Here is a 288,358-nt window from a genome sequence, read left to right as displayed (position 1 = left end):
ATGGTTATGGTTAAAGGTGTATATACTCTAGAGGCAGCACATACAGCTACGATAGGGCTCTTAAAGAGGGGCCCAGCCTCCTTAGTTCCATTCACTTTGCTACAGGTTAATGCCTGGGCTGCATTTCTTTCTTTAGGTCATGTAAAGGATATGGTAACGCCAGTGGACCCCCAATCATCCTGGGTTTATCCCAGAGGAAATAAGTACCACTGTAGCAGTCATTGCTGCTGCCACAGAGCCCAGTGACTTTAGGGGGTCTGGTGAGCCCCTGCTGCTTTTTTTTTTTTTTTTTTGAAGTAGGCCATTACCCCTATTACCTTACAGATCCCAGCTTCTGGTCACAGCTTCCTCCGCTTCCCCTTCTGCCCTCCATGGGGCCCCAGGCAACCGATATCCCATTTCTGGGGCTCCCTAGAGGAAAGAAGGGGAAGTGGAGGCAGCTATGAGCAGGAGCAGGGATCAGTAGGTAAGGCTTCGGGCCTGCAGCAAGAGTATTTGTTGAGCAAACCCCAAGGGTCTATGGGTCCACGTGTTTTCGCAGGTAACCACTTTTTTTATGCATACAAGTTTCCGTTCGGGTGGTTTCCCAAGCGGACTCCAAGAACAGAAACCCCAACGCAGATGTGAACCGGGCCTTAGCCTAAAAGGGTTTTCTGGCCCAAATCAAATTTTCATCTGCTGGATAGGTCATCAGTATGTGATCTGTGGGGGTCTGACACCTGGACCCTGTACAGATCAGCTGTTCTGGCAGCCTCCGGGTACAGGAAGTTGCTAGTGATCGGCGGCACATGAAACACCACTCAAGTAATAGGAACAGCGCAATAGTTCACCAGAAACTCCGCTATACAGTGGACAGAGGCTGTTATGCGCTCCTTCTACTTGAGACCTACATGCACTGCCCATCCACTAGCTTCTGGCACCCGGAGCCTACTAGAACAGATGGTCTGTTTGGGGTCTAGGTGTTGGACCCCCACAGATCATATACTGATGACCTACCTGGTAATAGGTCACCAGTATGAAAATTCTATTTCATCTGGAAAAACCCCTTTACCTGTACCCCTACAAGATTACAAAGACACCTTTGTATAGCCCTGTCATTGTAATAATAGCACATATACAATCAATAGGAATGAAATCCTAAGGTGTGGTGAACTTATGTCTTTTTTCTTCCTTTGTATCTATTTGACTATTCTTCATGGGGAACAGACAAAAACAGCTGAAAATTGTTCCTCGTCTCACATTCCCAGGAAACATCAATATAAAGTGATATCGATTATCAAAGACCTGATTCTAGAAGAACAGTAATTGTACGTTTTGGTGGAGTGTAATTGCTTCATTTATTTAACCTTCTGTACTCCATCCATCAACGCCGTCCCTGCCCCGTACACGTTTTCCTTTTAATTGCCGGCGAGAACTGGCGCTGCACCAAATGCTTAGGAAAATGAATAGTGAGCATGTGTTTTACATTTCCTTTCTGTTGAGCTTCTGCTTTTCGTAGATTATCCAGCTAATTGTAATAGCGCACTGAAGACTTACACATGTTTTAGGACTATACCTTTCTAACATTTCAGAAGGCTTGTCCACTTTGGATAATCTATTTTTGATTTAAAAAAAACAAAAAACGAGTTCTCTGGAGATAAACTTAACGCACAAGGGGAATTTATGAAGACTGGCGTTCTGTACACTAGTCTTAATCCATACCTCTCAATTTTTAAAGGACAGAAAGAAGGACAAAATGTGGGCACACTGTGTGCCGCAACAAATTTGGCTCCACCCACTTCTAAATTGACTCTGCCCACTCCCATCTATTTCTCTTTAGGTACATCCTGTACTACAAATCTCACCCCCCCAGTACACACATGCAACCCACATCTCTGCCCCTCACTGTACACCTTGCATCCCACATCTCTGCCTCAGCTTTCTCCCCACACAGCACACCCTGCACCCCAATCTTCCCCCCACACAGTACACCCTGCACCCCCAATCTCCTCCCACACAGTACACCCTGAACCCACATCTCTCCCCCACACACACAGTACACTCTCTGAACCCCTCATCTCCCCCCTCACAAAGTACACCCTGCACCCCCTATCTCTCCCCCCACACAATACACCCTGCACCCCACATCTCTCCCCTCCACACTGTACATTTTACACTCTACATCTCCCCCACACAGTACACAGATGCACCGTACATCTCCCCCACACACAGAGTACACCCTGGGGTAAGGGCCAGTGGCAATCTAGCAAAGGTTGCTAATGAGGATAACACTTCAGGGGCATAGCGGGACAAGCTGTAAGCCGTCCGGGAGAGCGGAACAGCAGTGTAAAATCGGGACTGTACCGCCAGATCCGGGATGGTTGGATGCTATGCTTAATCCACTCCCCTGCTGGCATTAACTGTGCCTGAATTATTAAGAGGCTCTGGCTACTTAAAGATGATCTTTCATGCCCTAGGGCATGCAATATTATATACTGCTAGAAAGCCGAGTGTGCCACCAATTCAGCAGACTATTGGGTTTCCCGTTATATCTATGCATTTACCGATAGCTCTTCAGTGTCAGAAGGGCGTTCCTGACAGTCTGTCTCTGTAGTGCTAACTATGAGGGGACGTTCCTTACCACCCAGCCATGACCCCCATTGATCTCTTCTAATCTGGGAAGGATCCTTGCTGCAAGTGTTCATTTTCTCTACAGTGCCACCATAGGAGAAATGAAGAATTACACACTCCCCATTGAAGTCAATGGACTACATATGTAGTAAAAAGGCACATAGAGTCATCCAGAGAAAGAGACACTCTTGGTGATGGTTTCCGTGGCTGTTCTGTGCCAATTTCATAATCCTTATTGGATTTTTAGTTTCTCTACTAACACAAAAAAAATAAAATATTCATCAAGTCAATTTTATATTAATCCTTATTAAGGTATACCCCTAACAGGAGCATGCACATTTTACTTGCCCAGGCAACAATGCATTGAACATATTAGTTTAAGGAATTAAAATTCCTTAATTTTTTTTCTTTTTTTTTTTTTTAATGGCGGAATAGAATTTTTTGTTCATTTCACCTAAAATGTTTTTTTTTTTTTTTTGTGAAACAGAAAAACGAATAGCCACAATTATATATATATATATATATATATATATATATATATATATATATATATATATATATATATATATACAGTCCTATGAAAAAGTTTGGGCACCCCTATTAATCTTAATCATTTTTAGTTCTAAATATTTTGGTGTTTGCAACAGCCATTTCAGTTTGATATATCTAATAACTGATGGACACAGTAATATTTCTGGATTGAAATGAGGTTTATTGTACTAACAGAAAATGCGCAATATGCATTAAACCAAAATTTGACCGGTGCAAAAATATGGGCACCTCAACAGAAAAGTGACATTAATATTTAGTACATCCTCCTTTTGCAAAGATAACAGCCTCTAGTCGCTTCCTGTAGCTTTTAATCAGTTCCTGGATCCTGGATGAAGGTATTTTGGACCATTTCTTTCTACAAAACAATTCAAGTTCAGTTAAGTTTGATGGTCGCCGAACATGGACAGCCCGCTCTCAAATGATCTGAAAACAAAGATTGTTCAACATAGTTGTTCAGGGGAAGGATACAAAACGTTGTCTCAGAGATTTAACCTGTCAGTTTCCACTGTGAGGAACATAGTAAGGAAATGGAAGACCACAGGGACAGTTCTTGTTAAGCCCAGAAGTGGCAGGCCAAGAAAAATATCAGAAAGGCAGAGAAGAAGAATGGTGAGAACAGTCAAGGACAATCCACAGACCACCTCCAAAGAGCTGCAGCATCATCTTGCTGCAGATGGTGTCACTGTGCATCGGTCAACTATACAGCGCACTTTGCACAAATAGCAGCTGTATGGGAGAGTGATGAGAAAGAAGCCGTTTTTGCACGTACGCCACAAATAGAGTTGCCTGAGGTATGCAAAAGCACATTTGGAGAAGCCAACTTCATTTTGGAAACAAAGATTGAGTTGTTTGGTTATAAAAAAAAAGGCGTTATGCATGGCGTCCAAAAAGAAACAGCATTCCAAGAAAAACACTTGCTACCTACTGTAAAATTTGGTGGAGGTTCCATCATGCTTTGGGGCTGTGTGGCCAATGCCGGCACCGGGAATCTTGTTAAAGTTGAGAGTCGCATGGATTCCACTCAGTATCAGCAGATTCTTGAGAATAATGTTCAAGAATCAGTGACGAAGTTGAAGTTACGCCGGGGATGGATATTTCAGCAAGACAATGATCCAAAACACCGCTCCAAATCCTCAGGCATTCATGCAGAGGAACAATTACAATGTTCTGGAATGGCCATCCCAGTCCCCAGACCTGAATATCATTGAACATCTGTGGGATGATTTGAAGCGGGCTGTCCATGCTCGGCGACCATCTAACTTAACTGAACTTGAATTGTTTGTCCAAAATACCTTTATCCAGGATCCAGGAACTGATTAAAAGCTACAGGAAGCGACTAGAGGCTGTTATCTTTGCAAAAGGAGGATCTACTAAATATTAATGTCACTTTTCTGTTGAAGTGCCCATACTTTTGGACCGGTCAAATTTTGGTTTAATGCATATTGCACATTTTCTGTTAGTACAATAAACCTCATTTCAATCCTGAAATATTACTGTGTCCATCAGTTATTAGATAGATCAAACTGAAATGGCTGTTGCAAATACCAAAATATTTAGAACTAAAAATGATTAAGATTAATAAGGGTGCCCAAACTTTTTCATAGGACTGTATATATATATATATACACACAGTGGGGCAAAAAAGTATTTAGTCAGTCACCAATAGTGCAAGTTCCACCACTTAAAAAGATGAGAGGCGTCTGTAATTTACATCATAGGTAGACCTCAACTATGAGAGACAAAATGAGAAAACAAATCCAGAAAATTACATTGTCTGATTTTGTAAGAATTTTTTTTGCAAATTATGGTGGAAAATAAGTATTTGGTCACCTACAAGCAATCAAGATTTCTGGCTCTCACAGACCTGTAACTTCTTCTTTCCTCCACTCATTACCTGTAGTAATGGCACCTGTTTAAACTTGTTATCACTATAAAAAGACACCTGTGCACACCCTCAAACAGTCAGACTCCAAACTCCACTATGGTGAAGACCAAAGAGCTGTCAAAGGACACCAGAAACAAAATTGTAGCCCTGCACCAGGCTGGGAAGACTGAATCTGCAATAGGCCACCAGCTTGGATTGAAGAAATCAACTGTGGGAGCAATAATTAGAAAATGGAAGACATACAAGACCACTGATAATCTCCCTCGATCTGGGGCTCCACACAAAATCTCACCCCGTGGGGTCAAAATGATCACAAGAACGGTGAGCAAAAATCCCCGAACAACGCAGGGGGACCTAGTGAATGAACTGCAGAGAGCTGGGACCAATGTAACAAAGCCTACCATCAGTAACACACTAGGCCGCCAGGGACTCAGATCCTGCAGTGCCAGACGTGTCCCACTGCTTAAGCCAGTACATGTCCGGGCCCGTCTGAAGTTTGCTAGAGAGCATTTGGATGATCCAGAAGAGTATTGGGAGAATGTCCTATGGTCTGATGAAACCAAACTGGAACTGTTTGGTAGAAACACAACTTTTCGTGTTTGGAGGAAAAAGAATACTGAGTTGCATCCATCAAACACCATACCTACTGTAAAGCATGGGGGTGGAAACATCATGCTTCGGGGCTGTTTCTCTGCAAAGGGGCCAGGACGACTGATCCGGGTACATGAAAGAATGAATGGGTCCATGTATCGTGAGATTTTGAGTGCAAACCTCCTTCCATCAGCAAGGGCATTGAAGATGAAACGTGACTGGGTCTTTCAACATGACAATGATCCAAAGCACACCGCCAGGGCAACGAAGGAGTGGCTTTGTAAGAAGCATTTCAAGGTCCTGGAGTGGCCTAGCCAGTCTCCAGATCTCAACCCTATAGAAAACCTTTGGAGGGAGTTGAAAGTCCGTGTTGCCAAGCGACAGCCCCAAAACATCACTGCTCTAGAGGAGATCTGCATGGAGGAATGGGCCAACATACCAACAACAGTGTGTGCCAACCTTGTGAAGACTTACAGAAAACGTTTGACCTCTGTCATTGCCAACAAAGGATATATAACAAAGTATTGAGATAAAATTTTGTTACTGACCAAATACTTATTTTCCACCATAATTTGCAAATAAATTCTTACAAAATCAGACAATGTGATTTTCTGGATTTGTTTTCTCATTTTGTCTCTCATAGTTGAGGTCTACCTATGATGTAAATTACAGACGCCTCTCATCTTTTTAAGTGGTGGAACTTGCACTATTGGTGACTGACTACCGTATTTTTCGGACTATAAGACGCACTTTTTTTCCCCAAAATTTTGGGGGAAAAGAAGGGTGCGTCTTATAGTCTGAAGGTGGCGCCTGGCATCCGCTGTAATAGAGAGGCGGAAGCCGGCAAGTGATAGACGCCATTACAGGTGCCGGGGCCTGAGACATCGCTGCGCTCCTCTGCCCTGCATGAAGCCAGCAGCGGCAGGGGCTCCTCCGTGCCCCCGCCGCTGGCTTCATGCATGGCAGAGGATCGTAGCGATGTCTCAGGCCCCGGCGTCTATCCCTCCCCGGCATCCGCCTCTCTAGTACAGCGGATGCCGGGTCAGTATCCGTGGCCCCTTCTCCCCCGGGGCCGGTCCCCACCGGCCCCGTACCTGTAAAGTTGCAGGCCGGCTCCTGCGCGGCGATATCGCAGGAGCCGACCTGTCCGGGTGACAGCCGGGAGCCTAATGAGGCTCCCAGGCCTGTCACTGCTGTATTAGTATTGCGGCTGGTCTCTGTGACCAGCCGTAATACTAATAGACAGAATGTCCCATAGACGGCAATACAGTTGTATTGCCGTCTATGGGACTTGCGATCAAGTGACCGCAGGTTCAAGCCCCCGGGGGGGGGGAATAAAATAGTAAAAAAAAAAAAAAAAGCTTTAAAAATATGAAATAAATAAAAGTTCTAAATCACCTCCTGTTTTTTTTCAATACAAGGTGATCTAAGCAATAGATATCCCCCAAAATGGTATAACTAAAAATTACAGCTGGCCCCGCAAAAAAAACGCTCTATGCATCCCCGTACAGCTGCAGGGTCACCTGTCAATGTGGCCTTGCAGCTGTTGCAAAACTACAACTCCCATATATTAAATATTTTACCAGTTTTTGCTTCAAATTTTTTTTTCCCTATTTTCCTCCTCTAAAACCTAGGTGCGTCTTATAGTCTGAAAAATACGGTAAATACTTTTTTGCCCCACTGTATACAGCTAAAAAAATTAATAAAAAATGGAAAAATGGCAAAAGATAATTTGTTTTCAAGGTCAGAAGGAACCAGATTCTTAAGTTGAACAAGAACTAGAATCCAGCTAGACTTCATTGGCTATGAGATTTGTGTATACTATAGTACGGAGTCTATACTTTAACCTCACCACAATTTCCATTCCCAAAAAATTTTTCTGATTTTTTTTTTTTGGTTTCTAAATTCTGCCTGGTTCACCAACCTACAGACCAGCCCACAAAATCACTGCTTACTATTAGCAATATAAAGATTGAATTGCTTCTAACAAAACACATTATAGATGAAGAATGTATATTTTGTATATTCTTTATAGGGAAACCCATATAAAAAGTCAATGGTACCCTTATAAAGTCTGAAACCAATTTTCTTTCATTCTAACAAAGTAAGACATTTGCCTGACTTAAGTACATTATCAACAAATCTGAAGACAGTATAAACCTTAGTGGGAAATGTGGGTTGGAACAAATTGATGGATGAGGTGAGAGGGAAGAGTTTCCTCCTAGTCTTGGTTAACCATATCCAAGGTTTTGTGGCTCCGGAACCTTTTTTTTCAAGGGAATTGAAGTTTTTTTGTCTAACCAAATTAGATTTTAATAATGGACCCTTAAGGAATGATCGCTACACTTACAGTCAATGTTTTTTCTTCTCAAGCGTGATACTATTCCGTTGTGGCTTCATCTCCAAGGACTTGGAAATTGCTGCTGGCCTCAACTTCGACTTGAAATATTTACATTGCTTTTATAATCTTTTCAACTTAATGTTCAAAAATGGAAAATGTATTTATTTTTTTCTTGAGATGTAAGCCTTGAACTTATGAAAGATTGAGATGAGGTTGATAGAATCGCTCCCCATCCATGAACGAATGGCACCGCACTTTTGGTGATTTCTTCTATTTATTTGCCCTTTGTCCTCATTTATCAATATGAAATTAAAAGGGGGAGTCCAGAAGTTTTAACTAAGAGAAGTAAGCAATACTGTTTGCACACCATAAGGTATATAAACATCCTGGGTCACATGAGGAGCGATGTCCACTCAGAAGCAGAGCAGTTACGGGTCTCTTTTTCACAGAGCTCAAGTCGGAGACCATTAACCCCTCAGATGCTGTGGTTAAATGTGATCAAGGCATCTGAGTGGTTAGCACAAAACAAACTTGTGTTAATACAATGGAACAGTTCTCCTGCAGGGAGATCACTAAAGCCATTACTTTGCTATGGCAGCCTGGAGCGCACTGAAGGATTCCAAGTGTTAGGAGCTGGGTCGGATCCTCGGCGACACGGAGGTTGCTGGCCCTCTCCTCTGTTGGTGCCTGGTCAGACGGCGAGCTAGAGTCTATTTAAGTTTGACTCTGGCTCCAGCTTGCTGCTGGTTATTCAGTTCTCCATTGTATCAGCTCTACTCTGCATTTGTCCTGGTGTTCTGTTGTCTGACTGTTTGTCCTCTGACCTTGATTCCTGTTGCCGATTGTGAACCTTCATTTACCTTCTATTGTGACCCTGCTTGCCTTCCAGACCACCTCTCCTTGACCTGCAACTTTGTACTGCGAGACCTCCTGTGTTTGACCTGGCTTGCCTGGCTCTCCTTTTGCTCCATCCTTCTGTACCACGTGACCTCCTGTGTATGACCTGGCTTGTGAGACTACTTTTATCTCATCTCTGGATACTGCGTGACCTCCTAGTGCCGACCCGGCATGTTAGTAAGTACAATTTATTTCTAGGTAAATGAAAAAATAACAGTTATGGCTTTTGGAATGCAGAAATAAAAAAAATTAAAAAAAAACATGGATTGCCCACCCCCCAATGCTCCTGCTCTGGTCCCTGCCAGTCCTGTAGCAATTACATCATCTGCATCATGTACATGACGGCTGCAGCCCCAGCTGTAATACTGACATGCAGTGGTCATTGTATATGTGACACGACTGCTGCAGGTCATAAGCAGAAGAGACTTGTGCGGCAGCATTAAAGATGAATGAAAGATTTTTTTCATGATTTTTTAATTTTTTTTTATGGTTTCATGTTCAATTTATACAAGATCCTATACAACCACTTTAAGGTTAGTCTATCAGCAGGGATATCTGTATCATACTAATGACAGTCCCTTGTAGGGTGGCTTCTACACTATCCAAAGATGCCTTTCTTCTTCTGCATTGCAGCTCCATTTCCATGAAAATCAGTGTTTCATTCTTGTGCAAATTAGCAGAAAAAGGCTTTAGAGGAGTATTGCTCCTGCCAGGGCTTCTCTATTCCAGATAACTGCCCCTAACAACAGGTAAAATGTGACAACGTGGAAGAATTCACTCATATAATGGGGGGCAGAGTTGGGTGGCAATGTGGGGCAGTTGTCTAGAGCAGAGGGAGGAGCCCCGGTAGGAGAAGAAATGCCCCTAAAGCTCTTATCAGATAATTTGTACAGGTATAAAATCCTGATTTTCATGCAAAAAGAGCTGCAAGGCAGGATACGATCGGCATCTTTGGAAAGTGTAGAAGCCGTCCTACGTGGTACTGTTATAAGTTTGATACACATGTTCATGCTATCACACCCCTTTAATGATCTTGTGTTTAGGAGTGGACTTAAAGGGAGGCTGTCAGGTCCAAAACCAAAAACAGGACCTCCCAAATCAATACTAGTGGAACAGAAATGGCTACAAACTAATGAAGCAATGTAGAAAAAAATAATAATAATAAAAAAAAAATTCACCTTTATATGGATGTGGCACTTCCAGGTGTTAGACCTCCACAGATCTTCAACTGATGACCTGGAAGTCCAGAAAAACCCCTTTAAGTGGAGGGGATGGGGAGGGGAGAATCACTTAAGAAACCTTTGCATTAAGCTGACCAATGTGTCCAAATGGACCTGATGCGTCTCATTACTGCAATTTAAAAAAAAACAAAAAAAAAACAACAAGCAGTTCTAATTTTAAAAAACAGCACAGTGTGAACCTGGCCTAACTTATTCCCAAAAACGGAGTGAGTGATTATTCCTAATGACGCCTTAACAGCTTGTCCATTGGCCAAACATCTTCAAGTCATTATGATGAGTCTGATCCATTTGCCATGTGTTTCATGGGAATTCTGTGAATTTCATCCAATTTTTTTTTCTTTTTTTAACCACAGATGTGACCGTTCTCATTACAAGGTCTCCTCATTTTCAGTCGTCTTCTCTTACGGTCAATGTGGCGTTCATCAAAATATCACCTTATAATACCGTAAGTTTCTGATAATTTTGGTTTCAAAAGAAATTGTCATTGATTTTCTAAATTTCAGAAAAAAATGTTTGAATATTTTTTTGTATATTGAGCGCTGGGCAAGCGTCTCATGTGAGGAGTGAGAGCACTTACAAGGTTCTTCTACAGACAGTACAAGTGTTTTATCTACTAGTGACTAGTAGCAGATCCTGCAGGAGATTGTCGAAATCCTTTTATCCAAGCCAACAAAAGAACAGCTGAATTGCTGGATTGGAGCCCCTTTCTAGTACTCCGCCTCGGCGGGGGGTCTCAGTGGTCGCCCTCATTCTAGTTTTACAGAAAGTTTCAAGGATGTTTTATAAGCTATCAATGTTGTCAAAGAGAGCGGCTATTTTTACCGTTCACCACTTGGGATTTCATAGCCGCTTAGATTTAATATATTATATATCATTACTGATATTCCACCTTTTACTTCGTTACAATGATTCTTTTTCTGTGCAGTATGAAATTGGAAGTATACAGTAAGTTTCCATAGACTTCTATAGCGGTATAGTTCAGGTTTGTACAATTTAGAATTTGACTAAATTATCTGAGGTTGCTCTCATGCTGTGACATTCATTTCAGACCCTTATCCTTAATATGCAATTTTTGAGAGTCCGAATCAATCACCCCCACCAACCAGATTCTTCCTGAACTTTACAGTGTACAGAGCAGGAGGATGAAGGCTCCATACACCCTGTAGTGGCTGTGCTGGAGTACTGCAGCCCAACTCCAGTCCAGAACACAATACCATTTCTGTATCATGCTGCCTGTTCAGTGCTAATCTGATGTCACAGGTCTATGTGTAGTAGGTTTTGTTCCAAGAACAATGTATGGTGGTAATATTTGCTCCTAGAACACTGGTGGTATTTCCTACCCATGGTGGTATAAATGTTTATTATTTATTTATTTATTTTATGGAGGGGGATATGAGCCTTGGCCCATCATCTTCCCATGAACCTAACCAATTCCGTTTTTGCAAATATAAGTAATATTTTTTGCAGATTTTTTAAAAGCTTTTCTCTATCCATCTTAGCGGTCACAGTCTTGTGTCTTGATCTGTGACCAATGGATACAACCATGAACACAAGAACTTTCTATGGTTTGGCACTTGTAACCCAGCCATGATTTCCTTATTCTGTATATCTTGTTGTACATACACTGTCCTTCCCTGTTTATGTGTAAAAAATAAGGAATTCATGGCTAGGTTTTGGATATGTGCTGGGTCATAGAAAGTTTCTGCATTCATGATCATATACATTGGCAACCGATCAAGACAACAGACTGTCACCATTGAGATGGTTAGAGAAAATGGTTCATGGGAAACCCTTTTTGAAAGGACAGACATCTCCCCCTCAGTACAAAAAAAAAAAAATATGTGTAAACTTGTATATAATCACAGTTATGAAATAATACCAGTATATTAGGACCAAATATTACAGCATGGTGGCTCAGTGGTTAGCACTGCAGCCTTGCAGCACTGGAGTTCTGGGTTTAAATCCTGACAAGGACAACATCTACCAACATCTACAAGAAGTTTGTATGTTCTACCCATGTTGGATTTTCCTCCCACATTCCAAAGACATACTGATAGGGTTTGTAGATTGTGAGCCCTATATGGGACAGTTAAATGTCTGTAAAGCGCTGTGGAATATGATGGTGCTATACAAGTAAGCATAATAATAATAATAATAATAATAATACCACCATACAGTACTGAAGTGTTCATTACATGTTATTAAGATACATAGCACACTACACAAAGGCCAAAATAACCACTATGCAAAGCCCAAATAATACCACCACATTGACTCCTACCGTCTCCACCACATAGAGACTCAATAATGCCCCCATACTGTTGCTGAATAAAAAGGGCCAATATTACATCCATACAATAGCTATATAGTAGTGGATATTAGCTGCATACATTCACTGTGCAAACCATGTCATTATAGAACAGTCACATCTAGTGACTCTACAATTTGAAATAGGTTCATGGAAAACTCCTTTGAGGCCTGGTTCACATCTGCATCGGTAATCCGTTTGGGGTAGTCCACATGGAGACCCCCTAAATGGACTACTGAATGCATTGGCAAGCGCTGTGCAGTGAAAGCACATGGATCCCATAGACTATAATGGGGTCTGTGTGCTTTCCGCATGGTCTGCACACAGAACATGCGGACAGAAAAGTAGTTCACAATCTACTCTCCTGTCTGCATGACTCGTGTGGAAAGCACAAGGACCATATTATAGTCTATGGGGTCCATGTGCTTTCACTGCACAGCGCTTGCCAATGCGTTTGGTAGTCTGTTTGAGGGGGTCCCCATGCGTACTTCCCGAACGGATTATCAACGCAGATGTGAACAAGGCCTAAGACTCTAGCAAGGACTCTGAAAAGTGCAATGTTGATATATTCGGGGCTTCACTTTGTCTATAGCCAACTTTGACATAGTCACTATAAGCTCACATGCAAGGCATATACAGTACTACAGTTACATCATTAACCTTACGCTCGGTTCACACTAGCATTCAGCTCTGTTGTTTGGGTCAAAAGATGAAGAACTTGTCCACTTAAAAAGCAGTTACCCACAAACCCCATAGACTATAATGGGGTCCGCCAGATTTCTGCCAAGCAGATGTGAACCTAGCCTGAGCCATTTTGTCACCAGATTTGCCAACTGTCTGTGAATTCTGTTCCCCCCCCCCCCCCCCCCCTAGATTCATCCATGATTCTTTGTGAATCTGCAGGATCTGGTGTAGATGGTCACAGCTATGGCTGGCTCCTTATTATAATGTATCATTCTTATGAGCGTAGGCTATACGGTCTAATAAGCTGCTCTTGTACTCTGCAACATTACGATTACAACTGAAGGTTTCGCCATGTGAACGGTGATCTAAATGCTAAACTTGATATCTTATACCAGTCTCCAGTTTTTCATGTACTGATTTATAGGACTGCTCCTTACACTGTTTCTATCTGCTGCTTTTGGTGGACCTCACCCATTCTTAGAGATGTGATGAGATGGGTAAAGCTTCTCCCAGAGGCCACTAGGTGGAAGACTTGTACAAGGCAGGAGATGAGCGAGCGCCTTGTGCTGCTCTCTTAGGTCTCCATGATGATGCTGCAGAATTCGAAAAACACTTCTTTTTGGGAGCTGACATTTTTATCTTTCATATAATATATATTTCTGTACTGAATATAGATATTTTACCTTTATCCAATTTCCACAATTTAACATCTTCCTTCCCATTTAATGCAATTAGATAATGACATTATTTCCCTCGATTTACATAAATATCCATTTATTACATCATTCCTGACACCCCAAATACCAGATATAATGTGTTCAAGGTCAGCACTATATACCATCACTGTCAGGGCCTTCCACAAGATACTAAATGTAATAAAATACGCTGAGCGCTTTGTAATGCAACATCAGTCAGGTATACAGAGAGAATGGGTAGGATGTGTATATTTATCAGCCCGATGGATCAGCAGGCATCATTTACTGGAAATGAACTGAAATTCAGACCAGTAGGGAAAAAACCCGGCAAAAGTCAGCTACATGGTGTACGTGAGTATAATGTCTGCATATTAGTGTATTGTATGTATGTGAGTGTATTGTATGCATGTAAGTATATTGTATGTATGTGAGTGTATTGTATGTAAGTACATGTATAGGTACAGAGAAAATGATGCATAAGCTAAACTAGAATAAAGGTCCCTGCACATTTGCAACAGTGAAGGAATGGAGTCTTTACAACAAGTTTACGCAAACCTACACCCCTACCCCTGCCATCCCAACTTTCCTCAGTTGTGCCAGTAGTCGTACACAGTAATGTGGATTCACACTGTCAGGTTCGGGCCGGGAATCACAGTTCAGCTATCGGCTGTATTTAAAGAGGACCTTTCATCAGATCGGGCACATGCAGTTTTATATACTGCTGGAAAGCTGACAGTGTGCTGAATTCAGCGTACTGTCGGCTTTCCCGATCTGTGCCACGGGTAAAGCGCTATCGGTCCCGGTACCGTAGCGCTTTAGTGTCAGAAGGGCGTTTCTGACACTTAGCCAGGGAAGCCCTTCTGCCCAGCAGCGCCTATCGCGTTGTACTGTGGAGCGTGGAGGAACTCCCCTCCCTCCTGATAATACTCGTCTATGGACGAGCACTGTGAACAGAGGGAGGGGGCATATAGTTTAGACACCTCAGCTCCGACAAGGATCAATGGGGCCCTTGAAGATATTATCAACTGATCTATATATCCATACATGGGTGAACTACTATTTTAAATGTCTGTTTGTTTTTGTGTTTATTTGTACATTAGATAAAGATTCACATTAGTACAGGCAGTAAGGAATGCTATATTGTGGATACCGCCAATGCAACATAACTGTACATATATATTGGAAAAAATTCCTCTAAGATATTGAACTTTACTTGAGGAGATGCCGCATAGAGTCTGATGAAAGCCAACATAGCCCCAAACCGTTTACTGATGTGAAAATAATCACTAATTAAATCCGCGTCACTAAATATTGGAGTTCTGAAGTTCTTTTCTTTATATATTACAGGTTGGGATCCTAACACAGAACCCCGCAGAAGATTATACCGGGTGCCACATCCAAACATCCCTACAGAACAACATCACATTACAAGTGCAAGAACATTATAGATCTGGGGATAAATTTTATTTTTTAAATAGGCTGGATGAGATAAACAAAAACACTCTCCAGTCTCCGGTGCTCCGGTGCCTCTCAGTATGGTCCAGTCCTGCCGTGTTGTTCTGGAAGATCTCGCCGCACATGACTGAGGCCCATCAATGGCTTCAGAGGAAAGGATGAGGAAACACCCTAGCAGAAGGGCTGGACCACACTGGATGGACACTGGAGCATTGCAACGAGGCGAGTATATGCGACTAGCAGTTCACACGAATGTTGCTATTCTCTTTTAGCATATGTATGAAGATATAGCTGAGCCGTACCAGAGGTTTTACTCCATTGCCACCACTACAACCTGAGAAGACATCACTGAATAAGAGTAAACTGGATTCGGATCATTATTTGGTGACTGCATTGTAAAAGGTAGACTAGGTCTTGTGTGTATGACCAAATCAGACTTCAGAGTCTTGGTAGGTTTCACCAAATGTAGGTGGAACTGCCAAAAAGTCATCAGATGAATCTCTTACATGCAACGGCTTGGCTGAAAGATACGGATGGACCATGGATGGTGGGTTTGAGGAGAACTTGTGCAAACTGAAATTTTGTGAGTCTTTACCTATGCCCTTGGTGGGGATCTTCAGCCCACTAACATCAGCTGTGTCTACAAGGCTGGTTGTAGTGACCTTGGCTCCTCCGCTTCATAATTGAATCCATCTTGGAAGAGAAGATTATAAAGCCTGTAATTTCGCACCTCCTCGAAATAATGTAAATGAAAACGCACATTCACATCAGTTTGTTCATTTTGTACTTAAACTGAAATAAGTTATCTCCAGGGGATGTTCATATTACATTGCATCTTTCTCGCTGTGTGGATTGCTCTACCCAAGCAGCGATATGCATTTTTAATATCCACCACCACATTCCCTCCATCCTGCGTCTAATAAACCTGACAAAACATCCTTATTGCCCATAACCTGATATTTAATTAAAAGAATCATTTGTACACACGGCAGAAAAACTTTACTAGTTTCTATTTATTTCCTCTTCTCATTTTTACATATTCTGTAACTATGTAATGAAAACCTGACAGGCAATGATAACGGCGCAACCCCCGCCCCAATATTACTCGTAACAGCCACCTATTCTAATATATTCTATCTATGCTTGTTATTTCAATGAAATTTCATATTAGGACACCAGAAACCAAATATTGGAGGTAAAAGTTTTTATTGTATCTAGTTAAACACATAAAACAGTGAAACATCTTGGAGCCGACCACCCATATTTGCACACAAAAAATGGTCTTTTATGGTAGTGGTCCTCACAAAGACAAAAGTACACAATGTGGTCAGCAAGAGCCAAAAATAATGTATTTTATGCATTACATAAAACCAGGTAACACAGGAGACCTAAGTCTTCCAAAACTGCCCAGTGGCCTGGTATAGACCAGGACTGTACCAAGAGGTGTGGGGGGGGGGGGGCATGGCTGTACCAGGGGGAACTACAGGGAACAAAAAGTGATAAGCTGCAAACAGTGACACAGAACACAGAAGACAGGACATACCAACATAACCCAGAGGCAAAAGAGACAAACAATAACAGCAGGGGCACTCTGGGATGCTGCACCTATATCCATAGATTGTCCTAGGAATTTTGACATGTATACAGGACACCTTATTGGCACATTACATGACTATGACATGGGCTCTCTGCTGCTGTGTAATGCTGGTGACTTCTCCACTAATGTCTCTTACAAGTCTCTTGCTTTCGGCCTCCTACAGTACAGTACATATTGGTCTCTGTGCATGTAAGTCCAATGTGGGATTTTTTTCAAAGGTCTTTAAGATGGTAGGGGGTGTCATCTCAAAGGAGTTCTCTTCTAGAGCCATTTCATGGTATGTTTGTATACAAAAAAAAATCCTGTATAAATAAAGAAAAAAAAGTGTCTGTGTGGATTCCCTGCAGGTACTCCGGTTTCCTCCCATGCTCCAAATACATTCTGATAGGGACTTTATATTGTGAGCCCTATATAGGACGGCGACTGTCAAGGTCTACAAAACGCTGTGGAATATGTTGGCGCCATACAAGCAAAAGAAATAAATAAAATTATAAGGAGGGAAAACTTAAGGCCAGGACTTAGATATCTGCAGCGGAAAGGCTGCAATTTAAAAAATGTTCTGCTTTTTGCAAATTGTAACATGACAATTATACTTATGGAAGAGTCTATGGAATTTCTGTGCTGTGGAAAAAAAACTCAATGCATTTCCGCCACAGTGTTTTCTACAATGATTCACTGCTTGCGGCCTTAGTCTAAGGGAGCCTTCACACGGAGTAAACACGCGTGTATTTTTGCAAAATACACGTGTAAAAATAAGACTCCCATTGACTTCAATGATATTTTTTACACCTGTAAAATGTCATTGAAGTCAATGGGAGTCTTATTTTTACACGTGTATTTTGCAAAAATACACACGTGTTTACTCCGTGTGAAGGCTCCCTAAAGGGATAATGCAGGACTTTGAAACATGGCTACTTTTTTGGGTTGAAGCTGTGGCAGAACGCGGCAGTCCTGCTAACCCCTTTATGAGTATATGAGACAAACTAAATCAATATTCCTCTGTCCTTTTTATATTTTATGTTCCTTCACACCTAGAAAGTATCTAAGCTTCCCATAACGCTTACAGAGGTTTCTGAGAACAAAAAATTCATGGTTTAAGGGGACAGCCGCGCGGAATGTTCACGGGGGGGAAGGTTTCCGTGACCTTTTCCTCCATGTGAACATACCCTTACTTGACTGCATTTAGAAATCCCATAGAAGTGAATGGAGAGAGCCGTACAAGTGTAGCCAGACTGCTTTGCCTGCTCTATAACATGCTGCCTGCAGATCACATTGTATTAAGAGTAGTCAGTTAGATATTTCCCCTACGTACTCTGCACTATATACATATATAGAACAGCGGTGATACTACGAATGATATCCAGTGTACAGGACAAAAGCTGAATGTCCTTGCAGAAATAGATGCTAAATGTGTATATCAAAGGGCTGTCAGCATCTGGTTAACATACACATACAGTATAGTATACACAAGTCCTGATATATGTCGACCTGTCCTAGGTGAAATATTGTTCCCCACGAAAAATCCAGAGATCTCAAGTCACCATCACTTTTATATCTTTTGTGCATTACTGTTCTGTATTCATTGATGTTCCTCTCAGCGTCATCTAAAGAGTCACAGGAAAGGCAAACTGACCAAAGTACACACTGGTGCTGTTTACCAGGATCCGGGCCATTGTGTTTCGCATACTAAACATTCTTAAATTATTCTCGCAAGCGAGTGACATGGTTACATAATAGGAAGTGTTCAATAAATAGCCAAATGTTTCCACCTTTCAGATGTGGATCGCTATACCACAGCAATGAGCCACTATTGGGCCCATGCCTGTCTAAGAGATATCCTCTTAGTAGGGGTGCACCTGTAATGAGGCGAAGTGAGGTGGACGCCTCAGGCAGCACTATCCCTACCTGTTTGGAGGGCGGCATTTTTACTATTTAACCTAAACCTGCCTAAGACAGACCACTTTAAAAAAAAAAAAAAATGGCTGGAGATGTCTGCTTCTCGGTGCAGGAGGTGATACTATGACGTCATGACGCAGACATCCTATGCATGGGTCAAGAAGAGGAGACCAGTGATTGTGCACTTGAAAAAGGACAAATTTATGTCCGAAACGTGTTGTGCCTACCGTTTCCAATAAAGAAGAATTCCTGTAATTGCTTGGGTGAGCGCTGTCATAAAACACTTGAGTAGCAGCACTAAACGTGGTGAAAGATGGTGGAGAAACTTCCTCAGCCTCCTATTAACAAAGGGGTTACCCTGGACAACTCCTTTAAGGTGGTAATTGGGTTTTATTACAGGGACTTTCCATTTAATTTTATTGATGATCTATCCTTAGCACAGATCAGCAATAAGAGATTTATTTATTTTTTATTAATGGCCTTGAAAACTTTTTGATTAGGAAATAGTTGGGGCAATATTAATTAGGGGCAATATTTATACAGGGTACACATGCACATTATTATTATAAAGATGCACTTGGGACTATTATTCATTATGGGGGGTTATATCATATATTTTATAATTGGGGTAGCAGCAGGATGGGGGCTTTGTGTAGGTTAGGACAATGTGGGACAGGTGCCTGGAAAAGTGAGGAGGCCATAGATGTCTGTCTTGAAAACTTTACAGAGACAAGTCACAGCTGGAAGAAGAAGTCATGGCTGCAAAGAGGCTAGGTTTGCCCCTGACTGGGCCGTCCCTTGGTTCTATGGAGACGTGTCTAAGTTTGTGAGGGAACACCAAATGGAGAATCTCAAACCCAATCTCTGGAAGCCAAAGACATTATACAAGCTCATCCGAGCTAAGGATTTGTTGGAGTCTGATCCAGGTCTCACAGTGAACTCTATTAAGACCAGTTGGCAACAGGACTATTCTATCATGGGTAGCCTGAATGGTGAAGAGGAAGACGAGAACTGAAACCCCTTCCTTCCCCTCCTCTTGCGTGTTGTCCTTCAATAAAGCTTCGGGCCTGTGATTCCCCCTCCCCATTACATCTTATGTCTTTGTTGAATGTACATTAATGGGAGGGTAGTTACATGTATGATAGCACAGTGTGTGGTGTAGGTTTTGCCCTTGCTGTATATGTCACTGTATGCTATGTATGTTGAATGCATTATATATTGTGCACAGTAATTCAGTCTGTGCTGCGTAGCAGTATATTGTATATCTGATGGACGACTGATTGTTAATAAAGGCATTTTCAACCATAAGAAGGGGGAGCTAGCAGCAGATTCCTCTTTTCTACTATCTTATTTGCATGTTCCTAGATTTCTTAGCAGGGTGTTCATGGTCTAATAACTCCCTTTACTGTCTCTCCCTATAGGACTTCTCCTGACCAAACACTTATTGAGTCTTCTATTTTTCACAGTCAAGAAACAGATGGTCATGTGAATAAGGCCCTAATGAATAGTGGGCTGGGACAACGGCTCAGTAATCCCCCTGGTAAAGAGGCTGCTAATAGCCGTGGTATAAGGCGAAGGCCACAGGGCCACTTTGCATAGAACCAATGATTGCCAGGGTGCCTTGTGATTCCTTCACTAATGTAAGGGGAGACACTTCTAACCCCAGGGGCGCTGTGACTGCAATCACACAAAGAAGGAACACTGATGGATATTTTAGTAGTTCTAGCATCCTTTCGGTCACAGTGTGACTTGATTCAGTTACATTGGTGAAGAAGTTGCAGAGCAATATGTCCCTTTATTGTCACACAACAGGAGTTGTGGCCAAAGTTGCCGTGTATCCTTCACCTAATGTGCCGCACTACTCCTCCCCCAATCTCTAGGATGGAACTGAGATCAGCACAAAGTTTTGGAACATGAACACGTGCAGACTGTCACCCCCATCACATTTACATACTTTCCCATGGTGCATTGCCTTTAACTCTCCTTTGGTTAAATAGATTTCCCACTGAAGGCACCCATGTATGAGGTTGTTGCTCTTTCGGTCCAGAGATCAGGGGTTGTTGGGTGATGGTAGTTCCCTATGGTGCCGGACATTCAGTGCATGTTTGTTTGGGGAGTTTTTTTTTAGTGGTGTTCCCACTTTTTTATGCATTGGATGTAAAGTTAGCACAATTTTGGACACTAAAAAAAAAAAGAAGGAGTGCAGTGATAGACAACTAGACGTCCCCATTAACTGAAATAGTTATTTGTGAAAATACTTGAGCATGGACAGAAGCAAAATTAAGGAAATTAATCACAAGAAGGATGATGGAGTCATTGGGCCTTGGTCCATGGAGCATCATAAGTAGTGAGATGACCTGGGAGGAGGACTTATGTGAGGCTCCTCCTCAGGAATAAGATTATAATACAAAACACCTTCAGCCATTTAGATTTACATAAATTCCCATAATGCACTGCCTGAGTATCTCCTTAAGTTTAATGATTTTTGCTCTGAGGTTGTCCCTGTGAGGCTGCTGCTCCTAAGATTACTGTATGACTGGCTGCTGGTTGAGCCCTAGAGTGGCTGCTCTGTGCGGTTCCTGGCTGGCCGCTGGTTGAGCCCTGGAGTGGCTGCTCTGTGTGGCTCCTGGCTGGCTGGTTGAGCCCTAGAGTGGCTGCTCTGTGTGGTTCCTGGCTGATTCTTGGAGGGCTCAAAAAAAAAAAAAAAAAAGGAGGGGTACACAGTGATAAACAACAAGCATCCCCATAAACTGAGTTAGTTGTGAAAATGCTTGAGATTTGTCTGAGCATGGACAGAAGAAAAGTTGAGGAACTTAAGCACATAAGTAGTGAGGTGACCTGGGAGGAGGACTTATGTGAGGCTCCTCCTCAGGAATAAGATTATAATACAAAACACATTCAGCCATTTAGATTTACATAAATTCCCATAATGCACTGCCTGAGTTTCTCCTTAAGTTTAATGAATTTTGCTCTGAGGTTGTCTCTGTGAGGATGCTGCTCTGTGTGGTTCTTGGCTGGCTGCTGGTTGAGCTTTGGAGCAGCTGCCCTGTGTGGTTCCTGGCTGGTTGAGTTCTAGAGCGGCTGCCCTGTGTGGTTCCTGGCTGGCCGCTGGTTGAGCCCTGGTGCGGCTGCACTGTGTGGTTCCTGGCTGGCTGCTGGTTGAGCCCTGGTTTGGCTGCACTGTGTGGTTCCTGGCTGGCTGCTGGTTGAGCCCTGGTGCGGCTGCCTTGTATGGTTCCTGGCTAATCCCTGGAGGGCTCTAAAAAAAAAAAAAAAGGAGGGGTACACAGTGATAAATAACAAGCATCCCCATAAACTGAGTTAGTCAGTTGTAAAAATACTTGAGATTTGTCTGAGCATGAACAGAAGCAAAGTTAAGGAACTTAATTACAAGAAGGCTGATGGAGTCATGATCTTCTGTGATACGCAAGCTGCCCATCATCCGCTTCTCGGCTGGTGATGGTAGCACAGATGACTCATCGTAGGGATCACTTAAAAGGACGCCTCTTGTTAGACTAGTCTGAGCATCTATAGATCTTTAAGGGGGTTGTTTAGGGTTAGAGAAACATGGCTGCATACTTCTATAAATAGGGCCACTCCTGTCCATGAGTCGTGCCTGGGATATGAAGCTCGGTTTCATTTATTACAACAGTTGTGAAAATGCTTGAGATTTGTATGAGCATGGACAGAAGCAAAGTTAAAGAACTTAATCACAAGAAAGCTGATGGAGTCATTGGGCCTTGGTCCATGGAGCATCATAAGTAGTGAGATGACCTGGGAGGAGGACTTATCTGAGGCTCCTCCTCAGGAATAAGATTATAATAGAAACACCTTCAGCCCTTTGGATTTACATAAATTCCCATAATGCACTGCCTGAGTTAAGTTCACTCTCCCTAAGCTCAATGAATGTTGCTCTGAGGTTGTCCCTGTGAGGTTGCTGCTCCCCTTTTACTTATAGAGTGTGTTCTGCACTCCTGAGATCAGCATGGACTGGTCTATGTCTGCCTACTGGTAGGTTGCTCTGTGTGGTTCCTGGCTGGCTGCTGGTTGTTAATAAAGGAATTTTCAATTATAATTTTCTACTAATATCTCATTTTCATATTCCCAGACTTCTTAGCAGGGTGTTCATGGTCTAATGACTCCCATCACTGTCTCTCCCTATAGGACTTTTCCTGACCAAAAACTTATTGATTCTTCGATTTTTCACAGTCAAGCAATGGACATGGTCATGTGAATAAGGACAGAAGCAAAGTTAAGGAACTTAATCACAAGAAAGCTGATGGAATCATTGGGCCTTAGTCCATGGAGCATCATAAGTAGTGAGATGACCTGGGAGGAGGACTTATGTGAGGCTCCTCCTCAGGAATAAGGAAGGGGGGGGGGGGAAGAGGGCGCGCCATTCTATAGTCCACCTCAGACAGCAAAAGAGAAGAGGCTAAGTTCACCCCTGACTGGATCATCCCTTGGTTCTATGGAGACCAACTGGAGAGTCTCAATCCCGAACTCTGGAAGCCAAAGACAATACACAAGCTCATCCGAGCTAAGGATTTGTTGGAGTCTGATCCATCACATTTACATATTTTCCCATGGTGCATTGCCTTTAACTCTCCTTTGGTTAAATAGATGCCTGCTGGATGAGGCCCGGAGCGGCTGCTCTGTGGGTTTCCTGGCTGTGTGCTGGTTGAGCCTGGTTGAGCCCTGGAGTGGCTACTCTGTGCGGTTCCTGGCTGTCTGCTGGTTGAGCTCTGGAGCGGCTGCTCTGTGCGGTTCCTGGCTGTCTGCTGGTTGAGCCCTGTAGCGGCTGCTCTGTGCGGTTCTTGGCTGGCTGTCTGCTGGTTGAGCTCTGGAGCGGCTACTCTGTGCGGTTCCTGGCTGTCTGCTGGTTGAGCCCTGGAGCGGCTGCTCTGTGCGGTTCCTGGCTGTCTGCTGGTTGAGCCCTGGAGCGGCTGCTCTGTGCGGTTCCTGGCTGGTTGTTAATAAAGGAATTTTCAATTATAATTTTCATATTCCCAGACTTCTTAGCAGAGTGTTCATGGTCTAATGACTCCCTTCACTGTCTCTCCCTATAGGACTTTTTCTGACCAAAAACTTATTGATTCTTCCATTTTTCACAGTCAAGCAATGGACATGGTCATGTGAATAAGGACAGAAGCAAAGTTAAGGAACTTAATCACAAGAAAGCTGATGGAGTCATTGGGCCTTAGTCCATGGAGCATCATAAGTAGTGAGATGACCTGGGAGGAGGACTTATGTGAGGCTCCTCCTCAGGAATAAGATTATAATAGAAACACCTTCAGCCCTTTAGATTTACATAAATTCCCATAATGCACTGCCTGAGTGTCTCCTTAAGCTTAATGAATGTTGCTCTGAGGTTGTCCCTGTGAGGATGCTGTCTCCTAACTGTAGAATGTGTTTTACACTTCTGTGGTTACTGTGGGCCTGTCAATGGCTGCATCCCGCTAGAGGCCTGGAGCTGCTACTATGTGTGATAGCTGGGACTCAGCGATGATACCTATAAGTCTTTATAAGACCTTCTTTTTTTTGACTTGTATTGTAAAAAATATTCCAGCAAAGGATTCTGGGAAATTATGCAAATTCTCAAGTTCCTATAGGTCAATTATTCAAAATGGCTGCCAGGTAGGCGGTCCCTGTCAGAAGGCAAGCACCAACAGCATGATCTTCTGTGATACACAAGCTGCTCCTTGCTGCCCATTATCCGCTTCTCGGCTGGTGATGGTAGCACAGATGACTCATCGTAGGGATCACTTAAAAGGACGCCTCTTGTTAGACTAGTCTGAGCATCTATAGATCTTTAAGGGGGTTGTTTAGGGTTAGAGAAACATGGCTGCATACTTCTATAAATAGGGCCACTCCTGTCCATGAGTCGTGCCTGGGATATGAAGCTCGGTTTCATTTATTACAACAGTTGTGGAAATGCTTGAGATTTGTATGAGCATGGACAGAAGCAAAGTTAAAGAACTTAATCACAAGAAAACTGATGGAGTCATTGGGCCTTGGTCCATGGTGCACCATAAGTAGTGAGATGACCTGGGAGGAGGACTTATGTGAGGCTCCGCCTCAGGAATAAGATTATAATAGAAACACCTTCAGCCCTTTGGATTTACATAGATTCCCATAATGCACTGCTTGCGTTAAGTTCCCTCTCCCTAAGCTCAATGAATGTTGCTCTGAGGTTGTCCCTGTGAGGTTGCAGCCCCATTTTACTTGTAGAGTGTGTTCTGCACTCCTGAGATCAGTGTGGACTGGTCTATGTCTGCCTGCTAGTAGAGGCCTTGTGGTACTGCTAAGTGTGGTGACTGAGTCTGGGAAGTGACAGCTGCCGGTCTTTATAGTCTCGGCTGTTTCTCAGAATTTCATTGTAATTTATAAAGACCATAAACTGTGAAAAAAAGGTCCATATTGTCCAAATGTATCAGAGACTTTTTTTTTTTTGATTGCTCAAAATTTCAGCTGCTGGAATCCTGACCCAGGGACCCCGCAGCCAGGCCAGGAGAGGGCCAAACCAGGAGGCTCCGCCCACCAACTTCACAGACCAGTTTTTTTAGCCATTTTCTAAGTTTTTCCTTCATTTAATATATTATTTTCAATGATCATTTAGCTTAGGGAGAGTTCCTGCAAAGGATTCTGGGTAATTATGCAAATTATCGTGTTCCTATTGGTCAATTTTTCAAAATGGCTGCCAGGTAGGCGGTCCCTCTCAGAAAGTCAGCTCCAGAGGCATGATCCCCTTTGATTCTGGCTGGCTTGGCTGACTTGGCTTGGCTGGCCCGGCTGGCCCTCACTCAGTTCTCGGGTGATGATGGTAGCACAGATCACTGATCGCCGGAAGCACTTAGAGGGACACCTTTGGCAGAGCTTAGTCTGAGCATCTATAGAACTTTAAGAGGGTTGTTTAAGCTTAGAGAAACATGGCTGCATACTTCTAAAAACAGCACCGCTTCTGTCCATGGGTTGTTCCTGATATTGCAGCTCGGCTCCATTTATTACAATAGAGCTACAATACCAGACATGACAGGGAAGTCTCTGTTTCTGCAAGAAAGCAGACATAGTTGTACAATAATGGAAACCCTTATAAATTTAATTTTTTTTCAGGTTGTTTAAACTTAGAATCAGAGACACCGACCTTGTGATCGTCCAGAAGCGGTGACCCCTAAATAAGTAAATAAGGAGTCATACTTTTATTTTGTAGACAATTTGATCACATCTTATTGTAATACTTTGTGTGGTTTTTCACTGCCAACAGCGCATTCTTATCATAAACACAATACAATAGCGCCCCCTATTATAATCTAGTCATAACGTAAAGGGACACTATTGTAGAGATTTACTTTCCAAATATCCTGAATGGCTAAATCCAAAACAAACAGCTCACCACAGGTGTCGTCACCCAACTTTTCTAGAATCCTGATTGGTAATTCTGTCCTGTTATATGTTCAATAAACTAGGAAGAAATTTCATTCAGGTTTTTAGAAAAGTTAGTTGACAACCAATACGGTGTCCATCACAGCTCACCCAGCTTTCCTATTACCCTGAACAACATATATAGCTTGTTCGATTGGTGCATCTAATTTTAGGTTATGTTTCTGTTTAGCTAGACAAGGGGGAGGGGATAAAGATGCACAAGATATGCACAATCTGCGCCAAAATTTTGGCTTAAAATTCTGGTTGAAAGTAAGCCAACCAATAGCTGGTACAAACTCAGACTAGACAGTCTAAAGATACAGGAGATTTATCACCCAGAATAAATAAATCTGCTGGATTTTTACGTCTAAATATTAGTAAATATTATAAGCATGGCAATTATTACTGCGGTTTGCAATGACAACTTTCAATCTTGGCAACACAAAAATTCTACCCTGTTTTATCCTGAGTTTCCAGGCTTAAATAAAATGTACAATTTCAGATACAGTAAAAAAAAATAAATTTTAAAATATTATTTATCTTGTAAACAAATAACCCCACGGAATAGAAAATGTCTCATATCCCTTCCAAATGCACAAAAACTCTTAAATCCAAATGTTGTTACAGTATGCTGAGTATTAATACATTACTATTGATCGGGGGGATTCTTTTTGAATATATTTTATTGAAATTGTCAAAGTGTTTTAAAATACCATATTTTCCGGCGTACAAGTCCACTCTGATCGCAGGCATTATTACTTCAAAGTGTCAAAATAGCACCCGGGCCAGTCCCCACTGACCACATACCTCTGAAATTGCAGACCGGCTCCTGTGCAGCGAGGTTGCAGGGGCCGTCCTGTTCCTACGTCAGTCGGGAGCCTACTGAAGGCTCCTAGGCCCGTCAAAGCAATATTACTATTGCAGCTATCTATGACCAGCCACAATAGTAATGTATAGAAGCTCCCATAGACTGCAATACACTTGTATTGTAGTCTATGGTACTTGCAAATAGTGGGGGCTAATAAAATAACTAAAAAAAGAAAGTTCAAAATCACGTATTGTCCCTAGAAAATAACTGGAAAAAATATACAAATCTGTTTTCCAAGATGTAAACAGGATAACAGAGCCTCTGCTTGCTGCCCTCTAGGAGTAGCCCTCTTAAACATCATGCATGGCTTTTTCAAGTCTATTGTTATAACACAATTTATTCAATTCCAAAAGGAACAGAATCCCAGCTGTGGACAGCGCTGTTTTGATCTGGTTGGATCTCTTCAGCACAACATAGGGAAAACTTGTTTGGCAAAGATGAGAGACTTCTGGACCAGGTTATGGGGATGATATCTTTCCTTGAGGAGAGAGCACCTTAGCAGGCGTATGGAGTCTTACAAAGCCAATTTTGCTCTGCTGGGGGATTGTGGGAAAAATATGCAAATCTGTTTTTCAAGATGTAAATAGGAAACCAGTGCCTCTGTTTGCTGCCCTCTAGGGGTAGCCCTCTTAAATTACTGTGATATACATACACATTAGGTATCCCTGTGTCAGACAATGGTCTACCTATAAAATATTTTTCTTGTACAGTGAACATCAAAATCAAAAGTTGCCAAACCACTGTTTTTTTTCACAGTTTTGCCTCTGATTTAAATAAACGGTTATCTAAGCAATAGACATTCCCCAATATGGTATTACTAAAAAGTACACCTGACCCCGCAAAAAAGACACCCTAGGCCTCCCTGTCCAGCTGCATTTTTACAGGCGAAGAGGCCGCATACAGACACCGGCGGTTTGCTTTACAGCTCACTCAAGCCGTCGCCTGTCCAGTTTTTCCAAGGTTTATTTTTTCAGGTTGTTTAAACTTAGAATCAGAGACACCGACCTTGTGATCGTCCAGAAGTGACGACCCCTAAATAACTAAAATAAGTAAATAAGGGGTCATTCTTGATCATGTTGCCTTGAAAAGCTGGCAGTTTCGTAACCCATGTATTTGGACATATCTATCCAAGGAGAAAGATACAGAAGGTCACTTCTATATGTTGCAGTTGAGAACAAAAAAAATCTGATACTAACTGGAAGAAAAATCATAGCAATCACAGTGTTTCTGGAAAAAGCAATGCAACCACAATGGGGCCTTAGGACAGTCACAAAAACTTTGACCTGGTCACGAGTCAATTTTTGGGTTAGCCCCAAGGTTGTCTCCAATACATACGGAATCCCATATGGAAACACTGAAGTAGTGGTCTAGCTGTAGAAGTACTGATGTTCATGTCCTTATAAGCATGTGGTATTATGTCCCAGGATGTCAGGAATGCATCATATATAAAGAAATCAAGAATTATCAGACATACAATATACTGCAAGTTGCAAAAGATTCAGCCGACAGTCACCTTGTGTACAAAACTTTTATTTTAACTGTTGTCTTTGTTGAAGTTCACATCCTGAGGTCCACGTCTCCATTAGATAAATTGCTATAGAAAAGTTGTGTATAACGTGCAAGCCCGAGGCTGCACTTTTGACATTCAACGTTGTCTTATACAAAGTCTTAAAAGCATTACGTTGTAATGGAGGACGTGCGAGATGCAGACACTACAATTATTTTCTGTATGGTTCAACCTGTGAAGAAAACAGATTGAGAAATAGAGTTAGTTGGTTTCAAGTGCTAAATTGTTGCTTAAAAGGGCAGAGGGGGGCAGCATCTTGGCAGGGCCTTTAAAGGGGCTCTATCATTGGTGAAACGTGATTTGAGCTAGTGATATGCCTGAATAGGCTATTAAGGTGCTGCTACTCGTTTTTGAAAAGAAACCCCCCCCCTGTTTTTATTACATATCGGTAAAACTGATGTGTAAAGAAGCCTCGCCATGCACCCTGGACGTTCCCCCAAGCCACCGTGCACCCCTCTTAGTCACACCTTGATAACGCCCCCTCCTTTGCTTGTGCTCCACGATTGCCCTCCTCCTCCTCCGTGTTTGTAACCACCTCCATTCTTATATAGCCTCGATCCCTGAGCATTGAAATCTTGGGCATGTGCAGTAACACTCCGTTCTGAGCGCTACTACGCATGCACGAATGCCATTTTCTTGTGCGCTTTCTTCCATTGTCCACAAGAAAATGGCGCTTGGGCATGCACAGTAGCTCTCAGAAGGGAGCTTTACTGCGCATTCCCGAGATTTCAATGCACAGGGATCGAGGCTACAAGATTGGAGGCAGTTACAACAACGGACAAGGCGGGCATTACAGGAGCGCAAGCAAAGGAGGGGGCATTATCAAAGTATGAAGCGGGGGGGGGGGTGCGCGGTGGCTTGGGGGAATGCCCAGGGTGCAGAGAGGCTCATTTACATATTGGTTCTACCGATATGTAATAAAAACGGGGGGGGGGGGGACACACATCAGGCATCTCACTAGCTCAAATCACGTTTCATCAATAATAGAGCCCAAATGCATAGTACAAGTGAATATAAGAAACTTTGTAACACATTGACAAACAAAGGGTAACAATTAGAGATGAGCGAACACTAAAATGTTCGGGGTTTGAAATCCGATTCGAACGGGTTTCGAACCCCATTATAGTCTATAGGGGGAATTGCTCGTTTCAGGGGTACGCAACATTCGATCAAATTCTACTTACCAAGTCCATGAGTGAGGGTCGGGCTGGATTCTTCTCCCTGCGCAGTGTCCCCGCGTCCTCTTCCAGCCTTGAATTTACTCTGCTAGGCATCGGGCCTGGGCAGAGCCGACTGCGCATGCCCGCGCTACAAGCGGACATGCGCAGTCGGCTCTGCCCAGGCCCGATGCCTGGCAGAGTGAATTCACAGCCGGAAGAGGACGCGGGGTATCTGCGCAGGGAGAGGACTTCTAACGGTAAGAGAAGAACCAGCGTTGATTGGCAATGTATAGCATTCTGCCAATCAATGCTGGTTCTGCATCGAATCTTAACTTCGAACAGCTAGTAGTACTCGATCGAGTACGAGTATTTCGAATACCGTAGTATTCGATCGAACACCTACTCGATCGAGTACTACTCGCTCATCTCTAGTAACAATGTTTTGACCATGTGACGTTCACACTCCATGTCTCACCATCCAATACAGTTTCAAACGTCAGGCTACCATCATTTTATAGACAATCATCTCAACATAAATTTGACATAAATCTGACTTGCAACTATTTAACATATGTAAAGTTCTGCAGATTATTGTCATGTATCTGCATTGTTACCTTTTTACTCCTGGTGGTGGAAAAATCTTTGTCTTCTTGTAGACTACAAATTGCAGTCTGTTCTCACATTCTTCAACCCATCAGTGTCAGTTATTAGGTGGATTCCCAAGTGAAAGGTCACTGGATCAAATCGAGGATCAGCCATGAAGAAGATTTCCTAAAAAAAGAGAAACAGCATCATCCAGCTCATCGATAGCAGTCTCTCGCCCCAAAAAATTACCAAACTGCATCATGCCAGTTGGAAGAATGCGACATGAAGTCCGTCCATCCATTCAAAAGCCAAGAGGTGGATGTCCAGGCAAATTATCGGAGTCAAGAAGTTGGCTCATCACAAGGTGTATCAGCTCTGGTGTGACAAAAGGCAGCAGTGGAGGTGGCTCAATAAGTTTGTCATAAGGTGGAAGAGAATGCTGAAATCTAATCTTTGGAGGATGATGGTGGTATATTTGACCATATAAATAAGTCTTCCTAGTTCTACTCCATATCTATGTATACATGAAGAAAAAAAAGCCTCTTCTGTACCCAGCTGTTCATGGCAGAAATGAATACCGAATGAAGGAACCAGATGTATATCTCAGGATCCTTAAGGTGCAGGATGTTTGGTGCCTTAGACTCTGTCCATTAAGGAGGGGGGCTATTTCCTACAGTAAACTGCGCCGAGACCTGCCTGCGGGAGCATGCCTGTTCAACACCAAGCTCATTAAAGGGACATGCACATTGCTATACACTTGGTGGTGCTCAGTGGTGTAATTAGGAATGGGGGCCCTGTAGTGAACTTTTCACATGCCCCCCCCCCCCAGACCCTGACAGACCAAACCCCCTCCCACATTCCTGCATGTACTACTATGCCCCATAGTGGCCCCTGCACACATTATGATGCCCCATAGTGGCTCCTGCACACATTATGATGCCCCATAGTGGCCCCTGCACACAGTATTATGCACAATTGTGGTTCACCCATGAACAATCATTATACTCTGAGGTCTTTTCAGACCCCAGAGTATAATAATCGGAGACCCAGGGGAGGATATAAACATATAAAACACTGTTACTTACCTCTCTCTGGCTCTGGCGCGCTCTCTGCTGATGTCAGCCATTTTCAATGATGGAAGAGACGTCACTTGAGCCTAGGCTTGTGTCGCGACACATAAGGACGCAAGCCCCAGCCCACGTGACATCTGTGACGTCACCAAGTAGGCCTTCCATGGCCAGGAGAGGTAAATAACACAATTTTTTTTTTATATTCCCTCACTTCCTCTGGCCTTCCGATCATTATACTTGGGGGTCTGAAAAGACCCCCGAGTATAATGATAGTGTTTGTGGGGTTCGTGGGCCCGTGGCCTTATTTACTGATCCCGGCTCCTGCTCACAGCCGCCTTTGCAGAAAGGGAAGTGCCGGCGGCCATGATCATGAGCCAAGATAGGTAAGTGAATAGAGCCCGTTACTCCAGCAGCGGTAGTGGCTGACGCTGGGCCCCCTAATGTCCCAGGCCCTGAATCAGCCGTGGCGTCCACGGCGTGAGGCTCCCTCCCGATTAGGCCCATTCGTTTCAGTCTAATCCTGAGTGGAATGACGTGATGGGATGCCGCTGCACTGCATCGGCTAGCCTCATGGAATGTTCACACGCGGAATGCAAATTCCGCCATGTGAATATACCCTAAGTCATATATACATTAGCTTTACGAAATCTGGCATCCCTCCCTGTACGCACATTTTGCTCCAGCACGCACCTCTTCCCCATCATCACATATAGGGAAAGGCCCACAAATAAAACCACATTTGATTTTCCACTAAAAAAAAGTGAACACGTTGGGGGGTGACATTTAGTCCAGAGCCAAGCAAATGTATTACAGTGTACACCCAAATAATGCCTAGACTATAGCTCAGATCTACACCGGCTCTGAGCGGGCATACATTTTCTATTCTGATTCACAGAGGGCAGAGGAGGCACCTGATTTATTAAGATTCAGTTCTCAATAAATTAGGCACGGCTACACTCCACCACACAGGGGATTAAGACGGACATAGGAAACACAGGTCTTGAGAAACTTGCCGCAGTGTGAACACATTCGCTGCAGTTTTGTTTATTGTTTAGAAAACAAATAATTTATAAAGAAAAAAAAATGTGAAAAAAATATAATAAATATTACTATGAAAATATTTGCAATATATGTACAGTAATCCACTGTTCTTGGGAGTTTGAGATACAATGCATCTTTCAGGGGGTAGAGGACCATGGGCACTTACCTCATTTACCGCTTTATATATTTAGCCTTGGCGGCAGGAAAGTCCTTTCAGGCCAAGGCCCCACTGGCGCAGAGTTTACCGGACTTTCTGCTTCCATTATACCGATATGAGAACTGCCGCAGAGTGGCTTTTAATAAGAAAAAAAAAAAAAAAAAAACATTATCAAGCTGACAAGACCCATCATACACAACTGTCACTAGCTGACAATATAGATACTGGTAACATGTGAATGCTAATCTACTATAAGATTGTTATCTGCCGGCTGCTCTGAGCTTACCAACTTTCAGAACATTTTGTATTTAGATGTCTATACACCATAACACAAATGTATTGACCAGTGGTCAAACGACAGATAGCAAAAACTTAAACTTGATACTGTAAAGTGTGATTAAAGCCATCAATTCCTCCGGAAATTTTTTACCAGAACTGTGATCTCTTTCATATGACACAAGGATCACGATTTTATGTACTTTCATATGACACAAGGATCACGTTTTCTATGTACTTTCATATGACACAAGGATCACGATTTTAGGTATGAACATACCAGAGATAGAATGGTTTGAAGTAATTCCACCCCAGCCCCACAGTTTTGCTGCCCTATAAAAGTCCACCTGTAGTTCTAGCGAAAGCAGAGTACAACTTTACAGAGTAGAACTCTCAAAAGAGAGACTAGGTAAAGAATAAAGAAATACAGGATTTCACACAAAGGAGCCAAAATGTCTTAATAAAGTACATTGTAAAAAGTATTAAAAGATAGAAATCCTGCCAGAAAATAAAACATAGTTTAGTTATGGTTTAACTTAAAAGGGAGTCTGTCAGCAGGTTGGTTTGAAAGTAATGACATTACCATGTAGGTCGACTTCTACACTTTCCAAAGATGCCTTCCTTACTCTGGACAGCAGCTCCAATTTCATGAAATCAGGGTTTATTCTGACATTATGTTCCCACCTCCGTACGGGTTTCGGGTCCGCTTGGAGGCCTGAAAACAGAAACCTACTCTGCTTAAAAAGCAGTTACCTGGGGCAACATGGTGGCTCGGTGGTTAGCACTCAGCCTTGCAGCGCTGGAGTCCTGGGTTCGAATCCTGCCAGGAACAACATCTGCAAGGAGTTTGTATGTTCTCCTCGTGTTTGCATGGATTTCCTCCCATTCTGCAAAGACATACTGAAAGGGAAAAAAATGTACATTATGATACCTATATGGGGCTCACATTCTACATTAATAATAAAATTTAAAAAAGCAGTTACCGGTGGAAACCCACAGACCCCATAGACTATAATGGGGTCCAGTGGGTTTCCTACCTGAAAAATTCAAAGAGAAAATGTTCTGCTTGACAGACTTTTCTCTGTACATTTTTTTAAATGGATCCAGGGATGGAAGCCCCCCAAACATAAAGCAGGTGCATGTGTGAACCTAGACTTATACACATAAGCTGAAATTGGCTTTAGGTGCGTTTCTTCTCCTGCAAGGACTCTAGATAACCGACCCTAACTGCAGACAAAGTGGAAGACGTCACTCAAGTAATGGGGTTGTGGAGCTGTGTTGCCCAATTAAGGTGAACTGCAATAGTGAGGCAGCCCATGGGAGATCATGACATTTTTGGAACAAGATCAGACTATTCTCTATCATCTCAATGAACCAGTTACATTTTCAGTTTTTGGTTGATGGCTGACTGTGTAGTGACCTTATTCAAAGAAAATATTTTACCAGTACGTTTTCACCTTTCTTCTGCTCAATGTGCTCTATAGAGAACTTTTTTTTTTTTTTATAAAACACCATAGAACTTTTTCATAAGAAAGAAGAGCGTTTGCCAATCTTTACTGCATTAGCTGTGAAGATTTATTCAGATTAATAAAAGAAAAAAAACTTCAAAGGCCAGAAGCGAATTTCTAATCAAATGCATGGCACTCCGCTGAAGCCTGGGAAGACTTCTTTGGCCCTGTATATAAAATAATTAGCAGAATCTCTAGAAATATAAATATTCTGGAGCATTTAACAGGATGGTTTGAGTAGAATCACAAATAATAAATTTGTCGAAAAGAGAGAATTTGTCAAAAACCCTTTTTATAAAAATCACACCAAATGGTACCATGAGTATTGTGCGAGATATCAATGTCATGGGCTCATACATTTTTTAGGGCAGAAGTTTTTAGACATTTGAAAACACTGATCCATTTTCTTTTCATAGACAGTCAGAACTTTTCAAGAAATGATGTCAAAGACCACGATTGTATCAGTAGCATAATATGCTGGAAACAGAAGCTGCCACTTTATAATGCCTTTCCAAGTTACTCTACATTATACCCCATAGTGGCCCCTGCACACAGTATTATGCCCCATAGCTGCCCCTCTGCACATTATTATGCCCCATTGTGAACCACCCATGAACAATTATTATACTCTGGGGTCTTTTCAGACCCCAGAGTAGAATGATCGGAGACCCAGGAGAGGATACAAACATACAAAACACTGTTACTTACCTCTCCTGGGCTCATGCGCACTCCCTGCTGATGTCGGACATCTTCAATGATGGAAGAGATGTCACTTGAGCCAGGCCCGTGCTGCGACGCATTATGACACAGGTCTGGCCCAGGATGTCTGGGATGTCACCAAATAGGCATGAGGCCTTCCAGAGCCCAGGAGAGGTAAGTAACAATGTGTTTTATGTTCCCTCACCTCTCCTAGCCCTCTGATCATTATGCTCAAGGGTCTGAAAAGACCCCCCCTCCTTCTCAGAGTATAATGAGGGCAGTGTGTGTGGGGTTCACGGGCCCACGGTCTTACTTACTAATCCCCTCTCCTGATCAGAGCTTCTGCAGACAGAGAAGCGCTGGTGGCCGTGAGCAGGAGCGAGGATTGGTAAGATGGTACCCCCTTCTCTTGATTGTGGGGTTCCTAGTGGTTGCACCTCTGCTCATCAGCAGGTGGATAGGAAATAACATTAAAACTTGGGCCAACCTCTCTAACTGTACACTTAGTCCAATATTCCCTAATCCCTTTTCCCTTCAACTTCACCCATCAGCAACTCTTCACTCCCCTCTCCAAATTCTCTGGTTCAGTGAATCTCTACAGTATTTTATAGGTTGACATTTAAAGGGGTTTCAGGGCCTCCCTAGTGGTTCATTATCCTTGATGGGTGACTAGACAATGGGATAATAGGGGACAAGTCCCATGAATGTTAAAGGGATTATACCACAAGAAGAGCGGGTTGGGTTTGAAAACTGACTGCTGGGTTTCTGTCCCCTGTCCAGTTTCTCGAGCAGAAGACAGATTGGCTTGACTAGGGGAGGAGGAATTGGGCCTCCTTTGATATGTTGTTTTGACCCTATTAAATATCTAAACTCCCCCTTTTAAACCACCCCCAAATAATGACATGACAAATTGCTGGATTTAATTTGGCCTGCCTCAGGCCGATTTATTATTAACGTAATAAACAATGTTTAAACAACAATCACCGCCAAAACGGGCGGTGCGTATATACAAGATCCAACACAGAACAATGTAACCCTAATAACACCCCCCGTAAAGTGCTTGAACTATAGCCTTTCCCACCTTAGAAAGGCCACACCCCCATCTGCCCAGGCGCAATAAACCACGACCTCGAGCAGGGCTACGAACCCTTTGACATCACACAAGACTGAGACCCCTAAAGGGACCTAAGCCCAAATAGGGGACATCCCAGGCTTCAAAGAACCCCCATCAGGGACCACATACCAACGATGAGGTCCACCAAACTGCCCGCTAGGCCTCTAACCCCCCCCTAACCCCCAGCCAACCCAAAAAACAGGCCACTATTAAGGGAGGGAGGGCGGGACACTGGATGGTAGTAACTGGTAACTGACCCTCCGACACACGTGACCCCAGCCTAAATATCCCCTGGCTCCGCCTCCTAGAATTCGCGCCACTGGCGTCCAATCCTAGCCTTCCTCGTCCTATCCTCCCCCCAGTCATGCGTCCCTATTCCTAAAGGCCTAGGGCCTTCTCTTGACTAGGGGAGGAGGAATTGGGCCTCCTTTGATATGTTGTTTTGACCCTATTAAATATCTAAACTCCCCCTTTTAAACCACCCCCAAATAATGACACGACAAATTGCTGGATTTAATTTGGCCTGCCTCAGGCCGATTTATTATTAACGTAATAAACAATGTTTAAACAACAATCACCGCCAAAACGGGCGGTGCGTATATACAAGATCCAACACAGAACAATGTAACCCTAATAACACCCCCTGTAAAGTGCTTGAACTATAGCCTTTCCCACCTTAGAAAGGCCACACCCCCATCTGCCCAGGCGCAATAAACCACGACCTCGAGCAGAGCTACGAACCCTTTGACATCACACAAGTACTGAGACCCCTAAAGGGACCTAAGCCCAAATAGGGGACATCCCAGGCTTCAAAGAACCCCCATCAGGGACCACATACCAACGATGAGGTCCACCAAACTGCCCGCTAGGCCTCTAACCCCCCCCCTAACCCCCGGCCACAGACTCGCGGTCATGACCCCTTATGACCGAGAGGCCCGCCACAACGAAAGAGCCCGCTCAACCCCATCTCTCAAACCCAGCATCCAAATATCGGAGCCGATCGCGTTCAAATGAACACCATCGCGCCTCAAATGATCAAAGGATGGAACCTCAAGTTCACGATGGCGCACTGCTACCCCCCCATTGCGGACAACAAAACGAGCAACAGCCCTATTAATCTTGATGCGCGCCTTATCAACACGCGCCGCGGACCAGGCGTGCAGCCAAACTAAGCGCGCCACGATGTCCGACCACACAACTATGAGGCCCGGAAACTCGGATAACAACCGCAAAACATCAAATTTAACATCACGAATCAATTCCCTGGACGGGCGAGCCCCCAAGTCGTTACCTCCCACATGCAAGACTAATACCTGTGGGGGGCGGTCAACACGACTGTAATAATGGAATTCAGGTAAAACCCGACTCCACGTCATGCCGCGCACCCCAATCCAGCGGACCACAGCATCCTCTTGGCGCAGCCCCAATTGCCTTCCATCCGGTCAAACAGCCGCCCTCATGGAACCCCAGAAAACAAAAGAGTGTCCGAGGATCCAGATCAAACAGGGACCTGCATAACGAACCAACACCATCAGCAGAGACAAAACAACAAAATGAGAAAAACCAAACCCAGACCCGCCAAAAGACACTACAAGGCATCCCCAAACATCCCAAAAGAAAAGACAGACACAACAAAAAACTAACCAGTCAACAAGGAAGGCCGGCCGTACAAGCGGAACCTAGTCGACTCCCACCTGCCGATACGCCGGACCACCTCGTCACTAAGCCCCCAACGTGAAGCCTCCGTAGCCGCCCCAATGCGGAAGGAGTGGGAACCATAATCGGCGGGAGACTCCCCGACCAACACCAAGGCCTTCTTGAGAACAGCAATGAACTGGAAACACAACAAGGATCCACCAGATGCATGACACAACAAAGACCCAGGTCGAGATCCCCGAGCCCTCAGGTAAGCGGAAACACCCCGGATGGGGCAGGTCGCTTCATCATCGGACCCATACAACACTACTAGCCGCCCCCTGCCTACTTGATCAGTCTTAGAATGCCTCAAGTAACATTCCTACCTATCATCAAAGAAAGACACGTCGGACAACTGCAAACCACCAGACGCAGCCACCAAACCACTCACCAGTTCCCCCACCCGGAATGCCCCAAAAAAGGCCAACAAGAAGGCCGCCCGAAAAAGAAGCTCCTCGTAAGTAGAAAAACACAAACCTGGCAAGGAACTGAGCAACCGACCAAGCAAATCAAAAGAGATCGGCCGGCGGCGGTCCCTCTGCACCACCCCCCGCCTAAACCCCTTCATGGCCTGACGGACCACGAACTCCCTAGTGATATCACGCACACCTTGCAATCGAAACCAAAAGGCCAGACCCGCAAGTCGCTGAGCCATGGCAGACACTGAACGGCCCTCGGAAAAAGACACACCAATCCAAGACAACAAAAGCAACACCCTGTCCTCATCAGAACGAAGCTCACCCCACGACTCACAAGCCCGCTCCCAGTCACCCCAAACCTGATGATACCGGGACCAGGTCACGGCAGACACCGACCGCCGGATGAGCTCTGACGCGAAACCGATACCAGAGACCACAGATGAGGAGGACACTCCTCACCCACGTCCGCCGCGTCCGGAACCAGCTCCCGAAACCTGTCGAACTGAAACCGAGACAAAGAGTCAGCTACACAGTTGACAACTCCCGGAACATGACGAGCAGACACCAAAACATTTAAATCTAAGCAACGTACAACCAAATGCCGCATCAAAGACACAACCGGAGGGGAAGAAGCAGTTTGAGAGTTAATGATGAAAACCACCGCACTGTTGTCACAATGAAAGCAGACTTTGCGATCCCGCAATTCAAAACCCCACAACTCCACCGCTACTACAATGGGGAAAAGCTCCAACAGAGCCATGTTCCTCACCAAGCCACTCTCCACCCACTCCGCAGGCCAAGCCCCAGCGCACCAGCGTCCCCTAAAATAGGCCCCAAAACCCAACGAACCAGAAGCATCCGTAAACAAGTCTAACTCAGCACTAGACACCTGGGCTGGGAGCCAAAGAGACCGGCCATTAAAACGCCCAAGAAAATCGTCCCACACAACCAAGTCCGCCCTCACGTCGGCAGTAAGCCGCACGAAGTGATGGGGCGACCGCACTCCACACGTCAGCGCCGCCAACCGGCGACAAAACACCCTCCCCATAGGCATGATGCGACACGCAAAATTCAACTTCCCTAACAAGAACTGAACCTCCCGCAAACGAACATTGCGAACACCCTGGAAAGCACGAACCGATGCCCTCAAGTCTTCTAGCTTGTCAGCCGGAAGGCGCGACTCCATGCGGACAGAGTCAAGCTCAATACCCAGAAAACGCATCACCGTCGCCGGCCCCTCCGTCTTATCGGGAGCCAACGGGACACCAAACAAAGCCGCAACCCTCTGCACCGTACGTAACAACACCCGACAGTCCTCCGAACCAACAGACCCAACACAGAAGTCGTCCAAATAATGTATTACTGCCGACATGCCAGACATGTCCCGCACGACCCACTCAATGAAAGAACTAAAAGCCTCAAAGTACGCACAGGATATAGAACAGCCCATCGGCAGACAACAATCGACATAAAACTTCTCCTCCCAAACACAACCTAACAAATGAAAACTATCCGGATGAACCGGCAACAAACGGAAAGCGGCCTCAATGTCTGTCTTGGCCATAAGGGCCCCCAGACCGGCACGCCGAACCAACTCAACAGCTCTCGCAAAGGAAGCATAAGAAACTCTAGACAAGGACGGGTCAATGCCGTCATTCACCAAGGAACCCGCCAGAAAGGACAGATGGTGGATGAGCCGGAATTTATTAGGTTCCCGCTTCGGCACCACCCCCAACGGCGAAACGCGCAGATGCGGCAACGGGGAAGACAGAAAGGGCCCGGCCATTCGGCCCAACTCCACCTCCTTCCGGAGCTTCTCCCTCACTACCTCGGGATGTTCCCAAGCCGACCGGAGATTACCCGGCCGAAATACAGGGGCCGACGCATCAAAGGGAATGCGGAAACCCAAAGAAAAATTCTCCTCTAACAGCCGGGCAGCGGCCCGATCAGGGTATCTATTTAGAAAAGGTAGCATTACTGCGACCTTCACCGGAGTCCTCCCTCTTGTCAACAGCGTCCCCACATTTTCCTTTTCCCTTCTTAAAACATTTGTTAAGCCCATGACTGCCGCCGCAACCGGAGCACTCGTGCTTAAATTGACAAGTGGCCCCGAACTTGCACTGGCCTTCATTGAAGAGCCAACAATACCCTTTTCGCTGACTGCCCGGAGATCCGGTAGCCGAGCCCAAACGGACTGTCCTGAAGGGGCAGACATCAAACGCATCCACAGGGATATGTCCCTTTGGTCCCACCTCAACCCAGGACGAACAGCCTTCCGCTGTCTAAACTGCTTATCGTAGCGGAGCCAAGCCATTCCGCCATAAACACGATAAACATCACCAATAGCATCCAAGTAGCCAAAAAGGGCCGAACAATGCTCAGGCTCCTTTTCGCCAATCACGCTAGCCAGTATATTAAAAGCCTGCGACCAATTAACAAACGTACGAGGAATCAAGCGATATCGCCTCTTCTCCTCGTCATCCTTCTTGGAATCACTAGGCTTGACCTTATCCAAATTAAATTTGTCCAGGGGAAGAAGAGAAAATATCTCCACATACTCCCCTTTCCAAATCCTTTCCCGCACCTCCTGCTTCAAGTGCACACCCAACGGACTCTCAAAACAGACATAAAGCTCGCCTTTTGCCCTGTCATCCAAACGCACAAGATCAACCGCCTGTTCTTTCTCCTTACCTACCTCACCAGACGACACACCAGCCCCCACAGCTGCACCCTCCAGAACCGCCGCTGCATCCCCCCCAGAAGACGGCACACCCACAGCACCCGATGCAACCGCCCCCCCAACTGAAGATTCGCTCGGGTTCGGGCCAACCCACACCCCTACAGGCCCCGACACCCCAGACCGCTCACTGACCAACTGCTTCAGCAGACCAACAATCTGCCCAAGTACAGCCCCAGACCCCCCATCAACCGGAGACTCTAACCCCACAGACCCGGAAGCCCCCGCATTGCCAGCCCCCGAGCCAGACGCAACCCCCCCAGAGTCCCCCCCAGCAGTCAAAGCAAAAGACCCCATGAACTCACCAGGCTGCGTCAAGGAGGACCCCCGATCAGCCGCTGCAGGTCCGGCATCCTCGCCGAAGTTGGAAGCCGCAGGAGATAGCTGGCCCTCCTCACGCTCCTCATCCGGATTCGGGTCCTCAGCAGGAGAAGGCTGTAGCGCTGCATCACTCCGCGCACGCCGGCAAGGCAGGACAGAATCCACACAGGAGGGGGATGGCCTCTTCCGGCCCAAGCTGTCGCCACTCGAGGCCCCGGCCGCACCGGAAATGCAGGCCGCATCAGGACTGGCGCTCGCAGACGCCGTCATCAGGGGAGACCCGGCAGCCCCGCCCACAGAGTGGGCCCCGCCCACGTCTTCATCGCAACGAGCGCGCCTCCCGGCAGCCGTGCGGGAAGCCGCCGCCCTGGTCCGGGGAACAGAAGAGGAAGGTGGGGGCCTGGTAGCCGAACCACCCTCCGGGCAGCCGTGGCTACGATGCGGATTCCTCCCCGCCGACGGACGAGTGCCAGGGGAGTCGACCCGGACATCCGCGGCCGGAGGGTCCCTCCTGGGGCTCCGGGAATGCCGCCTCGCTGCTCCTCCCCTATCTGGTGAATAGCGCTCCGGCGGCCTAGACCGCCGAGCGCGGGGCGCTGAGACCGGAGCGGGCGGGCTCCGGCCAGGGGAAGAACGGACCTGGGAGAGGAGATCGTCCACTACACGGTCACCATGGACCACAGCAGCCGCCCGCAGAAGGGCGCGCAAGGCCTCTAAATCAGCCATCAGGTAACTCACGACGTACACTGGATGGTAGTAACTGGTAACTGACCCTCCGACACACGTGACCCCAGCCTAAATATCCCCTGGCTCCGCCTCCTAGAATTCGCGCCACTGGCGTCCAATCCTAGCCTTCCTCATCCTATCCTCCCCCCAGTCATGCGTCCCTATTCCTAAAGGCCTAGGGCCTTCTCTAAAGCGGAGATCGGATGCAGGTGTGAACTGCTCTGACATGACACTTGACCATCAAAAAAATGGAGAAGTGGAACCAATACAATATAGATACAATATGGCTGTTAAAAATGGACATGGCCATTAGATCAGTCAAAAACTTCACTGTCATGTAAAGAAGTCCTTAGACCTTTTTGGTATCAAATTATTTGGTGCTTTTTATTTCCAGACAATCCTAAATTTCTACTTACAATATGGATGATTTATATCACTTTTATTGGTTTGAATTTCGGATTACGCCGCCATCATCCCTTGTACTGTGTGACCTTTCTTAATAACCTCTCACTAAATTCACATTTACTATTGTTACAATGATTATGAACATTGCTCTGCAGGCAGTAGTCAGTTAGGAACATTACTCTGCAGACAGTGACCTTTAAGAGTGGCTACTGCCGAGCGCTAACAAATAATTCTATAGAAGGTGTGATGTAACAAGTCAGTGCCCTGATTGTATAACTACATGACATTACATAATTGTATCCCGACTCCTTTCATCGCTTACCGCATGTCTCGTATAATGATAAAATAAAGTCACATGGCCACAAAGCCATTTTGAGAAGAAACTGTTCAAATGTGTCTGTTCACATGTCCATTATTCGACTGACCGGTTTTCATGGCCAAAAAAAGAAAAAAAAAACATGACATGCCTCATCTTTATCAATTTTCACGTACCCAATAGAAAGCGATGTATCTATTTTGTAACTCTCCAACAGATTGATGTAAGAGTTACGCCATTAAAAACGGATCAGTAGGTTGGGTCGAAAAGAAAGAAAGGCCAATGAAGTTTTTTTCACTGACTGTTAAAAACTGATGGAAAAACAGAGGATACTCAAAAATGGAATAGATGCAAAAATGGACGCATAGATCAATTTTTAACAGCCATTAGAACCAACAAAAATGTCACTCATGTAAATTAGGCCTTACTCTAATGTAAACTGGGACTCTTTTTAATATCCTATCATGAACTAAATGTCCCAAGTGTAAGTTTTCCCGAAAAATCTTAATATTTTAATTTGATTTTATCAAACTTGTATTATAGAATGGGGAACAACCCAGCGGTAGGAAAAACAAGTGGGATGGCAGCATGACAGTAGGGTAGATGGGCTCCAGTAATAGGCCAAAAGCTGTGGCGTAACTAGGAATGGCGGGGCCCCGTGGCGAACTTTTGACATGCCCCCCCCCCCGAACGACACCGACGCCGAGGACCTCGACCAACCCCCTCCTACGCATTCCTGCACGTTCTATTATGTCCCTTAGTGGCCCCTGCACACAGTATTATGTCCCTTACTGGCCCCTGCACACAGTATTATGTCCCTTACTGGCCCCTGTACACAGTATTATGTCCCTTAGTGGCCCCTGCACACAGTATTATGTCCCTTAGTGGCCCCTGCACACAGTATTATGTCCCTTACTGGCCCCTGCACACAGTATTATGTCCCTTACTGGCCCCTGTACACAGTATTATGTCCCTTAGTGGCCCCTGTACACAGTATTATGTCCCTTAGTGGCCCCTGCACACAGTATTATGTCCCTTACTGGCCCCTGCACACAGTATCATCCCCCATAGTGGCCCCTGCACACAGTGTTATGTCCCTTACTGGCCCCTGCACACAGTATCATCCCCCATAGTGGCCTCTGCACACAGTATTATGTCCCATAGTGGCCCCTGCACACAGTATTATGTCCCATAGTGGCCCCTGCACACAGTATTATGTCCCATAGTGGCCCCTGCACACAGTATTATGTCCCTTAGTGGCCCCTGCACACAGTATTATGTCCCATAGTGGCCCCTGCACACAGTATTATGTCCCATAGTGGCCCCTGCACACAGTATTATGTCCCATAGTGGCCCCTGCACACAGTATTATGTCCCATAGTGGCCCCTGCACACAGTATTATGTCCCTTAGTGGCCCCTGCACACAGTATTATCCCCCATAGTGGCCCCTGCACACAGTATTATGTCCCATAGTGGCCCCTGCACACAGTATTATGTCCCATAGTGGCCCCTGCACACAGTATTATGTCCCTTAGTGGCCCCTGCACACAGTATTATGTCCCATAGTGGCCCCTGCACACAGTATTATGTCCCATAGTGGCCCCTGCACACAGTATTATGTCCCATAGTGGCCCCTGCACACAGTATTATGTCCCATAGTGGCCCCTGCACACAGTATTATCCCCCATAGTGGCCCCTGCACACAGTATTATACCCCATAGTGGCCCCTGCACACAGTATTATGTCCCATAGTGGCCCCTGCACACAGTATTATATCCCATAGTGGCCCCTGCACACAGTATTATGTCCCATAGTGGCCCCTGCACACAGTATTATGTCCCTTAGTGGCCCCTGCACACAGTATTATGTCCCTTAGTGGCCCCTGTACACAGTATTATGTCCCTTACTGGCCCCTGCACACAGTATTATGTCCCTTACTGGCCCCTGCACACAGTGTTATGTCCCTTACTGGCCCCTGCACACAGTATCATCCCCCATAGTGGCCTCTGCACACAGTATTATGTCCCATAGTGGCCCTTGCACACAGTATTATGTCCCATAGTGGCCCCTGCACACGGTATCATCCCCCATAGTGGCCCCTGCACACAGTATTATGTCCCATAGTGGCCCCTGCACACAGTATTATGTCCCATAGTGGCCCCTGCACACAGTATTATGTCCCATAGTGGCCCCTGCACACAGTATTATGTCCCATAGTGGCCCCTGCACACAGTATTATGTCCCATAGTGGCCCCTGCACACAGTATTATGTCCCATAGTGGCCCCTGCACACAGTATTATGTCCCATAGTGGCCCCTGCACACAGTATTATGTCCCATAGTGGCCCCTGCATACAGTATTATCCCCCATAGTGGCCCCTGCACACAGTATTATGTCCCATAGTGGCCCCTGCACACAGTATTATGTCCCATAGTGGCCCCTGCACACAGTATTATCCCCCATAGTGGCCCCTGCACACAGTATTATGTCCCATAGTGGCCCCTGCACACAGTATTATGTCCCTTAGTGGCCCCTGCACACAGTATTATGTCCCATAGTGGCCCCTGCACACAGTATTATGTCCCATAGTGGCCCCTGCACACAGTATTATGTCCCATAGTGGCCCCTGCACACAGTATTATCCCCCATAGTGGCCCCTGCACACAGTATTATGTCCCATAGTGGCCCCTGCACACAGTATTATGTCCCATAGTGGCCCCTGCACACAGTATTATGTCCCATAGTGGCCCCTGCACACAGTATTATGTCCCATAGTGGCCCCTGCACACAGTATTATGTCCCTTAGTGGCCCCTGCACACAGTATTATCCCCCATAGTGGCCCCTGCACACAGTATTATGTCCCATAGTGGCCCCTGCACACAGTATTATGTCCCATAGTGGCCCCTGCACACAGTATTATGTCCCTTAGTGGCCCCTGCACACAGTATTATGTCCCATAGTGGCCCCTGCACACAGTATTATGTCCCATAGTGGCCCCTGCACACAGTATTATGTCCCATAGTGGCCCCTACACACAGTATTATCCCCCATAGTGGCCCCTGCACACAGTATTATACCCCATAGTGGCCCCTGCACACAGTATTATGTCCCATAGTGGCCCCTGCACACAGTATTATCCCCCATAGTGGCCCCTGCACACAGTATTATGTCCCATAGTGGCCCCTGCACACAGTATTATGTCCCTTAGTGGCCCCTGCACACAGTATTATACCCCATAGTGGCCTCTGCACACAGTATTATGTCCCAGAGTGGCCCCTGCACACAGTATTATCCCCCATAGTGTCCCTGCACACAGTATTATGTCCCACTGTGGACACACATAAACAATTATTATACTCGGGGGTCTTTTCAGACCCCAGATTACAATAATCTGAGACCCGGGGGAATAAAAACATAAAAAAACTACGGTTTCTTACCAGTCCCTGGCTCCTACGCTGTTGGCCTACGCTGCCATCCTTCTTCAAAGACGTCGGAAGTCACATGACCCGGGACGCAGACCGGGTTCATGTGACGTCAGAGACGTCAGAAAGGATGTCAGGAAGGAGGCCTGGCAGGATCGTGGAGAGGTAAGTAACAGTGCTTTTTATGTTTCTTACTTCTCCCGGTCCACCAATCATTATACTCGGGGGTCCGAAAAGACCCCCTGAGTATAATGATAGCAGCGGTATTGGCTGTCGCCGGGCCCCTAATGTCCCGGGCCCTGTGGCAGCTTCTTCTGCTGCTATGGCGGTAGTTACGCCAATGGCCAAAAGCCTAGTCACCATGTTGATAAGGAAGTTGTGGTGCAGCAGCAACTGGCTATTCATAATAATATTAGGCCCAAGTTGGTTAGAGCTAGAGAAGTGGATAGAGGACAAGAAAGCAATGTGCATTCCCATGAAGGCTGTGGAGTGGAAGAACTGCCCCAAGTTTAGACTAAGGCCTGAGGAGGCTATAGCAGGCCTGAAAAAGAAAAGGGGCCAGTGGGTTCAGTCCAGGGCCTGGAAACGATTACAGTAGGACAGCCAAGAGAACTTAAGATTTGTGGACTAGGAGACCAATGAGTCCCACTTGTATATCATGATGTGGTGGCTACTGCATCATAGTGAAGCCTCAGTGGCAAGGAGCATAGCATAAGTGGCTGCAGGCATTGACCAAAATATAGAATACTGACCAGCACTGACAGACGTAAGAAGGGACCAAGAGAAAAGCAAAGAAAATCTGCTAAGACCAGTGGATTGGAGTTGCTATACTGGGGACCCAGAAAAAGATGGCAGGAGAGACGCTGCATAAGTAGAAGGAGAATACTACTAACAAGTTTACATTCAATTTTCACCCTTGAGTGACATGTTTTGTACTTTAATGTATAGCCTACTATTCAAAGTGAAGGGATTAGGAAGGCTGACAAAAACTAGGATGTTCCCTGGAGAAGCCACCACTTTCAGGTACCCTGCAGGCCCCTTCAGCGATGCACCATCTAAGAAGAAGGAGAGCTGGAGGAGTTGGTGGAGTGTCTAGCCACTATGACCATTGCAAGAACTACTGTTCCTGGTCTCCTCCGACGGTTTGTACAGGTAGGGTGCCACAAAAAACTTAGTGATTTAAGTTACCTGCGTAAACTTCAGACCATTGAGATACTTTGTGCAATGCGGGGATATCCAGGATACCCATTTTTTTTTATATTACAGGTGCAGACAAGTGGTTAAAATGTTACAAGTCACATGCACATGCTGTAGATATTTTCAGTACTGAGAATGCAAGCTAAATTGGCGGTGGAATCCTTACTAATATTATAAATGTGAACGTTTGTGTGTTTGGATGCTTGTTCCTCAATCACACTAAAACGGCTGGACATTTTTTTCTGGAATTTCACCCACCGCTACACATTGGCCAGAAAGGATACATAGGCTACTTTAAAAGTGGGTCACTCACCCCAAATCGCCACCGCACACGTCCAAAGTTGTCCCCAGCTCTGCTCTCGGCCCTGCCATGACGTCAGCGCAGTAACTTACACGACACTCCAATTGGTCCATGCCAGTGTGTGGGCGGTATAGAGAGCCAGCACCATGGCCCCATAGGCTTGCGGTGCGATGTGGGCGTGGCCTGCGTCCGCGCACAGTCTGCATAAGATGGCGGCTGCCGGCATGTGGCGACCGCCGCTGACAAGCCGGCCGGCCTCACATTTAGTCATGCCAGCACAGCAAGCAGCAGCGTTGACACACTCTGGAGCTGAGGACGCCTGCCCGTATGTGACGAGCGGCGCAGAAGAAGGCGGCCGCACGCACATCTCCTCTGGCCGGCGTATGAAGCAGCAGAGCCGTCAGCCCTAAGCCGGGCAGCCGCACGTACCCAGCTACTGTGCGGACGGAAGCACACACAACACTCCGCACACATGCCGGCTAATGTGTTGGCCGCACACCTCCACAGCCTCGGCATGGTAAGTGTAGACGAAGCTGGGGGGGGGGGGGGGGGGGGTCGGAGACGGAGCTGTGGTTGGCGGGGGGCAGAGACGAAGCTGGGGGGAGGGTGTCAGATAAGGAGCTGGGGGTTCGGAGAAGAAGCTGGGGGGGTTGGTGAAGGAGCTGTGGGGGTTTGGTGAAGGAACTGGGGGAGGGGGGTTGGTGAAGGAGCTGGGGGGGTTGGAGAAGGAGCTGGGGGAGAGCTGGGGCGGTTGGAGATGGAGAGGGAGCTGGCCGAGTCTACAGGAGTGGGGTAAGGGGGGGGCTGGGGGGGCCAGCAGCTGGGGGTCCCGCTGGTGTGGGAGGGGCCCGCGCCGGGCGCAAGGAAAGGGGCGTGGGGGACCACGGCCTGCGCTGCAGGTGGTTCACACAAAGGTCAGGGGGACGCGGACGAAGTCGTGGGTATAGCTAGTATGTCCATAAGGGTAAAAATCCATTCTTACCAAACTGTAGATTTCTGAACCTCATGGACTGTTTGCTACCAGATATGGCACATCTGTGCAGAGAGCTGGGATATACATGAATTATTGCTACAAAAGTTTTGAAGATGAATTTGCATGAAGCTTTGAAGTTCTGGCTAATAGATTGCGATTCATCTGAAAAGTTCCTCTTCCCTTTCACACTTTTCTTCCGATGCATTGATGTGATTGGAAGTTGTTTCTTTGGCTTCAATTTCACAGGTGTCAAATGAATCTCCTATTTGTATATATATATTCACTTAGGATTCGTGCGGGGTAAGAACTTCATCAAGTCTAATCTGCATCTTCTGCAAAACCTTTTATCCATTTTCTCCTTTATATTATACTTTAACATCAATGTTGAAATGTGAAATGATCCTTATGATGGATTTATTCTGAGGTTGCAAAAGTTATAAATGTATAGTTTAAGATCCCTATGAATATTATGATAATGTTATGAAGAGGGCATCAGCATAATAAGTAGAAAGTGTTGCAAAGCCGAAGCATAGGAGGCCAAGTACACAATCGCTTTATTATATTTCACAGAGCTAGCTCAAGGTACAAATAAATATTAATTTTATAATACATTTTTACATTGGTCTAAGCTTTATTGGCAGCTTTCAACTCAATAATAGAACAGTATATGCGGTAAGTTCCTAAACTCCCTTGAGGGGTGGCTGTACGGACAGAAAATAAGGGATTTGGATTTTCGTATCAGTAAAATGGAGTCTTTTGGAGAGATGTATTATAAAATTAATAAAAAGTAGTGTTCAAGGGTGGAAATATCATATAAAAACATATTGCTGAATAAAAGACCATAGTTACCCGATGAAACCATAGTTCTGTGAGGGATGGAGATTGGTCCATGGAATATATGATAGAGATTGTATAGGTGCATAATGCTAATAGAGAAACCACTCACACTCCTACAATCCATGAGGGGGTCAGAGGCCTGTATTACAATGCACACAGATGAAGCTTATGTAAGGTGCCAGTTATATGACAATGGTGCAGAGTGCCAAAAAACAGCCAATTGGCCAAATTCAGCATTTCCATACATGCACCACACTAGTACCAGAAACCTCCAAAAAGACTGGGCTTGGTCACATCTTGCAAAAGAAATCGATATATCTATTTTGACCAAAATACACAAAGCTCATAAACTAGTGTCAAGCTTTCCCATGCTATTGAGAGTTTTAGCTAAAAATCATAAACATATCAACCCATTGTATAATGGGTTTTTGATATTGATAGCCTGTTCTTAAGAATGCTTCTCCATGACCTAGCTGTAATGTAGATAGAGTTCAGAGCAAAAAGTTGCAATGTCTACATATTACGTGTATACCCAACATCATGTTGTAGAGAACTGAAGTTCATTGTAATTTGCTATTAAGTTTACCAACAAGAAACTCCTTGCACTATGTGGATTCTTTGTAAATACATTTTCATTATACAAGTTCTCGCTGTTGGTGTCCATATTTTTTCCAAGCCTGTTGTATCAGTCTTCGCTAAACCACATTAAAACCTATGATAATGGTAAGTTTGGGCAATTATATTAAGTGTATTTACATAAAAGATCTCATTTAAGAAATATAATCCAGAGAGGAATCATTTATCTCAGGATGTGAACACAGTTAATGCTTTTAGCTCAAAGGAGTTATGCAGGAGAAAAAAGTTTGCCAGTGTATTCCCCACAACATCAGCTTTGGTACTAATGCATTATACTAATTCATCTGAAGTGACAGGTCGGTCCTCTAAAACTTGTTACATGCTATGGAATGAAATATCTTGCCAACAATGCGTTAAACTTGTGTTAGGAAATTGTTGCAAAAGCTGTATGTATGATGGCTCCGCAGATTATCACACCAGCAGTTGGGGCAGTATGTTGCTCCACACCAATGGCAGGAATACAATGCTTTCCACAAGGCCTCAATACTCAAACGCAACCATTATAAGGTCACAAATAGAACCAGGGTTCTGGTTTCTCATTCAAGACACAACTGCAAACAAAAGGTAATAGTTATGGAGGTGAGCGCGTACTGTTTGGATCAGCCAATCCGAACAGCACGCACGCATTGAAATGAATGGATGCACCTGGTACTTCCGCTTTGACGCCGGCCGGCCGCTTAACCCCCCGCGTGCCGGCTACGTCCATTCATTTCAATGCGTGCGTGCTGTTCGGATCGGCTGATCCGAACAGTACTCACTCATCTCTAGTAATAGTGACTGGCTGCCAATTGCAGGACATACTGTATATTGGGTAACTTGACACAAAATTTCCTTCTGGGAAATGCTTGGAAATGGTCCCATGTCTGGATGGTAGACAAGGAAACCGTGGGCGCTGCTCATGCCTGTCAGCAGAACAAACAGTCCACTCTACTACGTACTCTGACTACGCCATCTGGAGCCTGTTCACGGTGTGTGCATGCCCTCTCATAGCCACTGCTCTCAACAACAACAGGGATGTCTTCTTTCTTCCAGACAGTGTGCCAGGAGGAGAGAAGCAGTCTTGTTACATAGGAACTATATTCCATCTAACAATGTATTTTGGCCTAGAGGACTTCCATAACTCCAGCCCCCAGAAACATTTAGTGGCTGAGGGTAGGTTAGCTACGGGAGTTGTTGGAATGGAGTACAAGGCACTTATTTACTGTTACAGTCTGGGCATCTCTCATTTTTAAGCCTGGATGAGCCCAACAGTTAGGAGACTACTACCCCCATCTGGAAACTGCATCTGTTTGCTGTGGCAAACTGTGCAACCATAGGGTTTGCTCTGTTGTAATTGCACCACTGTCTCCTGGGTGGTTCCATTCACCATCAGGGCCCTTTCTGAACACCATCACACTGTTTATAGTAAGAGAGGACTCCTCTCCAACTGGAAGCTCCCTAGGGGAACAACTACCACCGCCATAAGGTAGCATGCAGACCCCCTCATCAGTGTCCGGCCTGGGAGGTGGGCTGAAGGAGTTCGATTGAGGACACTCGGCCTATCCAGAGTCATCGCTATAGCTACTACTACTCCTATCCTCCGATTCCCTCCATCTGGGTTGCGGCACTTTGGAGGATCGGCTTATATATTAGTAATAATATTTACCCAGTGCACTGGTAAGCTTCATTTTTCCCTGCATAACTCCTTTAACAAGTAATGATGTCACAACGCTAGCGAAAAGATGAGTTCAATTTAAGGGCAGAAGAATGAGAAAAGAAATGTTTGTCACTAGGTAAAAGAGACAGAAAGAACGGTAATGCAGATTTCTTTGAAGTAAGGGAAGAATCATGCAGATTGCAAAGTCATTATTTTCCTGTCCCCTAGTCTCAAAGCAGAGTTATTCAATTTGCCAAACATTACTGTTTCATTGTATACGGAAGAGGAGAATATCTTCAGAGGGAAGTCAAAATCCATTAAATGTCAGGGATCTCCAGGCTCTGCTATTGAGGGTCATTTGGCTCAGTATAGGTCTGCTACTTATCTGATCAGCTGCTTTAGTCGCCTGTAGCTTATTATTTCATTTAATGAGAAGTTAAAAAATAGTATTGAGTTTGTGCTGGGCTTGTGCATATGTAGAGAAGGTGAGCTAAACAATCCGAGCTGCAGTGTAAAGCAGCAAAGATCTAAAGCACTGTTGGAAGAGAAGGTGTATTATCTACAGCCCATAGTGGTGAAAGTGTTAGGGTTACATCTATCACTATGGTGATGGATGACATCATCTAATTTTGGGACTACCGCTCCATCCTATTAACCTCCGACTATGGACAAGTCATAGCAAACAATTAGAATATTCTAAGACTTAGCAAATAGCTCCGCTCTCCTATCAGTCAAAGCACAAAAAATTTAAGAACAGTCAAAGAATACAGCAAAAACATGGTTTACGAGTCCAGTGTATACAGGAGTAAAACAACCCCCTGCATGTCTCAGCAGGAGGACCTAGAGAGAGTGGGTGAGGCTGGGGCAGTGTTTGCTCAGGAATACACTGGACTCAAACTGTGTCTATTGTATTCTTTACTTTCTTGACTATGAAGGTGACAGGACCAAATAGAAAAGACTTTAGGGATACGCACCATGTCCACAAAGCAGAGGTAGAACCTAGGGACCAAAAGAAAAGTAGGCAAGGGCAAAGGCATATAATGCAAAGTCCAAAACATTTAGACCACCGGACCATGTCCACATGGCAGAGGTAGAACCTAAGGACTCAATGAAAAGTGGTCCAGGGAAAATGCATATAAACCACAGTCCAAAAGATTTAGACTACCGGACAATGTCCACAAGGCAGATGTAGAATACAAGGGCCCAAAGAAAAGTGGGCCAGGGCAAAGGTATATAATGAACAGTCCAAAACATTTAGAAATGAGGATGGTATCTCATGTAATACATTTGCAATACAAAATGTGTATTCTACAAGTCAAAAAGTAGACGTGGGTGCAATTGGCTGACACGACACCCCATATGTTCTGAGCCAGACGGTCTATATAAGATGTTGTTTTTATGAATTTTTTTCATAGCTTAGCTTGCCCTTTAGCTGAATTAAGTATTTTATCAAGATGAACTAATATTTTATCAGTCATTAGTTGTACTGCATCAGGAATGAATGACTCACTTCTATATTTCATTTTGCCAGTGCATTATTCACGGCCTCATGCTCGCACAAAGAACAAAATATGTGTTTAGGATTTCCAAAAATCTGGCAGCGCTGGTTTATATTCCTTTTGGAAAATCTCTGCTCACATTACAGAATACGCTTATACTCATCCTGTAAATAAATTACTACAGCTGTCGAATGCATTGATGCTGTTTGATGATTATAAATGATCTGTTTTTTTCCAGAATTCTGGACACGGCGTTTGGCTTTGACAGTACATGTGGAAAACATGAAATAACACGGCAACTGGTATTTGTTGTATTGTTTCCAACTGCATATTGATAGAACGAAATATTGATTTTGATGCGTGTATAAACAGTTACCTATCTGAAAAATATCTAAGGTGCTATTACCCAGGAGCAACACTAAAACGTTATATTTAACATTGCAGCCTTCATATAAAGAAGAGATTCTATTAAAAGGGACCATGATGCCAATAAACCACCAACATGTTTCCATCACTGCGCATGTACCCGATGTGCAGCGCATGCACGGTGAAGTCATGCATACAGATCTCAGCTTCCTCTGCGTAATACATATGCACTCAAGTTCTTTTACAGAATGGTGAGTCTATAGTCTATGAGAACCAAATGATATGTTCAATAAGTTTCAAGCATTCAGGCATCAGTACACAACTCACTGCCATAGGGTATCAGAATTATATTACTTGGAGCATTGATAAGTAGCATAAGCTACTGTATAAATGATAACCAATAGTAATGGAGTACAATATTGAGGGAGGTAGGTGCCAACATTTTCAGCATTGGTTGAGTATGTATTGTTATCTGATACATTGATCACATTCACATCAGTCTTTGTTCCAACTGAGCTTGCAATCTAACTGGTTGAAAGAGTCACCGTTGCATTTCAACATCTTGAAACTACAACCCATTTTGGATATTCGCTGTTGGTTTTGCCGACAACATGCCACTGTTTAATTTCCCTTAAAAGCAACAACAATAAAATGTTATAAGAGAGTCTCTGGAGGAAATAGAAATTGCAGGAACTGGCTGACAATAGAGAGCAGGAGAACTAGCTATTGAAATCCTACACAGTGCTGAGAGATAGATCCCAGACACCCAAACGCCTTGACTAGAGTCAGCCGCAAAGCCAAGGCAAATCATAATCAGGAGGATCAAACAGGCGAGTGAACAATCGTTCAAGCCAAGAGTCAGTCCTTGAGGAAACGACAGAGCCAAAAGCGGAAGACAATCAAATATCCAGCAACAAGCCAAAGGTCGGTTTTCCAGAACCAAAATAAGAAGATAAACTGTTTTGCAGTAAGAAGCCAAAGGTTAAATAGAACATTTCAGTACAACCAATCAGGCTATGAAAGCCAAACTAGGTAAACACAATTAGCAGGCACCTGGCTGAGGAGGAAGAGGGTTTAAATATCCATCCACAGCTGCTGATTGGATCAGCATCAAATATCAGATTAGACACAGAGACAGTGAAAGCTTCATATGTCGGTATGGTGACCTTAAAGCGCCAGTAGCAAGCGGCTATGAGAACCACGGTACCTTGTAAGGTCATATGGACATCATAGAGGGCTTGTAGCCAACATGTAATACTATATTTCGCTGATACAGTGAGGTAGAGTTAAGATTGTCTTGTAGTACACCAGTATTAACAATCTGTAAGATGTGCCAAAATTATAAAGCGATCTATGCCTCCTATTATCATGCCGTATCTCAGGCCTGTGCTATGTGCCAGATCCAAAGTCTAAGGCCAACTAGAAACTGGTAGAGATTCCCATTATAATTTATGCCAATGGGGCAGTGGAGATCCTTCCCCTGCACTGCCCATTCCCTGTCCTGTCCCCAATACTCAGAAGTGGCCTGAACATTGGAAAAATGCAAAAAAAAGCAACAAAATTGCTGCCACAATTGAATTGCGACACTTTTTCAAAAGATTTCTGACCCACGGCCAGTAGTAAATCTTACAGACATATCAGTCTGGAGTGTCCTCCTAACCCGTTTGCATGACAAGTGACCTACGGAATCTTCCCATAAACATTGCCTCATCGCAAAGAAACTAATTTCAGCAAACATTTTCCTGGAAATAATCATACCTAATAACCCCAAATATTCCTTTAAGCCAGTCAGCACAGTAAAAACATACCGATCGCGAATTATAATGGGCTGAATGGTATTTTACCCATTTATTCCAGAAGTGCTGAGTGATAAATTACCAGGGTTATTGGCAATGACACATTTTGGACGGCTTTCTATTTGTCAGGCATGCTTTAACCGTGAGCTAAGTAACCAGCTTAACACTGGCAAAGCATGCCTGACCTTTTGGTAGAAGCTTCCTTAGCATTGAGCAGAGCGAGGGTACAACAATAAATTTCACTGCAGTGAAAAGCTTCGAAAACAGAATCCATCTTCTAAACACAGCGATTCCTTGTGACTGCCGGTCGTGCCTGAAATGTAAAAGTGCCCCAAGTTTCTCTGCTGGTGCCTAGTACCAGAAATATAGGACTGAAAACAGATCATTTCTCTTTTTGTGTGCCTTTCTGTGGGCCAGCACCCATGACACTGTGAGCGGCACAGCTGCGGAGGGCAGAGCGAAAGGTGATGGAATAACACTGAGTTATTGACTGCATTTCTACTGAACTGCAAAGCGGTGGAAAAACAAGGCAGAAGAGCTGGAAATATACACAGGCTGTATTCACAATTCATTGTATGAGCTGAGCACGCAGCCCTGATAAAGCACTTTATCCGCATCATGAGTTTCTGCAAAGTATTTGCTACAGTACAGACTACAGGGAAATGAGACACATGTAATGATAATCAATATAGAATATTACAATATAATGTCATAATATTTACAATGATAATCACCATCATAATTACAATTATATATAACAATCAGTAGCTATCCATGGGGCCTGGATCACATCTGCGTTCGGTATTCCATTCGGGGAGTTCGATTGGGGACCCCACCAATGGAATACAGAACGCATTGACAAGCGGTGAGCACTGAAAGCACACGGACTCCATAGACTTCTCCATAGACTTTAATGGGGTCTGTGTGTTTTTTGCGCGATCTCTGCACAAGTCATAAACAGTGTCAGAAAATAAAACCGTCTGCAGGCAAAAGAAACTTGCTATACTCTTTATGCAACAACAAGCACAAGCAAATCTGCTGCTCCAGTGGCCTCCCCAATCCACCGCTCGGTGCTAAGCCAGTCCAGGACAGCTTGTCCTGGACTGGCTTAGATAAGCAAAAATGCCGCCCTCCCTGGGACCCTGACATAGCGCCGCCTGAAGCGGTCGCTTCAGGTCACCTCATGGGGGGTGCGGCGCTGAGTATACCCCGTATTGAACTCTACTCACTTTCTTCGGACTCAGAAAGGAGTATAGCCATGAAGCAGGTAAGCATTGTAGTAATGTCACTACATATTTTTTTGCATTTCACTTGGTTGGGTGCAACAAGGAGGGGTTATTATACTGTGTAGGAGCCGAAAGAAGGGGGAGCATTATACTGTGTGGGGGCTAAAAGGTAAACATTATGTTGTGTAGGGGCCTCTAAAGGGACATTATGTTGTGTGGGCACAATGGAACTTTTTGGGAATGATTGGGGTCAAATATCGCATGGGTGGGGTTAGAGGCATCTCATATGTAAATTTGTGTGCTGTAGATTTTGTCTGTCCTATGAAAGCTGGGCAGTAAGTTATTCTACTTATTCACAAGCCAGTAAGCCATTGCCTAATACCGTATAGTGGAAGTGACTTCATGGGATGAATCCTCCAAGGGTAAAACAACTGGATTACTATGTTAAAGTCCTTGTAGAAAATATTTTATTATCTAAGTTGACATCTCTACATTATGGCCCACCAAACCTAAATGGGAGCACCAAGAATAGAAGGTAAAACACCATATATTGACATTAGGTTGCTTTTATCTCTAGGAGTGGGGATTTGCCATTACAGAGGTTCTTGAGCCTGGTTAGGTGGCTGCATGAAAAACATGCTTGGAATATTAATAATGAACGTGCAGAACAAGCCTTACAATACCCATTAGAATACCGTCGCTAAGCAGAATTAATGCTTACACTGAAAACAGCCGTACTTGCTCCACTGGGCTTATCGCTGTGGTCCAGATACACTCAACATGGCTTGGCATTTAAAAATAGGAACAAAAGACCTAAGCTGGATTTCCGTCATGGCCATGTTAGATTTTAAAACCTACACAAGAAAAAAAAACACATTTGTATGACACATAATGCATTAGCACATGATGAAAAAGGAAGATGCTCTGCTATTCGTTCTGGTGGATGTGAAGTATATTTGACTGGTTCCAAGTACTGGATGTTTGCAATGAATAGGTTTATCAGTAATATGGGATTCATCCATCACTTCCTAGGACTTTTTTAATCCTTTTTTAGATTTTCCAATATGTGGGCGGACATATGATATGGGCAGACATATGATATGGCCAAACGGTGTAGCTGCAGAGGGGCCCAACAGTCAGGGGGGCCAAGTCTAAAAATTACAGTTGCTCCTGAAGTTATACAGAATCTTTACCTACTAATGGACATATGAATGTGCTCAGCTCCTCCTGCTATAACATACGATTGCGCTCCATTTCCTATGTCACAAGTTCCCTTTAAACACCAGTTTAGTATTTCAGATTCTAATTTTTCTTTTTTTATCCATAGCTCTTCGTTACTCAAAAAAGTCATTTATTGTCCATTTAGTAATACTTAGCTCAGCTTTCTAAATCTAAAAGGATGGCACATTGGCATTAGCATTGCTATAGTGATGGATCAATACTTGGTTAGGCCTGACTAATGCCGTAATAAATGCATGGGAATTCTCGCTCTGTATTACAGATAGACCTTGATGTGAAGGATTTTGTTTTCCGAAAGTTGAGAAACCATTCAGTGCTCGGTCTGTTTCAGTCTTATTTGGTGATTTCTTATGCATTTCAATCGACCAATTTGAGATTTAATAAGCTAAAGAGTCTGTCTGGGAGATATTAATCGTCCTTCAGGTTTCTGCTGTGTCAGAATAACCCTACTGCATAGAGAAACCTCCGTGCCATAGTGATTTGTATGCATCCACCTCACATGCTAATATACAAGACACAAATAAGCCCTGATGGCTTTCTGCCTGAACAAAATCACAATGCTGAATTCCGTCTAAAGGCTACTCTGTGGCACAATGACATAGAAGAGGTTCCCAGTTATTTTTAATTTGGCTTTTATTGGCTCCTATACAGAGGCTACTAAGAATAATACAGCAAGAATAAATAAAAAATCCCTTGGCACTCCGGGTATCATACACAGATCAGCAGGTGAATAATATACACGGGGGACAATGACGAACAGAAGCTTGTGCCCCTTGTATGGGGTGTACAGGATAATGGAAGCATAACGGGGGCTCCCAGGGGTATTCTTGTTTGAGGGACTTCCCTTCCCTCCCAATTGTTTGTTGTTGTATTTATTAGTTGAGGGTTACACTAGGTTCACACTAGAGTTACCTGTCGGAGGACCAGAACAATTCCTTTAATTATTAAACAATATCCTTTTGTTTAAGTTTTTAGGGTGAACAGATTTTTGAAGAAATTTGTGATTTTGAACATAAAAAAAAAATATATATCTACCGTGTTTCCCCGAAAATAAGACATTGTCTTTAGAGGTATTTGATCGAATATCAGGCCGTTCGAGGTATTCGATTCCAATCGAATACCAGGCGGCAAACGCAGTAAAAATTCGTATCCCCTCCCACCTTCCCTGGTGCGTTTTTTGCACCAATAACTGTGCAGGGGAGGTGGGACAGGAACTACGACAACGGAGGCATAGAAAAAAATTGAAAAACCCATTGGCTGCCGAAATCATGTGATCTCCCATTTATAAGAATAGTCGGCACCATCTTCGTCACATTTGCAGTGAGAGATAGGGAGAGAAAGAGATCTGCTGAGGGCTAGATAGGTATTAGCTTCTAGAGGCAGGGAAAAACGGTAGAAAAACAAGAGCTCTTTTCAGAGCTATATACTGCAGGGAGAGGAGTCAAGCTTTCCACAGGGTGTCCCCCCAAAACAGGGATACAGAGCAAATAGGTCTGGCTATATACGCTCAACCCAGCTTTCCATGCGGTTTCCCCCCAAAACAGGGATACAGAGCAAATAGGTCCGGCTATAAGATAAGATAAGATAATCCTTTAATAGTCCCACATTGGGGAAATTTCAGCGTGTTACAGCAGCATAGTAATACAGATACAGGATAATACAGAGTAATATATTACAGACGTAGACACACATATGCTGAGAAGAGAAGATATACTAGTAGGCCATAGCAGCTAAGGAAAAAAAAAAAAAAAACAGAAGAGAAAAGAGGAAGACCTCGTGGTCATCGTCATAATCATTAGTTCTCTGTGCGGAGTGATCTTCGTTTGGTCTGATGTAGATTATACAGCCTGGTCGCGGTTGGAAGGAAGGACCTGCGATAGCGCTCCTTCTCACACTTGGGGTGAAGCAGACGGTCACTTACAGTGCTGCCAAGTCCCATCAGGGTCCCATACATGGGGTGGGATTTGTTCTCCCGCATGGAGGTCACCACAGACAGTATCCTTCTGTCACCCACCACCTGTACTGGGTCCAAGGGGCTCCCCAGGACAGAGCTGGCCCTCCTGATCAGCCTGTCAAGTCTATTTCTGTCCCTGGTTGATATACTGCTCCCCCAGCAAGCCACTCCAAAAAAGATGGCTGAGGCAACCACAGAGTTGAAGAAGGCCCTAAGAAGTGTCCCCCTGGACTCCGAAGGCCCTCAGCCTCCTGAGCAGGTAGAGCCTGCTGTGGCCCTTTCTGTGCAGCGCCTCCAGGTGATCAGCCCAGTCTAGTTTATTGTTGAGGAGCACGCCCAGGTACTTATAGGTCCTGACTATCTCAATACATGTTCCTTGGATCTCCACCGGGGTCGGAGCACCTCTCCGTTTACTAAAGTCCACCACCATCTCCTTGGTCTTCCCAGCATTAATCCTGAGCTCGTTCTGCTGGCACCATTCAACAAAATCCCGGTTTAAGTCTCTGTATTCCCTATCGTCGCCATCAGTGATAAGGCCGACTATAGCAGAGTCATCGGAGTACTTCTGTAAGTAACAGCTGGATGAGTTGTGCCTAAACTCAGCAGTGTACAGTGTGAAGAGGAATGGGGCAAGAACTGTACCTTGTGGTGCCCCCGTACTACAGATCACAGTGTCAGACACACAGTCCTGAGCTCTCACATACTGAGGGCGGTTTGTCAGGTAGTCTAGGATCCAGTTGGACAGGTGATGGTCCACACCACCAAGGTTCAGCTTCTCCCTCAGTAGCCCTGGCTGAATGGTGTTGAAAGCACTAGAGAAATCAAAGAACATTATTCTCACAGTGTTCCCGGGTTTCTCCAGGTGAGAGAGAGCTCTATGAAGAAGATGGATGATGGCGTCATCTACCCCAATGCCCTATATACGCTCAACCCAGCTTTGCAGGCGGTCTCCCCCATATACCAAACAGGGATACAGAGCATTCAGTCTGGCTATATACGCTCAACCCAGCTTTGCAGGCAGTGTCCCCCCAAAACAGGCATATAGAGCTATTAGGTCGGGCTATGTACGCTCAATCCAGATAACCACGGTGTGTACCCCCAAAACCTAAGTGGAATACACAAGAAATTCAAACTCTAAGTGTCTTATATTAAATTCTCGTCCTAAATATATGGCATGTCTTATTTTCGGGGGATGTCTTCTTATGGAGCTGCTGGAACGGGGGACATCCGGCAGTCATGCCGACGCTTCCAGTGGCGTAACTAGGAATGGCGGGGCCCCGTGGCTAACTTTTGAGATGGGCCCCCCCCAACCGACACCAAAGACCTCGACCGACTCCCTCCTCCGCATTCCTGCGTGCTGTCCCTTAGTGGCCCCTGCACACAGTATTATGTCCCTTAGTGGCCCCTGCACACAGTATTATGTCCCTTAGTGGCCCCTGCACACAGTATTATGTCCATTACTGACCCCTGCACACAGTATTATGTCCCTTAGTGTCCCCTGCACTCAGTATTATCCCCCATAGTGGCCCCTGCACACAGTATTATCCCCCATAGTGTCCCCTGCACACAGTATTGTACCCCATAGTGGCCCCTGCACACAGTATTATCCCTTATAGTGGCTCCTGCACACAGTATTATTCCCCACTGTGGACACCCATAAACAATTATTATACTCTGGGGTCTTTTCAGACCCCAGAGTAAAATAATCAATAAAAACATAAAAAAAACTACTGTTACTTACCTGTCCCCTGGCTCCTACGCTGTCGGCCTCCGCTGCCATCCTTGTTCAATGACGTCGGACGCCACATGACCCGGGACGCAGGCCAGGGTAATGGGACGTCAGACAACTAGGCCTGAAAGCCTGCCCGGATCACGGAGAGGTAAGTAACAGTGTTTTTTATGTTTCTTACCTCTCCCGGGCCTCTGATGATTATACTCGGAGGGTTGACTTGGGGATTGCGGTGATTGTCGGTGAGCACAAGCTTGTCAGGGGCCAGGCTGCACGTCCCAGTGTCGGGAGGACACGGTGAGGCTGGACGTCACCTCCTGATACTGCGGCTGCAGTGACACGCACAAACCGTCTGTCATGGTGGCACACCGCTCACACCAGGCCGAGCTCCACCATCCTCTCCACACTGCGAATGAAGGCAGGGTCTGGGACCCCCTCTCTGGCGTCCTGTGATCCGCTGCTCCTTTACACAGCTCCAGCGCGTCGGGCCAACAGTCAGCAGTTCAGCATATCCCGATGCTGATGCTGAACTGCGATGCTGGCTCGATAAGGGAAAAGTACCTTTATTTATTTTAAACTTTTTTCACTATTTTATTGTAGGATTATTTATTTTGCCTCTTTTAGTAAATAAACCTGTTTGCTGTGTATTTTTGTGTCCCTGTCTTGACTGTTTGGGTTTGCACCACTGCTTATACTGAGCTACCTTCCCCACAACAGCAAGACCAACAAGTGAGCTGCAGTAAACAGAAATTGTCAGCTTATTATATCTCCGCCTGGACATCCTTGGGTATGGGAAAATCCCAGAGGCAGCAATAATGGCATATTAGTTATTTGTCATCACCCATGTCACCCAAAAGCAAATATAAAACCTATTCAGACTGCTGATTTCAGACCGTACGCCATCACTATGCTGAATGCTATGGTGTTTGTCTTGAAGAATGATTAAAACATTCCACAGACGGTAGCCTCCGGTAATCCAAAGAAAGACATCACCCAACCTCTGTTACTACAGCAACTATTTTGTGACTTCGGAGCTTAATTTTAGAAATATCCCTGTAGTGTAATGACCTTTAAAACAGACAAAAAAAGAAAAAAAAAAAACAACGGCAAATGAATATAAGCCAACATTTTGGATTGTGTCAGGAGAGTTTTTCTGAAGGTGTTGAGAGCTGGAATATAACAAAGATTCCATGAATCGAGTATTTGCTAAATGACATCTTTTGAGTATTGCTGTGCCAGTGAACAATTTGCAGTTTTTGTTTTTTTTCTTTAAATTTATCCAATTATGGGCCCTGCTAAGTTATGTATAAATTGTTCTCCAAGTGGGCAGTCACCATTAAGGAACAGAGGACTCACCACACCTTCTCTCAACACAGAGAAATGCCAATGCATAGAAAAATCCCAAGAGAGGTGAGTACTGAAAATTGGACCCAGACTGGTAAATTATGAAGGCCTCCATCAGTATCCGGTAACCAATTATTTGGGGTAATAATGATTTTGACATGTGGTATTTGGCTGTGGAGATGCAATCTACACCTGGGGGGGAGGGGTAGTGCTTTTACAAGATATATGACACTTTGAACTGATTGAATTTTTTATTTAAGTTGCTGTTACCTTTAAAGACCTTAAAGTGACCTTAAAAAAACAAAAACATATCCTCAAAACAGTAAGGTTCCCGGGCAATGAAACATCCCATCAAAATAGCAGCATGCAGTCTCCCGATTCAGATTTCTACTTCAGCAATAGGTTCCATATTGAATAACAACTAAAATGCATATCCATCCCTAGAATCATTAAAATAGATCTCGTATTGTGTATAGTTTTTAAAAAAGGCTGCATTTTTTGGCGTACCATTATTGTCTTTAACCCTCAAAGTGCCCAACCCAGCATCACCTTTCAGTGCACAGGCGGTGTGTCATTGACAAGCACTACTCTTCCCCTTTACTACTGTCTAGCTACTGCTACATAACACTCCAAATACAACACCGAATAAGCTTCAGCTTATTCCTTTAACCCCTTCACACCGCAGGCATTTTTCGATTTTACTCCCCACCATCCAAAAGCCATGACTTTTTTTTTTATTTTTCTGTTCACAGAGCCATATGGGGCTTAGTTTTTGCAGGACAAATTGTACCATTTATTATATTCTTTATGATTTATTGGGAAGCTGGAAAAAAATTACTAAATTTACCAACTGATGAAAGGGGCTTAGTTCTGCCATATTTTTAGAATTATATATTTATGGAGCTGGAAGTTGTATACAGTGCAAGATGGAACTGGGGGATCGTGTTCTGCTCTCGTTCACGTTTATAGGAGTAGAGCTGCTTCCGGCCATACAGTATACCTTTAATATGGTCTTCAGCAGCCAAATTCTGCAGGGTTTGGGTGTCAGAGTAGGGATCAGTGAAGCAGCCCCTAAAGGTTTAGCTTTATGTACAAAAACAAAAAAAACTTTTCAACATTGTTAAACCACGAAGACTGTATTGGTCATGTGAAAACAAAACACATTGTGTAGTGGTAGCAGAAAAGAAAACCATCCCCTCATTTTGGGAGCTGCTGGTAAGTGTCTGTAAGCCATTGTTAAGGAGTGTCCGATATAGTCGCACAATCTACTCCAGAAGTTGACCACCGTACCACCACTGTCCCTCCTCAATCCCAACAATTTTGGCAGACCCCAAACCAGAGAAACCATTGGGGGTATCCCCACGTCACTGAGGGATATTGCCTCCATGACTTACCATAACCACCATAACCAAGCCAACACAACAATAGCACATAATACATGGACATAATACTGATGTAAAGCCTGGAAACTTCCATGGCTTGGCATGTTTCGGCGCACAATTGCCACCACGGCACGATGCTGGAATAAAGTTATTTTTCCAGCTAACCCACCACTATTAATGCCACCATAGGGGTGTTTTCACTTGTTGTTATGACACCTATTCAGCAGTGTTAGTAAGCGTCGTAGCGTGAATTGTTCTCGCAAACTCTTGAACGTGGATAGAAATATTTCTTGTTCCGTACATTACACCAGTTTCCTACTGTGTTACGACACTATGCCATCCACAGACCAGGTAGATCCCCTCTAAATAAATGGCTTACCCTCCAGCTCCCTGAGGTTTTCCTTACTAGGGTGAATCCAGACACAGTTCTCATTACCGGAATACTCTTCGCTGCCGCCCATAACAAGCTGATGTATTTATTAGCCAATTAACAGTTAAGCTATGAAATATCTAATCGCACCTCGGCTCTGTTGGCATGGAAATGACTATGTTTTCCACAGCTTACCTTTCCTCAACCATCTCATGTACACCTCACACCTCACGCTTTTTAATTACTCCGTGAAAAAAATGTGAGATAATTACGGAGCAAGTCAATTAAATTAATTCACCTCTGAATGATTACAAAGTTTCCCCGAAGGAAGAGGAATCCAAGATACTCTATCACACATCAACCATCTCCATTGACTTCTAGTACACGCTACAACTACTATCACAAGTGGCCAAGGTGTAAAATGTTAACTCGTACGGCGTACCGTCATCTAGGGAGTCTCCGCGATAATGATGTCATTTATTATGATGGAAGAGATTACTTTTTTATGTATCAATTTTCAGGAGCAGAAAACTGTCCGGATGTTGCCTTTTAACAGAATTGCCATTGAACGTTGACGTGATCTAGTTTGACAGCTATAGTTAACTTTTGACTTTTACAGTCTATTAGATTTTACAGTATTGACTGCCAAGGAGAAGTTGTGTATTAATTGTTGGGATGTCATCGGAGCTGTCATAGAGCAGCGTATTACCGTAGCCGGAGAAAAAGCTTGTGGAGAAAAAGCTGCTACGACACAGATTGCATTTGGGTACGGAACAGAGAAACCAATGGATGCCTAGTCAATGTCCCACGGCGGCATCCACGCTGCGAGATATCTAGCGGAGAGCCATAAGGTCATTAATTAGGTTCATCCTTTGAAAAATCTTCGTCAGTAAACAATGCAACATATGGCTGTGGTCTTTGGGGTTCTCCTGGGATGGCTCCTTCTACTGTACTGAAAGTTACAATGTGTTATGGAAAAGGAAACGTCTCATGCATTTTATTCGGTTAAGTCTGTAGAAAAGAAATAACTTTTTTTTTTTTTTTTATTTCTTCCATTCTGCATTGTCTATATAGATGGTGCAGAAGGGTATATGGCTGTGAAATATTGTCTAGATAAGCAGACTAAACCAATACAGGGTGCCGTCCTGGTCTGGATGGACAATCAATGAGTTCAAAGCCAACAGTGGCGTATCTAGGAATGGTGGAGCCCCGTGGCAAACTTTTGACATGCCCCCCCCCCCAGACCCTGACCAACCGACATCCCCCCCAAAAAAAAAACAACTGACCCCCCCACACACACACATTCCTACACACACTATTATGCTATTATGCCCCATAGTGGCCCCTGCACAAAGGATTATGCCCCATTGTGGACCATTGATGAACAGTTCAAGATAAACAAGACCCAGGAGAAGATACAAACATATAAAAAACACTGTTACTTACCTCTCCTGGGCTCCGGTGCACTCCCAGGCTGATGTTGGCCATCTTCAATGATGGACCAGATGTCACTTGAGCCGGGGCTTGCGTTGCAACGCATAAGGATGCAAGCCTGGCCCATGTGATGTCTGTGACGCCACCGAAAAGGCCCGAAGCTACCAGGAGAGGTAAGTAACAGCGTTTTTTTTTTTAATGTTTCCTCACCTCTCCTGGGCCTCCAATCATTATATTCATGGGGGGGGGGGGAATGAAAAGACCCCCCTTCCCGAAGTATAACGGTAGTGTTCATGGGCATTACAAGCCCGGGGCCTTGCTTACCGATCCCGGCTCCTGCTCAAAGCCACCTCCACAGACGGGTAAGTGCCAGCGGCCCTGAGCAGGAGCTAGGATTGGTAAGTAATTAGGGCCCGATACTTGCTGGAGCCTATTTAAAAAGAAAAAAAAAACCTGTAGTAGCAGCGGCTGCCGCCAGGCCCTCTGGGGCTCTGTTACAGGTGCTACCCCAGTAGTTACGCCCCTGAATGCCAATACGAGCCTCAATAAGTGTTGGTCATTGGAGCCCGGTCTACAACTCTTAAGCAGGGGATACTACTGAACAAGTTATTGGGAAAGGATCATCTATTTTTTTTTTTTTTTTAATTAAAAATAGAGTGATATATATATTATAGTATCTGTTTTTAATTTTCCGATTGTCAATTGTTTTATTCCATTTTCTATATAGGATTATGGGGCAGCCATCTTGCCTGTGCTGACGTTTACAGCATTTATAGATATGCTTTACATCAGATACATGGATCATAGACACAATAGTCTTAAAATGATTATTGAGGTCTATGGGAAAATTTTCTAGGCATTTGTTTGTGACCTGTGCAGAGGTCAATGGTCAGTGAGGAAGAATAGATAGGCTGTGACTATCACATATTGTGAATGGTGGTCCCGGTCTTATCAATATGTAAATTATATCTATCATCATCTTGTCTGTGCTGATAATGAGGGGACTCCTGCCAAGAAATCTAACAAGTGGGAAGGGTCAGATTATTAATAGGATCGTGGGATATTTTTATATATAAATATTCACATGGAAAATTATTTAAAAAAAAAATAAAAAATCAGAAATGCTTCAAATTACGTTTTAAAGGGAATTTGTCACCAAGGTTTTCACCACGAAATCCACAGTATTGTATGGACTAGAATTCATTGGTTTCTCTGTTCCGTAACCAAGTGCAATCTGTGTCGTAGCAGCTTTTTCTCCACAAGATTTTACCGGCTATGGTAATAGATTATCGTTTATAGGAAGTGAGACCCTACGACCAAAGGAGTGACAGGACGGATGAATACAGAGTCTTATCTATCCGAGTAGTGATGTCATCATGCCTTACACTTGGTTCCCACTAGCGTTCGGGGACTCATCCCTCATTTTCGCAGTCTATGGGATCCATGGGTTTCTGCAGGTAATTTCTCTTTACCACTCCTATATGGGGTATTTAATTGATTAATATGGTGACACACAATATTTAATTATTTGGGTTGCTGTACCTATTATAGGAGCCAAGATATAACTCCTAAGAAATAAGTTGAATGTCCAATATCCAATATAGTCATGACCACAGCAAAATCACAACAGACAAGCTCCATGCTTTGATGTTTCGTTATCAGGATTTTATATTCACCCTGTTCCAATATGTTCATCCCATTAAAAATTAGAATGACTTGGACAAGAAGACCGGGCTGATGGGGTTAATTTTACCAATTGTGAAATCCATTTATTATCTGGACACCAATGTAAAAGTAACTTTTGTGAATGCGGATCAAAGCCACTTCACATCAACTAGATATGCAAATGCCTAGGCAATGACTTCAGATGTGTGTAGTTAGGTGACCGTTAGATGCCGGCAATCTTTTGATATAAAAAACCACTTTGATGTTCTGCTTGTATCAATGCTATAAAAAGATAATAATGTGCCCTAGTTAAACTTAGATTGGCACATAAAACACACAAAGCATCTGTCCCTCTTTCAAATACAATCCGTGATATGACATTGATGTATAAATTCCCCACAAGTATTCGACTTCACTATGAAGGCGCAGTCCATAATATCTTTTAAGTATATTTGAGCAAACTGGTTTGGAATGAACCAGGTTTGGCCTGAACTTTCCTAAAATCTTGGGTCCAAACACAAACTTTTTCTGGTTCGATTCACATGAATGGGCTAAGGGATGGAACATGGAGAAAGCGGAGAAGAAGAATCACAACGCAACCTCAAGGATGAAGTGGGTTTTCCCTATAATGTCTTGCAAACAGGCTTTCAAGACAGGGAACAGCCAATGGAGAAGGACTATGGGTCAGAGGTCAGTGAAGACTAGCAGCACGAATTGGCATAGTTTACTATTTTTCTATATACACGTCTTTAATATATTTCCCCCCCTAAGGCCGGGGCTCAACGTGGCATAAACATCGCAGTATGGCCACCACATTACAGTCCCTGGAAATTGGATGGGATTCTAGCATGTGAATGGGAAGTTTCAATATGGCCACCAGGTGGAGCACCAATGACACACGGCCCCATTATCTAGTATCATATTAGTCAATGACGACTGGTATCCAAGTGTCCATCTTACACTATGACAAGAATAAGAGTTGCAGATGGAATAGATACTGTAAACAAGTAAAAAATTAAATTATAAAAATTTTTTTTTTTTAAAAAAAAAAATATATAAAATCAATTAAATAAGTTAGCATTTGTCATGACATCTTTTTCTTGTAAAACATTACCTAAAGTAAAGCTATAATTCCGTCTTGTAGGAACGCTTAGTGCTTACGGACTGGGTACATTGTATCTCCTTAATCACCAATTTCCATCTTTGACCTTTAAGATGATAATTGGAACTTGCTTTTTTTAAAACACATAAAACTAAGTTACAGATAAAGAGCTTTGGGGAAAACTTTCTGTTCTTTTAAAGATTGGATTTGTCAGATGCTACAAAGTTCCAAGTTTTGTGAACCCCTTGTATACTGAAGTTGGCCCCGCAATTTGCTCATTGCCATGAGTTCGGCATCAGACGTAGCTGTTATCAGGGTTGGCTGCCACCTGTCAGATTTTTGTAGGACTGTGCAAAGCTTTTAGGCAGGTGGCAGGTATGGAAAAATGCTGAACATAATCTTTTAGATATAGAATTGTTAATAGTTTGTCGGTTAACAAAATGGAAAATAAATGAACAAAAGAAAAATCACAATTAAAATCAATATTTGGGTCTGACCAGCCTTCAAAACAGAATCACTTCTTCGAGGTTCACTTGCAGAAATTCTGGATATTTTCTGCATTATACAAAGGTGCATGGTTGTCAAATAATGCCAAATAGGTGGTAAGGATCATTATTTTAATGTTCTTCTCCAGCTACCCCCCTGGGTTTAATGTCTCCCTTCAGTTGCTCAAAATTTAAGGACCCCTACCCTCCTTCAGATGCCAGCAGAACTCATAAGATCCTCAATGCCAACTGTACTCCAGGGACTCCTATACCATCCTAAACATCAATCCAATCCCCCAGACCCTCCAGGACGCAGTCCCATGTAAAACATCACTCTCTTTTTAGCCCCTCAACATGCAGTCCCATGTAAATACATCACCCCCTCCCCTCAGCCTCCTCTAGCATGCAGTCTCATGCTAAACAATCCTATCACTTCCCTTCTATCCTGCAGTCCCACAAGATAGTCCTCACTGCTTTCTGTTCTTCCCCTATAGAGCACAGAGCTGTGATGGAAGACACCCCCCGCCCTCCTTGGAGAGGCCCTGACCCTTCCCTTCTGCAGACACAGATGAGTTGAATCCGGGACATGCCTCCCACCAACTGGGACTGCGGGACATGACCCTGAATCCGAGACTGTCCTGCAGAAACCGGGATGGTTGGAAGGTATGCATAATATACATAACCTAGAGAACTTAATTTTACACATTCAAGCCCTTCCTTCCCTCCAGCAAAACTCACCACAGTCTGCCAAAAGTGTCTCAGAGCTGCTGCATTAGGGATAGAGGTGCCGTGTCCCACTCACAGGTTAAGGAGAGAGGAGGTCAGTGCGGGTCACCGGGCATAGAGAGTGGAGTTCTCGATTCATACTTGATGCACGTCTTCTAGGTGGAAAGGGGTCAGAATTTGGGCTGAACTATTAACAGGAGGAAGAATAATATTTTAGGTATGATTTATACATGGGGTCAGAAGGCGGGCCAGAGAACCCACTCTATAACCAAAATAAGCAGCCCCCTGAAAATCTTCTCTGTACAGTATATGGCCAGTCCACCCCTGCACACATCACAGAGATAAATAATGGCACATTAATACATACTGTATAATATGCTACATCAGGCTATTGTTGGTCACCTTTATATTCTATGGAGATATTAGTATAAGGCATTCATTTCTCAAACCGATTCATCTTAAAAGGATTCTTTGTGGGATTTTGCAGCTCAGCCTCATTTACTTTAATACCCCTAATCCTCAATACCAGACAACCAATGGACAACGCGTTCCCGTTCCGACACTAAAAAGTAGACCTTCATTCAACCCATTTAAAAGTGTTACATAAGGTTGCTCATTTATAGCCCAGACAATGGTTGTTCTACATTTTTACATTCTTCTGGATTTACATTCTTCTACAATGCAGCGAACCTCATAAACAAACCTCTATAGAGCTCCCACACATTACAGCGCAAATGTTCTGTGTGGCCAAGTCTAAGATCCCCTGGTAGGAGGGCATACCCGTCTTTAAAGGAGATTGCTCATTAGAGTGGGTGTTTTGGAGATTGCTATATTGTGGGCACTGCCGCTTGGTTTACATCACCATAGCAACTGACGGGCCCTGCCAAAATATAACCTTTCTAAAAAGCCATGCCGTCTCAGCAAAACAGAATATAACAGACTGGAGACAATAGAGAAACACAGGCAGGCTTTTAGCCATTATATAAAGTAAAGGTAAGCAAGTATTACCAATGTCTAAAGGCCATTCTTTTGTTGCATTATTATTATTATTATTATTATTATTTTTAGGCTTGCCCATATGTCTGCTTTATAGGTCCTTAACATATTATATAGTGCGGTAAGGAGTTGCAGAATGGAAGGGGATTTGAAATTGTAGTGTAGTTCCGAACTGCTGCTCAAGTAATCCCCAAAAGGTAATGGAATTGCCATTTAAGAAATCAAATCTAATCAAGTTAACTATAATCATACGCAACACTCTGGTTCATAGAGTTTAAGGTCACCCCAAGGTATTTACCACATCCTACTGCAAGGGAGGATGGACTTTGGCTGCTCAGAACCCAGATTGTTCTGAGAACATACAGCATAGAAGACTAAGGCAATCACAGGCTGGTGATAAGTTTCAGAGCCAAGTTTAAATACCCAACCTCATTCCTTCATTGGATACTGAAGGGCAGCTCTGATTGGCTGAATTGATCCTGCCAAAGTTTGACTGGTAGGCATAGCAAACAGCCATGCTGCATATGTTGAAGACCATTCAGGCTATAAAGTCGTATTTATTGGAGACTAGGTCAAAGTCCGATGGCAGTGATGCCAAATTTTGCCTCCCAGAATGACTCAAAATGCTAAGTGCACAGCAGTGTCCATCAAATATGTCAAATCATATAATGGCTAATCATAAAATTTTGGCCAATTGTAGCTACCTCTATCTTACTGTATGCAGATATGTAATTTGTGGCAGGAGACCATCAGGCCAGTAACTGGCCGCAGTGTTCACATGGGTAGATGTGGACATCATCACAGCCAAGTGAATAAAGGCTGGTGGAGACCACTGGAATCAGTAGCCATCTGAGCTCCAGACCCAATGAAGGAGCCATGAGAAGAACCGCTCAAATAGCCTGGACTGGGCTGAAACGAGTCAGCAGTGTGTAGGAAAGAAGGCCTGGGGCGGTGAGATACTGGAGGGTTAGGGATCTGCGCAACCCCAGGATCTGGGCCCTCATGTATCAATGCGCCAGCTAGGGGGATCAGTTTATCGACCCAATCCTAATACATGCTAGCCATTCAGGGCCACTTTCATGTGATGATCCAGTGATATGTGAACAGCGACATCACTGGAGCTCCCAAAGGCAGGTAATGGATGGCAGACAGCTGCAGTTATCACCGATATATTAGGGGTTCTGTAAAGAAAGATGGATTACAACCACATCCATAAATCTAGTATGCAGATTAGTTTGGCCCACCTGTAGGCATATACTATGGTCTATCGGTGCTGCCACTAGTAAAATTAACGGTAACAAGACCAAATCTATATTTAATATCCAGCAGAGATATAATCGATATAAAGAGGGAAAGTAGTTAAAACAAAAATTGCAATTTGGACTGTCAAGTGGATAAAAAGTTCCTTGGAGAATTCTTTATTTAGACATGAATACATGTAATTGTACTGGGAAATTACATCCCTCCTTACAGATATAGCGACTACGATTATAGCATTTTGTGAAAAACAATTTCAATGCTAACACCGCAGTTGGTCCGTGAACTTACTAATATGAGTCACCTATTCTTATGAACTCCAATGACGTAAACGGTCTTAATTATTGAAGACACAGCAATTCCAATTAAAATGCGTTTAAAAATATATTTTTTAATTAAAAAAAGATATATACTGTAACTGGCTAAGCTTAAGAAGAACGTGTGGGAGATCTGTAAGGTTGTCTATGTGCCGCCCGTGACCTCCACAGACCCATAGACTTCATTACTGATCCTACATGGTCATGTGTATGGGTCATTTAGGATATAACGGGTCAGTGCGCTAGCAATTAAAAACATGACTAGCTCTCTGGGCGCATGGAGCCTAAAGGGGATGCCCCTTCCAAGGCAATAAAAAATCCAAAGACTAAGGCCCCATGGGACGACCCAAAGCCAAAAAGTGATGCTGGAAAAATCGCAGCAGTAACGCATCATGATTGTTCCCGCAGTGCTTTAAACAGAAAGTTCACAGATTTTTCCTCTGCAGACTTTCTCTTACAATTATATTTATGGGGAAACTGCTGGCGTTTCCATAGATATAGTTGACATGCTGCGTTTTCCAAAAACCTTGCCGATCTTGGAAATTGCAGCGTGTCTGCACCGCGGTTTTTACTGCAGAGTGGGTATTTGATTCGCTAGAATCCCATCCACTTTGCACTTACTGTAAAACGCCGCAATTCTTCCCGCAGTGTTTCCACCGCAGGAAAATCGCATGTCATGGTAATGGATTGACATCACTGGATCTCATTCCAATGGCTCCAGTGATCTACCCCAAAATGGTGGTGCCCATATGCCACCAGGAAAATGGCACCTTGGTCATGTATGACCGACACATCTGTGGAGTTAATGCCCATGATCAGTTACTGAGTGGCCAGCATGTTTAAATACCAAACATCAGCTGTAATAATACCGCAGATGTTGGGAAAAGGTTAATAATGTAGTTTTGTCAATTAACAACATGAAGTAACGAACAAAAGAAAAATCTAAATCCCATCAATATTTGGTGTGGGCACTCTTTGGAAGAGGAGTCTTGGAAGTGATGATATGACCTCCACAGAGTCCTGATCTCATGATCATCCAGTCTGTCTGGGATTACATGAAGAAACAGAAGGATTAGAGCAAGCCTACAACCACAGATCTGTGCTTAGTTCTCCAAGATGGCGGGAATAACCATTTGTACAAAATGACAGTGTACTTTATGCGCTCTGTATGGTAGCATTATTTATTTTCCTTTTTTTTGTAAATAAACCAGTTTGCTGCAGATTTTATGTCCCTGTCTTGACTGTTTGGGTCCGCACCACTGCTGCTACCGAGCTAACTTCCCTACAACACGGTGCTAGCAGCAGTTTGATTTGTTGTGGGTTAACATGGCACAGCGAGTTATCACATTCAAGGTAAGGATGGCTACCTCTGTAGGTGTATAGATGCCAAATACACATTGTCAAGTTGATCATTATTGGGTGAATTTCAGCTGCTAACCTAATACATAATCTAATTCAGTAAGTAGACCACAGAATTCTGCTACCTGCTCATGTTTTCTTGGAAATATGCCAAGACTTTTATCAAAGGCATTTGGGATTCACAAGGTTTTTGCTTACTTTTCTTGCATATGGGTAGTGTAGAATACTCAACATGATAAAAAGAGCCAAACCAATAAATCAATTGTATAAAATGTCAGATGATGCATTATTTTGTCCTTCTTTTAGAGTAAGTGAATGTGACTGTTCTGGGGGCCGGCAGAGATCTGCCAATACAAACAGACAGCCAGGAGCTCGCTGATGCATATGGGAATTCTGCTGGAGATTAATGTTTTCTTCAATATAACCCTAAAACATAAACATTAAGGAGACATTGGTAATAAATTGTGTCGGCTCTTCCTCAGAATACAGACTCCTTGCAGAAAGAAATCAGTCCTTTTTGACAACTAATAAAATATTAACACATTCTGAATATATTCTGGTTAATGGGTTATGGTCGGCAGCTCCCATAGTCCCAGTTTAGACAACTGTCATGCAAAATCACAGCGTACAACAAGATGGCCATTGGAACCACGTTACAGTCCACAGTGTGTAATCTCAGTCGTCAATGATAAGCGATGTGATGGATGACATTCTTGGTTTTAGTGTATAGTTATCTACAAGAGATCCTTGCTCTGCATCCCCTCTATTAAAGAAAGCATGGCAACCACTCCATCCTAATGCTAGCCAACTATCTTAGGTGTATGGAGGACTCCTGACTCTTATCAGACAGATGATGTTGAAGGAAGGATTGAACATGATGAATCTTATCATTCTTGGATGATCCAATGGCATGGAAGCGTATGGAAACTGCTTTCTCCCCTGGTTCCATTGGAAAGACATGCATGTTTGGGTAACATTGGGTTCACACCAGCGTTCGGGTCTCCGTTATCAGGTTTCCGTCTTCTGCCGGCAGAAGACGGAAACCTGTCAAACAGTGTCCGTCCGTGAGTATTTTATACTCTCCATGGCGAAACTGTTATTTTTAAACTGGACACAAAGTTCTGCATGTCCGACTTTGTGTCCGGTTAAAAAAAAAACGGTTTCGCCGCGGAGAGCATAAAACGCTCACCGGCGCTCACGGCTGGACACTTTTCAAACCCATTCAAATGAATGGGTTTGAAACATGACTGCAGGTTTCCATCTCCTGCCCAGTTTCGTGCAGGAAACAGAAACCTGCATAACGGGGACCCCGGGCGCAGATGTGAAGAGCCCTAAGCCGACTGCGCTTGCATAAATGGGGGCGTAAAAAGATAGCCAACTTCTGAATGTGTGTTCATGCATAGATTATAGTGCATGGACACCATAATCCACATTCTAACTTTAGTTAGTAACACCCAGTTGTCAATTTATTGATACATAGCTAAGATGACCAAAAGGATCACATCACATTTCTATAAGAAAAGATGCTCCTGAATTATTTCATGAGTAATACACATATTTACTAGAACATATTAGAATATCAACAGGTCCAAAGGAATTTTCTTATCTAAGGGTTTCTCCTGATCTTTTGTCTTCTCTCCCCTCTACTTGCTGGTTTTGGCGAGTAGCCTTATCCTCTATGACAGTTCAGACCTGCAATGTGTTCTCTAGATGAACAGTGTGCTTGTTCTAAACTCCAGAGGTAAGTTTAGATATACATAAGCGCTGATCAAGATATGGTTCTAGTCTTTATCAGGGCTCAGGAAATAAGTGCAATTTCAGAGCTGAGAGTCGGCTCCATTAGCCATGAATCATAGTGAAGAGAAGAGAATAAAAAGTAGCCAGGAAGGAACCCGAACTGATTTCACCAGCATGGCCACTGCTGCTAGATAGCAGAGGTGGCCTGAAACCTAGGCAATGAGCTGTAAACACTGCAGAGGCATAATGAGCAAAATCTGACCAATGGAGCAATTTATTGGGTAATAAAGCTACAACTTTAAATAAGACCTTAGGAGAGGGGATCCTGAGATGGGAGTACCCCTTTAATGTTATATAACTTGGAAACAGCTACATTGTAACATAATACCCCAATTCTACTTTGATGCCTGGGGACCATTAACTAGATGACTGTACAGCAACTAAAGCCTTAGATCTGTCTGATCAAATGGTCAATTTCACACTGGCTCTTCAGTTAGCCCAGCTGTTATTTCATTGCCTACAAAATATGTTCCGCATTTCTTAAAATAAAAAGAGAAAAAGTTTCTTCTAAAGTCCGCCAAGTCTTCAAATATTTCTCACGAGATTGACTGAAAACTTTCTCATATCCAGCTTGTCTCATCTGTGCAAAGAATCTGGCAAAATGCCCATAACCCAAACCAGTCTGGGCTCTCCAGAGGATGAATGCCGACATCGATTTGTCACTCCTCATTTCTAATGGCATTTTTATATCCACAGAATATTTATTTCACCGCTTTTCCCTTTTCTCTCTCTCTCATTTTCACAACAAAACAATGTATCGCCAATGTTTTTCCTCAAAACAAGCTGCCTTATAGTTGTAGACCATGACAAAGATGATTTAGGATTTTTCTCCGCCATAAAGCAGATCTGAATAAACATGGGGACAAGTTCCGCATTAGACAGCTCCAAAATGAAAAATTCTACTACTTAATTTTAGCCTCAGAAGTGCAAATAGAAAATACAATACAAAAGGGAAGTCTTGCTGAGAGTTTTGGAGGTCATGTCGTAATGGAGCTGCTTTGGTAAAATTGTGCTTAGAATAATGTCGTATGAAGGCGTATTCTTGGTATTCCTATCTTAAACATTTATGGCATTGGGTTGCTGCTCCTCGCATTCACCTGTTCTCTTCCCATAAACTACAGTTTCTTACACGCAGCCTTCTACATTGGAGGCTACCAGAGTTATTTGAAGAACCAACGCAAACTTGACACATGCCATGAAGTCGGCCACAAAGTAAACCGCACTACTTTCCATTTACAAGTAATGATACTGGTGTCTTATATGGAAGAAGAGTTCTAGAACCCATATGGGACTGCTACATCTGTTCCCAGGGCCATTGGTGGGCCCAGTTCAAAGGTTTCAGTGACAGTGATCTTCAATATATAAGACACTATAATGAGGCTTCTTAAAGAGGACCTTTCACCACTTTTGGGCACAGGCAGCGTTATATACTGCTGGAAAGCTGACAGTGCGCTGAATTCAGCGCACTGTCGGCTTTCCCGATCTGTGCCCGCTGTAAAGAGCTTACAGTGCTCACAGTGCTCGTCCATAGACGAGCATTATCAGGAGAGGGAGGGGGCGTTCCTCTCCGCTCCACAGCACAGCGCGATAGGCGCCGCGAGGCAGAAGGACGTCTCTGGCTAATGGTCAGAAACGCCCTTCTGACCATAGAGCACTATGGTACCGGCACCGTAAGCTCTTTACACCGGGCACAGATCGGGAAAGCCGACAGTGTGCTGAATTCAGCGCACTGTCAGCTTTCCAGCAGTATATAACACTGCATGTGCACAAAAGTGGTGAAAGGTCCTCTTTAAGTTCCAAAAAGTGACGCCACAGAGTATATTGATCTCCCCACAGTATAATAAAGTCAATGTAGTGGCCCATCACATAGGATAATAATCCCACTTAGTGGCCCGTCACAAAGTATTATGACATCAGCCCAAAGTTCTCCGTCCCCCACTACCATATATCCCGATGCAGGTACATTATTTGACCTACAGTGAATACACTCTTGTCTGCACTGCCTATAGTTATACCCTGTGTTGCCTGTTTCAAATTATGGAATCAGCAACCATATAATCTGAGATGGTACGTGCACCTGTGACACAATATATATTCCATAGGATAACCCTTTTAAGACAGGGCAACTGTACACTAGTGGCCAGATCAGTCTGTAGATCAAAACAGATTCACTCTCATATACGAGTATAATGGCTGGAGAAGTAAATTGCATGATATCATCCATACAAGTGCAGAACTACAGCACAAACCAGCACCAATAAACCATTTACAACATCCAAAGAACTGATTATATGCAAGTCAGTATAGATGGATGGGTGATATGGTAGCTATAGGGGACACATAAATGTATCTGATGGTACATTATTAGCTATGGATTTAGATTATACAGTTGTAAAGGAGAATGAGTAATGGTTAGCAGTAGAATACAGTCCTAAAACAGCAGAAAAGCAAATGGAGAGATGAGTAACCCCAGCAGGTAACAGGCCCTATTTACTTACCTCGCTCCTGCTCATGGCTGCCTGCGCTTCCACTTCTATGAATGCGGCTGTGAACTGGAGATTGGTAAGTGAGGACACAGGCTTATGAACCCTTACAAACACCACTGCCATCATACTCAGCGGTTTTTCAGAACCAGGATTATAATGATCGTTGGGCCAGGGAGGTGAGACAGCATAAAAAAACACTGTTACTTACCTCTCTTGCTTAGCGACAGGATTCAGGCCTATTTAGTGACATCACAGACATCACATGGCCCAGAACAGCGTCATTATATATCAAGATGCCGGCCTGGGTCAGGTATCGTCTGGACCAACAATGAAGAGATATGTGGGGAGTGCGCTGGAGCCAGGGTGAGGTAAGTAACAGTGTTTTTTATGTTTATATTCTCCCCTGGGTCATATTATGTGGCATAATACAGTGTGCAGGGGCCACTATGGGGCATAATACAGTGTGTAGCGGCCACTATGGAGCATAATACCGTGTGCAGCGGCCACTATGGAGCATAATACCGTGTCCAGTGGACACTATGGGGCAGAATAGTGTGTGCAGGGGCCACTATGGGGCATAGTAGTGTATACAGAAATGTGGTTTGTGCAGGGAGGAGGGAGGGGGTGGTGAGGTCCCCCACGTCAAATGTTTGGCTTGGGGTCCCGCCATTCCTAGTTACCCACTGACTTCAACTGATCTACACTACAATCATAGAAGTACCAGAAGGCTGTAACAATCCATTCAACCCTCAGATGGTCGGTATCTTCAGACCATAGTAACATCTTCTGCCTCATGAGACAGAAGTGCCACATACTTGTCTAGTCTTGAGACGTCTAGGATCAGTCTTATTTTTCACATTTCTCAGGCTCTACTCTCAATGTGCCCTTGCAAGGTGGAAACTCATGGGCTGTACGAAGAGACAAACCTAAAGTTTTAAAGACAATTTAATACCTGCTACATCCATATTTATAGCCACGGTTAACCTTTCACGATTTCTTCTTTTCTTCCACCAGTATGAGGAATTTTTTTACATTGATTTTACCATTATAATTATTTCTTCCGTCATCTCCATTATATACCAACCATCAATCCATTACATTTTATTTAGCACTCATTCTCCTTCCCTAATTGTTGGACAATAACTCTTTACCCTATTGATTTCCTTTGGGTTAATAAGCATTTCCTCCATTACCCACATGGCCTCTATTATCACCTGTGCACACTAGTTCTCTTGTGTGGTTTGTCAATGGTTGTCATTAGTCAAGGTTAAAGAAGGTGTATATTATATTTCTAGACTGCAATAGATCATGTGCAAGTATTCACACTTATATAACAGACTTTGATAATGAAGGACATTACTGATAAGATTAATGACATGGCCTCAGATAACACAGCACAAGGCAGGAGCTTATCACGTGACTGTGAAACAGAGTCTGACCACGGCTGTGTAAATGGATGAGCTCCTGAATGGCCAAATCGCTACCGTATGCAACTAACCATTGTCTGACACTGTGAACCCCATAGATTTAGGCCACAGCTTTCAGGTTAGAACTGTGACCTCTTCACTGAATACCACCAAACATAGGAGCTGTGATTGGTATGGCAGCTCAGCTCCATTCACTCGAATGGGACTGAGCTGCTTGAGTGCAATAACCTCTTAAGACATCTGATCTATGGGAGTCCAGAGTGTTGGACTCCTAAAGGTCAAATCTGGATGATGACCTATCCTAAGCATAGGCAAGTCTTAGAAAACCCCTTGAATTCATATCGATTTGACGTTTGATGGTTCAGTAGATTAATATGTAATGGGAGTTGGATTCGGCAAGGTAATACACTGACAACTAGGGCACTATTTGACGATTTAATAATTCAGTGCATTAGACATTGTCGCCTCTTTATTGTATTCTCACCATTTTAAGTGTCAAGACGGTACAAAAACGTTAAAGCGTTGTCTCGTCTTTCCTTCTTCTCCACCAATATTTTAATTGTCTATGACATTAAATCAATACTCAACAAGACAAAATACTAAGACTGTGATGGTTTGGATGGTTATAGTGTTAATGCGGTTCTTGTGTTTATTATATCCCTTATGTATCCATGGGGTAAGATGCTACTTAAAGGTTAGACAAAGTCTTTAAAGAAACTCCCCATTTTCATCACTTTAAAGACCATAGGTATTACCAAGATCACGTCTACGTAAGCTATAGGGAAATAATTCTGATCTATATTTCATACTCCAACATAGTGTACATGAGGTTATTATATCATGATGATGTATTCAGAGCTATAACACTGGACTCTAATGTAAAAGAGGAAATGCAGGCAGCCGTGTGTCACTTATAATATTAGGCTAGGGGGGCCTCTGGGTCGTCTCAGGCATCTAACCCCAATTGTATCTGCTACCTATTAAAACCTACGTGACAGTGCTGCAGTACCTTCACCCACCACTACTGTTTGTACAGCAAGTGAGCAACGGGGCTCTGCAATGTAAACAATATCCAAAGGTGTGCTGTCTTGTTACAGCTGATCCGCCAGGTTCCACAGGTGTCATACTCCCATAGATCTAATATGTATGGCCCATTTGAAGGATAGGCCATAAATAGTAGAAGCCAGATAAGCACAAGTGCAAATACATATATCCATACTATAGATAAAACAGTCAAGCATTGAGACCCCATGTGGTTCTCCATAGTTATTATATTATTATTATGAGCTAGAGCCATTTAAAGGGGTTGTCCCATCTCAAGGATCCTATCTATACTGGTAGCTTATGTAAATTGAAGCCTTTTCCTAAATATATTGCTTTAGAAATGCTGCTTTGTTTGCCTGCTATGTAAACTTATACCTCCCATTGTTTATACAGCGTTGCTATAACCACGGACCTGTGTGATAGGTCAAGCGACTTCGCTTACTGCTCTGCCGGCAGGACAATCAGTTCAGCTAATTGCAGTTTGCTGATAAAGGCCAGTCTGTTATCTCTGTATGCAAAACACACAGGTAACACTGAATCCATTCTGTACAAGCATCTGCATATTATCTAGAAATAACGGAATAGGAGAGGGATTTACCTCCAATGGAGAACCCCTTAGACCCTGCCCCAACTCTTTGAGCTCATCTCCTCTACATCCATTTTTCTGCTAGAGATGGAGAGGTCACGTTAGAGTTGATCCTTGTTTTTTCTGTAAGATTTTGCCTGGAGTTCTTGCTTCGGGGTAGATCTCTTTGCCAGGTTTTAGATTAGCAGTGATGTGTATGCTGGAGAATGTGTTCATTTCTATTCAGGAGCATGCAGGAAGTCTTACAGGCTGAAAATAAGTAAGAGTTTTCTTTTCCCCTTGTTCATTTTAGATTTAGTGTCCCCTTAACTTCCCAAGGGACATGCTATATTTTATGGCTGTATCTCAAGTCACAGAAATATTTTCCATGAGAATCATTTATAAGGAAAACAATAGCAATGTGGCGACACAACACTGAATAATAGATGAAAAATGTGTCTACCTATCTACTTCACAATGTCCTGGAAATGGTTCGAGATCTGTGAAACAGCAGAAGGCTCCACGCTAGACGGCCTGTACATTGAGTTCTGCTGGCACAGGATTCTCAGTCTTTGTGTACGATGGGGCAGAATTCTTAAGGCTGACGTGACATCATGATGAAACGGTATACTATTTCAGCACCCTGCTGTCACTTTCCCTATGTAAACAGAATGGATCCCACGCTCATCCACATCTGAAGTTTATCCCGGTTCACAGAACACATAAGTTTAGTAGGAGGATTCACACATGGCCTTGATGTGGGTTCTCTCATTGTTGGGATTTACAGTAAACATAGTCTGTTTGTTTTATATGATTCGCATATTTAGCATCCTCCATTTCCGCCTCTACTTAATGGACTCAGCATGGATGATATTGGAATGGAGAACTAGAGAGGAAAAGCTATATAAACGTATAGAACAGGGCTCTCAATTGCCTGCAAAAATACTAATATCTAGATTTTATAAATGAGCTTTATGGACGTTTCAAATATAAATATTAAAGAGGTGCAAAGAATAGCAAGAAAGGAATCCTGAAAAGTTAGCGATGGGTGGAAACCTGGTGGACCCTATTATAGTCTATGGGGTCCACACAGTTACATGTAACTGCTTTTTAAGTGGACAGGGTTTCCATCTTCCGGGTTCCCATGTGGACCCAAAGAAGGGAAACCCGAACGCTAGCCTAACATTAATAACAAGAGATGTGGCCAAAGTCGCCATGTCGTCCTAGCCTAAAAAGGTTTCAGTAAATAGGCGACAATGAAACATTTGTAATGTTCTTTTATCAAGAAGGAAGTCAAAGTGCAGGGAGGCTTGCAGAACAGGGGAGTTAGCGGATGTCGTACAATCATTCATCACCCACAAGGATCATTTGCTTTAAGGGAAGCCGATTTCCCCATCAGTATATTTTTTAGCATGTAGAAGGAAACCCACCCAAAACACAGGGACAACATACAAACTCCATGCAGATGATTCCCGGGGTCAGATTCGAACCCAGGACCCCAGCAAAGAAAATAAACAGAGCTAACCATCGAGTCATATTCTATAGCACTGCGTATAAGATACAATAAACAGGTATTTTTCAGAATGTGGCTTCAAGGGAGATTAACCAATGGCCCTGGGTACTGTAGTCAGATGGCTATGCCGGGAGAAGCCATAGTTAGTCAGACATTCCCCTACAACTGCCTGTTTGGAAATGTACTGTAGTATTAGGTCTTCACACGGAGTTTACGCTCGCTCATTCTGAGTGTAAAACTCGTTCAGAGTGAGCGGCGTAAAAAACAGATCCCATTGACTTCAATGGGTGCCGGCATACGTGCGTATCACATTGAAAGCAAAAGGTAAAAAAAAAAGCCTCCTATTGATTTCAATGGGTAGAGCGCATATGCCAGCACCCATTGAAGTCAATGGGATTTGCTTTTTACGCCGCTCACTCTGAACGAGTTTTACGGTCAGGATGAGCGAGCGTAAACTCCATGTGAAGGCTCCCTTACATGGCGGTCATTGAACTGGCAGGTCTTATAAGGTGAGGATGGAGTGGTTTTAAGAGGGGGATCCTGGGCAGGGAACTAATGCCCTAATAGGATAATTTCTTTCTATTCTCAAAGTCTTTTTGCTTTTTTGCAAGTACCAATAATCCTTATATGTCTACATGTATTTATTAATAATAATAATAATAATAATAATAATAATATACAATTTATCACGGCAGGAAATGGATCACTCTTACATAATAGCGGTTTGTGCAATTCTAACCTGTAACTAGTCATCCTTTGACCTGACCCGATAGCATTGATTTGTTGATACGATCAAAAACATGTTTAATATTGATCCTAGGGCGATGCATACAATAGTTTGTGCCAATGGCCATTGTACAAAACATAGCTGACCCTTGGGTAACATATCTCTGCTCTGCCATATTCAGAACCTCAGCGGCACAAACAGACGTACAGTATAGACCCATATTGCCATCATAATGCAGAGACATACAACACATCCATAATATAAGGGGACACCATTGAATGTGACAATAACATCTATTAGGAAATAGGTCAAGGACTTTTGTCTGAATCCATATACAATTTGCAGGTAACTTTTGCAGCACGTGTTATCTGTTGGGCACGTTCTCCAAAACTATAGAGGTCCAAGTCCCCAGATTATACCGTATAAGTCATATAAACGGATAAAACACGTTTCATGGATAAAATAAGCCCTACGAATGAGGAAAGGCTGCGATTAGTTAACATGCAGAAAATCCATGTGCTTGGCAATTCAGGAGAGAACGCCAAGGTTAAGACTCCAATAAGTCACTCATTACCTAAGACACAGGCGGCCGTGGTTTTTGACCCTGAAACTGCTTATTATTCTCTACTACAGGATAAAGGGATCAAGTCATAGGACTGCTGAACTTGAAGCTCGTAAGTGTACAGGGGGTTAATATCAGCTCAGGGCCGGTTCTGGGAATCGTATCTTTCCTATCATAATATCAGCTTGTTCCTTCAGTACGTTAACATGGAAATTTGTTTAGAGAGATTCTCAAAATAGGAATTATAACCAGTTCTCAGCGTTCTCCGTCATCTGCTGACTGTCCATAACTTGCCAAATTGTAGATGGACTCTGTGGGACGGCTCCACATATAGCTGTAAAGGGATAGAGCGCCCCTAGTGGGGGAAGTACATATACCGTACAGATATATGCTAGCTGGCAGCTTTTTGGCCAGGGCCCTACATTGCATAAACACCGCAGTGTTTTACTGTACCTGTAAAGTGGGGAGGGGGGGGGGGATTCTGGTTCATCCCATTAACACATTGCAGAAAAATATGATGCGATTTCCAAAAACGTCGCTTTTTGTCAATCGCAGCATGTCCATTATACCTACGGAAATGTTGGCGGTTTCCCTATAGGTATAGGAAAACTCTGCAGGCTTTCTGTGAAAAGCATACGCAATGCATTTCGTTGCGTTTTTTTTCTGCAGCGTTTTTTGGCTGCGGCTCACTACTCGGGGGTCTTAGCCTTTGACAGGTTTAGAGTTCATTCACACAGTGCAGTTTAATCTTACAAGTGAAACACATTTCAGCTGTAAGATCAAAAACGTTTTTTTCTGATAAAGCTGAACTGCACTGTGTGAACACACCCCAAGGCACTGGTTGGAACACGATCAATGATGATAAATATATCAATCGCTGATAGAAGCCAAGTACATTGCAGATGGTAAAAGCTCAGTCAGGACTGCAGAAAAACTTTCTTCTGCAGTAGAGCCTGAGCAGTGCCAGCTGCCATCTTGTACGCCCCTCCCCCATGGTCCTGTCACTATTTATTACCCTGTAGATCCCAATATCCTGCCAAGTTACATCAGTGTCCCCATCTCCTTAATATGCCTTCCTCTGTCTTAAAGTATATATAGACATTTACATAACTCCAGAGATTAATGGAGGGCTAAGCAAAAAGGTAACTAAAATAGTCAGCACCTGAGTGAAATGAATGGCAGGTGTGAACAAGCACCGAGCTGAAGCTCCACGTGCAGGCCATTAACCCTTCAGTACTATCATGGTGTCTAGCATACACCACTCCCATAGACATATCATTATGTTAGACACCATGATTGTACTTAAGGGTTAAGCTATAGGCAAACATTATCATTGTAAGTTACATTGGGTCTCCATTTACTATACTTATACCTTGGTGCACATTATCATCAGTATATATTATCCCACTGGCCATAACAAAGCAACTGATCCCTAAACTATATGGTATAGCTTTACAGGACACTTACCTGTCACATTGCTAAGACCCCCAAATAGGGTGCTGTGCCGCTCTGCCACACATAGTACCCCTCACCGCACTGGTGTCTGTCTGTGACAAGACCACTGACTAACACTGTCTGGATGTCTCCCAAGTGAAGCAGAGATGACAGAGGTGTTCCTTATTTTACCCTAATGCAACCCACCCCCCTGGATATCATGTGTCATCTGTTTATGGGGCCAGGGCCCGAAAGTGGCCGCTAACCCCCTATAGCCATGTCCCTGCTGACAGTCCCTTTGTTACAGCGATCATTTATTTATGTGTGAAAAGTTTTGTGGGATCTGCTTAACCCTCTGGGAAATTAGCAGTGACGTGAATGGGACTGAGCTTGTAGTAACTTCTGCAGCCACTATGCAGTGTGTGGCGCTGTGTATGATACATTGTGACTGCAGACAATATCTGATTGGATGTTCCTGGGGTCAGACCCCACCAAACTGCTACTAGGCTGAGGCTACAAGGTGGCATTGTCTGTGACATCTAATCCAAGACCAAAGCAATGTATCGCCCTGCAATTCCGTAACTACTGATGCGATCGAATACTTTTTGCAGCTAGAAATTGTAGTTTCCGTATTCTCGAGTGTCACCATGTGACTTTATCCGCATACAGTAGTGAAGAAATTACAGGGCAACCTTTGGTCATGTGACATTAGTAGCGACTAAATTTGGCAAATAGCCCTAACCTTAACGTCATATGTAGAGATGAGCAAACGGCGTTCGATTGAATTGTTATTTGATCGAATATCAGGCTGTTCAAGATATTCAATTCCAATCGAATACCATGCGGGAAATGCACTAAAAATTTGTATCCCCTCCCACCTTCCCTGGCGCTTTTTGCACCAATAACTGTGCAGGGGAGGTGGGACAGGAACTACAACAATGTAGGCATCGAAAAAAAATCGGGAAAAGTAATTGGCTGCCGAAATCAGGTGACCTCCAATTTATATGAATGGTGGATTTCAGATTCGGTTCATATGAGACTGTGAACTATGTGACTGTGAGACAGGGATAGATGTACAGGCAGGGTTAGCTAGGGATTACCTTTATTTAGGTGGGAATGTCACTCACACAGCTCTTTGGGGCTCTATCTCATGGCAGCCCATTATATGCTAGTCAGGTCAGTTTGTATTATGCGGGAGCTGACTTTTTCTCATAGGAATGCATTGACCAGCGTTGATAGGATGAATGCTATACAGTGTACAGCATTAGGCCAATCAACGCTGGTTCTGCCGGAGGCTCGCCTGTGATGAGACGGAGTCTAAGATCGGGCCACAGCAGTCTCCATTGTGGTCTGATCTCAGATGTAGCAGAGTTGAGCGCAAAGCTCTGCTACACCTGAAATGTAGCAGAGCTGTGTCAACTCTGCTGTGGACCGATCTTAGACTCTGCCCCCTCACAGACGAGCCTCTGGCAGAACCAGCGTTGATTGGCCGAATGCTAGCCGAAAGTCAGCTCGCGCATTATTAGTGGCGTAATACAGGGACTTGAGCATGTTAGATGCCCCCAGACATGCTTTCCCTGCTGTCCCAGTTGCATTCCAGATGTGTTGTCATCATTTGCTGAGGTGTCATACTGGACTTGGTGACCCTCCTGAGTGGAATAGTGGTTTCCCCTGAAACAAAGCTTTTTTCCCCATAGACTATAATGGGATTCGATATTTGTTCGAATAGTCGAATATTGAGGGGCCATTCGAAACGGATATCGAATATCAAATATTTCACTGTTCACTCATCTCTAGTCATATGTTATTAGCATATTCCTGGACAATCCTTTCCCATGTGGTGTAAATGCCGCAATAAAAAATGCAGCGTTTTATAGTCCCTTCAAAGTGGGAATCCCATCCACACATGGCAGAAATATACCCGCAGTGGAAATGCTCTGATTTCAAAAATTGTTTGAAATCGCAACCTATCAATTATATCTACGGAAATGCTGGCGGTTTCCCTATAGATATAATGGAAGCAGAAAGTCCACAGAGGAAATTGACTTTCTGTGAAAAGCGCTGTGGGAAAAACCGCAATGCGTTTCTGTTGCCATTTTGGCTGCAGCCCGCTAAGTGGAACCTTAGCCTGTCTAGTAGCCAGTGTTTGTGTCTATAGGGGACTGATCTCCTATGGATACTAGTAATATACTACTGCTTGTCTGCACTTCTGTATGATGGTTTGTATAATGATAAACATGGAAGATTCTCCCAGAGACTCTTTATGTGTAATGTAGCATATGGCGACAATCACAATGAAAATCTGTTCTACTGTATCATATCTGCCGAACAATAATGAATACTGCATATGTACAGATGTAGCCACCGTCAACTTGAATCGAATAACGTGCTGCACCGTCAAAGCCAAGGAAAACAATGGAAAAAAGTCCAAATGCAGCTTTTTGTTGCAGATTTGCTGCATTTTTGGAGTCCAACTTATAGTGGCTACAGAAGGAATGGGAAATATATACTTATACTTTTTTTTTTTTTTTTTGCACGGTCACAAAGTCGGACATGCAGGGTTTTATGTCTGTGCAAAAAAACCGGTTTCCCCGTGGAGAGGCCGCATACGGATACCGGCGGTTATGGAGCGGTTTCTGTGTTGTGGTGGGGGCGTTCACACTTGCGCCCGTGTCCACCCACCGGGTCTCCATCCTTTTCCCAGGGGAAACTGCATAGGGGATGACTTGACGGCATTCAAATGAATGGGTTATAAAACAGACTGCTGTCAAGCCATCCCCTATGCAGTTTCCCCTGGGAATAGGATAGAGACTTGGTGGGTGGACATGGGCGCATGTGTGAACGCCCCCTACCACAACACAGAAACCGCTCCAGGTTCATCCATGTCATTGGCCGATGTGTTTTTAAAGAAGCACTACTAGTAAAAACCACATGGTCTGCAGTTTTAGCTATTGAGATCGATACGTGGCACCCGGCCAGTTTCATACACTATATCTCAAAAACTGCTTAGTAATTACTGCACTGTGTGAACTGCCAAAAAAAAATAATTTAAAACTGAAATAAAAATTGTGACACCATAATTAATAATAAAATAAATCTGAAATATAATGTTGTTATTAAACTTAATTGTGGATACATAAAACCGGTTATATGATATTATTGTAACAATATTATTATACAACAAAGAGAAGCGACTATGATTTTGCCTCCTAGGCAATTGCTTATTGTCGATCCGTCGGCACATATGGACCTTATGTGGATGCCTAGCTAGGAGCTCCCCCAGGAATTCTGCTGCAGCCTGCGTGCATGAGAGCGAACGGGGGCTGATCTGTGTGTGACAGGGATTTAGCTTGCACTGGATGAAGCCTATTACATAAGAGCTTGCTGCAGCCTTCATGAATGAGGGAGTCAAGGATCTGCAGCATAGAGGCTCACAAGTCATCGGCTCTGGTGGACCTGAAGGCTTCGCCCCCACCCCCTTTTTCTTGTCTGCCTGCTGCTGTGGTGCTGCTGCTGCTGTTGGTGACACTCCTTCTCTCTGCCCATGTAGGAGCCATTCAGCTGGCTGGACACCGCCTCCTCCTCTTCCAGCCAGACCCAGGCACTGCAAGGCACCTCTGAGACAGCTAAGGGAAAGAGGAAGACTTCAGCCAGGGCTTTAAATCCACCATAAAAGATACTATACAGTAGATCCTGCTTTCCAGACACAACATGGAGGTACCACGCCTGAGTCAACACATCAACAGCCCCAACAGCCCTTGTGAGGAAATGATCAAGAACCTGAGCTTGGAATCTATTCAGCTGTGTGAGAGGGACGGTAAGAGGAAGCGATTTAATCCCTGTTATCCTCAATGTAGACAGGCATGTGTGTACAGTCACCCACTGAGAACAATAGATCCCCTTAATGGGGGCAAAAAAAAGACTAATGTGCATTGATACTAAATAAAGCAAGGGGAAGATAGATATCTCACACTATATTTGTATAGGCTGCATCATCAGCTATTGATCCGCTCGCTCCTTGCTTGCAAGCTGTGGGTGATTTGCATTGCAGTATTTCAATTTACACCATTTACACCATGCAGCTCCCTCCATGCAAAGCATGCTTACAAATGGATCTTGTGCTCGTGTCATGCCGGCGGGCTCGGATACATTGTCACATTTATAGGATGTTGCTTATTTATGGTAATAAATTATATTATATTATCAGATTGTATTATATGGATACAACACAGGCAAGGTGTTCTGTAATATAATATCATTATATATGGGGGTGTGATGGGGGGGAGGTAGCTATGCAATTTCAGGACCATGGACAGATGATCCTACAGGATTCTGGGCTGGGAGTCAAGAAATGCTGCTAAGCATCTGCACTTAACTGGCGCTCAGTGTGGTGTAGCAGAGTCGTAAAAATGCCTCAACTATTCCTATAGTCTTCCGAAAATTGCTATTCCAGACTGAAACGACTATGTCTTCCTCTATCATCCTATGGAAGTAGTTGATTTGTGCACCGTCGGTAGCATTTCATTCATTGGCGCAGTTGCAGACAGTCGGATTTCCCGACACACCTGTGTGTATAAAGCTTTGTTCTGATGATAAGGTGAAATATATATGGTCAGTGCATAGGATGCAGTATCCATGGTAGCGGTATAATTATGTCTTATTATGCCAAAATGTGTGATATCCATCATGGAGCCATAAACTATTACAATGTCTTATTAGCTTTGCTGCATTACAGTTGGAAGTTTCCAGCTTGTGCGTTTTCTCAGGGTGTAGATGCATGGCAGTACAAGACAAGGGATAGAACTGGTCACTGCAATCCGAATTCTCTCGACATTATAACCTGGCGCATGTTGTTTCACTATAACATGGTGTGGCAGCTCCTGCGAAAATCATTTAATGTACTGTCATTTTTATTTAGTGCCTAGCTCTGACCAGGGAAACAACAGAGACGTTAATGGAAAGTGATCAGGCTCGCACCGCCATGTTACAATTAGGATCACAGGTGGTAGATTGCACTTATACGACGGCTGTAATATTTGCACCAGCAAACTTATTGTTTCCATCCACCTTATATACCCAGGGTGTTTTTATGACTGAGAATTGCAAATAACTTTTATAGCTTGAATTAAACCGAGGGGTTTTACTTCTTATTACAGTGCATTGGGTTTGGTCATAAAAACGTATTTTGCTTCTTACGGTTTTTCGATTGGGAATTAAGAGAGGGAGACAATGGTAGCCATAAAAAGTGTCAATCTGTCTTCTTGGTTGTGGTCAGTCTTAGGCTTAGCTAGTCCTCTTACTCTTGCCTGCATTTCTATATGGTTCTTATAATACGGTATTATATTGTTTTATAATGGTATTATATTATTTCAAGGATCCATTTTACCACTGGATGTTTTCCAATATAAGAAACCAGCGCCAATTTGGGGCCAAATTTTGCCAACCCATTCTTCTTAGCAGTCACGGATCCATTGTGAAATGGGTCTTGGCAGATCACCATTAAAAAATGGCTCGGCCCATTCACAAACCAAGAGAATGGAGGGTGAACAGAATCTAAACATGGGGGGCCGCACCCAGGACGGCTCTTTTATCCATATATTTTATCTTCTCTGGTCATTTTGTCTTTGCTCTAATTTGTGCTGTTGAATAAAGTTGTGGTTGTTCATTGCCTACCAGGTCTATGGCCTATGTATTATAAGAGGATCGGGGCTTGGGTACCCCTGACATGGTGCACTGTTAATAGTCAATAGAGATATATCCTGATAATTGGACAGTAATGTAGTAATATTAGCCCAGTGAACTCTACGGTACAACTTAATATTTCAGTTTTATTGGGTGGTATGACATCATGATATGAGCGGCAAGGAACGCCATTAGCAGTTATGGATTATGGGTTTTGCACAGGGGTCAGGCATCTTTGAGTTGTGCCTCTTGGATTGTCAGTAATGGCAACTTAGAAACATTCCTAAAAGACATATAATCATTAAGGGCTCATTCATACAGTGCAGTTAAAACAGCAGCGAAACTGCATCAGTAAACCCAGTATGCAGTTTTGATCTGGTAAACTGTGCGATTTCTTAATTTCACAAATGAACTTATTTTTTATGTTCCCCCTGTAAAATGAAGAAACTGCAACAAAAACTATATCACAACTGCACCATGTGAATGTCCCCTAAACATAAATGATAGAAATTAGGCTCCATTTTGCCTAATTCTTATTTGTAGGTGATCATACATGTATCCCTTGAGAGGACAGGGAGATAGCATCACAGAGCTGAGATTATACAATAAGCCATGCATGTATGTTCTGTGCGTCCAGATGGGCCAGTCTATTTTACATTATTTTCACAGTTGCCCATAGGATATGACAAAAATTCAGTTTCAGAGCTTTAGGCTAAGGCACAGCAGCGCTTTTCACAGTAAGTCCTGAGAGTTTTCCTCTGCGTATGTTCTGCTTCAGTTATACTTATGGGGAAACCGCTGGTGTAGGTATAATGGACGGTGCGATTTACAAAAACACAACGATTTTAGAAATCACAGAATTGCCACTACATGTTGGGAGAAAGTGACAGTCAGAGCGCTGGAACCCAGATAGATCAGCCCCTGGTTTCTGACATGTGTGGTCCAGGGCAGATCTGGAGTAGGCCTCCGCCCAGGTGTAGATCCTGGGCTCATTACTGGGCCAGAAAAAGGCTGCAGGTCCTGCATTCCAGGGCAGATCCATGAGGTGAAAGGAGGTGTGTGGTTCTGTCCTGTAACCCTGAGTCCAGTGAGATAATATTACACTTGTTTTCTTTGTAGTAAGCCACATGTATAGTTAGGTTATCAGTTCTGCTTAGTTAGTTGCTCAGACGAGCAGGTTTTTTATTTTGTTTTTGCCTGAAGTTAAGGCTGTATTTTGTTCTGTTGTTTTGTTTATTTTGCGCCTAATGGTTTGTTACTTTCTTGGGCTTTTTCTAAATAAATCAGCTTGCTGCACATTTTGTGTCCCTGTCTTGATTGTTTGGATCTGCACCACTGCTTCTACCGAGCTAACTTCCCCACAATGTATTTTTCTGTAAAGTGTGGATGGGATTCACTAGAAGGATCTAAAAACACTGCAGTTTGGGCCAAACCACAAAATTATGCCATGTGGGGCCCCAGCCTTAAAGGGTTTTTCAATTGCTAAAAAATTAATCCATTAGTATGTTAATATGGAACATCAGTTTCCAGCTTGTGGTCTATGGGGGTTCTGCACCTGGGGGTGGAGCAAGGGGATGCAGAGATATCTGGGCCCTGGAGTCAGAGGGGCCTAGAGGACCTTCTGCCACATAAGAAGACACATGGTAAGGGGAATCCTGCATGCTGAGAACCCGCAGTGCAAGTATTTAGTGGTGTGGGGTTTTCTTCAGCATGTGATTCCATTTACTATAATGCTACTGTACATTGTAGTGGGTTAGCCACTGGTGATTCTGTCTTAACTAACCCCCCTCCCCAGCCCTTTTGTTGTCCTCCATATGTTTACACCTCTACTTCTTAGTTACATAAAGTCATACTAATATACAGGTCACTTTCTGCATAATAAGTAAACATCTCACTCCTGTACTGCTTATCCTTATCATCCATCACAGTGTACAGTTCATGCATACTCATTCATTTTTACGGCCCTATACACACAACCATGTAATTTCACGGTCCCACATATGGGGCCATGAGCAAAACCCAGGACAAGTCCTATTCCTGTCCCTGCTCTCTGACCTCAGTGAATGTAATCATAGCCCAGTAACGCGTACATACATGGTGGTGTGCACTTCGCCTATAGGAATGCTATTTACATCAAAATAAAACTGTGTGGGTGGAAAGTAGTAGATTTCCATATATATATATACCAGCATGTTCTCAGCTAGATGTGAGACACGATATCCTTCCCAACATTGTAACCAATTATCAATAATGATATCTGTAGGTCCTTCATCTTAGTTTCTCAATGACAAGGTAATGCTTAGATGTGAAGAATCTGCTTTCTCCATGTCCCTGAATCCTCCAGCAGCCTGACACTCCTGCTGCAGAGGTAATGTAGTGTTACACGGCGCTTATACTGGATGACCTTGTAATCCATGCTTGTGTCAAGTTCTTCACGCAGGAGCCTCTTTTACTTGTGGCCCTCTAGAAGAAACACAAGACCAACCAGTGCAATGTCCATATGCCCCAATTTAGCATATGCAGATGGCTTACCCCTATGGTAAGACGTCTTTACAGAGCTATTCTGCTTTGCAGTTCCAACATAAATGAATGAATATCAAGACATTTTATTATCAATGCAATGCAAATCTGATGCCTTTCAGGGTTACTGAGAAGATGAATGACAACTAATATGGTCACTTTAATGGCAGCCATTAGCATCAGCATCCATCAAGTGGCCTAGAAATAGAATAGAATATTAAACATGCTCACAGAAGAGGACAGCTTTATAATTTGCATTATATTTCCTGACAGATCATTTGTATATATGAATTCTTCCTTTATTTTATTGTGTCTATATGCCTGATATACACTCACCGGACACTTTATTAGGTACACCATGCTAGTAACGGGTTGGAACCCCTTTTGCCTTCAGAACTGCCTCAATTCTTCGTGGCATAGATTCAACAAGGTGCTGGAAGCATTCCTCAGAGATTTTGGTCCATATTGACATGATGGCATCACACAGTTGCCGCAGATTTGTCGGCTGCACATCCATGATGCAAATCTCCCGTTCCACCACATCCCAAAGATGCTCTATTGGATTGAGATCTGGTGACTGTGGAGGCCATTGGAGTACAGTGAACTCATTGTCATGTTCAAGAAACCAGTCTGAGATGATTCCAGCTTTATGACATGGCGCATTATCCTGCTGAAAGTAGCCATAAGATGTTGGGTACATTGTGGTCATAAAGGGATGGACATGGTCAGCAACAATACTCAGGTAGGCTTTAGCGTTGCAACGATGCTCAATTGGTACCAAGGGGCCCAAAGAGTGCCAAGAAAATATTCCCCACACCATGACACCACCACCACCAGCCTGAACCGTTGATACAAGGCAGGATGGATCCATGCTTTCATGTTGTTGACGCCAAATTCTGACCCTACCATCCGAATGTTGCAGCAGAAATGGAGACTCATCAGACCAGGCAACGTTTTTCCAATCTTCAATTATCCAATTTCGATGAGCTTGTGCAAATTGTAGCCTCAGTTTCCTGTTCTTAGCTGAAAGGAGTGGTACCCGGTGTGGTCTTCTGCTGCTGTAGCCCATCTGCCTCAAAGTTCGACGTACTGTGCGTTCAGAGATGCTCTTCTGGCTACCTTGGTTGTAACGGGTGGCTATTTGAGTCACTGTTGCCTTTCTATCAGCTCGAACCAGTCTGGCCATTCTCCTCTGACCTCTGGCATCAACAACGCATTTCCGCCCACAGAACTGCCGCTCACTGGATGTTTTTTCTTTTTCGGACCATTCTCTGTAAACCCTAGAGATGGTTGTGCGTGAAAATCCCAGTAGATCAGCAGTTTCTGAAATACTCAGACCAGCCCTTCTGGCACCAACAACCATGCCACGTTCAAAGGCACTCAAATCACCTTTCTTCCCCATACTGATGCTCGGTTTGAACTGCAGGAGATTGTCTTGACCATGTCTACATGCCTAAATGCACTGAGTTGCCGCCATGTGATTGGCTGATTAGAAATTAAGTGTTAACGAGCAGTTGGACAGGTGTACCTAATAAAGTGGCCGGTGAGTGTACATGCACGTGGATTGGCTAAGGCACTGTTCACAGCTCAGGTCATTTGACTGAGTCGGATATTGATCAAACATCCTTCTCCACTTTGTGTTGTAAGCATAAAGTCTGCTGTTTGCTGCATTTTTAATCTGCCCAGAATTTGCCCCTAGTTTGCATTTCCTTTATGTGAACATCCTGAAAGAATAAACATCTCGACATAGAGTACAGTATGGTCTCTGCGTCCTATTACCATTATATATAATGATATAACGATATAGATTACAGTACAGTCTCTACATCATATTACCATTATATATATACACTGTATATATATTTATACATACATATGATTTAGAGTACAGTACAGTCTCTGCATCATATTACCATTATACTGGTAACTAATATACTAGAATTGTCCACGTCCAGGTCAAAATTTTGCTGTTTTTATTGTTCAGATATGTATATAAGTTATGTGTTATGGACAAAGAGAGGTTGCCAAAGATTGGGGTCTACTGGAACCTCCATAATCACAAGAATGAGGGTTGTCAGTGTTCCCAGTTTGTATGAAGTGATAGTAAAGCTTGTACTTGACTGTCTTTGCCCATGCCATACACATTGAATGCAGCGGTAGTACACATGCCCAACTAGTGCTTCAGTCAAATGGGGTTGTTGTACACTGGACCCAGGAGCATAGCTATAGGGGATTTGGTTGTAGAAGTTGTTACCAGGCCCTTGGCCCTGCGGGGCCCCAAAGAGCCCTCTGCTACAGAAATATACCACTATTATAAAAAGAACAAGGCCCCGATACATAGGTAAGGACCAATGGGCTTCAAGTTATACCTCTAGTAAGATCCCTGTTCTTACTAGACAATCCCTTCATACTGTTATACTGTAATGCAAAAGTGTTAGGCAGGTGTGAAAAAATACTACAAAGTAAAATACTTTAAGAAAAAGAAGTGTTAATAAATTTTTGCCTATTCAAAATGAAGACAATGGACAAAAGAGAAATCTAATTCACATCAATATCTGGCTTGTCCTTTGAATTCAGAACATCATCAGTACTTCTTGGTAAACTTGCAGACAGTTTTTGAAGGAACTCGGCAAGGAGGATGTTCCAGAAATCTTGGAGAACCAACCAAAACTCTTCCATAGATGTAAGATTGCTCCAATCCTTCTGTCTCTTCTTGTAAACCCAGACAGACTGGATGATGTTGAGTTCAGGGCTCTGTGGGGACCATATTATCACTTCCGTATTCCTCTTCCAAAGAACAAAGGTCACACCAAATATTGATCTCATTTAGATTTCTCTTCGATAATTGACACAAAGAAACTATTAACACTTCTATCGTTGAAAGTGTTGTAGCGTTGCAGTATTTCTCCACACCTACCTAAAACTTTTTCACATTATTGTATATGCATTTTATTACATACATTGCTGAAACCAAATTTGGGTAATCTTTTCTACCTCTACACGGAGGCCCGCTTCTACTCACTGGGTGTAGTAGAGCAATACCCAGGTGAATGTGTTAGATATGCTGTCCATGATGTGATTATTGGACAAGCCATGTGGTGCTTTCTCTGCTTCGTAACTTCTCAGTGTCCTATGGGATTCGGAATGGAGAATTTATACAAAGTGGAAGACACAAACAAATGTTACCAATGGAATTCTGGAAATTGTATCCAAATCTCTGTACTATCTACACTACAGTAACTTGAAACAGTACCCATTTAAATCTATATATGCTCTACATACTTATGTAGCTTTGACAGGTCAATAAGTCAATGTCATTCCAAGGTCAAGAGTTATAGTAGGCACAGCCACTGATTTTGCATAGTTGTTCTAGTTTTTCACTGTATCCCATGACATTGTAATGTTTTGTAGGAAGGTCGAAATGAAGGCCTTGTTCACATCTGCATTCGGTATTCCGTTTGGAGAGTCTGCTTGGGGACCCCCGAATGGAATACTATAAACGCATTAAAAAGCAGTGAGCAATGAAAGCACACAGACCCCATAGACTTTATGGGGGTTCATGAGTTTTATACACAAGTCATGCAGAAATAAAGTATTTCTTGAAGTATATGGGTCCGTGTAGTTTGTGAAGTCTATGGGGTCCGTGTGCTTTCACTGCTCACCGCTTTTTAATGCATTCAGTATTCCATTTGGGGATCCAAAAGTGGACTTCCTGAAAGAAATATCGAACATAGATGTGAACCAGGCCTTATCTACTGTATTAGTCTCACTTTGCATTGAAATGCCTTATGCCCAATGAATAGCCACTCACTGCAATACATTTTATCCCCTCCAGTTAGCCAGAAAAAAAAATCTAAGAGTCACTTCTCATTTAGTTATACTCTCCCAAAGAAGTTTTCCCAAAAAAAAAGTTATTCTCTACCCATGGGATATCTTCCAGACCAGTGGGGTTCCAATGCTTCGACCCCCACTGATCAGGATAACTGGAGACTTTCATACCCTGGTTGGGAAACAAAATGGGAAACAAAAGATCACTTTAGATTTCTTAATATTCTAGTGAATTTGGGTTCTACTGTCTTTGCCTACTGAATCGTTGAATGCTTCAAGGAGAAGATTCTGATTCTGCCCATGTTCTCTGTATAGCATCTGAGAAGAGCTGATCGGCAGAGGTCCCTGGTGTTGGACACCCACTGATCTGTTGATGACCTATCCTAAGGATAGGTCACCAATATCATTTGACAGGAAAACCCTTTTTAGGCTGAGACCTCATGTTGCCGAAATGCAGATTTGGTTGAGTTTCTTTGTAGAAGGAATGGGGAATATATAGGGAACACAAATACTTCTACGTTCTGCTGAATCTACTCCTGACTTTGGCTCAAAAAAGAAAAAAAAAACGCAGCAAAATCTGCAAAAAAAAAAAAAAAAGCGTTTCCGCAGCGTGCAATGTGGGAACTCAGCCTTAGTAATGTTTCAGGCTACAGTCAGTCGTACATAGGTTTATTTTAACAGTCTTTCTAGTCTTCCATTTTTCTATCAATGTGCATATTGTAAGGTTGTTCTTACCTTTACTGGATTCTGTACAAGTGAATCCATTTACAGGCTTGAAGGTCCATTTGCTGTGAATTTATGTGCACGTCCTTTGGTCAGACTTCCTATGATTTACCATAACTAGCACCATCATCATCTTTACCTTTCATACTAATCTGATCGACTTCTATTAGGAGGGACATTTCTAGAAGGCTGCAGACATCATATATATTGATCTTTCAGAAACATTTGATCCTGTATATCCCATAAAAGATTGGTACATAAAATGAAAATAAATATCTGTAAGAGTCGGTAACTGGCTTAGTGCTAGAAAACACATCAATGGCAGATACTTAGATTGGGTCACCATTACTATTGGGCCCCACTCTCAGTTATATAGTTCACGGAGTCTGCGGGTTTTCCTTAGGTATCTGATTTTTTTTATGCAGATAGGTTTCCATACTGAGGGCCCCACAAGCGGACTCCCTGAACGTAAACCCGAACGCAGATGTGAACCGGGCCTTGCACACACTTTTCTGAGTTGAACTACTGGATGAATACAGATCCTTTACTTCTTCTGATATATATGAAATTATTGACTTTTATGTATCATGACAATTCATTCAACATCCAGGATATCTTTCCTGTTCGGGATCAGTTCTGTCATAACTACGTTTAATAGAAATGATTATTTTTGTACCATTACTGTAATGACTGTGGGCTACAGATTTACATCTTGTCATAACATAGTATTTTATATGGCAGTGTTGCTTATACAGTAGAGGCGTGCGGAAGTTATGTGGAAAAGTAGGACAAACAGATCCCACATGTTATTTTCACATTGTCACACACCAAGCACAGTAACACAATATAAGTAACTAATTGTAATCAGTGGCAACCCCAGCGGTACATCATCTTATCTATAAGGGCGGGATGGATGGATGTGTGCTGGGATAGTCAAGACATATCAGGGCATCAATGAAATGGGTTTGTACATAAGACGTATTCTCCATTTTCTTGCCTCAATGACAAAGGTCAAGGCACGTAGGACTTTTATATCTGGAGAAGTGACGGAGAACATAGTGGATACCCAACAGGTATGCTGCAAAAAACATGATGTGAATGGAGCTTTACTTGGATAGTCTTCATTTTCTGATCAGTGAAGATCCAACTACCAAGCCCTTCACCAATTCTGTGGACAGAGGGTCTCAAGAGGTAGTTTAATGCTGAGACCCCTTCAAAGATTTTTATGCAACTCGGCCACCTTTACTTTGACATCATCAGGAGATGCATACTTATCATTTGGGCAATTTGACAGAAAACCTACATAGTTTACATCATAGAAATAAGGGAAAGATAACTAGTAGAGAAGAGCGAACAGCGTTTGATCGAGTACATGTTTGATCAGATATCAGGCTGTTCGAGATGTTCGATTCCAGTCGAACACCAGGTGGCAAACTCACTAAAAATTTGATTCCCCTCCCACATTTCCCATAGACTATAATGGGGTTCGATATTCGATCGAACAGTCGAGAATTGAGAGGCTACTCTAATCGAATTTCGAACTTCAAACATTTCACTGTTCGCTCATCTCTAATAACTAGATGTGAGAGCAGTTCCTGTACGGCACTACAGATATTACAGGAGTTACTTCCTGTGCGATAAAGATTAGAAACTATTCAAAGTACACCTTCAAGATGTATACTGTAGAGCTATGTAGTGTGTGTGTGTCTGTGTGTGTAGATATATATATCTACATATATGCAATACCTATACAATGTATACCTATACAATACCTATACAATGTATACCTATGCAATACATATATATATATATATATATATATATATACAGTCCTATGAAAAAGTTTGGGCACCCCTATTAATCTTAATCATTTTTAGTTCTAAATATTTTGGTGTTTATAACAGCCATTTCAGTTTGATATATCTAATAACTGATGGACACAGTAATATTTCAGGATTGAAATGAGGTTTATTGTACTAACAGAAAATGTGCAATATGCATTAAACCAAAATTTGACCGGTGCAAAAGTATGGGCACCTCAACAGAAAAGTGACATTAATATTTAGTAGATCCTCCTTTTGCAAAGATAACAGCCTCTAGTCGCTTCCTGTAGCTTTTAATCAGTTCCTGGATCCTGGATAAAGGTATTTTGGACAAACAATTCAAGTTCAGTTAAGTTAGATGGTCGCCGAGCATGGACAGCCCGCTTCAAATCATCCCACAGATGTTCAATGATATTCAGGTCTGGGGACTGGGATGGCCATTCCAGAACATTGTAATTGTTCCTCTGCATGAATGCCTGAGGATTTGGAGCGGTGTTTTGGATCATTGTCTTGCTGAAATATCCATCCCCGGCGTAACTTCAACTTCGTCACTGATTCTTGAACATTATTCTCAAGAATCTGCTGATACTGAGTGGAATCCATGCGACCCTCAACTTTAACAAGATTCCCGATGCCGGCATTGGCCACACAGCCCCAAAGCATGATGGAACCTCCACCAAATTTTACAGTGGGTAGCATGTGTTTTTCTTGGAATGCTGTTTCTTTTTGGACGCCATGCATAACGCCTTTTTTTATAACCAAACAACTCAATTTTTGTTTCCAAAATGAAGCTGCCTTGTCCAAATGTGCTTTTTCATACCTCAGGCAACTCTATTTGTGGCGTACGTGCAGAAACGGCTTCTTTCTCATCACTCTCCCATACAGCTTCTATTTGTGCAAAGTGCGCTGTATAGTTGACCGATGCACAGTGACACCATCTGCAGCAAGATGATGCTGCAGCTCTTTGGAGGTGGTCTGTGGATTGTCCTTGACTGTTCTCACCATTCTTCTTCTCTGCCTTTCTGATATTTTTCTTGGCCTGCCACTTCTGGGCTTAATAAGAACTGTCCCTGTGGTCTTCCATTTCCTTACTATGTTCCTCACAGTGGAAACTGACAGGTTAAATCTCTGAGACATCGTTTTGTATCCTTCCCCTGAACAACTATGTTGAACAATCTTTGTTTTCAGATCATTTGAGAGCGGGCTGTCCATGTTCGGCGACCATCAAACTTAACTGAACTTGAATTGTTTTGTAGAAAGAAATGGTCCAAAATACCTTCATCCAGGATCCAGGAACTGATTAAAAGCTACAGGAAGCGACTAGAGGCTGTTATCTTTGCAAAAGGAGGATGTACTAAATATTAATGTCACTTTTCTGTTGAGGTGCCCATATTTTTGCAGCGGTCAAATTTTGGTTTAATGCATATTGCGCATTTTCTGTTAGTACAATAAACCTCATTTCAATCCTGAAATATTACTGTGTCCATCAGTTATTAGATATATCAAACTGAAATGGCTGTTGCAAACACCAAAATATTTAGAACTAAAAATGATTAAGATTAATAGGGGTGCCCAAACTTTTTCATAGGACTGTATGTGCAATATATGTGTGTATATATATATGCAATACCTATATATATATATATATATATATATATATATATATATATATATTGTGGGAAGGTAGTTCAGTAGAAGCAGTGGTGCAGACCCAAACAGGCGAGACAGGGACACAAAATATGCAGCAAACTAGTTTATTTAGAAAAAGAAAACAGGAAAATAAATAAACCCTGACTTCAGGCACAGAATGGTAAAAAACATATTACAGCCTTAACTTCAGGCAAAAATAAAACAAAATCCTGCTCGTCCGAGGAACTAACTAAAAGAAGTTATAACCTAACTATACATGTGGCTTACTACCAGCCACATGAAAAAATAATATAAGCACAACTTGGTCTCACTGGACACAGGGTTACACGACAGACCCAGCCTCCTCCTCACTTCATGGATCTGTCCTGAAGTGCAGACTCTTTTATTAGGATTCCTGTGGTCAATGACAAGGTTATGCCATTCAAGGAACAAGGTGAGCACCTTGCCTGGGGAAGCACCTTTACATCTTGCTGGAGCAACATTTTGGTAGACATACCATCTGTGTGTGTGTGCCCTCCCAGTTGAAGAGAGCATGATAAAACTGTCCAAGGAAATCTATACCAACCTGACCATCCATGTGATGCTTATATGTGCATTGCTTCTGTTCCCTATCAAAACTACCAACCTACCTTTGTAGTTCAGACATCCAAAACTTATTTTCCAGATTTCAGTGCTACAACTATCTACAGGTTTAGTGAGATATTATAGCTCAGTCCTATTCACTCTAATGAAGCTAAGCTGCAATACCAGACTCAACCTCTGGGACAGGTGTGGTGCTGTTTCAGGAAGTAAGAAGCCGTGCTTTTGTAATTCTGTCCAACCATTTTTCTGGTTGTCAGATCTCACAAATCTATAAACTTCAGACTGCAAGATAACTTTTCTAGGGGGATATATTGTAAATTGGGTCTAAATACCATTGCAGTTTATTCTTCCATGTAACGATTTTTATTTTACCATACAATAAACCTGTACAAATGCCAACTACAATTTTGGAGGCAACACCTAGATGACAGTAAGATCAATATTCTTACAGAGTCACTGAATTATCAGCCATAGATATCTCCACTCTGAATGAATCGTTTCCAGACATATTGTGTACCACAAAACAAGAATTTTGGAAAACACTTTTTTTTGAGTCTGTCACTGGTGAGAATTACATATTTACTCAGGCCTGGTTCACATCTGCGTTCAGTAATCTATCAAACGCATTGGCAAGCGGTGAGCACTGAAAGCACATGGACCCCATAGAAAATAAGGGGGTCTGTGTGCTTTCCATGCATTCTCCGTACGAGTCATGCAGACAGGAAAGTAGATCGTGAAGTACTTTTCTGTCTTCATATTCCGTGCGGACACCGCATAGTCTATGGGGTCCGTGTGCTTTCATAAGCTCCCCGCTTGCCAGTGCGTTCAGTAGTCCGTTTGGGGGGGTCCCCATGTAGACTCTCCAAACGGATTACTGAACACAGATGTGAACCAAGTTTAGTGCTTATCATTGGGTCGCCAGTTATGGTTTGGCCAAGAAAACGTGTCTCTGGTTACTAACTCACATATTTATACAGCATCGGACTGGGCCTTTTGAATACCAGAATGTCCACCGCTGGGCACAGGCTCTAACAAAATAATGGTCCAGCAGAAGACATCCAAATTGGAAGGGTACTATGGTCCTTTCCTACATGTTGTCACAGGGTGGCCCCCCAGAATCATTGTATTTAGTTGGATCATGGAACCTCAGTCCAATACTGCACAGAGCTCTCTCTCACCTGGAGAAACCCGGGAACACTGTGAGAATTATGTTCTTTGATTTCTCCAGTGCATTCAACATCATTCAGCCAGGGCTACTGAGGGAGAAGCTGAACCTTGGTGGAGTGGACCATCACCTGTCGTACTGGATACTATACTACCTGACAACCCGCCCTCAGTATGTGAGAACCCAAGACTGTGTCTGATACTGTGATCTGTAGTACGGGGGCACCACAAGGTACAGTTCTTGCTCCATTTCTCTTCACACTGTACACTGCTGACTTTAGGCACAACTCATCCAGCTGTTACTTACAGAAGTCCTCCGATGACTCTGCAACAGTAGGCCTCATCACTGATGGCGATGATAGGGAATACAGAGACTTAAACCGGGACTTTGTTGAATGGTGCCAGCAGAACCACCTCATGATTAATGCTGGGAAGACCAAGGAGATGGTGGTGGACTTTAGTAAACGGAGAAGTGCTCTGACCCCGGTGGAGATCCAAGGGACGGGCATTGAGATAGTCAGTACCTATAGTATTATTTGCTCCTCAATAATAAACTAGACTGGGCTGATCACCTGGAGGCGCTGCACAGAAAGGGCCACAGCAGGCTCTACCTGCTCAGGAGGCTGAGGGCTTTCGGAGTCCAGGGGCCACTTCTTAGGGCCTTTTTCAACTCTGTGGTTGCTTCAGCCATCTTTTTCGGTGTGGCCTACTGGGGGAGCAGTATATCAACCAGGGACAGAAATAGACTTGACAGGCTGATCAGAAGGGCCAGCTCTATCCTGGGGAGCCCCCTGGACCCAGTACAGGTGGTGGGTGACAGAAGGATACTGTCCGTGGTGACCTCCATGCGGGAGAACAAATCCCACCCCATGTATGGGACCTTGATGGCACTTTATAACACTGTAAGTGACCATCTGCTTCACCCCAAGTGTGAGAAGGAGCGCTATCGCAAGTCCTTCCTTCCAACTGCGACCAGGCTGTATAATCTACATCAGTCCAAGCGAAGATCACTCCGCACAGAAAACTAATGATTATGAGTGACGTCTTCCTTCTTTCTTCTTCTGTTCCTTAGCTACTATGGACTCCTAGTATATCTTCTCTTTTCAGCATATGTGTGTCTACCTACTGTACGTCTGTAATATATTACTGTGTATTATCCTGTATCTGTATTACTATGCTGCTGTAACATACTGAAATTTCCCCATTGTGGGAATATTAAAGGATTATCTTATCTTATATGTAATACACTCAAGAAAATTGCAATTTCCAAAATCGGCACCTTACACATCACATTTTGGAAGCTCTCCATTTTTTAAAGAGGAAGTGTCACTATATCCAAGTGGAATTCAGATTTTTTTATCCTTCGTTTATTAAATTTGTTTAGAAACATTCATTTGGGACGGGATTAACCTTCATCTATTCAGGGTCTGCATAGGGAATCCTAGTATCTACCAAGCCAGGCGGTTTCTCCAGATCATTCAGCCATGCAATGTACATCAGCCTCTGTAAAGAATGCGCCATCTCAATATGGTCTGCATATTAATTACATTCCATAGGTCACATGACCAACACCTAACAAAAGTTTAATTTGCTGTGAAAAAAATAGATGCATCGGTTGCTAGGAGACACTGTAACCAGACCAAAATAATTATGGGGAGGCTTGACGGCAAAATCTTTAGATCCTCTGGTCGGTGATTATGGCCGTCTTTATAGAAAAATATTGATTTTAATGAGCGTTGCATAAACAATGATTTACTGGAGATTGGTTGTAAAATGCAAAGCCAAGGATGAAAATTAAATTTTTGGCTATAACAAATCATAAAATGTTATTTGGCTTGTCTGGAGCGCACAATGTCAGAATAAAAGGCTAATGCAGAAAGAATTTATTCTATTGAGATTTTGGGTACTGTTTTTAACAAAAATAAAACAAAAAAACTTAAAAGGGATTGTCCAGGGAGATTAAATTTGATTTACTCTGGGAGATGATGGTGGACTCGGGGGTTTGGGTCTCGTCATAACTCCCAAGTTGTACGATTGGAGGTAGTGATCTGACCCCCAGGTTGCTCTGTCATGATGAGTCCATAGTTCCCTGGGTCCATTATCATCATCCACCAGTCCAAGTTAATTTAAGGTCCTCGGAAAGCGCCTTTGTGATCCCTGGGAGCACTGCTCTGGCTGCTCACATATGATGGGTGATGATATGGCAATGAGATAATCAACTGCCAATGCAATAGGTGGCATAGTCAGAAGATAATAGGGGTCTGAGTGGCAAGAGCAGTGCTCCAGGGAGCTGAAGCCCTGCCCCTAGTGCACCAAAAGACTTCAGAGCTGTTTTTCTCCAAATCTAAAAGAGTGACATACATAAGAAAGGTATATTATAATATATCACTGTCATATGTTTTGAAGCTGAGTATCCTTGGGGGAACTGGTAGGATAACATGGGCTCTGTATGGAAGTATTTTGGGGAATTTTGTAGAACTACGGGATGGTGTTTTTTTTTAGTTATTATTTGGATTTCTTGCTATTATTATACAGGCAGTTTTCTAAAAGCATCAATCTTTTAAAAAATAGGAGCAATAAAAATATAAAAATAGGAATTCTACACATGGGACCTTGGGGCCTCCGCAGACTTTGATTGCACCTTGTCTAGTTTCTTGTTATGGTCTTGAAGCATTCTTGATAGAAGCTAAAAGGAAACAGACCTTATCATTTCTAAAAGTCAAGGACACTAATAATCCCACAGTTCGGGCTCACCCAGCGGGTCTGCCCGAACAGAAGAATCTTGGGAAAATGTCATCTCAAGACAGCTCCTTATAAAATGCTGTCAGTGGAACATATCTTCTCACGTTGTGCCGCTCTGGCATGTAAACATGAAGAAGAACAATAGGTAGATTGATGGGAATTTTAGAAACAGACAACATTACAGTGTATAAGCCATTGTTAGATTACAGTGATGGTGACTGTCGCACGATGACAAGGTCATAGCAATGATAGTGTGATGATATCGGTCTGTTTCAGCATGGAGGTCGTGAAGGCTTCATCGCAACAAATACTTTATAGTTTATATGAAGGGCATTTAAGATAGATAATAGAAAAAAGCATTCATAAAGTTAAGTATAGGAGTGGATACAATTGTGGGAATTTATTAAGACTGGTGTTGCTTATGCCAGTCTTAAAAAAAAAAAAAGTGATAAGATGGGCACAAGCCAAGCCAAGAGTTCTCAAAAGACTCCAGTATCTTAATAAACCAGACGAATGCCGGTGTGGCAAAATGGAAATCACGGAGGTTGGGAATTGGAGTAGATTTCCTCCATAACTCACATCAGTTTGCAGGAATAAGTTATAATAAATATGAAGGCATCTCCACCCAACCTGCTCGGTCTACATTCGCTGAACAGGCAAGGTGGTGCATCTTTGCCACCCGAATGAGCCAAATGCTAAAGATTCACCACATTATCTCATCTACACCAGAAAAATGGTATAGATGAGTTGATAAATTCCCCACAATGTCTTAACTCCAGATTTATTATTCAGTATCATGAAAGGGGTTTAATGGGGATGGCCTATCCATTTGGTGAGGGTCCAACTCTGACATTCCACCGATCAGCTGTTTAAAGGCTCCTGCACTGCAGCCTCTTCATCATTTATCAGGCATAGTGCCATCCAACATGTAGTGGCTGTACTTGGTACTGCACCTCCATCGTGTTCAGCTGAGTAGGACAAAGCTAGATCAAATACAACATGCAGCTACTATATTATAAATGGCATTGTGTCTGACAAAGAGGTAGCAGCACAAATGCCATTTAAACAGTTGGTCTTCCATGTTCTGATATTGATAGAGTATCGAGGTTACACAATCAATATTAAAGCCCAGAAAGTCTCTTTACTGTTCCTTATTGAAATACTATAATTCAATTTAAAGGAGTTATCCGGCCTAAAATATTATCTATTAATTAGGCCGGAAAAGGTTAAAAAGATAAATGAAAATCAAACTCACCTGTCCCCGATGGTCCTGCGCCTCCCCATGCGGTCTGGTCCTGCAGCTCTGTTGTTGTATGGTGCAGACGTTCTCGCCCCACGTGACAGCTGAGGCCATGACACATTAGCATGGTTTCATGGGAGCTCAGAAGACCTGATATATTACAAGATGGACAGACATGGAGAGAGAACTTTTGAGTATGGGTATATTGGGAAATAGGATGACCAGAGAGTTCTCTGTTGCTTCCATATTGGCTTTCTCTAGTTGTTTCCTGTGCACGGTCGCATTTAGAACACCAACTTCTCTTTCAGGTAAATCTCCTTTAACACTCATGAGCGTATGTAAATATGGTTTACCATGGATGGGCTATAATGGATACAGCTTTATTCTGAGAACGTTACTCAGCTCTGCCGTAACTTTCAATGACGTATTCTGAGAATAAGTAATAGTAATAGTGAGTGTGGTAAATTGTCTACGTGTTGCTCTTGTTTCCATGGGAGAAGGAGGAAGAGGTTGCTGTTAAATTTATCAAGGCCATGAAAAGACAATTCCGGTCTCAGGTGTATGCCGCAACACAGGCCAACCATATGCATGCTCAGAGTGTTTGCTTAATGATTGACTAATGAGACAATTATTGCTCCTTAATGTATCTTTTTTCACGTGGAATGTATCCCCTGGCGTTCCATTCCTTCCAGTCTTTAATGTGTAAGTTACATTTGTCTAAGAGCAAAGTTTCCATCCCTTCTAAGTATCCACTTCATGAATTATTGTTTTATAACTTTAGAAGTGATTTGTGTTCCATTATATTTATTAAGATTGCAGTATATTCAGTGGCTAGTTTATAGAACCAAGAGGATGTTACTGTATAGGCAAATTGAAGCCTTGTACAAATAATCAGGATCATAAATCTACAGATTTCATAGCTTTTTATGTAGACCATTCTGATGCAGATTTATATGGATCTATGATCACAGTATACAAATCGTCTATGCTGTCTGCAGGACCTGGATTTGAGACTAAGCAGAAAAAAAAGGAATGAAAGTTATGGGATCCCATTCAATGCCTTGACAGCTACTCACACTGGCCCTGTAAGACATGTCTCTGACCTCTCTGATGACCCTACACTGCTGTTTTGTTCTATTACATGACTGAGTTTTGGCATTTGTTAGCAGTTTTCCCCTCTGTAGACTATCTATAGTTTGCAGTTCTCCCTGAGCTAGTGGCTGGAGGCCATCTTCAAGACGTTGTAAGTAGAGGAGAATCTGGTCCTTAACTTTTTCTCATTCAGAAGCAGCTCCATGATCATGTAGGACATATATAGGAAAAGACTGACATGTACATATGTGAATAAAGTACTTGGGCTGTAATAGAAGTTTCTAATTTAGCTGCAGCATGAGTCTTTGTGTCTCTGCATGTCTCCTTTAGCTCCTCCTCCATAGATGTCTATAGACGTCTAATCTGGGACATGTGAACTGCAGTCTCTCTCTTGATAGATATAGCAGAGATTTGAGAGTGAAACTCATTGGAGAAAGATAGACAGATAAGAAGAGAAAGAAACATTTTTCTCTGGTAACATATGTTCCATATTATATTTGCCTGTTGTATTGATTTATACAATGATCGTTGATATGACAGTCACCATATAAAATTTTAGACACACAGGAAATTACATATTTTAAGATTTTCTTGGGCTATTCAAGTGACTTCAAACTGAAACGTAAATGTAATACATTTCTATAAACGTCTCTTGCTTGAGGTCATCCCTTCTCCCTACACATTAATCATTATATTTCCAATATGTGAAGTCATCGATGGATTGTGGATTTTGCCTATGTCTTCAGAATATCGGTATATTTATGTACTACTTGTGTTCCAGAGATTGCGTAACGTATTGGAATGATGTAAATTGTAGCCTCGAGGGCAGGGAGAAGATCCTCTGGGAGTTCTGCATAGAACTGTGTGTTACAAAATAAAACAGTACATTGCCCAGTAACATGAGGCTTGTTCAAGGTTATTCTCATGCAGGCCATGGTTAAGAGCTTTTTCTCCACTATGAAATCAATATGAAAATCGAAAATATGTCAGCCCCTAGTATTTTATTATCCCAATTACTTGGCTAAGCTGACCTTTACATTGTTGTGGTAATATAATAGTACAGCAAGTTTGCACTGCTTTTACCTAAAATCTGTACATAAGTTGGGTACAAGAGAAGGTCCACACTGTCTTCCATATTGGAAAAGTCCTCTGATTATAAAACATAGTTCTAATGGTTTTTGGGCCATCTTCTTGAAGGCTCTGTATCCATGCAAGTGGTTTATGATCTTTCCTACAACCAAATGATAGTCCAATGATGTCCCCATGTAAAGTGATGACATTGATGTTATATGATCTATAGAAAGAATAGGGGTTAAGTTCATGATCAATGGGGGTCTATCTGCTGTGAGCCCCATCAATCTCAAGAACAGGTCTCTGGTCTAATTCTCCATGGGAGCCCAGAGAGCCAAGTACAGCTGTCCATCACTCCCATAGAGAATGAATGGAATGGCAGAGTCCCATTCTCATGTTTGGTGGGGGTCCCATCACTCACACCCCTATTGATCTGTCGATCGTGGATAACTTAATAACTTGGAACTACCCCTTTAAAGAATTATTCATTTCTTTTTTCAGCTTGTGGTTAATGGATTTATTGATATTTTTGGGTCATAGGCTTACTAATATTTTAGGTATGATTCTGCACCTATTAATGCTCCCTATTAATTTACCAGTACCTGATAGACTCCCTTTGAAATGGTTATCCAGAATTGCTACAATATTGTAAATTTAGGGACCGCATTATAGACGTTTGAGATAGTGGGACAAATTTATTGAGACTAATATATCATATACCAGTCCTAATAAGCAACCCGGCTGGCTCAGGGAACCAAAGGTTTATGAAGAGGCTGTGGCCTTTTGATAAAAATATTGGGTGTCCCAGTGCCAAAATATAATCCATGCCAAGTAGGAAATGGTGTAGATATCCATTCTAACGTACGCTAGAAAATTTTCTAACCGTAACCTGTCCTAATTCCTGAACTGTCCCTGTTCGAACAACGTGGTGGGTGGGAATAGGGGCTTGTGACATGTTTGGGGCAAGAATGAGCCTTATATCAAATATGTGCATCAATATCATCCCGCTATACCAAAAAATGGAGAAGACGGATGATGAATCCCCCCAATATATTACTTTCTGACATTTACAGCTAGAGAAGACTTTGTTTTTGGCTGCTGTAAGACATTGCACTATATTGTGGCTCATTACGCCTATGTGATACTACAATGTGTACCTCTGTACCTCCTGCCTTTCCAGCCAAGATGCTTTCTGTCTGGTATTCAGCAGGCACATTAAGCATGTGAAGCTCCCGTTGCGATGCGTGGGCGTGCCCTGCTGTTAGGGAGCCTGAAGTGCTACTCTACGATGCTCTGTAATTATGCTGATTGTAGTCAATGATAATATCTTATGCATTATGTTCACTACTGGATTCTGTGATTAGTCTGATAAAAATATAGAAAACTCTCTTGTTATCACCTTTTTGCCCTCTGTGGTTCTCCGTTTTTGGAAATAATAAGATCTATAGATGGTTTTATAATTGATAGTTGCATTTAATATGGACCAGGTCTTATACAGTATACAGGTGAGATATGGTGTAGACTAGAGAGAATCCTATACTTGATGCCATTCATGCATTACTCTTACTTATATAAGTCAGGTCATTGTAATTTAAAGGGGTTTACCAGGATTTTGATATAGAGGACCTGGCCTTAGGATAGGTTATCAATATAAGATCAACCACGTCCAGCATCTAGAACACCACCGATCAGCTGATATTGGAGCCAGACAGCTCTGTACACTGTGTAGCAGCTGAACCTGGTTACAGCTGTTCGGGGCCCATATATGGGAAACTCCTTTTAAATAAGCACGGTGATTTCAATAACAAATGAATAGTAGGTGATTGTACGAAACTTAGTAATATATCTTTATCAGAGAGAAGTGTCTCTTTCTGCTCTTATTTAGAGGTTTCCCTGTCCCCTTCCTTTGCCTTTTACTCTAAAAATTGCTGCTCTGTCCCTCTAGAGAAGGACTGTCAGATGACTAATATCTATAGAAGTCAATGGTCAGAGGAGGAGGAGGTGGAAGAAGATGAGGAGGAGGTGGAGGAAGATGAGGAGGAGGAGGACTGAGCAGTAAGTGTAGGAGAAAAGAGGAGAAAAACAGTCTGATGCTGGAGCTAAACAATCTTTCTATCACAACCAAAGCACTTTACTCACATCAACATATGGCAGTACTTCTCTATGTATGTTATTAATGGTCCTAGGACTGTTATAGAGCAGATTCTCCTGTACTCACTGTGTGCAGGGTATGGCAGCTAGTCTCCCCCCCACCAGCTCAGAGAGGAATGCAAACTGTATAGCATGGAGAACGGGGAAATCTACTGAAAAGTACAGAATATAAGTCATATATTGACCATAAATAGTGATACATATACACCCAACAGCTTATGCTTAAAAGTCATCTTAAATCACAGGCACGCTTTAAGTACTTTTTTAATCTATGAATTTTTGATTTAAGGTGATATTTTCATATTTTAATGTTATGGCATGGCTGGATATACATACCAATAAAATCTATGGAAGTCCGACTTTCAGAACCCCATGGATTTTTTGTTGTTCCATGGTAGAGCAGCTGTCTCAAAAGCAATTTGAATTGCACATTAGTGCAGCGGCCATGCACTGTGCAGGGATCTATAACACAGCTTGATCCGCTTGAATGACAATGAGTTGCATTACCGTGTGCAGAAGGTACTCAAGGATTGCCAGACTCCCACCTATTAAGAGGTAATGGCATATTCTAGCAATAATCTATCATTTTGTAGAGTGAGAAAACCCCCTTTAGTTTCTCTGTCCTGACTTATCAACAGTAGGAAAAAATAATTTTCAGGATTCAAGAGATCCTGTCCACTGTAACGCCACACACAGAAGCAATCAGTCATAGATTGCTTCTGTCTGACAGAAAGGGCTAAATGGTAAAGATTAGTATGGCTCATCACCGTAAAGGATTCATATACATTTTTACAGGCATTGTGATTTGATGGTCATTGCAATATGGCAGAAAAATTGCAATGTCCCAATAGTATGGATAGTCCTAAATTGTCTTATCGAAAACAATTAAGGCTGACTTTAAAGGAGTTATCCCATAAAAAATGTTGAAAGTATAGGCAATAAATGTATAATTACTGGGACCCCTGTTTACTGAAAAAGAGGTCCGAAGCCAACGACTGTAGTTGTGCAGTGAAGAGGATTTGGAGAGAAGCAATGATCCAATGATCACTGCTACGCCCTGCTGCTTCACGTAATGGCCATGGGGCAGACAGATACAATCAATTCTGAAGCTTTCATGTGTCCACTGTTCTCACAGTCATTGAAGGGAACAGCAGTGCACATACATGGCCATCTATCCATACAAACTCCTCCTCACTGGGGTTGGATGGTTGAAGGAGTTCAGGACTCCTGTGCTAGTAATTGGTATCAGTCCCAAGAGACTGAAGTATATAGTTATCACTAGAGATGATCGAGTAGGTATTCCATCGAATACTACGGTATTCGAAATACTCGTACTCAATCGAGTACCACTCGCTATTCGAATGTAAAAGTTCGATGCTGAACCAGCATTGATTGGCCGAATGCTATACAGTCGGCCAATCATGTAGTGCGGGCATGCGCAGTCGGCTCTGCCCGGGCCCGATGCCTGGCAGAGTGAATGAAGAGCCGGAAGATGCTACGGGGACGCTGCAAGGAGAAGACTGCTCGGAGGATCCAGCCCGACCCTCACTCGTGGACTTGGTAAGTATAATTTGATCGAACGTTGCCTACCCCTGAAACGAGCATTTTCCCCCCATAGAGTATAATAAGGTTCGATATTCGATTCGAGTAGTCGAATATTGAGGGGCTACTCGAAACGAATATCGAACCTCGGACATTTTACTGTTCGCTCATCTCTAGTTATCACATATCTTGTGGATACAGTTGGTGATATTTTTTTCTCAGAATAATCTATTATTTTGTTCCGATCACCAGTACTGAAGCTCTTGGGTCTACCAATTTCACAACATCGATGTTCAATTAGTATCATTGCACTTATTTACAGCCCTGATAAAATAACCGACTAGGTGGAGGATGCAATCCCACTTCTGGTACCAAGAACCCACCCATTGGCCTACTTATCCTAGCCACTTACAGTATGCAAATAGCAATTGAAAATGTGAAATAAATAAAATGTGACAAGTTAGATGTCAATTTAAAGTCTCCTATATCTGTATAGAAGAGATAGCCATGCATCCATGTGGACCTCCATGCTAAAGCCTGGAAATTATGGAGCTAGCTGTAAGGTGGAGTGGATGCACACCATCACCTGGCCACATTAACTTTACCACATGTCAATGGGGTATTCACGTGACCAATTTTTTATTTATTTTTTTGTTTGATGGTCATGGACCGTCAAAAAATACGTCTTATTTTTGCCAATTTTCACAGATTCTGAAATGCATGAAGGATTTGTGAAAACGAGTTCACCTCAAGCGCAAAACGGCTGTGAAATAAAGACATTTATCCCTTACCACACTATAGGGGATGTGTCACAACACTTAGGGTCTGATTGCTGGGTCACCCAGTGATCAAGAGGACAGGGACCAAAACTTCCCCTGTACCCTCTCTGTGAATGAAGCATTAGTGTTCTGTATTTGACCCAGGAGTCGAAGAGTGGTCAATAAAAAAAAAGTAAGTTTAAAAATTTGTTGATAATTATTATTGTATTTATATGGCACCAACATATTCCGCAGCACTTCACAAATCACAGGCTACACGATTACTAAAGTCAAACTAAACAATGAAGCAGAATCCAGTATTGATCAGGTAAGAACAACTGAAGCTGAGCGCTGTATTATAAGCCTTGGGACATTTCTCATCATATACTGGAATTAGAGAGAGAAAACATCTAAAAATACATAATTGATGAGTCAAATATCCCTCTAAAGTAGCTTTCAGGTAAACCAGAGATGTTTACAAAATGGACTCCTCTTTAGGATCACTTGGAATAATCCAACAGGACATTATTGCAGAGGACTTTAATTTATTTATATTCCAATAAAATATTCATATTTAATTTTCCATTTATTCTTTTCTTTAGCAGAACTTCTTTCCATTCTTTCTGGAACAAAACTGTTTGGTTTGCATTACCTTTTAAAGGAATACTTGCGGTTGATGGGCTAGATCAGGGGTAGGGAACGTATGGCTCTCCAGCTGTTGCAAAACTACAACTCCCAGCATCCATACTTGCTCTGCTGTTTTTGGAACTCCCATGGAAGTGAATAGAGCATGATGGGAGTTGTAGTTTCACAGCAGCTGGAGAGCCGAAGGTTCCCTATCCCTGGGCTAGATCCTAAGCTCTCAATCCTTATTCCCATGGACTGGTTTGTCATGTGACCTCTCATTTAAAGGAATTGCACAGGACTTCACATTTGGTAATTCAGTGCAGTGGTCATACAGAGTAGTATATTATGTAAGATGTACAAACGGTAACATTATTTGCTACAACTGGACATCCCCTTTAACACTTCTTTTTTTGAAAGGATTCTAACATTTGTTGGGTTCCTCTTCTTTCCAACTCCATATATACTACATATTTTCTAGATGTTGACAGCTGATAGACCTGTCATATTTAGAACCTATGAATATGATTGATCAGAATCCATACTGAGGCTCCAACCTTTAGACTCGTTCAGAGATGGAATAACACATCAGACTCATTCACTCCAAGTAAAATTTTCTGAAAAATGACTCCGTGAAACAATACGAATCATTTAATGGAATACTCTCATCAGAATATGTTCTTATAGTATATAGCCCTCATTGTTAAAAACATATCACTTACTCTAAGGTGGAGTCCAGCTAAACCTGTCACTCATGGAGTTTGAGGTTGTACCATTTATGCTTCACACTGCTTGTTTCAACCTAGCGTTCATGTTTTTGGAAATGGGCTCAAGTTGGCCAGCCACTGCCGGACACTTAACGCCATTCTGAAAACTACCATTCCAGAGATACTTTTCCACAATATCAGCCACTGGGGGGAAGCATGAAGGCTCACATATACATTAGAATATGGGAAGCTTTAGGATATATTGAACCAGTTTAGCTTCAGATGTACCTTGCTTATATTTCCTCATAGCTGGCTGTGTCCAGATACGTCGGTCATGAGAACACCAGCTTTTCAAAACAACACCATTCTGCAATATTCTGAGATTCCAAACGTATATGTGCGGCCAACTAGTGGTTGTGCTGTGCACTGCAGCGGATCTAACAGGACACACTATTGTATAGAATTGGTTTGATGAGAAATTTGAGTTCTCAATCAAAGCCAAGTTCAGATAAGAAGGACACTTACCACATAAGAGCGGTGCAGATTTGTCATCTTATTTGGCATCTCATGCTAATAACATAAATCAACCCTTATATGTAATGATTCTATAAAAATGCAAAATCTGAATTATGGTCGGGAAGGGGGGCTAGTTCAGACTTTGTTTTCAAAGCTTTTTATTTTGCCTTTTTATTCCATGACTTTGCATTCACACATTTTAACCAATATACTGTTTAGCGGTAAATTATAATACCGCAGTCAGACACAAATTAATTTCCACTGCTCAGTCTCATGCCGTTCTTTTGCATTCGCTGGCAACACAAATCTAGACAGAGGGTGTATTTAACCACGTCAAACATAACATCTCCCTCAAGACAGTCCTGTGGCTTTAGAGAGGAGGTGGGGGCGTCTAGAATAATATTAGTACAAACCATTGGGATTTAAAGCGATTTTAGCCCCCCAGGGAAGAATATGTCTTTAGCACAGTTAAACTATCATACAGCACATGCCAGTACATATCCACTGAAAAATAAATGATTCTGAATGATGAAAATCTGAAGTCTGACTCTGGAGACCATGGAACAGATATCTGTCCCACTTAGCACTATATATCTCTTTTCTTATGAAAGTAGCAATGTAAAGCTAATAAAAATAGTCTGGTTTATATGTTGTCTTTAAAGCTTTAGCTTCCAAACCTAAATGCGTCCTATTACTGCAAGAGTCGGGAAAAAGTTCTCAAAGCTTTTAGGAAGAAATCAAGTTAGTTCTTCCATTCATTGCCATATAGTCTCTGAAGTCCAAGTAGTTGCTCCAATTCCTTTTAACTATGTTTGATCAATTCCATCTCCTATATCAGTGATGGCCAACCATGCTAAGACATTTTGGTTGACGCCTCGGCACCTACTTACTATTGTGTTATTGCAATAAGCAGCTGCCGATATTTTTTACTCACCTGTAAGGGCCCTAAATAGGGGGATCATATGCTGGAGGTAAAAAAAAAAGGGGTTGATATACTGAGGGGCAGAAAATGAGGTAAGAAATGGGGTCACCATGTGACGACTTATATACTATGATTGTCCAGAAAACAGGGGTCGTATACCGTGTGATGGGCCAGAAAAAGGGGGTTCCATACTGTGAGATTGGCAAGAAAAAGGGGGTCATATATTGTGTATACATATTTATGTAGATAATGGGGTTTGTGGCTTACAGTTATATTACGTACATGGCAGTAAGGAGTATATTGGGATGTTTTTGATGTATTAGATAAGATGTTACTGCGACAAGGTAGTTATTTTGGCTAGCTGGTTTAAGTAAATATTTGCTCTCAAGTCCAGGAATTTACGAGAGTTTCGTAGATCTTTCCCAATTGATCTATATCAGAAAATGTTGGCATTATTTCTTAAAATTTTGAGAGTGCTGTTGTAGGTAGAAATCCTTGCTATGCATCTGAAAAAAAGCAGTTGTGAAGTTCTCGGCCAAGATGTAGAAGGCTGAGACCATATTTAAATGTCAACATTTTTGTGGGCATGTGTTATCCGTGATAATCTTGGGCAGCCCCACCCTGTTTACTTATGGGTTGTGTGCTGTCTGTGGTTGATCCATAATCCATATCAGTGAAAAACAGATCGACTTTTTTTGTTGTTGTTTTTGTATTTTTTTTTTTGTATAACTCATGTAGATTTCTTTTTAGGTTCTTTTTAGGCAATACTGAGGCATATAAATATACAGTACTAAGGAATGCCTGGAATTAGGGGGCAGCAGGGGCGTAACTGCCACCATAGCAGCAGAGGCAGCTGCCACAGGGCCCGACACGTCAGAGGGCCCGGGCCCCCGACGTGTCAATTTGGGAAAAAAAATATATATTTTTTTCTTCTGAAAGCTCGCCCCCCCCCCTCCAGTGAGTGGAGGGGTGGGTCCGGTCTTACCGGCAGTCCTGTGAGTAACCTATTTTGTTAGCCTTTGCGAGGTGCTCGCTTTTCACTCCGCGCAGGCCTGAACAGGACCTTACGCAATGTCTCCTCCCTCAGCGTGCGTCCTGACACTGGGGGGCAGAGACTTATTTTGCAAGAAGAAGCGAGGGAGTCGATGTTTAGAAGCGAGGAGCACTTGTGAAGGCACAGGTGAGCTCAGCGCTGGTGAAGACATCGCTTTGAAAAGACCCCAGAGTATAATAATTGTTTATGGGTGTCCACAGTGGGGCATAATACTGTGTGCAGGGGCCTCTATGGACATTATACTGTGTGCAGGGGCCACTATGGGGGATAATACTGTGTGCAGGGTCCACTATGGGGTATAATACTGGGTGCAGGGGCCACTATGGGGCATAATAGAGCGCGCAGGAATGCGTAGGAGGGGGTCGGTCGAGGTCAGGGGGGGGCCATGTTAAAAGTTCGCCACAGGGCCCCGCCATTCCACTGGGGGGCAGATACATTTTCCTATAGAATTTTTTCAGCTCAGATAAAAAAATAATAAAATATATTATTATTATAATAATAATAATAATAAATAATATATTTAATATTATAATATAAAATACAATAATAATGATACTTAATATAAATATACATAAATTACCGCCTATCATAGAATAATGTAATTGACGGTTTACCTCATTGTTGTTATTCATTGTTTGGTAACACATTAATAAATGGGATTATTACAGCAGTTTTTAAGTAAAAGTAATTGTCAAAGTGTAAAGTCAAAGTACATAAATAAAGTCCTAACTAATGATAGCTTGTGAAGTCGGAATATTTTCCCAAATGAAATGAATACAACTTTGCTAAATACTTTATTTATCGGCTCTTGAAAACAATGAGGAATATTTATTTTGTCTTTTGTGAATTGCAATTCATTTATCTGCATTTTTGAAGACTAATAAAATGTTCATTGTAATGTAAATGTCATCTCGCAGTCTTGTGGAGCTGCTGCTGCCACTTTGTATTGTGGTGCTTTGGAATAAATGAGAGTGTGAAGGGAAGACGCGCGGCCCAGAATGCTAATGACTTTGTAGGATTGGAGATGTTTCAGGGGTGTAGCTGACCGTCCTGCAAAGCACGATTATCACCTATCATGAATTTCTGTACGTAAACAATTCCAGCGGAATGAATAGAAGCAAAAAATGTCTAAACAAAGAGCAGAGATTATATAGAGAAGTATAGAGCAGACAAGTGGAACCATTGAGGGGTCAGGTATAAACAATGATAGATAAAAAGCAGGTTCCAACTGCAATATGGCTAAATCGGTTGTTGTGTGTAATAACTTTATCTTTGTTTCGTGCTTTCTTATTCATGACCCCTTTAGTCATCTTGCACATTACGGAATATGGTATGGAAAATATGACCTCTAGATTAGCCTGAACCCAGCCAAGACATCCATGATACTAGGAGTCCCTGCCTCCATCCTGCTCTACTGTCCCATACTGTATACACTAAAGAGGTTGTCTTAGACCCATGGCCAATCCATACAGGATACGTCATCCCTGCACTTATCAGCTGATTCGGCTGGTGGAAGCTGTATACAAAGAATACAGCTGGAATTCCTACCAAACTGAACAGGAGCATGCAAAGCCCTTGAAGGGGCTGTCTGACCATAAACAACTCCTATGATATGGGAACCACTTCACTGATCAGCTGACTACTGTACATACATATATATCTTCCCTTCGCTCTTGTCCAGATATTTATGCCACAAGATGATTAGATTTTCAGGACAACATTGTTTTGTGATATTGTGTCACAAAGTGATATGCTATATTTCTTGTCCTGGCTACTCATGGTTTGTTTTGTAACTTACAGCGTTTCAAAAGTTTTTCTAGCATGTTATTTTGATATTGAATTTCATTGGATTCATGAGAAATTAAAGCCCTTAAGCAAATTTGAACGAGTTAAGTGTAGATACCTGTGTATGGCTCTCAAGATCCCCAGGAAACACTTGATTTTGCCAGGGTTTGTTGCCATTGCCTAAAAATTACACATCAGATCAATGACTGTATATAAAAATATATTGCAGGGTTAGACTTATAATTTGGGCATAATCTAATGGGGGGCAAAGACTCAGTTAAATGGGGCTCCTGTAAAAAAAAAAACTATGAGTAAAAAATGAAGTCATCTTGAGACCAGACCCATGGAGCTTCACATCTCCTCAAAGGTTTCCTAAGCCTAGATTCACCCATGAAACTTGGTCTGTATCAGTACCTGAGCAGTATGTAGGGAGAGGGACTCCTAAAATAATCTATGGTACTAGGAGTCACTACCTCCCAGCCAGGCTTAAATTGAGATAAAATTTTAGGGAGAACCCTGGAATAATTAAACAATCCCCTTGACCGACCACTCCACCCTCCCCCCCCACCCGAAGACCCCGACTGACCAACCCCATCACAAACAGTATTATGCCCCATAGTGGTCCCTACACACAATATTATGCCACATAGTGGCCCCTGCACACAGTACTATGCCGTCACCAAGTAGGCCCAAATCCTTCTAAAGCCAGGAGAGGGAAGTAAAAGTGATTTTTTATGTTCCCTCACCTCTCCTTATCCTCGGGGGTTCTATATACCAATTTAAGCACTGCTTCCAGCGCATACTCCCACCCCTATATTGATTATAGTATGAGGCAGTATGTTTCCAGGAGGCAAGGACTGATCTCAGCATAGATAACTATAATGCTAAGTGTCCCTCTCCTTGCACACTGTACAGGTCAGGAAATTTAGTGCTCATATGGACCAAGTTTCACAGATGAAGCTAAGGCTAGGTTCACACGAGTGCTTGCTAGTGTTTCTGTCCCTGAACTCATTTTAAAAAATGCAAGCATTTTTTCTCTCAACATGGAAACCTGGTGGAAATGCGTCGGCACCCTCATTATAGCCTATGGGGTTTGCTAGATTCCGTGGATAACCGCTTCTTAAGTGGGTTCGCTTTTAGTTTTTTGGGTCCCCAAGCGGACCTGAAGAACAGAAAGCCAAATACTAGTGTGAACCTAGAGTCAGTGGTGCCATTTCAGAAACTACTTACAGTATGATCCTCTACTAGGCTATACAGAGCTACACAAGTAGTATATTATCCATTTACATACGTGGCTGTATTGTGGTACTGTAAAGGAAGAGGTCCCCGCGCATTCACAATGCATTCTGCTTATTATATTGTTACTCTGTCATATTGGCTGTCGGTGACTAAAACTATACACAGTATGTTAATGGCCTACATTGAATTCAGAAATTAGTATAACAGATGGGCAGCAGCTAAATGAATTTACTTTCCAATATCCGTATATAAACACGCCTGTCGCACTTATTGCATATTCTCTACAATGTGCTAATGCTTACTTTGCCAGAAAATTCATTTCTGGGTTAAAAAAAAAAAAAAAGATATATTTAAATTCTAATCTAATATTTCAAAGAAATCCTTGGCGTTACTTTATCTGAAAGCAACACATTGAGAGGGGACCAGAGAAATCCACTTTATAGCAGGATGAACCTCTAAGGTAATTTACAGCTTATTCAAGACCTCCTGTCCCTGTAGTATACCATTTCTCTAATTAAACATCCTCGTAAAAAAGTTCATTAAAATGCAGAAATTTTACAAAACTGAATGGTTTTACTCATTTGTGAGAAATAAGAGCAGAGGTAATGAATGTGCACGGTGTTATTTGCTATTGTAACACACAAGGCGGTAGAGTGGAGAGGAATTATATGGTCCCATTGATAATGCCCTAAATAGGTCATCCTATATCAGTTATTGGCATTATAGAATCAAGGCAGACATATATGTACAGGGATCCTGTAGGTTAAAGAGGACTTTTGACCACTTAAGCTAGGTCCACATATGTGTAAGAGTCCCCATAGGAAGACAGAGGACTTTTCTCTCCGTTAGTCTATGGGGTCTGCGGGTAACCATTGTTTTAGCGACCAGGCTTTCCATCATTTGTGTTCCCCGGTGGACCTGAAAGGAGAGTGGAATGTTGGACCCAAACATAAACGGAAGGTGGACCGCTCCCTCTGGACAAAGATGGAGCAGAGGCAGATGAATAAACCGTATCTTTATTGAAGCACAAGGCACAACGCGTTTCAGGTGAGAACAGCCCTCTAGTATATGTCTAAATACATGCACTTTAGAAAGGTCTGTTCTCACCCAAAATGCTTTGTCCTCCACTGGGTCCAGGCAGTAACACATTTGGGGGAATTTATCAGGAGTAACTATCAGGTGTGCAGGGGGGCACAGGAACGTATATAGGAAATATATGGGGGGACAGGAATGTAAAATCTTCTGCTTTGCTACTTAAAGATCAGAAGGCCTGAAATGTACAAGCATGCAGTGCTATACTATAGTCTGGCATAGGATAATGCGTTTATCCATCTGTTAAGTGCTCACTTTCTGCCTCTTTAGAGTTTATCTAATACCCTATAGACCTATATGGGTCAGGTGAATGCCAACACAGCACAACCATGTTTGACGTATAGCAAAAGGTAGATCTGAGCCCCCATCTGCTTCTTCAAGGATCTGTGTAGTAAATGCACCAACAAACTTAAGGACATCTTAAAGATGTTCTATGTTTTAGGGAGTCTATACCTGCTAAACCACTTCTATATTGTTGTAGGGCTGGTTAGTGACATATAGAACATATAATTTTTTTTTAGTGGGAAAGTGTGATATTGTCATTAAGGAAATCAGCTTTTAGTCTGTATGTAAATGTACTGTTCAGTGCTTCTTGGGCAAGGCCATGTCTGCTGGAGCATCTGTGGTCACCACATATTGGGGAAAGTCAATACTGACTGTATGTTAGGAGGAAGCACCAGAAAGGTGAACACCGGCAAAATAATAGTGATCTCAGGCACATTCTGGATGTACCATACCGCTCATTTGCATTTGGTTTAAAAGTTGATTTTTTTTTTTTTTTTTTTTTTTTTGGGGGGGGGGGGGGGTTGGGGTGACAAGACTGCATTTCAACACAAGAATATTCATTATGCGACTAACAGCCCCTACAGCAGCATATAAGTGGTTTAGAAGATGTTTTGGTGGTAGTAGAATCCCTTTAATGGGAAAATTAAAGAGGACCTGTCACCAGACAATGACATACATGATCTGATAGGCCCACCCTGAGCTTTGTGGTGCATTGTTTATCCAAACCCATTCAGCCATTCCAAAGATATAAGTATTTTCATTGTTGATGCAAATTAGTATATACTAACCAACCAAATGGGCAGTAACACTGCATGACATGCAGCACAAGAGACCCCGCCCATACAGAAACTACAATGTTACCACCCACTTGGCTAGTAGAACCTCACTTGCACAAACACTAACAGGGCTTATATATTTGGAATGACTGAACAGATTTGGATAAAGAAAACACCAAAATGCTCAAAGTGATGCCGCCACCATCCATCAGATGTGTCATCAGGTTTGTAAGAGTCAATAACACATCTTCTTTAAGAGTTTAACAGAAAATACAACATAGGTGTAGATTAGAGATGATTCGAATACTAGATTAACCCCGCTCCCATGCATTCCTATAGGAGCGGAGGTATTCAAAACTATTCAAATCTAGTATTTGAATCATCTCTAGTATAGATAGCATATAGGTTAACCGTAATGGAGAACCATTCATTTGTGATCCATTTTCCATCCACAGTATTCAAGACTGGGAGCTCAAACGTCCAATCTAGATAGGAGGGGTCCCACTGGGACCCTCATGTAAATATTATTTATGCCTGGAAGACATAAGGTTACTTGATGACTTCACAGGAAATATATTAGCAATGCAGATTACAGGAACAATTTCTTCCAGGCTTGGCATAAATCAGACAGATATTTATATATGAGCTTCTACTTAGAAAACTTAGATACTACATGTTACCAAAAATCCAACGGGAGTCAATGGGAGGCAGAAAAACAGTGTCGTGGTTTTTGCAGAAACCGCTTTTTCAAAGGTCCATAAACTGTGCTAGAGGGAAAAAGAACAATAACTAAAAATGCCTAAAAAAAAACGCTACAAAAAACCACCTCATGTAAAAACTGCTTCAAAAAACCATTTCCTAATTCCTGCAGTGAATTTTTTTCCTCTCCAAAATCTTCAACAAAAAAACTCTGTGTGAACTCAGCCTAAACCCTCTGGATTTTTTTTTTTGCAACTAGGAGTTGCAATGCAACTCCATTCACATACATTGTTGAAGGAGTATCATGACCAGAGTCCTTGTGCAGGTCTCATCACATATAGATGTAGTGAACTCAGCCCTAATTGTAACCATGTGACCTGTAATGATCACAGTGACATCACCTGAGCTGTCCGAGGACCTGATGAAATAGCCAATACTGGAGACAGAGGCAATGGCAGGAAACAACCGTTTCGAATAGCATGCTCCCATAGAAAGGAATGGATGTATCGGCTGGCCGCCGGCAAAGTCTGCGTGCTGGCCGCTTCCATTCATTTCTATGGGAGCGTGCTATTCAAAACGGCTGTTTCGAATAGGGTCATCTCTAATATATCCTATTAATATTATAAATGTGAAAGTTTGTGGGTTTGTGAGTTCGGATGTTTGGATGTTTGTTCCTCAATCACGCAAAAACCGCTCCACCGATTTGGCTGAAATTTTCCACAAACATAGTCACTACACCCAATTGCGCAATAGGCTACTTTTCGTCACAATAGCGCACATACGTTTGTGCCAGGACCCCCACAAAACCCAAACTCACACCACCATCTCTGCAATCTCACACACTTTGGACCATAGCAAGCCACAAAATTCATATTACCCTCTACAGCCTCGCCCCTAACCCCACACAATCACATATACATATATTTTACCACTTTGCCCCTCCCCTTAACGATACTCCAGGAGGTTCTCTTTAACGCTCCGGAGCAGCCATGTTTGCCGACCCCCACCGCTCTGACAATCCGCGGCACCGCCCACCCATGTCAATACCCCTAGGCGGTCTAATAAATGCAAAAAAAAAAAAGTTTAAAAAAAAAGTAAAAAAAAATATAAAAACAAATAAAAAGGATTAAAAATTCAAATCACCCCCCTTTCCCTAGAACACATATAAAAGTAGTTAAAAACTGTGAAACACATACATGTTAGGTATCCCCACGTCCGAAATCGCCCGCTCTACAAAGCTATACAAATATTTTTCCTGTTCGGTAAATGCCGTAGCGGGAAAAATGGTCAAAAGTGCCAAACCACCATTTTTTCACTGTTTTGATTCTGATAAAAAATTTGAATAAAAAGTGATCAAAGCAATAACATTTCCCGAACATGGTAGAACTACAAAGTACACCCGACCCCGCAAAAAAAAAAAACGCCCTATACATCCCTGTACACACACGTATACAAAAGTTACGGCTGTCGGAATATGGCGACTTTTCAAAAAAAAAATTTTTTAACAGTTTTGGATTTTTTAACGGGTCTAAATGTAAATAAAACCATATAAATTTGGTATCCCCGGAATCGTAACGAAACACAGAATACAGGGGACATGTCATTTTGGTTGCACAGTGAACGCCGTAAAACCAAAGCCCGTAAGAAAGTCGCAGAAATGCATTTTTTCTTCAAATCCACCCCATTCTGAATTTTTTCCCTGCTTCCCAGTACATTATACAGAATAAACAATGGTGGCATCAGGAAGAAAAATTTGTCTCAGGAAAAATTAAGACCTCATATGACTCTGGGAGCGGAGAAATAAAAAAGTTATGGGGTTTAGAAGGAGGGGAGTCAAAAACGAAAATCAAAAAATGCCATCAGCGGAGAAGGGTTAACTTCAAATACTTCTGTCCCAAAGTCACTATGTAAAGTTTCTCACAACACCGTATATATAGCAGCTCAAATACAAAGTAACTGCAACACAAAAATCTCACGTATTCTCTGAATTACAGAAACAACAAGATACAAAGTTACATTTCATATCCCATACCTTATACACAGTACAAAAACCTTACCCGCCCCTGTATATACCCACTGCTACAATCACCGCAGACGAAGTCGCGGGTACCAGCTAGTATATATATATATATATATATATATATATATATATATATATATATATATATATATATATATTCATATTGTTTAGATTAGTCAGCATATTGTTATTAGCACTGGTCTGACTATTATCAGGGGTCACATACTTAACATGGATACATTTCCTATATCTGCTCTGTGTTCTCGCTTCTGCGTTTTTAATGAGTGTTAATAATTGATGGCGTCTAAAGCTGGTAACCGCTCTGAGATTTCATCTCGCCCCTTTGTTGTCACAGGCACTTCTCTGCTATTTGTCAGCTCACTCTTCGCGCTGCATACATTATTCTGCATTACTGGAGCATATTAGTACAGTAACATTTATAGAAGCCTCCCAAGGGAGTATTCCCGCTTTTCACTATCTGAAGACGTTTTTAACAAGGCTCCAGTGACCATCCTAAACTTCCCAGAGTGTATAGACACTTAGCCACTGCTGAAACACTGGTGCACATGTCCATAGGTTGCAATACCAGCAACAACCCATAGACACGGGTGGTGCTGCTGAGAAAAAAAAAAATCCAAAATCAGATTATTTGTCTTTATCGTGCACCTTCTATAATACAATTATGTGGTGTTTGGAGACCTAGAAATGACTCTTTCATATTGAATGAGATGATAATGGATAATGCTAACACTGTCATTGACCAGAACAGGTCATAGCCAAATGGAGAAGGATGGCACTTATCTAATGGGAATGTGTACAGGATGGAGAAGCGCCTGCAGTCATATATGCTATTAACTAGCAGACTCCACATACAAGAGCAATGTTGGGACAGAGGGAATTATCTGTATCTATCCGGCTGTGGATTTATCACTGAATATGTAATAGTCATCTATGTTTTGGCACAGTATATACAGTACAGTATATGGATGTATTACATTAGCAGACATGTACTAAAGTGGATGTGCAAAATTAGTTGTGAGATTTAGAAGCATGAACACAGTGCCACACCTATCTATAGGTGGTGTCTGGTATTGCAGTTCATTGAATCCAATGGGGCTGAGCTGTAATACCATGTACCAGCTATGGACAGGTGTATTTGGGAGATCATATGTTTCTGATTGTGAGCATATATGTGTCTGCACACTTTGTGTACGCTTCTCAGGCTAAATAGTGAATGACTGCATTTGCAAACTACTAAGGCTACCTGCTCACCGTTGAATGTCTTTGTTCATGTGCTATCTGTTTCTTAATGGAGAGGACTCAGATCCATTCATTTTTATGGCTTCATACATCTGAAGGTGATGTTCATGGATCTCTGTGAAGGCCTTGAAGTTGGGCAACAGAAAATCAGGATATGGCCTGGACCTGGACCTAGATTCAACCTCAACCTTTGCACCCCCTCAAGTTCCCCTGATTCTATACAGTTCACGTCCCAGTGGTTGGACCCACAGCTACGTTTTCGTAGTCGCCTCAAAATGCTGAACAAAAAGATGGCTCCCATTGAAATCAATGGGAACCGGTCAGTTCTCTTTTCCAGGAGCCGGTTTGTTCCATTCATTTGGGCCTAATCCGGAACGGAGTGCACGACTGGATACCGGTGCACTGCCTCTTCCTCAGGTTCCGGTCCAAATATCCCTGTGTGAACTTACCCTAACAGTGAAGGAGTGAATTGAGTTTATGTGACTGTCGATAAAGGCCTGCGGTGAAATGGGCAGGGGAAATTTGCTCCAGGTCTAGTGGATTTGCCTAGTTGACAAATCTAACCTGTATATCTGTCCCTGCCCTAAGACACCTGAAGACATCTAATCCATTGTATGGCACATCCTCTAGGACAATGTTGATGCTTGTAGGACAGAATTGCTATGTTGACATCAGAGCTATGATTTTAACATTTTAGGGTTGTTTATAACTTACACACAACAGATACTGTCAAGATCAACACGACGACCGAACAAGCAGAGACAGGACAGGGTGGAGTACAGATGGTGGTATGTTTCTTAATAATGTGGGTTATCTTGGCACGACACCAATGATGATGAAAAACCTGGGTGAAATGAACCATAGCAAAGAAAATCGAATGATCACCTCAGCTATGTGACCGGGGGCAAATACTTATCTGAGAATTCCATAAAGATGAGAACAATATAGAACTGAGTATTCTCACATCCTGAACAGAAAGGAGTGCATGTCCTTAATGGCTGTCATATATTCCCTTATTATATGCATTGAGATTCATAAGGTAGATGGGCAGAACCAGTTTGTAGTCTGTGATGTGACTTTGTTAGGACAAGTCTCCTTGACTTTTGCTATCTGAAGTTTTCTTGAATGCTTTACCACCCCACCTCAATAAAGTCAGATTTACGAGAGGATCATCTTGTAGTAATCTCTCCGAATACTCCAGCGTCCTGATGTTTAGATTGAGTTGTCTGTTGCTCCAGGTTTCCACTTGTGCGTTGCGCTTGATCCCTTTATAATATCCCATTCTCTCTGAACATTCTTTGACTTACGGCATCTATTGATTGATCTGTTGTTATAAGGATATCTCACGGTGAATATGGGAAAGAAAGCTGAAATGATGCCGAGAAGATTTACTTAGCGTGCGGCAGGGAGAACAGGAAGGACACTTGTCTCTATCTAAACAATAGGGATGGAAAATTCAATAAGGTAGTTCTGCTAAAGAAAACATAATCTTAAAACCAGTTGTATTTATGTGTCATGGTCTTGGAGTCCCAACACAAATCACTTCCTCATGTTAGGGCAATACTAGTGGAGTTCCTAAACCAAAATGGGCACAAAGGTCTGGGAAGGCATCCCAACCCATTCACAGCTGCTCGGAGGATTCCATTCCCAATGCAAATTGTATGGTTTTTTTGCATGAGCTTCCTTGGATAGTCCCTGTAGAATATCTGATGATTCTGGAGTAAATGAGAATTCCAGACCAGTTGGAGTATTCCAGATTAGTTGGAAGTCTGAAACATTGTGGGGATTTTAGTAGAAATTTTTGCAGAAAAAATGGCAATACTGCAGGTTCACCCACAGTTTTCAAAGTGAAGACCAGCTGCCCAGGAATCTCAGCAAAAATCATCTGATTTTTCAGCAGTGTTTTTGCCCTCCGTGGGAATGCTGTGAAATGTCCATGGGGATATCCACCAATTGACCCAACATGTGACCTTACCCTTAACATAGCAAAGAGTACTTATCAGGATACTTTTTAATGTTGGCATAGTTCACCAGACCATTTATTCCCATATGACAAGTAGAAACCTAATTGTCACATTCCTTCTTAATATTACATCCCATTCTCAGATTCTTAGCCGTTTCCTGTTTGGGCATGTAGATGAACATCAGACATGCAGGCTCCCTTAATACTAAAATATACAAAATGTTACACTTTACGCCTAATAAACAATCATATTTGGATACATTTATAAAGTGGCGGAGTATAATTGATCAAAACGTGTTGAAAATCATGGAAAAAACAATATATATATATATATATATATATATATATATATACACATACACACACACACACACACACACACACATACTCATACATATATACTAGACTAGATGTGGCACAATGCACCAATTATAGGCAATGTATACAACAGAATTCTGTTGCAATACAATAGTATTATAAAAAGTGTCTGACAGGGTTCAAAAATAGGGAATTGGTGAAAAAAAAGGGATTGCGCACCATTGATCTGCCATAATTCCCCCCAATATGTTATTTTATTCTAGGTTATGTGAGTTTCTATAAGTAACCTCTAAATATCATTAACAAGGTCATGTATTATAGCAGAATTGGATATAATAACGGCTCAGCTATTTATCCACTTGACCTAAAAAAATCAGAGTGTTTATGTCTTGTGGTAAAAGCTCATGAGTGCAAAGTATTATCTAGTTGAAAAGTAAGGAAGGGAGTGTGTCCAGAAATGTGTTGACCAGATTTTCAAGACAACATGATTTCATGATATTATGTCACAAAGGGATATGCTATACAGTATGTGTGTGGTCACCTGGTAGTTGTGGTATGATTTGTGACCTGTCAAGGGTATTGCAGGTCACCATATTGTACAAAGTTTTGTATCGTTTTCTAAATTTGAGTGTATAGAACATAAGTGATTAGTCTATAAAAATCCATATGAGATTCCTTCACTAAACTGCTAAGGCTACGGGCACACTAGCATTGTGTGACCGTTTGGGTTCATTTGAAAAACGTAGAGAGAAAAGTCCTGCTTGTCCAGTGGACTGCAGGTTTCTGTGGATAATAGCTTTTTAAGCAGATTGGGTTTCTGTTTTTTGGGTCCCCTGAAGAACGCAAACCCTAAGGCAACTATGAACCTAGCATTAGAGGGGGCTTAATACTGCACTGTTTTTGTGACCAGTGGGGGTCCCAGCAGTCACACCCCTGTTGATCAGAGTTCATGGTATAATCCATTTACTAATGTTGGCCTAATACAGTAATGGTGAACCTTTTTGAGACCGAGTGCCCAAACTGTAACCCAAAACCCAATAAATTATTGCAGAGTGCCAACACGGCAATTTAACCTTAAAACTCTTTGGATCCACAATTGCGGACCCACAAACTACAGTCGTGTGAATGGGGCTTTACAGAGCTTGTACTAAAAGGTCTGTACACAGTAAAATCTGCCCCACAGTGGCCCCCACACACTACAATCTGCCCTGCAGTGGCCCCCACAGACAGTACAATCTGCCCTGCAGTGGCCCACACACACACTACAATCTGCCCCGCAGTGGCCCCCACACACACTACAATCTGCCCCACAGTGGCCCCCACACACACTACAATCTGCCCCGCAGTGGCCCCCACAGACAGTACAATCTGCCCCGCAGTGGCCCCCACACACACTACAATCTGCCCCGCAGTGGCCCACACACACACTAGAATCTGCCCCGCAGTGGCCCCCACAGACAGTACAATCTGCCCTGCAGTGGCCCCCACACAGTACAATCTGTCTCGCAGTGGCCCCCACCCAAAGGATTATACCTGTATACTCCACAGTAGCATGAAATGGTCCATAGTAGGCCCCTCCCCACACAGCATGAAATGGTCCACAATAGTTCCCCCTTCCCAAACAGCACAAAATGGTCCACAGTAGCCCCTTCCCCACACAGCATGAAATATTCCACAGTAGCCCCCTTCCCACACAGCATGAAGTGGTCCACAGTAGCCCCCTCCCCGCACAGCATGAAATATTCCACAGTAGTTCCCCCTCCCCAAACAGCACGAAATGGTCCACAGTAGCCCCCTCCCCAGACAGTACACATACACAAATATACTTACCTGAAGGGCCGCCGGGCGTCCTCTCTCTCCTATTCACTGCGGGCGCTGATGACTTACGTCATCACGTCAGTGCTGGTGCAGAGGTCACACTCTATATAGTCAATGTACGCCATGTGTACCGCGCGGCCTACACTGACATCTTTCAACTGGATGTGCATCTAGCTGAAAGCAGCGCGGGGAATCCCTGTTACTGAGCGATCTGGGCAACCGCATGCATGCCAGAATAGAGGACTCTGCATGTCCTCTCTGGCACGCCTGCCATAGGTTCGCCATCGCTGGCCTAATAGAAGTTAAGTGGTCATAACTCATAGACCTGTATATATTATCAATTTAGATTTATCAGAATATTTTGTTCTATTGGATTCATTGTGACATGTATCAGTAGACTTTGGTGGGCACTAACTGAAGCTGTATACTCCATCTGTACTTATGGCTGTTTCCTGTTGTGGGCAGAAAGGATCTATAAGATTTGTGTGATCCTTAGTTTTTATTGCCACAATTACCAGCTATATAAAATGCTAAGTATCTTTTCTGCAGTAAAATAAAGATTACAGCCATTTAGACATCCAAGATTCAGAAAATTATACCTGCTCTTCTCGATTCCCCCAGAGGAAATGGCGCCTGACGCATTAGTTAAAGAAATTATGTTGATCTTTATCTTTTATTAGCTTGGTTGTCTATTAAATCGCTATATTGTCTCTATATCTCCAGTTGCAAAGTAAACAAAATGGATTTCTAGTCATATTTGTAGCATCACCTGGCTGTAATTTCTCTCTCCCCCCCCCCCGTAGCGCCCCCTGGTCATGGTCGCCAGCTTCCTCTGTCTGCCCAACAGAGTCCTTAACATAGAGGTTCACTTACTTAACTCACTCACCGTGGCTAAGGATATACAAACATTTGTGTGTTTAGACAATTAGACCATCAGATCACATTTTATTAGTAATCAATGCAGAAATCCAGGTAATTCACTATGTTTTGCAACTAACTTTTTTTATTCTAAGAATATTTATAGAAAATCCCTTTACAGCCATACTAAACTTGAGTCATCACTACTTAGTATACTGGTGACCTCTATTATATTATGTAAAATCAAGCCGCTCATTATTATACAATATGCCAAACAAACAGGAAAGTCACGGTACAGGCAGCACTGAGGATTAGCGAGGAAGATAAATCTAGATTTATAGAAGTTCAGGCGTGATCTGCTCTCTGATACAGGTCACAGCAAGTCTGTGTCACAAGCCAGTATTCTCAGTGCGGTATGTGTACACTGGAGCGGACTATTGGGTAAAGTGATGACTGCTGACTTCATAGGCAACATCTTCATCTCAGCTGAACTGTGGTGGATACCCTGAGCACAGAAGGTAGGTGACCCTTGTTAATATGGCAGTGCCAATTACTCTATGTGGGCTTCTACATTACAACAAGGAATATATATGTGCTGGTCTTAGTAGGGTGTAATGCCATATGTAGCTAAGTACTGCAATACCAAAGTACTAAACATGATATAAAGGAGAGGTCAGCAAGCTTCAACTGCTGCATAATGGCAATTCCCAACATTTCCAAGGTGTTTTTTTTGGATATGAAATAATTACTCTATTTTATAAAATAAGGCATTTAAGAAAGAAAATTTCTAAAGTCTGGAAATGCATTGATAAGAGAAGATTCAATTACAGTCATTTATTGAACTAGACACTATACTGAAAAGCATTTTGTCTTGTGTTACTTTTTATCTGGATTTTATCTGGACATCTGGCAGTTACTTACATAATCTGATTCCTGTAAAGTTATGAAGGATCTGTATCTAAGTCTTTTTTTTATGTAGATTCTGAGCCCCATATAGGGATCACAATGTACATTTTATTTTCCTATCCATGTCTTTGTAGAATGGGAGGAAATCCAAACAAACACGGGGAGAACATAGACTCCTTGCAGATGTTGTTCCTGGCGGGATTCAAACCCAGGACTCCAGCGCTGCAGAGCTAACCACTGAGCCACTGTTTTGCCCCCCTGTATCTAAGTCTTATTGTATAAGTTTTATTTAATAAATGTCTTCCTATAAGCGTAAATTAAAGGGATTTTCCAATATTGATTATTCTATTTAAAGAGGTAGCGTAAGTCAACGGAAATGTTTTACTCAATGCATTGCTTTATCTATCTTGCTTTGTTTGTCAGAGACAACTGAACGTGTCACCGGTGTTTAGAGCTTGTTGCCCAGGTTTCAGACCACCTCTGCTATCTTGCTGCAGTGGCCAGGCTGGTGACATCAGTTTTTGTTTCTCTTCACTGTGACTGATGTATAATGGAGCACTGCAAAGTGCTCTCAGCTGCTGATAAGAGGTAGATCACCACTGATCAGTGCCTTTGTTTTTTCAATGCATACAAATTCAGAGATAAGTGTGGGTTTTAATCTCAGGAGCAATGACCAAAACTGTACATTACACTGGCTTAGCCTGCCTGCTAGGCTCAAACAAGTCCACATGGGAGAAGGTGATTTTTCAATGGTGGGCTTCTGAGCAAGGGAGGGAGTTCCCTTCCCCTGTAGTACTGGTTTACAACACAGTACCCCCATAGAGATGAGCACTGCTTGGCCCTTTGAAGAAGGATGTTATCCGAAACGCGTCAGTCTGACGCATCATTCCTATGACATGTATGTACTACTGCTTTTATAAGAAGACGTGAGCAATAAAGAAGGAGATTTCTACTTTCCACTTCGACTTTGCTGGATTCATCTTTTATTGAGGATTTATTGTATCACTCCGATCCGAGGAAGTCCAAGAAAGAATATTTATAGTGCAGAAAGACATTGCGCAGGCTATAGACCGCAAGTGGGCCGAGTATTTCTTTGAATCTTTTTTCTTTTCTTTTTTCATATGACGTATTTGCAGAGGATACTCCTCATTTATTAGGTGTCCACCTCCTCATAAATCGGGCACATCCACTGCAAGTGCGGGAAAATCTAAAGGCCAGTATTAAAAACTCCCCCAATGTGCCTAGAACAGTGGTCGTTGTACAGCGATGAATAGAGAACTGGAGGAAACACCGAAAACGAATACAAGGGAACGCACCAGGTATTTTATCTAGGCATTTATTGTAAAACAATTTTTATTGTGAACCAGAGGGTCACTATAATTTATAAGCTACTCCACGGTTTTCCTCCTAAACTTACTGTGGCATAGAAAACCGTAAATGACATATTTTACCAAATACCTTGTAGACCAGGCGCTACATTCTAGGGGAAATTCATTGAATTCTGTGCGTTCCTTTTGTCAGGTGTCGAGGTTTTATTTGAGCTAAATGGAGTATTAAATATTTTACTTGACAGCCGGTGTATAAAAGAATTTGTAGCCTAGTACTTCAGTAATACACCATGACTGCTGCATATCAGCCCATAGAGTTCCAGGTCGAGTTATAAATGGCACAAACAAAAGCTTTATCTTTTTAGTCTATCAGGGTTTTACACTTGAAAGTGGTTTCCTTAAAATGGATCTAAAATAACATTGGATCTGATATTTCAGAAAATTCTCTTACAAACCCTTGTAAAGAAAGCGGAGACTCATTGGATAGCGAATCCCACCGGTAACCAATGAGCGTTTCTGTCACTATTGACTATATTGGGGGGGGGGGGTCCTAAACATGAAATAAATATACTCCCTTCCAGTCTACATACGCTGTATGAGCTTGCGGAATTGTTCTATATGGGGCTTATAATGGGACATTATGCTTGTGGGGTCCACTGAGAGGGAATCATATGGTGTAGAGAAACTTAGGAGAGCATTCTTCTCCTGTGAAGCCCCATCTCAATCCTGAATACACCCTTGGAGTACGATATAAGCTGCTGCACACATCTTACGCTGGGTTCACACTAGTGTTTGGGTTTCCGTTCTATGGGTCCACATGGGAACCCGAAAAGTAGAAAATGAATCCACTTAAAAATCAGTTACCCACAGAAACCCATGGACACCGTAGACTACACTATAATTGGGTCTGCCGGGTTTCCTCCTGAAAAATGCGGATTCAGGGATGGAGTTCTCCGAACAGAGTGCAAACGCTGGTGTGAATGGAACCTAATGTTGTAAAAAGGCAGAAATTATTTGCAGATACACAGCCATACAAGAATACTGCAACGCTGAATACAAGTAAAACAAGCCCAACTAACTTGCCTTCATGACATATTTACAGCCATCCGACAATAGAAACCTATCTGTAAGAGGACTGTTGTATTTTTTAAATTGTGGGGTGGCAAGGTTCTACAAGATTTCCAACACCATGGAGGACGCATCATGGTTTTTACCGCAGCGCTTTAGACAGAAAGTTCCCAGAAACCTATACCTATGGGGAAACCGCCGGCATTGCTGTCAGTATAATTCACATGCTGTGATTTCCAAAACCACACTGGTTTTGGAAATCGTGGCATGTCTGCATTGTGGTTTTTACCGCAAAGTAGGCATGGGATTTGCAAGAATTCGCCGTGGCCAAATTGCAGCGTTTCTGTCCCTTGTGGCCCCGGCTTAAAAGCATTTTCAGACAGGCCATAGTTTTGTGTCAGGTGCCATCCATAGGGGGTCTCTGAGCCAGGACCGGTAATGTTACCTAAATAAAAGGGGCTTTAATGATCTCTAAGGTCATTTAGCCCTCATAACCTTACATCAAGAGTTCGCTTACTGCAAATGCATCTCCGTTCTTGCTCTATTGCACCATTGCGCTGTTTATAAGGTAGACTATGACTAATAGGTATATTACAATAAGTGTTTGTGTTATTATTCTACACAAACAGGGTGATCACACAGGAGCCGCCCACTTTTACTGGTTTGCTGCCTCCAGTGTCAGCTTTGCCTGTCCACCCACACCCGACTCCACAGCAATGCCATATTCAGTTTCTATGGTAGCTATACCAGTGTGTTTATATGCACGTTCCATAGTCAACACAAGAGACCTGTTTCTTACTTCAGGAATCCAAGAACAACAGACGGGTGTGACCTGCGGAAGATGACAAATTTATTAATCCAAGCTGACAACACAGCCCTTCCTGCCTTCCATATCGGCAACATAGCGTGGGCTCTAACTTTACACTTCTAGTAGTAGATCTATAGGATAGTAGTGGCCACTATTACCTGCAGCTTGTAAAGAGGTGTAAAAGTCCATCTGAGATATGTCTGCCATCATTGATCATACTTGAAATGGGGATATAGCATATGAGTATAATCTAATCTATTCAATGACATTCGGAACTGCTACATTGTAGTAAAACAGATTCAGAAGTGTGTATAGATGGTATAGCTGATTATAGAGGTAATTATGGAATTTTATGCCTTTTATAAATTGATATAATACCTTTGTGCGCCTCTGACAAGCACGGCCGGTCTCTTCTATACGCCGCATAAATACAGTATTGTGTATAAATTGCATAATCCAGGTCTCAATAATCAGAGCTGCAAAGATTTCAGGATTACCGAAACGAAATAACAGTTGGATGTTTCAGGATTAAGCACTGTTGACTGGCACCAAGCGGATTAAATCCTCCTCCCAGACAAAATAAATAAATAATGAAGTTACACTTAAGATCTACGTGTTTTAACAAATTAGGAATTAGCAATCTCTATATTTATGTCAGATGACTTCTATAGCACCTTCTATCCGACAATTAGATTCCATACATTCCAATGGCCAGACTGAGGCTGAGCATATAAAGCGATCGTCTATAGGATACTACAGGTGATCTACTATACAAAGAAGAAGATTAACTGTTAGTAAATATAGAGAATATAAAGAAATCGAGGACTTCAGTATATTATCGGTTATTTATGTTAGAAATGCTTGGTAAAAAAGCTGTTCCAGCCTTGACCTATAGATCTAGACAGGCTGGTTGCTAGGAATGTAGCTATAAACTAATACGCATTGTTTTCCATATGCCGAAGGATCGTCCAGGAAAACCTCTTCAATCTTTCTGTTACAATTATACCTATGGGCAAACCATTGGCGTTTCCGTAGATATAATTGACATGCTGCGATTTCCAAAACCGCACCAGTGTGTGCACCGTGGTTTTTACCGCAAAGTGGGCATGGGATTCGCTAGAATCCCATCCGCTTTACCCTGACTGTAAAACGCCACAATTTTTCCCACGCCGTTTCCTTCCCATGGGGCTCCAGCCTAAAGTGGTTGCCCAGACTAAATAATTGATGACCCATCCTTATCATTTGGGTAAGCTTCTTCAGTACTTGCCAAGTAATATACACTTGTATAGCAGGTGTGCTTGGTATCACAACTCGGCCTATTCATTTGAATGGGTTGAACTATGATCCGACCATGTGACCAACAAACATGACGGCACATGGACTGTGAAGCAGAAGCTTTATCCAGGGAGTACAGCTGATCTGAAGGGATCCCAGGTGTCAGGCCTCCATAGATGCCCCAGAAAACCCTTGAAGAGTCTGAATGTTAAACCTGATCTGTAAATCTTCCTCATTGACTGTTAGTCAGGTTTACACCACCTGTATCAGAGCTTCTTGAGTGTGTAGCTTCTTACAGATTAGCAATACATACAGATCAGTAGATTCTGTCTTCTATCTACACATACTGACTCAACCATATCATGTACCCACTAGAGATGAGCGAGTACTATTCGAAACTCCCGTTTCGAATAGCACGCAACCAAAGAAATGAATGGATGCAGCCGCTTCCATTCATTCCTATGGGTGTGTGCTGTTCAAAACGGCCGTTTCGATTAGTACTCGCTCATCTCTAGTATCCAATACTTACCTTCAGTTGCGGCAAGCTATGGGGGGTACATACTTTTTCTGTTATTTCAGTTTGGAAGTTCTTGGCTGCGATATTGATGAGTATTTTTGTGACTTTTTGAAGAAGAAAATAATGAGAGAACAGTAAAAGATTTCCAAGTCCTCAAAATCTCACATTTCCAGGATTTTCTCACTGGGCTAAGAACTCCTGCCAAGTGTTACATTGTATCACAGCTTTCAACAGATTTGCTGATTATAGGATACAAGTGTATTTACTTGTAAAAGTCTAGAAAAGTTCCTTGATTATCTAGGAACGACTGTCACAGAGAGAGTAATTTTCTACTCTTCTAAATGACTCTGAATGAGACCTATATGTGGGGAGCAGAATTTCGGTATCACACTTTGGTTAGGTTACCACTTGTCTGTACTCTTCAGCAATCAACAAAAGCAAAATAATCAAGATCCTTCGGCATGAGACCCGGCAGCTCATTTGCATACCGCTGGAATCTTCTGACAACAGCCGGCTAATTTAATTCTACAAAGGAGGTGTTATTGGGAAAAATTCCCTGCTCCGCTTCACCGCACCGTCTAAAAGAGAGTTAGGAGTCTATGCACAATAATAAAGCAGCAAAGCATGGAAAATGCTTAACTAATAGGAACAAATGTATGAAAATGGAGAACAAAGACATTTTATGTTATTTTAGCATATCCTTGGTGATCTACGAAAAAACACTAGCCATACTGTACAATAAAAGCTGTCTGTTTTCTCAGGTCTAGGATACAAATCCTTATAACTATGAAATCTATGGTCTTAGGCTCCGTTCTCACGGAGTAACGTGCCGCTCACTTAGAGACGTATACACGTGTCAGAGCGTGGCGCTTCAAAACAGATCCCATTGATTTCAATGGGTGCCGGCTTATGCGCGCTACACATTGAAATCAATGGGATCTGTTTTGAAGCGCCGTGCTCTGACACATGTATATGTGTCTAAATGAGCGGCGCGTTACTCCGTGAGAACGGAGCCTTAGAGTCGTTTCCTAAGGGGCAGAATGAATAAAAAAAATAAAATAAGCAACTCCCATTTTGATACCTATTACATCCTCCTTACCCCTTGTTCACATCTGCTTTTGTATTCCGTCCGGGAAGAATCTGCATGGAGACCCCCTGACCGGAATACAAACCCCATACGGACTCCCCCGGACAGAATCCAAAAAGCTTAATCTGTCCCTGCTGGTTCCATCTTGACACATGGGTAATGCCGCCGTAACCAATTAGAAGCCATGGCTATTACCCATCTCAGCCAGTTGACATTTCCAAAACATGGAGAATACATTCCTGGCTCAACACCCTCTCTCAAATTTCTAATGCAGGATCGAGGACTTGAGAGTCAGTGATACAATGATCCAACAGTGTGGTCTCTTCTCCACAAAATAGCTACAACTGCCCAAGCTGCAGAGGGTGCAGTTTCCTAAAAGTTTGCAGTCTGGCTTGAGATACTTTGGCCAGTTTATAGCTATGAAGTCTGTCTATAAATTCCCTTTATGGTCTTTGTCACACACAGCTGTCCCAAAAAAATGAGCAGAGCTTTAGCCCATCTCCTTACTGGGATATAGACATTATCCAGATTTGGGCAGACAAGCCAAGTACGTCTAACCAATTACTCTAACATCTACCTCCACTCCCTAGCCAGGGAGCTAAGGAACGGCACTTGTCCCTCCTCCAAACTGGAATAATCTAAGTCTAGGGTTGTACTATCTATTTATCTCAAGTCAGCTACAGTATGCAAAAACATGCTACAGTGCAAATGCCCAGTAAACTATGCATCGGTATTTAGTGATCTGTTTGGGGACACTACAACTGTTACGCCATTGTTCTTCCTATATATGGGGTCCAAAATGGTACACAATATCCTATGTGTGGTCTCACAATACCAGCTTATTACTAACCAGTTCATTAAACTCTATATAATATATATATTTTGTTTTTTTCTTAAATGATCTCCGAAGCTATACTAAGAAGTATTTTTAAGAAAAGCTCCCCCTTGGCTTTCTCTAGGCTCTCACTCAGTACACAAATAGATCTGCAAAGTTTTTTTTCCATTATAGTTTTTATGGCCTTTTTGCAAGCACTTTATGATGTGAAGGAAGTTGCTGCATCTCAATTAGAAAGGATGAGCTCTATATTTGTTTCTGTTTTGCTTCTTCTTTCTAGTTTTTGATTCCTCCGGCAATATTTCCCTATGAGTCAGAACCTTCTACAGGCGGAGATGTTACAGTGTTTGGTTAGGGCTCCCATGTGTCCTAATACTCCTGGAGCAATCCACGTTGTTGCTAAAAAAAAAAAAAAAAAATCTTGAGGTTTTTGTAGGAAAATTTGCATGAATTTAATTTTATGCTCGACTGGTCGGAGAAATTGTGCGTGATGAATTCAGTTTGATGCAGAGGACTGTTTTATCCATTGTATACATGGAGACATTCCTGATAACTGTAAACATATTCCACAGCAGAAAACATAATGGTATACTGGCTTGCATTGCTTATGTGGAATTGGGATTTCCCATTGTTGGGGTAATTTTTATTTTAGTCCTCATTGTAACTGTAGGGACTTCCCCCAAGAATTACATTTTCCCACAAATCCTTTTGATATGTCATGAATGATATGTTAATAGGAATCTGACCACGGGGACGCACATGGAACCTAAGGACAGGGTTCTAATAATTGTCTGCTGACATAAGGAGCCATGAGTGGTTAAGTAATACGTACACTATATCTGTATTTAGCTAGGATTTCCTTCATCTGTGGATAATGCTCAGCTCACTACCCTTACTATATATCTAAGTACATAAAAAATGGCTTTTTGGTGCCTCCCGTGTTCCCTTCTGACCCTTTTCCCTGCTAACCGCATGCTTCGCTTGCCTTCTTCAGCTATGCCCCTTGCCTTCTCCAGCTACGCCCCCTGCCTTCTACAGCTACACCCCTTGTCTTCTCTAGCTACGCCCTCTGCCTTCTCCAGCTACGCCCCCTGCCTTCTCTAGCTACGCCCCCTGCCTTCTCTAGCTACGCCCTCTGCCTTCTCTAGCTACGCCCTCTGCCTTCTCCAGCTACGCCCCCTGCCTTCTCCAGCTAGGCCCCCTGCCTTCTCCAGCTAGGCCCCCTGCCTTCTCCAGCTAGGCCCCCTGCCTTCTCCAGCTAGGCCCCCTGCCTTGGATAAATAAGCCACTACCGGAGGTGTCTGCTGTTCTTATGTACGTTAGCCTAAAGGGTTGGTTCAGGAGCATTAGGCCAATGGGCATCTTAAGTGTATGGCTAGATGTCTACTTTTTTCTCCTTAATGCTTCTTTTGTCCTCGCCAATGGCTAGTAATATCGAACATTGCCCACTGTACTGTAGCTTGGCTTGCACACCCATCTGTATGTGAAAATCATCCTTTGGCCTCCTCTGTCTTTTTACAATTGTCTGCTTGTGTCATTGTCTTGAACATTGCTTAGAATTCAGTACCTCCATCTACTCTCCCCATAGAAAATATTCTTCAAGCATGAAAAGTCTTCATTTGTACCAGGCAGATTTTAGTTGAGTTTTTGAACTATTTTTTGTATGTGTAAAAATAAGCAGGCGCCATACAAAATGGGCACTTGTTGATTTTGTAAAGGCCTAGTAAATTGCCTTTTATAATGGATGAGAAAAGGGCTACACAGTCGTGAAGGAAACAAACTCGCCATTGTTTTGAGTTCTGTATGGACCTATTGAAGACCTCATTATGTCATCATTGTGATAGTGTATTCGTAAGTACTAATCTCTACATGCTCTATGGTGAGATACAATGGCGTATTATAGGAATTGACAATTGTCAGAGTCAAGGTTTTTCTTTTGAAGAACCCAGTTAAGCTCAATTTTTTTTAATCGATGTGGAATAAATGTACTAAAAGATACAAATGCAATTCTATATTCTTTTTATTTTCTTTTAAACATCTGATTATATGTAATAACTAAACTATTGTTCAGTAAAATCAGGGCGCAACCAATCACTTGTCTCCGTGTGTAAATCGGGGAATTTCCATTTTGTAAAAACTGTGTGTAAATTTTAACTTCTCATTAATATACTGCCTATAGGTGAAATTCCCATGTGCAATAAACACTATGGTTGTGTACCCTCTCCCCATCATGGAGACCTCACACATCTCGTCCTTTTTATTCCTGCCTGGGTCTTCCCTTTGTATCCAGTCTCAAGTAATGGGATAACACGGTGTCCTAGTGTAGTAGAGGAGTGTCCAGTAGATCTGTGTTGTCAGCGAAGACCGGGAGTATTTACACTACTACCTTACATCGTGAAATGGAGTGGCATTTTCATAGCTGTGAATATGAGGTAGTATATATGAGAGTAAAAATGAATCATGGGAACTGTAGCCCTGTACAATAGGAATTCTGTCCAAAGGAAGCCTTAGCAGCATTAAAAACAAAGGTGCAGCACAGACCTGGACAAAATGGTCAAAATTAAAAACCCTCAGACAAAAATGAAGTGTCTTCATTTGTACTAGGTAGATTTTAGTTGTGTTTTTGAACCAAAAGCCTTCGCTGCAGATCAGCTTCCACTGACGTCAATGTATAGCTCCTGTATGCTGTCACTGCATCCGGTGGATGACGCTTTCTGCCTCCAGTCCTAAATTGTGTATACGAGTACACAAGACTGTCATTTGACTTGTCGCTCTAGTGTGTAATAAACCATCATTTTCTATATTTCAGTTCTTCTTGTAAGACTTATTTGGATATCCTAAATAAGAGCACATTTCTTATTTTTTTAGGGAATAAATCTCAAGACAGCGGCATTGCAGAGATGGAGGAGCTGCCTGTCCCTCACAACATCAAGATCAGTAACATCACATGCGACTCTTTCAAGATCTCATGGGATATGGATTCGAAATCTAAGGATCGGATAACACATTATTTTATTGACCTGAATAAGAAGGAGAACAAGAATTCTAATAAGTTTAAACATAAGGTAAATTTTTCCCTATATAAATTGGTATCTTGTTGTTATATTTGGAAGATTAATGTCACTAAATATAAGGAAATTGTTTTTTGGGAGTTTGGCTCGATTTCAGTATTTAAGCTATCGGTCTGACCTAACCAAGTACTTCAAGATTCTCACTTCAGCTGATTCCCAGCCAACTACCAACCACCATTTAGACAACCTGAGGTCTACCAATTCTATAGACTTTGCCTATATGATATTGTTCAATAGTCAGACATTACTGTGGCCAGTTTGATCACATTTCCTGACTACAAGCAGAAATATTGAAAATGGTGACAATATGAGCGACCGAACACCATTTTGTGTTCCTTGGCCCATATAGACATAGTATTTATTGTGGAATGGGTTGTATTATGAAGGATGCTAGTAAAAAGTATGTGTCCCACAAAAAAAAAAAAAAAGTAAAAATTATGTTGAAATGTTAGGATGTAGTTTTTCCCAAAAAGGCACAAAAATTCGAAAATGTCAAATCATAAATTTAGGTTGGTCCTTAGAGGATTAAGAAAATTCTATAACTCTACCCACTGTGGTATAAAACCTGTTTCTAGGCATGGTGAAACCACGTACACTCAGTATGGTGCTTCCTTACAGATATAACACCTTAAAAGCTTTGTTTACGGAAATCACCCCCATAATTTCTGCCCCTGACCCATATGTATTCCTACCGGGGAAAGTCCGCATGGAGACCCCCCAGACGGAATACAATTGCAATTGCAAGCGCTGTGCTGTCAAAGCGCACGGACCCCATAGACTATAATGGGGTCCGTGTGCTTGCGCGCACTGCCCGCACAATTGTGATTGTATTCCGTCCAGTGGCTCTCCATGCGGACTCTCCCCGGACGGAATACATACGCTAGTGTGAACCAAGGGTTACTTGTGGATAGAAAGTTAATTTATCTGATGCTTTGATGTGAGTCTCATAGAAATAGAGAAACTTATTGTCCACACATAATAGACCAGGGGTCCTCAAACTGCGGCCCGCCAAGCACTTCTGTCTGGCCCCGCCGACAACGCCGGCAGGCGTGCATTTATAATGAAGTTCCTGGGGAGCTCGGGCCAGGCCATAGGACACACTTCACTTTACCTATTGGAGGGCACCGCTCCCGATGTCTGTGCGACCTGCTCTGTCTCCGACCCACTGTTTAAAAAGTTTGAGGACCCCTGTAATACACAGTCATTTGGAGAGCCAGAGTAATCAGTCACATGACACAGCTAAGGACCAGAAAAAACATCATGTATATAAATGGCTAAATAATGAAGATTTTGTAAAAGTGCTTTTTTTTAAGGGTAGATGCTCAGAAAAGGCAATAACCACAGGCAGAGTATTCTGAAGCAGTTTATCACTGAGGCCCTTGGTAATTGCAGTAATTGTCATATATTGATCAGCCCTCCCACTCAAAACTACTAGTGTCTGGATATAGTATTGCTCCATCCCCCTGTTGCTATTCCTCCTGTGGATCAAAAACGACACAATGTGAACAACGCATTATCTATAAATCAATCCTACATTCAGTGCACCACATGCAAAAAAAGTAAAACATGTGATTGAAAATAAATGGGTTAAAGTTTCTGCAGAGCCTGAGAGGACGGAGATTTGCATTTCACTTTGAATGGATCCCTTGTATTTTGCATAATGTTGAATGCTATACCTAGTAAAGCTTATTGCAAAGTGTATTGTTCTTCAGCAGGCAAATACTTTATTAAAAGTGCAGTAAAATCGTAAATATCTATGCCGGTATTGTTATATCAACCTAGCACCGCAGATAGATAGGTTAGGGCCACCTGAATCGAGCAGTGTTTTCCCCTTGTGACTTGCTGCCTCTGTTGCTGATCTATCGCCATTTTTGTCAATATGCAAATAAGCTCTATGGAACAATGAGGGTGTTACTTCTTACCTCTCATTGCTCCAAAAAGCTCATTTGCATATTGGTAAAATCTTGACAAAAGTGGCACTGATTCACTAGGGGAAGACAAAGTTTGATGTAGGTGACCCTAAACTATCTATATGGGCATCTGGGTTGATATCCTGGGTTCTGGTGACCAATTCCAGTATATATGTAGCAGATTCGTTGCAGAAATTTTTGCAAATGGGCCATTTATCTGGGTAGGATTTGCAGAAACAACCTCATTGCAATGAATGGAACAGATTTTCAGTTACAGGCAGAAGTGCAGGCAACAAATAGGCATGCACCATTCATTTCGGTGGGAGTGCTGGATATATAAAGTTCTGTATTCTGGATTTCTTCTGCACTCCCACTGAAATGAACGGAGTGGTGCACTGCGCCCAACCACTACTCCATTCACAATGGGAGACAAATTTCCCATGTTTTCCTGATCAGTGAGTGTCTCAGGGGTCAGACCCCATTATCTGCACGTTATTCCCTATCCTGTGAATGGGGGCTAATTTGTTAAGATGGACAAGTTTAAGATTTTTGTATGGTAGGGTTCGAAGCCTGCCCAGTCTTCTTGTTAGTCACCGTAAACTTAGGCAGCCTGAAAATATGCCAAATTTATTACAGTCGGCTCAAGCTTGAAGACAACCAGAATACATAGACAACCATGACAGTAAATGTGGGCCAGTTGACTATTGAGTCCTCAAGTCTCGTGGCTCCACGCATCGTAACCTATGAGCAGTCCATCAACGATGGAGACTTATCATTGGGGCACAGGTACAAAAGTGTACGGCTCTGTATAAATGGTGTAGTATTAAAATGTCATAGTAAATTTGTCGCTACCCTCATCGTATATTATACGCGTTTCACTTTCTTACTCCCCCTCTTGGCGCCTTTCATAACTCCTCTAATCCACGTCCCTTTGTATGTTGCCAGAGTCTTTCCTTCTGTCAAATTGAAGTTTTGGTTAGAAAAGAACAGCTTTAAGAATTGTCATTGCCTTCATGTGTTTTCTTATTGTATTCTGCCTCAACGAGGTCTCATGATGCCCATAAAAGTGATGACAAGAGATGAGGCGATAGATGTCCAATTTCCTGTGTTAGCTTTTCACTACGCTCTGACTTTGGTTTTATTAGTTTTTTCGTATATTGCACCCCTATGACATTTTAACAAGTGTCAAAGGGAATTTCACATTTCTACAGACTTTTCTCTTGCCCGGGGGACTGTCAGTATTCTGCGTGAAAGAACAATTATCCCGAAAGTAATAGAAATCTAATTATTGCAAGCCTTAATTGATGCCTTTGGGTGTGTGGACCTGTTCGTTGTAGAAGATCTCTTGATGTTGGTGACATCATGTGTAGCCTGTAATTGTTTGGCATGTCAGCCATAATTGCAGTGATTTGCAGCTGTAATTCAGGTATGACTGTCTGTGAATGTACCTGTTCTACGGCTCCTACAAGTCCATTCAAGCCATTATTTATCTTCACGTCTCGCCATTTCCCCTTTTTACAAATTTGGACTTGAAATTAGCATTTTTATTTCCATTCTGTCATGTGAAAAACAGCCAGTGCCGCTCTTGTGGTCATAAGGTTTTTCTCATCATAGTGACATCCCCTTTCCGCTTACCCTGTTAGGGTATATGGACATCCTAGAGGGAGGTATATTGTAGAAGTCTTTTCTGTTGCCAAAAACAATCTAAGCATATGAGAGGTGGGGGGTTTCTTCCAAACATCTACATAATTGAAAAGGCACGTAAAAATGAGCACTCGTGGGTTAAAATATGCCTATGTAAAAGGACCCTAAGGCCCTATGTTCATGCACATGCATGGAGCATATGGTGGCCCATATTTGTCAAAATTGATGGCATATTAGACAATCTCTGTAAGTTAAAGAGGGCCTGTTATCCTGTCCGAAAAGCTCAGTGACTTATGTCATCTGATAGGTACTGCTAGCCTGAGCATTTTGGTATTTTGTTTACCCAAATCCATTCAGCCATACCAAAGATATAAGCCCATTTAGTGTTGATAGAAATTAGGGTTTACATCAATGCTAAAAGGGCTTATATCTTTAGAATGGCAGGGCAGAATTGGATAAACAAAACCTAAAAATGCTCAGGATCAGATGATGTAGGTCATTGGGCTTTTCAGACCTGGTGACACGTCCTCTTTAAAAGTAGACATCTTGGTTGGTGTCCATTTGTTGTTATGCAGTTGCAACTTCAAATTCCTTTCTTTGGTAGGTTGTTACAGCATATATCATTGCACTTAACAGGATAAAATGTGATTTTTTTTTTCCCCCTAAATTTATCACATCATGGCCAAGCTTCAAGCCATCATGCATCCACTCCACCTTTACAAACCTCTCTGCAGGTACCAAAAAAATCTCACTTTTGGCTCAAATACTTAGAGGACCTTTCATATCCTCAGAAATGGAGATGGCTAGAAGTGCACTGTCAGCTTTTCCAGTATGCGCAACAGTGCACGAGATATTGGTGATGTTAGTTTTGCCACTGATATCCCCCCACTGTCAGAAATGGGGACTTACAGTCTAGAGTCATGGCTGGGCTTTGAAGAAAGCAGCCCTTCCTCTCGACAGTACTCGTTCCTAGCCTTATACTGCCATGGGTGCATCCCTCACATCCCATCATTGACACTAGGCTGTAAGGCCTGCCTTTCTGACAGTGGTGAGATATCAGTGCTGAAACCAACTGCACTGATCTCTCCAGCACCCGGATGTATACCGGCACAGCTGATAGTGCTCTGAATTCTCTAAGGACATGAAAGCGTCAACGTGGGTCGGAGTATTGAAATAGACAAGTAGTTTACCTTGGGTCGCTATATGGCGTTTCCATGAGACCCTGTATTCTGAGATAAAAGCAATGCTTCTAGAGAAGAGGATGGGATAGTTGAAGGTTGCGAAATATAAAATCGGTATATACAGTCCTATGAAAAAGTTTGGGCACCCCTATTAATCTTAATCATTTTTAGTTCTAAATATTTTGGTGTTTATAACAGCCATTTCAGTTTGATATATCTAATAACTGATGGACACAGTAATATTTCAGGATTGAAATGAGGTTTATTGTACTAACAGAAAATGTGCAATATGCATTAAACCAAAATTTGACCGGTGCAAAAGTATGGGCACCTCAACAGAAAAGTGACATTAATATTTAGTAGATCCTCCTTTTGCAAAGGTAACAGCCTCTAGTCGCTTCCTGTAGCTTTTAATCAGTTCCTGGATCCTGGATAAAGGTATTTTGGACAAACAATTCAAGTTCAGTTAAGTTAGATGGTCGCCGAGCATGGACAGCCCGCTTCAAATCATCCCACAGATGTTCAATGATATTCAGGTCTGGGGACTGGGATGGCCATTCCAGAACATTGTAATTGTTCCTCTGCATGAATGCCTGAGTTGATTTGGAGCAGTGTTTTGGATCATTGTCTTGCTGAAATATCCATCCCCGGCGTAACTTCAACTTCGTCACTGATTCTTGAACATTATTCTCAAGAATCTGCTGATACTGAGTGGAATCCATGCGACCCTCAACTTTAACAAGATTCCCGGTGCCGGCATTGGCCACACAGCCCCAAAGCATGATGGAACCTCCACCAAATTTTACAGTGGGTAGCAAGTGTTTTTCTTGGAATGCTGTTTCTTTTTGGACGCCATGCATAACGCCTTTTTTTATAACCAAACAACTCAATCTTTGTTTCCAAAATGAAGTTGGCTTCTCCAAATGTGCTTTGGCATACCTCAGGCAACTCTATTTGTGGCGTACGTGCAGAAACGGCTTCTTTCTCATTACTCTCCCTGACAGCTTCTCCTTGTGCAAAGTGCGCTGTATTGCTGACTGATGCACAGTGACACCATCTGCAGCAAGATGATGCTGCAGCTCTTTGGAGGTGGTCTGTGGATTGTCCTTGACTGTTCTCACCATTCTTCTTCTCTGCCTTTCTGATATTTTTCTTGGCCTGCCACTTCTGGGCTTAACAAGAACTGTCCCTGTGGTCTTCCATTTCCTTACTATGTTCCTCACAGTGGAAACTGACAGGTTAAATCTCTGAGACAACGTTTTGTATCCTTCCCCTGAACAACTATGTTGAACAATCTTTGTTTTCAGATCATTTGAGAGCGGGCTGTCCATGTTCGGCGACCATCAAACTTAACTGAACTTGAATTGTTTTGTAGAAAGAAATGGTCCAAAATACCTTCATCCAGGATCCAGGAACTGATTAAAAGCTACAGGAAGCAACTAGAGGCTGTTATCTTTGCAAAAGGAGGATGTACTAAATATTAATGTCACTTTTCTGTTGAGGTGCCCATATTTTTGCACCGGTCAAATTTTGGTTTAATGCATATTGCACATTTTCTGTTATTACAATAAACCTCATATCAATCCTGAAATATTACTGTGTCCATCAGTTATTAGATATATCAAACTGAAATGGCTGTTGCAAACACCAAAATATTTAGAACTAAAAATGATTAAGATTAATTGGGGTGCCCAAACTTTTTCATAGGACTGTATATATATATATATATTTTTTTTTAATAAAAATCACAGACTCTTCTACGTACAATATACTGGCTAAGAACACCTTACAAATCTATGCCACTGGGAGCTGTAATACAGGCCCTAAGGCTTAATATTTTTTACTAATATAAGCCATTTCGGCATAGTTTGCTTAAAACTCTTCCTTACTTATTGCCTAGAGGAATAATTCATTGCCTATAATACAGATTCCTTTGCTTGTATTTAGTCATTGTGCCACTTTAGCATTAGCCTGGAGGTAGGCTGCTAGTGAGTGCTATATGCCTCTGACCATACTGTAAATGTATACATACTTGTTTCTGGATATTGTAGGGTTATGTGTCCAGAATATATGGGCCCTTCTGGAACGATTTATAAAACGTACTGGAAATTTTTGCCGGGACTCCCCATACTACAGTTCTGTGTGACAAAGACTAATTTCCATTTATCTTTAAATTGTCTTTCATGGAAACAAAAATGATATTTTGTACAAATTACCCATCAAATCTGATTGTTGATGAGATGGAATCTGCTTAATTTAAAGCATCTGCGCTCGCTGGGTGCATGAAGGATTAAAGCGATTTATTTCCATTGCAGAAAACTCTAATCAGAGGAGGCTCGTACAGAGGAAACAATATTCTCTGCATTATTCCACTACCAATTATCCACTATCCTATGCCCTTCTGTAAAAGTCTATCGCTAAAGTCAAACCTGCTTTTCTTTTGAGGTCAAATAGTCAAGCCTGATGAGGTTTGCTATAGCACAATGGAGCCTCAATGTAGTCCAAGACTTCTCAAGTGATAACTTCTTGTATGAGTGGGGGCCTGACTCTGGAATGGGTCTGAGCTGGTTCTGTTCCCAGCTGTTACAGTGTACAGAGATATATAGTTCAGGTGCACTGTGGCACTGGAAGACTGATCAGAAGGTGTGCTTGGATTCAGAACCCTGCTGATCAGTCATCAATGGTAAAGTCATGAACAACCCCTTTAACGATATAGAATATGCTATCAATAGTAAAGTCATGGAAATCCACTTTAAGCTAAATCCTGAAGTAGCGGGCTGCAGCAAAAAAGCACTGCAACTCTTAAGGCTGGGGCTCAATGGGATGGAAACGCCACGGAAAAAATTGCGGCATTTTACAGTAAGGGAAAAGTGGATGGGATTCTAGCAAATCCCATGCCCACTTTGGGGTAAAAACAGTTGTGTGGACACGTCATGATTTCCAAATCCGGCATGGTTTTGGAAATTACAGCATGTCAATTATATCTACGGAAATGCCAGCAGTTTCCCAATATGTACAAATGTAACCAAAAATCCGTGGAGGAAAACTCCACGAACTTTCTGTTTAAAGTGCTGTGGGGAGAATTGCAATGCGTTGCCGCCGCAGTTTTTCCTGCAGCACTGTATTGCTGCAGGACGTCCTGTGGGGCCTTAGCCTAACAGAAAGTACGCGGAGCTTTCCCCATGGACTTTCTGCTTCCATTATACCTATAGGGAAAACAATGGGGTTTCTGTAGGTATAATTGACATGCAGCGTGTATTTTCCCGCAGTGTGGGGATGGGATTCACTGGAATCCCATCCACTATACAGTGACTGTAAAACTCCGCAGACAAACCACAATGTTTGGTCCCTGGCCTTAAGTCGTCATCTATATAAAACAAGTTGTGGTACTTGAGCGCCACCACTTGTTCTCAGGCAGTGGATAATATTCATTGGTCACATGGCAATTCTGCAGTTCAGTCCAAACTAAATGAATAGGATTTGGCTGCAAAACCAGGAATAGTCACTAGTCTAAAGCATGTGCTTGAAGATGCAACAGCACTTGTCTGAACACCACGGCACACCCTGGTGTGGGTGCAGGGAGTGATGATCCTATATTAAGGACAGGCCATAAATATAGTCCTGGAAAACCATTTTAAAGAAAACTATATAAAGACCTGATAATGTCATAAAAATACGAGGATGCAAAATTTCTGGAGGTCCTCAGAATTGAAATAACGCTAAATGAAATGGTCCTTAATAAATAAAAAAAAACCACAGGAGCATACAGTCCCTATCTATGGGATCTCCATCCTTTTTTGACTATATTATCAACTTGAACCAATACCAAAGGTGTCAATAAGACGTAACAATCTGAAACCGTTATGGTGACCTAATAGGGGAATGGGTCTACCCTTCTTTCCTGTTGCCTTTTCCCATCCCTTTGTTGAACTTGATGAACATATGTCAACTATATGTAGCCACTAAGTAACTATTCTAGAAAAGGATGAGGCCATATATACACGTGGCCTTCTCAATTAAAGTTTATGTACGTTATTGAAACAACCGGGTTTTCTGTAATCCTATGAACTACATTCAGAGTTACAGGCCTGCATGGCCTATTCTGGCGATATACCGTATGGTTTCTCAGGGTTGCCTACACAGTTCACCATTAGTACATTCCCATCTCAGCGCCTACAACTACCAGACACACCGACAAACACCTGTAACCGGATGGTTGTGCATCCCTGGCCTACAGTATGGTGCTTCGGTATTAGACCATACCATAGAGGTAATTACTATAATAGCAGTGCTTGTAGGGATGAATACTTCCGTAATACAGCATCCAATAAAGCTTGGAATTATTTGGACTCATCATTGGGAAGCATAGTGAAGTCCCATAGATTTCTATGAGTATCTAACTTCATCTGTAAGGACTACAGAACACTGGAAGCTTTGGGGAAGAACATTACGTCCTTGACATTCTGCCATGTAGAACTTGTGACCCAGCGTTCAGGCACCAGAACCAGTGCAGTATTCTGAGCATCTGGAACATCGAGTGTTTACTGTCTTCGCCATAAAAACCAATCTGAATGAGAGGCCACAAATGTAGCGTGAATTATTGCCAGCTCTGAGAAACAGGTGTGATGAACCCATAATCATGATCTCAAGCCACAGCTTTCCTGTAGTGATCAATGATCCTTAGCTGAGCATTACGGACGCTCGGCTTTCAAGCAGGAACATACAATGAGCAGAATGCAGAACAGAACCGGGCGTACATTCACAATAAAGAATCCAGCACCTCAATGCTCCAAACTAGTGAACCTATAATTGTCCTCCTGTACTCCAAACTAAAACTGAAGTCTTTTTTTTGGGTCCTATCCTTTTTTAGCCAGCACCTTACCCATAGCCATAAAGTTTGCATCCTAGATGTAACCTGAATTCACATGAAAAGTTTGGAGGTACCGTTTCTTAGAGCAATGACAATACATAGTTGTGATGAAGGCAGCTCATTTAACTGGGGACTGTAAACTGTGCCGACATGATTGCATTAAGCAAGGTCAATATTGTACAGGACTAATAGAGTAAACCAGAGCCTGGATATATACAAGGACAGGGGTCCACCACAGTGGATTGGTAATAACATGGTGCATTAGGAAGAGTAGTCACATAAGTTGGGTCAAAATGGGTCAGGACTGTGGTCAAAATTGTATTATCTGGGTACCTCCCAGAACTTGTGATATGACATGATACAGTGAGTGTGAATGGCACATAAAGACAAATAAGACAATGTCTACTTGTATACTGAGTCTCCTGTAATACTGTGCGGAAACCACAATGCAATGACAAATTTGTCATATGGTGGTTCCCAGTGGCAGCTCATGGACCTCTTCTATCTTCTATTGGGGTCTTTCAGCGCACTGATAAAAATAACAGAGCCTCCAATGCACACAAGCCCAAGCCCCTTGCAGACGACCATAAGAAAGGTCTGTGTGCTTTCCAGGTTTTCCCAGATAGCACACTGACCCATTAATTTCTATGGGGTCGTGCACATGACTGAGAATTACATGGTCCCATGTGCGGGTCGACAGTCCAGGCTGTAAAATATAATGGAACAGCCGTATTTTGATGACGTGTGCCGCCATGCCTTTCATTCATGGCCGGCGGTAAGCACCCGGTCGAGTGAAACCCGAGTTAGGTATATAAATATATACAATATACTGGCCATGAAAGAGGTATATAGAATACCTTTGTGATATGTATACTGTATGTGCCTCGGTTTAGACCTTCCATCCTCAACACCTAATGATTTCTGTCTGCGGTTAGAACTTCCTTTCGTGTCTGGTCAGATATAAGATGAATAAGACTTGCACACCTTTGCAGAGGATGATCTGTGATCATTGGTCAGAATGTTTTCGAGATGATTAGACCATTCGATGCATAAAATAGCTCTTCGGTCTTACAAACCACACCCTATATTGCTATTGCACATTATTTAGAAATGCATTGGGTATACACATAGTGCCTAAGTGAGCTCTGTTCCAGACACAAAGCAATTTCTGTGCAGGATTTATGTATAACAACATGGCTCCCCCTGGTGGCGGCTGATCCTTTACATTGGACAGGTTGTTAGGCAGAAGACAATAGATTTTGGCATTCATTTGCAACGCTTTCATAGGAAACAAAAGCAGGTGCGAGCGGTGAAAGCGTGTCTGCCTAAGCCAGCGCGGCTTGTGGAGATTTTCTTTTATATGTGAATTGTGTTAGTAGGTCTGTTCATAATAAGGCTTTTAATAGCTGTGACTATGGAGCGGCAGGATACTGGCATCTGCAGGCAAGTGAATGTGACAAGCTGAGCTGCTTTTTTTTGCTTTAATAGAACCCTCTTTAGAATTATCGGATTTGTGTCTGCAGTGTCCAGTTGTTTTAAGGAGATGTATTAAACTCCTGCAATGAGAATCCAGACAGATCAGGCTGCTTTTATACAAGGAGATGGGAATATGAAGCTGTGCGCTATACAGGAGAACATCACCACTGATAATGACTAGGAAAGGGCTATGCTGATACAAGCCACATTAGGCTATAGTAGTAATCCCTGCCTGTAGAGCCTGTTTATACTGCCCGTTCATATTAAGGGGAGTCTGTCAGCAGTAAATTGGTTATAAACCAATCCAGTATGTTGTAGAGGTGATTCTACCATTTCCAAATGTGCCTTTTTTATATTCATATGCAAGTGAGAAGTGCTTTGCCTGGGAATCTACACCAGGCAGGCTAAGACATGTCCCAAAACTCCTTCCCCCTCCATCAGACTGGATTCACATCTGCGTTGGAATCTCCGTAGTAGATTCCGTTTAAAATTGGCAGAGAAAAAAGTCCTGCAAGGAGGGATCTACGGGGTCCGCAGGTAATCGTTTTTAAAGTCTATTGGCTTTCCATCTTTACTTTTTTTATGTAGATTGTGAGCCCCATATAGTTATCACAATGTATATTTTTTTTCCTATCAGTATGTCTTTGTAGAATGGGAGAAAATCCACATAAACACGGGGAGAACATACAAACTCCTTTGCAGATGTAGCGCTGCACGGCTACAGTTCTAACCACTGACCTGCCCCATTATAGGCTTTCCATCTTATGGGCCCCATGTGAACCCAAACAATGGAGACCCGAACCCTAGTGCGACCCTAGCTTCATATGCATAGAAATAAAACAATTTACATGAAAATGGGGCTCCAAGGCTAGAAAATAGAGGCCTATTTGGAAACTGTAGACTCACCTCTACAAGATACTGAGATTAGGTTTATTACCATGTTATTGCTGGCCAACTCCCTTTAAAGAGTTAATGCGTACATGCAACTTCTATGGGCTCCATGACACAGGGGCCCAGCTACGGCTTCATCAACCTTCAGTATTATAGTAACATTAGCAAACAATACAGTTAGGCTACAGGCACCCGACCAAAGGGGCGTCCAATGCTCTGATGATTATAGAGTAGGCCCTATAGTAAGTGGCCATTATTATTATTATTATTACCAGTCACTATTCTAGCAAACTGAAAAAGGTTGGAGGGGGTCCTGTCTGGAGATTGAGAGTGCAATGGTGTCATGCAGCTTGGGGCTTCATTTTCCCCCAGCTTTTGGTTTTAGTGGTCCCACTAGTTTGAGTCTTACTATTGCCAATACCATCCTTCTAAAAGGGGACCTCATCGTAAGATCTTGTCATTGGGTCGGGTACTTTGTGTGACATGATACATGGTGCACTGAAACATAACTTGAAGCATGGGGCTCCATTACAATATATCATTGTCTTTAGGCACCATTATGCACCAGTGCCCAGTGTTGATGTTGCGTCTGCTCCTACTTCAGAAGTTTTGGGCTGGGGGTACCTTGGGGCCACCAGAAATTATACATCTATACAGGATGTGTGCATGGCCATCTTATCTCAATGTGATCAAAATAGTCTATAACATTTGTGACTGTTCTCATAAGAAAAAAAAACTAGTTCTGAGTGATTGCTCCAAAGTCCTATCCAAATGGCCTTGACTTTTGGGGACCATTTTTCTGCTAGGGCTCATATTTGAGATTTTCAATAATTTTGTTATTCCTACGAATAGAGTCTTGGTCTATGAGTAACAACCAATTTGACCAATTGATCGTGGACTGTGAAAACCAGATGTAAACTTGTAAATGAGATGATATGTCGCCTGTTGAGGACCCTTTGTGCCCTTCATCGGGATGAGTACTGTGCTTGTTAAAGCTCTCATGTCTACTCTTATCTTTGCCAAGCTATTTTGTTACAGCCAAGTCTATGGCTAATGATAATTAAAATGTTACAATTATGATCATGATCCAATGTACCACATAGTGATGTGAAGTAGATTCTGACATCCATGCTCCCTCTACTCCCGCGGCGGACTATTAGGATTCAAAGACTCGAACATGTTGGGGTCTCTGTGTAAGACCCGTTGCTGTCCTGGATGCTTGCTTTATACAACGGAATGACAGCACATGAAGTACTTGATATTTCTTGAACAATTTGCATATCATCCCCTAAAGCTCTTAAGCTTTGCTACCCATCAGTAAATAGAGTAATGACCCAGAACTGCCTCATTAAGAGCGCAGAATGAAGCCTCCGTTTCTGCATAATAAAGCCGCCGCTTTAATTGCTTAAAAGAAAGTTCGGGAAACTATTATGTCTTAAAGAGACCAATTAAAATGCGTCACTTTAAGCAAAGAGAACTGCCAGCGACCATTATTGATGGATGTGATCAGAACATCGAGTTTATAGGTACATTTGGCAAAATACTTGTCCCTCAGTGGATGAAATATCACAAAATGTTACATTTACTGCCGAAAATAATCTTTCAACAGGTAGACATCTTCTCTCGGGCTGGTCTCAAGATGTCCCTCTTAATATATTATCACATTGTAGCATAAAATGGATTTACTCAGTTTGTTCCTGGTCCAATATGACTTGTACAATGTGAGGTCCATAAGAAAGTATGGAAGGAAATTGAGTGACCTCGGCCCTGTTCATCATTATTGGAATGGACTGTGATGACCATTCTGACCCAGACTACTCATCTAAGATGTGTAACTGATCCCACAACCAGTATCAGACAGAGGTTCCTTGGGCCCACCCTACAACAACCCCTAGAAAATAGACCACGGTACCTTTCAAATTTGGGTGCTTTCTGCTGGACCATTATTGTTTTGGTATCTGAGTCAACCAGAGAATCCTCTGGTAGTCTGGTGGGTCAGTCCAACATAGCAAAACAAATACTTGTAAGTTAAGTGGGTGCAAATTCCCATAGACATTCTCCAAATAGCTTGTGGTAAGCCTTCCAAGAAGAGTGGCCTACCTACTTTGGAAGCAGGGTAGGCAGCTGCTATGGGGACCACAGACCCCACTTACAGCACCTCGATCTCTTTTGAGGTCTGGCAGTCTAAGTATCCTAAATCCTTCCTATTGGTCTATTTACTGAGATCCTTGATAGCCTGGCAAACATGCCCCCCCTACCATGTTAAAGGATCACTAACCTTTTAATGAAACAAAAGAAGCCGCATGTCAGGATATAGCTAAATAAGGGATTGTATGGACAAAGATCCAGCATCAATGCCAGAAAACTAGCGACCAGATGGGTTGATGAATTCCATCCATTATTTCAACTTCCTTTACCCAACCTTTCTTTAGAAGGACTGTACAATTCTGAATTTTCCTATGGGGCCTCATGATTTTTGTGTACACTCCAGATAAGATTTTGGAGAAGGATGTCAGTAAGATCATAAGGTTATAATAGTCAGGTGTCCACACACTCTTGACCATATAGGGCCCTCCCTTATTGTTCTCTTGCTGCTATGATGCCTCATCTCCTGTTATACCCTCCAGTGATGCCGCTCTGTAGAGCAATCCGGCACTAGTTTACCAGAAATAAACATTGCAACTTGCCAAAATTGACCATATCGTTCTAGTAGGAGATTGACATGCAGCACGGAGAAACATAAGATGGCCCTGACCCAGGTTGTACATGATGATTATATAAAATGTCAACGTGCTGGAAACAACGTAATATTGACAGGCAACAAAGTGAAGGAGGAAACGCCAAAACAAACAAATCTGCGAGATCGGTTTTAGATTCCATTCTCTGCTTGGGGCATGACTCTGATTTATATAGAAATTATGTTGTCAGGTCTGATGAACACACAATGGTGTTTTATGGGAAGATTATGTATAAACTTAGATCTACTTAATTCTATTTTAACACATCCCCGCTCGTAATTAAAATAAAAAATATTTCCTTCTTCCTGGGTTTCTTTTATTCATATGATAATGGGACATCTGCAATTTCAGATTTTAAAGCTAAACATCTGTTCAGTCTACAATGCCCGTCCCAGATCATTGTGAGAATCGCGGCTTTGGTGAAAATTTTTTGTAGAAATATACTAAGACGATATATTATGCCATGTTATGAATCACATCTCTCCTGCTATATAATGCAGCAGATACGCAAGATCAGAATGACATAACCCACAAAATAGTGATCGACGATGGAAAGGATCCTAGCAAAAAAAAAATAAGCATGCAGTATCAAATATAACCACTAGGAGGCCAAACAAACTACATTATAATGCAGAGCAATATGCACGTTATTACGATGGAAGATAATATGTCTATACTTATCTTTAGTTTTTGATAATAGAACTGTATAACTAAGGAGGTGTTCTAAGATGCTAAAAATCTGATCATATGTAATGTAAAGTAAGAATTCATGAGTCTGATAACATGCATAAAGCTGCAGTTTAGTGAAGCAGTGGTATATATGGTGCCAAACCTGTAAGGGGCCAGTGTGGGTCAGTAATAGAGATATGTATATATTGAGAGTGTAGGGAATACCAGGGGTCTAACATCTACACCCGCTCTTTACTGACCCACTTGTGACGCCTGTAACTTCGTAACCTTGGGGGTTATCAGGCAAGTAAGACACATGGAGGGCTGTCTGCAAATACACACTGCTGCTTTATTGGGAGAAGTTCACAAAGTCCAAACACAAATAGCTTTCAGTAGCATAAGGCAACACAAAACAAAATGGCTTCATTCATTAAAGTGGCAGTAGAGTCCAGCAATATAATACAGTCTTTAGAAACAGTCGCACAGGCTCACCAGGTTAGCCGCGTCTCCACTTTTGGCCTCCGCACAGTCACTATGTTTGTAGTTCAGGATCCACCATCAGAAGCAGGAAGGGGCGTGAGCTCCACCCTCCTACCTGGACAGGGTTAATGCTCTAGCCAAACCCAGGACTAGAGCTTTGGGCCCGGGTCTATAATTACACCCAAAACCCGGATATGGATTCCAGTCCATAGTGGAGAGGAGCCATCTTATCAGGAGGCATCTTCTCTCCACAACCTTTCCTTTTGCCTGCCTACAGCCGATACAAAAACCTTGGGGTCAAAACTCCCTATGGATTGATGAAGAGAGCAGTTCGCTTCTTAAACACCTAGTCATCTCAGTAAAGTTGTGTTGTCCACCTATTATCTTTTTATGTAGATTGTGAGCCCCATATAGGACTCACAATGTACAAATTTTCTCTATCATGTTTAGGGAGATATCACCTTAGAAATTCAGACATTGATCTATATGGAGCTACCTTCCAAAAATTAGTGCCTTAGCAAGCTTTCCTTTTCCACCATGGAGTTCTTCTATGCAGGTATCTATGCACTAAGATGGCTGCTACGATTTAGCACAACCTATATGCAAACCATATTTCTTAATTGTCCTCTTTCACTTCTCTTAGGATGTCCCCACTAAACTGGTAGCTAAAGCCGTGCCTCTGCCAATGACTGTTCGTGGACACTGGTTCTTGAGTCCAAGGACTGAGTACACTGTGGCCGTACAGACTGCGTCTAAGCAGGTGGATGGAGACTACGTGGTGTCTGAGTGGAGTGAGATCATTGAGTTCTGCACAGCAGGTGAGAACTGTCAACCAACAGAGTTTCAAGATGTCTGTGGTCTTATGTTTTCATAACAACTAAACGGCTGTAATATTTTTATTCTTCTAGATCTTTTTTATGATTGCTATTGAAACAACCGTTCCACATTAAATGGGTTATCCCACAAGAAACGCCTATAGTAATAGCTTTTGTAGTAGCATTGTTTGTAGTATATAACCATACACTTTTAATCATTTTCTGCTTCCTTGTGTTTCTATCAGTCTCCTTCTCCCCCTGGCAGCTGACAATATTGTCCTTTCTTATTTTACCTGTCTGGGATCCACTGTGTGATACTGTGGGCATTCTTAGAAACCAAGCAGGGTAGAAAACTATATTTGTTGTCTGGTCTGCTGTGATCAGAGGCCTGGCTGAGGAGAAATTGACAGAGCATGTATGTCCACCAGAGCTCAGCTCATTAGGTGGTCGTGCACAGAGTTATACACTTTGAAAACCAGTTGTCACTATCTTATGTAAGTAAATTCCATAATTCTTCAATGGATCATATTTTAATGGCAAAAAATGTTCACTTCTTACATTCTATGCCGCAACTAGAAAACCCCATTGAACTCAAAACCGTATACAGTAAGCACCTGAGCGCCCCTTAGTGGTGGCTGCAGACTTGTCAGAATTGTATCATGTGATTATATGTCTATGTACGGAAAATGTAGCTGTGGCAACATGGTGGCTCAGTGGTTAGCACTGCAGCCTTGCAGTGTTGGAGTCCTGGGTTTGAATCCCATCAGGAACAACACCTGCAAGGAGTTTGTATGTTCTCCCTGTGTTTGCCTGGATTTCCTCCCATTCTACAAAGACATACTGATAAGGAAAAAAAAGTACATTGTGATCCCTATATGGGGCTCACAATCTACATTAAAAAAAAAGAATATGTAGCTCTGTATAAGAAAAAAAAAAGACCTTTGACTAAAGAACCAAAATAAAGGGAGAGCAATAAAGGTTCAGCTAGTCACACACAATGCAAATATATTTCATGTGTTTTTAAATCTATTTCAATGTTTTTTCCAGATTACTCCAAGGTACACCTAACACAACTGATGGAGAAAGCTGAAGCAATTGCAGGACGTATGCTGAAATTTTCAGTGTTTTATCGCAACCAACATAAAGAATACTTTGACTATACACAGTAAGCCATTGCTTTATGACTACAACATATACTATAGTGTAATGTCTTTTATTGAAAACTGTAAGGCTTAAGATATAAATATCTATCTACAGTACTAGTCATTGCTGTCCATGTATGAATATTAACCTTATTTGTCTAGTTTGTTATGGAGGCATTTAAAAGGATTTTCCAGGATAAGAAAGTGCTGGCTGGTTTCCCTATAGAGACTGCTACAGAGAAAATGTATATTCGGAGAATGAACTGGATGATTTAGGCTACATAGTTTAAAGGGATTCTACCACTAAATCGCTTTTTTTTTTTTTTTTTTTTGCTTTAGACGTCGAAATAGCCTTAGAAAGGTTATTCGTCTCTTACCTTTAGACGTGGTCTCCGCAGCACCGTACATTAGAAATACCGGTTTTAACCGGTATACAAATGAGTTCTCCGCAGCAATGGGGGCGGGCCCCAGCGCTCAAACTGCGATGGAGGCGTCCCCACTGCTGCCAGAGAGCTCTCTCCATCTTCAGCTGCAACCCCGCCTCTTCTGTCTTACGTGTTGGTCCAACCTCCGACGCCTGCGCAGTATGCTCCTGTATTGAACTACAAGAGCAAGAGCGGCCTCCCAAAAATGGTCGCCACCCAGCCCCCATTGCTGCGGAGAACTCATTTGCATACCGGTTAAAACTGGTATTTCTAAGGAACGGCACCACAGAGACCACATCTAAAGTAAAGAGACGAATAGCCTTTCTAAAGGCTATTCCGACATCTAAAGCACAAAAAAAAAAAAGCGATTTAGTGGTAGAATCCTGTTAAGTCATTCAGTTATCCTTAGAAACCCCTGCATTATCACACTACCGTTGTGGGTTGTTCTGAACCTTCAGAGGATCAGAACAATGGACATTGTCTGCAATGTTAAAAATGATCCACAATGGTAGTGTGAATGTGGCTTTAAAGGGGGAGTAGAACCTTGATGAGACAACCAGCTTTAATATCAGAAGCCCTTTGTTCTTCACTTATTGGAGATCTTTCTCGGTGAACCCTATGCATTGTGTGCATGGTCACTATGAGACTAGATTTTATTACACCAGTACCCTAGTTAAACATTAGTTATTACATCTTTCTTACATGTATTTTTAGGACACATCATGGCAATGTCATGCAGCCCTCTCCAAAGGACAACAGCGGCAGCCACGGCTCTCCAATAAGTGCTAAACTGGAAGGAATCTTCTTCAGCTGCAACACCGAGTTCAACACCGGCAAGCCGCCACAAGATTCACCGTACGGAAGGTACAGGGTGGAGATACCTGCTGAAAAACTCTTCAACCCAAACACCAACTTGTACTTTGGGGACTTTTACTGTATGTACACGGCTTATCACTACGTCATTGTGGTCATTGCTCCGGTGGGATCTCCAGGAGATGAGTTTTGCAAGCAGCGCCTTCCTCAACTGAATCTGAGCGACAACAAATTTTTGACCTGCACCGAAGAGGAGGGAAGTCTTGTATTTCGCCATGCCCAAGACGTAATCTTGGAAGTCATTTACACTGACCCTGTGGATCTTTCTTGGGGCACCGTGGCAGAAATCATTGGCCACCAGCTAATGAGCTTGTCTACCGCCAACGCAAAAAAAGATCCCAGCTGCAAGACCTGCAACATCAGCGTCGGACGTTAAAAGCCCTCCCGGCCTACCGTTACAGCAGTGAACCCTCCCTCTTCATTCTTACCAGACATTTTGTCCGGAAGCATGCAAAAATGCAGCTGTCACCAAAAGCATACACCGAAATTAGAACTCCTTAACCCCTTCGCTGCCTGACGAAGCCTGCAAGGCATTGCTTGGCATTGCACTGTAGTTCATCCCGCAGCAAAGGACTTAAATAGCTTTTTTAAAACTTTTTTTATTATTTGTGAAGTTGATGCTGCTCTTAACCACTACAAACCATTCTGTTCTCTGCCAACCGTTTAAAAAAAAAAATCTAGATGTTGCAAACGTTAATATTTTTTTTCGTTTCGTTCATTTGCTGTTTATTATTCTGTTTGCCAAACATAACAAGAACTATATGTAGTCTGCTTTAGCAAGGTAAAAAAAACCTACCAATTATGGCTTTATTGGGGTGTCTAAATAGCAATTATTTTACGTTACTAAAACTATTGGGAACTAAAAATAAAAAAAATAAAAAAACAGCATGAAAAGTTGTAATTTCAGCATGAACGAGCTCTCCAAGCCTAGAAACGTCAGCACTTCCAATGTCGCTCGACAATTGTTCAATGTTAAGATACTAGCTAACAGGAAACAAATACTGTATTCCACCATCATAAATATGATAGAAAAATATTTTATTTGTACCGTTGTATAAAATATTTACAAATCATATAGAATATATAGAGCACATTTTATTAGCAAGTGTATACATGTCAACCATTTTTCCCTTATCTAAGATGTAGACTGTAAACTTCATCAAGTCGTGTATACGTTCCTGTTATTCTTGCTTCAAAGATTTTAATTAAAAACAGAACTGAAGTCATTCCGATTCATAAAGTATGTTCTAGAACAAAGAGATGCAACCGTCACAAAAAGGTCATGAGAATTATTTCACTTGCAAATGGTAAGAGAGAGAGATATATATATATTATTTTTTTTTTCTTCACTCCCAATAAACAATTTTAAAATGTCTGTTTTAAAATCATGCACTTTGGATACAAGAGAAGTAAGAAAGGTTTTTTGTTTTTTTTTTCGACTTGGTAAGAATAGTTAAAAACAAAAAAACAAGTGCTAAGCACGATAGCAAAAGACACGACAGATCTCAAGTGTGTGGGTGCCTGCGTGACACGTGTGTAGAAAAGGGAACGTTAGCAGCAAACTCTGATACCACAGATCGTTCTGGATTCAGAAATAAGACTTTATTCTGATAGAGTTCAATAGAATCAGACATGAGAAGATTAAGGCAGCTTTGCATATTTCAACATTCTTCAAAAAGGGTTTTGGTTTTTTTTAGAATTTTTTTTTTCGGTAGGAAAAGAAAAGAAATGACCGGTCATAAAACTCACCATTTCAAAAAAAAAAAAAATTGTAGGAAGCAATGATTGGTCAGGGCCCTACGAACAAGTGGTGGTAGATGTAGGCTCCACTACCGGAAGGGTTAGGCTCGGTTTACATATGTGAAGACCATATGGACACCAGTGGGGGAAGATGGACAAAACTGAATTCTAATAGGAGCTTTCGAGTTGTGGCAACGTGTCTGTGTTGCACGTGGTACTTGTGCCACGCCAAAAGCGCCAGTGTAAATGTGAACAGAGCGTGCGTATCACCTATCTAGGCCTCTAATATAGTAAGTAATGCATTGTGAAAATACATTAACTGCAGGTAGAAATATATTGGGAATTTGAATTTTGAATTTTATTTAGTAGTTTTGGCTACAGAGGAAATAGTTGGGCACGAACGGATTAAAACCATTGTGAACCCTACATTTCAAAAAGTTTACAGAATAAGAGTAGATGTGTCCATGGATACAGTGTACTATATGTCTAGAACAGGGGTCAGCAACCTTCGGCACTCCGGCTGCTGTGAAACTACAACTCCCAACATGCTTTGTTCACTTCCATGGGAGATTCAAGAACAGCAGAGGAAGTAAACATGCTGGGAGTTGTAGTTTTACAACATCTGGAGTGCTGAAGCTTGCCTACCCCTGGTCTAGGCACAATGCCCCATGTGAACTGCTTGCATCGTGTCAAAAACTGAAAGGACATGGTCCCAAGAGTAATGGCAACACCCAATTCATTAACTTAAGAAGTGTAAGAGAGGAACAACCTAAAATGAATTATTTTATAGGGCATCTACTAAAACGGACTAGTCAAGACAGCTGACCAGCCTTCTTTAAGAGATGGGGTAAACCAGAAATAGGATTCTCCTCTCACTGGGCCACTAGGGCTGCTACTATGATATACTGTATACACCCCGCTGGAAATGTAAAAATTCAAAGACTTATTTGAGGTTCATGCGTGTGGCTACCTACCAAAATTACTATAATTTAAGAAAACATTAATAAAATGCTTGAAGGTGATAAGTAAAAAAGAGTGACAAAGGGGACCCCAATGTTAAAAAGGACCAATACAAAATGTACAACTAATACATGAATTAAGGCTGTAGTTAAAGTGATTGTGACAGACTTCATTGCTGTTTCTACTGTAAAAAGAAAAAAAAATCTGAAATTTCATGTAGAAACTTTCAGCCGTTTCAATTGCCAATAGCCTGTGCTTTTCATTGGATAATGAAGAAGGGAAGTTCTCGCTCAATGAAAAGGTTGAATTTATTTCTACTATTACATATGCAATGCTGCTTTAATTTTACAAAGATGTTCAAAAAAATAAATATTCTGAAAAATACTTTTGCTCTTACAATATATGAAACTAGATATGAAACACCAGACGCTGAGCCCCATAACTTTGCAAGGAACGCCATGTCGGGGCTACATGTGTCCTCATATATATGACAGTAAAACATATCTCTTAGATCATACATTACATTATAATGCAGTGTTCAGAAAGTGCAGTCATGTCGCTTACATTGTTGGCCTTTGGTTGAAGACAAGAACAGAAAAGTGGAGGGGGGGAACCACAGCTCAATAGTAAAAATAGGTCACTAGAGAATAAATATATACAGCCTGTACAAGGCATAAATACATTATTTTCTGGAATCTGAAATATTCTATTGGAAGTGGTATTCTGGGGACTATGATGGATTGCTGTCGCCCCTTCACTGCTCACCAAGCACAGTGCTGTACGTTGTAGAGTGGCTGTGCTTGGTATTGAAAGCTCAGCCCCATTCAAACGAATAGGGCTGAGCTGCAGCATGGCCATGTGATGTATGGACACATACAATGGAGCTCAAAAACAAAGTCCTGAAGAACCGCTTTAATGCTACTGACATATCCTTAGACCATCATTATTAGATCATTGGGGGTCTGAATTCTGACACCCCCCATTGACCAGGCCCTAAGATGCACAGCTCCGCATTTTGTGTAGTGGCAGTGAGTGGTACTACACTTCATGTAATAACCAGGCACAGCCCCTACATCACATTGGCCCTTTGAATCACCCTTGATCGATGGGGGTGCAAGGAATCAGACTCAGGGGCATAACTTGAGAAGGTGCAGAGGGTATAGTCACACCAAGGCCCATATGGTATCTCTTCTCAAAATAAAGAGACCAGTAGTATAATTGATCCATTATAATTGGGGGCCCTGGAGCTTCATGTTATGCCACTGGTCAGACCCACCCCACCAACCTAAATATTAAAGACCCAGAAAAAAGTTTTAAGTTACTGTACACATTTTGACTGAGGTTTCTACTCTGTGGGTTATGCCTACAACATATCAAAGGCACTTCAGACAATGAAGCAGATTTTAGAAACGCCATACTATTGGGGAGCTAGTTAAACATGTCGACCTTCAAATATGAGTTTGGCAAAGAAAAACAACTCAACACACAAAATGGTAAAAGCCTTAATAACTCAACCCCATTATTGACCTCTAACCCATTACCACCATAATGCCCTTCAGCAGTATTCAAGACAGGGACAAAGTCAAGTATGCCGACCTTTGGTTTTCCCAGTGTTGATCACCAACAGTCTACAGTGTTGGCCAAAAGTATTGGCACCCCTGCAATTCTGTCACATAATACTCATTTTCGTTCAGAAAATGATTGCAATCACAAATTCTTTGGTATTATAATCTTCATTTCATTTGTCTTCAATGGAAAACCACAAAAAGAATTGTCAAAAAGCCATATTGGATATAATTCCACAGCAAACATAAAAAAGGGGGTGGACAAAAGTATTGGCACTGTTTGAAAAATCATGTGATGCTTCTTTAATTTGTGTAACTAACAGCACCTGTTACTTACCTGAGGCACCTAACAGGTGGTGGCAATAACTAAATCACACTTGCAGCCAGTTGAAATGGATTAAAGTTGACTCAACCTCTGTCCTGTGTCCTTGTGTGTACCACATTGAGCATGGAGAAAAGAAAGAAGACCAAAGAACTGTCTGAGGACTTGAGAAGCAAAATTGTGAGGAAGCATGAGCAATCTCAAGGCTATAAGTCCATCTCCAAAGACCTGAATGTTCCTGTGTCTACCGTGCGCAGTGTCACCAAGAAGTTTAAAGCCCATGGTACTGTGGCTAACCTCCCTAGATGTGGACGGAAAAGAAAAATTGACAAGAGATTTCAACGCAAAATTGTGCGGATGGTGGATAAAGAACAACTAATATCCAAACAAGTGCAAGCTGCCCTGCAGTCCAAGGGTACAACAGTGTCAACCCGTACTATCTGTCGGCGTCTGAATAAAAAGGGACTGTATGGTAGGATACCCAGGAAGACCCCACTTCTTACCCAGAGACGTAAAAAAGCCAGGCTGGAGTTTGCCAAAACTTACCTGAGAAAGCCAGAAACGTTTTGGAAGAATGTTCTCTGGTCAGATGAGACAAAAGTAGAGCTTTTTGGGAAAAGGCATCAACATAGAGTTTGCAGGAAAAAAAAAAAGAGGCCTTCAAAGAAAAGAACACAGTCCAGACCTGAATCCCATAGAACACCTGTGGGGGAGAGATCTCTTGATGGCAGTTTGGAGAAGGCCCCCTTCAAATGTCAGGGGGGACCTGGAGCAGTTTGCCAAAGAAGAATGGTCTAAAATTCCAGCAGAGCCTTGTAAGAAACTCATTGATGGTTACCGGAAGCCGTCGTTCGCAGTTATTTTGTCTAAAGGTTGTGCTACCAAGTATTAGGCTGAGGGGGCCAATACTTTTGTCCGGCTCATTTTTGGAGTTTTGTGTAAAATGATCAATGATTTTACTTTTTTTTTCATTCTCTTTTGTGTTTTTTTCATTGCAAGCAAAATAAATGAAGATATTAATACCAAATAGTTTGTGCTTGCAATCATTTTCTGGACGAAAGTGAGTATTATCTGACAGAATTGCAGGGGTGCCAATACTTTTGGCCAACACTGTATGTCCAAGATACTACAAAACCGGCCATGCGTTCTCTTTGCATCATCCCTTGTCATTGCTATTGTTCTCCCTATCAGGTAGTGTGTAACTATTAAAGTGCAACAGAATGTCAGTGTCATACATGAGTGTGCAGAAATACAGCAATTTTATTCTTCTTCAATACCGCTTGTGTTCCATTCATTCACCACCTCTATATAGTTTTAGATACATCTTGTTTGCTGATCAAGACCTCCAATAAGCGAAGCTTAGCTTTTATTTGTTTGTATTCACAGTACTCTTCAGCCATTGGTATTCTGTCTTCTTTCTGTGCACTTCTGAAACATAATAGACCAAAATGACATGAAAAGTGGGAAGGAATAAACATATACCACATAGGCCGCTGCATAAAGATGAATGTAGCTGTGAAGGAGCATTATCCATAGAGTTAATGACAAGCCACTGAGTTCAATGAACACTATGTAATACATTATTTTTCTTGCAGTGGCGCTGCAAGCAAAACTGAACACTTACTTTTCCCATAGAGCAAGATGCTAGCTTAACACTGCACATCTCATAACAAATAGAACTGCTGAATGCTGGCAATCCCTTCACACAAAGTATTGGGCAATTTCCTACTTACGGTCCCACAGCAAAACAACGATGCAGGAAAAAACATGGCAGCAAGACAAGGCGGTTCTTCCCGCAGCACTTTGCATGGAAAGTTTGCATAGGAGAAACCTATGGAGGCAAACGCTGCCTCGGATACATGACCCATAGGTTCTGGCGAAGTCATGTGATCCATCAGTTGCAATCCCTGGGACCAGGGAAATATATTACTATTTCCACGAACAACTCTTTAAAAGGGTGTGATAGTATACGTGTACTTTACGCTACAATGCTCATGTGTAACAACTTACCATATCATGGTAAACATTGCATTATCTCTCTCTACTCTTGACTTGACTCCTTTAGTAAAAACTTAAGATTCTTCATAAGAATTCTGGAGTATCGTTACTTATAATTCTGGGCTGTTCCTCTTGTTTGTTTGTGTAGAACTACTGGCAACGTAGCGTATAGTAATGATGGAAATTAGCTAAAATTATACAATCTTTATTTCAGTCTACCTTCCAGTTTGTCGTAAAAAGTGCTCTTCAAACTCTCTTAAAGCTTTTCTTAATCTTTTCTTGTCCGCTCTGGTTTCACGAAGTTGATCAAGAAGCTCTGGCCTGGAACATAGAAGGGAGACCAGATCAGAACAAGGTAACGGGTAGTGTAGTGAACATTCACATTGGCTACACCACTGGAAAACAAGGCTTATTACACTTTATATAGAGAGCATTGGCCCCAGTAATAAATTATACCTTGCAAAATCCAAAGTAATACAAAACTTAACCCCTACTTAACTGCTTGGTCTGGGCGAGACACTAAAGTGAGAGTCCTGAGGCCTCTTCATTGTTTACCAGCACCATGCCACAGCGACACGACTACATGTAGTACCAGGCACAGCCACTATAGAACATACAGTGCTGTGTCTGTAGTAGCAGAGCCTGCAAACCACTGACGGTGAGGGTGTCTGGAGTTGATCATCCATTAAGCTGATAGTAATGACTTATCCTATTGATCGGTCATCACTATTCAGGTTCTGTAAAAACTCTAAACTTGATGCCTTACAATAATGCTTTGCTAGTTTTGGCTAAATCAGAAACATACTAGTCAATTTGTGGCTCTTATGTCAGGACAGAGTAACATGGCAGTGAGTATTACTGATGTCTAAGGTTATAAATATTAAATGGTTAAAGCTGTATTCACAGCAGGGCACGTCCTTAGTTCTGATGAACATTTTTCATTGATTTAGGTCAGTAATGAAAACTAATTGGAGATTACGCAATAATGTGTGCAGGATATGGAGTCCCAGAAATAGAGCAGGGCACAGTTAATATATGAAAGTAGGTGTCTTGGGTATAATAGGATTACGCAGAGCTATACGTTATTAGATATTGGGGAGATCAGCACTTACTCGCTGTATATTGCAGAGTTCTGGGCATCAACAGGAACATATGATTTGCTCTGAAAACAGAATGACTATTAAAACTACACATTTTTCTATTCGGATCAGAGGATACTATAAAGCAGCCTTTTTCTTCACTTATCTCTGGAGTGCTGCCTAGATTTTGTCTTTGGATACCTCTGAGAAACTTGGTCGGCTCCTCGGGTCTAGCACCGATCTTATTAGATCTCCGTGCTGCTACACTTTTTTTTGGATCAGCTATCTTTACATGCCCTTTAGATTCCAGTCTTGGTTCTTTCGCTACAGGAATATTTTGGTGAAGCAATGGTGCTTGTAGTTACAATGTGGAGTTTAGCTGGAACTCCCTGCCGGCATTATTGTGAATTGGTGATATTGCATGCAAAATACGAGATTGTTAAGAATCAATCCTTGTTACCATGTGCCGATAAAGAAATAACACTTACATAGATGCTTCATGAAGGTTGGACATAGACAGCGCTGGTTGACGCACAGGTCGCTTTTCGTCCAAAGGAGAGACGTAGGCGGGTTCTAGATCGTCACTGCAGTAGGTGAGATGCTCATCCGGAGGTAAATCGGCGTCTTCAGTCAATACAAATTCACTGGAGGAATTCTGGGCACTGTCGTCATCGGAGTCCTCTTCTTCATGCTAAACAGATAAGATATAATGTTTCTCTCTGCAGGTCCTATAGCCTATGTCTCATGAGATGAAGCAATACTCATGAAGAAGCAGAACATTACCTAACTTGAACATCACCGCACTTGAATATGTTTAATACTTGGGGGCCATGGAGAAAATATCAGTCTTCATATGGAAGGGAGAGGAGAAATGTAATGAGGAGCTGCAAAGTACAGGTTCCATATAACAAAAGCTGCACTACTGATCAGGACTGCACTACTGCTCAAGACTAGAAATCATGTTTACTTCTGAATTAGGCTTCAAGTACACTGGAGGTAATTCAACACATCTGAGCCAGTTTTCTAATGTAGATGTGTGATAATGTGGCGCATTTTTGGCGCAAGGGCCTTTCTTGCACCAGAAATGCAACACATCCCCTATTCTACTGACTTTCCATGAATATGGGAATAGTGGAAGGTCTAAGGCAGGGATGCTGCAACCCAACATATTTATTATAATTCAAGACACTTTTCTAGCGTAAGTTATTCAGGAATTTTACGCCATTCCCTGACTGGCGTAAGTTTTCGCACTTGATTTATTAAGAGGCCGGAGTTGCTTGATAAAACAGGCGCACCTTGTGCCTGCTGGGCCCACCAGTCTTAATAAACCTGGCTAAGACCACGCAGAAGAAAAGCACCATGGGGAAAACTGCGGCAGCAATGTGTTTTTTCCTGCCGCACTTTTCTGCCTTATAATTCATACCATGAACAGGCCAGCATGAGGTTTGCGGTTTTCTGCCGTGGCAAGCACTTGTGACCTCCTTTGAGATCAAGCTTTGTTTTCTCTGGTAAGAGGCTCTTGATTCAATGAAAGGAGGAATTAACAGAAAATGATTTGTCTGTAACAAGGCTTGAGATGCACATCAGAAGTATACAGTCTTAGCTGAAATAAGGCGAAGATTGTGTACTATTGTGTACTATTGTATCATGACAGTGTCTTAATCTCACTTATGCAGAGACAAGGAGACCAAGGTCAGTTACTGTATTTGTTACATACAAGGATGTGGAGGACAAATGTACAAAAACTAAAGCCATTCCATACAGAGAATAACACGTCAGTAAAAGAGAAACTTACTATTGTGGGAATCAAGGATGCGGTGGATAATAACTGCTTTATAATCCGGTATCTGTCGTAGAGCGGCTTCATTAGGCTTCGCTCCTGCTTTGTCACCTAAAACAGCAAACGCATTGTTATGTAGCATGCTGGATAACAATATACGGCCGGGTTCACACGGCGTATTGTGGCTCGTCATTTGGTACTTACACGCCGCGGGATCTTATGCGGGCTGTATACGCTCCGATTGTTTTCAATGGGAGCCGGTACCGTACACGCAGCGCTATTTTGCGGCCGTGATTTTGCGGCGGCCGCAAAATAGCGCCGCGTGTACGGTACCGGCTCCCATTGAAAACAATGGGAGCGTATACGGCCCGCATAAGATCCCGCGGCGTGTACGTACCAAATGATGAGCCACAATACTCCGTGTGAACCCAGCCTACTAGTTTTTACCAAGCTGGTCAATAGGTTAGTGCACATCAAGGGATTTTACAGGTATAAAGCTGGTAACACATAAGCAATACATGAATGACACGCAACACATCAACATCAAATAGTACCAACCATCAAGTAGTATCATATAATATCCACCATCTAATTGTATCCTATAATAATAACTGTCAAATTTTAGGAATTAATACCAACCATCAAATAGTATCATATAATAACCATCAAATAGTATCAAATAATTCCAACCTATTGAGCGGAGCATAAACTCTACACTTATGTAATGTTTACAGGTATGTCCATGGGTACGGGTAGGTTCACACACACCCAGGTGAAATAAACCTCATTGAAATGAATGGAAGGCAGAAGAAGAACACCAGTCTGGGGCAATTTCATGGAGAATTTGCAATTGGTAAAGCAGAAAAATTCTGCTCCCCATTTCCTGAAGGACTATTTTTCTGCTATAGGAGAATACTCTCAGATGGCTTCAGTAGTGTCATCCTCTGTATAGAACATATCTGACATATTGGGGAGGGGGAGAGAAGTGAACATGCTGGATTTCAACTGCACAAGTGTTTGGCAGCAGCTAGTTCCTTTTTCCTCCATTAAAACACATGCATACGTGGTCACAGCGACCAATGTTTGGTAGCTCTGCAGCATTACAAGTGTATGGCCGGCTTTACATGTTAGGCGTTGCTCCTTGTAAACGGTAAATGATAGATTAGAAAGGTTCGGTAATAGATGACAACTCATTTTCCAGGGAACAAGACTTTGTAACACACAATGTTGTCCATACAGAACACAATAGCAGCTAGTATTGATTTCTGACACTAACCATGTAGGTTCGCCCAAGGACACGTACGGTCAATTCACACTCTATCCCTATTCTTAGCACAGCTTCGGTTATGGATTAGACAGGACCCGGTCAGCTCCTCTGTCTCTATGTAGGTTTTAGAAAAACATTCCTAACAAGATTTTTGTTGTTACTCCGTTATTCCTCCTGGAAATGTAAGAATAAAATAACAACTCTGCGCTCCTTTTATCAATTTATTCTTATATTTTCAGGAGGAATAATGAAGAAACAAATAGGCTTCATAAAAACTTTATAGGGAATGTAAGTACTTGCTAAAGTAGACACAGAGGGGGTCTCTTAAGTAAAACTTACTTTTTAGTTTTTTCTAAAAAAAAAAAAAACTGGTGACACTTCACACAGATAAATGAAATGAAGTGGTTTATCCTGCTGACGGACAGGTGGCCATAAGACTGCCACTATATAAATATTTATAGATACTGCGCTACATTAGTACATACAGATGTAGCGACAGTAAAGCGAATGTTCACCGTTATTTACATAGTGTTCATTTAATGTTCACTACTAGAGATGAACGAGTACTGTTCGGATCAGCCGATCCGAACAGCACGCTCGCATATAAATGAATGGACGTAGCCGGCACGCGGGGGGTTAAGCGGCCGGCCGCCGTCAAAGCGGAAGTACCAGGTGCATCCATTCATTTCTATGGAGCGTGCTATTCGGATCGGCCGATCCGAACAGTACTCGCTCATCTCTATTCACTATATCTGTAAAGGTAAAAATGTTACATGTTGTTTCAAAAAAGAAAGAAGGAAAATGTTTCGTTCTTGGATTCAATAAAAATGTTACAATGTTACAAAGTTCTAAAGACGTTTGATATAATCAGGGACTGAGACCTCCGCCATGTGTGACAGACATCTAGATAAAGTTTGCCATCTGATATAAAAGAATGTGATCTTCGAGGTTTATTCGCACTCTCTCTTGGTCTCATCAGCCATGTTAACAATTCCCTGAACAAATTTGTATGGACTTACGAAATGTTGAACATAAGGCGGCCGAGAGCCAGCTGGACAGACACGGGCAGAATGTAAAATAATTCAGACATCGATAGGAAAAATCCTAAGTGCGCGAACAGTCTGACAACAAGCAGGGGGAGTGCTGTAGGCATGAATGAAAACCTGGATTTTGCAGGAGTTAGTCACCTGCTAAAAAAGATTTTATCTCCTCTTTAAGTGCGACTATTATCCCCTATTCCCCCCTTCAATTTTGAATATTTTTTGGGGGCCTATTATTTTGTTAGTCGTAATACACTGGAGGTGGCCCAGTATGACACTGCCCTCAATAATAGCGACAATGTAGTGGCTTTAAATAGTTGTAGGCAAATCAGCCTGTAAGTGCACCAGGGGCGGGGCCTGACTTAGCAGACAGGTGTACAGACAACGTGATGCAGACAGAAGCTGAAGAAGTCAATTATAGCCAAAGCGGAGGGGCAAGGTACCAATTCCAGAGGAAAGCTAGAGCATTTCTGTAAGGAAATCTTGTAAATTAGACCCTATCCCTGATGCACTTGCAGGTTCATTGAGAGGGAGACTTAGCCAAGAGGGAAGGGATTATTAATAGTTTAATAGTCCTGCTCCACCGAGTTGTCTTAAAGGGGTATTCCCATCACGCTTGTTCATCACCATGCAGGCTTTGTGCTCTCTTCACTTCTGGTTTTCTCAGCACATTGGTGGACGGGGTTTCACTTGCTCTGCTATCTGCTATGTTTGCAGTCAGTAATGAAGGATTGGTTGTAAATGAATTACCACAGTATGAAGCTGATGCAGAGGCTGATGTAGCAGAGCTGGATTTGAGTCAGTTTGCATTACATACAGAGGTAACGTACTCCCTATCTCAGCCCTTATCAGCCAAATTCAATTAAACCGACTGATAAAAGTGAAAAAGCAGGAGATAAGGGCTCAGAAATCACGGAGCTCTCACCTCCCCCCTTTGCTATCTGAGGAGCTCTGTTGCTTGTCTGTGGCAGAGACATACACAGCTCAGACCTACTCCCAGCACTCAGCCCCTCCCTCCCCCCCTGAGAGCAGGCAGCTTCGTCACTTGGGGACTGAGCAGATAAGCCCGTGGTCCGGGGCCCGTGGTCATAGAAACGCACGTAAACAATTAAAAAAAAAAATTAAGATAGAGGCCAAACAAAGCAGATTTGATAACGCGATGTATTTAGAAAAAGTCTTAAATCCACATAAACTAGCAGTAGAGATAGGATCCTTGTTATGGGACAACCCCTTTAACAGCCAGACCCCAGACAGTGAGGAGTCGGAGAGGGGCCCCGGCACACATAAAGTAGCTTTCTTCATATATTTCTCAGCTTTATTTGTAATATGAGACAAAATATTACAATATAATATTAGTCCCCTCACAATATGTTATACTAATCCTGCAGAATTAGGTGTAGTTAGAGGATCAACAGAAAGCAAGGACTATCACACAACAACGTACGGTGAGTAGGAACAGACATGGAAAGACACTGTTACGGTCAGTACAAATCTGAAACTCGGTTAAGGTACTTACTGGGCGTCCATGAATATTCTCAAAATACAGTAGACATTTCTGGAGACTCATTTTTTCCAGATTCATTTGCTTTTTTGTCATATCCTATTTAAAAAAGTTATGGGTATAGTTAGGAGGGATACGGAGTGATGGGCTTGTTCACACATGTGTGCTTAATGTAGAACATAGCCGAGCGTCATACGACATATTACAATTGTTAGTGGCCGGTGGATTTTTATTACCCATCAATTCTTACTCTCATCTTACAATTTCAGCGCTAGCGTATAATGTAGCAGTGCAGTCCACAAGGGAATAACGGGGTAGAACCTCCAAAAATATCACAAATGGCCATTGGGCCTGTGGGCGGAGGCATACATGCCATGTGCACAACAGAAGATTGATGTGTGAACAAGTGTCTATATTGACTGACAATTTAATATAGCACAAAAACTTTTAGCAACTCTTAATTTTAGGTCTCCTAGTATTATCAAGAGCTTTTTTTCTATTTCTCCAGATCGATAATAGGGTATTATGTAAGTACACCAATAATGTAATTTCTGGCAGAACTGATCAAATATTGCATAGGATATGTGTCCTTCTAAGGGCAATGGCCAGGTAGGTGTTCTTTTATTTAGCATTATTATGCAGGTGCAATAACATCACTCAAAGAGTTTTACCATCTCTACAGGATATGCCATAAATACTTTATAGTGCAGGGCTCATGTTTGGTTTCCACACTTATTGCAAGAACAGGAGGGCAGTGCATACCCATTTCAGACTGGCAAGACATAGCCATACAGAGAATGTGGGAGGATTGCAGGGTCACTATAGCCGGACTAGTTTATTATAATTTATGCCATAAAACTGGCAAACGGCACAGGTTCCACAGCCGGACAGTCCTCTTAAATGGATTTTCTCACATTATATATATATATATATATATATATATATATATATACCCTCAGTACCTCAACCGATCAATTTCTCTCCAGGCTGCCTCCAGAACTATGCAAGCGAAGGAGTCGGAAGCAGCCAGAGCTCTGTACCTCGTGTTTCCATTCACTTATATTGGAGTTGAGCTGCAGCCATCATGAATGACCACTATACAGTGGATAGAGCCATCTACTCCTGACTCCAATGTAGAGATCTGGAGAACAGCGGATTGGTGGGGGTGTCAGATCCACCCCATTCAGATATTGATAGCCTATCAATAAGATTGTTGTGCATCTGATGACAGCATAGTAGGTTATTAACACTGGCATACAGTCTAATATATCTGCCCCATTATGTATACTTTAGCTATAGATACTGTATCCTCTGTGTCCTATAATCCTCTCTGGCAGACCCTGCATAGCCAAGTCTAATAGAAAAAAGTTATTAAATATATTCATAAATCATAACTTAAAGTTTAGCACCAGCACTTCATATTCAAGTACATTACATGCCTTTGTGGATTTAATATGTGATGTGATAAAATAAAAAGACCAAAGCCACAACTATGCAAAGTCTGACCTACCTTTACATTCTCAGGAAGGTTGAGCAGCTGTCTCTTCTCCTTTAGCCTCTTCCATACAGTTTCCACTGTTTCCTCTACAGATGACATTGATGAATTGGTGACATCATGCTGCTCCACCACAATGGATGCTACCGGTCTTTCGTCATACGGCTTACTTTGTGTGGCTCTTGGCACATTTTGGTCTTCAGACAATTTTAGCTTTAACTCTGAAACAAAGGCATGTTTATTCAGTTTAGAATACAATGGAACTGGGATTGTAAAAATATCTAAAAAATACATAGATACATTGTTACTTCAGTAAATGTAGCTGCAGGAAATATTTGTATGGACAGGGATGTATACAGTATATATGGATTTGGAAACGAACTTAAAGGGGTTTTTCCATTTGGGACATTTATGCTTTATCCATAGGATATTCCAGAAATGTCCCATAGATGCGAGCCCAACCAATTGAACCCTCATCTATCTCAATCACAGGGGTCCCAGACCCCCGTCTCGCAGCTGAGTAGAAAGTATGCTGTGAGTGCAGGGTTCCCTCCATTCACTGCTATGGGACTACCAACATTAGCCGAGCCTCCTTGTCATCACTTTATGGGATGGGAATAATGTGAAAAAAGTCAACTATAAACAACATCCCCTATATACATTAACCATTGGGAATGGGATTTAGACAGTGGCTCGATATTTCAGATGTTGGCTATGAGACATCTAGCTGTATATAACCAGCTTTACTTATCAGATCACATTATACTGCATGTAAACAAGGAAAAATTACCTTTGAGCTGTTTACGAGCCTTTGACAGGTCATTCATCCATTTCAGAACTTCAGGATTGGAGGTTTTATCACTATGAGAAGGCTAAAGAAAAGATAGGAGAAAAAATATGTAAAAACAACTGAATGTATTAATGGAAAAATTATTAAAAGTGACTTTCACGTTCTGTTCCTCGGGGTTAGAGATATCAGTGCCGTTACCGATGTCTGCCCACTGTCAGAAGGGCGTTCCTGACAGTCTAGCTAGTCTAGCTTATAGCACATGTTTAAAAGAAACATATACATATTTAACATACATGTATATGTTTTTACACAATGGCACAAGATAGTATCAGAAACCTTGCAATGAAGTTTTATTTGACCATTGTATTTTCTATCCCCATTTATACATAAAAAAATTGGCTTGGAAAGATTCACAGCAATGAGCTTTGGATCGTGACCAGGCAAAAGTAAAACAGACAGAGATACTAATAGATTGTGACCTTCATTGTAAATGGGAAATCCTCTACAATACAAGCTTGTCATAGACTGCCAGAGGACATTATGTCATGATATCTCTCTGACAGAGGTCACACTTGTGCGGCCCTGTGATCCTGCTGCCCATTGTTCATACTCTATTCTCAGAAAAGACATTTATATGTATTTCTCACCCGATAGTTTTTCTCCTGCTCAAATCTATCTTCAAATTTCCTGATCTTCCTCTTCAGGTTCTGGATTTGCTTGGTGAGCTGTATAACGGTTAAGGGTTCTTTCGGGTCCTCACAATTCCCTCTTGATGAACTTCTTGGCCTTTAAAGATAATAATAGAATAAATTTAGGCAGCCGTTACAGATTCGGAAGTAGCTGACAATTGACATGTGCATTTGTGATACTGTGAGCAGCAAATGTTTGGTGGCGATGAAAGCATTGGCGATGAAAGCACTGGATGGAACGTTGCCTTAAACTTCAACTACTTACATCATGAATTGCTGAGCGCTTGGTGGGGACGGCGCAGACTCAGGGTCCAAGTTAAATCTTTGACTCTGACTGAAGATAGAACAGCGCGGGGACAACAATGGATTATCTCCATCAGTGATGTGGAACAGAAGACGGCTGGTCCCAAAACTTCGATTCTCTTCAGCCACGTGGTCTGCATCATTCTGTATCTCTCTATGAATGGACGCTGTCTCTGAGATTAAAGGAGAGGAAACAGTTATAGGTTTTGTTTGCATGCTAAATCCATATTCATATATGATAGGTGATCCAGATCCTCAGTGGGAACTCAGGATATAGAGTAGTGGTTCTCAACCTATGGTATGTGTACCCCAGGGGGTACGCCGCATGGTCTCAGAGGGTACGTCCCGTGGCTGCTCTGGTAGTGGCAGATGTAGTGAGTGCAAAGGTTCCAAGGCTCCTGGGGAGCTTATGCCAAAGTACACATCACCTAAAAATACTGAAGCATAGTGTGTACTATGCTGAAGATGTCAGGTCTGGGTTAAGGGGACGGTCTACTCATCAAAAAACCTGTCCTGTAGTTGTCTGTTCTAAACAGACAGATGACATGGACTTATGATCTGATGAGTGCAAAGGTGGTCGAAAGCTAAAAGACCTGTTATACCTGTTATTTGTAGGAAAACCTGGCAGTAAGAGTTCAATTTCCCTTTAGCATGGCTGCCAACAGCTTCTACTTGTTGGGTTATTTCACTCATGATCCATAATCCTGCACAGGCGAACCCAGACTGTAGCACCCTACAATGCTGCACATTACATCCGAACGCTACACAATGTCAGGATGTCATGTCCCGATGTCGTTCAGAGTCTGAACATAATATCCTGAAGAAGAAGCGGGTTTATGCATGATCAGGGCCTGGTGAAAGGCCGTCACCTAGTGGAATAATCCAGTAGATAATGGCCTATGGTCACTGTGTAGGAGGAGGTACAGGGGACATTATACTGTGAGGGTATTAATCTGTGTGGGGCTCTATACTGTATGGGGGCCAGTACTGGTTGCATTATATTGGGTAGTGCCAATACTGTGCTGGGGGACTAAGAAGGCATTATACTATGTAAGGGAAGCTAAAGGGGCATCAGACAGTTTGGAGTCTACTAAAGGGGCATTGTACTCTCTGGGGGCAGTAACTTATTAGGCATTATACTGTGTAGAGACCTCTAAAACAGCACAGTACTGCGTGGGGGCTTTATACTGTGTGGGACAGTCCTGTGTAACATATGGAGAGATGAAGTACAGAGAGCCTGACATTTTAGTGGACAAGATTAGTACACAGTCCCCATTCAGAGAGAAGTGCATTTATAGCACTTTACTTATATCCTGAACAGAGGACCCCCCTCTATTTAACCCCTTTAATGGAATTTTTAATGGAAAAAAAGCAAACAGCTTACTCCTGGCAAGTGGAAGTTAACGCCTGCTGCCCCATAAGCAAAAACCAGGCTTATGTCTTGTGAAATCCTTCCTCCTATTTAATTATATCTTAGTTACATATTCTGCATTGTGCTCTGGAGAATGTCCTGTATTCATTCAGATCTCTACCTACTGCCGGCAACCTTAGAATTTCATTTCCCATTTATTATATTTATGTAATACTCTACATTCAAAGCCTATGTGTAAAACTTATCCGATCATTAATACATGGTGAGAAACGTAGGTATAAGCAAATTCTGCAGAAAGCCTTTCTTAAGGAATGCACAAAGTGAAGGAAGTCATTTCCTGCTGTGCATCTGAACGACTTCATATAACAAAGACCTCTAACATAGAAGAAAAGCCAAGAGCGGGGTAACAAAAGAAAATCAAAGAAACTAAATATATGATGGAAAATTTCACTGTGTGCTAAAAAAAAGTGGTGTATAATAATGGTAGAGTCACTACACCGCACAGGACACGGCACAGGAGCCAAGCAACACTGCGGCTAGAGATCTGGTTCCGGCATCTAACCGTTTGGGTCGCTTTTGTAATGAAGTTTTTGTACTGAAAGTTTCTTCACTAATTGTTTTTCCATGAGACAATTCCAGTGGTTATAAGTATTACTATTGTGACCTCTCTATTTATTATCCCTGTTCTGTGATGTTATGGGATACTTTGTTTCACCTTTATTAACATCAAAATTAGTCCTCTACTGTATATTATTTATATCCTCTAAACTGGGACATTTTTCTATTATAATGTTGTGATTATTATCCCTGTTTTGTGACATCACTGTGTATCAATCCCATACTGTGACATCACTGTGTATCAATCCCATACTGTGACATCACTGTGTATCAATCCCATACTGTGACATCACTGTGTATCATTCCCATACTGTGACATCACTGTGTATCATTCCCATACTGTGACATCACTGTGTGCATTATTCCCATACTGTGACATCACTGTGTATCATTCCCATACTGTGACATCACTGTGTATCATTCCCATACTGACATCACTGTGTATCAATCCCATACTGTGACATCACTGTGTATCATTCCCATACTATGACATCAATGTGTGCATTATTCCCATACTGTGACATCACAGTGATCACTATTTTGTGACATTACTTTGAGCATCTGTTCTGCAATGTGACATCAGCATAGTGTGATACATCCATGAACAGGAAAATCACATGTATACCATACATACATTGTAACCTCACTTCATTAGCACATGTACTCACATGTCTATCTCTATCGTTCCTTTGGAAATCCTATTAATATTATAAATGTGAAAGTTTGTGAGTTTGGATGTTTGTGGGTTTGTGTGTTTGGATGTTTGGATGTTTGTTTCTCAATCACGCAAAACCCGCTCGACCAATTTGGCTGAAAGTTTCCACAAACATAGTTAATACACTCGATTGCGCAATAGGCTACTTTTCGTCACAACAGCGCACATACGTTTGTGCCAGGACCCCCACAAAATCCAAACTCACACCACCATCTCTGCAATCTCACACACTTTGGACCATAGCAAGCCACTAAATTCATATTGCCCTCTGGAGCCTAGCCCCTAACCCCACACAATCTCATATACATATACTTTACCACTTTGCCCCTCCCCTTAACGATACTCCAGGAGGCTCTCTTTAACGCTCCGGAGCAGCCATGTTTGCCGACCCCCACCGCTCTGACAATCCGCGACACCGCCCACCCATGTCAATACCCCTAGGAAGTCTCATAAATGCAAAAAAAAAGTTTAAAAAAAAGTAAAAAAAATATAAAAACAAATAAAAAGGATTAAAAATTCAAATCACCCCCCTTTCCCTAGAACACATATAAAAGTAGTTAAAAACTGTGAAACACATACATGTTAGGTATCCCCGCGTCCGAAATCGCCCGCTCTACAAATCTATACAAATATTTTTCCTGTTCGGTAAACGCCGTAGCGGGAAAAATGGTCAAAAGTGCCAAACCGCCGTTTTTTCACTCTTTTGATTCTGATAAAAATTTGAATAAAAAGTGATCAAAGCAATAACATTTCCCGAAAATGTTAGAATTAAAAAGTACACCCGACCCCGCAAAAAAAAGACGCCCTATACATCCCCGTACACGCACGTATAAAAAAGTTACGGCTGTCAGAATATGACGACTTTTCAAAAAAAAAAATGTTTTAACACAGTTTTGGATTTTTTTAAGGGGTCAAAATGTAAATAAAACCATATAAATTTGGTATCCCCAGCATCGTAATGAAACACAGAATACAGGGGACATGTCATTTTGGTTGCACAGTGAACGCCGTAAAACCAAAGCCCCTAAGAAAGTCGCAGAAATGCATTTTTTGGTCAAATCCACCCCATTTTGAATTTTTTCCCTGCTTCCCAGTACATTATATAGAATAATTAATGGTGGCATCATGAAGAAAAATTTGTCCCAAGAAAAATTAAGACCTCATATGACTCTGGGAGCGGAGAAATAAAAAAGTTATGGGGCTTAGAAGGAGGGGAGTCAAAAATGAAAAACCAAAATCAAAAAAAGCCATCGACGGGAAGGGGTTAACTTCAAATACCTCTGTCCCAAAGTCACTATGTAAAGTTTCTCACAACACCGTATAGCAGCTCAAATACAAAGTAACTTCAACACAAAAGTCTCACGTATTCTCTGAATTACAGCAAAAACAAGATACAAAGTTACATTTCATATCCCATCCCTTATACACAGTACGAAAACCTTACCCACACCTGTATATACCCACTTCTACAATCACCACAGACGAAGTCGCGGGTACCAGCTAGTATACAATATATAGTTTATTAGTCATGTACTGTGACATCACTGTGTGTATTATCCCTGTACTGTGACATCACTGTGTGTATTATCTCTGTGCTGTGACATCACTGTGTGTATTATCTCTGTACTGTGACATCACTGTGTGTATTATCCATGCACTACGACATCATTGTGTACATTATCACTGAACTGTGATATCAACTGTGACATCACTGTGTGTATTATCCCTGTACTGGGACAACACTGTGCTCATCATCTCTGAACTGTGACATCACTACTTATTATTCATGTACTGTGACATCACTATGTTTACAGTATTATCCATGCAGTGACATTAGTGTACGCATTTTCAGGGATGTATGTGCATGGAGTACAGGGGCTATAGCTGCATCTTTATATTGGTGCTTCACCTAGTCGAGTGACACATAAGAAGATACTAGTGCTGGACTCTGCATGTAAAGTAACAGATTTTGCATAGACACTGTTATGCCTTTCTAAGATCCACCAACAAAAAGTTAGAAAACACACTGCTACGTTCACATATTTGTTGGGTTTGTCCATTTTTCTGGGTCATCGCAGGGCCAGAAGAATGGAAATACAGTCAAACTAATGACGGACACAAATGGCTTCTGAGGGTGGCCATTGACTAAAATGGGGTCCATTTGGTGCCTGTCAGGTGTCCTTTTTTCCCCTCTAAAAACGGCAAACAAACAGGTTGGGCTCTCAGGATCCCTAAAGGATCTGTGTCAGACACCTGTATCACCAATGTAACACGGGATAAATCCTGCATCAACGTTAAAGAAATCATGTGAATAACTCAGCACTAGAAAGTCAGACAATGGCCGACAATGAGAATTCCCAGGATCTACTTGTCTGAAGAAGATCCCCCTGTATTAAATTGGGCAACCCCTTTATGTCAACATTTAACTTTTTCTCCTGTTTCTTATATAAACCAACCAAACTGATACCGAACAGTAAATTGAGCAAAATAATAACATTAAATTGTGACTATAAAAAGCTATTAGCTGGAAGCACAAAATAATAAAAAACCCATCATGCTTTTTTAACTGGCCATGTTTTACGATCCAATACATACATTAGATGAATGTCCTTTAGCCGAATTATCATGTGAAATACATAACACACTGAACTGTAGATGAAATATGTGTATTATACAGGACAGACATTAAAGAGAACCTTTCACCCCCTCCACCAACTCTCTGCATCCTTCACTGATTTTGGCGAGGTTAGAATCGTTTCTCTAGCCCCCACCCTTCCTGAGCCATCATTTCTGTTAGTTTCAGTACAATTAGACTCTATTCTGTCAGGTGGTCGGTCCTTGAGTGATTGCTCTAGCTCAGGACAGCCCACCTGACAGTAGAGCTCCTAATATACTAATCCAACAGCATTGATAACTCTGGAACAGTGGGGGCTAGAGAAAAAATTGAAACTGTGCCAGAATCAGAAGAGCGGCAGCTGTTAAGCAATGCAAAGAGTTGGAGTTGGTGGAAGTGGTAAAAGGTCCATTTTAAAGGGGCTCGATCAGCAAAATATTGCTGTATGAGCCCCATATATGCATGAATAGCCTTTAAAAAGGCTATTCGGGGAAGGAAAAAGTATATCAAATAGCTAGGTTCGAGGAGCTAATCAGTTGGAAGGAGAGAACTCACGATAAATACTTGTGGACCTGGTCCCCTTGGTGGTCTTCTTCTACCTGATTCATGTCAATGGTTGCCCTATGACCCCCCCCTCCTTATACCCCCCCCCACCCCCCCTGTTACCCCCTCCATCTACTGACTCTACACCCAATTCTATGAGATCAGTTGATATAAGATTGGCTCACAAACATCTTCATACTTCCCCACGTTTTCCATCGTTGGTTGGTGTTATGTTACGGGTTTCTTTATGTTTATTTTCTTTTATTTCCTTACAAATTACTTACAGACTTTACCTCTTTAGGTATTGCACTATGACTACATTGTACAATCTTTTTTTTTTGTTATTGTATTAGAGTATATATGTGGTGAACATTTCTTCTTTGTAAAATGTTGTAAAAAATCTTAATAAAATGAGAATTAAAAAAAAAAAAAAAAAAAAGGCTATTCGGGCACTGCTAATCTTATTTTATACCCCCCCCCCCATTTTAAAATAAAACTATAAAAACATATATGTAAATCCTACCTGAACATGCACCCTGGGCGGTGATGCACGATCAGACGTCATCTTCTGGCACGTCCACCTATTCTTTCTTCTTCTTTCGGCAACGCCCTCCGGTCCTGGCTCTTCCCCGGCTTCATCTTCTTCCAGTGGTTCAAATCCGATTGGTTGAAATCCGGCGTGTGTGCAGTAGCGCTCCATCCGAAGCTATTGCGCACACTCCGGTGGCACTGCCATTGAGAAAAATGGTGCCTGAGTGTGCGCAGTAGCTCTGGAGGGAGCACTACTGCACACGCGCCGGATTTCAACCAATCGGATTTGAACCGCCGGAAGAGGATGAAGATGAAGCCGGGGAAGAGCCAGGACCAGAAGGCGTCGCTGAAAGAAGAAGAAAGAAGAAGTAGGCGTGCCAGAAGATGACGTCCGATCATGCATCACCGCCCAGGGTGCACGTTCAGGTATGATTTACATATATGTTTTTATAGTTTTATTTTAAAACGGGACAGGGTTTTAAAATAAGATTAGCGGTGCCTGAATAGCCTTTTTAAAGGCTATTCACGCATATGTGGGGCTCATACAGCAAAATTTTGCTGATAGAGCCCCTTTAAAGTGCAACATAAGTCAAACCAATTGTATTCGCTGCACTCAGGCATGCATGCATTTTACAACAAAAAAATTGCAATATTTTAAGGTTCGCACAGGCATAAAGATATCCCTACGAAGAGACAAACCAGCCAAGTACTTGTCAGGTATGAACGGTCTAAGAACAACATACAGGCAAACATAGAGTGCTAGGGTGAGAACAATTTTACTAAAAAGGATCTAAAATTTCTCGGTTTTAGTAAATACTTTTATAATTTAACAATTCTGGAGCATCTTTTCTTATAAGTCGTATATGTTGTACTTGTTCCTCTGTTATTCCTCCTAGACATTTACAAATAAAATGATAACTAGGGATGTGCCCGCTCATAGTCTGATGCTGTCCAAGGGGAATGGTAACAGCCAATTTCTTCATAATTTTTAGGAGGAATAACAGAGGATCAGTTCAATCCCAAATGATAACAACAGAATTGGAAGGATTTACTTCATAGGGCAACTCGGTGACTCAGTGGTTAAGCAGTGAGTCCTGTGTTTCAATCCAGTGTCTGCAAGGAGTTTGTATGTTCTCCCTATGTTTGCGTGGGGGCTACTCTGGTTTCCTTCCACACTCCAAAGTCATACTGATAGGGAATTTAGATTCTGAGCCCTATATAGGACAGTGTTGACAATGTCTGTAAAGTTTGGCACAATATTTTGGCGCTATATATACATAAGAAAAAAATAGGGGTGTAATTGCAAAAACAAACATGTCAGGAAAGGTGACAGGTCCCCTGTAAGGGGTGCTCTGCTTAAAAGTGGAGATGTCTTTAGAGCCTATGGTGGGAATACCACTTTAATGATATTTACAACAGATTTCATGAGTCCAAGAACAACCAGGTTATTACTATAGAGGCAAAAATGATGTCACTGCTTATGGCTGGAGGACATTACCATCACCTATACTGATACATAGCTGTGGCTATAAAACAAGAGTCCAAAATCTACAACATCTGACACTAGCCATGTACAAGAAATAGAACGTCGTAAACGTCATTCTTGGTCAATAGTCATTTCCATGTAGCTTTCTAGCCTGCATTTAAGAGCCTCACATGTTGGTCATTGCAAAAATTGGTTGGGTTTTTGTTGTGATCGGAACGAAACTGTCTGGATCGCAGCAGAATAGCTTCCTATATATGAGGAGGTATTCTAATACTGAGGCAATATTGCAACGTCGGTGTGATCCCCTGAAAATGTGCTGGTCCACTTTAACCTAAGTAAAGTGTAAAATCTACAATCCAATTTTACGTTGCTGGCAGACAGGATGTAAATTGCAGTTTGGCTTTTAATGAATGCTGATGTAATGACATTACTGTGTATTTCACACGCTAGCAGTCTCCAGACGAGGGGAAAGATGGAGCCAAAAAGAGCAGAGAGCAGCAGATTTCCTGCTTGCAAATAATGAGAATTGTTATGACTGTGCAATATACATTATGGAGTACAATGTTCTACTGAGGGTCATTGATATATAGTCAGTGGTTCTTACCTGCATGGTTGGCAGCCTCGCTTGGCACAGTCTGGATTAGAGAACTAGTCGCCTCTTTACAGCCATGAGACTGTACTACAACCTCCTCCTGCGATGGTAAAAAAGCAGAGCACAGATCAGTTTCTAGGGCTTGTAGCTTCAGGAAGGAATTCTGCAAACAGAAGCAGAACATCAGGCTGGCTGCAAATGGCACTGAGATGTCTTCGCAATCCTGTAATTCCCCCACAGCAGCCGCAGCAGAAGCAGGCTTCCCTATAACAGGATTGCAAGCTCTTTAACAGGGAAACCACCAGGCTGAGCCTACGCAAATGTGACACGTGGGCTCTGCAGCTCTGCAAATCCTCATGTATATGGATTATTAATGACACCCGGGATGGTGATTCCGTCAGACTGACCTCATTTTTTTCTTAGATCAATGTATCTGCTGCAGGGGGGAGGGGAGATCAATGCTCGCCATAGGCTTCCAGCCATTCATTCATGTCTGTGACATCAGCATATCCTGACTACAGAACACACCCCTTGCCATTGATGAAAAAGCACACCATACCTTTACACACGAACACAGGGGTTAAAGGCGTGGGCGGTGCATGGCGCTGTCACAATACAATTTATCTGCTGCCTGGGCTTCCTATCATATACCCACGCACACATAAACAATGTATTTATTGCACTTCCTATTGAGGTACTGAAATATTCCATTAATAAATTAGCCTCATCCCTGCCTGTGGCTACCATGGTGCGACGTGCAGTGTAGCAGGGACACCTTATCTAATGTGATGCAAAATCCCCGGCAGGGTTTGGCTGGGCACTATGAGTCACCCCACCCCCCACATCGCCCATTAACTACACACAGGGGAGCAGATCTATACTGCAGTGCCCACCATAGTTACTAACACTAATATATCCCCATGGATATAGTAACCAGGTCTCCATCCAAACAAAGCCTTGCATTCTCCTGCAGGTTCACGTTTCATGCTCCATAGAAAAGAGAGAAATAATGTTTTTTATATGTACAAACTCTGTCATTTACCTATTCCTTCTTGTTTAACCCTTATATGGTGTGGAATATAATATTGCAGAAGTGTAAACAAGGAAAGCCGTAAAATATTGTTATACATAGAAGCAGGATACTGGGGATTACTAGTAAATTCCCTGTTGCCTCTGTGTCAGCCTCCTCCATAGACAGATTAAGTAGCTGGCAGTCTATACTGTAGTCTGCTGACAGGGCACCAGCGGGGACTGGAAATTCCCAGGTTTGCTTTATTTTTGCTTTAGTCCCAATAGAATTTGGGGTAATTTTCGTCATGGACAATATATTAAGAACCTGCTGTTGATGAAGGTCCCTTAGGTTATAGGTACACGTGACATATAGGTGCTTATTTAGAACATCTATACGAAATCCTCAAAGTGGTGGGGGGAGGGGGAAGACGCCTTTCCAATTACTTGCAACTTGCAAATTTTTCATTGAATGGTATGTATCATGGGTTACAGTGTCCATTTTTGTATATTGTTTGAGGATGAACCTATTTTACTTCTTTTTAGAAGGAAATAGGCTCTAAAGTTATCCCTAGTTATGCTCTAAATACAGGCCCAAAGTACCAAAAATCTGTAATTTTTTTCTGTTTTCCAACCTGCTCTCCATATTTTAGAAATGTAGGCAGAGCAGGGTGCCAAAATGACCGAAGGCTGGGATGAGAATGCCACGGTCCGACAACTTTATATGCCATGAAGCTGGCGTGAGTTATACCTAAAATCTATGCCAGTTCCTGACTGATGTAGATTTCAATTCTGGCACAAGAGAGTGCACCTGAATTATTAAGAGGCCAGAGTCTCTTAATATTTCAGGTGCATCTTGCTCCAGCTGGGAACTTGATTAAGAATGGCATATAGAACGCCAATCTTAATAAATCTCCCCCATTATGTGTTCCCAGATATAGCAGCTGCCAAAGATGGTGAGGGGTTACTTCAAATGGCTTTTTCTCTGGCTTTGTACTACCTAGAAAACTGATTCTGGTATCCTATGAAAGCAAAGATTGCAGTTGTATAAAAAAAACTGAGAAATTACCAGTTAAAAAACAGTCGAGAATGTGATTTTTATATACAGGAGTAAAAGGGCTGCTAGGAAGAACTTTGAAGCCTGTTTTCTACTTTTAAAAATACGCAATGGACCATTTGTCTTCTACATGCGTGTATTACAGTACATTGCAAGCTGCAGAATGTCATCCTGTGCTTAATCTGTCATAGCCAATACATTTTACATGGAACAATATTCTGCAGCTTGATATTCAATGTAATACATGGAAGTTGTAGGACTCACTCCAAAATTTCCAGTAAATACCAATTGTAAAAATGATTTTGAACCTCAATACATGGAGTTCTATAATAATAAAAAAAAGAATGGTGTCCCCAAGCGGACTTCCCAAACAGAAACCCATATGCTGATTGGAATTGGGCCTAACACAGCTGCAAGCTTTCTTACATTGTATTAGAGCTATTGTATTCTAAGGGTGCAACTATGCAGACTAGATGGTGGTGACTGAGGCGCAGTTGTGGTGGAAATCTGCACCAATAAGATGCTTTTACTACAAAACCACATATTCATATTGGTTGTCAATAGCCGTATGATTTTGCAGGTAAACAGCTGTGTTACCCCGTGGCTGACATATCGCATGTCATTGTATTTTTTTGCTATGGCATAAGTTAATGTACACATCCGAATATATTGTATTTGCAACGTACTGAAAGAACATGATGTGAACAGAGCCTAAGCTAGATTTGTTTTTGTATGGGAAATTGACACCTAATTGACAATGAGCAATGGCAGGAACATCATTAAATGTCACCATAACCCCAGCTCCACAGGTTTCTGTAAACAACACAGAACATAATTCCTGCCCCTCGGTCAGAGCTGCTGAAATCTCTGGATGAGAAGTTCCTATTTATGGCAGTGACGCAGAAGACTATTGTTTGCAGCACAGTGAAAGTACCAAGACACCGAGGCTGCATGAGGAAATCTACTGAGAAAATTACCAATTTCTCCAATGAGAACAACTTTGCATTTCTACTAAATCTAGGAGTACAAATTCTCTTTGATGCAAGAAGAAGTAAATAATCCTACTAATAATATTATAAACGTGAAAGTTTGTATGTTTGTGTGTTTGTTCTTCAATCATGCAAATACGGCTGAACATATTTGAATGAAATTTGGCACATAGATAGATTATAACCTTGATTAACACATAGGCTACTTTTTACCCCAGTAAATGACATGGATTCACAACTGTTATGAATTTATGTTCATATACTTTATGACATTGCTCTTATCTCAGTTTCTGAGAAAGCCAGGGCTGTTATCTCTCTGTGTAAACACACGCTAACCCTCAGTGTTCATGCATTAACATATTATCTGATCTGGTCCAGGCACTGCAGACAAACTGACATGGGCAAACACCTTTAATCCAAATTGGCAGTTTGTCAATTTTAAACAAGATGGGAAAAAGAAAATTAATTTGTCGCAAACAACGAGAGGTATGAAGGAAGCCAGAAGTGACAGTGCTCTCAAGCGCAGCTGAGGGGGATCATCAACACGAACAACACACTCATTATATGGCATCACAGCGAGCTGTAGAGATGCCGGAACAATTACAGGCGCGGTGTGAAGAACAACTTCAGTGCCAGGGCAACTTGAGAGCTGCCGAAACGCCGGAGCAGGCGGATCATCAACATGCTGATTATATGGCATCCCAGCGAGTTGCTGAGATGACACAACAATCATGGGTACAGCACGAGGAACAAGTTCAGCGGCAGGCCAGTTTGACAGCTATCAAAACGCCGGAGCTGGTGGATAATCAACACCAACAACACGCTCATTATATGCTGTCCCAGCGAGCTGCTGAGACGCCAGAACAATCACAGGCACGGTGTGAAGAACAAGTTCAGCAGCAGGACAGCTTAAGTGCTGCCAAAACGCAGGAACAGGCAAACCATCAACGGCAGCAATTTGCTGAATTTAAGCGGCTCATACACACCAACAACCCACAGACAAAGTCACGGGCAAAGGCTAGTACATAATAAATTAGTGGCGTTCTCACCGGCTTACATTTTTACTGGATACATGATGGATATGTCCAATCTGATCTGTAATGGCTCTCACTGACTATTCTATTAGTCGGGTTTAATGAGTATCTGACATGCTGGAACCATAGTGCTAATGTGACCAAGGGCCTTAAAGTGACACAACAACATTTTATTTTTAGTAATGCAAAGTAGTCATCTAGGTAGATTGCAAATCTGCTATGGCTGATGATGTCACCCATATCTAGTACCTGTAACTATATCCATAACTTGTACTCCTGTCTATTTTCTGCTTCGATAAAACACTGCATAGATACTAAAATGCAACTTCCAGGACCTTACACTGGAAGGATGAAGGTCCTGAATAACACAGGGGCATGGTGACCAGACTATGAGAGAGGAGTGACCTATGGGCAGTACGTGAAAGAGGGGGGTTATAAGTAGTACAATATGTGAGAGGCAGAGAAGCAGCAGGGAACCATTTTCACAGAAGAATAGGGGGAGGGACTTTGAGGTTACATGGTAGTATTCAATAGTAGCCAGACAGCAGAGAGAGGACTTCTGTTTACACAGTAACCTATGCTAGAAAAAAAGAGGTCACACTATGATCACATGACTTATTCAAGAAGTGAAAGTAATATAAGAAAAGACACTATTTCTGTCAATATAATAAGTAAATCTTTGAAGTGTCCCTTTAATCCCCAAGGGTTATCTGTTGTCTACCACAAACACGTTCTGCTACGGGAGTGTACAAAGGTTACCTATGGTTTGCATTTATGTTTAGTAAGATGTACTAATCATAGAGAACTAAAAGTGAGGCATGTCAGTGTCTCAATAAAGATCGTCAATTTTCCCCATTTGTGGTAAAATCGTGGCATTACTAAGACTTGTGGGTAACCTCTATACATATAAACATCCATATTAGCAACCTCCCACTAGAACACTTGCAGAAGATCACCTCACCATACCTGCTTTTATCCATAGACACTTCAAGGTATCTACGTATGACACTGCCCTACCAACACATAACATTTTATTGAGCCTCTGTCCCTTTAAAATAACAACCAAATACATTTTTCGGCGACACACAAACAATATATTTATGCTGTGGTTTTAACTTTTATAAGCCTCTATCTTTCCTTCCTATGAATTATCTCTTAAGGACTCTTGAGTTGGTTGTTTATTTGCTGTTAGACCACAGTGGTCAGAGGATATCAGCAGGAGACAATCCCAGCGCTGATATATAAATATACTTACAGTAGTTATCCCATATGTTTGTTCTCTATGGACATAAGACTGGATTAAAAGTCTGTGATCACAGAGAGCAGGAGGCCACAGCAGGAGCCATGTAATACTGCTTACCACAGAGCGGCATAAAACCTCACTGTAATGCATTATGCAAGAACACTGACATATACAGATCAGCCGCTGTAGTATATTGCAGTCCTTATCACACCTTCTGTCCACTTTTAATATCCTGCATTGACAAAAACTAAAGACACCAGGGATCACTGGGCAGTCCCCACAGTCATTGGGTTGATGGTGAATTCTATGTAATTCTTCTATGGCCAGCTGTATTCTGCGTCAGCGTCTGTAAGTGAAAACCAGGAGTGGAGACTACAGACATAAGACACCATGGATAGACATGCACCTATTCTGTATTATAAACCCTTGCCTAGTTTTGTCTTACAATCACCAATGTGTGAATAAGGCCTTAGATTTAGCGCTAACAAAGCAACCAGATACCCACTGGTAGGACATAAATAATACATGAGGTACAAAGATTGTACGCAGTCATTTTTAATAAAATCTAACAACTATATACAGATGGATATTAGATATGTTATATACAGTTACATATGTCCTTACCTCACTTGTATGCTGCAGCTGCTCAGGAAAGTCCTTCGTCTGAATCCGCATTATGGGACTGTTTCTGAAAAATCAGTGATAAATATAATAGAAGTGATCAGTATTTGCTTTATTAATACATGAAATGTAGTCAAGTTACTTGTCCAGGGTGTAGCTATAGGGGGTGCAGAGGTAGCAGTCGCTTCCGGCTCCAGACCCTGAAGGGACCTCAAATATTCCTCTGCCACATCAAACAGACCACTGCTCTAAATGGCAAAAGGTAGGCAGAACCCTATTACAGATTTTACTGGAAATTCAGGTTACTTCCCTGTACTTATCCACATGAGTCTATGAGGCCATTCCTGTTTATTTCAGGAACCAGACACCAACTTTTAGGAATTTTAAGGAGAATTGAGAACATGAAAACTCAACTTTGGCAGAGTTAAACAAGATCTCCAACCATCCCTAAATTCTAACTTTATCTGTAAGTCACTTTCCATACAGATTCCCATCTCCTCTTTTCATCTTTTTGCCCTTTTACTAGGATTCTTCAGCAAAATCTGCGAGAGGGGGATCCAACCTCTGTACGCCTGCTATTTGTGCAATTGAAGAAGCCACAGCCCTGTTTTTATGCAGCAGCAACCTCACATTTATTCTCTGCTCCCATCCACCCAGCTTTACAGGGATCTGCTGCCATCCCTATTCACTTGAATTGTGCTGTGTGGCCCTCCTGTGCAGAGACAAACATCTCCTACAGTCTCAAGATTGGGGAGGGTCCCAAAAGTTGGACCACCATTGATTATGAAGTGATAAAAGATACAAATACCCCTTTAACTCTATAATCACCTCCTCAGACACATTTGCATTACAGTTATTACATATAGTGCCTCCTGTTTCACCTGTATGTGCTATATATACTTTATTTTATATAGCGTCAACATATTCTGCAGTGATGTACAGTACAGACTCACAATCTGGGTACACAGAGGAAAGCCATAGAAGCACACGGAGAACAGACAAACCCCAAGTAGCACTAGGGTCAGATTCGAACCCAGTACTCAAGTGTATATTAAGTTGCATAGCTAGCTAGCTAGATCAAAGCTCATAAAAGAAAAGCAATAACACCGGTTTAACTATAATGTGGTTGCATGACATGATGATTGTGTAGCCCTCTATTAGTCACCTGGAGTTACATGCAGTAATGGAGGATGAGGAGAGCTCTTCATCAGGAGCCGGCGGCCGCGGAGCAGTGTGCAGGGAGGTGACATAACACAGGAGTCAAGCACACATCTCCACAGATACAACACTTATTATTTGCCTGAGCTTAGTCACATGCTGTTTTGTGTCAACACACTTGTTGATAGTGGTGATTGAATGTTTACCGTAATATATAGTGAATAGATCCTACACACTTTATATTGTGGATTGTTTTCACCAAAATACAGCACGTCTACTGGGACAAATGACAAATGTTGTGTCACGTCTCTTGTCACCAGATGAATAAAGGTAAAGACATTTCCTTCCAGTAAGACATAAACCCACAAGTAGCACAGGTTAGCATCGGTGCCCGCAGCACTGAGACCCCGAAAAGAATACAGAGATTGTATGTTTCCTATGGGTTTGCATGGGTCTCCTAACTAAAGCCAAAAAATTAACAACCTGTCTTTATAATGTCCTGACCAACAAATAGGTTTTGTATGGTGTAGGTGTGACTGACATGTAAGAAGGTTTTCAGAAATCAAAGTGTTAATAGTTTATTTTTGTCAATTATCAAAATGAAGTGAAGTGAACGAAGAAAAGAGAAATGTAAATCCCAATATTGGGTGTGACCTTTGCCCATTGCCGTCCATTATTTCTTCTCAGTACTCTTACAGACGGTTTCTGAAGGAATTCAGCAGGGAGGTCGTTCCCGCCATCTTGGAAAGCTAAGCACAGATCTTCTGTGGATGTCGGCTTTCTCCAATCCGTCTGTCTCTTCACGTGATCCCAGACAGACTGGATGATGGTGCGATCACCGTGTGGGGGGCCAGATCATCACTTCCAGGTCTCCTCCTCCTCCAGAGGGTGCTCACACCAAATATTGATGGGATTTAGATTTATTTTGCTTATTCACTTCATTTTGTTACTTGAAAAAAATAAACTTGTGTTTGTTAAAGTATTCTTACTTTGCAGCATTTGCCTAAAACGTTTGCTCAGTACTGTCCAGCTCCAGAATGGCTCTGTCCTGGAGTGTTATCCCTATTAACCTCTAGATTGTTCCCCACTAATTATCTAGTGTAGTCCTAGTTACAGTATTGTATCTTATTGTACCTTATATAGTTTTACTGTATTACATGGTACGTCAATACAGATTCCACTTCAGCCAGCCTATAATGTGACTGATCTCAGTGAAATAAATACGTAGATCTGAATAACTTATAACCATAAAACTTGTACCCTGCACCTTCCTCTCACCTTCTTCCACCATTATTAGTTTACAGCATGTCTATAAGAAACAAGATACTTCTTACTATGTAATATATCCTATATGCTGTGAAAGTTTGGATGTTTGTGGGTTTGGATGTTTGTTCCTCAATTACAGCCAAACCGCTGCATGGATTTGGCTGACAATTGGCACATACCTAGCTTGGACCCTAGAAGGAAACATAGGCTGCCTTTTATGCCGATAAATGGCCAGACATCACGACCGCAAACACCGGAATGCCGTCCGCGCTCGGCTGAAGGGCCTGAGATGACATCATCCCAATGTCCTTCAGCCCTGCGCCGATAGGTTCGGACCATTGTGTGGGCGGGCACATGGACACTGTGCACGCCGGAGGAGATGGCGGCTGCTCGCAGCTCTGGAGAGTGCCGAACCTGCGGCCTTGCTGTGCGCGGCTCCACAATGTGTTTTGGCTGTTGTGGAATGGTGTGAGTGGCGGAGGATACGGCGGCTGCTCGAGACTCCAACGAGTTGCGAACATGCGGCCTTGCTGTGCGCGGCGCCTCACGTGTGTCACCTGGCCGAGATGTGTGTGCGCACTGAAGATGCCAGCTACTCACAGCTACAGAGACTCGCGAACATGCAAATTGGTTGTGCGCGGCACCCAGAGTGTATCGGCTGTGCCTAGTGTGTGTGAGTAGCCCAGAAGACTGGAGGGTTCGGGGCCAGGGGGGGGGGGGGCGCGGCAGGAGGGGCGCTGCGGGAGAGGGGTTTGGGGGGGCCAAGGAAAAGGTGGTTGCAGAAGAGGAGAACTGGTGTCTGGAACGGGGACGGTGGGAAGGGGGAACACAGTAGGGGGGGGGGGTGTTGGGAAAGGGGGTGTCCGGAAGTTGGTGGCGTGCTTACATACAGACATGTGCAACAGCCGACATGCGGGTGCAGTCGCATCATCGCCAACAATGACACGCGGACAAAGTCGCGGGCAAATGCTAGTAATGTCTATAAATGGTTGCTAGCAAGGAACATCTGACAAGTCAGAAGTATTAGAAACCCCCCTGAAACTGAGGCCGGTGAATGCTGCGCTCCTTCCACTGTCATGGTCTCTTTGGAGACGAGATAAGGGATACGGATTTATAGCAGCAGTGCTTATTTCTCACCGTTGCCATAAGTAACACATATACTTATTTTTGCAGTATCCTGCTGTGTATAAAGAAATTTCTAGAGTAAAGGAAACCTATGAAGCCAGCAACGAATCTAAAGGGGCATAGACATAAACGTCACGTGTACCCTGGTGAATGAGATGAAACATGGTTGTCACAAAGACATTGATATTTAAAATGGACCTTTCACCGCCTCCACCAACTCCTTGCAGCCTCATAGACACTGCTCCACTGATTCTGGCACAGCTGGAATTTTTTCTGTAGCCCCCACCTTACCTGAGCAATATATATATATATATATATATATATATATATATATATATATATATATATATGTATATATATATATTTTATCATCCTCACCCTATATGCTATCTATTGTCAGATGGGCAGACTTTGTCTATCTGTTCCAGCCTAGGACCATTCATATGAACATAATTATAAGCATAATTAGCATACTGGGTGCTGGAAATAACAGCACTGATTGCTCAGGAACGGTGGGGCTAGAGAGAAAATTCCAGATGTGCCTGAATGAACTCCCCCTAGATAAAGGGGGAAATAACACATAATTTATCTATATGACTTGAAGTAGGCGATTTGGCACTCTGCATATGGAAAACAGATCCCTGACTACTATAAAAAAACATATATATGGGCATATATATGGGCTAGTTTCTGTCTTACTGTTGGCTCCAATAATAACGCTTAGACCAGGGGTAGTCAACCTTCGGCACGCCAGTTGTAAAACTACAGCTTTCAGTATGCATACCTGCTCTGTTGTTCTTGGAACTCCCATGGAAGTGAATGGAGCATGTTGGGAGTAGTAGTTTCACAGCAGCTGAAGTGCCGAAGGTTACTGACCCCCAGCTTAGACAGTGATTGCCTAGACAGCCAGTGTGCTCCTGATATTGCACCTTAGTAAATCATATTCTTACATAGATATTATATTTTGTACCTCCAGTTACATATTAGTCCCTTTACGGTGTACATATACATGGTTTGAAGATATCATTTACCAAGGTGAGTAGAGTGACATGGCCCCCCCTGTACATGATCGAGTGCCAATATGTCATAAATCTATGTATAGTACAACAATGCTTTACTAATCATGAACCGCAGCAGTAAAAATAGTTATGTCAGACTCCAGTAAGAACATAAAAGTACATTTACAATAAACAAGTCGTCTTGTAGATCATTTACACCCGTCATGGTAACAACCTAATAGGCAAATAGTCCTATGTTTTCACTTTTCTACATAAATCTCACCTCTCTTTCCAAAGAATATGAGGACACAATATAAAAAACTCCTTTAAAAGTGAACCCCCCCTCCCTCTCCATTTAGAAATCATTTCTTTAGCAAATTCGATGTACAGCAATAAGTTTGCTGAGTTCTATAGCAAGCTACAGCAAAATGGTGCTCGGGCATGCGCAGTACCGCTATGAACGGAGCGGAACTGCGCGTTCCCGAGAATTCAAATGCAGCAGCGTGATCTGGAAGGAAGAACATCCAGGGAGGGCGAGGGGTCAGATGGAGCACAAGCAATGGAGGGGCGTGAATAAAGGTATGAAGTGGGGCAGTGCTCGGAGCCCCTGGGAACTGCCCATGTTGCTAGGTGGGCTCATTTACATAAAGTAATTAACCAGAATTATAATGGACAGCGGGGAGAATCGAAAAAAAAGAAGGTAGTAGTAGAATAGCCTTTTTAAAGGCTATGCAGGAATGTCTTTATCTCGAAACCACTGACACCAATGATAGAATCCATTTAAAGCTGGGACATCATAACAATTAGGTCTCCGAACCTTTTCCTCACTCCCTTCCATTGTTCATTACATGACGTCTCTACATTGGAAAAAAAAATCAATTTACTAAGCAAAAATTCTGGAATTCTGCAAAATTGTGGCACAGAGTAAGTCAACTAATATGTGGTATAAACTCAGTTAAAGAAAACCTTTGACCACGCACTCCGGTTCTTAGCCACGGATTCTGGCATAGCTGGAATTTTTCTCTGTTCCCCACTATTCCTGAGCTATCAATGCTGCAAGTTTTCCATTATGTGTTTAATATTGGACTGTTCCATTCGATAGTGTAAAATATTCACATTTGTTACTGAAGGTCTTTTTACACTACAGATGCCTTTTCTGGTATTTTCTACCCTCCACAACACCAATGGGTTTTAATACCCCGGTGAGATAAGCAATGCTTATCCAATGCTACAGCAATTCTCTAGGATTTATTTTTAGATGACAAATCTCTGTAAAAATCTCTTAATAAGCAAAAAATCCTTTAATGGACTGAGAATTTGTATTCACTTTGGTAAAACAGGTGCAAAATTGCAGCCATTGCTGCTGCAGACAATACAAGTGCAGGGTGCCATGAAAATGGTCTATGGATTTGTTAAATCTACATTACTTTTCCTGTAAATTACTGAAGATGGAAATGCGTCTTTGTGAACACAAGTCTTTATGTATAGATTGTTCCACCTTATAACACCATACATGCAGAGAACAATAATTGTAACTAGCCACACAAGGCAAAACGTCAAATCGACACATGGTTTTTGCAAATCGCGGTCACAGACACTCCTATTATATTATACATTGAAGGGTACAAATTCTCCCCTGTGAGGTAATGACAAAATGGCAGTGCTTTTTTTTAACAAGCCGCAAATGAAGCTCTTCTGACAAAATTACAGAATAATTTCCATAATTCATTTTGATTCTGTGGCTGTCTCATTGGTTCAGAAAATGGCCATAGGATAGGCCTATCAGACTAAGAAGGGTCTGACACCCAGCACGCCTTTGATCAACTGTTTTCACCCACATATACACAGAGAATGAAATAGGAAGCAGACAGCTCCATTCTCTGTGTAGAAAACGTCACTGCAAATCAGCTCCCATTCACCTGAATAAGAGCCAGGCTGTAGTGACTCTGTTTGATCACTACACAGAGAGGGGCGCTATCTGCTTACTACTCCCTTTCCTGTATATGAGTGGTTGAGAACAGCTGATTGGTGGGGTTGCTGTGTTGGACCGCTGCTGATCTGATAATGATCATCTATTCATCAATAATTTTAGCCTGGAAACATCCTTAAAGGGGTTGTCCAGAATAAATGTAATTTTTGAATTAGGCTGGAGGAGGTTATACAAACAAATTCACCTGCCACTGGTGCTGCACTACCTCCCAGTGCGGTCCTGCTGCTTGGTTGTTTTCTTTCAGCAGAAGTCCCTGCCGCACATTACTGCTGAGGCCAAAAAGACAATGAAAAAGCAGGACCGAACCGTGCTGGAAGAACAACGGAGCACCAGGGACAGGTGAGTGTGTATATTTTAATTATTATTTTCACTTCCCTCAGCCGAATTTAAAAAAAAAATATATCCTAGACAACCCCTTTAAGGGCTTGTACACATGGTTACAATGCATGTTTATATTTAAGTCATGTGTTAAGTGCTAAGATCAGGATTTGATCATGTGTTACCAGACCACCTTGTCAGCTAAACATATCTGTGCCGCCATCTGTAACCTTGGCTTAACAACTAGAAAGGGACTCTGTTGAAAGTCTACAAATGTGACACAATGGCAGATCTGTATGGCTCTGACTTCTTTAGAATATCCACTGTGTAGTTATTGGTTAGTACTGTTTATTCACATATTGGAAAAATATCATATTACAAAATAATGTCATGTCAGCAAAATGCCTTGAAAAAAAATGAATACTTGATAGGTGATATGTGTCTATAAGGGTGAATTCACACTGAGTAAACGCTAGCTTATTCTGAACGTAAAACACGTTCAGAATAAGCGGCGTCTAAAGCAGCTCCATTCATTTCTATGGGAGCGGGGATACGAGCGCTCCCCATAGAAATGAATGGGCTGCTTCTTTCACTCCGTGCAGTCCCATTGAAGTGAATGGGGAGTGCCGGCGTATACGGCAAGCTCTGCTCATGCCGGAGCGTACACGCCGGCACTCCCCATTCACTTCAATGGGACTGCACGGAGTGAAAGAAGCAGCCCATTCATTTCTTTGGGGAGCGCTCGTATCCCCACTCCCATAGAAATGAATGGAGCTGCTTTAGACGCCGCTTATTCTGAACGTGTTTTACGTTCAGAATAAGCTAGCGTTTACTCAGTGTGAATGCACCCTTATAAAGGAAATGCAGATACAGCAATTCTCCAATATGATGATGTTTTAGAAATGTTTTGTACAAGAATCTTCCAGAAAAAATCCAGATACTTTATATCATGAATCTGTCATTGTTAGCATTCTGCATATGATATATAGAATCCGTTATTAACAATAGGAACTGAAAGGGGAATCAAATGGAAAATTTAGGGAAACCCACAGATGGTGACCGGACAGAGGCCTGCCATCTTACTACCTTTGCCAAATCATTTATTACTTTTTATATAGTGAATTTCAGAAAGGAAAGAAGATACTTGCAGGAGGAATTTTTGGTGCCAGTTCAGATATACTCAACATAGAAGTCATGTTACCCGCTTACCTGTATTTATCTACCTTATACCAGGGAGATCAAAAACAGCTCTAGTGGTTGGAATGGCCAAGACGTTTCACAACACCCAAGAACCAGTTCGGTCAGTAAGATAAGAAACTGACTTGTTTACTTTGGCCACTATATGATCATATGATAACTATTACTCAACAAACAGTAGCTATAATATACATGTATACATGAGCTTATCTGTACAGCTTGGGACAAGGTTAGGGGAAGACACAAAGCATCCCATAATAGAACATAGAACATGTTATAGGTCATAACTTCTAGAGTCTTATAAACTATGTATCTAAGCAGGCAGACAATCGCAATATGCAATATCCAAAATAGCTGCTACTATGTATATAGCATTTGGGTGTATGGGCCACTGTGGAAGCTGCACAGACCTATAAAACAACTGATCAGTACGTGTGTCAAGAGATCTGATAAGTAAAGATTGGCGATCAATGCCATGATTCTGAAAAACGACATTAATAGCAATCTCATTAGGGACCTTGACACGCTGAACAGTATGAGATTGTACAGTCCATTAACAAACAGCAGTTACAAGGCCATGAGTAAAGCTCAGCTCTGGTGACTTCGTACATTTTGTATGAAGTAGAAAAATGTATAAACAGTTAAAATAAGGAAAAACAAGCCCGTACTGTACAGTACAAGTCATAGACTCAGGAACTCGAAATAAACCCATTGTACATGTGAGCAGGTTAAATATAACCCTGACCCATATTCAGCAATGAGAGTGTCACTTCCCTCTGCACAGTCCTGTACTCAGCCATCTTGCTATCAGTCGCATAGAATTAATTGGACATGTGCGACCACTGCGCTATTTAAATGTGAAGACTCGGGACCCCTTGTGATCATTGGGGTCAGACCTATCAGGCCTGAACTGATCTTGTGAATAGGTGATAAGTTGCTAAACAAAGAGGACTAGAAAATATTTCCTGGTCATCACTGATAAAACATGGCAGTTTCTGTACATTATATATGCAGTGACCAGAATATATTCCCACTAAGAAGTGAATTCTGATTGTTGTAGATAACTTATTGTTTATGACCTATACCGCCATACAGATGAGGTACCCGTCAGTCAAATACCCATTCAGCACAGCTATGTAAGCTCTTACGATCAGGGCCCTCAGTCCCATCTGTGTGAATTGACCTTTACTCTGTAATGTCTCTTTTTGCCTGTACTTGAACCCTACAATTTGTTAAGCGCTACGGAATACGTTGGCGCTATATAAATAAAATGTAGTTTTATTATTGTCCTTGGTTTGGCAGATAATGCATATATTAGTAGCTTATGCCCCCCAGAACAAAACTATAGGATAAGCTGAAATCCACACGCTTGATGTTACTCTCCTTGACATCTGGAGAAATTTAGGTGGCCCACTAACTATAATATCACAAGGTTCCTTCGACATACATCTATTGTGTATGGCCACTGCTAAATGGAGTCTACCATCACCAAAATGGCTTCTAAAACACTTATCTGCTGTTGTAGGGGTGACTGATGACATGGTGGGCATAGTTTTTTGTGATCAAGTTCAAGGTTGTTTCAGAGAAAATTTACTTTTAATTTGTTCGGTGTACTCGAGGACCTGTGAACGAACATAGGCAAAAAACATGCCAATGCCCATGTGCACCAAACAACTCATTTGCATTTTCTCAGCTTTCACTGTGGCACTAGCAGCACATACACCAGCATATAACTGATTTAGAAGCAATTTTGGTGGTGGTAGACAACGGGAAAACTAGTCAAATTGGAGGCAAACGAATACTTGTATGATCAGATATAAACAATATGTACCCTGGGGGCTGTACTGTACTGCTATGTATTCTTTTAACTACATTTTAGCACATGGATGAGAATCCCTCACCCACAGAATATGCCTCATTAAACATTAGCTCTGTATTCTCTACAGTACATCCAGTTCAGTCTCAGGCTTTAGCTATACCCTTGAATAGAAACCTCAAATAAATAGGACATGATTAGGAAATTGGCAACACACTGAGGCTCCTGTACAAATAGAAACCTAAAGCCTGTACTGGAGAACACTTTGCACCTCCTGCTGGTTTGTTTTATTGTCATTTGTCATTCACATGGTCAAACAGTGTTATCTAGACACTTTATCACTGCCACTGCTCAGCATTGTTAAGTTGTCCTGGAAGTTACATAATGTCTACTAAGTTCTAAAAAGAGAGAAGTACCTTGTCTGAAAATCTGGGGCTCCTCTCAAAGACACATGAGGGCTATGGTCATGAGATGTCATCCCTTTAGTAGTCCAGATTTCGGGAAGGCATTGACTTACAGTCTCGATTTCCTGGAAGAAACAAATATAAAATAAGCAGTCAGAATTATTCTATTTTTGTAGCCGACAGAACAAAAAAGAGAGCGAGAGAGAGAGAAGAGAGAATTATTTGTCCGTCTGTGAAGGGAAAGTGATCTCTCTGGAAAAGAGCTCAAATGCTCCGGATAATTTGGGAACAGAAAGGGAACACCACCTGAGCCTGGGCTGTCCAACAAAGCAGCTTTGCTACCTCAATACAAAAACACAAACACATTTGTACAGACAGAATATGACACCGGCCACTGTGAGCCGTAGACAGCAGCACATTTTGGGAGCATTGCTTTATAAAAAAAAAAAAAGTGATGGGGTATTGTTCCAGAATCCAGAGCCCTCTGTAAACAGACCAGGATCAGCACATCATTGATTTATACAGTGATGCTATAAACACTGCCTATATACACGGCTGTGTATGCCTGATGGTCACGGTCATTTCAACTAAATTGTATTCATAGGAGCATGATTAAATGTAAAAAAACAATTATTTGCCTAAAATTATACCCAACTTGCTGTCCACTCTCTATTGCTATGCAAAGTCCGTCTCTAACAGCAGAGACATTGAGACAGAGTACAAGAAATAGTGGTGGGGCTCTACTTTTATAGTGAAAAGCACTGTTCTCCTCCTTTGAGATCTCCTTTTCACAATACACAGCATTGCCTCTAATATTAATCTACAGCCACAACTATCCTGTGTGTCCTAGAGAGGCAAGACACATTATATAGGCATTACTATAGGTAGCATCACACACGTGAGGGCAAATTCCAAGAAGCAAGATTTTGTGGCCTTGTTTCACAGCTCCCACATAGACAGCACTAACAATAACTCTAATACATTGTGCAGAGGTTGACTAGCACATGTACTTCCAGGCTGCATGTATCGGACACACAGGATAGTTGTGGTTTCAGACAGAGTCAAAACATTGTAGCTGGCTTTAATTGGCGGGCAGAAAAGGGTTAATATCAGAGGAAGTACTCTTCACCTTGGCCAAATACATGTGCAATGCATTATGGGAATTCAGGAACTACACTGATGGCAGATTCCCTCACGCTACAGACACACTGACTGCAATGGAAAGGGAAACTAAAAGTGCGACAAGATGGGGGCTATGTAAGGTGAAAGAGCAAACAATCGCTATAAATGCAAGAATTGCTTTCAGCAAGATGACAGGTATGCTTTACTGGTCCCTGCACCTTCAGCTACTATAACTAGAATACGAAGTGAGTGGGTCTGATGCTGGAGGAAAGATGAATGTATTGGAAAAAAAGTAACTCATCCAATTCATTATTTTCTTAATATCCTTGCAATGTTTTGGGTTCATGTTGCCTTTGGATAGATATCAATATTATGGTTAATTGACACATCCAGTTGTACCTATCATTGCCACAACTTATAAACCTATTAGTTGTGTCATAGTCAGTGATAACATATGACAGCACCCTTCTGTCTTTGATTCCTTCCTTTTCTCTTCTTTGCACCTTGGCTCCACTATCTGTACATGTCTTGTAGGATAATTACAGCCCTGAGCAGTTTCATGTCGCCTATAGAATGAGAAGGATCTGGCTATCTTGCACTGGGTACACACGGCACCATGTCACATACATGTTGTATGGATGCATTTGATAAAAACAGAGCAGAACAGAAATGACACTAAACTAGACACAAATGGAACAGATCAATCACTTAGAGAAAAAAAAACCACATTAACACAGTACTAAATGACACTGCATTTCTGTCTGGTAGCTGGATGCTTCTCGGCAGACGTTCTCTTGTATACAGTAAATTAAAATGATGGAATAGGTATAATACACAATGTGAAAAATGATAAAATGAATTACTTACACCGCCTTTGTCTTGTCGTCTTTTATTATTTGGCCTAAAGTACTGCTGTATTTCTCGAGGACTGATGTAAATTGGCTGTATTAATAAACTTGGATACAATTCGGAGGGATGATTTTCCTTTACAGCAGTGCATCAATAAACCATATCTAGTGAAATTAGGATGAATATGTGAGCCCCTGTGAGGACTCATGTGCACGGCTGTGTAGTATGAAGCTGTAATAATGCTGCCTAGGGGTCTACACTACTGTATCACCGTATGCCTGTGGGACGATATGGGGGCAACAAATTAAATTTTACAGAAATAAATTGTGGTGTTCTCAGTTAGACTCCTAGGGCATATTTATTATGCTTTGTGCGCCCATAAGGAGTAGAGATTTGGGGGGGGGGGCAAATTGGGTGTTTGCAGAAAAAAAATAGTAAATTTTTTTTTTGCTGCCTTCACTGCATTTTCTGCTACTCTTCCCTGTAGTATGTGGGGATCCAATATATCTCCCAAGACCTATGAAGATATTCTGTGTACGCTTTTACCTTTCAACCCCAGTGCGGTAATAAACCAGCCTTCTAGGATACTGGTACATGAAGATACAGTGTTGGCCAAAAGTATTGGCACCCCTGCAATTCTGTCAGATAATACTCATGTTCTTCCAGAAAATGACTGCAAGCACAAACTCTTTTTTATTAATATCTTCATTTATTTTGCTTGCAATGAAAAAACACAAAAGAGAATGAAAAAAAAGTCAAATCATTGATCATTTTACACAAAACTCCAAAAATGGGCCGGACAAAAGTATTGGCCCCCTCAGCCTAATACTTGGTAGCACAACCTTTAGACAAAATAACTGCGAACAACCACTTCCAGTAACCATCAATGAGTTTCTTACAATGCTCTGCTGGAATTTTAGACCATTCTTCTTTGGCAAACTGCTCCAGGTCCCTGAGATGTGAAGGGGGCCTTCTCCAAACTGCCATCAAGAGATCTCTCCCCCACAGGTGTTCTATGGGATTCAGGTCTGGACTCATTGCTGGCCACTTTAGAAGTCTCCAGTGCTTTTTCTCAAACCATTTTCTAGTGCTTTTTGAAGTGTGTTTTGGGTCATTGCCCTGCTGGAAGACCCATGACCTCTGAGGGAGACCCAGCTTTCTCACACTGGGCCCTACATTATGCTGCAAAATTTGTTGGTAGTCTTCAGACTTCGTAATGCCATGCAGACGGTCAAGCAGTCCAGTGCCAGAGGCAGCAAAGCAACCCCAAAACATCAGGGAACCTCCGCCATGTTTGACTGTAGGGATCGTGTTCTTTTCTTTGAAGGCCTCTTTTTTTCCTGTAAACTCCATGTTGATGCCTTTTCCTACTTTTGTCTCATCTGACCAGAGAACATTCTTCCAAAACGTTTTTGGCTTTCTCAGGTAAGTTTTGGCAAACTCCAGCCTGGCTTTTTTATGTCTCTGGGTAAGAAGTGGGGTTTTCCTGGGTCTCCTACCATACAGTCCCTTTTCATTCAGAGGCCAACAGATAGTATGGGTTGACACTGTTGTACCCTCGGACTGCAGGGCAGCTTGAACTTGTTTGGATGTTAGTGGAGGTTCTTTATCCACCATCTGCACAATCTTGCGTTGAAATCTCTCGTCAATTTTTCTTTTCCATCCACATCTAGGGAGGTTAGCCACAGTGCCATGGGCTTTAAACTTCTTGATGACACTGCGCACTGTAGACACAGGAACATTCAGGTCTTTGGAGATGGACATGTAGACTTGAGATTGCTCATGCTTCCTCACAATTTTGCTTCTCAAGTCCTCAGACAGTTCTTTGGTCTTCTTTCTTTTCTCCATTCTCAATGTGGTACACACAAGGACACAGGACAGAGGTTGAGTCAACTTTAATCCATTTCAACTGGCTGCAAGTGTGATTTATTTATTGCCACCATCTGTTAGGTGCCTCAGGTAAGTAACAGGTGCTGTTAATTACACAAATTAGAGAAGCATCACATGATTTTTCAAACGGTGCCAATACTTTTGTCCACCCCCTTTTTTATGTTTGGTGTGGAATTATATCCAATTTGGCTTTTTGACAATTCTTTTTGTGGTTTTCCATTGAAGACAAATTAAATGAAGATAATAATACCACACCATACCTGGAAGAAAATGAGTATTATCTGACAGAATTGCAGGGGTGCCAATACTTTTGGCCAACACTGTATACACATAGTACTGCCTCATTAGTTATGTCTGTAATGATGTTAGTACAGCTAGTACTACCTCCCTATTTCCTCCTGTAATGAGGTAAGTACAGATAATGATACCTCCCTGTAATGTAGTCACAGATAGTACAGTTTACCAATCTTGCCCTGTAATGAGGTAAGTACAGATAGAACTGTCACCCTATCTCTCTCTATCATGATGTAGTTGCAGATACTACTGCTTACCAGTCTTGTCCTGTAATGAGAAGAGTACAGATAGTACTGCCTTCTGATATCTTCCTCTTATTAGGAGAGAACAGACAGAACTGACTTCCTATCTCTCCCTGTTATGAGGAGAATACAGGTTTCTAACTTCCTATCTCTTCCTATAATTAGGAGAATACAGATAGTACTGTCTCCCTATATCTCCCTGTAATGATGTAGGTACAGATAGTACTGTCTCCCTATTGCTCCCTGTAATGATGTAAGTATAGATAATACTGTTTCCCTATCGCTCCCTGTAATGATGCAGTCCCAGATATTACTGCTTACTAGCCTTGCCCTGTAATGATGTAAGTACTGATAGTACTGTCTCCCTATCTCTCCCTGTAATGATGTAAGTACAGATAGTACTGTTTCCCTATCTCTCCCTGTAATGATGTAAGTATAGATAATACTGTTTCCCTATTGCTCCCTGTAATGATGCAGTCCCAGATATTACTGCTTACTAGCCTTGCCCTGTAATGATGTAGTCACAGATACTACAGTAGCACCTCCAAAAGTCAGGGTATTCAATACTGTTACCTAAGAAAATTAAGTATTAAAAAAAGTTTTTTGTTTCTTTATATAGTTTTTCTTTTATTTATAACATGCAAAAGTATATTCTCACTGTGACTGTGCGTGGAGGCCAAACAGAGACTATACACATGACATAACAGGGTTGGTCACCCAGCTTTCCCACACTCCTGAGTGATAGGTAAGCCTAGTAATGTAGGAATACGGGGACGGTATTACGTATAACAGGGAAGCGAAGCAGATTTAACATCCATGAGTCTGATAACGCATAATATGATAATGGTGGTTAGTCAGTGGTGGATGTTCCCTAGTACGCCAAATGTTTGCTTGGCACGTCAACAGTTAACTGTAAGAGGAAAACAATGATGCTACAATGGCGGGAACAGAAACACCGGCAAATGGAATAAATACACTTTTAATCATTTTGTCATCTTCAAGATGGATAAGTGGTGATCTCACAGCCCCCCTCACATCATGGCCTGCTCTCAGGATAATTTCTCATCTCTCTCCCCTTCCCCTACCATTGCTTCACTATATACAGCAGTCCCTCACATCTCACCAGCAGTCTCCCTGTATCCTCCATCTCCTCACTGTCTCCTTAGCTCCGCCTCCTTCCTTCAGGCAGGCTGGTTTCTATCTCCCCTCTGGCTTGGGAGGTTTCTAGTCCTCCCCCATCTCACTTCATGCAGCTGAATTGCCTTGTATGCCCCCACTATAGTAAAGACCAGCTACAGCTCCCTCTAGTCTTAAGATGTTTACAAGAAAATAGTTAGCATCCTGCTGAGCCCTCCATTACCAGTCAAACCTTATTAATGCTTCTCTTGGGGAAAGGGGGAGGAAAAATATGGCTAATTCATATACTAAATCTCCTCAGAATCATCCCCTCATATACTGAATCTCCTCAGACTATCAGCCCCTCATATACTGAATCTCCTCACAGGATCAGCCCCTCATATACTGAATCTCCTCAGAATTATCCCCTCATATACTGAATCTCCTCAGTATCAGCCCCTCATATAAAGAATCTCCTCAGTATCAGCCCCTCATATACTGAATCACCTCAGTATTATCCCCTCATATACTGAATCTCCTCAGAATTATCCCCTCATATACTGAATCTCCTCACAGGATCAGCCCCTCATATACTGAATCTCCTCAGACTATCAGCCCCTCGTATACTGAATCTCCTCAGTATCAGCCCCTCATATACTGAATCTCCTCAGTATTATACCCTCATATACTGAATCTCCTCAGAATTATCCCCTCATATACTGAATCTCCTCACAGGATCAGCCCCTCATATACTGAATCTCTTCAGACTATCAGCCCCTCATATAATGAATCTCCTCAGAATTATCCCCTCATATACTGAATCTCCTCACAGTATCAGGGCCTCATATGCTAAATCTCCCCAGAATCAGCCTCTCATATACTGAATCTCCTCAGACTATCAGCCCCTCGTATACTGAATCTCCTCACAGGTTCAGCCCCTCATATACTGAATCTCCTCAGTATCAGCCCCTTGTATACTGAATCTCCTCAGTATCAGCCCCTCATATACTGAATCTCCTCAGAATTATCCCCTCATATACTGAATCTCCTCACAGGATCAGCCCCTCATATACTGAATCACCTCAGTATTATCCCCTCATATACTGAATCTCCTCAGAATTATCCCCTAATATACTGAATCTCCTCACAGGATCAGCCCCTCATATACTGAATCTCTTCAGAATATCAGCCCCTCATATACTGAATTTCCTCAGAATTATCCCCTCATATACTGAATCTCCTCACAGTATCAGGGCCTCATATGCTAAATCTCCTCAGTATCAGCCTCTCATATACTGAATCTCCTCAGACTATCAGCCCCTCATATACTGAATCTCCTCACAGGTTCAGCCCCTCATATACTGAATCTCCTCAGTATCAGCCCCTCGTATACTGAATCTCCTCAGTATCAGCCCCTCATATACTGAATCTCCTCAGTATCAGCCCCTCATATACTGAATCTCCTCACAGGTTCAGCCCCTCATATACTGAATCTCCTCACAGGTTCAGCCCCTCATATACTAAATCTCCTCAGTATCAGCCCCTCATATACTGAATCTCTTCACAGGTTCAGCCCCTCATATACTGAATCTCCTCAGTATCAGCCCTTCATATACTGAATCTCCTCAGTATCAGCCCCTCATATACTGAATCTCCTCAGAATCAGCTCCTCATATACTGAATCTCCTCTCAGGATCAGCCCCTCATATACTAAATCTCCTCAGTATCAGCCCCTCATATACTGAATCCCCTCACAGTATGGCAGTAAGCATTTACTTTCCAGGCCATCTTCTTCCCTCCTGTAGATGTGAGATCTCCCAGTTTCTCCTCCTGCCCTGTGTTCTGCACAGGCAGGGATTTCAGGGCCTGTCCCCTGACATGTCTGCAGTATTCAGCACCATACACATAGGTTACTTTCACACATCCACATAGAAGGTTTCCACAGGTGAAAAATTTTAAATGACCCCATAATCTGTGGTGACACCTTTTAGTTGCTTTGTCCATAGATTTTGCCACTCAGACTAAATCCAGATGTGGCTGAGATTATCTGCTTGAAATCCCTATGTATTATTAAAAATCTGCAACAATTTCCCATACGAATGAGAATGCGGGAAATGTACAGACATAGGGGCAGGATGCAAATGTACATAGATTTTTGTATGCTTATAATAAATAGCTATGACCACTACCTATATACCTATCAATGAGCACTACTTATATACCCATGTATCAGTGCTTATAGTAAATAGCTATGACCACTACTTATATACCTATCAATGAGCACTACTTATATACCCATGTATCAGTGCTTACAGTATAGTAAATAGCTATGACCACTACTTATATATCTATCTATCAGTGCTTACATTAAATAGCTACGACCACTACTTATATACCTATCAATGCTTATAGTAACTAGCTATCTCCACTACCTCCACTACTATACCTATCAGTGACCACTGCTTATATACCTACCTAGCAGTGCTTATAGTAAATAGCTATAACCACTACTTATATACCTATCAGTGACCACTACTTATATACCTACCCATCAGTGTTTATAGTAAATAGCTATAACTACTACTTATATACCTAGTAGTGCTTGTAGTAAATATGAGGACAAAGTTCCTCACTGTGGAACAATCAACTCTAGAGTCCTCTGAAATTCATAAGTAGGCAGAATGTCGGTATAAATTATACCCAAAATCTAAGCAGGTTCCTTGTTTGCGTAATTATCAGGTTTGGCACACGGACAGATCGAGATATGCCACAATTATTAAGGGGAATAACTAATGTATTTATCTTTACCCATTGAATAGAGAATAAATACTTGATCAGTGGAGGTCTGAACACCAAGACCCCCAACAATCCTAACAACGGGGTGGGCGGGGGGAAATGCTCTCTCCTTGCGCACAGCCAGGCTGAATGTGGGCATAACCTGTGGTGGACAGAGGACAGAGCTCCCATTCATTTCAGTAGGAGCACCAGACATTTAATTCATGTAGCTTAAAAAGTCTGAAAAACACTGGATTTGCTAAATGTTACTTTTTTTTAGCATCATCTGCCAAGAACGTGTGGCTTAGCCTGTCAAAATGCACGGCAGTCACCTGCCCCCCCCCCCCTTTACTGGCAGAATTATACATTGTTTAAATAGATATATAGCTGTAGATATGAGATTAAGATAGACAGAAATAGATGGGTAGAGAGAGAGCAGGGTAGCTCTATGCACCACCTACTGTTCTCTTACATGCATTGCAATCTACAGTGAAACCTAACCAAGCAGGCTAACTTTACTTGTTTGCATGTCAAGAATGATGTTTTACAAAGTTTTACAGATAATTTCCATGTTTTACACACTTACAGCATGAACGATATATACCCTATGTAAAGCTCTAGTAAATGATCCTTTGACAGGTTCTCCTTTTCGTGTTTTCTCACCTGCCTGTGAGCATCAAACATGTCTGTGTAGGCAAGTCAATTGTGGAATTAAAAAAAATAAAAATTATATATTCTGAAGAAGGGCCAAATTTCTATACAAATTCAAAATCCAATAAATGGAAGGTAATATATGTTAGAGGAAAAGAGCTTACAGACGACTAAAATGACGTGTTCAGAGACATGGGGCAGTGGCAGAAATTTCTGCAACATATCTGCTGAGTGTGAATATACCCATTAAAGTATAACCCCGTCACTGTAGCTAGTTAATTGGCAATATGAATTTATTATGGCTGTTGCTAATGAAATCCTCTAATATATTCCTGGCAGGTCTCCAAAGTAGGAGCTTCAATTAGTGCATATCCACTGACCCCAACAGAGGAACTTACCTGACCCAAAGGATTTGCCCATCTGTAGTACAATATGTGTAAGTGCAAGCCATACTAAAAATCCATTACTGACAAGCGTGAGTCTAGAATGCAAGTGCATGAGAATATATATATATATATATATATATATATATATATATATATATATATATATAATTTTTTTTCCCATTTTCATGACCAATTACTAAACATGATAGCACAGCAAACCTCTACAATAAACAATTAAAAAGGACCTTTCAATAGGGGCTGCTTTACTAATTGTGGTTCAATTGAAATTTTTTCTGTAGCCCTCACCATTCCTGAGCTTAGGGTGCGTTCACACAGAGTAACGTGCCGCGTGATGTGGCACGTATACAGCGTGTGAGACTTTGCGCGCCGTAAACGCTCCCATTGATTTCAATGGGAGGTAGAATCGTATATGCCGCGTTATTTTGCGGCCGTGATTTTGCGGCCAAAATCACGGCCGCAAAATAACGCGGCGTATACGATCTTACCTCCCATTGAAATCAATGGGAGCGTTTACGGCGCGCAAAGTCTCACACGCCGTATACGTGCCACATCACGCGGCACGTTACTCTGTGTTAATGCACCCTTATAGTTTCAGCACAGTTATGCACTTTTCTGTCAGGTGGGTGGACCTTGTCTGTCTGCTCCAGCCCAGGAACGCCCACCTGACAGTACAGAGCATAATGGTGCTGAAGCTATTAGAAGTAATTTTTGGGGAACGGTGATGGGGTAGAGAAAAGATTCCAAATGAGCCAGACTCAGTGGAGCAGACCCTCTTGAAAGATTGTAGTTAGTGGATGGGGTCCTCTTTAAAACCTTAAGTGTGGCTAGTATTTTTTCAGGTTGTGACTAATAAGCAATATTCCATGCTTCCTCCGCTTGTATAAATTACACAGTAATAAATCCCCTAAAATTAAATAAAACACCTAGAAATATATTGTAAAGCCTCATGCATATGCCTGTAATACAGATCTGTAGAATAGCGCTCATAGACCACTGCAGGCCCATATAGTACAGTAGTGGTGGAATCCGCCTGAAGATAGGTCATGGCATAGGAAAAAAAATAGCTACTGCCCCGAATGAATGCGAGGCGCTTTTTGAGGAATCTGCCTCTTGCCTATCCTTGGAACAGGTCAATAATATCAGATTGGCGGAGGTCTGACTATTAAATAAAACAGCTCCATGCACTGTGCAGTGGCTCTAAATGGTACTGCAGCTCTTTCCATTCACTTTGACTCGCATTTGAATACAACCAAGGGAAAAAATAAGCCTAGTATGCCAAGAATTATGCTACCTGTATCATGTACGGTGAGCAATTTTGCTAAGGCCTGCCCTAATTTTGTAGTTTTATGACACTTCTGATAAAGGTGCTTTGATACTTTTAGTAAATGTGTCCATTGTCATAGAATATGAATCAATTACATTGTGCAGACATTGCTATCATGGGTCTTAGTGCTGCCTGACCTCCACGACTCTATTGATATTGTTACAGACCATGCAGTGATAGCGGTTATCAGCCTGTCATATGTAAATGTGAAATAAACCCCTTTATATAATCTCAAGTATATCACCTCAGTGTGAAGGAAATGGACAAGAGCCAAGGCAAACACTGATTAGATGTCATTTATCTACAGGAGCTTTAGGTGGCCTCGGTTAACCCAGGAGAAAGCATTAGGCTTAGTCATTTATTATGTGCTAATAGACATAGGCGCAGGAATATATTGTGAGGCCAGATACAAAAATATAGCATAAATATGAGATATGTTAAAGGACTTCTTCTTAGAATACCGGTAGGTCACGAATATCAAAATCAGTGGGGGTCCGCCCACAGATCTTCTGTTCAAAGAGAGCACTGTGTATCAAGTACTCCGCTGCCATTTTGATATGTTAGACCTCCTCCAATCTAATATTCAGAACCTATACTAAGGATAGGTCATCAATATGTAATCCTAGAAGTAATGGTCAAGATCATGATGTGATGGTCAATTGTGAGATTTCCTACAATAGTTCTACCTCTGTTATATAAGAGATATGCTATCAGTATGGTATAGAGACACGTTACCCTGTACAGTAGTAATAAAGTCATTGTACCTGTGCTTTGAACCCCCAGGGCATGGACGCTGGTGATTTCCCCATAGGTGGACTTTATGTGAAAAGTTTTGCGGGAAAAACCGTGACGTGTTTCTGACGCCTGCAGAGCATTTTTGCTGTGGCCTGCTGCCGGGGCCTTGGGCTAAAGGAGATGTGGGTATTGGTAAATACTTGCATTCCCTATAAAATAACAATGTTTTTCACATTTGCTCACATTTTGAGGTCAATTGTGGTGACTCCTTTTCGCTTACCGTGGTGAGGTATATAGAGGCAAGGCAATGGTCACGTCTATTGGACTATTACAGACCCACTATAAGGGTACATTCACACAGCTGAATTTTTACTAGCTGACTAAACTGCACTGCAGAATTTGCTGTTGAATCCGCTGCGGAAGTTGCAAAGTCCGCACGGGCCAGGCGGTATTTTTCCTCCTCTCATTCACTTCAATGGAAGTTATCAAGCAGAATCTACCTGACGATCGAACATGGGGCTTATTTTATCTGGTGGCTAAAAAAAAGTCAACTAGAGGAAAAAAAAAAATCAGTGCCTGAAATGAATGGGAGGAAGATTTCAGGTGGAATTTGGAGCTGATGTTATAGCGGAATTCACCTCAAATTCAGCTCCAAATTCAACCAAGTGAACATTCCATAAAAATGTATCTAGGTTTGGAGGGCCAATATAACACAAATGTGGCGCATAACACTGGTGTGAAACTGACATAACCAAATGCTCATGTGTGTTATTTAGTATTCTTCTGTTTCCTGCCTTTGTATTTAACTCGGTTATATCCTGGATTTGGCTTTGGGTACTGTGGAAAGTTAATATATGGCACTGAGCTATTATATTATGCTGATATGTGACATGGAAGGTAAAGAATCTAATTCAATATGAATATTGCATTGATCATACAATATTGCAACATACTAGCAAAACCATGGCCAGGCTGTAATCCACAACACAACCACTGGGTGGCTACACATAGACACACAGATGAATACTATCATAGATGTGAATACAGCCTTATCTGGATAGGTCTAGACAAGAAGAAAAGTAAGAACTGACACATCTGAAATGGAAATGGAGAAATTAGTACTGAATCTTTTTTAATACATTACCCTTGCAGCTGATTATTGTTATTATTATTATTATTTTCCATATAAGATAGCCAACCCCTTTAACAAACACACATACCAACATCTCTATTTTGTCATCGGACTAAAATGGAAGTATTATGACAGCCTATATCCTAGCAAGTTATTTTCATATGCAAATCTATCACTGAAACAAGATACAGCTCTATAAATAGCTCACAAAACAAAAAACCCTGACATAAAATATGATATAATAGAGACAAGAGACAAATCTTCGCTTCTGCTGTGTGATGTATGTATTAAATCATAGATGACTACACATATAGAGAATGTAATATAATGTATGTGTGATAGTAAACAGTATAAACATGTAGCAGTGCTGAGCTTGTGCAAAGCTGCAGAAGTTTCATAGCTCCTTATAATACTCGTACAAAAATTATTTTCATATGGCTAACATATATAGAGGGCTGACAAATCATAGAACTCTGTACAATTTTTGTTACAGTTAACTTATAGTTCCAACATCTTAAAGGATTATTACTATCTAGTAAAGTCCTCTGAAAGAAGGTGATCTTATGATCTTAACTCAGGACTACACCAGCCTTATGTAAAGCCTAGACCCCCTTCTTTCCTTACATAGGACTGCTGTAACCCGCAGCTTTTCTCTTTTTGTTTTTTTTTACCCAATAATGGATGCTTTTAATAGGATCCAATGAACGTACGAACGCAGCATTGGGCCAGGGTTGTAATACTGATGTAATGACGCTCTGTATTACAGTCCCATTATATAACTTACATTTAGGGAGCCTTCCAATTATTGCACAGCATGCCGAGTACCTCATCTTTGATTTTATTTTTTAATTTGGCACGCCATACAAAAAAGTTTGCCTACCCCTGCCCTAGATCAACACCATCCAACCTCATCTCCTACAATCTGCTAAGCAACGTGAGAGCACATCATGCAAAAACTATGACAAAGCAATAATAGAAGTAAACAAATGGATCCATTTCGGGAATAGTTAGAAGAGTCTGAATGATTAGATACAGTACTGAGCGCTCCTGATGCCAGGAATCAGACAGGATTGTAAGCCTGTTCCATAGATGATTATCTGCCTCATTGTAAACACTGGTTGATTTTTGGCGCATCAGATTGGAAGTTCAGTGTGCTTTATACAGTGAAATAGGATGCAGCTGTGATCGCTCTTGCAGATCCTATTTATAACTGTCCGAATTGTGCAGCTGCTGAAAGCAAAATGGCTCTTGTGTTGCTGATGAGCAAATTAAAAAGCAGAAAAAGAAAGTAAAGTGATTTTGGCGACGCGGGGGGCTTCCTAAGTAATCAAACATCAGGATGTTTCCATTTACTTATAAAAAATCGGGCCCCTCCATAATGCATGAGCAGATTCCAGCAGCCTGCTGTACAGGTCTTTAAAGACACACCTGCCTTGAAAGCAGAGAAAGTGGCTGTAAATCATAGGATGCTTTCTGCGAGGTCTGCAATTACATAGAAATGAACCGCTCAGGATATTTCACTAGAAAGAAAACTCAATCATTACATCTCATTTATAGCTAGAGAACTTCTTTTATACTGCAAAACGGCCTTCATTTCTTGGATCCCTCCTATAGAGTAACTATTCATGTCCCTCCAGGACCTTTAATGTTACCTTAGGTCAGCTGCGGGAAGGCCGGGGACTGTAACATCAGCACTGCTGAGCTAAGACCATCCAAAGGATCCAGACTACAGGGAATATGGCCCCTTACTTGCTTTAACGGTTACTACAGTCATTCCAGTGTCACATTGTCCTCACATTATAGTAGATGAGAACACATTGAGAATGCGTTCATGGGTGGATACAAGAAGCAGGGGGCATCTGCAAGAGCAGTATATGGGCAGTATGCTTTACAGCTGCTAGTTTGATGAGAATAGGGCATAGTCCACTAAACATGGTCCACTTATGATAGTGAAAATGGTCACGCTGTGATGTGCAAGGTGCCACAAACACAACCCAACAGTCAGCAGAGAACCAACCCTGCTGGATTTCTGTATGGCTACGTTTTGTCTGGCAGCTTGACATTAGTATAGGTGTGCACAAAGGATTGGTGACCTCTATGGGGAGGCGTTTTTTCTACGTGCATTCTGATGCGGATTCAGCACCAAAAAACAAAGGGCTCGTTCACATCTGCGTTCTTCTTTCCTTATTGCAGGTTTCCGTTTCCTGCATAAAACAGATGCAGGAGACGGAAGCCTGCAGGAGACTTTCTCACCCATTCATTTGAATGGGTGAGAAAGCTGTCCGGCCGTGCGCGGCAGTGAGCGTTTTGCGCTCTCCGCCGCGAAACCGGGTTTTATAATCCGGACACAGAGTCGGACATGCACTACTCTGTGTCCGGATAAAAAAATCCGGTTTCGCGGCGGAGAGCCTAAAACGCTCACCGCCGCGCACGGCCGGACCCGGTCTATGGTTTCCGTCTTCTGCCATGCAGAAGACGGAAACCATAGTACGGACACATTGAACGCAGGTGTGAACCCAGCGTCAGTGTGAATGGACCCTAAGGCTGCCACTAGGGAGAGCAAACAGACTAAAGATTTGTTATAGGTTTATTAAATTAAATATTCTCCACTTTCTTTAAAGGCCAACTACAAAAACATCAATGTGATGGGGAGTTGCTATTCTAGCAATATCTAAAAATATATTTATTAAAGTTTCCAAAGCTCAAGCTTCAGTATAAAGACCTGGCATTCCTGACACATTGTGAACCTTTTAACTTGGCGACTTGCCGCACCTCATTTATTTCTGGATAATCATTGGATTATCAGGATGTTCCAAAATAAAGCACTACTTTGTAGGGACTTGTATGTGGATAGCAGGAATATTATCAGAGGGACAGCAGTAAAAAGCCTCTTAATCCGGCTGATGTATAACTACTTATTTTATCATGAGAAAGGGACTTCAAGACTCCTCTTCATTTAAAATAAGGTGCATTTTTTTAAAAAAATTTTAAGGCTGTATTAATACTAGGTTTTCTTGTGGTGTTTCCATTTGCTTTATAAGGGTGTCCTCACCTGGCACTAATATACTGCACAGTTTACCACATACACTTCCATCTGAAGTGTATTCAGTACATGTGAACATACCCTTGATGTTTAGGTAGAAGCTAGATATCTTAAAGGGATTGTCCAGTTATTTTTTATTAATGACTTAATCTCAGGATACATGTTATACTGAGTCTTGTTCCATAGATAGATAGATAGACAGACAGACAGACAGACAGACAGACAGACAGACAGATAGATAGATAGATAGATAGACACTCATCTTTGCTTACTCTATATTACGCTACCTGCAGACACCATGTTCAGCAAGACAGACTCCCTTATAATACAAGCAGCCCATTGCAGTCATGACAGTGAACTATATACACACAACTACCATATACACAACTAGACACGTTATCATTGTGAATAGCTATATAATGCACATGCACTATAATACATTTATATAATGTTTCTCTTACTTGGTTTCCTTCATGTATCTTCCCGTTGTCTGATCTGCCTCCTGATCTCGGCTGCTTTGATTGCAGAATCCCAATGCCATGTCTGCTGGAGCCATCAAACATCTTCTTGTCCATGTGGTGCTGAAGGTCCCGGGAACATGCAGCATTTTCCTCCAGTTCTGTAGCTCTGTGAGGGTAGTTTTCTTTGTTATTGTCATCTCTGCTAATTAGAAAGACACAACAATAAACAGAATATGCACCTAAGGGATGGCTATATTAACCATTTACTGTCCAAAATAATTGTCACTGATGTCCTGATGTGAAGAGGCATTAAAAGGGGTGTCCGAGATTTTTCAAAATTATCCATGGGCTGAAAAATGTACAAGGGCAGGGTCACACTACTGTCATTACTGTCTATTATCCTGATCCATTATAGGATGCCAACACAATGATGATGCAGACGAAGCACCCTGCACCTGTGTCTATACCTTCATGCAGCACCAGATACAGCCTATAGACAAGAGTGCTGCTATGTCTCCATGTTTTCTGTAGTACAATAGAGCTCCAGATTCACACTGATGTCTGGTAATAAAAGTTCATCATATACAAAAGGAAACAACATTGCTGTCAGCCGCTGATGTTAAGTGGCAACCACAGTAATCTCAATGTATGACACGACATGGGTCAGTGCTGCAAATTAGATTTTCCATTGCAAATTGATAGCAAGAGCTGGGAGGCAAAGAACCACTAAACTTTCTTAACCTCATTAGTGTTGTGTTAACCTAGTGAGAAGGCCATTCATCATAACCTTGTTCTCACAAGACGCCTCACCACACATGAAGACAGTTGTCCGGAACTAAATAACCACAATCGAATTAATCCTATCCTATCCCGATCAGCACGCAGGAAAGATAGTTTAGCCAGTTCTTCTCTTCCTCTGAGAACTCGGTGACAACTAATACCCTGCCAGTATAATCCCCATAGAGATTATCACCCAGCAGCCTAACACCCATCAACATCTTGCACTCCTCTATCATTGAATGACTAGGCAGATCTGCAATTCAGGAACTTGGGAAAACTGAATAATAATCTATGTAGGATGGATGGCAGGATTGTCAGGTCCTATTTATGTATTGGCTGACAACCAAAAGATAATGCAGCCCAGTGTAGAGTCCCCAGCACCACCGCTATAGAAAGGACAGCACAGACAGGACAGTTCACATTCATGCCGCAGAAACCACCGGAGAGAAAAATCCTGCATGGAGGACTTTTCTCTCTACCAGTTTCAGTATAAAAACAGTGGACACCATTATGGTCTATGGTGTCCGTGGGTGTCCCATGCACACATGTGTACTGAGCCTTACCTAGCCGTCCGTCCCAGACTAGTGCAGTCACTTTCGGTGTCAGACCCCCACCATTCAGATACTAATGGACTAAAGTTCATTAGTCCAAAGATTTTAGCTGGGTTTTGCTACATGTGGCCTCAAGACGTTATGCTGCTGCATTTCAGTTTACTTATAAGGTGGGGAGCGATTCTTGACATTGGTACAAGTCTCCATGAATTCTAATATAAGAAAATCTGTCAAGCAAATTTATGCTGCCCGATCTGAATACTTGTAAGTGATACATCAATGGAATTTGGATCACTATTTCTCCTCAGTTCAGGAAGCAAGCCACAAAATGGCCTATACTACAGCTGCTGCAATATCCAGGCTGTGTACCTTGCAGCAATTAAATAAATGTTGTATAATCACAAAATATTTAGGTCTTAAATATTGTATACGTACTGTGAATTTCACCCCTCGGATACCAAGTGTGTCTGACGATATAGAGGTCAAAGCCCATCATCTGAACTCAATACACGAGCTGCCTGCAGTGGCCACTAGATGGAGCTCAGGAGCTTACTGCATACTGAACTCAATATCAGAAATTACACATCCCACTACCAGTAGGACAAGCACAGAAAGCTTACCATTTTGTGGTATACAATCATATATTTCCACCTTATAATTTTTACACTCACTTTGCAACTTTTCTAAATTAACTCATGTCCTCTTGGTATATATGGTAGCCTAAATCACTTCAATTAAGCTTAGGGCTGATGGATTGATATAATGTTCTGCAATTCAATGATGAATAAAGCTCAGACTAAGAGATCCATTAATACATCAAAGATGGAATTAAATGCAGATTTAATAAAGCCAGTTAGAGATTTAATTGTAACCTATTTTTACTTCAATGTATCAGAGACCCAGGTAAAAAAAAAAGTGCATTCTAGGTCTATTGGAAATCCATCCAGAAAAGTGCAATATACTCCTTTATATAGCGCAGATCTGTCCGCCTAGTGGAGAACGTGTCCATGAGGGTTTTCACTACTCACTGTGTGGTGTAATGGATGGGTGGTGGTCTTCAGTGCTCCTATTTATGCACTTTTATTCTAAATATGCCAAAAATTCTGTGATGTCATTGTTTTGATACAGATTTCCAATTCCCCTGCACAGACATAGTTATATAGTAGGTAGCATGCTGGCTACCTGCAGCCTCCACTAGAGGGAGCTCAATCATAACACAGCATCCTGTAAACTCCATGTAGTAGTCACTACTGATACCCAGCAGGTTATCTTTTCAATCTATGCCTATGCAGGGGATTTGGGGCTCAGTATTAGAAAAACTACCCTGGCTAGTAGAGAATACTGTATATGAAAAAACTAGCAAAGAATTTTGGACTGTATTGGTTGCTGTATACAGGGCTCTCCTATTGTATAGATGCTGCTGCTTTAGTTATCTTTTGCCTGCAGAACAGTTATGGCTGGGTACAGGGGTCACCAATGAATTTATTCTACTAACATGATGGTGGCTGTGCAGGGTCTGACATACACCACAACCTCTCCCACTGTAAAGACAACCATTAAAAAATAAAGTGACGGACAGATATTTTGTTAACCTCTGGATCCAGACAAAGGAACAGCCAAGTCCTTGCATAAGAGCTTTGCATACAAGAGCCCAAGTATGGACCTGTGTGAGTAACAGGGAAGGGGATATTGACCCCATTTTCACTCTCTGTTAATTTCAACAATTGGAAGGGAGTTTTCTGTTCAGCATTTTTGTATGTATTGTATAACACTATAAAAACTAACTTCAGTAAAGGAGCCCGTACATTACACTAAACCCACCAGATTCAGCAGAACACAAAGCCGTCTGTGTATTAGGTGTCCACCAGCATTTGTAGCCGGATATCAACATGGTCAATCTTTGGTTCTCAAAGGAAATAGATGTAAGTCACAATGGAGAGAGCAGTGTACTGCCAGGTCCATACATTGTGCTATTCCCACCACTATGGCTCCTGGAATCAGCTGGTTGGTGGGGGTGCTAGACATTGAACCCTCACTTATATGACATCTCTAAGTTTCTCAACCCAGTATGCAAATGTTATAGTCATTGTGTTTAGCCACATTAAGTATATTGGGAGTTTTCTAGTATTATCAAATGTCCTGTAATATGAGATACGTATAATTATTACCTAAATTCAACCATTGATCCAGCAACAGTCAGTGGATTTCCATATCCTAATCAATATCTAACAGGCATGGTATAGTGAAAAATGACCACAAAAACTAATGTATTCATAGAAAGAAGCACAATGGACCAAAATGGGGCCAACCGGGGACAAGACCAGACTGTATGTGCATGCATTACACATCTGCACTTGTACAGCAATTTCTCCTTCCTTTAGGTCTTAGCCACCATATAATGGCATGTGATTGACAATGGAGAAGCTATCTATTATCATTATATGACTATGATGACTACAGGAATACATGCTCACAGACAACACTGGACTAGTAAAGTGCTACTAAGTGCAGTCATTTCTCTCTTCGCTCATATCATTATAATTATCTATTCCATTCTTATAATCTAAGACCTTGTTATCTACCATGACGGTCTACAAAATTGGCTGATACCTTGTCAAAAACACTGTGAGAACAAAATCGCCTAGCACAAAGTCATACCTTCTACACTTATACGAAATATAAGAAAAAAAAGTCATCAGTCAGAATCCAGAGCGACTTTTTACGTCATCTAAAACAAGGAAGAGTCAAATTCAGGGTTTACCCAGCACGATGCAGACTCAGGTATTAGTGAAAACGTAACCTTTATTCTGTATTGTGCATACAGCTGATAAAATATACAATGATGGCGGTGGGGTCGGTATACCTTACCCCACGCGTTTCAGAGCAAGGGGGTGCTTATTCATGGCATGTGGGAGCACTCGTAAGCACAACATTATATAAGGATAAAATCAAACTTAACCAGGCCCCTCCCGTCTACACATTGACGGAAATGTCATCAGTATGAGGATATACAACAGATGAGAAAGCTGAGAGGAGCAAGAGAGACATGCGTTAGTTACGTTTTAACAAATACCGGAGTCTGCATTGTGCTGGGTAAACCCTGAATTTGACTCTTCCTTGTGAACAAGTTTCCTACGGGGGAAACCTCCCGTGCACCAACAACTCCGTGGTGACGATCATCTTCTCCACAACAAACGGGGCATGTATGTGTGTTTTTTTGTCTCTTTTTCGGACTGCAAATACTGCATATTCACTGGGCTGTATGTGTTTGTAATTTTCTTTGTCTGGTCATCTACAACAGTCTGATGTTACAATAATGTAGATATTTTAAGTTTTCCTTTTTGGTGGCCATTTTTAAATGCTCCTGACATATACATACATCAACCACTTCTCTTAGGCTAGGTTCACATCTGTGTTGGAGCTTCTGTACGAGACTCTACCGCAGATTCCACTTAAAAATGGGGGAAGATAAAAGGCCTGCAAGGAGGACTTTTCTCTCCGCCAGTTTCAGTATAAAATCGGTGGAAACTGGCAACCCCCAAACGGACCTGAAGGACAGCAACCCGAAAGCTAGTGTGAACCTAGTATTGGACTCCCACTAGCACAATGCATGCCAAAAAATGTCTTTTAGGCAAATGACTGGTCAGTATATGGTTTCAAAACTATATTGAAAAGTATAGTATAGTATAGTATAGTAGATCAGGCTGAATGCACAGCAAGGGGATAACAATCCCTGTTTTCAGGATTGGTGGGGGTCTCAACAGTCAGACCCCAACAAACAGGTATAAATCCCCTATCTTATGGATGGAGGATATATCTGTACAATAAAGTTTTACTGTATGAGATACAGTATAACAAAACATATACAGTAGATGATTCACATATAAACAAGGCATGTGTGCACCAGAACCTATTGGTCCTATAAATAAGAAAATTCATCATTACAATATATTTAAAGGAATTGTACAGGACTCGAAAACATGGCTTCTTTCTTCTTCTAAGGAAGTGACATTATGTCTGGTGGTCACATGGCAATGCCACATCTCCATCCCATTAAAATGAATGGTAGACAAACAGCAAAGACCTGGAGGTCTGTATCAGGAGATCCACGCTCACTGGTATTGATGAAGATGAGGCACAAACCAACATTTCCAACAATAAACTCTTTATTGAAGTATAAGAACAATTCATCACAATGCATTTTGGGCCAGAACTGGGCCCTTTTTCAAGTGCAAATAGACACACCATCAAACAATGACACACGTTTCACCCATTCCAATGGGCTTCGTCACACTAAAATGAATGGGACTGAACTGCAGCACATCCATGTGATCACCAGACATGATGTGACTTCCTGAGAAGAAGAAAGCAGCCAAGTTTTTGAAGTCCTGCACAACCCCTTTAACTATAACAGCAACCACAAGTCATGTTTTCCTATGAATAATATTTCTGGCATATAGACTTTATACGCCATGAACAATTTAGTCTTTCCATTCACAGGCAGCATAAGTCTTGAAAAAATATTGATATAGTAAATATATTAGAAAGTTGTTGAACACGAGTTACAAAATATCTGTTAGTCTCAAGAAATAAACTGTAAAGTGTTTGATGCTCATAAATTTACAAGTAAGGCAAAAGCTGCCAAAATATGACTCAAATGAAACTCGATTTAAACTATACTTTTCCAACAAAAGAAAATTCAATTTTTCAGGAAAGGCAATGAAAAAACTCTGCATAGATTTATATATTGAGTTAGTAGAATTGTAGGCTTCGCTGAAGAAGCCGGCATACAGGAGTATAAGGTTTCTTCTATCAATACTCCCCGCAGTGTGAGCCGTGTATGGATTTTCTTTTTCCTACTTCTGGCCTCAGATTGTAAACAATACAAGAACAATTCCCCAAAGCAGAAATAAGAGAACAAAGACCAAATGTAATTATACGGTAATATTCTGAATATGAAGTTTTACACTTCACTGTATAAATACCAACAACACAAGATGTGATTTAGTACGTGATCTATTAATCCAATGGGCAAGGAAAAGCTGCCCAAAGTAAGAAGAGTCCGACTCTCATTTTCAGGAATTCTTTGCAAAATAAGGAAGCCTCTCTATTAGTAATGGTGGCCTATGTAAAGAATAGGCCACGGCCTGATGGGTATTAAGCATATCCCAATATTGTAGCATTGAAGCTTTCCACTTCAGACCCTGTAATCTATTCAGTGCTATGGGGGTGTAAAGTCTGAAAGACAGTAGTTTCCTATATCTTACATAGGCCGGATCATGTAGGCAGTGCACGCTAGAGATTAACGACAACTCAACAGCTCATGTACAGTAAGAGCTCAAGGTAATTCTAGTATTAGGGACACAGTTTTATGGCTGAAGTTCCCAGGCAAGGAACTATCTCAGTTAATACCATGTGAATAAACACAAGTTATATTTATTACTTTATTGCTCGCAGTTCCCAAGAAGAGTTATCTGGATATCAAATATACTGTATCAATAGCAAAACCATATTTATTACTGGTTATAACCATCTGGCTTCAATTTTTTGACCTTGTAGATGTTAATACAGTATTGAGTTTATATCAGATAATCATGAAAGTCTTATCATATATTGGTCTCATGAAACATACTGACTGCCCTGCTAAGGCTAGCCAAACATATTAGGTAGCTGCCTGCCAAACTCTCATTTGGCCAATAGTTACCCCATCTGCTTCCCCCAGTGCATATGTCCGTGGCAAGAAGAGAAAGCCAATGCTGGACAACTCGGGAAGTGGCTTATCCCCCCATGTTCCCAAATCTTATCTACCCGAACATCTTGTGTGGAGTAAGTCAGATAGCCCCCCCCCCCATTCTTATTAGATGGTCAGTTGGACCCAGCATTGGGTCATATGGTCCCACCATCGTATTAGGTAGCTTGTTTGATAGAACGGCTTTCTTCTTACCACACCCAATAAACATGTCTGTTTGGCTTGTATGTATTTTCAGTAGAGAGAAGGAAATAAGCCAGACAACTGAGGATGTCTTATCGCCCACAGGAGCAAAAGGATTGGAGCATTGAAATCCTGCTCAACCTTTCTTTCTCGTGACATCTGGAGATTTGGGAGGCCATCGCACATATTAGATACTTGACTAATCCCGATGAAATATAATGTGTATGGCCACCTTAAATTACCAGTCCAGTTACCAACATACCATGACTTAGGGCATGAAGAAATCCAAGAATTCAGGTGGATAATGCGACTGAAATTAATTTATTGGCCACTTTAAAGGTCAGGATGGGCCTTGGAATGAGGCACTGAGCATTAATCCCACAGTCTAAAGAATTTTATCCACAAATAATTTCTACAGACTACAAAAGTTGGAACCTACTTACTCCTGTACCCTTAGATAAGAAACATCTTTACCAAATACTATAGTTGAAATGCTTCCAATTTATGGACTCTAGACTCTCAACATCTTGTTGGAGCTTAGAAGTCATTGTTATATGCTCCATATGCGACTACTCTCCAAATGTAAGGTTGGATGTAACAAGATAACATATATGTACATAGTTACATGGTAATATGGTGAGTATAGTACATGTCAAATACTTCCTCAATCATTTCTAGTAAAGATCTCTTATTTATTGCAGAGAAAGCCATGATGTCCCCATGATACAGAGTTCTGGAATGCTGTTAATGTCAGACTTCAAAAGGAACAACAAGGTGGAATAAGTAGCCTATGCCTTATTAATGCTATTTATAAGTCTATGAATACCACTTAATGCCTTCTTATTGCTGCTGTTATTACATTAGACAGAAAAATGCTGCTGTCACAAACCACCATAAGGGATGATCCGCCTGACTTCAAAGAGGTGGAACAATGCCAAAAGCAGACCCACAGAGCTCACATTTCACAGTGAAAATAGTTTTAATGAAAGCCAACGCATTTTAGATTTTTTTCCCTCTGCCTATTCTAAAGCATTACTTGTATACGTATTATCATCTAGCACACGGTGGTAGTAATTATATGTACAATAATAATGGAATAATGACAGGAATATTAGGCTACTGGCCTGATTATTCAATATGACATGGAGACAATACCCAGTAATGTTCAGCAATTAAACCTAAAGTATCAAACATCATTATATAGCAGACTATACTCTGCAATGGCAGAATGGAGGGAGGAGGGCTGGAAGTGATTGTAACTAGAGTAATAAATCCAGAAGAAGTCTTGCTTAAGTGTACCTCCAATAATAGAACCATCTTTCATAAATCAATAGTGCATTTCAATATAAGTTACTTTACATTATCTCTTTATTAAAAAAAAACCCTAATATTTGCTTCTCCACTTATTAGGCTGCTCTTCTCCTTATTATCACTAAGCCTCAGTGGCGTAACTAGGAATGGTGGGCCCCCCCCTCCCCGACCGACACCGAAGACCTCGACCGACCCCCTCCTCCGCATTCCTGCACGCTCTATTATGTCCCTTAGTGGCCCCTGCACACAGTATTATGTCCCTCAGTGGCCCCTACACACAGTATTATGTCCCTTAGTGGCCCCATGCACACAGTATTGTACACCATAGTGGCCCCTGCACACAGTATTATGCCCCACTCTGGACACCCATAAATAATTATTATACTCTGGGGTCTTTTCAGACCCTGTATAAATAAAGCCATTGCTCTATTTATACAGGGATCCTGTTCTTGTGATGCTTAATGGTTGTGGGACAATCCCTTTAAGATTATAGACTAGTAGGCACTTTTTTCACAATGTGCTCAAAGCCCTGTCTCATGCTAAACTGAACAGTATGTTGTAGTGTCCTGTGTATAGTGTGTTTTTTTTACCTAATGTGGGGTTCTTTACAGTAACAGCACTGGAGTTGTGAAAAGCTCTGCTGCATAAGATGGGAATGATTAAAGAAGAACATTATTTAACTAAAGACAGTAGGTGAAAATCCACATTGAGCAATAATCCAGCCACTTTACTGTAATGCAGTTATACTGTGGTCATTCAGTACCAATGTATGTGACTGTATTGCAGATCTTTGTTGTACAGAACCAAAATATAGTGCACTGCATGCGTGAACCCTTGTCGATCGGCGCCTTTGTCATAGGTTGATATGGATGTCATATAAAACAGGTCTCTACTACTACTACCACTACTACTACTACTAGTGCTGTAAACCACAGGGACATAACACACTGTCTAAATTCTGTGGTTTCACAAAGTGGTGACACAAGGGTGGGAATATGAGTAAATTTGTAAAAGTATCAGAAAATTAACAAAGTAAGACATTACCATTAGAAAAAAACTAAAATCAAGGAATCTTTCCATATGCATGATATTCATTGAAAAAGAACACGAGAGCAGGGTCTCACCTGAGTCTGGAACAAACGGTTTGGTCCTCATGTAGGGAGGGGGATTCACATTCGCTCCTTTAAAAAAAGTACAAATAGAATTAAAATTTTACCATAATAACAGAATAGACAGACAATAAAAGCATTTACGCTGTAGTAAGAAACATTTCCATCAAAGTGAAAAATCCCTTGAGTTGTCCTTTATTGACTAAGGGTAAATTACACTCATTGACAATAAAGCAATAGCATACCCTGAGAGAAATGACTAATTGCATAAGGAGTTCCTTCACCATCTACTGCACTCCAAAAGGGAACCTGTAAACAAATTTGTGGACACTAAACTACTAGTATGCCCATAAGCTATTGATAACCTATCCTTAGAGTAGGTCATTAGTATCTGATCAGTTGGGATCTGAAAACTGGGTCTTCCACAGATCAGCTCGAGTGTTGAAGCCTGCAAGCATGTTGTCACGTTTACTAGTCACATAGCACAGCTACAGCACAGTCCCATTCAAGTACATGGGGCTGAGCTGCAATACCAGGCACAACTTTTATACAATGTATGGCGCTGTGCTTGGTATTCAGTTAAGAGGTTGTAATATGCATCTGAATTCTATGGCCTCTTCAACCAGCTGATCTGTGGCGACCCCCACCGATCATAAGTATAGGACATCATAGCTCAGTCCCAGGTAGTTGTGCTTTATTTAAATGATTTTATTCCTTACAACACATTTTCTACATTATCTATTTATAGATTTATTATATTACATGAATTATAGTTTGTTTTTTTATTTGTGACCGTGCATCTTATATAAAAAGAAAAAAGTTTTTGTATATTTTTGTTCCTTCGCCAAAATGAGCAGAGTTGAGACAGAACACCGCCGGATTTCACCTTTATTCTCCCCTACTTGCCCTCAACAATTAATAATGACTTTCACATCCGTAAACAGTATTCTTAACTTTGTAATATTAATATACTAAAAATAAACGTGAAAGTCTGAAGAAGCGTTTCACTGCTAAAAACAGGAAGCGCGCTGGGACACATACAAGTCTGAGTCAGTGTCATGCGATAGGGTAGATGGAATAAATACATGTATATCTACATGCATGCCTGCAATAGGTCATTATATTCCTGGAACAGAGGACTTTAAAGTGAATACCTACCCTTTAACACTGGATCATCTTGCAAAGTCTTTATTCCCCTATATAGGCATAGAGGTAAATGTCTATGGAAGGAATTTGGTGTTTTTAATCCGAAAAAAAACAGGGCTTCAGCCTCTCTACAGAACTTTTGGGTTAACTCAAAGATGTGTTCAGGATGTAACCACAGTGTGAAAAGAGAAAATAGATATGAATAAAGTATAGCAGGGACATTTATTATGTGGTTTAGGCTTCTCTCAAGGTTTGTACAAAAATAGGTATAGCAAAGAGTCCTAAACCACACCAATTTAAGGCAGTCTGTCACCAGAACCAGTGGTGTAACTAAAGTCTTGTGGGCCCCTGTGCAATCTTTTGTCTGGGGTTCCCTACCTCATCCCTACAGCGAATTCTTGTAGTGATGGTTACGGGTGCTAAGGAGTTTAATCCACCCTAGTGTGGTTCGGGTAATCTGTGGGTCTACTTGATTTATGGGCCAGATGGAAGTTGCAATCTCAATACTGATGCCAGTGCTTATGGGCCCCCTAAGGCTCCTGGGCCCCAGTGCGACTGCACCCTCAGCAGCCCCTCCATTTATGCCCATGATATCAACCCAACCCCGAAGATAGATAGGTTTGGGTGTTTTCCCCTTGGGAATTGTTGCCTCCATTGCCGAGATATTGCCATTTTTGTCAATATCCAAATGAGCTCTTTGGAGCAATGAGGGCTTTACCATTGCTCCAAACAGATAACTGGCAACAGCCTCATTACTCCAAAGAGCTAATTTGCATATTGCCAAAACCGGTGATCTACAGAGACACCAATTCACAAGGGGAAAACACCATTTGATTCAGGTGACTCTAATCTTTCTATATGCAGGGCTGGATTGATATGCTGAGTTCTTTTAATTGCAGACACCATTTTTGAGTGCAAAGTATTGGCGATATGTCCTCCAAAAGGTGGCTTAAGTTCAAATAACGAAACGCAGCAGAAAAAAAACACAGGAAAAAACCTTGTTTTTCAATGCTCTTCCACTGCGTTTTTTTTTGTTCTTTTTTTAAATCAAGTCTATGGGTGAAACACAAATAAAATATGCTACATTTTCCACAGAATATTTTCAACTGAGCGTATTTGAGATTAAATGAACTTTCATTCTCTTTGTTGCTGCAATATTTGTCCCCGTTACGTTTCCCACAACATCACAAAATTGCGCAATATGTGGCCTCAGCCTAACTCCACTTCTGACAATTTCATCATACAGTATGCAATATTGTGCACTGCCTGGCTAGTTTCATCCTGTCCAACTTTAGACATGGGCCACATTTACTAATCCTCCCTAATTTTTAGGCAGGGTAAACCTAGTCAGGCGGACTGAAAATAAACTGTGGAGCATATTAAGACATTTTTGTTTTACTAGGTTGAACATTAAATTTATATAAATAAACCAGATTTCAGGTTCACCAACTACAATGAATGTGGGCCATTATATCTCAAGTCAATCTTGACACTGCTCAGGGATTAAACCGACCAGAACAAAAGTTAGCATAACAGAGAAACATAAACCCTATAAGTATGTAATTGTAGATGTGACACGTCCCTATATACGTGACTCAGGTCAAAGTGTTGACAGTTCACTGTGTGTATCTATGTGCACACTATATGAATTTTTTTTTTTTATGTTTCTTTTTCGTAGAACATCCTAAAATTCTCATTGGGTCAAAGCCTGTACTTTGTGTTGTTGTTTTTAATTTGCTATTTCTTTCTTTTACTGTGGACACGTGGGACTCTGTTACAGCCTGCGAACCTACCATCACCCATCTACCCCATGTGTTTATGGAAGCTTGGCAAGAGAGCAGCACCCTGTCTACCTGGATGGCCTCAGACTTCTCTGGGCAGTAGAACACAGTGGTAAGAAGAAAGGAGGAGGAGGGCTTGTGATGAAAGACATTTGGGGCATTTTTTTTGTGGTTAATGGACAATAGAGCTGATGCAAGATACCGAACTATCAGCTGTGAGCATGAGATCTCACCACCTACCAAAGGAACTGCCACATGTTATCATGATAGCTGCCTATGTCCCACCACCTCTGCAAAAAACGTGTTTTTTTTTGGCCTGTTATATCTACATGCTGTGACCCCCCTCCTCATGTCCTCCAACTACATTCGGCTGTATTATTAACATCTCTTCACACAGAGAACTAAATGATCCTGCAGTGTGTCTGTGTTTCTTTCTTTTTTAGTTGCTATGATTCCTAGGATTTCTCTATCTGCCATGAGCTTGTATGTGTTTTCTCTCGTTTTCTCTCTTGTTTAACTGTACCATCTATGAAACTGCATCACTGAAATTTCCCCATTGTGGGACTATTAAAGGATTATCTTATCTTATCTCTTAAGCTCCACATTTAGTTCTGGTTTTATTTTTGGGTTGTTTTGTTAAATCTTTTCTCAAATTCGCCGCAAGGCCAATTAACAGTCTCTCTCTCTCTATGATATTGGTGCATTTATTTTACCCCCTATCTTCGCGAGACTTTCAGGATTATTTATCACAATATGGTTCTATTATCACGCTTCATGTATTTTTGGTGGTTCAGGCTAGGTTCACATCTGCGTCGGAGTCTCCACCAAAAATCAGCAGAAAGAATAGTCCCGCAGTATAAAAAAGGGTGACCACTGTTTTAGTGGACAAGATCTCCGTTGTTCGGGTACCCGAACGATGAAGAGCCCCACACAAGTGTGAACATATCCTTGTACTGTTTGATGTTTTTCTCAGATTACTGAATGCCAATCATTTTTTGTATTAAATGTATCAAATTAACTCATGCTGGATACAAATAAAATGGTGCAACTTTGTCTTACTTTACACCACTTATTAGTCGGATTACATTGTGGTAGAATTTTGCTCCCCCACTATGCGATGCCCCCTTCACAAGCAATGCACAGAAAAGGTTTAAGTTTGCTTCACATGGCCAAGTTTAATCCATGAAACCCAATTTGCGTGTGAACTGGGTTTACTGGCCTGAACAATTTTGGTGCAAAGAGAGCAATGGTGACACCATCATTGCACCAAACAACTCACAAGCATATCAGAAAAAATCTAATATCTTAGTAACTATGGCACCAATTGGGAAGTCGAAAAGAGTTTTATTCATCCTGAACCCCGACTATCTGACTGTGCTTGTAGTTCAGCAGGGACTGGTGACAGACTCCCTTTAAGAGCACTTATTTTATACATAAGGCTTAGTCTCATTACATTTCATTAATACACACAATACTTGGAGTTGGAAGTTCTTGGGATGGACTAATTCCTGAGGATAAAAATAAGATTTTCTATTTGTAGATGTGAACTTTGCTTTCCGATATAAAAGCTAATGAATATTATCTGTCTACAATACTGTTTGTTCCAGAAAGAGCTATTTTTGGATTTATCATATCCCACCTTCTCTTCCATTTCACATCTTGTTCTCTAAATTTGGAAAGGAGTCGAAAACAACAATAAAATGTATTTTAACCCATTTTAAAAAGGGAATATTTTCCAATTATGCCACATATAGCATCAGAATTCTAATGCAGGGTGCACAAACATTTAGCAAAACTAATATCCCCTACTCTAAGGCCCTATACACATGACTGTAATTTTATACGCAATTTCTATGGGTAATTTTTGTAGATGTGTTTCCAGGATGTAGAAAGGGTCCACAAGTTACCGAGCATGTCCTATATTTGTCTGCATTTGCAGCACAGACCAGTGTAGGGAAATATACAGGATCCATTATTGCGGATGGATTTACTGATGCCATATGGACATGTACAGTCCTATGAAAAAGTTTGGGCACCCCTATTAATCTTAATCATTTTTAGTTCTAAATATTTTGGTATTTGCAACAGCCATTTCAGTTTGATATATCTAATAACTGATGGACACAGTAATATTTCAGGATTGAAATGAGGTTTATTGTACTAACAGAAAATGCGCAATATGCATTAAACCAAAATTTGACCGGTGCAAAAGTATGGGCACCTCAACAGAAAAGTGACATTAATATTTAGTAGATCCTCCTTTTGCAAAGATAACAGCCTCTAGTCGCTTCCTGTAGCTTTTAATCAGTTCCTGGATCCTGGATAAAGGTATTTTGGACAAACAATTCAAGTTCAGTTAAGTTAGATGGTCGCCGAGCATGGACAGCCCTCTTCAAATCATCCCACAGATGTTCAATGATATTCAGGTCTGGGGACTGGGATGGCCATTCCAGAACATTGTAATTGTTCCTCTGCATGAATGCCTGAGGATTTGGAGCGGTGTTTTGGATCATTGTCTTGCTGAAATATCCATCCCCGGCGTAACTTCAACTTCGTCACTGATTCTTGAACATTATTCTCAAGAATCTGCTGATACTGAGTGGAATCCATGCGACCCTCAACTTTAAAAAGATTCCCGATGCCGGCATTGGCCACACAGCCCCAAAGCATGATGGAACCTCCACCAAATTTTACAGTGGGTAGCATGTGTTTTTCTTGGAATGCTGTTTCTTTTTGGACGCCATGCATAACGCCTTTTTTTTATAACCAAACAACTCAATTTTTGTTTCCAAAATGAAGCTGCCTTGTCCAAATGTGCTTTTTCATACCTCAGGCAACTCTATTTGTGGCGTACGTGCAGAAACGGCTTCTTTCTCATCACTCTCCCATACAGCTTCTATTTGTGCAAAGTGCGCTGTATAGTTGACCGATGCACAGTGACACCATCTGCAGCAAGATGATGCTGCAGCTCTTTGGAGGTGGTCTGTGGATTGTCCTTGACTGTTCTCACCATTCTTCTTCTCTGCCTTTCTGATATTTTTCTTGGCCTGCCACTTCTGGGCTTAACAAGAACTGTCCCTGTGGTCTTCCATTTCCTTACTATGTTCCTCACAGTGGAAACTGACAGGTTAAATCTCTGAGACAACTTTTTGTATCCTTCCCCTGAACAACTATGTTGAACAATCTTTGTTTTCAGATCATTTGAGAGTTGTTTTGAGTAGCCCATGATGCCACTCTTCAGAGGAGATTCAAATAGGAGATCAACTTGCAATTGGCCACCTTAAATACCTTTTCTTATGATTGGATACATCTGGCTATGAAGTTCAAAGCTCAATGAGGTTACAAAACCAATTTTGTGCTTCAGTAAGTCAGTAAAAAGTAGTTAGGGGAATTCAAATCAATAAAATGATAAGGGTGCCCATACTTTTGCACCGGTCAAATTTTGGTTTAATGCATATTGCACATTTTCTGTTAGTACAATAAACCTCATTTCAATCCTGAAATATTACTGTGTCCATCAGTTATTAGATATATCAAACTGAAATGGCTGTTGCAAACACCAAAATATTTAGAACAAAAAATGATTAAGATTAATAGGGGTGCCCAAACTTTTTCATAGGACTGTATATGTGCGGACTGAGGATCCAAATTTGCAAACTGTAAATTCACTGCGGTCATGTGTAAAAGGCCATGCATACAATCTTAGTGGTTTTTACCATCTACAAATACTGATCCGCAAAAACTATGTCAATAGATCATCCATAATCAAGGATCTACAAAAAGACTTGTACAGTGTTGGCCAAGAGTATTGGCACCCCTTCAATTCTGTCAGATAATACTCGGTTTCTTCCAGAAAATGATTGCAAGCACAAACTCTTTGGTATTAATATCTTCATTTATTTTGCTTGCAATGAAAAAACACAAAAGAAAATGAAAAAAAAGTCAAATCATTGATCATTTTACACAAAACTCCAAAAATGGTCCAGACAAAAAGTATTGGCACCCTCAGCCTAATACTTGGTAGCACAACCTTTAGACAAAATAACTGTGAACAACCGCTTCTGGTAACCATCAATGAGTTTCTTACAATGCTCTCCTGGAATTTTAGACCATTCTTCTTTGGCAAACTGCTCCCGGTCCCTGAGATGTGAAGGGGGCCTTCTCCAAACTGCCATTTTGAGATCTCTCCACAGGTGTTCTATGGGATTCAGGTCTGGACTCATTGCTGCCACTTTAGAAGTCTCTAGTGCTTTCTCTCAAACCATTTTCTAGTGCTGACCTGAAGTGTGCTTTGGGTCATTGTCCTGCTGGAAGACCCATGACCTCTGAGGGAGACCCAGCTTTCTCACACTGGGCCCTACATTATGCTGCAAAATTTGTTGGTAGTCTTCAGACTTCATAATGCAATGCACACAGTCAAGCAGTCCAGTGCCAGAGGCAGCAAAGCAACCCCAAAACATCAGGGAACCTCCGCCATGTTTGACTGTAGGGACTGTGTTCTTTTCTTTGAAGGCCTCTTTTTTTTCCCCTGTAAACTCTATGTTGATGCCTTTTCCCAAAAAGCTCTAATTTTGTCTCATCTGACCAGAGAACATTCTTCCAAAACAGTTTTGGCTTTCTCAGGTAAGTTTTGGCAAACTCCAGCCTGGCTTTTTTATGTCTCTGGGTAAGAAGCGGGGTCTTCCTGGGTATTCTACCATACAGTCCCTTTTCATTCAGATGCCGACAGATAGTATGGATTGACACTATTGTACCCTTGGACTGCAGGGCAGCTTGGACTTGTTTGGATGTTAGTCGAGGTTCTTTATCCATCATCCGCACAATCTTGTGTTGAAATCTCTCGACAATTTTTCTTTTCCGTCCACATCTAGGGAGGTTAGCCACAGTGCCATGGGCTTTAAACTTCTCGATGACACTGCGCACAGTAGACACAGGAACATTCAGGTCTTTGGAGATGGACTTGTAGCCTTCAGATTGCTCATGCTTCCTCACAATTTTGCTTTTCAAGTCCTCAGACAGTTATTTGGTCTTCTTTCTTTTCTCCATGCTCAATGTGGTACACACAAGGACACAGGACAGAGGTTGAGTCAACTTTAATACATTTCAACTGGCTGCAAGTGTGATTTAGTTATTGCCACCACCTGTTAGGTGCCTCAGGTAACAGGTGCTGTTAATTACACAAATTAGAGAAGCATCACATGATTTTTCAAACAGTGCCAATACTTTTGTCCACCCCCTTTTTTTATGTTTGGTGTGGAATTATATCCAATTTGGCTTTTTGACAATTCTTTTTGTGGTTTTCCATTGAAGACAAATTAAATGAAGATAATAATACCAAAGAATTTGTGATTGCAATCATTTTCTGGAAGAAAATGAGTACTATCTGACAGAATTGCAGGGGTGCCAATACTTTTGGCCAACACTGTATGATCACAATGTGGACAACAGTAGAACATGCTTCATAATTTGAGGTCATGTGTAGGCCCATAGAAATGCATAGGTCCGTACTTTTATTCACACGGTTGTGTGCATGAGGCTAATATAAAGGCTGAGACAACATTAATATTCGTGAACATCACATTACATGATTGTTATATGACTTTTACATGATTTTTTTTAAACAAAACTAATTATTTGCCGCTATAGGGTGTCTGTGTAAAGGCGATGTTCCTGCTGGGTTTGTATGCAGGTTAAAATTGACTTCAAGGCAGACAGAATATTGCTTGTTAACCCTTAAGTACTAGTATGGTTTCTATCATAATGATATGTGTATGGTAGTGGTGTATGATAGACATCAAGATAGTACTTAAGGGTTAATATTAAGTGCAGTTGCAGTCACCATCTGACAACCTATGTAACAGATGTATCGAGACATCGTATAAACCCAATGCTGGTTAAGGGTTTCCTGAGACATAAAACACACTTTATAAGGTGACTTACAGTAAATAGGAATAATACATGTGTATGGTGAATTGTGACATTAGAAAAATTGAGAACATTTGCACTTGTGTAGATTCAGCAAATGATAAATCTCCCATCACTAAACCATTTTGTATTCTGCTTCTTCAATGGAGGTCGGTGACCGGAACCCATTCAGAATGATAAATAGGGTAGGGTCACCTGACTCAGTGTTTCCCCCTTGGGAATCCATTGTGAGAGAGTGAAGGGTGTTGTCTGGGAAGACAGGTATGTCCCAGCCAGGCAGATAAAGGGTGTTTGGTAAAGGCCCACACCAGGGAGGTCAGCTGTGTAATCAAGGCCTGTTAATAGTCTGTGTGTGAGGAGTAGGAGGTGTGGCACCACACTGACAGAGCTGACCTGTCCAGACTGAATCTACAGAGCAGGTACTGTGCCACCCGTTGTTGTTGCCAAAGTGGGAGCCTGGTAGCCAGTCTCCTGTATAGTCAGAGAAAAGTTCCTTATGTTTAAGTTAGTTCTTAGCCAAGAAGGTTTTTGTTTTGGTTATTTGTGCCTTTGCAAAGGCAGTGAATGTACTACAAGTGAATAAAGCCTGAACTTGTGTGCAACCCAGTGTCTGTGTCCCTGTTTCCTGCACTGCTACAAGCATCTACCTGAGCGATTCCCCACACCATATACAAACTAGCTATTTCGAGCAATGAGGGCGCTGCTGCTTACCTATCTGGAGCATCAGCAACCACCCCGTTGCTCCAAAGACTTCATTTGCATATTTACAAAAACAGTTATATCTTGGCGACGAAGGCTGCAATACATAGGGGGAGAGCACTATGTGGTTTTAGGTGACCCTAACTTATCCATCTGCAGGAATAGGATGATATGATGAGTTCTGGTGACAGACCCCTTTCAAACAGAGTATAAAATATGGATCTGTATTACAACCTCAAACTCAACATCATGTAATTCAATAATTACAAGTAGCCATCAGTCACGAGAATGGAGGTCCTGTGTTCATCATATGAAAGGAGTTTAGGTCTTACATGTTCTAGTGAAGAAAGGCCAAGTACAACACCCGGCTATCTCCATCAGTCCCACAGAATAGAATGCAGTACGTAGGTGTGACCTGCTGCTCCATTAATAAAGGGGACGTGGTCTGACCCCATTAATCTAGCAATCTTCACCTAAGCAGTAGATGGGAAGTAACGTGTAAATACCCATCAATGGGTGAATACTGTACCCATCTTGTACATGAGGATCTATGGCGCCCTACGTGGGACCTTGGCCTAATCTGTATTTAGGTACGCAGCTCTGCCCAGTGCATGACACCTGTAATATATGGTAAAATACACCATAGACATGACAACGTAATGCTATATTATTTGTTTTTATACTTAAACCATGCAACAATGCACTAGTAAATAATAAACTAGCCATACAGAATTATTCTTGAATATTTTACTCTTTTTTGTTTTTATTATAGGTTTGATACTAAATGTCCAGCGTTATCTCCTGTGATATTTCTTTGACGTAAAAAAGGAAGGGAGCTGTAGCATATACTGCAGATAGATTCTCAGCTTCAGGGCGAAAGTGAGAGTGAAGCGTACATCTGTCTGCTGTTGTTATACACTTAGTTTAATTCCGATTTCAGTTGCCATGGGAACAGTCTCGGAACTCTGTTAAAAGGATTGCAACTCAGTGCTATAAGAGGGGGTGTAGGAGAGAGTATGCATAGTGGTAGCCATTTACAGCAAGAATTATTAGCTGGAATCAGGGCTTTCACTATAGACTCACAGTCAAAATAATTGCATAGCAGTGTCCAGAGAGAAGTTACTGCTAAAGCATACTGTGTCCTATAATGTGACGCCTTTGTCTTCTTAGTGGTGTTACATTGCTTGTTTAAGGCTGTGTTCATACTCCATGCATTGCTAGCTTTCCCATCAAAATAACTGACACTTCGATGGAACCTCAACAGACCTCTCTTTAAGTGAATGGCAACTACTTGGCTCCAATGGGGTTCAATCTTTGATGGATCTGGCACTGTCTCATGGTTTACATTTGAAAGGGGAACCATGATGGTAGTGAGAACACAGGTATATTAGACCAAGATTCTCCATAATCAGAGATCAGTATTGAAGATAACATTGATGTATGTTCTGCAGAGTCTATGACACATGCTATAGTTGTCATGGCATTGGACAACAACAGGTTCCTGATCCACTGTTTGGCTAGGCTTCCTCCTTACTCCATGACCACAGGGTAGAGCTGAGAATTACACTGACCACTAGAAAAGGATCCCAAGCAATGCCTTGCAATGGAATAGTGGTTGAGCATGCATCATTTTTCTCCAACTAATGTATTGGTAGGTGTTGTGTTGACCATCTCCATCAGTCACAAGCATGCTCCACCGTACTTTTCAAGTATGGTCACAGATTATGATAGAATGGAGTGCTTAGAAGTAGGTTCTGCTGGCCTGTTGTGGATCCAGTTGGTGGGGTGCCTTTAGCTCTGTACCACCCTAAGTGTCTCCATCAAACCAGGTGGGTTACGGTTGCATTTCGGGGAGACATTTTTACTTATTGTCCCTTGGACCTTGCTGCACCAAGAAACTCCTTGAGAGAGTTCACCAGGAAGCACAGCTAGCACAAGCAGAGCCAAGGTCGTGCCACCTACTGGATCCAAGCTTTTAACTGTTCCATTCCAGCATCAACTATGACCATAGAAGACTGAATGGAATCAAGATAGTGCATGCTCTGGACCAATGGAAGTAGCCAACACCCTGCTGTTTCTTTTTTTTTTATGTAGATTGTGAGCCCCACATGGAGCTCACAATGTACATTTTTCCCTATCAGTATGTCTTTTTGGAATATGGGATGGAAATCCACGCAAACACGAGGAGAACATACAAACTCCTTGCAGATGGTTTTTTGCCCTTGGCGAGATTTGAACACCAGGACTCCAGCGCTGCAAGGCTGCAGTGCTAACCACTCAGCCACCGTGTGGCTTCCCCCCCAACACCCTGCTGTTTCTGTCAGCCCATACAGACGGAGTGGCAGGGTACATGTTTGACCACTACTCCATTTGACCTTCTCCGTTAAAGGGTAATGTGGTGTTTAGGGTCCCGTCCTAGTGACCAGTGGATGCCCCAACGATTATTTATCGTCTAAAAATTCACTGTGGAAAATCCTGTACATCAACATTTGTGCTGTGTGCTGACACAATTTTTTTGCAATGCGCACAGACACCCACGGGTAACTTTGAGGTTTCATTGCAGTGATGATAATCCTGTTATTTTACCGTAACTCACAGATGAGCGAATGTCGCCATGTAGCCTCAGTCTAAATTAGAGGTTGAACAGATTTATGAAATCTCCTCCAACATTAATAAACATGACGCCAGAGAGCATATGTTCCAGTGTTTTCTATAGCAATCATGAATGTAGAATACCGATGCCACCAGGGCAGAACAATTACTGGCAAGAGCAGGGTGACACGTTTTATTTGCGGTATGTTTTCCCTCCTGCAAATGATCTAAATCAATGATAAAATACAGAGCTGCTGTCAGTTTTCTCTGATCTTAATGTCAGTGTGGCAGCCATATTCTTCACAGATAGTGCATTGGACCATTATATTGTAATTTCTCCATACATATGCCTGTATATTATTACAGGCCCATGTATGTGGCAGGGAGTCCAGGGGAAAATTCAGGAAAGGTCCATTTGCAGCCCAGGTTCCCTGAAGGGTCTGAGGTCATGGACAGCACACGGACATCAACTATGTGCCATCCGTGGCGTTCAACCAAGACATGGCTCATGCATACTCAAAGGCTCATAAAGATAAATCAGTCCACTATGTTTAGTACAAGGATGAAGTAGTGCCAACCTCTTACCTACTGTCCAAGACATGTAATAGGTCCTCATAAATGACCGGTGAATGAAATATTGGGTCAAAATGTCAAACACCTCAGCAATATATAGGATATGTAGACAATATGATATTAGATTGTGTTACATAGAATCAAATTTAGTAGAAATTCAGTCAAAATACTTTATACAACATGGAATAGATATATGCAAGAATCACACTGGAGAGAAATCTTTAAGCCTGAGCTGTAATTATATCCAGATTGATAGGGCTCCATTACAATACACATGAAGGGCTACATGCTAACAATTTGGTATCCAATTTCCAGTAAGGTCAAATTCACATTGTGCATTTCATATGCAATTTATCACGGATTTCTTAATAACCAGGAATGGGTCAAGAACTTGAAATAAACAATTTTCAGAATGAACAAACAATAAAAAGTTAAGAGGGTCTTCCACCACCTCCCTCTTTGAACGCTTCAATAGGTCATGATTCACTAATTCTGACCATTATTGTTCCTGAGAAAACAGTACTGACAGTTTTAACAATCCATATACTAATTATACTCTCCACTGTCAGGTGGGCGGTCCTAGGCTAGAGGAAACAGACAGGGACCGCCCACTTGACAGTAGAGAGCATAATTAACATTTTAGAAGCTCAAATTGAGAAAAAAAATTAAATTTTTCTGGTACAGCTCCTTAGATTCTCAAACCCTACCAAACCATGCCTTATTAAAGGAAGCCACATATGATTACTCTTAAGGGTCCATATTCTAATAGGAGGGGGAGGGGATATTCTGCAAATCCTTTAAACTGCACAGATGATACCGGATTATTCTACTAAGATTGTCTGTGATGAATCATCTTTGTTTCTGAACGTTGTTGATCTGCTTATGGCTGCAGTCACTTCTCCAAATGTAAACAGATTCACATATAAGCAGAAGCGAATTATTACATTCCTAGACCGAGTCACTGACCCCAGTATTAAAAATCACCATGTCAGTAGGCCCCCCAAAGATGAGACCATTGAGATGTACCACTGTGCTTTTACACTACCTAACAAATCATTCCTGAGCCTTGGCCTGAATTTGCTGCTAATTTATAACCATCAGGGTGAATATACTTGGGCCACTGCTTTGTAACTAGAAGCAAGGCCATGAGACTACTGCTTCTCTGCAGACTCAGTGTTATCTATCCCGCATATAGCGAAGACTTGCTCTAGATGAGGAAGGATGGCTACATGCTAGATTGTGCATTATCGTGTGAATTTACTGAACACACTACTTGATCCAGCCAATCTAACCAGATTGGAAATTGCCTGTATGGAAGTCATGCTGTATTTAGCACGCCGAAATGAAGTGGATCTCTTCAGTGGAACACACATAAAATTGAAAAGATCTTATCGAGTTTTTGGAGACCGTTGACCAACTTTTGCTTTCGCAAGGCAAAAACCTATGCAAGATGCTCCTCTACAATGGGGACTTGGTCCAATATTCACAGAAAGGCCCTGTAGGTGAGGATGATGGGTGATCTTCATCTGTACTTTGGGCCCCTTTTTTTTTTTACATTTGCTACTGGGAACAGACTTGATTCTTTACTTAAAGACTCTTCCCCACCTCCACCAACTCCAACTCATTACATCCTTCCATAGATGCCATTCCAATTTTTTCTGTAGTCCCCACCTTTCCTGGGCAATAATATCTGTTATTTTCAGTACAATTAGGCTCTCTACCGTCAGGTGGGTGGTCCTAGAGTGGAGCAGAAGAACAGGGACCACCCACTTGACAGCAGAAAACATAATTATGCCAAAACAAATAGCAATTATTTATTGTGAATAAATAACTGTGCTAGAATAAGTAGAGCGAAACCCATTGAAGGATCCAAAGTTTTCAGACCTTAAAATTTTTGGCGTTCTACAGTGACATTGTTTTTAATTTTCCTTCTGAGGGTTTTTCTATTGGCTGAATATACTCAACCTCCAACCAACAAGTAGGAATAGAATTATGCATTATATAATGACTAGCAGGCTATTAGTTATGTGTGGATGATAGCATCTTGGCAGCTATGATGTAAATTTAATTTTATGCAGAAACCGATGGGCCGGAGTCAACCAATTATCCATCTGAGATATGTATAATACCTAATAAGCACCAGGATAATGTCACAACATGTGAGTCGCTTGTGTCATGGCAAACACTTGCTTCTCAAATGTCCCACGCAGCCGCTCGTTGCATAAGATTGGCATGTCTTCACATCTAATGATTAAATTACCAGACGGCAATTAAAAACAGGATCCAGTAGTTGAGATGGACAAACCTTTAGAGCCTCAAGTGATAAAAGAGGCCAAAAGTGTGGTGTGGATAGTGTCGGTGCAGCAACTATTTAAAAGCTTAGGAGGCAAACATGCTGAGATTGGCAGAACGCCGAGCGATGATGGATTATTTAAAAGGTCATCTCAACTCCAACTCAACTTCTAAATGGAGAAAACAAGTTGATGTACCTTTTAGGTTCTTCTTTATTTTGCGTAAAGATCAACTACCTGCTCTCCCGACATGTCTGTTGTAGCAAAAACCTGTATTCCTCATAATATAATCACTCTGGACAACTCTATGTAGAATTGTTCCTCTGTTATTCCTCTCAAAAATGTATTGTTAATTTGACAACTAGGTGTTACTATTTTCCTTATCAAAGTGTTGTGATGACAACTAGGGCTACGATGACAATCCTGTTTGGACATGGCACACACATTTCTACTGGTGACGCCCAGTTGTGAATATATTCATTTAATCGGTTCTCCGAGAACACTTTCTCCTGGGTTTTTAGCTGTTGAACCCAGGGTTCCAGCTGTTGAACCCAGGGTTCCAACCTTGGGTCATTTTATCAGATCCACCAGCAGGCCCTGGAGTCACTCCATCTTCTCCTTCCTCTTCCATGTTGACAGGTTGTTACCTGTATCATAGTATTGGCTTTACTATGATAATGATGTATTTGGCCAGCCCCTATAGTATAGGTAACTAGCTGTGAACACAGGAGAGGAGGGAGATCGGGTGCTGGTTCCAATCACGTGACCTGGGGTGTGAACTAGCTCATAACTCCTAGAATCATCCTCTAAAAACCCAAGAGGAAGTAAGTGGTGAAAGACTCCTTGGAGAACCCCTTTAATTTCTAGGATGAAAAAAATAAGAGGAACCGTACAATTGTGATATTATGAGGAATACAATTATTTACTGAAGCAGTCATGTCAAGAATTGTGGCAGATCTTCTTTACCAACTGCTTTCTATAGTTTATTTTTCAGAACTGTAATAAGAAAAAAATACCAGCGGGTCCTGAGGTTTCCTGTTACGTCACGCGGAGAAACACTCTAGTCAGTTTTGTTGTAGTCATATCTGGTTGTGAGAAAGTTTATTGGTAATAAATATGGCTGTCCTTACACTTCTACAGAGATATTCTCCAAGCTTGCCAAGGTATGAAAGCATAGTCATACTTTGGCCTCTTTACTATGGTCTCTTTACTGTATATCATGCACAACGCCATACATCGTACAGCTAATGCACCTGGCATTGCAATTCTGTGCCATTCATTTGATGGGACAAAGCTTCAAAAGAACCACATGCCATCAGTGCCATTTCCACTTCAATCAGCTGTTCAGCTGGGGTGCCTCAAAGATCTGGGTAGCACTCATGTGGTTACCTTTCCTCTTGTCCCAGATGGTAGGGCAGTTAAAGAAAACGTTGTTCCCTTAAACTGCCCTCCAAAAGTGTCTAAGTTAGTAGAACATTGAACATGGTGCCAGATTACCAAACATCTTGGTAATGGACCTGGGATCTATGATAAGGTACATTTTTATGCTGTATATCCTTTTAAAGTTTCCAGAAAGATTATCTATATATTAAAGTATGCTACACCATCATTGGTCACATGAGGATTAATATTCTCATGCAGAACTTGAATACTCTATATAGGCCCAAATTTTCAAATTTTCTCCAGCAACAAAATGGTGCCAAAAAAATTCACTTTAAGAGTCTTTAATTGCATATTTCGTGCCAGAAGGTCCAGACAGATTTTTCTTGTGTGTGCTGTAGATCTACTGTACATGCCACTTTTATCTACTATTGGAAATACTCACAGTACCCAATATATAGCAAAGTGGTTGCAGAACCCTATTCATATCCATTGGATGTGGGGTTTTGGCATGGGCGCCATGTCTAAATCCACATGAAATCTGACATATGTGAATATAACCTTAGGCTGTGACACAGTGTTTTGGTCTGTTGCAAAAACGCAATGGAAAAAAAACACAACACTTTACAGTCCCAGAAAAGTGAATGAGATTTCATAGATCTCACCCACCTACTTGTGGTTCTCCGTTCCAGCATCAGATCCCTTATGCTATTCAATTATGCTATTCCGCGCCTATGCTGGTTGTACTGCAAGTGAAGCTGCTCAGGCGACCATTGAGCCAATCAATAGACATAAGACTGATCCCCACAATCACAGGATTCAAGAAGGCCCTGAAGACCCACCTATTCAGGAAGGCCTACAACTTCCAATAACACTATCACCTCACTGACATCTGTACAGTCTCCCCCTCTCCTTCTGTCTCTCCCCCTTCCCCCATATATTGTAAGCCCTCGCGGGCAGGGCCCTCTACCCCACCATCAATGGCCTCAACAGTGACATTAGCAATGACATCACTGGTGCACAACATGTGACCACTGAGGCCAGTGATTGGTGCACCAGTTACCTGAGCCCCTTCACTTCTGGCCCAGCCAGTGCAGGCATGGAATGGAACTTAGGATCCTATGTTGGAATGGAGGACCGGCGGTAGGTTTAACATTTTTATTTTAGTTTGCGTTCCCCTCGGGGTTTCTAGTGTGTCTGGGCAACCTCTTTATGCGACATCCACCATGTACACCGACCAGACATAGTGGAATGCCAAACCTGTAGATCAAGACCAAAGGTTTGGATGGTTTCTTGACTCACACACTCTCTGGCTTAAGCAACACCCACTTGACACTTACCAGGATGGAACTAAACTTAATTTCCTCCATTATGATACCACTATAAACAGCAACATAGCTTTGTCTAACCTTGCTACACCTATCTAGGACATCCATCTAGCAGTGTGAGCAGTTTGGTGGAGGTGGTCAGCAGATGTTCCATTAAATAACAATAAAATAAATTACACACCAATATACAGTCCTGGACATCAATATAAAGCAAATAAATAACAATACATCAGGCATTAATGGTCCTTGTATTAGGGCTTACAACCAATGAAGTTAGTGTGGCCTAGTGCCATATCCATTACGTGATAAACCATATCAAGTGTCAAGACATCCATGCTGGCCTCCAAGTTCCACCAGTCACCATTCCAAGGAAATGTGTGAAGACACTGTGGACCCGTGTCCCTGTCCCTTTAATCGCAGGCCTTCATATACACTTGCCCAACATCTATTTATAAGCCCACCCTCATATACAATGTCACATTTACCTACATTTGACACCTTGCAAAGGTTTGTACAATTTTTTTTTACGCAACTTTTTTCTAACCTCACATTACATGTCACTTCTCCTGATATGTTTATAGAGCAAATGTACATTTCTGCCTTATTTGTGTGACACCGAGTGAACGTATCGAGATCAATACATGTAAATTCTGCAAGATTCCACCAGCCATCCTGCCAATCTCATTCATTATGTTTTCACATCACTGAGCTCTCTCACACAAGAAACCGCCTGTCATTTTTTTTGCTTTATGTCACATCTAAACCCGGTATGCGTGGGTGGAAAAAAACTGGTAGTTTGATCTATTAAAGTTTTGTGTCTCTGCAACGTTTAACCCACTTCACACCGGCAGCTCCCCATGTCTAAATATACACAATAGTGCCGTCTTCTTAAAATCTATAGGGGGCTATCGGCATTAAACCAAAGAGGGTTTTGCAAGCGTTCCACTGCGCTGCACATCAGCCTGTGTACCTAAGCATTAATATATTCAGTGCCGGGATCACAGAATATTACAGAGCATTGAACTGTTTTCCTGCTTCCCCTGCCAGCCGTATACATAATGAGATTGGAATAGATTAGAAAACACAATATATGGTGTAGATCTACCCATTGGCATGATCTAAGCAGGCAGGCACAATCGGAGATAGGCATCTGTAATTTGCAGCAGGAAACACACAGGGCTGAACGTACAGTGCTGAATACATTGTTGTTTACTAACCATATTACGGTGGATTTAAAGCATTCACTTACTCGGTTACAGCTGTGCTGCTGAAGGAATTATCCTGAAGACTGAAACAGAAGCAAGAAAACATCAGATTACAGAGCAGGGCGAGCAGACTCACAGAATCCTGTCCAGCAGTTGGTACACATACACAAACATGGCATTGCAAAGACAAGCCTCTCTGTTAGCTCAACATGCACATACCTTGGGCTGCTCTGCACATGCTCACTAGCTCTAACCATTGGGACTAGCCCTGCTGCAACACTCACAAACCACAGAGCACATCAGACAGTGCCTAGACACATTAGCGTACAGTGAGCAGAAAGCAACCGCTGCTTTGTCTGGTGAACACCGTGCAAGTAGAATAATATATAGGTGTGTTATGCTTGTATTAAAACAGATTAATAAAAAAGAGAGAATTTTCATCTATTTTCTTCCTATACGTTATACGTTCTATTTTTTTTTTTTTTCAATAGAGGGAAGGCCTAAAACCTTATGGGAAGGACTCCGTCTCCAGACAAAGGTTCTTTTGTTGTGATGAATTACCATGTAATACAGTGATCCTCAATAATACGCAGAATTATAGGTTATCAAATGTGAGATATACCGTTGCATCAGGTGAGGAAATAACACATAATACACTTCTGTCTTTAGGACTGTTAATATTGTTATTAAAAATAATTATCTACATAGGATGAATGCCCCCCCCCCCCCTTCCACTTTCATAAGCATGTCCTGATGAGTGACATGAAAGGACAGAGTAAGGATATGTTCACATGTTTTGTTACAATAACCTCTGCAACTAATATATCTATTACCCTCCATACCTCTTTATGGGTTCTTTCTGCAGCATGTGGATGGAATTTTATAACCTACTTTCAGATCAGATGTGTACAAATAGAGGGCTATAACAAGGTGTATTCTAAATCAAAGAAGCATTAAAAAATGTGGAGAGAGAGAGAGGGAGAGAGAGAGAGAGAAAGTGAAGGTTGTGGTGTGGGAGGACAGGTATGTTGCAGCCAGGTAGCTAAAGGGTGTATGGTAAAGACCCACACCAGGGAGGTCAGCTGACTAATCAAAGCCTGATATTAGTCTGTGTGTGAAGACTAGGAGTGTGGCACCACACTGGCTGAGCTGACCAGTCCAAATACAACCTACAAACCAGGTACTGTGTCACCTATTGTTGTTACCAGAGTGAAAGTCTGGCAGCCAGGCTCCTGTATAGTCAAGGAATGGTTTCTTCTGTTATAGTTAGTTCTCAGCTGAGAAGGCTTTTATTTTGTTTGTTTGTGCCTTTGCAAAGGTATACGTAGCGGGCACGCTGTGATCTCCACAACTGTTGCTATTTTGGAAATCATACAATGTCAATTATACCTACAGAAAAGCCAGTGGTATCCATGATGGTATAATGACAGCAGAAAGTTACTGAGATAAGCGTCTCAGGAAAAAACGCCTATGTGTTGCCGACGCAGTTTTTCAAGCCATCCTCTTTTGCTGCAACCTACTACATAGAGCCTTAGGCTAAGGCCGAGGCCCCATGTTATAGAAAAGCTTTTTTTTTTTTTGTTGCAGATTTTGTTCTGTTTTTTTTTTTCTTTTTTTTTATAGCCAGGAGTGGATTGAGCAGAAGGTAGAAGTATATGAGCTTCCTATACATTTTTCCATTCCTTTCTTTTTTGCCACTCCTGGGTTTGGCTCAAAAAAAAAAAAAAAATGCTGTAAAATCAGCAACTAAGGCCAGGGCCGGATGTAGTGTAAACTGCTGCGTTTTACATTAAGTTCAAAGTGGATGAGATTCTGGCTAATCCCATTCACACATTGCAGAAAATAATTCGCATCAGAATTGTATGCAATTTGAAAATTGCTTGCATTTTTTGCAAATCGCAGCATGTCAATTATATCTACCGAAACGCTGGCGGTTTCCGTGTATTGGTATAATGGAAGCATAAAGTCCGAGTCAGAGGAAAACTCTACAGGCGTTCTATTAAAATTGCTGCAGGAAAAAATGCAACACATTTCCATTATTGTTTTTCCCGCAATGCTTTTTGGTTGTGACACATGTATTTCTATGGGCCCATACATACAGCCGTAGGTTTTGTGGCTGTGTGTCCGAGTTGTTGTGAAGAGCCGCAAAATATGAAGCAAGTGCTATACCTGTCCGTATTTGTGTATTTGTCTGTATTTCCATTCAATTCAATGCATGGTTAGTGAAAAGCACATGGTTAACAATTGTCAACAGCGCTTTACAGACATTGTCATCACTCACTGTCTCAAACTGGACTCCCTGTTCCCTATGACTATGTCTCTGGAGTGTGGGAGGAAACCTACGCAAACATAGGAGAACATACAAACTCCATGTAGATGTTGCCCTTGGATGGCTTCAAACCCAGGACTCCAGTATTGCAAAGCAACAGTGCAAACCACTGAGCCACCCATTTATTTTTCTTTACCAATTTAAACCAGATACTAATACATCGTGTTCTAGGGTTTTGTTTTTTGTTTTTTTAATTATTTTTATTTCCTGGCTGTACAGTTTTTTTATGGGAATGGTCATCTTGCTTGAGCTATTGTTAACAGCATTTAAAGATATACTTTACAGCAGCCACATGGCTTACATGAACCCACTTTCTAGAGATGATTCGGTGTGGCAGATTTGAGAAAATGGTCTTTGTCTCGTCTAGTAACCAATCACAGCACAGCTTCTGTTTTTCTACAGTACTATAAGCTGTGCTGTGATTGGTTGCTAGGGGCAATAAACAACTTTTTTTTTAACACTTTAAAATATCTCCGGAATTGGCTTCTGTTGGAGAATGTTCTAAATGTGATCAGGTGAGGTCAGGTCAGGTGAGACCATTGATTGGGATTGGTGAAAACCCAATAACCTATATATTTATATATAGGTGTTATCTTCCATTGTAAACCTGCCTGTGATGATATGGAGATAAATGCTGAAAGTGATCTTTACAGAACAGGAAGGCGATTGAAATTAACGGGAGCTGAGCTAAAGTGATGACACCTGACTATTATACAAGGCACAGAGCCAACTGCTTTCGGCTTCTTGCTGTGTGATACTATAGACGTCGGAAGTGGCTCTGAACAGCTAATTCTTGTGGGTCCGGTTATCAACCCCCAACGATCAAATATTTATGGACTATCCTAAGGATATAGGCCATGAATAATAAAATCTTGGCCAATCCTTTACTCGTAGAAATAGTTTTGCATCATTGCTCAGAGATATCATTTTGGTATAATAACAAGCACACAAAAGCCATCCTATATGTTAACCCTTTTATTTCCATCGTTCCTCTCCTTACAGAATTGTCTTGGTGTAATATGCAAAACTCATTACATAAGTGTAATTTTGCACAGTACATTTCACAGCTCTGCTTCATACAAGTAACCTGTTGTCTTCAGTTAGATAACAGGATACATTTGGCACTTGTCCTATAAAAAGGGGACATGCACAATAGCCTCAATTGTCTTCTTAAGTTTCATCTCCCTACACTGCAAATGGTGATCTTCCCACTTCTGCTCACAAGAACGTGCATAACTTCCTTTTATGAAACAGAATTGAACACCATCATGATAAACAAAATGAAACTTAACCCTTTTCCACCATCAGGCCTGAATTATAGTAAGACGTAAAGGATCAGTTGCTCCAGGGACTCTACCTGAAGGGCTGAAGGTTCATTCCCCAGTTGTGGTATCTGCCTGCACCGCTACCTAGAAGACAGCGGAGTGCCTGAGTTTATTGACATACATGTCAATGTGGCCTAAGGGTGACTGGCCATTGTGGTCAGGTTCTGTAGATGAGATGTCATATGGTGCTGTAAATATTAGTGAGGGAACAAAGGAAACCAATGGAGGAAAATCACATTGCTGTGGTTTTTTGAGCCAAAACTATGAGTGGCTGAAAAGGGAATGAGAAATATCTAAGAAACACTTAGAACTTCTACCTTCTGCTCAATACACTCCTGGCTTTGGTTAAAAAAAAACGCAGCAAAATCTGCAACAAAAAAAGTAGCTTTTCCGCAATGTAAGGCCTTAGCCCTAAGGAGTTGTCCCACTTATGTCTATCTTAACCACTAGGATGCCTACCAATTATGAGCCAAGTAACAATGCTTGGCTTTCACCAACAGTCAAAGAAGGGAGTGGAGTGGCATCGTGCATGTGTCACTTGCTGCTCCATTTATATGAGGCACATGGGATCCTTGTGATCAGTATAGGCCCAAGCAGTCAGATCTCAAATGATCACATACAGGGGTAAGGGTATAGCTAAAGGCTTACAGGCCTTAGTGCAAAAGCAATGACCCACAACGTGCGGCGTCTCACAACTGTGAGCATGTGGCAGCATTACATAGAATCTGAAATCTATCACACTGTTTAATAAAAATTGCTTTGGAAAGTAAATACATTGGTTAAATGTCAATGTCATAATGTGTGTGTGTGTGTATATATATATATATGTGCAAAATAGATTTGCTATGCAGAATCTCATGTCACATAGCGAAACTCATGATATCAGCTGAGACAGAATGAAATCATGTGAGACAATCTTTAACTTCTGCATTTGTAACTTCCTGCAGTTCCGATCATGTTAAGGTAGTGTCACAAAGTGTTTGCTTCTGAAACAAAGGGAAATAAGTTTTAAAGGAGAAGTAAAGCATGCTAAGGGCTCGTTCACATCTGCGCCCGGTCTCTGTTCTGCAGGTTTCCGTTTCCTGCATAAAACAGAGGCAGGATACGGAAACCTGCAGGACTCTTTCTCACTCATTCATTTGAATGGGTGAGAAAGCTGTCCGGCCGTGAGCGGCTGTGAGCGTTTTATGCTCTCCGCTGCGAAACCAGGTTTTTTAATCCGGACACAGAGTTGGACATGCAGTACTCTGTGTCCGGATTAAAAAATCCGGTTTCGCGGCGGAGAGCATAAAACGTTCACGGCCGGACCCGGTCTGTGCTTTCCGTCTTCTGGCATGCAGAAGACGGAAAGCACAGAACAGAAACCAGAACGCAGGTGTGAACCTAGCGTAAATGGAGTGGTCATGTTTGGTCCGCCATATTCAGTTTTAGGAGTCCCCAAGAATCAAGTCACAATTAAAATCCTTGTTTTCCCAGCAAATTTCAGGAAACACTTTAACGGTGAGTTCACACAGAGATTTGTGGTCAGGATTTTGAGGTCATATTCGCCTCAAAATTCTGACCAAAAAGACAGCTCCCATTGAAATCAGAAGAGAGATGCTCATTCTTCAGGCCGTTTCGCTTCTTGATTTGGCCTGAAGACACTACCTCCACCGACGAGGCCCATTCATTGGGCCTAATCCAGAGTGGAGTGCACGACCAGATGCCGCTGCAGTGTACCGGCATTCAGTCGCAGCTACCTGTTTTTTGGACCGGAACCTTAGGCAGCCTCTGCCTCAGGTTCCGGTCCAAAAAAATCCTGTGTGAACTTAACCTAAAGGCTCCATGTAGCATTGCAAAATGTTACTACAGATAAACTTTACCCACTTTCCCTTCCAAAAAGGAAAGTGATGAGTCTTATGTAAAGGCCATCAAAATAGGTTGCAAACACATGATAAATCTTGGGCATGCACAATAACAAAAATCAAGACCAAATCATATCTAGTGGGCCATACAAAATGATGTACCGGTATAAAAAAAAAATAAAAAAAAAAATTGTCCCAATAAAATAGTTAGCTGTACCTCCATTGAAAAACCAGTCAGCGGTCTCTTAGTTCTTTTTGTGTAGCTTTTGTCTAAAGTTATCATTGTCCTTTATGTTGATGTCTGGCACCCTGACAACCAATCATTACATACTTATATAATGAACATGGTTGAAAAAAACAACTTATGACCATCAAGTTCAACCAAGTGATGGGAAATTGTATGGCTGAAGGGGCCGGTGAAGGAGATCAGGATTGTGTACATACCTGGCAATCTAATTACACTTCCTTCTCCTCCACTTTGTGCCTATGCTGCAGTAATCCCAGGACTTTTATTAGCTAACAAGTTCTATCTTTCAGCCGGTCTCTCTAATCAGCTGGTTTCCATAGTCAACACACTTGTCTACAGACAGAACCCTAAGTGTACATTCACACAAATGGTGTAAACTTCCATGCAAAACAACACATGGCTGCATTAATTTCAATGCCTGCGAATGAGGGCTATTCACCTGACAGATATTTTGTCGGTCCATTGTCATGTTTTCACAGATCCCTCCATACACTACAATTGTGAGAAGGTGACAGGTAGAGTGCTGGAGTCCAGATACATAAGTTCCAGATTTCTGACATATGTGTGGTCCAGGGCGGCTCTTAGGAGTAGGCCTCAGCCCAGGTGTAGATCCTTGGCTCATTATTGGGCCAGAAAAGGCTGCAGATCCTGCATTCCAGTGTAGTTCCTTGGAGTGAAAGGAGATGTGTGGTTTTGTCCTATAACCCTGTCTGGTGAGACAACAGTGCGCTTGTTTTGTTTGTATTGCTGATGGTAAGCCACATGTATAGTTAGGTTATCAGTTCTGTTTAGTTAGTCGCTCAGATGAGCAGCGTTTTATTTTGTTTTTGCCTGAAGTTAAGGCTGTATTTTGTGTTGCTCATTTTGTGACTGAACTCAAGGTTTATTTATTTTCCTGTTTTTCCTAAATCAGTTTGCTGCATATTTTGTGTCCCTGTCTTGACCGTTTGAGTCCACACCACTGCTTCTACCCAGCTAACTTCCCCACACAATGTTAGACGTTTTTCAAGGGCGTTTTCCGCTTCTATAGTGTGAATGTAGGCTAACTATTTATCTATCCTCCTATCATTCAGAAGGAGGCTATCACATGGGGGTTATTCATATGACCAATATTTTGGATGGTTCATAGTCCATGCTCTAAGTTTGTCCATTTCACAGCTCCCTCCATACACTGCAATGTATGAACATTTTTCACGCCCGTTTTCCACTTCTATGGTGTGACTGTAAGCTGACCGCTTATCTATCTACTATCATAAGAGTCTTTTCTATTTTATGCATCATATTGTTGTACGGTATAAAGAGGCCACTTCTTAGAATACAAATCATCAGAACAAGCTTTGTGCATATCTGGAACTAACTGTACTCTTGACAGCTTGCTCTTGTGTGGCATGTCCTATCAGGATTCAGTCCATAAATAAAACCTCGTATGTTAACCTGGAAATCAGACAACTAAGGCACAAAGACTGTCAAAACTGATAGTGCAGTCACTGAGCAGGACATTACAGCCATTGCTGTAACCAGTGCTACTACAATGGATGTCTCCGAGTTCATCTTGACATATCCCTTGTCACAGATGCTTTTCATGGAGCTTTGACAATTTGTATGCATAAACATTATTTTATGCCATGAATGCAAGTCACAAGTCCGTTTTCCTGAACGATGATGCGTAAATTTGTGGTCTCATGTCATAGCCACGTCCTGGGTAGAATATCCCCTTGTGTGATGACGTGGGTAGCGTTATTTATAGTTGGGTGATGGAATTAGTGCAGATGAAATCCTGCATAACTTAGCACTTGCTCTGCTATATTCATGCTGATCGTTTTTGATTTTCTTAGCCTTCCAATGTTTCCAACGTGTTTTTATAGAATTTTCTGCATAGTAACCTTTTTATCTATCGTGTAATACCGACACCTAATTCAGACTGTGTTAATGTGTCTGTCACTGATTACAGATTGCAAATTTATTTCTATTTTAACTATCTTTCAGCTCCAGAGTTAGATTCTTCTACATACAGTCTGGTCTATCAGCTTACTAAGCATTCATAATAATGTATCGTAGTTAACAGTCTACTGAAATCCAGATAATCCCTTGGCTGTCAGAAGGGTGCCAATGTACATTATGTAACGCTATAATTCTCTTACAGGGTTGATACAGAACAGTGCAAGAATGCATACTCCCCTACCCCCAATAAGGCAGAAGGAAATTTTGTGGGATTGTTGGGTGTGTTGTACTACTGCCATCCAGCCTGGGATAACTACCGTTCGGATAGGTCATCAATTGAAGATAGGTAAGGGTCTCACACCCAGAACCGCTGCTGATCAGGTGTTTGTAGATACCGCAGCATCGGGTGAATGCTGCAACCTCTAAACAGAAAACCAAGCACATCACCATTTGTATAGCAGCTATGCATGGTACTGCAGCTCAGCAAGTTCCCTTGACTGGGACTGAGCTGTGATCAAGTGATGTGACCAATGAACATGACATCACATGGTCTGTAAAGTGGAAACCGCACACCGCTGATCCATGGAGTTCTCAAATGTCAGACCCCTGACAATCCTTAATGACCTATCAATTGATAATGCTTGGAAAACCCCATTAAGAATTGGTCACCAGTACTGTGAACCTAGAAAAACCCTTTAAGGATAGGTTGGCAATATCAAACCTAGAAAACCCCTTAAGGTCAAGGATTTAGCAACATGGTTGATTTCTAGTATCATATTCTGGGTACTAAATTGTTTAGAAATAAAGGGTCAGTCTAGCACCAATGTCAAATGCTCGCCATTCCTAGTTACGCCACTGCCTACAATATCACAAAAAATACAACAGAACTAATTTTGAACCCTATAACCAACATGCCCGTCAGAGAACAAGATCAACAAACTTAACAGTGAAATTCAGCATTTGATAGTATTCAGCAATCTGTTTATGTACGCCAATCTTGTCTATTTGTTTTATAATGTTACAATGTATTAAGGACATGACCTGCAGCATATTTTTCAGCACATGAAGGGAGAGCAGGGATTTGGATGTTTTCCTGGCATATCACGCGCACAATCCCAGCAGAAAACGAAAATCTTCAATATCATTCAGTACACTGCAATTAATGAGTAAGTACAGAAGATAGCCGACAGACTAGAGAGAACTCCTGTGGTACTTCTCAACTTCCATCAATATTCTGATGCTTACCACAGGCTACACGATTATTATGTATTTTTCTCTTCTGACGTTCCTGTTGTTAATAGAGACGCAAAGAGAGACTGCACTGGAGATCATCACAAAATTAAATGTGCCCTTTCCCATGCCCTCTTCTGAGAATTAACTAAGACTGCTACTGCCTTAGGCTTCTTCATGCTCTTTCCCAATTTGCATGCACAGTTAATGCCGTCAGATGCCAATTTATTGCAGACGTGAATGCCAGGAAACATATAGTGAATGTACGGAGATCTACATTGTCATCAGAACTACTCACACAAGTGTCATAGAAATGGCATGGTACAGACATGCAGCAGACACATACTGTAGCTAGAAGTCTTGGAGTCAGATTTTTTTTTTTAAGGGGATTCCCCAGCTCCCAGACTTGTATGGCAAATAGACAAGATATGTCTTAAATGGTTACTAATGTTTCAGACAACTTAGTCTCATTTACTAGAGCATGTGATTGTTGTCCACAATGTAATGCATGTTATTTAAAAATGTTGTTGTTTTCTGTCTGAAAAACCTCTCTAAGGTTGCTTCCACTAGGGGTCTTCCTTATAGTTAATTTGTTGTTAATTCTCTGTCACTAGGGAAGTTCCATCATTAGTTACCTTCAAAATCAAGGACAAAGATCTTTGTAGCTGCATCATAACCTGGATTTGGAGTCCAGTGTCCCTGGATCTCCTACATTTATGGTCTCTCAGGCATTTCTTGGCTATTTTTGTAGTTACTCCTTGTAGAATTAAATGCAAAGAAATCAGTAGCAGTATGGATAAGGGATTGGAGCAGAATGCCTTGTGTTGTAGATGCCTAAGCCTCAGTGAGAAATGCAAATTGTGCTATAGCCATAAGGGGCTAATAGCAGTAGAAAAACCAATAGGGCATAATAGAGGACATCTTATACAGTCATAGAACAGACTGTCCATCAAGATCTTGCAGATATTTCAATATTTTGTATCTCTCTAATGGTCAGACCCAGCACATTTCAAAAAGATAATGGGGCAATAGAGCAACTCAAAGTACCATTAGAGTTAATGATTTAATACTCAAAGGGTACACCCTTTGAGAAAGACAAGGAATGACAAAACAAGCAACACAGTTTTTAAAGTAGAAAAGCAGAATTAGTCCTTTTGGTTCCTTGGAGCTTGGATGAGATCTCTGATGGACTAGGCACACCCAGCTTACTTGCTGGCTCTAAGATGTGAGAAAGGTTCCTTGGTATATCCAGTCCTTTGTAATGTGAAGCTCCTGGCTTGTTTTTAGAAATACTTAGTTTAGAGGGATATGCTACAGATGGTAGAGGTTGCTGTGACCCTCTCTTATGGCTGACCCCCCAACATTACTTGTATACACACATATGATATGTAATATACTGTCGCCACGTGCATAAACTCTTTATTCAGTAATGATGTACCAAAGTCTTTATGGCTACAAATAATATTTTGAGATATTTTGTAACCCTTTTCATCCTATAGAAGGATTTACATAAGGGGATGGGATTAGTGTTAAGACCAAAGAACTGCTCATGAGTCGCATTCATTATTAATACTACATAACTTGCATGGCCAGCCCAACTTCACCTAGAGATATTATCTCACCTCTCTATGAATAGGGCTGGTCTAGATGAGATAATCCTTGTAAAATATGTGTTTTCTTTTTATTGGTGGCTTGTTCCGTTAATACTACACCAGTCAGTTGTAGTCAAGTATAATTGCATCCCTAGTAAAAAAAAATTAAAAACCTACATGTGGTTTGGCAGTACATCTCATATATGCGCAGCAAGACTATAAATCATATTTTCATAGCTCACCTTCATTAATCATTGAAGAGGTTGTGTATGGAGCAGCAGTGTAGTGTGATCCAGCTCTTATCCATCTCCACTATGGATGGTATTAAAGCGTCAGTCATCAATTATACTATTGTACCTTTAAACTACAAAGGCAGAATTACCACCAGCTGCGGTTTTCAGTAGGACAGTTACTACTGGTATGGTAGTAATACGCATACAAGACAATAAAGAACTCCTAGTCACTTCTAAGGCCACTCCGGAACTATAGAAAAGCAAACAGTGCCATTCCAATAAATCCTTTTACAATGAATTTCCTTTAATCCATAGTATTGTATTACTCAGAAAAATTGCTAATCTAAGGCTTTTTTTCAGAATATAATTGCAAAACACTGTGAAATTTCACAAGACCAAAATCAGAAAATTGTTAGAGTGAATGCTGCAGATATGTTGCAGAAATTTATGTGACAGTTCCATTCATCCAAATAGGGCTTGCAAAAATCCATATGTTTGCTGCCAAAATAACCCCAATTGAGGTGTCTGGAACTAATTTTATGGTGCAGCAATTGTCACAAAAAGGCAAAGCGGAAGTGGAGCAAAAAGAGGAAGATTTATACATAGTGGGGGCGGGGGATTTACTAAATGGTTCACACAACTTTTCTGGCACAGAGGTGATACCAAAAAGCTTAGCTAGTGAGACATGGGGAGAGGGAGGGGCTAGTAGTGGGCGGGATAGCTTAGCCTGGGAGACAGGGAGGGGTGGTGGAACGGAGTGAGAGAGGAGGGGGCTGAGTGAGACGGAACTAGTGTAAAAGCTACACAGGAAGCGGCACAGCAGGAAGTTACACCTGTAAACAAATGCAGAGGATGCAGCAGAAACCAGAGAGGTGTATTTATTAACCCATTACTAGCAATAACAGACCTTTCTAAAAATAAAAATTCTTCCTGGAAAACCCCTTTAAGGCTAAGGTCCTATGTTGCAAAATGCAGCGAAAAAACAAAAACGCATCACATTTTTTCCACAACAGTTTCATTACATTTTGGAGAGTTTTTTGCAGCAGATTTACTTCCCTTATTATACTTATAGGTAAAACAACAGCGTTTCCACAGTTATAATTGACATGCTGCCATTTTGAAAATGCAGCAGATTTTTTTCCACAATGTGTGGATGGGATTAGCCAAAATCTCATTCACTTTGCAGGTCCTTTAAAACGCAGCAGAAAAAATGCTGCGTTTTTGCAACGCGGGGCTTCAACTTAAGGGTTCTTAATGCCATCCACAGCGCGTCTTATGTAACTGACAGCCGAAGGTTTCACTTCTACAAAGTATAGCAAATAATTTATTGAACTAATAAGGGAACAATCGGTGGGAAATGCATATAAATCACTACTACATGAAAGAACGTTCTCTGTGCACAGACAGTGGAGGTCACTTATTCTGTCCGTAAATTACATGTTCAAGGCTGAATACTCCAAAGCAATGTTATAAACCCGTCTGTAAATCACTTCTATCCCTTTGTTTCAGGCTCTGCTGTCTATATTTATTAGGAAGAGATGGCAGATTGATAAAATTCATTAATAATTTTTGTTTTCTGTGATACACATTAAAGTATCTAATTGCAAAAAACTGGCAGGGGCCAATCTGTACAATATCTTGGCAACCCAGCTGCACATGAGATGAGAGTATAACAAAGGAAAGTGCAGCAAAAAGCAAATATTAGTGAAACTTCTATAGCAATTATATAATAGACAATCCTCCGTAGTATTATTAATAGCAGATTCTTTTAGGGTAGTGGGTGTTACAAATACAGCACCGAGACAGTTAGTTCCAGAAACCAGACACCCATGCACACTATGGTAAACAGCGTTGAGCGTTCGGCGCCGCTCCCCCCGAACCAAGCCGAAAGTGGCCTCCAGAGGTTCTAACCAGAGCTCCTGATGCTGGAGATAGACTTAACTACTCCCTTTGGCCAGAGTAGCAGGACACACGGCACACCAACAGGCCTAGAAGTCTGAAACCACTCACCTGTGCACGTGCAGAGGTTAATGGAAAAACAGAAGAGGATGCAGTAGCAAGCAGGTTCCAGGCGGTGGCAGAGGATCAATAAATAGCGTAGTCGTACAGTACAGTTGACAATGGGAGGTAGCGCATTACAGAGGGATGAGGTGAGAAATTAGCAGGCTGGGTCGGTATCAGGAGGTCAGCGCAGTACAAAATCGGAGATCAACGAGGAGCGGTCTAGAAGGCAAGCGGTGGTCACAACAGGAGGGAGCAGAGGTACAGAATTGGCAGGCAGAAAACAAAGTCAGGGAGTGGGAGCAAGAAGTCAGACATCAACAGTAACAAGAGATGTAGATTTTTTTCCCCTAGTACCTCCTTTGCCAAGATACCAAAAGCTTTGTCAAAGTGCAAATTAGCTATTTGGAGCAACAGCATTGCTATTGTTCTGAAGAGCTAAGCAGCAGTGTCTTTGGTTCTCCAAAGATTGCATAATGTCAAAAATATTAACATTTAGTTCAGATGACGCTGACTATATATTTGCAGGATTGCATTGGTGTCCACTGACTACTGGTCTCTACTAACTAATTTAGAAACCCAGGAAATACCTGTAACTAACTAAGGCTATCAATCAATCAGAAAGTAGAGACAAGCAGGGACCAGGAACAACAGGGGGGTTACATGACATAAGGCTAGGTTCACATCCACAATTGATGACTGTTTTGGGACTCTATCTTCAATTCCGCTTGGAAAACGTGGAGAGAAAAGTCCTGCAAGCAAGAATTTTTCTCTCTGCATTCTTCGGTTGAAAACCAGCGGACCCTATTATAGTCTATGGGTCCGTGGGTTTCCACAGGTAACCGCTGTTTAGGCAAAGGCCCCACATTACGGAAATGCAGCTTTTTTGTTGCAGTTTTTTTAGCCAAAGCCAAGAATGGCTACAAATGGAATGGGAAATATATAAGCTCTTATATTACTACCTTTTTCTCAATCCACTCCTGGCTATGGCTCAAAAAACTGCAACAAAATAAGCTGTGTTTCCGCAACATTGGGTTTTACCCTTAAGCAGATTGGGAATCCTTTTTTTTTGAGTCCCTTAGCAGACCCAAGGAATGGAAACCCCAACATAGTTGTGAACATAACATTAGTACGGTTTCTTTTTTGTTCTTTAACATGATTACAAAAATTTTCCCTCTAAACATTCCCTTTAATGGTGAAAGTCGACTATAATTTGTAACCATTCTTTCTGTAACATAATAATGGTCATTGTGTGCATATATTGCAGTTTTTGCATTTTTCTGCAGAGACTTTTCAGGAATTTTTACCTGCTTAATCTAGTTACAAGTTAATTTTAGGTACCTGGAATGCAGAAAGACAGTGTCATGTCAGAACCTGTTATATAACGTATGGGCGGGAGTAGATGAGCGCCGTATTAATTATTTGTCGATGTCTGCTTAGAACATTATAAATGACTGGCAGAGAGTTGTCTGTTTATCACAGTATAGTTCGCGCTGTCACTTGCTATAAAAGCACATATCAAATTCTCTGGCTACCTCCGAAGCCAACTTTTCAATAGCAAACTTGGCTGATGATCCCGTCTTAAAGGGGCAATAAACTTTAAGTCTGTATTTTGCCGTGCAGTTAAATGAAATATATTATTCAGCAATTTCAGGCTGGGAAAATACTAAACAGAGTGCCAACAATGGCATTACTGACAGAAAGGGAAGATGAAGAGGTCTGCTCCAATAATGTCTGCTCTAGCTCCAGTTATGGGAACGCACAGAAGTATGATAGTTATACATTTTATTTGCTTTATACTGTGATTTTATGGCATACGTGTTAACTTTTTTTATATGTATACTCTGTAATAACAACAATTTTGGCCTATCTATTTCTTATTTTTCAGTTATTCCTCTGTTACTCTTCCTGGATATTAATGATTAAATTGAAAACTATGGTGTTTCCTCTGTCAATGGGGCATGGCCCTACAATGTCTGACAGTGGCAGAATGTGTAATTATATATCTTCACAACAGGAATAGTAATATCTAGTTGCAAACCCAGAATAAAGCAAGGGGCAAAACATATGTTGGGGTCTGAGGTTACAGTCATATGTATATCTGCCTTAAAGGGGATCTTTTACATCCTTTAATCTGTGCCGCTACCAATTCCAGCACAGTTGCAATTTTTTCTCTAATTCCCACCGTTCCTGAGCAATAAATGCAGTTAGGTCCAGCACAGTTGGAATTTTTTCTCTAGACCCCACCAATCTTGAGCAATCATTTCTGTGAGATTGAGGACAATTATGCTCTCTTCTGTCGGTTCAGTCAGGTCTCAGACTGTCTGCTCCAGCCAAGGAACGCCCACCAGACAGTAGAGAACATAATTGTTCTGAAACTCTCAGAAATGATTGCGCAGGATTGGTGGGGGCTAGAGAAAAAAACAGCGGAATGATGTTTATTAAGGAATACAAAGAGTTGGGAGTTGATAAAGTAAAAAATAGGTCCCTTTTAACCTATGGGTCTTGGTATGAGGACACTTTTATTATGTAATGTGTATAGTTTGCATATGTATTACTTGGCAGTATATACAGTATGTAGATAGCGCTGTATGGTTATCAGATTTTGTAACTGGTTTAGAACTAGTATAACATTTACATGTTTCTATTGTGTAATAGAATAACTACTAGTTATTTTATCACTGTGTTCTCTTCCATCTGATAATAGTTTTCATATCTACTGATTTATAATGTATAAATAATATTTAAGTCTTTGTATTTCCGTTTGTATCCTTCTTTTATGAATGCACTGGGGAATATTTTGGGCTTTATTAATATAAAGGTTGATGCTGTTATAGTAACAAATCACAAGTATCAGCAATGAATGAAATACAGAGAACACATTTGATGACCTCATAGAATACAATATATGTAATGGGTGGGGTCTGACCATTGTGATCACTGGTTTCATGACCCATTGCAGCCATAAGCAGATAATATGAGAGTCACAATGGTTACACTATTGGTTGGTATATCCTAGCAATATGGCACCACTGTCTAGATGAGACAATCCTTTCTGGCATATCTCCTATTTGTTTCCAATTACATGATAAAAACTAAAACATAATCCCTTGAGAAAACACTCATTTTTCTTCTACTATTTAATTAAGTGTAGTATTGCGACGACACCGCCCCTCTTGTATTCCTCCAGCAGTGACTCAGTAACGGCAATAATGTCTCTTAATGTTATAAACTGCAGAGTCGCACTATATTCTGCTCCATCACTCAGCAAGGGATACTGTAAAAGTATTTAATAATTGAAGTACTCCCATAAGATCATTAACTAGCTCTAATTTATAAGGATGGCACCACACTCCTCATAAACTGCTTACTAGTGAGAGCCAATGTCAGCCGGGTCCTGAGCCACGGCCTGCCAGACATCTAATGACTGCTGCTAAGCTTCACTGTATTTCCTACAAGTCACAGGCTCCAGAGGAACTTGACCCCAAACCAGGTCACTTATCTCTCTTTTTATCTGGCCCAACATGATAATGTCTGTAGACTTTCCATTCTCTTTAAAAATAACATTTGAAAATCCACTGAGATATCTCCGCGATGGGAAGAGATTTACAAGCACTAAAGTTCACGGAGGAGAAAGTCTTGGAAGCATCACATCAATTAATTTCCAGCGCTTTATATGTATGACATGTATGCCCCTTGGAGAGCTCCGCACAAGGTTGGGACTATGTATGATCAAACTTGTAATATTTATTACAGGAGACGAGGAAACGTACTAGTAGCGTCTGTCCTCCTCCCAAGTCTTACATATAACTACTGACTTCATTCTAAGGTAGACATCACCAAGTGGAATAGATGTGTTCTTCCTTACCATTCCTCTTGGTTCAACATATCCTGAGAAGACGAATAGGAGATGACTGACCATTTAAAAAAAAAAAAACAATAACATGATTTTGTGATATTCTATCATGAGATGTCTATCCTATTGTGAATTGCAGCCTGTGAAGGGTTTGTAGCCATGTTGTGATATTATATTGTATTGTTTTTTATGAGAAATTAGAAGAATTGGATAATATCTTGTTGGGTTACTGTAAGGTGAGCCTTTGGCTTGATACTAATGAAGTTGCCCTTTATGCCCTTCTACAAGAACCTGCTGATATTCTACCACCTACGGTTTCCTAAGAACATCAATCAACATTATGCAATGAATCTTAATGAACAATCAGAGATATGGGATTGTGACAGACTGGTACATTCTGCATGCCAGTATCAGCATGCCCAATCATTCTACATAAGTTACTTAATATAACTTTACTCCAGGTGGCATTTAGTGTGAACCGGGCCCGGAAAACAGTATTTTGACACCATTATCCCACACGGCAGAGGTCTTGATGACCTTGATGGTCTCGTAGCTTCAGACACAGCTACTCCGTCAGCAATCTTTTTTTAACATTGAGTATGCCTGGCATCTCTGCCGAGCTATTTCAGCATTTGCATACAGAGTAGGACAAACTGAAGTCTGTTAATGTCTCTTTATGTCAACACCGTTCATCTCACCCTGGATGATAGATACCGCCCTTTATAATCCCAATTCGAGTTTTTTTCCAGCGTAAATTACATTTTAATGTGGAAATTTTAGTCTGTGGGCATACAGGTTGCTTAGTTACTTTGCCTTCGAGCATCGTTTTTCCGTACCATTTACAATTTTTGGTGCTGGCACTCAGTGTTTCTACCCTTTATAGAGCAATAAGCAGCAAATGGCACCTACTCTTTCTTTTTTTTATTTTCCTTCCATCAATACCACTTTAATGACCAGGAAAATGTGCAGTCACACAATGTTCTGTGCGGTAATAGAGACGGATCCAGAGACATGTTCTTATCATTATTTGATCAGCACAAAAATACAGCTAAACAAACAATAAATGTGATGATAAACTGAAATATGGAGTTCTTTGGCTGATATGATTAAGGCTCTATTCTTATATACGGTATATACTGGACCTCATGAAATCATACAATAATCCTAATCCTTAGCTCCCATAAAACCTGCCACTGGTGTAGTCAGGAGGACCAAATGGTCAACCATCTAAAATGTATGGCAAGGCTAAAACGGTCCGCTATATACGTAGTTGCCGAGTTCTATAAACTGGAAATTGGAGAGTGAATGACACTGCCTATTTCATTGGGTCGCTTTCCTTTAGACTGTGCCCTTTTCACAGGCCATGCCCCTTTTATGTGCCCAGTAGATTGGGAGCCTCTTGGATGGTCTGGAACGTATGGCATGTACATTATTTGTATATCTATAATAACATGAAATTTACTAGAAATGTTGAGGGTTTGCATTTGGCAGGATAGAACAGTCAGACAGGTTTTATTATGGTTCCATTTAAAGCCAATGTTATGTTTATTACTATAATAGTTATTTCAGAAAACAACGTATATTGTCAATTGAGATTACAGATGGAGCACTGCCTAAGGGGCTTTCCCTCTAAAGAAAGTCATAGCATATGGCTGTGATATTTCAAAAAGCAAAGTTAGCCAAGAGACTTGGGACAGATTGATATGGAAGAATTTTTGGGATAGAATCTGCAGCAAACCAATCATTTCAGTGGGAGGCAGACGGAAAATTCCAAGTGAAGTCAATGGTAGGAAGATTTCTATGGCGGATTTTTCTATGTAAAATCCGATGTGTGAACTTATATGTAAATGTGTAGGTGCACTGCTATAGCAGCAATACGTAGTATTGATATGGCTGGAATATCACTTTTTTTTTTTTTTTTTTTTATTGGTTAGGTATGACTATTGGTACCCGCACAATCTTCACTGCATAGCAATGCACAGTACTCAGCCAGCCACCATGCCGAGAGTTACAGCACAAGCCCATTTCCTTTATACTCAGGATTGGCAGGGGTCCTAGAGGTCTGACTGTCACTGATCACATGGCACATTCTAGTAATATCCTACAGCATAGCAAAATAGGAATCCCTTGAATAATCCCACTTTTTGTATAATCTATTCCATGTGTATGTATATAGTACAAAAAGTATACAGTACTATTCTGGTACCCTATGGACAACAAACCCTACTGTACATACAATATGCACATCACAGGCATCTCTTGGAAGTAATGTTAGTTGTTTTCCCCTACATATACATAAAATGAAGCTACCACCTTTAGTGAAGATCTTTCAGATGAAGATACGGTATCTCACAATATTTAAAGATATACTTAAGGATATCTTACACCCGTTTGTTTATGTTATTGATAGCAGTCTCTACCTGAGACAGATAGAATCCCACAGCTCAGGGGCAATGACCCATTTGCTGTATCTTCATTACACTGCCTTAATAATCTTCTCACTTGTCATACAAGGTCTGGTCTAACAGGATTCTTTTAAAGTACAAGTACAATGTGAATAGCGCATCAAATAAGCATCTACATTTTGTTCCCAATGATTCCAGGAAAATGTAAACTTACTTGTTTTCACAAGATGCAATGCTTGGAATGACAATAATAAAACATATATAAAAAGTAAGTTTATGTAAAGCGAATCTATACACTGATAGATATTTTTACTGATCAGATTTTCACCTAAGCTCATGTGTCTTAATATTTCCGCACTTTCCATACTGAGAAGTCAGTGACTGACAGAGTCCCCTTTATGGCTTTGCATATAGTGACAGCTGTCAATGATTGATAGGACCTGTAGACCAACATTATGGTATGGGGGGGGGTTTAAAGAATCATTCATCTTCATACAGTTTGCATTCATCAATTTAACAACTTTTATGTTGCATTAAAGTTGCCTTGACCCACTAAACACAATGGATGATCGTGTGCCCATTTACACTGGCCAATTATGGAGAACGACCGATCCTAGGAATGGCATTTCTCAATAACTGGATAAAAAATAAGTCTCGGTCTTAAGTCAGAAGAAAATTTACTAAGCATGCTTGATATTTAAAAGGGTTTTCCAACAAAGTAAGTTATTCCCTATCCATAGTGTAGGTGATAACTTGTAGATCAGTAGGGGACTGACCCCTCAGACCACCGCTGGTCGGGAGAATGAGGGCCTTTCATCTGTTCCTACTAGGCTCCATTCATTTCAATGGGAGAGAAAGAGATAGCCAAAATGCTTGCTTCATAGAAAAACTCCTCCTGTAATTTATTTTATAATTTTTCAGCTATCATGTACAATGATCACATGTTTCTGTTAGGATATGCTGATATCTGTTTCCACAGCTGTCTCAATCATCCTAACCCCCCAACAGTCACATTAAAATTGAAACATTCCTCTTGAAAATTTCACTATTTGTTGCCCATTTTTAATTTGTCAAAAGCAAGTATTGGTAGTTCTCTGTTGGCCAGAGTATTCCACAGGAATACTTTGTACCAGCTTTCTTTTACTGTATCTTATCTCCTGACAGTTGGAGTTGACCTGAGAAGTTGCAGAGAGATGGAAGCTAGTCTGGACCTGTGCTTGTCCAAAACAGTATGGGCCCCAATCTACAGAAGCAACTCCATGTAGATGTATGAAACAGCATGTGAACATACTCGGCTGTTACTAACTAAATCATCTAAAGGGTTTTTTTTGTTAGTTGCTTGACAATTTCCCGCCATACAACACACTGTGTAACTGTCTGTATGGCCGCTGTTGTTCAGATATAATATGTAGTATATTCTTTCTTTGGAATATTACTCCCATCTAATTATATAGACTACGAGTCAGAATAGCTCCACAGACATGACAATACGCTGATCTGGTTAAACTGGTTTATATTACCAGATGTAACGTAATAGGAAGCCACAAGGAATCTAATTATTTATTGCAAGTCACCTCTTCTTACATTAGTGATGTTTACTCCTTACTTTAGGTTACTGTAACATGCATTTCATCACAGTGTGTAGCTAATATTAATATTTGCTCATAAAACTAATCCGCAATGCAAACTCTAATTGAGCACAAAGGGCGAATGGAAAATTGTAGCTTTTTTAATGGAATCCACTGATGCTCATCGTATTTTAATAGGTGCGTTTAAAGAGGACCTTTCACCATATCTGGGCACAGGCAGTGTTATATACTGCCAGAAAGCTGACAGTGCGCTGAATTCAGCGCACTGTCGGCTTTCCCGATCCGTGCCCGGTGTAAAGCGCTATCGGTCCCGGTACCGTAGCGCTTTACAGTCAGAAGGGCGTTTCTGACCATTAGCCAGGGACGTCCTTCTGCCTCGCGGCGCCAATCGCGCTGTGCTGTGGAGCCGGGAGGAACGCCCCCCTCCTGCTCCTGATAATGCTCGTCTACGGACAAGCTGTGTGAGCAGAGGGAGGGGGGCGTTCCTCCCGGCTCCACAGCACAGCGCGATTGGCGCCGCGAGGCAGAAGGACGTCTCTGGCTAATGGTCAGAAACGCCCTTCTGACCATAGAAGAGCTACGGTACCGGGCCGTAAGCTCTTCACACCGGGCACAGATCGGGAAAGCCGACAGTGCGCTGAATTCAGCGCACTGTCAGCTTTCTGGCAGTATATGGAACTGCCTGTGCCCGGATATGGTGAAAGGTCCTCTTTAAATGTTACCTTTAAAAGAAATGTCATCAAAATGATCTAAGTTTCTGTGTTTTTATGCATTGTGGGGAAGTTAGCTCAGTAGAAGCAGTGGTGCGGACCCAAACAGTCAAGACAGAGATACAAAATATGCAGCAGACTGGTTTATTTAGGAAACAGGAAAATAAGTAAACCTTGATTTCAGGCACAAAATGAGCAAAACAAAATACAGCCTTAACTTCAGGCAAAAGCAAAATAAAAACCTGCTCGTCTGAGCAACTAACTACACAGAACTGATAACCAAACTATATGTGTGGCTTACTTCCAGCCACACAAACTAAACAAGTACAATATTATCTCACCAGACTCAGGGTTACAGGACAGAACCAGACGCCTCCTTTCACCTCAAGGATCTGCACTGCCTTTTCTGGCCCAGTAATAAGCCCAGGATCTACACCTGGGCTGAGGCCTACTCCAGATCCACCCTGGACCACATATATGTCAGAAACCTGGGGCTGATATTCTGTATCTGGACCCAGCACTCTGCCTGTCACCTTCTCACAGCATGTATACTTTTTATTGCATGTTACATCTATAATACAGAAAATCCTCTCACTAAAGTAGATGTTGCAGATACAACTTATGGAATAGTCCCACTTTAAGGGAGCCAGAGCGTGATGCACCATAACGACCGATCAGACAAGGCAAACAATACATTGCATATGACAACAGTAAACTTGGCATGCCACTGCACCGTGCTCAACCGTTATTGCTGCACATTCTGAACAAGGACTTATCCCTTCTCATACCACCTTACAATGCCGCCATGTTGTTCCATAAGAGTTAGACTGGTGGAAATAGAGTAGAGAAGTGACGAAACACTATGCTAAAAAGCTTCATTATTTTACACAGGCTTAAAAACTAATTCAATGGATTTTTATAAGACTAGGAATGAAGTATGCTTTGACAAATTTGCACACATAATAAAAACATGTTGCGTAACAGCTGGTTGGGGCGCTCTTCTGGAGAGAAGACAAACTTGTGAATTAGTCTTGCAGGAATTAGCTTCCAGTTTGAGCACAGGCTATCTTAGTATTACGGGCTGACTCAGCCTATATTTGGCTGTATTATAAGAATAACCAACTTTGTGACTCTACAGCTGTTTCACAATCTGTTACTCAGTGCTTTCTATGCCAGGCCTGTCTGTCTCTACACATTTCCCAAAGTTTATGCAACCAGCATTTCCTACATTGGCATTATTATTATACTGAGATTAATGTTTGCTGGTTTCTTTGGTAAGAGTCTGAATGCTGACTAATAAGACACCGTTATCCAGTCATGCTAAAGGTTGTGTTAAAGGAGTTTTCTGCAACTTACGTTTAAGAATTGGTAGGGGTACAGCGCCTGACAACGCCACCGGGAGTTGTGAGAGGTGGGTATGGAGGCCATATACTATGGAAGTACCAGGAAAAGGGATCATATACTATGTGGGGGTCCAGAATAAGGGAGTCATGTACTGTGTGGGTTCCAAAAAAAGGGAGTTGTAAACTGTATGGGGGTCAAAATAAGGTGGTTGTATACTGTGTGTGGACCAAAAAAAGAATGTATACTATACTATGTGATGGCCAATTAAGGGGAATCTTTGATCTGCAAATGAGGGCCATGTCCTACAGTTTCCTTAGAGGGGCTCAATTGCGCAGCCAAAGATAATCAAGTCGGGTATTCTTTTTTGGGGAAGGAGGTTGTGGGGGAAGCGGGGGTTAACCTTTCTATAGTTCCAGCTTTGCGCACTGTTTTAACTGCGTTGCAGCTATTGAGATAGGGATTGGTAGAAACCTAGGAAAGGTCATCAAAAAACTTTGCCTGGAAGCTCCTTTAGGATCTCTAGCCCTCTAATAATGACCACTCCTGGCAAAATGACTTCTGTCCATGTTATCTGTGTTCAGAGTAAGTGACAAAATACCGTAATATCACCTTATTTTCCTATTGAGCCACTTCTAAGAGCTATATACATAATTTCAAGATCACTTATGTCGCTATTGTACCTGAAGAAAAACCTCTCAAAAGACTTGAAAAACCGGATTAATGTTTGCCTTCCCTAAATATGTGTTTTACGAATAATTTACATTGTTCACTCCACTCCAGATTATGCCAGATAATACTGTAAGTAACCAGATGAAAACTAAACATTGACTATGCCGCCCGCTGAAAGCACTGACATTGCAGTCATGTTTAACTTCTACATTACAGTTCAGGTGTGACTGCACGTACACTAGTGACAGTTCATCACTCCCCTATATTGTGACATATCCACAGGATTTCGGGAATTTGAGATTGGGAGTGTTCCCCTGCAGAGCCCTGATGCTGAAGGCCTGACCTGTGGACCCAAAGCCAGAAAGGGCCGACCGTGGACAAGAACCAGACGCTAGTAGTGTGAACTGACTGTTAAAGGAGTTAGGCCATGAAAATATTCAATCACCAAACAGTGGTCGAACTCTCAGCATCCTAGACCCCTGTGAATATGACATCACAGGGAAAGCCGGGATAATAGGATGAAGTACAGTTCAGCTACATATATTCTCCAGGATGATGCACATTATATACGCATCCATAAATTCAATGGCACATGCAGTGTACACACTCACACAGTTTTAGCACTTTATGTCCATTTTTAAACAACACTTCACAGCCATATGACTATCTACTTGGGTTTGTTCCTGAATTTTCTGGATTTCTTTGCTTTGTAGTGTGTGTATGTGGGTATACAACTAAGATATGTAAAATTAGATTGAATTCCAAGTTTATGTATTTAAGTACAAATTGTGTCACCATGCCAAAATATGGAATGTATACAAATTCATTGCAATTCCTTAACATTCCTCTAGGAGGTAACAGTGCTTGTAGAATCCACATATTATAGGAATGTGACCTTCATGTGTCTGCAGTGGGTTGTATATCATCAGGATTTGTCTCACATTGATATTATCATGCTGTAAAACAATCCTGACATTTAGATTTTAACCCAAAAAGTCTATGGTCAAAGCCGTGTATTAACCATTTATAAGTCACAGCACCTCAATGAGGATGAAAGTCTTTTGGTCACGTGTGTATATGTATATTGGTGAATTCGCAAGAGGGTTATCATGACTACCCAGAGCTCATTGCTGCACAAAATTTGAAGTGGACCTTCCCCCACCCCCAATTCTTTGCATTTTTTTTTTATTAGGAGCCTCTCCACTCTATTGTAATTTTTTCTCTAGCCCCAACCATTCTTGAACCCCCACCATTCAGCAGCCAATATGCTAATTAGTCTCTCTACTGTCAGGTGGGCGGTGCCAGGCTATCTACTACAGCACAGGACCGTCCATGTGACAGTACCCCAGACATTCAAATTAACTATACTAATTGAATTGAATGGAATTGGAATGGTGGGGGCTAAAGAAAAAAAATTCAACCTAGCCCAAATCAGTAGAGTGGATTTATTAAAGGAAATAAAGTGTTGGTGGAGGTGGTGAAAGGTGCACTTTAAATCTACAGTAAGTTGACCTAGCCAGGGTTATGCCAGGTCATATTATGATGTCATCACTGATACAATCCCCCAATGTGTGACTGCATTAGCTGTCCAGGAGATGTAACCACTCTCAAGCATTGTGGAGTTTTACAAGTATATTATACAGATATATAGAGATTTGCAAAAATACATACAATATTTAGTATTTGAAACACATTAACATTTTCACTTACTCATCCGTTTTTTAATACAAGCTAGCTAATTCCATCATGAAGATTCACACTATCATGGCAGATTAGGGCATACACTGTGAAATACTTTGAGACTGCAAAAAATACTGTATTCGTATTTTCCTGGCTGTGAATGACCTAATTTTTCTGTGTCTGGCTTTCTTTTTTTTAATCAAATTAGAAGAAGAACTTTCTACTGGGTAATGAGCCACAGAACATTTATGTTAATGGCAAATCTGTGAAAGTTTACCCAAAATGTAATTAATTTGACATTGTGTGCTGTCACTGACAGGTCCTGCAGCTAGATTACAATTGCACAATAATTGAGACATTTATGGAAAAAGGTGGTTTTGGGTGCCTTCACACACGTTTTCTTTGACTAAATACCCAAAGGATTCAGTGCTACGTATGAGAAAGACAAAACAAGCAAGATGTTAAACAAGCAAACAGTTGTAAAAACAAAAAGAGAAAGGCAGAAAAACTTATGGCTTAGAGTCCTTAGAAGAATGGAGATGGCCAGTACCCAGCTTGGCTTTGCTCCAATGGTGTGACAAAAGTTCCAAATATTCCTAATTCTTTGTAATATAATGCTCCTGCTTTGTGCTTTGCCATGCCTCCTGCCAGAGTGCCCTCCTCCTTGAAAAGCTAAGAAATGGATGGTTTCACTTGTGCCTTGTAAAGAGAGATGCTCTGCAGATGGCTGAGGTCACTCTCAGATCATCTGTTCTTATGCCTGACTGCCCAAGAAGTTGTAAAGGAATAAACCTTCCTTGACAGAGTATATCTGATCTTGATAGTAGAAAGAAACATTTTCACCCCAGACCCCCCCCCCCCTCCTGGCATTACTTGTATACACATATTCCAATGTATTAGACTGATGGCACAGAAACACTATATTCACTAATGATAAATTAGTAAATTAATTCAATGGAATTTATCCAAAAAGTACTGTGTGTGAACTGAAAATAATCCAGAAATGAATAATAATTTTTTGTGTCCCAGGCATTGGGAAGAGCCTTGCATGCTACTGGTCATGTATTATATAGAGTGCATTGACTTTAACAACTAATGTGCAATGTTACATTTCACCCACTGTAGTCAACAGGAAGCACATATACAAAAGTTCTGTCCTTTTGCCTGGGATGGACCCAATGGAAATTCATATGTATATCAAAATGGGTAAATTTAGAGGACGATTTCTAACACGGTGACTATTCATAAGAATATTGAAGTATAGGTATGTGACCTAGAAGTTTCCTCTTTTATGTAAATTTGTATCAACTATGTCGCACTTTGGAAAATATAACCAAACTTACTGACTAATGTAGTTCCTCAAGATTTCGCTAGGAGACGACTGCGATCGGAATAACATAGTACAGGAATGTGACCTTGATGTGTCTGCAATGTGTTGTAGATCATCAATATCTGTCTCACATTGATATTATCATGTTGTAAAGTAATACTGCTGCTCAGATCTGAGACATGAAGAGTCGAAGGCCAGTGCAGGGTATTAACCACTTATAGCTTGCAGCAATGTCCTTCAAAATTTTCGCTGTGGAATTTTTGGTGATCACATGTAGATATATATAATACCTACTCCCCCACCCTCCAACTTTCTCCAGGCCATTGTTTGACTTTTTACAAATTGCTACCACAATTGGTAGTTATAAACCAGGTCCAGGATAGTGAATAAAATAGCAGCTTGAGTAAAATTGACTGACAACCTTTAGAATTGCTTAAAGTGATCCTGCCATGCTTAAAATGCAATATAATCTGCAGGCAGCAGACCTTAGTTGTCAAGTGGGTGGTCCTACACAGTGATTGAGACATATCTCAGTGAGAACAGATATAGAGGGAGCCTGTCAATCCAGTATGGCCGCCCACTGGACACCAGAACTAGTAGATATTTATAGTAACTGAATAAATTACAAGTTATTCCAAATCTTTTCTGCTCCTCCTGCTCTATGACGGTTGCCTATAGATAGGACTGTATGTACCACATGACAGGTTCTCCTCAAAGGGGTCATCCAGGAAATTTAGATTTAAATTAACTTATAAATTAAATAAATTAACTTATCTAATTTTATGGACTTTTGATGGTGGACCTGAGAGATCAGACCTGGCTCCAACTCCCGGGTCACCTAATTAGAACCAATGTTCTGATCCTCCTCTGCCCCCTTCACTCATCCCTTGATTTCACAGGAAGTTACTATGATTCACCAGTCCCCATAGCATAGGCAATGAGGATGGAGGGGCGGAGTGACTGAGGGGCAGAATGCTGACTCCAATCATGTGACCTGGGGGTCAGATCCAGGCCAGAATTCCTGGGTCCATCATCAAGAGTCTGCCGGATCAGTTATCTTAAACTAAACTCCCCGGAAAACACCTTTAAATGACTGGCATACTTTATGCTGTCTGCTTGCAAAAGAGGATAGTCTAGAGCAGAGAATCCCTTTAATAACTTTACATAAGAGAGCAACGTCTATTTCCACCATTGTTTTTGTTATTTATTATTTTTATTTCCATTTATCATAGAACCAGATTTGACTTTTAACACATAAAAAGATAATATTTACTAAGCCTCTACATTGTGTATAATACAGTAGGTAAACCGATCCTACAAAAACACAAACATGACCTCTCTTGTAATCGTTACTTTGTTTCTATGGAGACTTATATTTATAGAAATGGTATACAAATATCAAATTAGGTTCAAAGAACACTCATTTCACTTTGTTAATATGAAACATTCTCTCGCTGGACTTCATCGCTAAAATATATTGTTGAACATTGATGACGTACGCTATCCCTATGACAATGCAGCTTTCAAAAATTTGGTGGCCCCTTTGTTCAGATCTCCTTGTATACAGACCTTTTTCGGGTCATTTACATTTCAGGATGCGACAGAAAAACAGGTTCTCTGTAACATGGGGTCTCAGCCTAGAAGTATTTTTGATGGTAGTAATAGTGCAGCCTATGGCACCATTCTTACTGTCAATACCACCAGGATTTTATGCCCTCCTATCAATAGTATAATATTGATACAAGATGATGTAACGCCGTTTTACTTACCAGAGCGCATTCTGCGAATTGATGTTTAGCAATTTCAGATTCGTACCGTTTTCTTCTGAAGTCCGTATATTCTCCTTGCTACTTTTATATACCGGCTCTTCCTAAATTCAATAAAAAATAAAAGCGTCATATCCTCTTTCCCTAGCGACTGATCTAGTGTTTTACATGTATGATTATATAATTATAGTTTGGCACACATAAATACAGTGTACACAGAGATAACATTATCCATATCCATAACATGAATAGAAGTGTCACAACTATTCTAATTTCCAATAGCAATCCTGATGTAAAAGTGATACAGTATGAGTTGTACCAATAAGAGCAATGTATGTACATCAGGAGCACTGGTAATACAGGAAGTGGCGTTGACTGCAGTGGCAGGAGATTGAACAGATGAGTATAGGTTTTATGGATTTTTTTTATTCAATCACATTCCCTGATTTTTGTCAATTTTTTGTGGATCGTAGAAATCCCAATAAAGAAAGATCTCACCTCCCAAGTTTCATATTACAAGGCAATGAGTCTGGGTCTGGGGGATGGAATTTTCTCTTCCATAGCCCCAGTTTATTTTTTGTGGCAGTTCATAAATCTTAGGAAATCCTTTGTAGTCTCAGAAACTTTCCCTTTGAAAATCCTTGTCATAAAAGTGTCCTCCATAGAGTCAAAGAAAAAATTTTTTATGGCAGAAGTTCGGTTTTGGTAAATCTCATGATTTGTTAATATTAATCTGGTAATGAGGATCAATTATGTATCTAATTAAAAATATGTAATTAGTGTAAATATTTAGAGCTTCTTCCTGCATCTCATTTACCATCAGAATGATACAGCTGTGCTATTTAACAAACATTAGGTCTGCAGATTAGGAAGCGCTCGATATACACAAACTGATAGCACCGCAGCCCAAGATAGATGTGTGGATATCTCTGGTAGATGACTCACAGTAACAAGATGACAGTTCTTAGTATATCTGTTTATTTCACAATGGCAGGTTGCCCATATAGTCCGTGTTAATGTTACCGAAACGATCTTATAATTTTACTATCCGCAATCTAGGAAATGTGTATACTCCCTGCAAAGACAGGTCTACAATGTTGGGGCTCTCAGCCAAAATTTTTGTTATCTGCTTATAGCGATAAATGTGATTTCAATGGCATAACAAGTAGATGTTAGATCCCATAACAAATCTTGGATGGGGTCCCACTTGGCCACGGTCATCTCCACAGAAAGATGAGTTACCTGATCATTTCCTCTCTCCTTTAATCTGTCTGCACATATTTAATTTTGCACACTCAGGATCACACTTATCTCGCTTCCTTTGCCTCATTTTTGATGATCCTTTAATAGGATCCCTATGGCAGTTCTAGTTTTCTAACATTAAATTCAAAGGGCTCCTGCTACTAAAGAGCTTTGCTTATGAATACAACCTAGCCCTATCCACAGGATACGTAATAAGTTGTATATTGAATGGCATCTGATCACTGGTACCACCACCAATCATGGGAGTAGGGGTCCTTTGTACCCCAGTATGAAAGGAGTGATGGTTGTGCAGATTGTTACTCCATTCATTTGTGTGGGTCCAAAGAAGGAAGGAAAGTAGTCCTTGGCCCTCTTATATACAGTAGGTATTTCCTATAATGCACTCGGTGCTAGCAGAATTCTTTTGCAACTTTTTGTATTCACATTTCTATGATCTAGCACCGCAATTTCATTTTTTGTGGGTAGGTTACCAGGCAGGGACAGCACATGCATAAAAAAAAAATTATTTAAGAGAATATTTATTCTTAACTGGAGTTTTCCTTTAAGGATCTACCAGGTCATCAGTATACATCAAAAAGCTAGCACTGTGTTACTTTACAAGTATTTCCATTTTGCATTCAACTACTATTCCATATATCGCTCCTACACTGAGCCGCTTCTTTCACGATCCTGGCCTTTTGTGCTAACCTTCTTTATCTGCCGATCAGTTATATTCTATTCTTTCCTTTACATATTAGAAAGATTTATCATAAATTCATTTTCTGCTCTGCTCTTAGCTATGCAATATTTACAGTCTTAGAATAGAAAACGTTCACAGCTCTAAGGGTTTTTCTGTTTCCAGTTACAGCCAGTGTATTTGAGGTCAAGTAAAACTTCTTAGAAAGTTCCTAGAACTTCCAACCACCTCCACCTTTAATCTTGTGCCTTTAAGGCACTGGCAAATATTAAGAGACCCCTAGAGAATTTATGCTTGTGAGCAGAATAATAAGTTGACTTTTAATTTCAACAATTACGTGTTATTTCACAGCTACAATAACTCCTGTACATCTCTGCCCTCTTAGGGCTAGTTCATACGGGGTTCCACGTGAACACATTCCATCGCGGCTTTCCGCTCCGGATTAGGCCCAAATGAATGAGCCTAGTACAGAGGGTGCTGTGGCAAGGCGGACGCCGTCGCCGAATCAGCCGTGGAATCCACTTGAAGAAAGGGCAGCTCGCTTCTTTTTTCCGGTAGTGAGAACAAACCACTAGCGGTCTACATAGACCTCTATTGTGAAGGGGCAGATTTTGAGACTGATTCTGCATCAAAATCCGCCCCTTTTGCCCCGTGTGAACTAGCTCTTAGGGTATGAACACATGGAGGAATTTGTTGTGGACTTTGGAGCTTGTTTTGTCCCTGAATGCGGGGCAGATGGTTTACAATATGAGGAAAAGATCCCAACAGCACATGGAAAAAAGAGGCGTCCTGCTCGATCTTGCCACGGAATCCACGGCTGATTCAGGCAGCTTGAGACTTCCTGCTGAATAGGCCCATTCATCCGGGCTAGTCCATGCTTGATGTATCAACTGTCAGTCACCAATGTATGATGGTGGTCTTCAAAGTAGAACAAGTGTTAGTGCCCTTAGTGGGTTTGCAAAAAATGAAGCCTAAGTGTGTGGCCTACCATCCACAGGCATAGAGTTTTATCAGTTTAATTCTAACATTTTTTAGAGATTTTTTCCATCATTTTTGTGTTGTTTTTTTTTATATATATAATTGCAAGAGTATAGATCAGTAGGTAGGTCATATTCTCATTACATATGGTAATCTATGTTGATGGGCAAATGTGGAGGGGAAGGAATAAACATTGAAATGGTCATTGAGTCATCTTAAAGATCATGATCTTGTACCCTTCCCCCAGGACCACCATGAGTTTAAAATCAAATTCCTAATATGTAACTTCCAATTTGTCAAATGCTAAATGATCAAATACCGTATTTTTCAGATGCACCCCTGGCTTGGACAAGTTAAGTTAGGAAAAAGTATTTCTTGTTAATTTAATTTCCCTGGTGGTCAAGTGTAGCAGAGGGTTAGTATAATGTTATAATGCTCCATTAGTGCCCTCATACAGTATAATGGTACTTATTGTCCCCCACAAAGTATTATGCCCCAAAATCTAATGCTTATATTCTGACAGTGGGAAAAACTACTCATTTCCCCGACATCTGTCCTTTAGCATTAACAATAATAATAATAAGTTTGTAGATCTGTATGTAGTATGTAGTATGTAGATCTGCATCGGTGAACATGTTTGGGGAGTCTTGCAAGCCAGATCTCTGTCATGAAAAAGTAGCAAAAAGTCACTTTATGAGCTCATTTGCACAAACATTTTTGTGGGAATGTAGACCAGATAGCTTGGAATTACAGGTCAGAAGTTTTAGGCTCAAAATTATGAGTTTGCAACATTTGATAAATTTGACGCAAATTTTGGAAATGATATCTCCAGAAGACTGAGTCCAAAAAACATCTTTATCTCTGAATTTTCCCCCTGTACAAGACCCCTCCATAGCCTAGTCAGTCTATGGCCCATGTTCTAGAAAGTGGGAAGATGAGGGAGGGAGTCCAATCCATTATCTCCATGTGGAATATTTAACCTTCCGTCCTCTGTGGGGATTTGTTATCATTTCCAGTTGAATTGAAATTGAGGATTTTTCCAACACTAGTGTGAATTGAGCCTACTTTACGTCATGTACGATTATCAAAGTTCCTCACCCGGTATTATTCAGACTTTTTAACTACATTTGTTTAAATAGTAATTATAATATCAATTACAAAAGTTAATTAAAATGAATTGTCATGTGATTTCTGTGTGAAAACAATACACAAAATTAATTATACAATATGTGTCAGAATTATTAATAGGTGAAAGCAAAGTACGTCTTGGGGATAATGAGCCCAGAACTGAAATTTTAAAATTCTATTTTTTTATTTTTTTTTTTTTTTTTTTAATCTACACGGGTTTGTTCCTGAATTTTCTGGGTTTTTTTGTCTGTGGACATGTTCAATATATATCCCTTCTTACAGTAATTGTGCTTTGGTGATTTTGTAGTACATTAACAGAGTTGTCAAAAGGATCAGTTCCAGGAACAATACACTGCTAGGCCCACACAGGTCTATCACATGGGATTCTATCACAGGGAACAATATAGTAATCCATTCTTTAAAATGGCTTTCTTTCCTTTTCTGAATCCTGATACTTGTTTTGTCTGACTGTGCTGCTGATCAGTCAACCAACGAACCTACTCTATGTAGGGATAACAGATACAAAATTATTGGCAGTACATTGTCCTGTGTAAACAGAGATTTGTAGTTCATTTTTCATCTGCCTATATAAATAGGCCAATATTAATGAGCCCAGGACAATGTTTTTGAGGATCACAACTCATCTAGGCTGGGATTGATCAGTGTTAATGGACCTTTAAAGCGGTTGTCCAAGAATAACAGATTTTTGCAAGGAGGCCGGGAAGGTGAAAAAAAAAAAAAAGCAAAAACATTCTTACCTGTCATTGAAGTTTCCCATTGCTGTCCAGTCCGTGGCGCCCTGTGACTTGTACTGGTGGAAATCCTCGCCACTCGTGACTGGCCTGTTAAAGGAGTCAGGACATCACACATATATGGGTTCCTTTCCTGAGATCGCAGATTGCCCTTAGCAGTGATCTGCGACCAGAGCTTCTACCAGAACAAGCCCCGGGATGCCGCTGGTCTGGACAGCAGCGGGGAACAGCAGAGTATCGGGGACAGATGGCTATGGGTTTTGTTGAGGTTTATTTTTTTCACCTTTCTTGGCCTCCTTGCAGAAATTTGTAATTCCTGGTCGACCCCTTTAGTAACTTTTTTTCATGCATTCTGGTCCTGCTAAATAAAAGTTTACTTAAGAAGCCTGGGAACTTCTCTGATGATGAAAAGAAATTAATCCATCATAACGAAAGAGGAATTGTCAGATTTTTATCCTCTTGAGCAATATTTTAAATACAAGTACCCCTGTAATCTGGGGACAGTCGATGACTCACTGTATACATCACTATATTCACCCGAACATATTAATGACTGTCCATAAAATCTTTGTGTCTTGCTGAACTCTGTCTCTTCTTTGCTGTGTTGTTCTTGGCTCTATGAATCTAAACTTGCAGCATACTGTAACCTTTGTCAGTGAACGGTGAATTTTGCAGTCGTTGATTAATTTGTGTTTCCTTCTTCCCACACTGCAGGCTCAGCATAGTCCTGCTAGAAATATGGATGCTCTTCTAAAGGAAATAAGCAGAAGTCGGAAAATATGTTTTTGCATTTAGTTGGGAAAGCTTTTCTCTACATGTGCATAAATGGGGATGTACTGAAAAGGATCTGTCATGGGATTGTAGTATGTTTTGTCATGAAGGTTTCTTGAAGACTCACTATTAGTGGTCTTAGACCTTGTCCAGAGAGGGAATCTTGAAAGTGTGGTTTTATATACAGCTAGAAAGCAGGCAGTATAGATCATCAATATAGATTTACTGTATACCAGGAACTGTGCAGTATATTGTATACTATTGCAGCTCAGTCCCATTTACTTGAATGGGACTGAGCTCCAAAAAGGTCATGTGATGAATTAACGTAATGCCCTACATCTGAAGAAAAAAAGTCAATAGTCCTAGCCCAAGAGTCACGGCCCATTCAGACATTTGATCATCAGGATTGAGGGAGGCAAACCTCCACTGATGTAATATTTATGACATCTATACTTAAGTCACTGAATATTTAATGTTTTATGAATGTTTAAATATTTTCTGTTGTGTCAAGAAACGTTTCATAAATCAATAGTTCAATATTGTAATATATCAATAATTAGCGTGATGAGAGGCGAAAGAAGCATTTTTCTCTAAGATCTCTGCTATAATGGGTTATACACTGTCTACCAATAAGTATTTGGACACCCATACAAATGACGATATCTGCAGTCGTGATGTACATCACACCTCCCGCCGTTAAATAGGAAACAGCATTGGCATTAGTCGCATGCAAAATACCACAAAGTGCAGAGATGTCCGATTTCGAGAAAGGGGTAATTGTGGGGTACCACAGAAATGGTTGATTCTTAAGGGACATAGCAAGTGAACTGAATTACCCCAAATCAACAGTAGCCTGTGTGATTACGAAGTGGAAGGTGAGCAATGATTGTTGGAATGTGCCCCGAGTCAGCAGACCCCCGAAACTGGGAGACTGAGACCGACGGGTGCTGCCAGAGAAACCGCACCCAACCGATGGCTCACATACACCAGGAGTGTCAATGGGCATCAATACCATCCGTAAGGAAGCATCTGCCGGGTTCTACCAACTATTGTGTATGAATAAATGTTATTTTCTATTCTACCACAGGTGCCCAGATACTTATTTGTAGACAGTGTATATAACTATGAAAGTCTATGAAGAGAGAAGGGGGAAGGACTGACAGGTACTGAGGGAAACTGAGACACAGAAACTTAGGCTGCTGGATTTAAATAGGAAGTTTCTATCACAGCCCAAGTACTTTATTTACATCAGTACAGGTCAGTAGTAAGTATCACTCTACATATGTCCTATATGATACTGGGGGCAGAAAAAGAGCCTTAAATGGATATGTACAAGAACCCTATAAAATTACACTTTTGGTAACAGTACATACTGTATACGCAAATATATATATATATATATATATATATATATATATATATATATATAATTTTTTTTATATATACATAAGTTTTGGAATCATGCTGTACATATGCAGTTGGTGTGGTCCAATGCTGAAATATTAGCTCGGGTAAACCAGGTCAGACACATTTATTCTTTTACATCCTAATAAATCTAGCTGCACATACATATGGTCATAGACTATAACATATCTCGTCGATAACAGAGACCTAAATATATAATTACTGGACCATTTTTCTGCTGAAGTAAGGCATACACTGCTGGATTTTGGTATATGTTCCTCAGTTTCTATGACAACATAGTTCAGGGTTATTATTACTGGTCTTCGGCATTATTGTCGTGTTTCCATGGAAACAGCGTTAAAGGAGCACTCCTTGCTTGATAAGACATTGTAACACTGGAATGCAATGCACAGTGTTCGCAGACTGAACAGAAAATAATAGGGCTCTGGCACCCGGGAATTCTGGAGCTCGGCTTGTACTGATGATAATTGTGGCCAGAGACTAAGCAGGGCAGATAGTACATGCAGATCTGCAGCTCGTGCCATAGAGTGCCGCCTCGTATTATCAGGGCTCCCTCCACTGAGCAAGAGAGAAGGAAAACTGTGACCCTACCAAACACTTACATAAAGATATACAGGCAAGTACTGGCTTAGTCTTATATACTATATGAGATATAACAAATCAAGAAATGATTACATTTTGAGCCAATATTCAATACATTTCGGTGGTGTTCCGCTTACATGCCAACTGTCCAGAATTTGCCAAAATTTTCAAACTTATCTTGTCCCAAAGGATGCCAAAGCCAGGACAAAAGTGGACATTACTCTACATTTGTGTGAGGTCCCCGGGGAAGGGATTAAATCTCCGAATTTTAGTGAGATCTTGGCTAGTTTAAGTTTGGTACCTAAAATTCTTGTCTCACTTTATACAACGTCAGCCATAAAAATCCTGAGAAACGTCAATATTTCTCATTCATGGTAAGCGCCTTCTGTTTTTGACACTTTCTTATCTTGTAGCAAACTGTTGTTTAGTGATGTTTTAAGGGGTCACGACCATGCCCAAAGGGGACATGGTTCCCAACTGAGAATCTTTGTGGCACTGCTACCCAAATGTTGATATATTTATGTTATCAGCCAATTTTTGGGTGTAGATGGGAGTCAATGCGGCACACAGTTGCACCATTCTGTGCCTCATCAGCACTTTCTGTGAAGGTGTCAAGTGGGGCATAAAACACGAGTTATACAGGGAATCTATGCCAGTTCCTGACTGGTGTAGCTTTCCATTCTGGCACACGGGTGTGCATCTAATTTATTATTTTTATATTAATTATATTAATTATTAATATATTAGTTGAGGATTGGCATAAGAAAAGGCAAGTCGTAATAAATTCCTCCCAAAGTGCCGAAGACATTTCTAGTTACCCTGCAATCCCCAACTGGCTGAATGATAAAACCCTGCACTTTGCTTTCCCTGTTATACGGCACACACACAAATCTTCAAAGCAAAATCTAATGCAACATATTTTATTGCAAAAGAATTCAGCATATTGCAATGAGCCTACAACAGCGGCAAAGCTAATTATATATCAAAAAGGTCAAATATACAGAAATACGCAAAATAAAAAGTATTTACATGTGTAACGCCCGATAACGGGGATATATGGCATTTTTCTATTAATTCAGTTTATTATCTGGCAAAATGTATATCCATCCCTGAGGTTCAGCCGAACAGACAGTAAGTGTTACAAAACGCAAAATGCAATTAATTCCCAGCAGATATACCACTGAACGCCGTGTCAGTTTCCATGGCAACCAAGAGGCTTAGGATGAGCAACATTAGAGAGGAAACTTTGTTGCAGGAGAAATAAATATAGCTATCTCAGACTTCTTTTTTAGAAACATTATATGGGGAAAATTGTGCTTTTAACCCTTTTCCGACATCCACCGTACTAGTACGGCGCATGTCGGGTGTCGGGCAGCCGCCATAGCCGCCAGGAGTCTACTGTGTTACACAGTAAACAGCCAGCGCTAATGCCTCCGATCCCTGGACCGATTGGAAGCATTAACCCCTCCGGTGCCTCAGTCAAAGGCGCTGGAGGCGCCATTTACCCAGCGGCGTGTGGGCGCCGCCATTTTGACGGTGATCGCCGGCGCCTGGAGCATGCTCCAGGGCCGACGTCACATTTCCATGACAGCCGGGAGCCTTGTAATGGCTTCCCGACTTGTCTGCAGTGATTTCCTTTTGCAGGCTGGTCTATGCAGCCTGCAAAAGATATGATGATTTTTTTGCAATGCATTAGCATTGTAATGCATTGCATTAGTGATCAGACCCCATGGGGTTTAAGACCCCTAGGGGGTCTAATAAATGCAAAAAAAAATATTAAAGTAAAAAAATATTAATTTTTTTTAAAAAAAAAAGTATTAAAAATTCAAATCACCCCCCTTTCCCTAGAACACATATAAAAGTAGTTAAATACTGTGAAACACATACATGTTAGGTATCCCCGTGTCCGAAATCGCCCGCTCTACAAATCTATAAAAATATTTATCCTGTACGGTAAACGCCGTAACGGAAAAAATAGTCAAAAGTGCAAAACCGCCGTTTTTTCACTGTTTTGATTCTGATAAAAATTTGAATAAAAAGTGATCAAAGCAATAACATTTCCCGAAAATGGTAGAACTAAAAAGTACACCCGGCCCCGCAAAAGAAGACGCTCTATGCATCCCCGTACACGGACATATAAAAAAAGTTACGGCCGTCGGAATATGGTGACTTTTATAAAAAAAAAATTTAATACAGTTTTGGATTTTTTAAAAGGGGTTAAAATGTAAATAAAACCATATAAATTTGGTATCCCCGGAATCTTACCAAAACACAGAATACAGGGGACATGTCATTTTGGATGCACAGTGAACGCCATAAAACCGAAGCCTGTAAGAAAGTCGGCAGAAATGCATTTTTTCTTCAAATCCACTCCATTCTGAATTTTATTTCCAGCTTCCCAGTACATTGTACAGATTAATTAATGGTGGCATCATGAAGAAAAATTTGTCCCACAAAGATTAAGACCTCATATGTCTCGGAGCGGAGAAATAAAAAAGTTATGGGGTTTAGAAGGAGGGCAGTCAAAAACGAAAAACGAAAATCAAAAAATGCCATCGGCGGGAAGCGGTTAAAGGAAAATGGTCATATGGCTCAAAGTGTAGTCAGCATGAAATCCTTATAGGATCCGTCATCACTTAGGACCAGATGGATGAGCGGACTCTCCTTCCTGTGCTCAGTTTGTATTTAAAGCTACTTTCTCACAGCATTTCCATTGTTCCAATTTCTCAGCATTTGCAGTTTCTTGACGATTCAGGTTTCCTTTAGGCGCCAGTGAATTTTGTCATATGACAGCACGGTCAGGACATCCATATTCTAGAAACCAAGGTGCAACTATAACCTAATACTTCAGATGTCAATCCAAGTGTCATCTCACTGCAATGCACTGCAAAATCGGCTCCAACTCGGATGCACTCTTGGTCATGTGCAGGGGGTCAAAGGCTAAGGCCCCATGCAGTAAAATGAAGCTAAAACAGCTGATTGATGGGGCTGCCGTGTGATGGACCGCTACTAATCTGATAATGATCACCTTTCCTATAGGTCATACATATTTTTAGCCCCAAAAAACCCTTTAGGCTAAAGCCCCATGTAGCAAAATGCATTGCGTTTTTTTTTTCTGCTGCATTTTTCATTGAGTTTTTGTTGATTTTTTTTCTTCACATCTTTTTTACTTCCGCTATCAAATCTTTAGGGGAAAGGCTTGTGATTCTGCAGAAAAAATTAACATGCTGTGTTTTTCAGCTCTATTTTTCTGTAAGGTATGAGTTTAATGTAAGGTCATTCCCTTTGCTAGTACTGTAAAATGCAATACCATTAAAAAATATATTTCTACAATGTGGGGCCTTAGCCTAAGACAGTGTTAGAATATATATTTAGGGAATGTATGAGAACAGTACTATTAGTAACTAGTAGTATTACCAGTATTATCCATACTGTAATTGGGACAGTATCTAGTGGATACTTACAATGCTCAAATCCTGAATGATAATGGATTTCTGAGCACATAATCTAGAATCTTCACATTCTGTTCATTTTAGATTGCTTTTTCCATAAGGCTCTAAATATATCCCTAGTTACGATAGCAAGCAGTTTTTTGTGTACAGTCTCCACGTTGTGCATAGTGCACTAAATATATCTTTGTAATTGTCCTCTATATATAATATACTAAGAATGGAACCAGAGGTTAGTTGTTAATGTGCATGCCATGGCCCAGGATCCCAATATGATCTAGGCAATGCGTAACCCTAGTTGTAATACAATTTAAAGATCGGAAGCTTGAAAGAGACTGGAAACTTGTGCTTTCTTTTGCAGTTTTGGAGCATTATAATGGGGGAAGTCTCTAGGAACATATACTGTGTGAGGCCACTGTGAAGCATTGTACTGTAGGAGGATGGGCTCTACAGAGCATATTATACTGTGTGGGGCTACTCTGAAGCAGTATTGTGTGGAGGAGGCAGGCTCTGTGTAGTGTATTATACTGTGTGGGGCCACTGTGGAGCTTTGTACTGTAGGAGGATGGGCTCTACAGAGCATATTATACTGTGTGGGGCTACTCTGAAGCAGTATTGTGTGGAGGAGGCAGGCTCTGTGTAGTGTATTATACTGTGTGGGGCCACTGTAGAGCATTATACTATGTGAGTGCCACAGGACAGGAAACTAAGATATAGCAAGCAAAAGAGGAACCCAAAAAATTGGCTAGCATTACGCCAGTATCCCTCACTAAAATCTTGCATATGCATGAAGTTCTCCATGGATGTTCCATTCCCCATACATTACTCTGCATGAACTGGCCATGGACCTATTGGGGCATGTACAATTCTATAGGGAATGATGATACAGGGGAAATACTATGAAATGTGCAGCGCTGGTTGCCAAGCAGTGAGCACATATACAAGATTTCATTGAAGGAGCAATGGTATAGGCTACTAACAATAAGCTGTTGGGTGGCTCCCAGAACAAATTCCTCTGGTGGGCCTTAAGCCCTTCAGGCCAACCTTACAAGATATCATGCTGCAACAGTTTAATCAATTGCAGTTTGGTTAACTCACATAAACTGCACATAAAGGTGTATGCAAACATCAGAGACATGTGCATGAGTATAGCAGTACATGGTAGCTGTCATATAGGCCGCTGTTACGATCACACATAACTTACCCAAAGTATGTCTGT

The 288,358-nt window shown here is 41.6% G+C and overlaps 2 protein-coding genes across 7 annotated transcripts; one reads left to right on the top strand and one right to left on the bottom strand.

Moving 5' to 3' along the window:
• The first annotated feature begins 89,025 nt into the window (after positions 1-89,025).
• On the top strand, positions 89,026-163,382 carry PHYHIPL (phytanoyl-CoA 2-hydroxylase interacting protein like). Of its 2 annotated transcripts, none has more exons than XM_075257557.1 (5): positions 89,026-89,460; positions 142,840-143,036; positions 159,545-159,719; positions 160,764-160,881; positions 161,998-163,382. In XM_075257557.1, exons 1-5 carry the CDS (start codon positions 89,355-89,357, stop codon positions 162,530-162,532), a joined length of 1,131 nt encoding a protein of 376 aa, XP_075113658.1. In that variant the 5' UTR covers positions 89,026-89,354; the 3' UTR covers positions 162,533-163,382. The 2 variants fall into 2 exon arrangements, with proteins under 2 accessions (XP_075113658.1, XP_075113660.1); XM_075257559.1 differs by lacking the exon at positions 89,026-89,460 and adding an exon at positions 132,445-132,665.
• Positions 163,383-163,464: 82 nt separating this feature from the next.
• On the bottom strand, positions 163,465-248,215 carry FAM13C (family with sequence similarity 13 member C). Of its 5 annotated transcripts, XR_012711750.1 has the most exons (16): positions 248,069-248,215; positions 229,120-229,176; positions 219,422-219,623; positions 203,393-203,505; positions 193,112-193,175; positions 187,169-187,256; positions 178,648-178,858; positions 178,341-178,479; positions 177,694-177,775; positions 176,919-177,124; positions 175,424-175,507; positions 171,616-171,711; positions 170,309-170,511; positions 168,961-169,062; positions 167,853-168,171; positions 163,465-166,484 (listed from the first exon to the last, which is right to left on the bottom strand). XR_012711750.1 is itself a non-coding variant. In XM_075257516.1 (15 exons), the coding sequence occupies exons 1-15, from the start codon at positions 248,128-248,130 to the stop codon at positions 168,048-168,050; spliced, it is 1,833 nt and encodes a 610-aa protein (XP_075113617.1). In that variant the 5' UTR covers positions 248,131-248,215; the 3' UTR covers positions 166,862-168,047. The 5 variants fall into 5 exon arrangements, 4 of the variants coding, with proteins under 4 accessions (XP_075113617.1, XP_075113619.1, XP_075113618.1 ...); XM_075257516.1 differs by lacking the exon at positions 163,465-166,484 and having other exon boundaries at positions 166,862-168,171; XM_075257517.1 differs by lacking the exon at positions 163,465-166,484 and having other exon boundaries at positions 166,927-168,171; positions 219,422-219,620.
• Positions 248,216-288,358: the final 40,143 nt, after the last annotated feature.

The sequence above is a fragment of the Leptodactylus fuscus genome, chromosome 10 (genome assembly GCF_031893055.1).
Source record: "Leptodactylus fuscus isolate aLepFus1 chromosome 10, aLepFus1.hap2, whole genome shotgun sequence".
Lineage (NCBI taxonomy): Eukaryota > Metazoa > Chordata > Amphibia > Anura > Leptodactylidae > Leptodactylus > Leptodactylus fuscus.
Note: the sequence above shows the minus strand (reverse complement) of the source record. Positions and strands in the feature narration are given on the sequence as shown.

What these genes read in the sequence shown, in the direction of transcription:
- FAM13C (XM_075257516.1), bottom strand. Translation starts at nt 248,130, where the DNA reads ATGTTTTCTTGCTTCTGTTTCAGTCTTCAGGATAATTCCTTCAGCAGC. An exon ending in CGAGGCTGCCAACCATGCAG is followed by an intron (nt 178,859 to 187,168) that starts GTAAGAACCACT and finishes CTTTAATCTCAG; the next exon opens with AGACAGCGTCCATTCATAGA. An exon ending in TTTTTACGACAAACTGGAAG is followed by an intron (nt 168,172 to 168,960) that starts GTAGACTGAAAT and finishes ATTATGTTTCAG; the next exon opens with AAGTGCACAGAAAGAAGACA.
- PHYHIPL (XM_075257557.1), top strand. Translation starts at nt 89,355, where the DNA reads ATGGAGGTACCACGCCTGAGTCAACACATCAACAGCCCCAACAGCCCT. An exon ending in CTAATAAGTTTAAACATAAG is followed by an intron (nt 143,037 to 159,544) that starts GTAAATTTTTCC and finishes CACTTCTCTTAG; the next exon opens with GATGTCCCCACTAAACTGGT. An exon ending in CATTGAGTTCTGCACAGCAG is followed by an intron (nt 159,720 to 160,763) that starts GTGAGAACTGTC and finishes TGTTTTTTCCAG; the next exon opens with ATTACTCCAAGGTACACCTA.